The 287,229-nt window shown below is 37.3% G+C and overlaps 14 protein-coding genes across 23 annotated transcripts; 7 read left to right on the plus strand and 7 right to left on the minus strand.

Moving 5' to 3' along the window:
* The first annotated feature begins 277 nt into the window (after positions 1 to 277).
* On the plus strand, positions 278 to 14,159 carry LOC116711684 (oxysterol-binding protein-related protein 2-like). 3 transcript variants are annotated; one of them, XM_032551169.1, is made up of 14 exons: positions 278 to 391; positions 666 to 817; positions 917 to 1,028; positions 3,444 to 3,519; positions 3,687 to 3,821; positions 4,925 to 5,022; positions 5,115 to 5,297; positions 6,077 to 6,184; positions 6,253 to 6,342; positions 7,234 to 7,354; positions 8,959 to 9,081; positions 10,471 to 10,594; positions 10,676 to 10,766; positions 12,078 to 14,159. In XM_032551169.1, exons 2-14 carry the CDS (start codon positions 781 to 783, stop codon positions 12,178 to 12,180), a joined length of 1,401 nt encoding a protein of 466 aa, XP_032407060.1. In that variant the 5' UTR covers positions 278 to 391; positions 666 to 780; the 3' UTR covers positions 12,181 to 14,159. The 3 variants fall into 3 exon arrangements, with proteins under 3 accessions (XP_032407060.1, XP_032407135.1, XP_032407213.1); XM_032551244.1 differs by having other exon boundaries at positions 281 to 391; positions 618 to 817; XM_032551322.1 differs by having other exon boundaries at positions 295 to 391; positions 780 to 817.
* Positions 14,160 to 17,426: 3,267 nt separating this feature from the next.
* Positions 17,427 to 24,759, plus strand: LOC116711956 (proteasomal ubiquitin receptor ADRM1-like). Of its 3 annotated transcripts, none has more exons than XM_032551713.1 (10): positions 17,427 to 17,690; positions 18,886 to 19,110; positions 19,188 to 19,304; positions 20,032 to 20,155; positions 20,239 to 20,325; positions 21,187 to 21,286; positions 21,360 to 21,598; positions 22,611 to 22,768; positions 22,865 to 22,967; positions 24,435 to 24,759. In XM_032551713.1, exons 2-10 carry the CDS (start codon positions 18,901 to 18,903, stop codon positions 24,542 to 24,544), a joined length of 1,248 nt encoding a protein of 415 aa, XP_032407604.1. In that variant the 5' UTR covers positions 17,427 to 17,690; positions 18,886 to 18,900; the 3' UTR covers positions 24,545 to 24,759. The 3 variants fall into 3 exon arrangements, with proteins under 3 accessions (XP_032407604.1, XP_032407531.1, XP_032407693.1); XM_032551640.1 differs by having other exon boundaries at positions 17,430 to 17,690; positions 18,883 to 19,110; XM_032551802.1 differs by having other exon boundaries at positions 17,432 to 17,690; positions 18,927 to 19,110.
* Positions 24,760 to 25,605: 846 nt separating this feature from the next.
* Positions 25,606 to 38,445, minus strand: LOC116711844 (CDK5 and ABL1 enzyme substrate 2-like). Of its 2 annotated transcripts, XM_032551446.1 has the most exons (9): positions 37,854 to 38,445; positions 36,691 to 36,783; positions 33,010 to 33,087; positions 32,750 to 32,849; positions 31,560 to 31,728; positions 31,359 to 31,456; positions 29,523 to 29,629; positions 28,865 to 29,069; positions 25,606 to 26,619 (listed from the first exon to the last, which is right to left on the minus strand). In XM_032551446.1, exons 1-9 carry the CDS (start codon positions 38,402 to 38,404, stop codon positions 26,479 to 26,481), a joined length of 1,542 nt encoding a protein of 513 aa, XP_032407337.1. In that variant the 5' UTR covers positions 38,405 to 38,445; the 3' UTR covers positions 25,606 to 26,478. The 2 variants fall into 2 exon arrangements, with proteins under 2 accessions (XP_032407337.1, XP_032407419.1); XM_032551528.1 differs by lacking the exon at positions 33,010 to 33,087.
* Positions 38,446 to 41,964: 3,519 nt separating this feature from the next.
* Positions 41,965 to 53,607, minus strand: xkr7a (XK related 7a). The gene is made up of 3 exons (XM_032551934.1): positions 51,586 to 53,607; positions 47,296 to 47,495; positions 41,965 to 46,302 (listed from the first exon to the last, which is right to left on the minus strand). Exons 1-3 carry the CDS (start codon positions 52,116 to 52,118, stop codon positions 45,341 to 45,343), a joined length of 1,695 nt encoding a protein of 564 aa, XP_032407825.1. The 5' UTR covers positions 52,119 to 53,607; the 3' UTR covers positions 41,965 to 45,340.
* A 119-nt stretch (positions 53,608 to 53,726) lies between these two features.
* Positions 53,727 to 69,441, minus strand: LOC116712138 (ras-related protein Rap-1A-like). The gene is made up of 9 exons (XM_032552053.1): positions 69,325 to 69,441; positions 67,051 to 67,187; positions 63,592 to 63,679; positions 62,956 to 63,024; positions 62,805 to 62,861; positions 62,581 to 62,721; positions 58,804 to 58,947; positions 57,060 to 57,179; positions 53,727 to 54,451 (listed from the first exon to the last, which is right to left on the minus strand). Exons 3-8 carry the CDS (start codon positions 63,646 to 63,648, stop codon positions 57,090 to 57,092), a joined length of 558 nt encoding a protein of 185 aa, XP_032407944.1. The 5' UTR covers positions 63,649 to 63,679; positions 67,051 to 67,187; positions 69,325 to 69,441; the 3' UTR covers positions 53,727 to 54,451; positions 57,060 to 57,089.
* Positions 69,442 to 72,523: 3,082 nt separating this feature from the next.
* Positions 72,524 to 105,819, minus strand: kdm5bb (lysine demethylase 5Bb). 2 transcript variants are annotated; one of them, XM_032552138.1, is made up of 28 exons: positions 104,764 to 105,818; positions 101,316 to 101,393; positions 100,944 to 101,066; positions 100,682 to 100,852; positions 99,140 to 99,196; positions 95,533 to 95,670; positions 95,327 to 95,420; positions 93,139 to 93,257; positions 92,034 to 92,192; positions 90,496 to 90,615; positions 90,245 to 90,403; positions 89,938 to 90,119; positions 88,385 to 88,547; positions 88,186 to 88,305; positions 87,513 to 87,707; positions 87,218 to 87,399; positions 85,815 to 85,939; positions 84,491 to 84,641; positions 84,289 to 84,403; positions 83,192 to 83,547; positions 82,754 to 82,892; positions 81,753 to 81,932; positions 80,554 to 80,715; positions 78,504 to 78,989; positions 78,335 to 78,419; positions 76,638 to 76,846; positions 74,746 to 75,015; positions 72,524 to 73,482 (listed from the first exon to the last, which is right to left on the minus strand). In XM_032552138.1, exons 1-28 carry the CDS (start codon positions 104,914 to 104,916, stop codon positions 73,345 to 73,347), a joined length of 4,629 nt encoding a protein of 1,542 aa, XP_032408029.1. In that variant the 5' UTR covers positions 104,917 to 105,818; the 3' UTR covers positions 72,524 to 73,344. The 2 variants fall into 2 exon arrangements, with proteins under 2 accessions (XP_032408029.1, XP_032408092.1); XM_032552201.1 differs by lacking the exon at positions 99,140 to 99,196 and having other exon boundaries at positions 104,764 to 105,819.
* A 1,814-nt stretch (positions 105,820 to 107,633) lies between these two features.
* Positions 107,634 to 116,433, minus strand: tuba5 (tubulin alpha 5). The gene is made up of 5 exons (XM_032552464.1): positions 116,319 to 116,433; positions 114,427 to 114,652; positions 113,363 to 113,511; positions 111,614 to 112,294; positions 107,634 to 110,468 (listed from the first exon to the last, which is right to left on the minus strand). Exons 1-5 carry the CDS (start codon positions 116,319 to 116,321, stop codon positions 110,181 to 110,183), a joined length of 1,347 nt encoding a protein of 448 aa, XP_032408355.1. The 5' UTR covers positions 116,322 to 116,433; the 3' UTR covers positions 107,634 to 110,180.
* A 1,350-nt stretch (positions 116,434 to 117,783) lies between these two features.
* klhl12 (kelch-like family member 12) lies at positions 117,784 to 131,133 on the minus strand. 3 transcript variants are annotated; one of them, XM_032552297.1, is made up of 13 exons: positions 130,617 to 131,133; positions 129,331 to 129,357; positions 129,025 to 129,251; positions 127,183 to 127,336; positions 126,132 to 126,349; positions 124,474 to 124,623; positions 124,242 to 124,356; positions 124,052 to 124,158; positions 122,200 to 122,395; positions 121,933 to 122,091; positions 120,945 to 121,043; positions 120,691 to 120,877; positions 117,784 to 118,597 (listed from the first exon to the last, which is right to left on the minus strand). In XM_032552297.1, the coding sequence occupies exons 2-13, from the start codon at positions 129,350 to 129,352 to the stop codon at positions 118,471 to 118,473; spliced, it is 1,761 nt and encodes a 586-aa protein (XP_032408188.1). In that variant the 5' UTR covers positions 129,353 to 129,357; positions 130,617 to 131,133; the 3' UTR covers positions 117,784 to 118,470. The 3 variants fall into 3 exon arrangements, with proteins under 3 accessions (XP_032408188.1, XP_032408263.1, XP_032408159.1); XM_032552372.1 differs by lacking the exon at positions 129,331 to 129,357 and having other exon boundaries at positions 130,834 to 131,133; XM_032552268.1 differs by lacking the exon at positions 129,331 to 129,357.
* Positions 131,134 to 132,891: 1,758 nt separating this feature from the next.
* On the plus strand, positions 132,892 to 149,157 carry ptpn1 (protein tyrosine phosphatase non-receptor type 1). The gene is made up of 10 exons (XM_032552566.1): positions 132,892 to 132,977; positions 133,099 to 133,377; positions 134,495 to 134,585; positions 135,606 to 135,706; positions 139,182 to 139,280; positions 139,378 to 139,515; positions 140,446 to 140,655; positions 141,634 to 141,795; positions 141,884 to 142,044; positions 146,188 to 149,157. The coding sequence occupies exons 2-10, from the start codon at positions 133,321 to 133,323 to the stop codon at positions 146,462 to 146,464; spliced, it is 1,296 nt and encodes a 431-aa protein (XP_032408457.1). The 5' UTR covers positions 132,892 to 132,977; positions 133,099 to 133,320; the 3' UTR covers positions 146,465 to 149,157.
* Positions 149,158 to 171,246: 22,089 nt separating this feature from the next.
* Positions 171,247 to 172,698, minus strand: cebpb (CCAAT enhancer binding protein beta). Its single transcript, XM_032552663.1, has one exon. The coding sequence runs from the start codon at positions 172,644 to 172,646 to the stop codon at positions 171,657 to 171,659; it is 990 nt and encodes a 329-aa protein (XP_032408554.1). The 5' UTR covers positions 172,647 to 172,698; the 3' UTR covers positions 171,247 to 171,656.
* A 7,809-nt stretch (positions 172,699 to 180,507) lies between these two features.
* Positions 180,508 to 193,014, plus strand: peds1 (plasmanylethanolamine desaturase 1). The gene is made up of 6 exons (XM_032552886.1): positions 180,508 to 180,715; positions 183,073 to 183,192; positions 183,271 to 183,362; positions 184,112 to 184,256; positions 184,363 to 184,575; positions 189,213 to 193,014. Exons 1-6 carry the CDS (start codon positions 180,580 to 180,582, stop codon positions 189,326 to 189,328), a joined length of 822 nt encoding a protein of 273 aa, XP_032408777.1. The 5' UTR covers positions 180,508 to 180,579; the 3' UTR covers positions 189,329 to 193,014.
* Positions 193,015 to 194,387: 1,373 nt separating this feature from the next.
* Positions 194,388 to 200,147, plus strand: LOC116713036 (ubiquitin-conjugating enzyme E2 variant 1). Of its 2 annotated transcripts, none has more exons than XM_032552984.1 (4): positions 194,388 to 194,470; positions 196,082 to 196,263; positions 197,196 to 197,321; positions 199,230 to 200,147. In XM_032552984.1, the coding sequence occupies exons 1-4, from the start codon at positions 194,449 to 194,451 to the stop codon at positions 199,374 to 199,376; spliced, it is 477 nt and encodes a 158-aa protein (XP_032408875.1). In that variant the 5' UTR covers positions 194,388 to 194,448; the 3' UTR covers positions 199,377 to 200,147. The 2 variants fall into 2 exon arrangements, with proteins under 2 accessions (XP_032408875.1, XP_032408959.1); XM_032553068.1 differs by having other exon boundaries at positions 196,082 to 196,230.
* A 3,864-nt stretch (positions 200,148 to 204,011) lies between these two features.
* slc52a3-1 (solute carrier family 52 member 3-1) lies at positions 204,012 to 211,014 on the plus strand. The gene is made up of 4 exons (XM_032552773.1): positions 204,012 to 204,310; positions 205,017 to 206,051; positions 210,314 to 210,437; positions 210,586 to 211,014. The coding sequence occupies exons 2-4, from the start codon at positions 205,051 to 205,053 to the stop codon at positions 210,796 to 210,798; spliced, it is 1,338 nt and encodes a 445-aa protein (XP_032408664.1). The 5' UTR covers positions 204,012 to 204,310; positions 205,017 to 205,050; the 3' UTR covers positions 210,799 to 211,014.
* Positions 211,015 to 259,639: 48,625 nt separating this feature from the next.
* scrt2 (scratch family zinc finger 2) lies at positions 259,640 to 268,910 on the plus strand. Its single transcript, XM_032553503.1, has 2 exons — positions 259,640 to 260,352; positions 264,604 to 268,910. The coding sequence occupies exons 1-2, from the start codon at positions 260,193 to 260,195 to the stop codon at positions 265,401 to 265,403; spliced, it is 960 nt and encodes a 319-aa protein (XP_032409394.1). The 5' UTR covers positions 259,640 to 260,192; the 3' UTR covers positions 265,404 to 268,910.
* The last annotated feature ends 18,319 nt before the right edge of the window (positions 268,911 to 287,229 follow it).

Raw genomic sequence — 287,229 nt, forward strand, 5'->3', positions numbered from 1 at the left:
TTACTTGAGTAATTTCTTGCTTCTTTTAACTTTTACATGAATAAAAATGTATAAAATGTATGTAAAAGTATTTCTACTCTGATTTTAGTTATTTTTACTTCAAATCTATTCAGAGATGTCGACAAAATTAAATATTATTCTTTATGTCTGAAGATTAAAATTCAGCCTGGCGGAGGAATACATTTCCATTTTCATGTCTTATTATTATTGAATGTGAGTTTAAAATAGCAGCTCTTTGCCTTCTATTTCTAGGCATCTCCTAGCTGTGATCTGATTGGCTGAAGGCCCTGCCAATCACCGTGTCCTTGCCACCCACTTCCGGCAGGCTCCAGAGGCGCTACACTTTTCAGTTATTTATGTAAGCCGAGGCCAAACTGACACAAATTATCAGGTATGTGTACCGTGTCAGTGTGTAATTGTTCGTGTCAGAGTGTAGACACGTGTTTGCGTGTAAACGTGTCGGTGCCACGAGCTAATCTCGGGTCCAGATCACTGTTAACTGTCTCCAGATGCGATGCTAGTAGCTAGTTAGCCGTTAGCTGAGACTTTGTGAGGAGCGTTGCTGCTGACGGCGAACCAAAAACGTGTTGTTGTCTTTGTCACAACCTCTGTTGCAGCGATGTTCGGTTCCACCAAGTGGTTTTAAAGAACTGTCCGGATTACAGGTCGTGTTTGTGGCCGTCTGTGATGCTCGCAGGGAGGCGGGGCAGCAGAAACGTTGGACCGTCGGTGGAAACATGACTGCTGAGTAACATTTTGTTACCTTTTTTTCTGCTCAGTATGAACAGCGAGGAGGAATTTTTCGACGCTGAGACAGGTGAGACTGGCTAACAGGGGCGTAGCATCGCTATGGTTTCTCCTAATGATTCAGTGAATAAAATGGGTTTTCTGTTTCTTGAAACTTCCCCCGTCCCAGGACTGGAGTCTGATGATTCCTGTGAGGTCAGTTTCAAAGATGCCCTGGTGTTTGACAGCAAACAGGTGACCGATGGCAGCAGCATGCAGGAGAACGGGTTGTGGGAGCGCAGGTGAGAGAATATCAATTCAACTCACTTTATTTATATTGCTCCAACTCATGACCCATCATCTGAATCCAATTTACAGTAAGAAAGAAAAAGTAGTTTCAATCAAATCATTGATCAAATTGGTGTTATCAAAATGTTTCTATCTAAAGAACTCCAGCAGTTTGCATTGAATTATTATTGAATCTCAATGAATGAACTCCTTATATTAATTTGGCCATTTTTTCGTTCGATTTATATGAGTTCATCGTGCAACATAAAGCTGCTTTTTATCTACAATAATTTTATACACAGATTTGAATTTGTTTTTGCTTTTTTTCTATTCTAGATACTTAAATCAAACAATCAAGTCTATTTATATAGCACATTTCAACAGTTCAAAGTGCTTTACATCATGAAAACACAAAGCAGAGTCAACAATTGTAAAAACAAATAACAGATGTTACATTTTGTAATCACCACCACACATCAAATATGTTGGTCAATATTCCATTTATTTTGGTCTAAAATAGATCCTAAACGGGGTGTTTTAGCCTTATTTAAAGGAACTCAGTACAATATACTTTAGGACTAATATTTTAATGCTGAACAAATCCAATCACTTGTCAAAAACAAGCTTCATTTATTGAAAAGTTAATTTATTTCAGCATCTTTCATGTAATTACACAGAGACTAATGTTTTAAAACCTTTCTTTTTGGTAATTATGATTTATTTTCCACTTACAGATAATGAAAACACAACATTTAAGATCTGAATATTTAATAAGACCAATTTAAAAAAATGAATATAGAAGTGTGGGCTAAGTTAAAGGTATGTTTAATATCTGCTTGAAGGTTGTTATTTTTGGTTCAATATTGGCTTGGATGGGTGAATGTTTGTCTCACTCTTGTACTCAGTCTTCTGATCTGATTTTATTTACATCATATTTGATATAAAAGTTTAAAAACTTGATCGATTTACATTTTACAGCGGCTGCTCTGATTATTTGGAGTAATTTAGCTTGTGACGTAGAAACGTTTTTATCTAGTGAGTAAGAGTCGTGTCTAAAGTAAACCTTATATGTGGGTTTTTGGCAGAAAAAAGTAGTAAATTGTTTTACTTTATACAGAGTTAAAGGCTGAAATATGAAAGAAGGATCAAGCTGAATGTTTCCAAAGTGAAAACTAATTAAAAACTAAATACCCCGGGCGTGCCGTGGTGGCGTAGGGCGTAGCGCGATCCGTATTTGGAGGCCTTGAGTCCTCGACGCGGCCGTTGCGGGTTCGACTCCCGGACCCGACGACATTTGCCGCATGTCTTCCCCCCTCTCCTTCCCTGTTTCCTGTCAGCCTACTGTCGTATAAGGGACACTAGAGCCCACAAAAAGACCCGTGGAGGGGTAAAAAAAAACAAACAAAAAAAAACAACTAAATACCCTGTTATAGTAAACATAAACAAAGAAGATATTTGAACAGTCAGTGTGGAGTCCACCGAGTTGGCTTTCCTGGAAACAGTGTAAAAATAAACAGGCGACGGTGCTTGCAGAGAGCGCTGTGTTGCAGTATTCAGTCGGGTTTTGTTTACAACACAATGAGGTTACAGAGTGAGATTTCCTTCAGACCCAAAATACAAAATATGGCCGTGACTATTATAAACAGCCTGGCGTGCAACAGGAAGAATCCTTAGAGAGCCACAATCATTCAGAGATAAAGAAGGCTTTTAATCTGTCTTTATCAGCTCATTTATTCACATTTTAGCTTGTTTGTGATAATTAATACAAACATTCAGAAAATGTCTGAATGTTTGTATTAACAGAAGGTAATTGTTGGTAATATCTTATATAACAAATGTAATCTGTAAGCTGTTTGAATGTAGGAATGTCTTCAAACAAGTTTTGATTTGAGAAAATTTTAGTGTATTTTAAGTTGAACTGGATAAAAGAAATTATGTTTTTATACAATTGGAGCTACCATTACTTAAAATGGAGTGTGATATATAATATTTAATCACGAGAATAAAGTCATAATATTATCAGAATAAATGCATAAAAATAGGAGAAAAAAGCTGTGATAGTTGTCGAGATCTGATGTGACCAAAACGACAAGTTTGTTTTCACAATAGCCTTAAAGTCCTGCTTCTGATAATAATTAGATTTTGATGTGTTAAAATATTAAATATTTCCTTATTTATAAAACTGATACAAAAGTATAAAGTTATTTATTAAATCACAAGATGCTCAATATTCCTCATTTTAATTTTAGTTAGTTTTTTTGTTGGAGTTCTCATAAAATTACTACTTTATTCTCCTAATATTTATTCTGGTAATGTTGCAGCTTTTTTGTCCTACAACTTTATTCTCATAATTTAAAAGTAATAATTCTCAGCTTGACTCTAATGATTCTTAAGTTTTTTTAATATCCTTTTGTCAAAATGTGCGCCAGGAAAGCCCTGCCTGCAGAAACAATCTCCAGGAACAATTTCAGTGTGTGGAGCATATTGAAGAAATGCATTGGAATGGTGAGTCCTTCGCCTTGCGAAAACTCATCCAAATGGTAGCAGAGTTGTGTGAATGTTAAAGTTTTCTCACAACTTTATTTTGTAATTGTTAAAAAGTGACATTTCCAGTTATTTCTGACAATGTTTTGCCATAATTTTGAATGAATTAGATTTGTCTCCTATCGCAGGAGCTTTCCAAAATCGCGATGCCGGTTGTGTTTAACGAGCCGCTGAGTTTTCTCCAGAGAATCTCGGAGTACATGGAGCACACTCACCTCATCCACAAAGCCTGCAGCCTGTCGGACGCCGTCGACCGCATGCAGGTAGGGATCATTTATCTTTTATTTCCTCTGGAAATAATCGCAGTTTAATCACAAATTAAACTGACCTAGATGAGCTGTTTGGCTCCAAAACCTGGAAAACTTTTCTTTAATGATCCGTGAGAAAATCTGATTTATTTTTTTTTCTTATGGAACGAATCACTGCTTATTTTCTTCTAAGGTATGTTGACATATTAAATACAAATTTTTGGTTTTGGTGCAAAGATGAATGAATATTTAATGTGTATTTATTGAGATGAAGGGTGAAAAATGTAGCATTTTTGGTCAGAAAAGCATTACTCTCTTTTTCTAATTATTATTATTATGTATATTTAATCCCTGAACATTAAATGCTCTTAGCACCGTTTAAGTCCGTGGCCAGATAGATAAAAAATGTATTCATAAGTTGCGATAATTACAGATTTAAGACAAACAAACAAATGTCACATTGTATTAATGCTTATGGAACAAATCTGTAGAAAAATTTGTCAAAAAAGAAAACTAGGAGTAGGTCAAGTTTTACCTTTATTGAAATAATGAAACATAATATTCTATCAAAGCGTAATAACATATATGAACTAAAACTGCAGTATCATTACATAGATATTATATCTTTTATTGTTGTTTTTGTATGTATTTCTTGAGTGTTTTGTGCTTAAGATCAATATTTGTTCTCCTTTTTATCCAAAATATTTTGTTAATATCAACATGTAACATATTCACATTAAACTGTAAATGAATAATTTAAACAAATAAATAAAAACATAAGTAATTATAAGCTGATATAATTAAAAACAAGGTGTGTTTCTTCATTAGCGCAGACAGAGCATCTGCATAGCATGTGAATGCATCTAATTAATTAAAATCACCAGGTTATTGTAACAACATTGACCCAGAAGCTGAAAATCTGTGACATATTTGAAATCTCTGATTTACAACACAGCTCCTTTTAACCTGTTTATTAGCTAGCGTTAGCTAGCGTATCACATTTTAAAGAGGCAGAGACTTTGTTTTCTTACACCATCTTTATCTTTATTATGCAAGTCAGATGTGAAGTAGCGTGATTGGTGAAAATCGTTCTGATCCGGTCCTCATGTGGGTGGCAGGTTGTTGCTGCCTTTGCTGTTTCCGCTGTAGCATCTCAATGGGAGAGAACTGGAAAGCCATTTAACCCTCTGTTGGGGGAAACGTATGAACTGATAAGGTAAAACCCTAGATATATTTATTGTAATATCTACCAGCTTTTCTAATATTCTGCGCCTGTTTTCTAATTGATTTGTATGTTTATTATTTTAGGGAGGATGAAGGATACAGATTGATCTCTGAGCAGGTGAGCCATCATCCCCCCATCAGTGCCTTCCACGCTCAGTCTCTGAAGCAGGAGTTTGAGTTTCATGGCTCCATCTACCCAAAGCTGAAGTTCTGGGGTAAAAGTGTTGAAGCTGAGCCTAAAGGCACAATGACGCTGGAGTTATTAAAGTAAGCATTTACTCATTTTTTAAATAAAGTTTTGCCTTTGTTGTGCATATTGTTGCTTTTATTTACTTTATAACGCTGCAACTGATTATTATTTTAGCAATTCTATTTGTTAGTCAGAGCAAAATTGGCACATTCTACAGGTTTTTCATCTAACCACTCATTTTTAACCACAGTATTTTTTATAGAATATTAAAAATACATTAAAAATATGCAAATAAACAATTAATTCATTTTTTAAATAAGAAAAGAAACATTTTATTATTTATGTTTTTTTTTTTTTATCTTAAACCTTTGTTTCCAATTATGTTTCACCCAAAACTCCTCAAGTGGCATTGAGGAGTTCAAATTCACTAAAGAAATGCTATATTATTGCATTTTAGGTCATAAAATGTTTCTTTTCTTATTAAAAAAAAACCTGATTTGTTTATTTGCGCATTTTAATGCAAATAAAATATGCATTATTGCAAAAATATTTTGAACAAATAAGCAAATAAGCTTAATTACGTCTCTAAATATGCTGTTTTTTTCTGCAAATGGCTTTCTTTTTGAGTCTGTGTACTCCAGTTTACTATTAATCGATTACTAAATTAGTTGATGATCATTTCAATAATCGTTTCAGATCGAGTTACTTTTAACTAATTCCTCCTGGTTTCAGGAGGAATTAGCTAAATATGATGCTAGTTGTTCAGGAAGCAGCTTCATATTTAATCCAAATGTGAAAGTTTGGCTCTTTCTTGGATTATCAAGACTGTGCTTATGATGCTGCATTTTTACCGTAGACATAAAGAGGCGTACACCTGGACGAATCCAATGTGCTGCATCCATAACATCATTTTGGGGAAACTCTGGATCGAACAATACGGAACAGTGGAAATAGTCAACCACAGGTACAGTTACTGATGCTAGAAAAGCTTCTTATGAGTATTTATCCCTCATGCTGCCTTGATTTCCTCAGCACTGGAGATAAATGCATCTTGAACTTTAAACCATGTGGGATGTTTGGAAAAGATCTTCACAAAGTCGAAGGATTTATCCAAGACAGAAGGTGAGAACAGGAGCAGGTGAGGTACCAGGACTGGGCGATTAATCCATTTTATCTATTCATTTCATTTTTGGGTTTTCAAAGGTTTAAATGCACTTGTTGGGTTTCCATAGTTACGAGTGTTGTCAGCTTGCCCAAGGCAGCCATCTTGTTTAAGCTTCTGTTTATTTGGTCTTTGAATTCAGGTCAACTCGACGACAAAGTATTAGGGCCAGGCTACAAATATTTTTTTATTATAAGAATAAAGTCATAATATTACAAGAATAAAGTCATGATATCAGGAGCTCCTTCAAAAAAAAAATAAAAATTAGAATGACAAATAAGAAGTTACACTTTGCAATACACTTTACTGAAATATGTAAATTTTTAACTCATCAGCATCAAATTATTCATATCAGGACTTTGAGTTTATTTTGACAAAAAACACACACAGATCGATCCTTATCACTAGTCTTTTTTTCTAATTAAAATGTGTTTTTTCTCAACATTTTAAGATGTTCTTCTGGTAAAATTGGATGTTTATTCTGCTAAAATTCTGTCTTCATTCTCATAATTAACACAAATTCTCGAACTCCTTCGTACAACCCACAGAAGCCGCTTGTGAAAGTATTTTTTATCAGCAATTTCTTTATTATAAAATAAATTAATTTTCTAAAAAAGAAAATTCTTTTTTAGAAAATTAAAGAAATTAAATAAGATTTATTTTTAAAATCTTATTTAAAAAAAATATTTTTAAACTATCTTTTTTCTTAAATAAAAAAAGAAAATCTATTTTTTTTTAAATAAAAAAGATATTTTACAGCCGAATCGCCCAGCCCTCCTGAATCCAGTCTGTGAGGCATAAAGTGTGATTGTTTGTTTTCTGAACCGGTCGTTTCGCTGCGGTTGGACCAGTAAGAAGAAGAGACGAGTCATCTACGGGAAGTGGACAGAGTGCATGTACAGCATCGACCCCAAGCTTTATGAAACACAGAAGAAGGCAGAGAAGAAGACGGGGAGCGACCCAAAGAAGCAGGTAAGAAACCTTTGAGCCAATTTGCTTTTTCTCACATGTGATCGTCTGCAGAGCAGAAAAGCCTCCCTTCACTCCGGCTGGAGACCCTGCTGCTCGCTAATCATTTGGGACTAAATTACTGCCTTTGCTAGATTAAAAAAGTTTTTTTCCTGTTAATATTCACAACACTTGAACTTTTTCTCTTGTATTTCTGGTCCTTTATGTTATAGACCAACACAAATTAGCGCATAAACGTCACAACTAAAGCTTTTTCGTTTTTCATGACTATTGATTTATTCTAAAAATATTTATTACATAGAAGTAATTTTATTTTTTGCTTTCGAGGTGTTTGGTTTCAACAAAATAAACTGTAAAGGTTTTTACCATAAAATATGGATTATCATTTTAAAGTTCCTCCTCTGGAATTGTCAAAGGTAATCAAAACTTTAACTATTCTTATTCATCTATTGATCTATTAAAAAACCGTAAATATGATCAGAGTGAACTGGAAATAAACAGAGATAAGTCTCACTTCTCAGTCAGCATCCAAAATCTTTGTTACACCTATGGATTAAAAATGTAATGCTAGCGACTTTAACCTTTTCTACTTTTAAATAAAACTTTTTAATTTCATATTTGTGCATCCCTACAGTTACTTTTCTGTACTGAACCGAACTTGAAAATTTGACGTTATGCTGCTAACACTTAGCTTTTGTCAACAACTCCTGGGCAGAAGTTGTTCTGCCCAGGAGAACAACTTCTCCTGGGCAGTTGGAGAAGTGCCCAGGAGAAGAACGCGGCGCTGGATGCGCCGCATTCCGGCGCACCCGGCCGGAACGCGGTGCGCTAAATAATAAAACATAAGTTAATGAAGCTTCAAGGCAGGTAATTTTCCTCGAGGAATTTTAATAATCAAGCCTCTTGAATAGTTGGAGAGTTTGTTTCAGCCCGTCGTGTTTTTGAGTTATAAAATGTTTAAAGTTGACAGGAAATTTGAAAATATCACTCGATAAATATGTTATTGAAAGACTGGAAAATTAATACCTGAACACCAACTATAAAGTCTTAGAAAATGCAAACATTTAAAAAAGATTTAAATAAATAAACAATGCTAAGCCTGGTGGGGACACAAGTAAAGCCTGATGGCCCTCCAGGCTTATAATACACTGGGGGAAACCTTGGACATGTGCAAAACGTTTCCAACAATCTGATGTTGCGTGGTCTCCATCCGGCGTGAAGGGAGCGTTTCTGTAAACTCATTCGATTGTCAGTAACCTGTTTGACATGTCGCTGAATTTGTTTTCTCAAACGGTATTTCTTCCTTTCACAATAACACGCAGTGGCGTTAGCGTAAGGTAAGGTAACAGAGTGTTTGATATCTCTAGTGTGCTGCTGCTGTTGTCTAGTTATGTTTACAGTGTACTTGTTTGATTAGATCATTGCCAGCTCCTAAACCATGTTGTCTTGCAATGACATGTCGTTGTTGCTTGAAACATGTTGAGTTTGTGGTAACCGTAGTTCCCATGATTCACCTGTTTGCACTGAACCGTCCGCTCGGTTGGTTTGGCCTCGACGGTTTGAACGTAACGTGTTTTTAAAAAAAAAAAATCTTTCTGTGTGTGTAGGAACGTAGCTGTGAAGTGGAGGAGGAGGACGACGAATTGCCAGAAATTCAGGATACGGTGACGGTGATACCAGGAAGTGCCTTACTGTGGAGGGTAACGCCGCGGCCCAGTCACTCAGCACAGGTCGGCGCTAAGCTCTGCTTTCATGACACGAATCAGAAACGTTTTGACGTTGATTTTGAGGATTTAAAGTGTTCACCTTTTAATTGATTAATTATCAATCTGTCAGCACTGAACTTCAGCACCTGCCAGCAGGGCAGGTTCATCCTTTCTGCACTTTTGAGTAAAAATTACTGACGATTCATTGTCTATTTTTCATCTCAAACAAAAAATAGATGGAAAAATAGAGCTCTGAAGGCTCTGAACATTCAGAGCCACATAAAGACAATTACAAAGTCGACCTTCTATCACCTGATTGGACTTTATCAATACCTTTAATAACAGAGGCTTATTTTGCTGATGCTATCAATATTATTGTATCACAAACCACAATATCTTTTTTTATACATATTTTCAGTGGATGTGAAACGTTTTGTTTTGTCATTTACTGCTGAATCTGAGATAAGTATTTACACCCCAACCTAAAACCGATTACTGAAGTCTGAGAAAATGTTAGAAAAGTGAGCTGGGTTGGAGTCTGGTTTGAGTCTTACCTAGAGAACTGATTCGATTTTGTATCAATAGGTAACATTTCACCAAAAATGATAAAAATCACATGTGGAGTACCACAAGGCTCATTCCTGGATTCCCTCTAATTTAATATATACATGCTTCCATTAGCTCAAGTTATAACAAGTAGTGAGATTTGCTACCATAGCCACGCAGATGATGCACAATGAACCCATATAAACTTTGAGTAGATGCTCGAAAACGTGTGCTCCACACATTTGTGGGACCCAGATTTTCATTTGGGACCCCACAAACCATCATTCCTAAGCTAAATATCCTTAGCATCATTTGTAGTTAGCTTACATCATACCAGCTTTATTATGGTTATTTTAACCTTACAGGAATAACAAATTTAAAAACAAATTTGGATTTTGAAATGCAGGTTGGCTTTTAAAATATTATTTTAACTATTTGAACGTAACATCAGCTGATAAAAACTAAATTTACAGTAAACAAGTGGGATATCCTGGTTAATCAACAGAGGTTCACCATTATTTGTGTAACAACTATAAAACAATATAGAAAAATTTTTTTCATGTGTAATAGCATTTAGTTTGCATTATTCAATGTTATTTTAAACTTGTATATATTTTATAATGCTTGTTTGGTGCTCTTGGGGGCCCCCTGGTGATGTGGAGGCCCTGAGCAGCCGCCTATCTCTCAATGCCTTGGGCTGGCTTGGCTATTAAACCTGACTTGACTGTAAAGTTATTACTGTGTCCTTCTGGAGCACATTTTTAGTTTTTTTTATTGACTGTAGTGAGTTTATTTGGTTTGTTGGGGGAATCGTTGACCCAGTGAGTGTAAAAGTTTCAGGCGTCTTGTGTTTTTTCTTTTTGGCAGATGTATAACTTCACCAGCTTTGCTGTGACGCTAAACGAGCTGGAGCCCAGGATGGAGAGGCTGCTGGCGCCAACGGACTGCCGGCTCAGGCCCGACATTAGAGCCATGGAACATGGAGACATAGGTAAGTAAACAAAACAAAAACATTTTGATGTTTTATTAATTAAATTCGTTTTATTACTCTTGATTCTTCTGCTTTCTTCAGATTTAGCTAGTGCAGAGAAGGAGCGATTAGAGGAAAAACAGAGGGCTGCACGCAGAGAACGATCAGAGGATGACGAGGAGTGGTCGACCAGGTCAGAGCTAATAGCTGCCAGCAGTGGCGCCGGATAAATTTTTGAGGTGGGGGGTTCATGGGGTGTTTCGTCACCTCTGTTGCGCACTTTGAATGTCAGGCGCGCGCACTTGTTCAATTTATATGATGACACCTGTCAATCAATTTAGTGGTTTTGTTGCAACAGTAAACATCCCTTACCTAGAGGACAATGTTTTTGGGTCTACCATGCGCTGCGGTCTGGCTAGATTTGATGATTGTTTGCTGTTAAATGCACTGCGGTCATAGAGATTTGGTGGGAAATAATCAGAAAAAAATGTTAAGTTGTCGGTGGGGAACATGCACAAGGCAGCTTCACACAGAGCATTTAGATGGCAGAATGGACTTTATTCCATTTTCAAAACTGGAGAAATGTAAAAGACGGATAAATGCCTGCAGCCGACCTAAGAACAGCTGAATACAAGAGATGGATGGTATTAAAACGCCGAGTTTGTATGAAGGTTTTGTTATCGTTACACCATTGCTGTGAACGCACCAGTAGCGGGTGAAACAGTTGTCCAACCGGGTGACCCGTCAGCTCTTCAGTTCGCCAAACCCCACACACACACAAAGCTTATAAACCGGCGACCCACCAGAACCGCACATGGTAAAAAGCTCTGGCAGGATCCAAACAACCTATCTTAGAACTACGGGGGGATTCAAACTCCACTCATTCATTTTTAGCTTACAGAAAAAGCGCCAAATTTACAAAAGTAAACTTTCCAATAACATTTAAAAGGCTTTGGCGTGCGCACCTCCACGGACTCACACAGACTCGCTACGTAAAGTTGCCCCCTAATATAGGAAGTCAAGAAACTTCCTATATTAGTAAAGTGAGTCTGTGTGGAAGGCCTCAAGTTATAATATGGGGAAAATGTCTTATTATCTGTGAAATAATTTCACACTGGAACTAGAACGCTTTCATCAATACTGATGTAAAACAAACTCCTATATCTTGCTGAAAAGTTACTTGTAAGTTAGCTTTTCAAATTTCAAGTGTAACAAGAGATTTGCACAAAAGTACTTGGTGATAATTTGTGTTTGTGTGCCCATACAATTAAATTTGAATTTGTTAAGAAATCTTTAAAGTAATTGCGGCACAAACAAAAGCTTTTGCTGCACAAGCATTTGACATCCATTTTGTTAGAGCTTCACTCAGTTCTTATGTTTTGTTAAAACGTTCGCTGACGTCTGTAGTGGCATTATTATTTAGAAAGGTCAAAGGTACATTTTTTCGTATCTCCAGGACCTTTTGATTTCTCTCTAAAGGCAGGTTTTGTCTGTTTCCCTTTAGGTGGTTCCGAATGGGAACAAACCCTTTCACCGGAGCTGAGGACTGGCAGTACACAGGCGGATACTTTGACAGGAAGTACACGGACTGTCCCAACATTTACTGACACAAAAAAAGAGAGAAACTCTCTGTGCTTCTGGAAAATGTTCACTTTATTTCTCGGCATCTCAAATCTCTGCGACTTGAAAACTGGGCAGGTTATTCAGACCGGCACTGTGTCTCTGTTAGAGCAAACCGTTAAGCGACTGTGAACATGCTCTGCAGGAGAATTTTAGAGAAATGTTGACGTCAGACATCTTCATCGTTATTTACGCTAACCGTTCGCCATTTAAGGGTTTTAAACAAGCCACCAGTGTGAGCTCTGCAAGCACAAACGAGCTGCAGAAGCGTTTTAGTTCAGGTCATACAAACACTTCATGTTGCATTTAAATATCAGGGATTATTTAAACACATCTGCTACTTTTATATAACCAACTCTGACATTAGATGTCTATTTTATTCAGCACTACGCATCTTTAAAATGTCACAAGTGTTTCTGTGAATAGAGATTTTTTTAAAGGCTGCTTTTAATCATGTTTACGTTTATCGTAAGCAGATTTTGTCGGTACAAATATATAGTTGTGTGTAGAGAACAAAAAATAAAATGGTGCCTGCATGTTCACCAAGATGCTAATAGAAAAGTTAGAGCCATAAATAATGATTTCCTGCACTGAGTATAGAAACATTTATGGACAAAATCTGATTTTGACACTGTGGCTGCCTCTCACCTCTATGCTCTGAAAAACACAACAGAAAAAAATAAAGTATCAGAAATCCAGTTAAGAAAACTAAATGATTATTAAGCTTCTTCTTTTTCTAAACTTTTAAACGTGGAGCTGTGGAGCCCCCTAGAGGACATATGAAAAATAATATTTTGCGTTCTCTCGCGACAAATTAGTAAACACACCTTGGTATATTTTTTTATACAAAAACATTCTTAGATCTTTGGTGCAAAAAAAAATTTAAATTGAAGTATTACTGTGTGTTTATGTTTGTTTGTAAACCAATCAGACTACCAATCGAAAGACACAATCAAAACATTCAGATTACTTTATTACCCATGAAAATAACTCAAAAATAGTTTAGATGTATTTTTCTTTCCTCCTTAGAGAAAGTTTCTGTTTATTTCTTAGAAGGGATGGAAAACCTATGTTTGACCTGTTTTGCTTTTGCATTTTGGACATAGCATTTCTATTGTTAAAGAAAAAGAAAGAAAACTTCAGATATCTCACAAAGAGATATTAACACACATGGATAAACCTTACAAAAATCTTACATTACAGCAGAAAATATTTCAGTATTCAGTTGTGAATGGACCAGTACATTATTTCAAGGGAAAAGAAAAAAATCTCCCATGTCCCTTAGGGGGCTCCGTACGGAGCAGAATGTTGGCATGGATGTGTTTTTGTGTTTTTTGTGGAGAATTTAAGCTAATTTGCACCTTTAAAATGATGCCAAACTGTCTCTTAGTTGAAACACAACAGAATCAAAAGAAAAGGGAAATGTTGCTCTGAAAGCGTCTGTGTGCTCTGGTTTGAAAAGGAGAGGCGCAGCACTGCATGACAGAGAAAGCTTTAAGTTTCCATGTAGAAGTCTGAGCTTCGTTTTCAGTCTGGCCTCGTGACCCCGGGACGCTGCAGACGCCGTGAACCTATGCAAACCGATCCATCCTCTCCGCCCTCCTGAAATGTGAACCCTCAAACTCTAATTTCCTCTTCAGATACACTGAGTGCTGAAAGTAAAACACTAAAGTAGATGCTGCAGCAGATGTTTGTTGCTGTTGAGCATAAAAACTGCGCATTTGAGCGCTCACAGTCCTATGCACTTATATGTACAGTAAGATTTCTCCCTTTACTCTGATTTTTCAAGCACTTTCGAAGCCTGCAGGTTCAATCTGACGGATATTTTCATCCTTTTACCCCCGTGTCTCTTTACTTTGTCGATGATGTTTACATTGTTCGTTCTTTTCTTCCTCCCTTCATACTGTTACACAAAACCATATGCATACAAGCATATTTAAATAATAAATTATGGACTACAAAATGAGCTGCTTCGTTGTGGTTTTTAAGTGTTCTTGGTGTTTCAATCAGAGAATTAGTAAGATTTCAATTATTTAAAAATAGGTGTTTCAGTTAGAAAATAGATTGTTTTCTCTTGTTTGCTTTTCTTTTAAGTTTATTTTTTGTATATAGCTGTTTATTTTTTATTTCTCCACAATGCTGAATAGATTTTTTATTTTACAGAAATGGAATTGGATGCAGCCTAAACTGGGGAGAATTACAGACAGTTATTTTTTAGTTTTTTGACAGTTTTGGCTTATTTGCAGTTGGAGTGTTTCAGCAAAATGGCTTTTTTTTTTTTTTTACATCTGACATACTCCAGTTAACAATTAATAAATTTGTTTATTTCTAAAATGTTTTGATTTATTGTATCAGCCCTAGAATACATTTATTTTTATTTTGAAAGTATTCACTTAAGGTTAAATTCTTTAGCTTGTGTTATGTTTGAGATTATGTACTTATTATTTTCCATATACTTAAGGTATAAAGGAAAAAAATACATATTGACATAAAAACTTCTCTTTTTTTAAATCTTATTTTAAATAAGGAATAATTAAAAAATGACAAGTTTTGGTGTATTTTTTCACAGCTTTTGAAAGTCTAAATAATGTTTTATCTGTCTTTTTCTTAGCTTTAATTTAATTATTTTATTTATTTATTGTATTTCATTTTTAAAAATCATATAAAACATTTTTGATTGTTTTTAGCCTTTTTGGATCACTTTTGATTATCAAATTTATTACATTTTATAAAGCAATCATTTCCATATAATCCGATTTTTAAAAATCTAAATATCGATAATAGCATTTTAATATTACATTTTAATAATCAAAGTTTAATATGCTCCGTCTGCTGGGAACGTCTGGCGGAATCCCCTGTGAGACGGAGCTTTAACTCCCATCTCCGGCAAAGCTTCGAACACGTCCCGGGGGAGGTGGGGGACATGGAGTCTGAGTGGACCGTGTTCCGTGCCTCCATTGTCGAGGCGGCCGATCGGAGCTGTGGCCGCAAGGTTGTCGGTGCCTGTCGCGGCGGCAACCCTCGAACCCGCTGGTGGACACCTTCGGTGAGGGATGCCGTCAGGCTGAAGAAGGAGTCCTATCGGGCCTTTTTGGCCTGTGGAACTCCGGAAGCAGCTGATGGGTACCGGCGGGCGAAGCGGCATGCGGCTCGGGCGGTTGCTGAGGCAAAAACTCGGGCGTGGGAGGAGTTTGGAGAGGCCATGGAGAAAGACTTCTGTACGGCTTCGAGGCGATTCTGGTCCACCATCCGGCGTCTCAGGGGGGGGAAGCGGTGCAGCACCAACACTGTTTATAGTGGGGATGGTGTGCTGCTGACCTCTACTCGGGACGTTGTGGGCCGGTGGGCAGAGTACTTCGAAGACCTCCTCAATCCCACCAACATGCCTTCCACTGAGGAAGCGGAGCCTGGGGACTCTGGGTTGGGCTCTCCAATCTCTGGGGGCGAGGTCGCCGAGGTGGTTAAAAAGCTCCTCGGTGGCAGGGCCCCGGGGGTGGATGAGATCCGCCCGGAGTTCCTTAAGGCTCTGGATGTTGTAGGGTTGTGTTGGTTGACGCGACTCTGCAATGTCGCATGGACATCGGGGGCAGTTCCCCTGGATTGGCAGACTGGGGTGGTGGTCCCCCTGTTCAAAAAGGGGGACCGGAGGGTGTGCTCCAATTATAGAGGGGTCACACTCTTAAGCCTCCCTGGCAAGGTCTATTCAGGGGTCCTGGAGAGGAGGGTCCGTCGGATAGTCGAACCTCGGATTCAGGAAGAGCAGTGTGGTTTTCGTCCTGGTCGTGGAACACTGGACCAGCTCTACACCCTCGGCAGGGTCCTGGAGGGTGCATGGGAGTTCGCCCAACCAGTCTACATGTGTTTTGTGGACTTGGAGAAGGCGTTCGACCGTGTCCCTCGGGGAGCCCTGTGGGGGGTTCTCCGGGAGTATGGGGTACCGGGCCCTTTGATACGGGCTGTCAGGTCCCTGTATGACCGGTGTCAGAGTCTGGTCCGCATTGCCGGCAGTAAGTCGGGCTCGTTTCCGGTGAGGGTTGGACTCCGCCAGGGCTGCCCTTTGTCACCGATTCTGTTCATCACTTTCATGGACAGAATTTCTAGGCGCAGCCAAGGTGTTGAGGGGATCCGATTTGGTGGCCTTAGGATCTCATCTCTGCTTTTCGCAGACGATGTGGTCCTTTTGGCTTCATCAGATCGTGATCTGCAGCTCTCGCTGGAGCGGTTCGCAGCCGAGTGTGAAGCGGCCGGGATGGGGATCAGTGCCTCCAAATCCGAGGCCATGGTCTTGAGCCGGAAAAGGGTAGAGTGCCTTCTCCGGGTCAGGGGGGGTGTCCTGCCCCAAGTGGAGGAGTTTAAGTATCTCGGGATCTTGTTCACGAATGGGGGAAGAAGGGAGCGGGAGATCGACAGGCGGATTGGCGCAGCGTCTGCTGTCAAGCGGGCGCTGTACCGGTCCGTCGTGGTGAAGAGAGAGCTGAGCCAAAAAGCGAAGCTCTCGATTTACCGGTCGATCTACGTTCCCACCCTCATCTATGGTCATGAGCTTTGGGTCATGACCGAAAGAACGAGATCGCGGATACAAGCGGCCGAAATGGGTTTTCTCCGTAGGGTGGCTGGGCTCTCCCTTAGAGACAGGGTGAGAAGCTCAGTCATCCGGGAGGGACTCAGAGTAGAGCCGCTGCTCCTTCACATCGAGAGGAGCCAGTTGAGGTGGCTCGGGCATCTGGTCAGGATGCCTCCTGGACGCCTCCCTGGTGAGGTGTTCCGGGCACGTCCCACCGGGAGGAGGCCCCGGGGAAGACCCAGGACACGCTGGAGGGACTATGTCTCTCGGCTGGCCTGGGAACGCCTCGGGATTCCCCCGGAAGAGCTAGAAGAAGTGGCTGGGGAGAGGGAAGTCTGGGCCTCCCTTCTGAAGCTGCTACCCCCGCGACCCGACCTCGGATAAGCGGAAGAAGATGGATGGATGGATGGAAAGTTTAATATGATTTGTAAAATGTTGTTTATTCACTAATTTGTCTAAAGTATTTTTTCAGTATATTTCACAATTAAGGAAAATAAGAAATTAATTAATTTAGAAAACAATCTGCATCTTAGTGCATTTTTAGCCTGGTTTAACCTCGGAGTAATATGTGTATCGGTTATATTTATTTTCATACAGCTGCTGATGTAAAACACGCATAAAACTAATTGGGTAGTAAAAATATAATGATAACATAAATTTATTTTATTAACCTTCTTTCATCTCTTAGTTTGATGTGTTTGGTGTTAGTCTAATTTAATTGTATTACACTGCCAGCGCTATAATAAATGTTATTAATTTGATGTGTCAACCTAACTCTGTTATCTCTACCGAACATGCGCAGCAGATTTAAACGCCCTCATATTGACGCTCGGTTGAGCCAATCAGAACGAACCTCCTCCGCTGGTCAGCCAATCACAATAGGCGTCGCAGACTTAGTTGGTTTTGCAGCTGAAGGATAATTCCGACAGAAATGTGAGTATAAATTGTGTTTTTGTCCGGGTTTCTGGTCTGAATTACGGCTCTGGCTGCATGGTAAGTCGGTGGGGATGAAATGTGAAGCCGCAGCTGAGCGGTGACGGCTCGCAGCTGGAAACAGACCTCTGTGTGCAGGATGCAGAGTCATGTCTGCCGCAGGACTCCGCTCCAGTTCATCTGTTTTTATGGGAGAACTGGGACAAGTCTGCTTCCAGCTGGATTCACACTCGTATATCAGTTTCCACAGAATAGTCCGACCAAGATAAAGCTGTGAAACAAAAACACATGAGACTTTAAGCATCAGAAGTATTTTTATATTTTTTAATATCAAACCTGTTTTCATTCTTAATCTTACAGTTTGAATTTCACTCAGAGGACTTGATCTTAGTATTTTGCATGCAAAATTCATTTTACCGCGTTGGTAAGCTTATATAATTGAAAGATAATAGGATATTTCCTCAGGTTAAATATCCATCCACGGACTGGAGAAATTTAAACTTGCACCAGTTATTTTATATTTTTGTTTCATATAGCGGTATATTAGGGTCAGTTTACATAGAAAAAAGAGGAGTACGTTTTTGCCAAAATGTTGTGATTTTTTTTTTCTTGTTGATGGCAAAACAATGAGATTTTGTGATTTTTAAAAAAAAAAAATTACCTAGAAAAAACAAGGAAATTTCAGTTTGAAACGTTGAAAAAAGTGGTTAAAAACTCTGAAATTTTGAGATTAATGTCAGAAAGTTTTTGGTTTTTTTTAGAAAAAAAGAACAAGAAAATGTCCTAGTTTGAAAAGCTGAAAATGTTCGACTTTTTGAAATGTTCTGGGCTTTTTTGGGGAGGAGGGAATCTACCACTTTTGAAACTCGGAAATGTAAAAAATTTTCCCCTCAAATTTCTGAGATTAATCTCAACATTCCTGAGTTTTTTCCTAGCAAATTTTTGACTTTTCAAAGTCAAAAGTTTTTGTCTTTTCTAGAAAATCTTTGTGATTTATAGGTGGAAATTGACTCATTTTCTTCTAGCCACAATGGCTAAAACACCATTGTAGTTTTATAAACAGCAATCCTGCAAAAAAACTCTCACAAAATCAATCTCAACACGTCCATGTTGATGCTGAGTTCATGCAAACCTCCGAGCAGAGCTGTGAAGTCGTACCACCTTCCAGATGTTTGTCTCTCACTTCCTGCAGCAGACCGTCCTCCTCATCATGGCATCTGGCGCTCTGTTCCCCAGCCTGGTGTCTGGCTCCCGCGGCTCCTCCAGCAAATACCTGGTGGAGTTTCGGGCCGGTAAGATGACGATGAAGGGCAGCACGGTGACCCCCGACAAGCGTAAAGGTCAGGTCTACATCCAGCAGACGGATGACTCCCTCATCCACTTCTGCTGGAAGGATCGCACCACCGGGAATGTGGATGATGTAGGTGACAGAGTGGATTTTTAACCAAACTGACCTGCACCTGGCTTTTCTAATATCACCTTGATTTCTCCGTTTAGGACCTGATTATCTTCCCTGATGATTGTGAGTTTAAACGGGTCAACCAGTGCACCACCGGACGGGTTTACGTGCTGAAGTTTAAAGCCGGCTCTAAAAGACTCTTCTTCTGGATGCAGGTTTGAAGCCAAAACACATTAAACTCTATTGACTTTATCACTAATTTCCTCTTGGAACATTTTTGGCAACAATCTTCCTCCACAGACTGTCTGGAGGTTGTTTCATGCTGTTTGGCACTTCCACTAAAAGTTGAGCTAATTTTTTAAAAAGCGAAAACAATTCATTGCAATAATCGTGATTTACTGATTATTGGAATTATCGGCAACTACTTTAGTAATCAATTAATTGATAACTTGAGTATACAGACATATTCAGAGCAGTATTTGAGCCAAAACTGTAAATATATTTTAGTCAAATCTCCTCTAGTGGCATAGTTTTATCTTCACCCGGCTCAGATTTACTAAATGTGTTGTTGCTTTTTCAGCAATAAAAATTTTATTTTCTTATTTAAAAAATACATTGAATTATTTGTTTATTTGATTCTTTTATGTATTTATAGTATAAAAAAAAGCTTAATTAAATGAAAGATCTGCAGATTGTTTTTTTTTTCTATCCGATTAATCAATTAATCAATAGGATAATAGATACAAGGGTGGATTAATCAGATCATTCACCCTTTTCAGATATTTTTTGTTTAAAAAATTGAAGATGGTCATTCTTCCACTTACCAGTGATCCACTTTGCATAGATTTGTCACATGAAATTCAAAAACTGTGTAAACTTTTATGACAGCAATGAAAGTTACTTAAAATTTGTAGTGTGCCAGTTATTGTTTTCTGTTTTCAGGAACCGAAAAACGATAAGGATGATGAGTACTGCCGCAAAGTGAACGAGTACCTGAACAACCCGCCCATCCCAGGCGCTCTGGGCAGCAGCGGCAGTGGAGGACACGACCTGTCTGCACTGGGAGGTAAGATACGCCAATATTTAAACTTTATGATGATAAACCCTCAGCTCTGCATGATTGTTAAGCCTTCTTCTCTTTCTCTAAAGGTGAGGGTGGTCTGCAGAGCCTTCTGGGCAACATGAGTCACAACCAGCTCATGCAGCTCATTGGACCAACTGGACTGGGGGGGATCGGTACGTGAAGGCAGCAGTGTGGAGATAATTTGTTGTAATTAGGGATGTAAACAATAAATTTATAATTAATTGTCATTTAATTGTTTGTCAGATTAAATTACTAATAAAGTCCGGTTAGACGGTATTTTTAGTGTTGTAGTTTGGCCGCCATCCAGCAGAGGGCACCGCTGGTCATCCGTAAGTGGAGCCGTGGAAGCACATTAAAGATGGTGGCGCCGCCATGTTGTAACGGAAAAGAGAAACGGTCCGTACAGAATCCAGTGTGAGGAAAAAAATACACATTATGCGGTTCTGTTTCAAAATATAAACACTCGACAAATTCATTAAGTCATCGTCTTTAAAAGCGCTCATTTAGCTGAGCTGCCTGTCGGAACCCCGTCGACTTTATCAATGAAAATAACCCATTTGCTACGAAGACCACGTGATGAGAGAAAAGGTGTAACGTAGAAAGATGGAAACATCTTTCCATGGTGGGGAGAAAAACATGATTTTCGTGAGTTAATTCACTTCATGGAGCGAAGTTTTAACTTTCTTTAAAGAGCAACAACAGACGGTGCTTCTGAATGGACATCTTTACTTTTTTTATTTTTCTACTCTAGTATGAGAAAAGTACAATTTCCTTGGGTTTTTTTCCAGTTTGATTTTTAATACATCTAACACAAAATAATGTTAAATTTCTTTAATTTTTTAAATTTAGCATATGAAAAATGTAGCACTTTGTGTTGTGGAAAGATGGCCGGTCCTCTTGATACAAGAGAAAGCTCAGGTTTTTAAGAAAATGGCCGCTCATTTGATCAAGTTTCGATGAATTAATTGGTAACTTTCAGCCGTAGTGGTAATGTGTGTTTCTCCTGATGTCAGGCGGTCTGGGGGCTCTGGCCGGGCCGGGCTTGGCCAACCTCCTGGGCAGCAGCAGCAGCAGCAGCAGCAGCGTTCCTGCAGTCAGCAACTCCACCACCAGGTGCCTCAGTGTGTTTTCATTATAGAAGCAGCTTCAAATGGAGGCTGACTCTAATCTGATTCCTGTTTTCCAGTCCGTCCACCGCCGTCACGCCGACCTCCACCTCCACCCCCAGCCGGCTGGGCTCCACCCAGGTGCCCACCACTCCCATCACCCCCCTGGCCACTTCTTCACCCTCCCCCACAGCCTCCACCCTCTCCATCCCTGCTGCCACTGCTGCTGCAGCCGCAGCCAATCCCACGCAGCCCATCCAGCTCAGAGACCTGCAGAGCATCCTGGCCACCATGAATGTCCCGGCCAGCAGCCAGGCAGGTGAGGAGGGGAACATCCATCCATCCATTCATCCATCCAATTATCTTATCATCCATCCATCCATCCAATTATCTTATCATCCATCCATCCATCCAATTATCTTATCATCCATCCAATTATCTGATCATCCATCCATCCAGTTATTTGATCATCCATCCATCCAATTATTTGATCATCCATCCAATTATCTTATCATCCATCTATCCAATTATCTGATCTTCCATCTATCCAATTATCTGATCATCCATCCATCCATCCATCCAATCATCTGATCATCCATCTATCCAATTATCTAATCATCCATCTATCCAATTATCTAATCATCCATCTATCCAATTATCTAATCATCCATCTATCCAATTATCTGATCATCCATCTATCCAATTATCTGATCATCCATCCATCCAATTATCTGATCATCCATCCATCCAGTTATCTGATCATCCATCCATCCATCCATCCAGTTATCTGATCATCCATCCATCCAGTTATCTAATCATCCATCCAGTTATCTGATCATCCATCCAGTTATCTGATCATCCATCCAGTTATCTGATCATCCATCCAGTTATCTGATCATCCATCCATCCAGTTATCTAATCATCCATCCAGTTATCTGATCATCCATCCAGTTATCTGATCATCCATCCATCCTACATTTACTGTTTTACAGGTTTTTTTCATTTAAAAATTGACCTTATAGTAAAAATCTTGTGTAACTTTGTATTGAACCTTTTGATTTATACTTTAGTAATTGACCAAGTTGAAGTGGGAACAATAACATTTTCAACCATCCAATCAGAAAAATGCCTCATTAAGAGTTTCTAAAACATCAAACTTTGTAAAAACCCAAACAGCTGCTGCGTTTCACTGCAACGCTCAGCGGCCAAAGTCTGACGTTTTGTCGCGAATTTGTAAATGCCAGAAAGGGAAAAAGCATTTCAAAAGGTTTCGCTGCCAGTGTCTTGCACAAAAAGATAAAGAACAGTTTTGGTGTGTTTGTTTCTTGCAGTGGACCTGGCCAGTGTGTTGACCCCTGAGGTCATGGCTCCCATCCTGGCCAACCCGGAGGTGCAGCAGAGACTGACGCCCTACCTGCCGTCCGGCGAGTCGCTGCCGCAGAGCTCAGAGGAGCTGCACAACACGCTCAGCTCGCCTCAGTTCCAGCAGGTACAAACATCGTCCTCCGATCAGGAATTAAAACCGTGAGCTCGGCTCGTTTTTGTTCACCTCTAACATTTGTGTTTGGTTTTTGTGTCTGTTCAGGCTATGAGCATGTTCAGCAGCGCTCTGGCGTCCGGCCAGTTGGGGCCTCTGATGAACCAGTTTGGTCTCCCAGCTGAGGCTGTAGATGCTGCCAATAAGGGAGGTCAGTCTCTAAACCAGAGATGCCCAAACTTTTCAATATTCTCCAAAATCATCAGCTTAAAAGCGGGTCGGAAAAATGTCATTTTTTAAAACTAAAATCACCAGAAATATTGTCATTTTTTTGTTACCTACTCAACAATAAACTAAACATTTTAATTTTGTTAATCTTATTATTTCAAGCAAGTTTTTAAAAACAAAACTTTGAATAAAGTTCAAACACTTTATTTGAACCTCTGTGCAAAAGACAAGTAACCAAGAACAAGATAAATAACTTGCCTCAACTTTTCTGTCTGAAAAGTAGTAGGAAGAACTGAACACTAAAAACTAATCATCATAAAACACTTTCTGTATTTAGCCAAGTTTTAATACAGCAATTAAAAGCAGATTTAGGTGAAATTTAGAGTCGATGAGTAGATGTGGTCCTTGTTGCCATGACGATGGAAGGAAACCAGAAACAATAGTCACTTTGTGATCATTTTTGTTAATTTAAAACTTGTAGTTTTGTCCTGATTTATTCTTGAGTTGTGGTCGGTGGGCGTTTGAAGACCTGCTCAAAATGTAATAGAGTGAATCATGGTTCCAAATGTTTTTATGTTTCCAATTAGATTTAAAAAAGATTAAACTGTAATTCTTACTCTAGAACAAAACAATTAACATCTATACTTTTTTTTGCAAATTAGGATTTTACATTAAAACATTAACTTAACATTTCCCTAACCTGAATAATCTGTGGTATCACTACAATATTTATAGTACTTACTGCGTTTTTTTTTTTTTTGGTTTTCATTTATTTTTATGCTACACTAGCACCACCTGCTGGTAGCATCAACAATGACGGTGCACTTTGCTCCTCTTTGCTCATTTATTGAGAAACTTAACATTAGACTCAGATATAGAGTCATGTTAAAAAATTAGATTATATTTTCAGATCAGGATTGTTTATCAAATTAAAAGTTCTTTTAAAAATAATAATTTTAATACACCTTTCATTGGTTCATTTGAAATAATTGAATAAGGTAATTTATAAGGTTATAAAATACTTTATTATCCCAAAGGAATTGTTGCTGATGGTGATCCTGCTGGCAGGAAGAAGCTCCACTAGCAGTCAGTGTTTTGCAACAAATCAAAAGAGGCCTCTGACTGAAGACAGTTTTATGACATGATGTGCTAACAGCTCATTTTCTGGGCAGCAGAGACGATATTCCACAGAAACAAGTTGCTGTTGGCAAGCGCTGCTAATCCATCTCATTTGCTTTTGCCGCCCCTCTTTAAATTTCTGTCTGGCCTGAACGGTTAGAAAGATGCTAGAGTCTGGGAAATGACTCTTACTCATTATGGTTGATAGAAGAGATTGTTTGAACTCATTTGTTTTTCCTGAATTGTTCCTTTATTCCTTGTTCAGTGTTTTAATCTCGTATTCAAAGATGTTTTATTTAAATTAATACTATTTGCTCACGTTTTCTTGTAGATGTGGAGGCTTTTGCCAAAGCAATGGAGACGGAGACGGAGACGAAGTCAGACCAGGAGAGCGACTCCAAAGACAAGAAGGACGACGACGAAGACATGAGTTTGGACTAAATGCTCTTTAAAGAAGGCTAACACTATTATTTATACCTATTTATTTACCTGTTGCTGCTTAGTTTCTGTTACTTAAAGACCTGATGTGGTAACTGTTGCTCCAGTCTCAGCTGATCTCATCTGTAGACATGACTCCATGTCTGTCTCACCATGTTAACTTGTCCTTATCCCAGGAGGCAGTAAAGTCTAAATTAAAACTTTGTTTGATGCTTTAATGACTCAGATTGTTTTGCAACCGATTGGGTAAAGCTTGTCTTAAATTGGATTAAAAATCCATGAATCATCTGTTTACCTGAGATTAGGTGGTGGAGGCACCTCCAGGAGGGAAAACCAGACATTTGATATATAACGTTTTAAAAATTGGGCCTCTGCTTTTTTAAAGGGGAAGTATGTTATGTTCAGGCACATGGTGACATTTTATAGCACAATCAAGTAACGTTATTACCTTCAGTTGTTATAAAAATGCTACATATGTCAAATATGACAAAAGAAATTTGACTTTGTAATTTAACTCCATGAAATTGGGCCTCTGCCTCTTTAAAAACTCCTGTTTCTGAAGGAAGTCATTATGACATGGCTCCTTTATGAACTCTTTAATAAAGGAGCCATGCGTTTTTTACCAGCGTTTCAGAAGTAGCTCCTATAATGAGCTCAGCTGATGCGCAGCTCCACCAGGTGTTTGCTAATTGCTTCTGGCTAGTTTGAAGGAGTTTGGGGAAAATTTGGAAGCTGCAGCTCAGAATGAAGAGCTGAATGGTTACCATGGAGATTTTGGGGTGGAAAAAGATTGGACAAACACCGTTTTCCAATTAAGCTTTTTTTTTGGTTTAGACCAGAGTAACTTTCTGTTCATAATCAGTCCTGAAATAATGAAATAAACATTTATTATGCTAGATTTAAACACGTCCTGCAGATTTGGATGTTTATTTCCAACTCTCTTTACTACATCTGACTGAATCACGTCTAAATTAGGTCATCATTATCTGGAGACGCAGTGTTTGAAAAAATTGCGTCTGTGGGAAAAAATAAAAAACTGGGAAAAAATAAAAAGACTAAAATCATCATGTTTGGACAGTTTTACTGATACTGTGGTTTTTCAGGCACTTTTTCACCATATTCACACAAATGCTAAAATCTTAGGAGATACAACGTTAAAATCCACCCATGTGCACTGAAAAAAACTACAATCAGCTGTTTTCCATTAACCTCCAATGGAAAAACTTCTTTGGGTTGGATTTTAGGAGCTACTGAAACGAATTTAAATTCCTGAGAACTGAAAGACAAACGAAACAAATCCCTGCAGAATTACATCAAACAGTAAATACTATACATACGTTTTTTTAAATGTGACACCACTGTGGTATTACAGCACGTGAGGACGACCAACACCAGTCAGAGCTGCCACAATAACATCCTGTTTTCAGTTCAAACATGAATCGCTGTGAGACAAGATGATTAAATTAAATTAAAGGTCACTTCTCAGCCTTCTGAGTTCTGTTCTCACAGCTAAAAATGCTTCACAGTGTCAGAAACTCAATTAAAAAATCTATCGTTTGAAGTTTAAATACAACAGCCTGTAGAATAAAAATCCACAAAGCTACATCTCTCTCTTTTTGCCTCTAAAAACACACAAATCACAGCCACTACTACCTGTAAATACAAGTTAAGAACATTATGGTGTTTTAAAAAAAGATGCATCACGAGAAACTAAAAGTAAAAGCACATTTAATGTGCCGAATGAACATCTCTAACATAGAGCGCATGACTGGATCTTCACGTACAAAAAGACATTCGAGATGCTCACGACCTACAGTGTTTGACAAAGAATGTAAACGATTCCCCCTCCTTGCATTTAAAATAAATAGAAACAGAATCATTTATTTCAAACAGCACAGCTTATAAAAGGTGACGGGTCTGGTGCTGCGGCGGCCCGTCTAACCCTGCTGCACCAGTCGGCGGTAGTGCGGCATGACCTTGCTCTCTGGGAGGTACAGTCCCATCTCCAAAGCCACCAGAACCGGGAACTCCAGAGGAATCAGCTCCCGCCGGTTGATCCGGAAACGCTCCTCCAGCTTCTGCTCGTCCAGCAGGAGACAAAACGCAGAGGAAAAGTTTCAGGTACCGACTACACGACCCTGGTGAACTAATCCAGTCAAACCAGGACGGAGAAATATTCACAAAATGTTGTTACAAGCACACACTTCAATGTGATTTATTGAAAGGGTTATTAATTTAGTAAAGAGAGGAGAAATAGAGAAAAACAAAACAGACTGAAAATGAAAGCAAAGAAGACAAAGACAGAAAAATATCTTTCTGAGAGAAAGAAAGAAACAAAAAGAATAGTTGGAAAGAGAAAAAGAAAGTAAAAGGTAAAAGGAGAGAAAAATGGAAAAGAAAGAAAGCGAGGTTGAAAGGTAATCTTCAGAATGTTTAAGTTAAAATAAATACAAAAGCCTTTTTTAAAATACAGACTTTAAAATTTCAAAACCTTAAACAATCTCAACATTTTCAATATTTATATTTCTACAAAGTTTAAAAACTGCATCTCTTTTCCTTCCCTCATAAAATCCTAATTGAACGTATTAAAGTTTGTTTCTGCGATGGGACGGGGGGTGTACATACTTTTTAAAAATCACTGCATTTGATGTTGAATTTCACGACTTTGTGGGACGGCCGATCAAACGCAAGAAATCGTTTCATTCAACAAAAAGCATGTCAAGACTTTGAACCCCGTCGCCATGGTTACTACTCCGTCTCTTAGTTTGAGTCGCAGCTTTCATTCTCCTGCAGCAGCCGTTGCCATGGAAACTACAGGTACAGCAGCCTAAACCAATCAGCAGTGAAGATCCTGGAAGAGTTTTAAAGCTCAGTTTGAGAAAAGCGCGTCAGAAGTGGAGATCATTAGATGACCTGCTGTGTCTGGAGCAAATAAACTGATATAAAAACGTTAAGTTAGAGTTAAAGCAATGATTTTAATTACTCAGTTTGTTATTTTTATGGGGTAAAACATAAGTTCAGTGTTTGCTTTTAAATAACTAAATAGACTCAGTTACTGGTGTGTAAAGAAACATTTAAAGCCTCTATTTTACATTTTATTTACATTCAGAAATCAGATTTTTGTTAATTCTCAGTTAGAGACAAACATATCTGTTAAAGTAAGTAAATGCAATAAAGACAATAAATAGTTTCCACTGTTTTTCTGTTTTATAAGCAGATCATCAGTGCTGCAGTTTTTAATTGGGGCTGAAGCGATTAATCAGATTAATCGTGATGAACTGATTAAACGATAACTAAATAAGCGAACGATTATTTCAACAATCAATAATTGGAGTATAAAGACTGTAAAACATGCCATTTGCTGAAAGAACATAGTGAGAGCTGTAATTAAGCCAAAAATGTGCAAAAGATATAAAAAACATTCCTTTATCTTTAAATATGCTCCACCTAAAATGGTGCATTTTCAGCTTCACCTGGTACTAATTCTGTAAAAACAAAACATAAATCTTCTATTAATCACTAGAGCAACAGATTAGCAATTCACTATATTGATGTTAAGTCAAGCAGAAAGACCTGAGCTTTTCAAATGTTGACGTTAGAAGTGTTTCTTTGAGCTGCAGACGAATCCTTTGCTGCAAATGATCAAGCGTTCACTAAAAGAACTGTATGATACTGTATCTTAGACAACAAGATGTTTATTTTCTTATTTAAAAATGAGCCAACTAGTTTATTTGCATCCTTTAATATATCTATAATACTGTATGAAACACTTAAGTGGTAAAAGAAAAATCTGTAGAATGTGTCCGTTTTTATGCAATTAATCGTCCATAATTGATACAAAAATCAATTACCAAACTAATCATTAGTCGCAGACCTATTTTTAATTTTTACGCAAGTCTTTCTGTGAGCAATCCACCTTAAAAAAAAACAAACAAAACAAAACAGCAGCTTCTCTTTAGAGACATGATAATGACTGAACAAATACTTCTGCCTGTAGCTGCAACAAAACATTTTGAGAAAGTTTTGAGTATTTTTGTTAAAAAGAACCAGATTGTCTTAATTACAAGGCTGTTGATGAAGCCTAGTAAATTGATGTAAATTTGATGCGTATAAACCTTTAAACATCTTTACATTCTCTGGTTCACCATATAAATAAGATCATCCAGCTCTTAAATTACATTTTGTTCAGATAAACTACACAAGATAATAAGGAGAAGCTGTTTAGAAAATACCCGAGGCGAATGAAGCGCTCATGGTCTAGTTATTAACGGTTCTGCAGTCTTTAAATCAGATCCTGTTAGCGCCGTTAGCCTGTTTACTCACATCAATGAGCTGCTTGACTTCTGGTTTCCGCAGATCGCTGCTGATCTTCGCAGCCAGCAGAACGCACGCGGCCGCCACAAGCTTCCTGTTCTGCTTGTTGAGGCGACCTTGCAGTACCAGTTTCTCAAAGTAAACAAAGGCCATCGCTATGGTGACCGGCTGCAGGCCGCACTCTTCGCTCACGGCCCTCATCTCCCTCTTCAGGCTGGCAGAGAAGAAGAAGAAGTCACAGTTACTCCATTGTTTGCAAACAAAGAGTAAGTTGTATCGGCTGGAACGGCAAAAACACAAAAGTATTTCTGGTCTAGTGTCTTGTGCAAATATCGAATTTTAAATAAGACAAAAACTGACTTTTCAGCAACATACAAGAGCTTTTTTTAGGTGAGTAATTCCTTAGTATTGATGAAAAAGTACTAGTTCCACTGGCAGATTATTTCTATTATGAAATGGGGTAAATGTTTTATTATAAGTGAAATAATCTGCTACTGGAGTTTTTCATCAATATTAAGGAATTTTGTTAGTTTTGTTTAATTTCAAATGCATTAACATATTTACTCTAGAAACTAGACCATATCTACATGGTAAGATTTTGTGCTTTTGCAGTGTGATCATGTTGAGAGAGGACGATTCTAAAACCACAGAAGAAGAAGAGAAGCACCTTCTTATCTTGCTCAGTGTCAGCTTGATGTGAGGAAACTTCTCCTTGAAGGTTTCATTCATGTCCTTCTTCAGATCGGACGGTTTCACGTATTCAATAATGGTCGTCTGCAGAGACGGGAAATAAACCAGCAGCTCAATACAAACCTGCGGTTTTCACACACACACACACACACACGTTTGCATGGCTATCTTTGTGGGAACTTTCCATTGACTTCCACTCATTTCTACAGCCTAACCCTAACCAAAACTCAAATCACACCTTAGTCCTAAATCTAACCCCTGACCCAAAAACAGCGTTTTCCCTTGTGGGGACCAGGCTTCGCTCCCCACAACGTACTATGTGTCAGGAAAATGGTCCCCACAAGGTATTACAAACAAACGCACACACACTAAGGGCTAAAGGTTACTGCCACGTGACACAACAAGGATATAGTATCACATGAGCGCGGCATAAAGGAGGTATTCTCTCTCCAGAGGTTGTAAAGACTCGGCGGACTGACTGAACGATTTACAAGTCAAATAAAACCTGTATCCTGATTTCTGCAACCAACCTCAGAGAGTCCAGATGGTCAAGAGAAACCAGGATACGACCATCTGTGTGAGTTATATTCTGTTCATATTGTGTTTTACATGTTTCGCTCTTACAGATTAACTGTTATTGCTTTGTTTGTCACACATTTTAAAGGGACGGGATAAATCCAAAATTAACATTTTGCACATTTTTATACCTCAATTGGGTCTCAGCTGCTTTTAAAAACAAACCAAGTGCTTAAAAAAACAAATCACCCAGCTGTTTTTTTGGTAATAAGTTAATATTTTTCAGTGTCTGGAAAATGAATCATATCAAAAACCTCCTGATTAAGTCACATTCAATGGGCACTCTCTAGTTGCTTAGCAACCTAAGCCAAGCCCAGCCTGTTACCTAGCAACTTAAGTAGAATTCTAGAATGTTGGGTCACCTGGCTTTACCGCTCTAAGCGCTGTACAATGGCTACTGGGAAAGACAAGAGTTTTTTTTGTTGGCTGCCATTTAGAAACCACTTGCTGCATTCTAGTTGGTTGTGCAGGAGGCTCTACTAATGCTTTTCAAAGATGTACGGTTGTATAATTACGCATCTGTTTGCAGCCATTTTCACATGTGAGTGTAAACATCGCGTTGGGGGGTGGCCAGCGGCTGCTTATTTGGATTTAAAGTGACAGGAGGCCTAAAACATCCCATCCTGAAAGGAGCTCAAAACAGGCAGAACTGAGTAAACTAAAATCTGATTATCTAGGAATAATTTTGTGTGAAAAATGTAATAAACATGCTTTGTAAAGCCCATAGACCTATCCTAATCTGACCAAACGTGCCAGAGCTCTGCTTCGGTTGCTAGGTGATGGGCTGGGCTCAGCTAGGATTGCTAGGTAACGGGGCAGCGTCAGGAGGTTTTTGAAATGGCTAATATTCCAAAAACAGTAACTTATTACCAAAAATGGATGCAGCAGAAACCCAAATAACATTACAAAAACATTTAAAATGTGAATTTTGTATTATAGATCCCTTTAAAAACAAACAAAAGTCCATAATTTAACAATTCAACTCGGCCTCTTGTGAGGATTTGTCTTAACTTTTCTTCAAACTGCAGGGGAATTAGATTTATTTTAACTCTATAATCTAATTTGATGAAATTTGTTAGGATTTAATCAAAACTTCATAAAATAATTCAAATGTAATTTGATTTCTGCAGCGTTTTCTTTTACATCTAATAAAAAATAAACACAATTTAACACTTTTTTTGTTTTTATTTCCACAGAGATAATCAGGAACAAAAAAAGAAGCTGCAGCTCTGCTCACCACATATGATGCAAATATCAGAACCCTTTTATGTCTCCCACACGGCCACCGGGGGTCACTGAGCAGGTTGGGGTCATAATCCCCGACCTCCTCTATGTCTGCAACACAGAATCCAGAGAACCATCAGAGCTGGGGGTAAGTGTGTGTGGGTGTGTGTGTGTGGGGGTGTGTGTGTGTGTGTGCATAAGCTTGGAGTCATACATGGGTCTTGCGGTGTGCCGCTGTTTGGACGAGCAGGAGTGAAGCCTTTTTGCCCGTTGCCACGGAAACGACTCTGAGGGGTCTGAGATGTGCAGCTCTCCAACACGCTGCAGCTCTTCTGCCTCACCAAGGCGTTGGTCGGGAACAGAAGCTGAGCGTACGACACCGTCTGAAAACGAGAAATTGTACCGTTTATCTTTTTTTTTTTGGTTATTGTAATTACTAAGCTAAAACTTTTATAAGGATTTTAAAAAACAAAAAATGGATGCTAAATGCTGAATTTTTTATGGATTTTCTCCAATTCACACTATACAGCTCAGATGTTTACATACAGCTGGGGGCTGCAGCTAATGATTATTTTAGTAATCAATTATTCTGACTATTAATCAGGAGATCTGACAAAAAAACCCACAATCTGCAGATTTTGCACTTAATTACTAAAGCTTATTTTACAGAATACATGTGTGTTGGTTGGTTGGTTGGTTGGTTGGTTGGTTGGTTGGTTGGTTGGTTGGTTGGTTGGTTGGTTGGACGGACGAATAAATGGTGGATTGGTTGGTTGGTTGGATGGATGGATGAATAAATGGTTGTATGAACGGATGGATGGATGGACAGATCGATGATGTGCAGATGTACGGCTGATTAGATGGTTGTGTGATGGATGGTTGGTTGTACGGTTGGTTAGTTGTACGGTTGGATGGTTGGTTGTACGGTTGGATGGTTGTACGGTTGGGATGGTTGGTTGTACGGTTGGTTAGTTGTACGGTTGGATGGTTAGTTGTACGGTTGGATGTTTGTATGAATGGTTGGTTGGTTGTACGGTTGGATGGTTGGTTGTACGGTTAGATGTTTGTATGAATGGTTGGTTGGTTGTACGGTTGGTTGGTTGGTTGTACGATTGGATGGCTGGTTGTACGGTTGGATGTTTGTATGAATGGTTGGTTGGTTGTACGGTTGGATGGTTGGTTGGTTGGTTGTACGGTTGGATGGTTGGTTGTATAGTTAGATGTTTGTATGAATGGTTGGTTGGTTGTACGGTTGGTTGGTTGGTTGTACGATTGGATGGCTGGTTGTACGGTTAGATGTTTGTATGAATGGTTGGTTGGTTGGTTGGTTGGTTGTACGGTTGGTTGGTTGGTTGTACGGTTGGATGGTTGGTTGTACGGTTAGATGTACGGTTGGATGCTTACCTTTCCGGAGGCGCCCAGCTCCACTCCTTCCAGCGACGGCAGCAGATCCGCAGCCACCACAGAGGACAGCCTCTGTCTCTGAGCGTCCAGCTTCGGGTCACTGTTCAAACACACAAACATTTCTACGTAATTCCCGGCGCCAACCCGGCTCTCCTCCGAGAATGACGTGGGTCAGACGGGTGGATGATGAAAACGTAAAAGTGAGGGTGGGTGGTGTTGCTCCCTGCTGGGAGAAGAGGAGGTAGCTGCGTTCTTAGTACCTGAGGTGAGCTCTCTCTCCATAGGGCAGCACTGAGAAAGCAGCATAAAGCGATCGCTTGGTACAAATCAGCATGATCCTGCAGGACACAGCGTGAACAGGCAGACAGAACAGATGGAGTGTCAGTCTACAGACAGCAGCGACAAGAACCGCCAGGATACACACCACAGACATCAGCTGCAGTGGCCAGGGATGGGCAATCACCTTGAGAGGCCATGGGAATTTAAATTTATACGCAAAACATGAGAACTACACATTACTGAGATCAATACTAATCAAATTTTATGTTTTTCTCCATTAGAGCAGAAACCAATAGCAATATCGAAGCCTTTATATTACGCTATGGGCTGCAGTCACAACAATTAATCGGATTAATCTATTATTGAAATAATCAATAATTGATCTAGTAATCAATTAATCGTTAATTTGATTGTACAGACTCAAAAAAATGACAATTTGCGTAAAGAACAACATATTCAGAGCAGTAATTAAACCTAAATAATACAAAAAAAAAATACAAATTCAGCATTTAAGATAAAAAAACCCATCTGTAAATATGTTTTTTCTGCTTGCTTACCTACTTAAAATTTAGCTATTGTGCCAATTCCTGCATAACTAAACTGTCATGAATTTCAGTAATGTTGACTAATCTCTATTAAAGCACCTTCTGCTATGAAATAATTCAAAATATAATCACCAGATTAGTCCTAAACAGAATTTATGTTTACTCTGAGTTTTTCACATTTTTTTTCTGCTGATGCGTCTTTTGCTACAAGCTAAATCAAGCTAAAGGAATGACATATTACTGCATGTTAGGCAATAAAATGTTTATTTTCTTATTTAAAATGTGAGTTGAATTATGTGTTTATTGCAGCTTTTACTATATTTCTAAAATTGTATCAAAAGTCTGCAGATTATGGCAATTTTTAAAAATCCGATTAATCGATTAATTGTCAGAATAATTGATAACTTAAATACTTGCAGCCGTAGTCACAACCCAATCAAATAACCACCAAAATAGACTTTAAATTAGCATTTATCATCAGTATTATCACAATAAATAAATGTTTTGCTGGACTTTTAGTCCATATCGCCCATCCCTAGCAATGACACAGAAATAAGTCACAGAGCCACATCTAGAGATGGTTTCTAGTGAAGCTACACGGCTGTGAAAAACCACTGAAAGCAACGACACCCGGCTCACTTTCACCATCACAGTCAAGTCACAGAGATAATAACGAGGTCTGGATCTTCAGAAAGTGCCAAACACCAACCAGCCTCGGGTTAGATATTCAGAAAGTCTTCGGCAGGTCAAATGAAGTCAAGTCGCTCTCGTAAAGTGCTGTTTTATTCATTTTTTTACATTTATGCACCTTAATAATTTACTTTTTCACAGAAACGTGGAGCATGAATTATATATTTTTTCCACCATGTATGGAGGACTTTCTGAGGGAAAGTGTCTCTGTGCTGAATTCTTGTGTGTTCAAATTTCTACTGGAAACCAAATTTATGAATTTCACCATAAAATTTATTGGTAATTATTACAATTAAAACACTAAAAAACAACAACATTTTAAGCTGCACAAAGGCAAAGTCAACCTCTCAATGCAAAGAGTTTAATTTAACTATGAAAGCAGCTGCATTTTAACAGAGAAGCACTCTGCTAATGTTATTGTTGTTTTTATTTGTAACATAAAGGCAAAGCGTTTTATTTTGGTTAGGTTTATTTGAATCAGGGAAGCAAAACTCTTACTGCAAGATGTTTGTCTTACCAGACGAAACTGAAAGAGAAAGAAGGTTCAGAAACTTTCTGTTTCACATGCATGAATTTCAAACTTTTGTTTGCCATCAGTCAAATTTAGAACAGACAGCAGCTAATCATAATAAAATATGTACTTTTTTATACACTGCAGTGTAAATATTGTTTTGTAGTATTTATTCACTGTTGATTAGAAAAAGGATATTTTACTTTTTTTATTTTACTGTATAACGGAGCTGAATGGAGATTTAAAAATTAATATATGTACAGAAGAATTATGATTTTCGTGCAGGTTGGAACAAGCCGAGATAGAATATAAATGATATTTATATTTATAATCCGATTCTAGAAATTTGCAGCTCATGATGGGATAGACTTTGTACATTTTTATTTGTCATATTTTTGGTTTAGGCGTTGCATGTATGGACAATTAGTCCCTCTTGTTCTGGATGCCATGAAGCAGGAAGGATTTTTCTCTTACTGTTTTACTTAAGGACGTTTGTTGTGATGTGTCACCATGGCAACAAGGTATTGTTTTTACAAGTGGGAGAAACCGATTAGCATCTCAAAAGCTCAAATAAAACATAAACTATGACCGCAAATTTATCTCTAGATGTATCCCGTTTATCCCAAACGATCTCTTTAATTGATTCCATCTCCTACTCCAACATCTGAGGCAACAAAATCAAATTAGGTGGATTAGCAGTGAAATATCATCTCTGCTGTCCAGAAATTGAGCTGTTCGCATGTCATGAGACTGCTATGCAGCAACAAGCAGTCTTCAGTCAGAGGCCTCTTTAGGGTCGCTGCAAGACTGGCTGCTACTGGAGAACCTTCCTGCCCACAGCATCACCATCAACGACTCTTTAAAGATGCTTGCATGACATTTAACTTCCCTTTTGGAATAAATAAAGTGTCTTTTAACTGAATATTTAGCTGCTGTCTTTGAGGTGATGTGCACACCTGATAAAGTGAAACATTAAAACAAATTAAAACCAATCAGAATTGTTTTTGTTAGTCTGTAAAAAATTGTCTAGAAGTGTTTTTTTTTTTTTAGTTGTATCTTGTATAACTCTCTGAGACTGAATTGTTTTGGTAAAGAGACACAGGCTGGAGGCAAATCAGCTGAAACACAACACATAAACAAACACACTCTGACTCTATAGAGCTTCTGTACGGAGTAAAATGTGGAGAAACTAGTTCCTCCCAGTGTTTATGACACCACCACAACTAGTAAATGCACAACACACCGGCTTTAGCTCCTCATAAGACAACAATGACATGCTGCTGTAAAAACCTGCCAATAAACACCCACAGCTTCAGAGCTGACAAGCACCTGCTGGAGTTTGAGGTCTAAACAATCTAAACGGGTTCGCTTCCCGTCGGGACAAAAACAGAAACTCAAACCTGTGGGACAGTTTAGGATCACTTAGTTTGCACTCACCAGCAGAATAAACACAAACAAACGAAAGCATGTGGAGATGAATATGAAGGAGATGATGACAAGTATGAAAAGTAGAGGTAAATATCTAATCATGTGTAAAGCCAAAATATTCATGGCATCCACTTTTCTGAAGTTGTGTGAGAAACCAGCCTAGTCGGACACCAACAGTGTGTTATCTAAGCCACTTCTTGCTTCAGGATAACCTTACCGCTGGTGCAATACGGTGTTAGATTTCCTCACTGCACCTCTTTTGGCTTTTGCTGAGCTTCCAAGGGTGATTAAATTCGCAGTGGCAATCCCCTAACAGCAGCTGTGTATCCCGGTTATTTCTCTGTAGCCTCTGTACCAGAATTAATCAGCTTACAACAACTCTATGCAGGAGCATTATGCTGCTGCTACCGAAGTACCTTCATCAATATTACAACAGATTTTGTTTTTCTGTGTTCTGCTCATTAAATGTGATTTTAAAGCAGACATACCTGCTTCCTCTTGTGTCATACTGCCTCATGCTCTTGATGAAGTGGACTTTCTTTGGCACCTTGGGTCCAGGAGAACCAGAAATGTTCCTCTGCCTGCACAAAAAATAGAAAGAGACGGCTTTACTGGGCGATTTCACAGGCAAACCCAGAACATTCATGTGATGCAGCTCCAGGGCCGGCCAAAGATTAATTGAAACCCAGATTAGAATTTTCTTTGGGGCCCATAGTGCTGGGCGATATTGCTTGAAAATAAAATGTGATTATTTTTTATACCAAATTCGATTTACAATTTTAACAATTTTTTTTCTCACTTTTTTTTTCTTTAAAAAAATTACAAATAATTAGGACTGTCACAACAACAAATTTTGCTGGGTGATAAATTGTCCCAGAAGTTGTTGTGATAAACGATAATATTGTAGTTTTGAGACCGATTATAGGTAATATAACGGTAATGACAGAATAATGCAAGAACACATTCTCAAAGATGAATAAAATTTAAATTCTGATGAACATTTAACACTTAAACTGGAAAACATTTTAAATATTCAGAATAAACAATAAATAAAATTAATTATGAAGACTAAACAAAATTAATATTGTTGTTTTGATTACTTTTTCAAGTATTGATAATGGGATAACAGTGCAACTTTTCCCTCTCAAAGACTAATAAATGTTCAGGACATTCCACACTGGATCTGGTAGATATTTTAAATATCCAAAAACAATAAATAAACAGAAAGTAAAAAAACCTAACACAACTGAAACCATAAATAAAATGAATTATGAAGTCTCTGTAAACAAAACTGCCCTTCAAAAACATTAATCATTAGGATGTAAGCTCATTTTAATTTGTAATCTGATTAATTTATTAATCGTTTATAGGCTTACTTATACATCGGGCCGGCCTTCAATAGGTTCTGTTATTATTAAAAGTAGCTTTATTATACAACAGCTTTTGGGAGGTAAGTAAAAGGGGAATAAACACAGTTTTCTAACTTAACATTCAAAACAGTTAATGTTATAGATAATTTAAATGGAAGACAATCTGGAGCATATGAGTGAATTCCTCTGGTAGAGCGAATCAAAACCATTTAATACGGAAGTCAGTGGCCCGTTTCGAGGCCCACAGTGCTCCGTGGTGACACACTGACAACATGCCTCACCTCTGCCTGGAATCCAGAGAGTTTCCGGCCGGGGTCGGGCTGAGGACGGCGGGCGTTGATTTGGCCCGGGAGCAGGGCTGGTGTCCGCTTGTCAAAGGAGACAGCGGGATACCCGGAAGCTGCGTCTCTCCCGCGCCGCAGGTCTCTAAAAATACCTCGTTGGGTCCCACAGAATTGGTGGTAGTCGGTCCAGGAGACGTTACCAACGAAGGCCGGACAAAACCGAGTCCCCCGGGTAAACTGGAGGACGAGCCGCTCCCTGGTTCCGCTGCGGGGTCTGTCACCTGGTTGACAGGACCTCCGCTATCAGTCCGGAGGGGCTTAACCGCCGCGCCGCCCTCTCCGTCCCCGAGTCCGGTCTCCTCGCCGGCTTTTTGGTCGGCATTTCCAGCGGTAGGTTGACCCTGGGGTCTTCCATCGAGAGAAATATTGCTGAGGAAGAAAATAGCAGCCCGTCTCCTGAGGGAGTCCTTTGTCTTCCTCCGGTGTTCTCGACGAGCTCTCGTCTGTTTACCGTTACTAGACTGCAGACCGCACAGAGCGGTCGCCATTCTACTCTGAAAATGCAGCTGTTGAGCACAAAGGCAACGAGTACCGGTAAATGCAGTTTAGCCACTCCCACTTAGACGTGATTGGTTGTTAAACTAATTATGCAGCTTAAGCCTTGAAAATAAGCGTAGGTGATTGGGCATTTCAGAAAATCCCCTCGCTGCCGGCAGTTGATTGGGTGTAGCACCGGAAGGGAGGAGTCAGGCAAAAATTGATATTTTAAAGGTAATATCTGAAATACGTGGACCATTTTAAATAGTAGTCCCCATAAAGTGTTTATTATGGTCCACCAACTGAAATACATCTTTTAGTTTTGAGAACTTCAAGTAATGAATGATGATTCCTTATTGTTTTTTGATAATGTAGTGACATACAGTAGATCAAATATGTCATTTCATAATTTGCACCTTAAAACTGTACTATTGGACCCTTACTTGTCTCTCACAAAGTCCAGATGCCGATAAAAATAGGCCTAAATAATCATTTTAAAAAGTTAGAAACACAAAGAAAGTTGAAAACTAGGTAAAATAAAATTACTTTAATTTGTCAATTAGCTGGCTTTTATTCTAACCACTTAAAAGGCAGAATGTTGTTTGAATTATTGGAAGTTTCAGGCCAAGTTATAGTTATAGACATATTTTTAGAAATGAATCCATCTGTATGACACAAATTGAGTGAAGTAGAGTGGTAACTATTAATTTGTAACTTATACACATCATCCTGGGATCTTTTAAGTTATTTAAATGCTCTGTCACATTAAACTGTTTGCTTTAAAAACAACTCTTCTGAAAATGTGCATGTCTGTGTAAAAAATATATCTTGTAATGATGAGGTAGCAAAGTTATGACTATGAAATACAGTTTTGTAATTATGACGAGCTAAAAAGTCTTGCTTAAATGTGCAACCCTCAAGATAAGCCCGAACAGCTGATAAACGCCTCCTTGTATCATAAACCATCGATATCTGACTACCAACTCTTTAATCATCTTGTTAGGAAAATTTCTTATGTTTTAAAGTGTACAGCTTTAGTTGTTTTGTTTTCTTGCACTAATTTAACGATCAGGTGACCTGAAGCCCGTTCAGTCATGTTCAAACACGATTTCATATCAACGCTTACCATAAAACCAAATGCACCTCCTAGCTATTTGTCGAATAAGTCGGTTGCATTTCAACCTGTGACTGTCAGATAAAAACTGCAAAATCAACTGTTTGGTATTTAAAACTAATAACAGTATTTAGTGCGACAGTTTGGCCTGGGGTTTCGTCTAGGACTCACAGTTGTTGGGTTGTAAGAATGAAACTGAAAATAATGTCTTGAAAACTTTAATTACCATTTTGTCAACATGCCAAAAAGTATAATAAGTCAGTTATGTTGTGTATTTCTGTGACTGGATCACTTCAAAAACACAAAAGCTCATTTTTGGTTTGTTTCTAGTGAGATACTTGAAATAGACTAACTTTTCATCAAGATATAAGAACTTGTTCTCCCTTATAACATGGGGAGATTTATTGTTATCAGTAAAATAATCTGCCAATTTTCAACTTTTTCATCAATATAAAGGAATTATTTACATAATACAAGCTCCTATATGTTGCTGAAAAGTTACTTGTAACTAAGTTAGTTTTTCACTAGAAACTGGAACAAAAATACTTGGTAAGATTTTGTGTTTTTGCAGTTGTTTTGCCTTGTAGCAAATGCGGATAGTTCTTTAAAATCAGGTGTTCAACAAGGGAACACAAGAAAATATATAAGACACTGGCCCTTTGAGAGCGACAAAAACTATTTCACTTTCTGGCATAATAAAACATGACATAAAAATGTAACTACACTGTAATTAATGGCACCTTTCTGTCGTGATTAATTAAACATATGCAATAAAATAAACCACCTTCAATTGTTGCACATCCTCCGGCTCTTCTGACAGCTTGAGTTTTATGAGAACTATGAATTTTATGAGGAAAATCTATTATTTTCGTATAGCTCAACAATTTGTTCTCTACAATTTCACCCATGAATTTCCAGTTGGACTAGGATCCAGACTCTTTTCCCTGCGTATTAATGAGCTGATCTGCATTTGTTTCGCTCTGAGGACAGATGCCTTTTAACCCTGGAAAACAGCTTCATAATCACCAAACCCAAAGTGTCCCCCTGTGCATTACTGCAGAACTAAAGATGAGCATCTGCTCCGCTCGTTTAAATTACACGCAGCCGCATATTATCAGTGACGGCTGCAATGTGCCTGTTTCCTTCCAGCAACATCTTCTTGGTCACTATTAGAGATTTATTTTTGGATCTTACTTTTCATTTAGTCCATATTAACTCTTAATGCACTAGAACCTTGTTTTCTGCTGTGTAGGCATAAATTATATCCTAATTTCACAGAGTGGAATGTGATTTAAAGGAGCAGTATTATGTTAACTTCAGTTTCTATAAAAATTCTATTTATTAAATATGACTTAAAAGAAATTTGACTGTAATTTAAAGCCTTGAAATTGAGCATCTGTCTCTTTAAGAAACTCCTGCTCTCAGGAAGTCATCACATTGCTCTTCTATTAACCCTTTCACAACATTTCTAACAGTGTTGAACTGAGAAGCAGCCCCTATACTGAGCCCAGCTGATACACAGTTCCATCAGGTGTTTGCTAATTGCTGCTGGCTAGTCTGAAGGAGCTGCGTGGGAGAATGGTAAATGAAAGCATTTCTTAAGCATTCATGAAAGAATCAAGGTATGCTTTTGAGGAGTGAATAACCTTATAATACTTTGGTGTCCAAGCTTAGCCAAAACTAGCAAATTTAAATTACTGGTGGGCCACAAAATTCATTAACTTAAAAATTTGTAAAACAGTTTTTTTAATGAAATATGTACATAATTAAAAATCCAAACTTTGGACTGTTGCCTTAAATTTGTAAACACAGAATTTCCAATTTTTTGGGTCATCAATTGTTTTCAATCTATTTTTAAAAAGATTCTTGAATTGTGGTCTGGGGCCAAACTAAATTATTTCCAGGGCCACAAATGGCCCGTGAGCCACACTTTGGACACGCCTGTTACAACATGATGTAAAGCCCAAAAAAGTAAATTTTACATAATACTGCCCCTTTAACAATCAGGAGGTTTTTGAAACGACTCATTTTCCAGACACCAAAAAAGTTAACTTATTCTCAAAAAAATTTTGTTTTCTTTAAATGCTTGTCTGTTTTTAGAAGCAGTTGAAACATAAATGGAAGCACAAAAATGCATAAATTGTGAATTTTGAATAATAGATCCTCTCAGTGAGGGGAATTTTCATCCATTCAGCCAATTATAAAAGCTTATTAATGTCTGCAAACATTCTTCAATCTCCACATTCTTCACATTATTATTAAACTTGTGCAGGTATTTGTTTACGAAAAACAAAAACATCCTTTTATTGTGTACTTGAAGGTACTTTTACTTATAATTACCCCATTTAATTCTTTTAAGGTAAGTTGATTAAATAATTTAATTAAGTTTAAACCAACTGAACATCCTACCAGAGTTGTGATACGTTTATGGTTTAAATCAGCCAGGAAAAGTGAAACTCAGGTAAACACATTGCTCTTTATTTTAGTAACAATACCACAATGAAATTATCATCACCTTCTTGTTGATCAATTTTTGTTTTTATTTTATTTATCAGAACAGCAACAGTCTGGCACGACCAGCTTAAGGCTTTTTGATTCCAGCTCTGTCTCTGAGGTACAGCCTTGCCCAAGTCCTGCCACAACAAGCACTTTTTATGGTTCACTTTATGGTTCTCACATGATGGACTCAAACCTTTAGCACCATAACTACAGCCTGAGCGGCTTCCAGGAAACCGCAGCAGGGAATGCAAATAAAAATAAAAATAATTTTAAAAACAGTCTCTGTGGGAGGTGGATTTTGTTCAGAGTCATTTGGGAAAACAAACTGAGATCATAAAAGAGAACCGAAGCATCTCAGTGACACAGTTTCAGATTAATTACCCATAATCCCCCTGTTCAGTCCCACCATCTTCACTCGTCTGTGAAGCTCACAAACAAATACACACCCCGAAAACACAAAATTCAGGAATGTCCATTTTTTATCTGCACTAAAGGAAAACAACCCAGGTAAGAGTTTGGGTCAGAACCTGTAGGGTGTAATTTAAGAAACAAATGTTTTCTTTAGCTTTGGGTTTAAAAAGCTCATACTGAGATCAGATGGTGAACTGGAAAAGATCCAGTTCAGTTCAGTTCAATCTGAGGAAACTAAAACACACAAAGAGATCTAGAGGATCTGAAACACATTATGAACCATCCAACCATCCACCTGTTCATCCATCCAACCATCCACCTGTTCATCCGTCCATCCAACATCCATCTGTTCCTTCATCCAATCATTCATCTGTCTAATAATCCACCCATCCATCTATCTAATTATTCATCCATCTATCCAACCATCCATCCATTCAACCATCCATCCATCCATCCAACCATCCATCCATTCGGGTAATCATCCATCCAACCATCAATCCATCCACCCGTCTATTATTCATCCAACCATTCATCCATTCGGGTAATCATCCATCCAACCATCAATCCATCCACCCGTCTATTATTCATCCAACCACTCATCTGTTCATCCATCTAACAAGCCATTCATCTGTCCATTAATCCACCCATTAATTTATCAATTAATCTGTCTAATCATCCATCCATACATCTATTTATCCATCCAAACATCAATATCTCCTCCATCCATCCATTCAACTATCAAGAACATCCATTTGTCCATCTGTCTCATCATCCATCCATCCATTAATCAATCCATCCATCCGACTACCAATATATCATCCATCCATCCATCCCTCCGTCCATCTCTGGTTGTCACAGGCTCCATTTTTTTCCTGACTGTTTAGTATTCATATTTTTAAAATGGGATTATAATTACTGAGGATTCTGGAAATTTGTTTTTTAATATTAAAAAATGTCAAGAAATCTGCTGCAAAGTATTCAAAGTAAGACTAAATCTTGTGTCTTTACCATCACTACTACCATAGCTTTGATGTTTGGATTTCAGGATTGGGAACTGTTAGTTTTTTTCTACATTTTTTTTAAGATAGTTCCTTTAAGAAAGTATCAGTACAGTAACAATAACAAACACCAGTGTCCTTAAAACTTCCTCTTCATTATACAATAATTTACATGTTAAATAATATCTGTCATGTAGCTTTTGCTGCTTAAGATGGGCTTTTATTTGGACATGTAAAGTCCATCACATTTATGCCCTGTAAAAATGATAAAAATCACAAGATATTTGTTTTTCAGTGCATTTTCATTCTTAAAAGAGAAATGAACGATATAACAGCCCGCTTGTAAACAAATTTTCTTTCAATTTTAACTTTAAAAAAAGAACCACAGGAATGTTGAAAATCCTACTAACAGCATGAAAATGCGTAAAAAGCCTTGAAATAAATATTCACACTGTCCAGTTTTTACATTCAGCCCAAATTGTTGCTTTTACACTCCACTCTTCTCTTGCAACGTGACTAAAAGCTACTGAAAAATGACAATAACCAAGAAAACTACCTGTGCTGTGGATCTTGTGGGTTGTTTGCAGGATTAAATTTTGATCAGCCTCACGTACTCACTCAGCGGTGTTGTAGCTGCCATAAATAATCCTGCGTGTTTCAAGGCTTGTCTCTGCAGAGGTTGGTGCTTCCCTCACGGCGGAGGAACTAACATTTCTCTGCCTGCCTGTGCTTTTTCCTCACCTCTTTGTGCCACATCATGACCTGAGAACTGATACAGAAACCAAAGTATGCACCTTCAGGGCTGGGCGATATGGCTTTAAAAATGAAATCTCCGATTTTTTCATATCAAATCCGACTTCCGATTAGTTTTTTCTCGCTTTTTTTCTAAAAAAAGAAATTACAAGTGATAGAAAATATGTTTTAATCATCCCTTAAGATTACCACGGAGTACTAGGGTATGAGAATTTATGTTTAATTACGAGAATATAGTCAAAGTTAGCTACATAAAAATACAATTTTTACAGAAAAAACATCTTAAAATAAGTCGTTTTAATGAGAAAAAACAACTAGGCTAAACAAAATTTATTGAGGTGAAACTTAAAAAGCTTGTCTAGTGTTTATATTTCAAAACAAAACAGCATAAAGTTAGTTTTGCGTCACATCGGACTGTGTTCGGGTCGTTTCTCTTTCGTGCTATGCTATGCCGCCATCTTTGTTTCTGGGTCAAGGATGATCTAAGGATGGCCAGCAGCGCCTCTGCTGGATGGAGGTCAAACTACAACGCTAAAAGAAGGTTTAACTTTATTAATCATCTGAAACAATTAATCGACAATTAATTATAAGTCATGTAACTGTTTGCATCTCTATTTCAAAGCCCTGCTGCTGATAATAATTTGATTCTGATGTGTTTATAAGGTTAAGTATTTCTATTAAGTATTATCTGTTAAAACCTATTCCAAAGTATAACTTCGCAAGATACTCAGCATTCCTCATTTTAATTTTTCTGTTGTTTTGTTGTGTTTGAAAAACATGAATTTATTCTCGTAATTAAAAAATAAATTTGTGGGCTGGTCTTAATTCTATATAGAAGACCTGATTCCAAAATCCAAATAAAACAAGAAACAAAATGCTTGGGCACGCTGACGTCACCCAAGGAGTGCATATTTAATTCCAAAACTTATCAATTTTGAAATTAAATATTCAAAAATTTATTTATCGCCCAGCCGTATACACAACATAATTTCTTTTAAACCCTTCTTTTTTCTAGCAGAACATAAAGACGCATTCCTCCACCTCTCTCTTCTTCAGCACAGAGAGCAATCGGAGGTCACGGAGCTGAAACAGACTGTGCACTGACAGCAGTTCCTCCTGCCATCTTCACTTTAAGGCGGGATGTCCAGCTGAGTCACAGCAACTCCGGCACATCACACGGTGGTTTCGTACTCCATCACTTCTTTGGCTGTGCTCAGGCAGCGGTATTGAATCCTCGGCGTCACTGGGGCTGCGCTCTCCAGCACCAGGATGGTTTTACGCAGCCGTCGGTCGATGTAATGAGCGTCCCATGCCGGGTATAACTTTCTCGGTAGGTCTATTCGGATGACGGGGCCCTCTGTCCTGGGTTTGAGGTGAGGCACAGGGGGCTTGGCGCCCCGCGGAGGGCGCACCTTAAACACGTCTCCGTCCACCCCAGGCTCCCTGTCCAAGCCTTTAGTTCTCTGGAGGGTCCTCGGCGGGCTGCCGATTAGATCCGGCGGGAGGCTGGAGGTCGGCGACGCCAGCACCTCCACGGGAAACTCCTTCTCCGCTATGTAGCCCCACCCGGACATGGAGCCGTCAGGGTGCAGCAGGCAGTAATACACAAACATGAAAAAGGTGCCAAGCGCGTAGCTGCTGGCCACAATGCACACCATGACGACGGCGTAGAAGTCCGGGCCGCCGTGACGCTCGGCCGCGCCGCGGTACATGAACCAGGCGGCGGTGAGCGCCACGTTCTCCACGAACACCGTCAGGCTGTAGATGAGCAACCTGCAGCGCGTGCGGCCCTCTCTGACGCTGAACCAGCAGAAAATATACACGATGCCCACCATCATGTTATAGATAATCTCCTCCCACTTGGACATGCAGAAGTCCGTCTCGCCTTGGATGATCCAGAAGGTCATGATGCACCAGTGCGCCATGATGAAAATGCCAAAGTAAAGCTGGAACACAGAGGCGAAGAGGGCGAAGGCCAGCGCCCGGGCACCGATGGTGAACAGGTGCCACAGGATCTGGACCATCACAGCCTTGTAGGTCATGGGGAGCTTGTCGTCTCTCGAGTCTCTCAGGACTTTCTGGTAGGACGAGATCATCCAGGCGAGGGACAGTAGCGAGGCGGAGGCAGAAATCCCTGCAGAGACGAGACAAAGAACAGGGTAGTATTAAGGACAACTAGATAGAAATAAAGAGGAGTAATTTACTGCCAAGAAAAAATCTGGAATTTTTTCCATTAATCTCAGAAATGTTCTAAAAAAAACTTTTGGAAATTTCTGAGATCCAAAAGTGTAAAAATGTTTTACTTTTGGGAAAAAACATTCTTGGAAAGTTTTTTTCTTGAAAATTTTAATCAAAAATGTCAGATTTTTTAAAAACAAATTCTGATTCTGACTACTCTGATAAAATTTTCTAGAAAAATAATTACACATTTCTGAGTTTGAAAAGTCAAACTCAGAAAAAATTCTCACAAAACTTTGTCCAGAAATTTTCTGAGATTATTCAGAAACAGAAATTGCTTGAAAAAAATCAGAAATTTTAAGATTAATCTTAATAATTTTCTACTAAAAACGTGGAAATTTCTGAGTTGAAAAATTGAAAATTTGTTAGAGAAATCTTAGAAATTTTTGGATGAATTTCTGAAATTTGCTAGAAAAACAAGGAAATTTCTTAGTTTGAAAAGACTAAAATCTGCAAGAGAAAACTCAGAAATTTTGAGAATAATCTCAGACAATAACAATAAAAAACAAGGAATTTCTGAACTCCAAAAGTGGAAAATTTACTAGAAAAAAACTCTGAAAACTTTGAGCTTAATCTCAGAGATTTTTTAATGTGTTGTGATTGAAGCAGCAATTATGCTAAATGAATGTAATATTTATGGAATAGTGGATGAAAGACATTCTAAGGTTGATGTTTCTTTACATATGTAGTTGTATTGTCTTTGGGTTTGCCAAGGGGGTCAGAGGTTAAAGCTCGTTTGGGGAGAAGGTTTGAGAACTCCTGGTCTAATTAACACATAAAATCCCAGTGAAACCATGAAGTCTGGGGTCTGTTATCGTCTTCGTCTTCACATCTGTCAAACTGTGAATGGTAATGGTGTTTGTGGTGTTCAGTCAATGGGCCCACTCACCCTGAAGAGGTAGAACCTGACTGGTGTGGATCATGATGCTGAGCTGCAGCACCAGCTGAGGAGCGCTCTTCAGGAAGGACTCGAGCAGACGCAGCATGCTGATGTCCGCGCTCTCAAACATCATCCGCCAGTAGTAGTGGCGCCGCTCAGGGTCGCCATGCCAACGGCTCTGCACCCCCAAGTACAAGGCGTGGACGTACCTGAGCGTCAGAGGAAGATTCACATACCATCATGGTGAGAGTTACAGGTTAAAAAGGTTTACAAGTCAAACATTTTTTAACTTAATCTTCAAATTTTTTAGTTTTTTCAAGGAAATTCGCATTAATCTCAGAAATCACAGAAATTTTCTAGAAAAACACTTGAAACTTTCTGGTCTGCAAAAGTCAAAATTTTGCGACAAAACAGAAACATATTCAGATAAATCTCAGAAATTTTCTAGAAAAAAACTTGGAAATTTCTGAGCTCCAAAATAAAAAAAATACTCAGAAATGTTCAGATTAATCTCAGAAATTTTCAAGGAAAACAAACAAATTTCTGAGTTTGAAAATCAAAAATTTTCTAGATAAAACTCAGAATGTTTTTAGATTAATCTGAGAAATGTTCTAAAAAAAAAAAAAAAATTTTTGTTTAAAAAGCTGAAAATTTGCTGCAAAAAAAACTAAAAATTTTGAGATTAATCTATGAAATTTATGAGGAAAACAAACAAATTTCTCTAGCAAGTTTTCTTGCTAGAGAAAACTTATTTTGTGGTTGAAAAGTCAAATTTGTTAGAGAAAACACACATTTTTAGATCAATCTCAGAAATTAGAAAAATGGCCCCGGGGTCTCACTTTGAACACCCCTTTGAAATCTCAGCCTCTCTAAAGTTATGTTTTCTGTGCTGAGATCAGAAAGAGGAATATTGAGCTTGTGTTTAATCTCTTCCCTTTTAAAAAAAAAAGGAACAAGGCTGCAGAAAGAGGAAAAACTGTCACAAAAACAGAACAAAACAAATCCAAATTAATGCTGTTTATATGCAAAATTACTGAATTCAAATGACAGACTTCACCTTAACTGGACATGTTTGGAAAAACGCTGATAAATTTCAGCGCACTGAAGCAGTAAATGTCTGTAATTGCCTTGGGAAACAGAGTCAGAAGAGACTCATGTCAAGGAGACTAGCGAACCACCAGAGACGGTGTGCAGTGACACATTTTGTCGTATTAAAGCCACAACCTTCAGTGGGTTTGATTTGCTTTTCATGTGACCGAAGAACAACACAAAGGAGTAGAAGCAGTGAGGAAAAAAGGATACATGTTTAACATTTTTACAAATAAAAGCAGATTATTTTATAAGTGCATTTCTTTTCAGTTGGAATTAGCTTCTGCTCGTCTGCTAATGCTATTGAAGCAGAGCTAATCTTTAGCTTAGCTTTAATAATTTTGCTGACTTTCAAGACATCTTGCTCACTTAGTTTCCTCTAAATAATTTTTCCTATATAAATTCTAAACCTCTAATTTCCCTGGTTGTTTTGTAAACTTGTTTTTTTTTGTTTGTTTGTTTTTTTGCCTTATTGCAACTTGTACGTGATCTTTTCATGACAGTCTGAACAACCCAGATCGGATTTTTTCCAGTGTGACCCAGGCTACTTGTGGGCTGAACGTGTCTGAACGGCCAGTTCAAATTCATCCGACCTGAACGTCATTGATACTCGACAAACGTCATTATTCTGCGCCCTGATACGCGCAAGCGGGAAGAAAAATAAACTTGGCGGGTGACAATGAGGATTAAGTTGTTAATTTGCTGGCTCCGGATGGAAAACAACTTTAAAATCACAAGCTATGCTCCACCGTTAGCATCCATGTTTACTTCCGCAAACACTGAGCACTTCTTCTTCTTCTTCTCTTTTATGGCGGCTAGCAAAACACTCTCTGTGACTCTACTGCGCATGAGGGACTCTTCTAGGTCGTTTGCAGAAGTCGAATATCTTTGGAAATGTGAACGACCGCACCAATAAATAAATAAATAAAACATCAGAATTGTGTTAACGTAGCCTTAGATAAACACGTCTAAGACTTTTTAAGGCCTGTAAGACATAAAATTGCTGTAACCCCTTTTTGTCTCAGTTTCTTCAAGACAAAGCGATCCTTGAAATGTACACACAACGAGAGAACGGTGCATATGTGGAGTAATGAGGGTCAAAGACTCACAGATGGTTTCACTGCACTCTATCCATGACACAACCCTCCCATATCACATCTCATGTGAGCTGACATTCAGTTCAGGTTGCAGGCCTCAATTGATCCCGGTTCACCTGACTAAATGTGTATCAGTGACAGATCATTCGCGAGTTAACAGCTCGAGGTAAAACACGCAGCGCTAATCCTCTTTAACGTTCAGACACACTGCTGTGAGTGCGGCACCCATGATCAGGACACACACACACACACACACACACACACACACACACACACAACAGCTTTAATGGCATTACCGGTAATTCTGTGCTGCCACAACGTTTTAATGTGCTCCTGGACACACTCACTCAGTCTCAGTCTCAGTCTCCGGGCGGATGTATGGGATCAATACTGCTGTCTCAAGAGGAAGGAAGCGAGAGGGTACAGAAAGACACACATTGTGTTGTTCTACAGGTAAATCAAGCCATATGAGTCCAAGTTCTCCCTCTCTAACATGACCAAATGCCAAGTATTTATATATATTTGTCTCATAATGGGAGTGTTGCCTCACACCCACCATACAACTGAATGTTTCTTTGAACTGGCAGTAGTTCAAGCCTGTCAAAACCTATCAGAGGACTTTAAGCCTGAGCCCCGACTCACCATCACTGACCGAGTTGTTGACCCACAGACCTACTACTGTCCATCTGGGGAGTTTATGGCTGCGTGTGTCATAAATAGGTTCAGATCTAAATATTTTAGAGCAAAGTATACGTGCCTCTTATAAGTCAAAAAAGGTTGCAAAAATGATATTATTAAAGTGAAAACGATTAATCGATTTAATCATGATCAATAGATTCATTTAGTAATTGATTAATCATTAAAGCTAGTGTACAGACTCAAAAAACAGCATTTTCTGAAAGAACAACACACTCAGCGCAATAATTACGTCAAAACTTAACAGAAAATATAAGCATTTTTAAAGTTGATAATTTACCAAAATAAAGTGAAGCTGGACTGAAAACCCTTTTTTCTGTAAAAACGTTGCAGAACTCCTAAAGTGGCATAGTTTTAGCTTCACCTGGTTCAAATTATGTTAGTAAATGTCCTATTTAACACCTTGTGCTTAATTAATTATTAATTGAATAATAATTTAAAAAAAAAAACAGGTTAGTCCTACACTGCTCTGATGTTAGTCAAGCAGAAATAGTTGATCTTTTCACACGTTGATGTTAAAAATATTTACCTGCAGATGAATCCTTTGCAACAAATGATCAAGCGTACAGTAAAGAAATGCTATGTTATTAAATTGTAGGCAATACAATTGCTTAACAACAAATGATTTGTCTATTTGAATTCCTTATATATGTTTAATATTATAAGAAAAGAAACTTGACTAATTAAATAAAAAATTCTACAGTATATGGCCCATTTTTGGGTCTGATTACTTGATTAATTTTCAGAACAATCAATAGAATACTTGTGAATGTGTTTATGGCTTTCCAAGAGGTGGCGACCCAAGGCAAAATGGAGTGGGTGGAGTTTAATCCCCATGGAAACCAGGGAAAAATGTCAAACAACACAAAACACAATCATCCTCTTTTGGCACCAAAATGATCAGGTTTAAATAAAAAAGTGGGGAAAGATATTGGACTTTGCAGACAAGCAGAAAGACCTGAGCTTTTCACATGTTGATGTTAGAAGTATTTAGATGAATTCTTGGCTTCAAATGATTAACCGTACATTTAAGGAATGCCATGTTGTTGCATTTTAGGCTATAATTTTTTTTTTATTATTATTATTATTTAAAAACCCAAATTGAATTGTGTATTTGCATTTTTTAGTAATTAAATGAAAAATGTGCTGAATATATCCATATTTTATGTCTGATTACTCGATTAATCGTCGGGATAATCAATGGAATAGTCCATGTGAATGTGTTTCTAATTTTCCAAGGAGGCCAGGGGCTGAGGAGGAGAGGGTGGAGTTTAATCCCCATGTAAACCAGGGAGAAATGTCAAAAGACACAAACCACATTGGCACCACAATGATCAGGTGGGAAGAGATGTTGGACTTAAACACAAAAACCAGAGACAAGGTGTTCCGATCCGAACCTCTCGGATCTCCGACTCACCTCCAGACCTGCGCCAGCTGCAAAATGTGAATGAGGGCTTGAAAGACCCACATGAAGGCTCTGCAGCAGCCCCGGACTCGGCCCCCGCCGGTCGGCCCCGGCAGCACCGCGGCGGCCCGGCCAGCGCCCCACTCGCCGCTGTCCTTGGTGCTGAAGTCGCCTCCCTCGGCGCCCGCCGCCGCCGCCACCACGGCCGCCGCCGCCGTGCCGCTCTCCACGGACTCCGTGAAATCATAGGCGAACCACCGAAAGCTCAACACCTGCACGACCACGGACGGGACGATCACAAAGACCAGAGTCAAGGCGAAGCACCAGTACTCCCTCCGCAGGTAGTAGTCGGCAGCCAGCCACAGGTCTGAGGCCCCGTCCGAGAAAAACACCAGCAGGACGCAGAGGGTCCAGCAGAAGTCCTGCAGGCTGTACCGGTGCTCGCTCACTCGGCGCTCCGGCGGTGCCGGTTCGGACCGGGCGGGACACTCGGGTGGGATTTCGTTTCGCGGAGAGGCAGGAGCACCATCAGATTTCGCGGCCATGTTTGTTGAGGGGAAGGGATGGGAAAATGATGGAAGCGAGGGGGAGGGGGCGAGCAGCCAGTAGGGCCGCGTGTGAGGGGAGGAGGAGCGGGTAAGGAGGGCGGGGAGCCACCGCCGCTGATCAATCACCGGGTTTAATGCAGATTAATTCAATTTAAAGGCACAAAAAGCTGCTGGTCTGGTGTAACGGTATCAGACTGGATTTCACTGCATCAGTGAAGGTTCTGTTGTTCAACATGGGGTCTGAGTCCATCTACTACACGGAAATTCAGCGAAATCTGTACACTATAAAAACGATTCTTGGAGGATATTAAATTTTAGATACTAAATTGTTACTGATATGGCTTTTGGACTTTTAGTTATTTTTTTTAACTTTTTATCACTTCTTCGTTTCTATTTTAGGATGTTTTTACACTCGATAGACCGGTAGGCTGTTTGACTTGGGACCAAAATTGCAAAATTTTCAGCTGGTGCATTCACTTTCACACTGCACCATATCAAACATCCAAACTAATTGATCAACTGTTCCCCTCCTTGCCTGGGGTGGCGCTGCACCAACAACTACTGAAGGAAAGGCCATAACCTCAGGAGAAGACCAGCATAACTTCTTTCCTCATAAAATGTAAACAGTAGCGTCAAATTTTAGCGGTTGAATGATTTCTCTTTGGTAAAGACCACAACCCGTTTCTCCCTGTAATAGTAGACTCTCATGTTCACTTTGGTTGCATTTACCCAGAATCCCTTGGGTTGCAGTCCACTTCCTGCTTTTGGAGCGGTCTCTGGTTCGTTTTGCTTTTACTTCTGCATTTAAACAGCACCAGATTTTACGTCAACCATACCGAGACCCGGGTTTTTAGGAGAGTTTGATTTTTTTGGTCCACATCACAGTTGTATTACTCATCCACATTCCCCCAAATGAACCAGACTTTATAGAGAAGCAAACTAGAGTTGGATTAAAGCGGATTAAACAGCTGATGTGAATGTAGAAGGTGACACTGAGTGCAACTTTCCGATTAACAAAAATGTAAAACAAATAGTTCCAACAAATTTTAGATGTAGGATTCTGCCTTTGTTTTCTTTGGCAAAAGAAAGCAAGCCATTTCTCCTGATCATATTTACCCAGAATCCCCTGTGCTATTGTTTGGATTTGCTCTAGTTTTCCAGGTGGTAAAATAATTTTTTTGTTTCTCCTGCACGTCATATTTTCAAGGTTTGATAGATTTTTTTTGTCTGTGAGCTTACAGGACTGTATTTCGACTTTTTTCCACTCCTACCATTTGCAGCTTTACCTTAATGCAACATTATTTTATAAAGTCCCAAATTAATTTGACTCATTAATATGGTGACATGCTTTAAACATCTGATCACATCCGCTCTAGAGCCTTCAAGCTCATCCCCCAGTCAGTTTTCGATTCTGCTTTTTACTTCACATCCTGCCTGCTGTTGAGGCCAAAAGTCTGGGTTCCTCTTTGCTGCCGCTTCCTCTCTCAGCTCAATCCTAATCTGCTGAATCCGAGTCATTTCTGCCAGCAGGAAACGCTCCTCTTACACTTTCAGTCTGGCAAACTTCTCCTTAAACAGGAAGGACAACAACAAAAACAAGAGTAATGAAAATGTACTAAAATTTAATCATTCATAAAAGCTGGAAAATCATCTGACAGGGTAAGAAGAAGCAGTATTAGAGGTGGTTTAGTACAATACGTTTTCAACCTCGACACAAATCAGAGTGCACCCTTACCCCCATCTGTCTATAAAATACTAATTTCCTTAACTTTATTATGCAAAAATGGAAGTAGAATATATTATGGGAAATAAGGAAGGCTTGCAGCTTTCAATATAAAACAAAGTCACTTAGGAGAGATGTTATTAATACACATCCTTGTAAGTAGGAGCGAGTAACTTATGGACAATGATGCATCTTCATTGACAAAGTTAGTGCAGAATTGTACAAGAAGATCAACATTTTTACATGGATTCCTTTACAAATATATTGTCACAATATGCCAAAGACTGTTGTTACTCATAATAAAATTCTCATTAGTTCCCTTAAAAGGATTCAAATCCAGTTTCCTCTTTTACTTTGTTATTTCCAGAAGAAAAGACACCTCGGAGAAAAAAAACCAAAAAGAAGAAAAATATATTTTGTCGTCAGGCTTGACAATACAAGAAGAGGTTGATTTTCTCTGCCAGTAAAAAGCAAAACATTTTTTCTTTAAAGTATGTGCCTTCTGCTGTTTTGCAAATGGTGTGGTTTTCTCAGCCAGCCTTTTTCAAAAATGCTCTGGAGAGGACTTGGAATGCTGGCACCATCCACCGGGAAACAGTTCATCATTCTGCAGGTAAAAACAGAAACACAACGTCATGATAAAATAAAATTAAATATGAAATATTCACGTTGAAAACTCTCATTCATGCCGTTAGTCCGATTAGCTCAGCGGAGGGTTAAAAGAACAGTTTTTAAATACTCAATAAATGTTCAATAATAATTTCTTAAGATCAGATAATCAATTCTTCTCAAAATGTACAATTAATTTGTTTTTTTATTTAGATCATGGGTGTTCAAAGTGTGGGAAGATAAAAACAACAAATCATGCAAATGGAAATTTTTGAGTTTGTTTTAATTTATCATGGAATTAATTGATTTGTTGCCACATTCACATCAATTAAGAAAAAGAAAACAACCTTCCAAAAACAAAAAAACAGACATTTGTGCCTGTCCTACAACTCAATTGTACAAAACCTTTGATTTAAAATTCGACTTTAGTTTATTATGGAGTAGAAAAAGAGTTTATTTAAAAATACCCTTTGTGGCCCCCCCACACACTTTTATATTAATTTTGGCTCCCAAAAAGCTCCATAAAGATTTATTCATAACAAAAAGAAGCGCTAGTTGTTTGGTGTATTTTATAGCTAACGCACCAGACCTTGTTAATCACATCTTTATTCAGGTAAAGTTATAGTTACTTTGCTATAACGGATTCAGAAATAACATTTCATGTTTAAGAAATTTGCTCCAATTAAATAATTAATTTATGATCAAATGAAACTGGGTTTTGTTTATGGAAAATGAGAATTTATATTTGTTAAACCAACACCAAATGTGACATCTATATTTGATTAATTTGTTAGTTACATCGGATAAAAAATGGTTTTAAAAAATTATTCAAATGATTTTAACGCCGTGGTCTGAATTATGAGTTTGATTCAGAATGTCAACATTAATTGCAACTAATGATTATTTTAGTTATTGATTATCCTGACAATTAATTGGATTAACAATTGGAGAATTTTGTAGATTTTTGATTTAAACACTTTTTAATGCAATATTAGAAAAATTTTGAGATGCCAAAAAACAAATAATTTATTTAATAAACTACATAAAATGCATTAACATAGAATTCTTTAATTTTACGCTTGAGGTGACTTTTAGTTTTCTGTATGACAATGTTGAAGGATTCAGGAATTAAAACCTTTTTAAGTTTATACATATAGAGACGTATTTAATGTAGTCAGGAAAACCTGTACAAAAAAACCAAATACATTTTATTATCGAGTTTGAACTTGCAGTAGTAAAGGCTTGCATCTAAGGTAGCGTTTCCCAACGGGGGCAATACCGCCCCCCAGGGGGCGTTCAGAGGACGGTGGGGGGCGCTGGGATTCCTTTGGGGGCGTTTGCTCGAAGGTAAACTTTACACCTTGTATGCACAACAATACCAGTTTAGACTTTGAGCAACGTTTTTTTTTAACCCCTCCAAGGGGTCTTTTGTGGGCTCTAGTGTCCCTTATATGAATGTAGGCTGACAGGAAAGGGGGAAGAAGAGGGGGGAAGACAGGCGGCAAATATTGCAGGGTCCGGGAATCGAACCCGCGACGGCCACGTCGAGGACTCAAGGCCTCCAAACGTGGGTCGCGCTAACCGCTACGCCACCACAGCACGCCCAAAATGAGCAACTTGCTAAAACTGTATTGTGTAACTTTAAAACATGCCTGGCTGCAACTGTATCGATGGCAGCTCTCCTTCTCTTCAGCGTTTGTTAGCTTCTCCTGCTACTGGTAGCTTCACAGCATCAGTTCAGCATTACACCAGCGGATGTGATTCACTTGTCTGGTGTCTGACTTTCAAATATTTTATGTTTTATGGAGGGTTTTTGTACCTATGTTTTGGCAGTGCTGTCATGTCAAAGCAACTTATATCAAAAAGTGTTTTATTGATCTTCTGAACGCTTCCATGGAAGGACAACGGAATATCGCTCTTATAAACATGTAATGACTAAAATCACAATACACTCGTTTATCCCTCAGAAAAATGAACCAATTTAAATAAAGAAATCCCTCCATGGGTGATACCATAGAGAGCGTTTGTTTTATATAGTTAACATCAGTGTTGAAAGTGATCCGGTATGAAACGGTAGTTGTACCACAGCAATTTTGAATTTTAATCATCAGAATACCGGGATTTTTTCCGTTGTTTTAAAAGGTTTACGTCAGTAAAGTCTGCTTTGTCCTGGATAATGGACAGGGGGGCACTGGCCCAAAAAGTTGAGAAACACTGATCTAATGCCTCATTTGTTAAATAATTCACATGAGAAAAATAAAAGTTAGTCTAATCCAACATAAAAAAATGTAAAAAAAATTAGCAGCTACAGTTGCAATATGCTTTACAGTGCAGGTTAAATAATCAAAATGTTGCCTTTAAAACGAGATCAAGCTCTAAAGGATCGGAGAATCGCAGCTAATTTTTATGCATTTTACAGAAGTTTTCTGGTTCCTAAAACATTCTGTTTTTCAAAGTATAAAAATATTTCTGCTCACAGGAAAAAAGCTTCACTCATACTCCGTCAGTTTGCGGCGTGTTTTAAATGTTCGGTAACAACCCAGAGCTCAGAAAGCCCGGCAGCCATGTGAACGTCTGGAATAAATTCAGTCCAAGCTCCCACTCACCTGGCCTGGAGCAACCGTGGGAGAGCGTTTTTAGAGCAGCGTGCAACCCGACTTCTTTTTTGTCTTCTTCTTTTCCATCGGCGTTTTCCTGTTGATCTGTCGCACCAGATCATAGAAAATCTGCAACACAGAAACGGGAATTCGCTTAGATTTTTACATACAAACAGAATTTTGGGCAACCTGGAATAAATCACTGTCAAATGTTGTTATATACATTTCCTACAGTAAAATTAAAGAACTTTTCACACATTTTAACGGTAAGTTTTTAAATTTTCCAGCACTTTGGAGTTAAAAACGATACAAATTATCTAAAAAATAAAGAGTTTCAATACAATAACATGATATAATTTGTTACTGTTTTAATGTTTTGTGAGAGTATTTTACATTCCTCAGAGGGGACAAGGTGAAATAAAATATAACACTGCAAAAACACTTAAATCTGCAAAACCTTACCAAGTAATTTTGGTTTAGTTTCTAGTGCAAATATTTTAGTTCACTTGAAATAAAACAAACTTATAAGGAACAATTTAGCAAGATATAGAGGCTTTTTAAAAAGTAAATAATTCCTAAATATTGATAAAGTATTTGTTCCATTGGCAGATAAATTAACTTACAACATCGGAAAAATATCTTGTTATGAGTTAAATAATCTGCCAGTGAAACAAGCACTTTTTAAAATCAACATTAAGGAATTATTTACTTAAAACAAATGACTATATCTTGCTGATAAGTTAGTTTTGTTTTATTTCAAATGTGCCAAGATATTTGCACTAGAAACTAGAACTCTAAATACTTACTAAGATTTAGTGTTAAAACAGTGAAAATGTCCAGTTTTAGAAATGTTTGTCACACCTCACTGTTTTTAGAACAAAACACAAATTTACCAAACAAATCCCCTAATTTCAATAACGTTGTTTGACGTATAACATATAAGTCAATATGAATTTCAATTACAAAGATCAAAAAGTATTTGAACTATTAGGAATAATAAATATTCATTACATTGAATCAATCCAAACGGAAAAACTAGAACAGAAGTCAGTTTTTGTGCAAAGCAGAATCCTTTAATTTAACATTTGATTCAACAAGAAAATATGGAAACACTTCAGCTCCACATGCAAACTGCAATGAAATGCAGTTCAGATATAATTTTATTAATTTATAGTTATTAACTTTGTCCTGTGATAGTATTCTACATTCAACTGTATTGAAAAAGTAAATTAAAATATATATTTAGGAATAATAAATATGGCTTACATTGAAATAATCCAAACAAATGATGTTAAAATAAATTATAAACACTTAGACACAATATACAAAGAAAAATCACATAAAAAACAAATCTTTAAAAAATGTTCTGGTTAAGTTTCCTGGCATTTAGCAAAAACAAATACTTTTGCTAATTCTAACCAACCTAAAACAAGAAAAGCTTAGCCTGAATTAACTTCAGACAGTCCGAATTTTTTTTATTAGGTTTATGAAAATATCTGGTGTCAACTGTAAATAACATCATATCCAAATTTAGGCTTTAATAAAACACTAGACGTGCATTTTATCAGTCTGAATATTAAACTCTCTCAAGAAATCAAGCACTTCCAAACCTTGAAATTTAGGCATTTAAGGACTTTAAGCACTTGGACGAATCCTGCATTTAGCGCAAACATTAGTTCACTGAAAACTGAAAAGCATTTTTAAATTAACATTTCTATACAAAATGCATCTTCTACGTTGATTTCGGACTTACCTCGTTAACATTGATCTTTGATTTAGCTGAAGTCTCTAAAAAGGCACAGTTGTTCCACTGGCGGGCCAGGCTCTGGCCCTGCTCCTTCCCGACCACGCGCTCGTCCTCCAGGTCACATTTATTCCCCACCAGGATCATCGGAACCTGATCGATCAGAATAAATACATAAAGACTAAAGTCATGTAGCAACAGAAAAGGTTTCTGGTCGGCTCATGAAAATAAATCTGCCCAATAATCATATTCAAGATGCTTCCAACAGCAGTGAAGAAAGTTTCTAATACTGGTGAAATGTGTTAATTTTACCTGAAGAGATTGTTATCATAATATAATGAAATAAATGTAAATACCCTTACAAATAAATTAAATTAATCCCAGTAAAATTGAATTATGGCTAATTTCAAGTGCTAGATTTTATACATTAATTATATGATTGGTGAATCCTGTTTTATTCAGCACTCTCAGTTTCCTATCTTTTTTCATGTAAAAAAAAAACAGAACAGTCATAATATTAACCCTGAAAGTGGAGAAGGTGGTGACTGCTAAGTGTCCACACGATTCTGTACTTATTCTGATATTGATATTATTATTGATATTTCTTGATACAGTGAAAAAAATAAACAATCTCGACTTCAAGGACAATTTTGTTTTTTTTAAAACTCTTTATGGCATGAGTTTCAAATCTCCGCCTGGAAATTTTTATTGTTCGAAGTTCTTTAAATGTCCTGTAATTAAATATATTGGCCCATTTCTCAATAACAAAAATATCTAGCAAGTTATTTTTGCAATTTACCGTCTATTGAAAGAGTGTCTCATTAGATTATACCAAAGGAAAACCTGCTTCCTGCTACAGCGGGAGTGAAATTACCATAATAACCCGACATTGTCTGGAAAGCGCTACGTCTCCCCTTTCAGAAACCGTTGGGATTTTTCAGATAGCACAAAGTGTCGCAGAATTACGGTACTGCAAATTCGGCTGTGTCGTCACCGACATGTTCGGTCTAGGAGGATTAAACATAATTTAATTGGATTTTATTATAATAAATCCAAATTTTTAAGATAAATGATAAACGATACAATAAATTCCCACACCTAATTGAACCAAGGTATTTTGGATTTCCAGTGTATTTTCTTTAGAAAATCTTGGATACCCTTTATAAAAATAAAAAAACAACAGACGGATTTTCTGTAAATAATTTGGAGTTATGTGCAACAAAAAAATACACAAATAGATGAATCTTTGTGAGTTGACCGCTTCAGTTTTTCCCTTAGAACTCATATTCATTCTTACTCCCAGTTTAAATGTGGTTCCAGTGTTGTTAAAGAAAAACTATTGCCTCTTGATTGGGATTGCATAATTATTTCAACGCTTACCAAAATTAGGAAGCAAACCGAATCTTTTGGGCCTGGTTCTGATTGGCTAATAAATAACAACCATCACGTCTTCGTTTACCGGGAGTGAAGTTCGCTAATCGGTCAACCGTACATCCACAGTTTGATGCGTTTTAATAAACGAGCTCAATTTCTACGTATAATAACAACAACCAGTGAGACAGGCTCCTCGGCCTGCACAGACGGAGATCAACACACCTACGGGTGACTCATGCAGGTTATCACTGTCAACATTTGCTTTCCTAAGAAGCGCTTCGCATTATGTCACGACTGCTGGCAGCTGTCGGTTCTCCTTTAATTTCTATGGGTCATATTTGTTAAAGAAAAGAAAAATATGTAACAAAAGGGAAAGCTTTATAAACATACCTCCAGCTCAAAGGTGAGATTGGATTATTGGTACTTATTTGACTCATTTCCACCATATATGGAAATAAATCAACATGAGGTTTGCATCCTCCAATAAAAATAAGAGATAAAATGTCAACATAATTATAAAATAATACACTTTTAATTTTAAACTGACTTTAAAATGGCAAGACTCTGCAAGGACAGTGATTACTAATAAGTTAATGACAGCGACTGTTTCATTCCTACAAGAATAAAAGTAGTTTTTAAAGCTGAAGAACAGAAAATTAAAGGATATGAGAAAAAAAAACAGATCTGCAATACATAGAATGTGCCCATCATTATCAACACATTATAATCTTGTATGACCTAAAAGCTCTTTAGTGTTTTCCTTTAATTTAAACCAGGTCAGACGTGTAAAAGATTCATTGTTATTATAGGTACAAATGCTATAAGAGAAAATTAGAAGGTTTATAATTACATTTTAAACAAATAGTTTAGTAAAAAACTGATTTTTGTTTTTTTTAGAAAGTTGCACTCATGACTGAACAAACATTTCTGATTCCTGTTTGGCTTTGCAATATTTGACATCCACAACCTGTTAAACTGTGGCTAAAATTAAAACAAATATTCATTTTTGTCACACAGGAAGTGGTACTTTATACCTTAAAAATCAGCCATTTCTACAGATTAATTGATGAACAAGTCAACAGTTTAATAAAAAAGTAACAATTTAAAGTTGTGGATTATATTAATGACACTGAATTGAGAAGATCAGATGCTTATCATCCTGTTCTGACTAAAAACAGCTTAGATTCAGCTCAGTGTACATCCTTCCTGAATCAAAAGGTGAAGAAACAAAGACTGAAAGAGGCAGATAGCATCTAGTAGCACTTCTGACATTTCCTCCCAAAGCTGTTGCTGCTGCCCCCCTCAGCCGTCAGTCTAAGGTGGGGGATGAACTTAAAGCCTGCTGGGTTCACACTGATGTGCAAAAAGATGTAAGCAGAGTCATTTCTACGATGACATAGCTCCTACTTTTACAGGAGTCTTAAAGGAGACCCCTTATGCTTCCTTGAACAGGTTAGGATACGTTTCTGGGTGACACAAAACATGTTCATAAATTTATTTTTTTTTTACCATTCTTACATAATCAGATTTAATCTGCTCAATTCTGCTTATTTTGAGCTGTTTTAGGGCCTCCTGTCACTTTACATCCAAATTAGCTGCTGCTGGCCACTCCCCCCAACTCAACGTTTAAGTTCACGCTTAAAGGTTAGCATTTAACGTTTATCATTTATTATGAAATTTTTCCTAAGAATTTTGATGTATTGTCTTAAAAAATTGCATTAATGTTATTGGAAAAAAACCCCTAAACTGACATTTTTGGAAATGTTATTTATCATTTTCTCCACTGTTTGTTCTGTAAATTTGATAATATGATTAAATGTGCAGCTATTTAGTGATATAAATCAGAAAAAAGAAGCCAATTCAGAAAAGAATAGGATAAAATCAAAATAAAATTCTAAATCCATTTCTCCCACCCTCTACTCGCACGTGAAATGATGCACAATTACACAACTGTACAGCTTTAAAAAGCATTAGTAGAGCCTCCTGCACAACCAACAAGAATGCAGCAAGTGGTTTCTGGAGGTTAGGTCAACAATAAAACATTTGTCTTTTCCAGCAGCCATTGTACAGCACATACAGTAGTAAAACCAGCTGACCAAATGTCCGGGAGCTCCTTGGGTTGCTAGGTAACAAGGGTTTGACTTAGCTAGGGTTGCTAGGTAACAGCATAACTTTTAACAATTGGGAGGTTTTTTAAACAGCTAATTTTCCAGCCACTAAAAAACTTTAACTTATTGTAAAAAAAAAAGGGCTGAGTGTTTTTTTAAGCGTTTGGTGTATTTCTAGAAGCAGTGGAAACCCAAATGGAAGTATAAAAAAGTACAAAATGTGAATTTCGCCTTTATTTCTTCTCAGAAAGAGTTCAGATTTCCGATTGTTTGGCTGTCCGTTTTAAAAACGTGTTGCACTTACATCCTCGGTGTCCTTTACTCGCAGGATTTGTTCCCGCAGGTCTTGTAGGTCGTTAAATGTTGACTGTGCTGTAATGGAGTACACCAAAGCAAAGCCTTGCCCGTTCTTCATGTACAGGTCTCTCATCGCTGTGAACTGTTCCTGCAGAGCAACAGCAAAGGAGAAACAGCATCAGCAACCTGTAGGGCCTCTTTAAGCCAAACGCAGCGGCAGACGAGACTCACTGTTCCAGCAGTGTCCAGGATTTCCAGCATGCATTGCTGCCCATCCACCTCAACTTGCTGTTATGTCAGAAAAGAAGAATTTAGAGGTAATCAGACGAATTTAATAATGTTCAGGAGGCATCAAGAAGTTTTTTTTTTATATAACCCTTACCTTTCTGTAAGAGTCTTCTATAGTAGGGTCATACTTCTCCACAAAAATGCCTTGCACAAATTGGACTGTCTGGAATCAACCAAGAAAAAGACTAAATTAAAAGCGGTAGCCAAATTGTGCTAAATAATAGTTTAACAAAATACAGTAACCTTTATTAAAATTTCACATCGGTTTTGTCTCAACCTTGTCTATTTTTATGACTTTAAATGAAAAAGCCAATTAAATCAAATCACAGCTGGATACACTGCAAAAACACAATCCTATGAAGTATTTTTGTTTTAGTTTCTAGTGCTAATATCTTACGACACTAGAAATAAAACCAAACTCACTTACAACTAACTTTTCAGAAAGATATGGGATCTTGTTTTAAGTTAATAATTCCTTACTATTGCTAAAAAAATAAATAGTTCCACTTATAACAAGACATTTTCTAGTGAAAATCTAGCACTTTTCCATCAATAATAAGGAATTATTTACTTAAACAAGCTCCAGAATCTTGCTGAAAAGTTACTTGTAAATTAATTTTGCTTTATTTTAAGTGTATTAAGATATTTGCACTATAAACTAAACCAAAAATACTTGAAAGATTTTGTGTTTTTGCAGTGCATTTGTAATGATCTTCCAAGGAATACTTACTAGCGCAGATTTCCCCACACCTCCTGATCCAAGCACGACTAGCTTGTACTCGCGCATGGTGGGCGACTTCACTGGACAGCACAAGAGTCTGAAAAGACAGAGACAGAAATCAGTCAGAGAAATTTAGAGATGGAGACATTCTCCACCTTTCCACAGACATAGACAGGGGGAAAAGACTGTACTGAAATATGACAAAAATAGTTTGAGAATATCGAAGAATTGATCACAGATCAGCTATGACTCAAAATATATACAAGTATTTTAAATAGTTTGGAAAAACAAAGTGTCTGATGCACTTTGAGGACAGTGAACTAATCATAAAATCATGATATTTCCTTGATATTGTCTTGTTGAATTATTCTTGCTTATTTTTGCAAAATCAAAAAGTCAGAACTGAAAATAAATGTGAAAACTTAAAATGTGTTTTTGTATTACAAATATTTAAAGTTGATAAGAAATATGACATGGTAATTTTATGTTATTGTAAGACGTTATTGAGAATACTTAAACGCCAACATCTGAGTTTTAGAAAAGGTAAACACACCAAAAAAAGCAACTCAAATGAATATTTTTTGCATTTCAGTTAAATCCTAAATGAGTAATGTTGAAATTTTAAAATAAAATGTATTAAGATGGACAATGATGATTAAGAATACTTGAGTAAATATTCTTAAGATGCAAAATTTGAGTATTTATTGTATAAAGTTTTCTTTTGTTTCTCTAAATCCTACTGTTTTGTTTAGTGATGTTTGACTTTTCATGCAGCATTTTGATCTTCTGGTTGTGGTAAGTTAGCCAAGCAAATACAGAATTTGAAAGAAATACTCTGATTGGATGGGGGGGGAAAAACTCTCTGTGATTGGCTGATTGGTGTGGTTCATTTACATAAACTTTACCAAACTGCAAATCCAGATGCAAAGTATGAGATGTAAACATAAACAGCACATGTTGTTCTTTGTTCACAAATATATATGTACTCACATCTACATTTTCTCACTGCAAACCTCTAACATAAATAAACAAGGTTTAGCCTGGCGGGGAGCAAAAAAAGTCTGGCAGCCCACCATGCTTACAATGCACTGCAACCAAACTAATTTGATCACATTTTAATTTAATATAAGTCAGTTTCTTAATTATCTGCTCATAGGTAACTTCTTGTTTAATTGTAAGTGGTTACATAGATCTAAAACGCTGCTGAGGTATGTACATAAATAAATCTTCAATAGACCGGTTACAATAAGCAATAAATCAATTAATCACATGAGTAATTAAAATGAAGTCAATTTCCATTTGAATAACTTATTGTTTCTCTCTTTCTACAAAACTAGGTGACAAAAGTCTTCAGTCTGGTTCTAGGAATTTTGTTTACAGCAACTTCATAATTTATTTTATTTGTTGTTTGTCTATTTAAAATGTCTTCCAGTTCCAGTGTTAAAAGTTTATTAGCATTTAAAGTCTTGGAAATACTTGACAATAGTCTCAAGACAACATTATTGTTTATTGCAGACAAACACCTTCTGAGATGAGCAGAATGTCTTACCAGACCTAACTGATGTCTTATGGATCAAGCAGCTTTCTGAAACAGGACTAAAGAGTATAATCTTCACACCACGAGATTTAAAATTATGTAAACTGATGACAATGTTGATTTTTCTGCATACAGTTTTCATTTTAGAACTATATTCTGACTCATTTTCTTTCACTTCCTCCTTCAGTTTCTTATACCAGCAGCTCAGATCTAATTAAGTTTGCCATTTTACCTTCACTTGCAAGCAGACGCAAGCTTTGTTAAAGTAATGGTTGGGTGTGAGTATCAAACAATGTGTCTGGTTGCTGTGAAACGTAAAGTTTAGATGATTAAACGTAACTTGATGCTCATGATAACAGCCTTTTCAGAGGCGGTTTTTACTGGATGAAAATAAATAAGTGACACCGCTGTAAATCAGCGCGAAATATTTAAGTATTATAAATTTTTTGCAGCACCTGCAATCTCACACCGAAGTTCAAGCCCTTGTTAAGTGTTCCAGTTTCACAAATAGCTTCATCTCATTGCAATACAGAAGAAAAAGGTCGCAGTGAGTAACCCATCATCAGCCTGACACACATTAGAAACACTGAATGGCCTAGAAAAAAGATTTGGCACAAAAAGAAGCTGCCACCGGCATTTTACAATAAAGACACAAGTGTTTTATGCAAATTAAAAATGTAAATCTTTGTAATAGTTTAGTGCTTGTTGAGATTTAACCATACAGCTGTGACTAAGCAATAATACTGAAAAAAATTAAGATGTAATTTAAAATGATCAGTTTCTCTGATTTTACTCTTTATAGCTATATGTTTGAGTAAAATGAACTTTGTTCTTTTTTTCTATGAACTACTGACAACATGTCTCTGAAATTCCAAGCAAAAATTTAGTATTTATTTGCAGAAAATGAGAAATGGTCAAACAAAATAGATGCGGTGCTTTCAGACTTGCAAAGAAAACAGGTTGATATTCATTTAGAAACAACAATACTAATGTTTTAACTCAGGAAGAGTTCGGGAATCAATACTTGGTGGAAAAACCAGGAGGATTTCAATGGGGTTCAATGCAGTGGGCTCTTCATTGTTTCCATATCTGTAGATATGAATAAACCATACAATACAATACAATTGTAGACATATTTCCTGGTTAAGCTCCAACAAGATGCTGACACATATCAAGTGATAAAAAAAGAGAATGACACATGATATGGTCCACCTACATAAGCTGAACACATGAAGTCAAATAAAACATCTTGGGACATAATTCTGAATTTAAAACAAACAAATGTATATTTCTAACATCAAATGTCAAAGTGGGGGAGAGATTTACAGTAAAATCCTGTTTTAAAACTTCTGAATGTAATAATTATGCTAGGTCAGTAGGATCTTTGTCAAATGCTGCGACAAACAATACAAAACCCACTCTGTCGCAATCGGCCAGCATTAGCAATTCTAACTACGACGTCTGAAGCACCACAGTGAGAGACAGGCACACAGCAGTCTTCACAAAGAGCCATTGTGACGACTCTCATCTACTCAAGTACGCCACACAGACAGAAAACAGAGATCAGAGAGTGTACGCGTGACGGACGCTCACAAAAACCGAGGATAGGGTGCACAGAAAGGTAACAAAAGCGCATGGCTGATGAGCCTTGTGCTCTTAAAGTAAAAGTCACAAATTTGCTTCTAAGTTTTTACATCAGATAAGTACCAGAAATGTTCCCCTGACTATAAATGAGACACGACGAGGTAGGCGTATCAGAGCCTGGCGATTTTTTTTTTACCACGCCCGCTCTTAGTTTTCATAATAAGGAGTCTCTATGTTCTTGCCAATAGTAAATGAATAATTTAATTCCAAATTTTGATGAGATAATGTAAAACTGATAAAACGCTTTCACAACCACCAGGAAATTCATTCAAAGCTGCTTCATTTACCTTGTACACAGTTGTAATGATAGAAAGTCCCTCTACATCTGGGGAAGAAGGCCCTATGGATCCTCAGGTTCACTGATGCCAACGAGATGTAGAGAGGAACCAGAGAGCGAAGCCGAACAAATCTGTCCAAATGGCTCCTAAACGTAAACAATAAGAAAGTAGTCAGCACAAAAAAATACACAAACAAATAATAATCGAATTACAAACGGGGTAAACCTGAGTGAGCATTACTAAAATGTTGGGATTATTTTATTCTGAGGCTGAGAACATTTACAGTTAAATGCTAAAATTAAGATAAAACATTTCCAGTTTGAGAAGGAACCTGAATTTAACACTGAATAATTAAACTTGTCCTCACATCTCTAATCCATTCATGTTTGGCATGTAGGTTGATACATAGGCTGATATTAAAAATTCTTGTCATCTTTATGTAAATCAAACAGGGTTTTGTTAGACCATTAAGCAACAGCGAATAAAAAAAGCTGCTTTTTAAGGAGATAGCTCAGCTGGTAGTGTGATAAATCAAGGGATTGGAGCAAAAACAGTGGTAGGCGTGACCGTAAATAAATATCTAAAATAAGCAGAGCTGGGTGATATGGCTTAAAAATAACATTTTTGATATTTTTTCCTACCAAATCTGATTTTAATCAATACATTTTTTAATCCATTTTTAAAAAGAAATTATAAATGACAGAAATACTTTCAAAAACTTGCCCTCCCCCCCCAAATCATCCCTTCAGGGAGTTGACCTGAATTCAAAGTACAACTAATACAAGCTGTAAAACATGCCTGTAAATCAAAATGACAGGTCACTGGGTGGACTGGCATCACTCTGAACTACAGAAGCCCGAAGAGTGCATTTGTGAAAGATGTTTTTAAAAAGATTAATCTTCATAAACAGCTATTTCAAGCTCATGCTTACCAGTATCAAATGTAAAGATACAAATATATATTTTTCTGTTAGCATGTCATTGCAAAATGTACAGGAAACTTTAAGTGTAATAGTTACTCAATGATTAAAAAAACAATGGAATTGCGTTAAGCTTTATAATTTGAACAAACAGATGACTAGTTTATATCTTAACATGATTTGTTGCACATTTTATCTTAATTTAGACAAAGTTAAAATTATGTTGTAACTTTATATTACAAAAGTTCTCAAATTACTAAAGCTGTCTGGTACGTTCAGTATGAAAAAAGGCTGATCTGAACCATTAATAACAAAAGGTATTAATTTTCCTCCCACAGTGGCAAGCCAGGGGACAACATCTTCAGCTTACAGACAGTATCATGTGTCAGCGACAGAGGAGGGAGGGGGATTTCAACTCGACTCAAACGATCAAATACACTTCTATCTGAATTTAAAACAATTTCTATAAACCTCCTCATTTAGGAGCTCAGTTGAAAACGCCAAAAGTTAGAGCAGCTGTAAAGTTAACAATAAAAATGAACTCGCATCTTGTACCGTAGTTGGTTTCGAAAGGAAGGGAAGGGTGTGGCTATTAGTTTCAAAAACCCCAACACTGAGACTTTAACACCGTTTAAAAATCCACAGCTGTTGCAAACAAAAACAAGCACACCAAACCGTGATTTATCGCAAAGTCTGAGACGGGGTAAACAGAAACTAGAAGTAGCTGACCAGGAAAAAGTTTGACAACTTATGTACTAGCATTTAGTTAGCACACTCAGGTAAATGCTAACTAACGGCGTTTATTGGTAGCCTTGTAAATATATTTGAAAATGTTGTTAGCAGCATTCAAGGTGGTAACTAATTTTAACCAAACCTCAAAGCACAAAGGCCACAGTTTTATGTTTCCTGGTGTCTGGCTCGCAGTTTGGGCTCTCTGTACTTTTTAGCCAAAATGGGGTGCTAACTAGCTAGCCAGTTAGCATTAGTCACTCCTCTGAAACTATTAGCTTTTCCCAAAAGTTTAAGCTCCAAGTCATTATTGTGTTTAACATCGGTATGCGGATAAACCACTAAAAGCTTGAAGACCACTTGGGTATAATTAAATACGCTTACTTGAAGCGAAAACATAGTTTGCGTCGAGAACTCGTCAGTTACTCACTAGCTATCTTGTTAGCCACAGCTAAGCTATATTACCCACAGCACTGCTTCTCTACAACTGAGGGTATAAGTCATAAACAAATAAGGACTAGGAAACGAACACAAGCTCACACGATAACTACTAATCTAACAAAGACACACTTTAGATAATTAGCTTTGAAATTATTATTTTTTTCCAGATGTATCAGCTTTTTGAAGAGACTCACCGTGCTCCGCTATGTGAGTGCGTTAAATCAGACTGATTTTGCGGAGAGCTCCGACTGTGGCTGCTATTGGAGCAGAAGCAGCCAATCAGAGCGATCCAAGTTACGATAGAAATGAATATTCCTGACTTGAAACTGTCCGAATAAAAGCGTGGAGACCTAACAAACAGGCATTTCACTCAGGAATTTAAAAGCAGCAGAAAAATAATGTGTTTCAGCGTCGTTATTCTGACCCATATGGAGGTCAGCGTCTCATTTCTACCGTGAAGTGTTTGACAGCAAACGCTGTATTTTGTAATATAATGTGTATTTTACACATTATATTGTGTAAAATATATTATCAAATTTCTAACCTTTAGGGTTTTTTTGTTTGGTTTTTCTTTTGAATTATTCTGTAAAAATTTGGGACAGAATTTTGGACAAAGTTTATAGATGGCTACAAAATACTTAAACAACGTTTTAACATAATAAACAGTAACAACAGAAAAGCAGCACAAATTTGTTAGCCTTTTGTCTTAAATAAAATGCAAATCAAATCAATTTTTTTTTGTGAGAGTTCAGAACCCAAAAATGAAATAAATTTACAAGAGACAGTCTGAAACTGAAATCTATCAATATTTTTGGATTGATCCATCCACTAGTCTCACTTTGTACAATCAATTCAGCAGAGGGTAGAGTACCCAAAAATCTTACTCGGGTAAGAGTAGCACTACTAACACATATTTTTACTCAAGTAAAAGTAAAAAGTAGTTCTCTAAGAAGTTACTCTAGTATACATCATAACATAATTTTTCATGTCATCACACAGACAAAAAAACATAACGTTATGCGCAAATTTTGGTATTTCAAAGACTAAAATAAAAAATTACTGCATATAAATAACATAATTGGAAAAATAACCAATTCTCAATACTTTTGTAAATAATTTCATTAAATATAAAACTTGATAAATGAAAACTTCTCAGTGTGATGAGCTAGAAAACCTCTACAGGATCTGATACTTTTTTATTGTTTTCCTTCCAAATTCCTGTGCTTCTCTTGCTTTGCACTGCTTGGCTCTCCTTTTTAGAAACTACATTTCATGGTTTTTGATACTGACCTCTGACCTCTCCTCTGTAATGCTTGTTTGTGTCACATCATGAGTAGAAATTTCCTTTCCAACTGGCCTTCTCTGTCCTCTGTTCTCTGACTGAATGGATCAGATGAGTTAGCCTTGAAGTATTTCTTTCTTGTTCCACTGGCTAAATATGGGAGTTGGGTTTATCACTGAGGCCGCTCATATTCTTATGACTGCAGGATATTATTAGCTCCTCTGCAGAGGAAGTGTTGCCATGCTTTCAAAACAAAGTGTTCCTGCCCTTATTTAATCAAGTCAGCAAACAAGGATCTTGCAATAACTCCGGTCATTAACCAGATATAATGAAGATACCAAGAGCAAAACCGAAAGAACAGAACTGGTTTTGAAATTAGCTTAACCCAATTGACCATGTGAACTGTTTAATACTTTATGAGCACAAAAATAATTATAACTAAATGCAACAGACAAAACTAAATGGTTTATGGAAATATTGGTAACTTTTTTATGCAAGTATATTTTCTTTTAAATAATTTCCTTGTATTAGTTTATATCTTTGTTCAATTCCGTATCTGCTGAGATTCGTTTGCTCGTATTGTTTACATTTATTATTACTTTAATTAAAATGGAAGCTGTTATGAACTCACAGTTCAGATTAATTTCACTTCCTGCTATGGCGTTAGTGAAATTACCGTAATAACTCAATGTTGACTGGAAAGCGCAACGTCTCCCCTTTCAGAGACCGTTGGAATTTTTCAGATAGCGCAAAGTGATGTGGAATTACGGTACTGGGAATTTCCCTGTGTCCTCGAAACATTCAGTCTTGAATGGTTAATTTAGCAAATAAATAAAACTAAATCAAAAACGTCTTATTTTAATTTTTGTGATTTCATTTCTATTTGACCAATACAAGAATTTCAGCTTGAGCCTGTAAGGGAGCCTTAGTTATTCCAGCTGACTGCTACATAAACAGGTGTTGCAACACCTGTTAGTAGGGTGTAAGTATTTATTCAAGAGTTTAGATCAGGGATTTCCAAAGTGTGGCCCAGGGGCCATTAGTGGGCCTCTGGATGATTTTAATTGGCCCCTCCATCCACAATTCAATAATGAAGCAAATTCAAGAGGTTTAATTCTATATTTTTTACAGACAAATAAAATCTTTTTAAACTTTTAATTAGGTACAAGACAAAATCATGTTTGTTTTATTAATGTTCCTGTTTTCATTTATTACACTACATGCTAAAACCAGCAATCATTGTTGGAAAAAGTACAAAAATAAAAACTAAAAAAGGAGAAGAAAAACAAGGACAATAAACAAAGACACAGTATTAGGGCCACGCTAAAACAATAGATTAAAAATAAAATTATGAGAATGATGTTATAATATTACAAGAATAAAGTCAAAATTATATGAGAATAAAGTCAAAATATTATGAAAATAAAGGAAAAATAATACAATAAAGTCACAAGAGAATAAAATCATAACATTATGACTATATTCTTGTAATACAACTTTATTCTTGTATTATATTGACTTTATATTTGTAGTATTGACTTTATTCTCATATTATTTTGACTTTATTCTCATATTATTTTGACTTTATTCTCATACTATTTTTTTAGTGACTTTTTCTACTGTATTGTTATAATCTCATGATTTTATTCTTGTAATTTTATGTTTTTATTTTTTTCTTAATACGGCCCCAATACTCCATCATAATAAGCTCCCCCAAAAAGTTTTGTGAAATATTTATCTGTCATTTAATACAACAACTGACTGAGACTATGATTATATTTTGGATCAACAATAATTCAAAACTCCTTTTCTACAAAATTCAGACTACTTTATTAAGATGTTTATTACCGAGGAGATAAAAACGGCAAATGATTTAAGAAATATATCTTTTCACTTTTTATTTTAAAAAAAAAGTAACCTTCCTCTCAACTGGTTTAGCTAAATGTTTGTTACTGTGTGGATCAGGAGAAAAAAACTGAATAAATGTGATAAATTCAAACTTGTTCACTCAAATCTTTTTTTAAAATAATTGCAGCAATCTGTAGTGAATTAATCCATAAATGGAGAATATTTATGATGTTTTTTTGCACCAAGTGAAATGAGAAAACATCTCCATAGAACAAAAGGGCTTTATTCCACAATATAAATTGTAACATCTTCACCTTTCCTCTCTATCGTATGCGCGGTTACCATCCTGCGGATCTGCATGTCAGCTGCGTGTTTCGTTTATTTTTGTTTTTCTTTCGGCGTGCTCTGGTACGTCTCCGCAGCCGTAACCTGTCCACGTAACGTTCTTTACATCACATCAACATCATCGCTAAAAACACAACTTGGCAGAGATCAAGCCATCAAAGTAAAAAAAAAAACAAAACAAATATTGCTCAGATAAATAAAACCTATTCTACAAAAACAAAAACGGGAATAATTATATTAAGATGCATGGACTAAACAACGAGGTTTAAAGAAAAACAAAGAGCAATCATAGTTATTTTTACCGGGGTTAATAACTTCTTTTCATTCCCCATAACTCTGTGAAACATGCAAAGAGGCTCCAAAGAAGATAAATTTTAATCCTTAGCGCTTTTTACTTGGGGTATCGTGGTGTAAGACTCCGTTGTGCCGATGAAATGCAGACCCATGCAGCACGCTTAATGTCCTTTGTTTCTTTTTTCCATTTAGACAACCACAAACAATTTATAAGAAAGAAAGAAATATATATATATAATATATGTAAAAATACAAAAAAACCCTAGACATTATAGTTCTGGACGACAAGTCAAAGAGGAGATAGCACCATTGTTACAAAAGGGTCAGACAGGTGGGACTGTGTCGGGGAGGGACGGGGACAGGATCAGTGACGCTTCAGGAACGGACCAAGGACCTGCAGACTTCCCAAAAACTTAAAAAAAAAATAATTAAAAATTCATTTTCTTCACTTTCTCGTCTGTCGATCGTTCAGCGAACACGCGACGCAAACGTAGTCCTCCTTCTCGGCCGTCTCCGCCGTGACGCCGACGCAGACTTGGTGGAACCACTGGTTGCATCTGCCGTCACACTGGACCCAGTCCACCTGCAGCGGCACAAGGACCAGAAACCACAGGGGGAAAAAAATCAGTTTTAGCATGAAAAACTGTTTGATCTGTGAGGTTAAACGTCCCAGGTTTTGTTGTTTGCAACTCAATCAGTTTGTGGTTTTGTCCCGAGAACATTTTCAGGGCCTTGATGTGACTTTATGAAGGAAGGAAACACACAAGTTGATTTATAAATAAAAGAATAAAAATCTTTCATATATGTTTTATATTTTGTTTATTCTGATCAAATAAAGATTGTGCAGCTTCTGCCTTTCATTAAAACAAACAATAATGATGGTTCAATGGTTGTATAATCAGGGTTTGAACACTTTTCCCACAATATAATTCAATAACTTATCGAGCTTATTCAAAGTAAGTTTTCAAACTTTTTCAGGAACAAAGTTTGGAAATAAAAACAATACAAATGAACTAAAGAAGACAGCTTCTTATATATCAGCATTGTTATATATCACATCATTCATTACTGTTGTTAATAATGTCTGGTGATAGTATTCTACATTAAACAGTGGGGACAAGGTCAATTAAAATAGAGTTAGGAATAATAACTATTCATTACATTGAAACAATCCAAACAAAATGTGTTGAAGTAAATTATCTTCCTGTTCAAATTAAATGCTTAAAGACAAAATACAAAAAAAGTAAAAAAATAAATAAATCCTCAAATTTCAATAATGCTCTTTAACTTACAAAATATAAGCCAACCTTTATTTCAGTCACCCAGATCAATAATTCACTGATTATTCCCGATTAGGAATTATAAATATTCATTATATTGAAACAATTCAAACAGATTGTATAAAAATAAATTACCTTTGTGCTCAAATTAAACGAAGACATATAAAGAAGATTAGAAAAAGTTACAAAAAATATTCTAAGTTTTTTGGCATTTAGCAAATAAAATTAATTTTGATGATTGTATCTCAAAAGTTTAGACAGATTTAACTTCAGACAGTGATAAAAATATACAACTATTTTTTTATTAGGTGCATGAATATATCTGGTTTTAACTGTAAATAGCGTGATATCCAAGTTTAAGCTTTTAATCAAATGTTAGATTGCACTTTATCACAAAACTGTGCAGTCTGAATATCAAAAACTTTCAAGATACAGAAATCATGCTCTTTCCAAACCTTGAAAGCCCAATTTAAAATCAAGAATTTTCCAGGATTTTAAGCACCTATATACACGATTTTAACTGGCTTTACTTCCCGTCAGTGTAAGTGATCACTTTAGAGTCTCACCTCGTCTCCTTCGGGCAGCAGACAGCTCTCAGCGGGACACACGGCCATTTCTTCGTCAGAGTCGTCGGACTGGGAGAAGTCGGAGCGCGGTGAGGACGAGGTAGAAGCCGGCCGGTGCTGCAGCTTCTTTTTATTCACCTTCTGTCTTTTGTGGGAGTGTTTTTTATCTTTCCCCCTGCTCTCTGCGTCCGGTAAACCGTCCCTCTCCAGACGCCTCTTCGCCTTCCTTTCTGAGGCCGTCATGGCGTCCGTTGTGTCGTCGCTCCCGTCCTGAAAACAGAATCAGTCCCGATAAAACTCACCGAGAGTAAAACTCTGTTACACACCTGAAACTGTTAATGAGGAAAGAGGCAGATTCACTGCAAAATCACAAAATATTACCAAGTATTTTCAGTGTACTTTAAAATGCAAATGTCTTGGCACACTTGAAATAAGAAAAAACTAACTTACAATTCACTTTTCAGCAAGACATAAAAGCTTGTTTTAAGTCAATAATTCCTTAATGTTAATGAAAAAATATCACCACTGGCAGATTATTCCACTCATAAAATTTGAAAAAAGTCTTGTTATAAGTACAATAATTTGCCAGTAGAACTGGCATTTTTAAAAATCAATATTATGGAATTATTTACTGAAAATAAGCGGCTATATCTTGCTGAAAAGTAAGTTGAAAGTGAGTTTTGTCTTATTTCTAGGGTACTAAAATATTTGCATTAGAAACTAGACAAAAATCCGTGGTAAGATTTTGTATTTTTGATGTGTAATCTGAAAATGTACTTTTTTCCCCCAATAATTTAGCAAAAATTCAAAACATTACCAAAAACTTTTGATCTAATATCTTGTGCAAATATCTTAATACACCTGAAATTATACAAAACAAACTTACAAGTAACTTTTCAGCAAGTTAAAGGAGCTTGTTTTAAGTCTATCATTTCTTAATATTGATTTAAAAAAGCACTAGTTCCACTGGCAAATTATTCCACTTATAACATGAGAAAATGTATTGTTGAATAAAAAAAAAAAAAACCAACTACTTTTTTAATCAATATTGAAAAACTATTTACTTAAAACGAAGCTACATGTGAGTTAGTTTAGCTTTAAGTCAATAATTCTTGAATATTGCTGAAAAAGTACTAGTTCAACTGGCAGATTATTTCAGTTATAACTTGGAGATAAGAAATTATCTGGCAGTGGAACTAGAACTGGGTTGCTAGGTGACGGGTTGGGCCCAGCTGAGGTTGCTAGGTAACAGTGAAGTGCCTGGCCCTCGCTCATGAAATAAGTGAAATAATCTACCAGTGGAACTAGGACTTTTTCACCAATATTAAGAGATCATTTACTCAAATCAACTCCTATATCTTCCTGGAGAGTTTGATAAATTGATAAAAAGTACTAGCTCCAATGGGAGATGATTTAATTTACACAAGATATTTTTACCATGTCACAAGTGAAATAATCTGGCAGTAGACCTAGTACTTTTCCATCAATATTAAGAAATTACTGACTTTAAACAAGCTGCTATTTCTTGCTGAAAAGTTAAATACTTGTAGTGTAAACAATATGGTGGAAAATTACACAGAATTCATAATTTAAAAATCTAAACTACTTAGGTTTGCTATGATTTTATGTCAGTTGTGTCAGCACTAAGCAGTTTTAAAATATTATGGAAATACCAGATAATAGATGAATGATAGAAACAGAAGGCAAAAAGAAAATGACAGAAAGAAAGAAAAATTAACATAATAAATGCCATATTTTGTAATAAATCTTTCCCTGGGATAGGTCAGGAATTCATCAGTTTCGGTAACAAAACTAATAATCTATTTATTAAAATAACAAACAGTGCTGACAGTAGCTATATTTGGTTTATTTGCTGAGGTTGATTATTTTACCTCGTTCAGTGCCATATTTGTTCCCTGAGAGATGAACTGCATGTGTTTGCTGTGTTCTGACGGCTCCTCCTCGGCCGGCGAAGCGGCTCTGTTGGAGTGCTGGCTGTTGGCTCGGTCCAGTAGGATGTGGTACAGGCTTTGGACCTGCGGCAGCGACACCTGCAGCAGGAGCCCCTCCACCATCAGCTCCTCTAGCTCACAGTTCAGGCCTGGAGAAACCAAAAAACAGAGAGAAGTTCAACTAAATGTACAGGATTCCTCCTTTAAATCAGCAGTTTCAAACTGCAGTTCTTGAGCAAACAAACAAAATCTAGTAAAAGTATTTTTGGTCTGTTTTCTAGTAGAGATGCACCGATCAAATGTTGATATCTGTATCAGTCCTGACATTGTAATAAAATTCTAGATTAGGTATTAGTGACAATGCCAGATCAATAAGCGCAGATCTATTCAGTCTAATTCTTTGCTTTGTGCTTCCATGTTTTATTATTTATTTTACATTATAGTCAGAATTAACTGTACTTTTTGAACCATTGAAAGAAAGTTTGTTGCATTTTATATTTACATGTTTGACCAAAATGTAAATAGTCAACCTATTGTTTTATCAGTTTCAGCTTCTTCTTATATTGTCTGTTCTACTCATAATTGCACAAGTTGAATTAATGAAAGTTTAGTTGTTTTTACAAGTTTAACCAATTGTGTAGTGTGCTGTACTGGTGCAAAATTTTTAATAAATTTGCATTTCGGTACATTTATGACTGTGTTTATAAAAAGAAACGTTTTATGTCAATTAAGCTGACAATCTGTTTTGGATTGGTATCAGCCGATACTAAACCTCAGACATCAGTATCGGTATCAGAAGTAAAAAAAAATGTGGAACCAGTTTCTAGTCCAAATATCTTAGTACACCTAAAATAAGACAAAACTAACTTACATGTAACTTTTCAGCAAGATATAGGAGTTAGTATAGATGAAAAAGTACTAGTTCCCCAGGCAGATTATTTCACTCAAAACATCAGAAAAATCTACTGCTTTGAAATTTTTTTAATCAATGATCAATAATTATTGACTTAAAACAAGCTTCTATATCTTGTTGAAAAATTATTTGTAAATTAGTTTAGTCTTATTCAAGGTGCACTAACATATCTGCACTACAAAACTACACAAAAATGACTTGGTAAGATTTTGTGTTTTTGCAGTGTGTGTCCCTTGTCCTACACACTTGAATTAAATGATTGCACTGCAAAAAACAAAATCTTGCATTTTATTTTTGGTCTAGTTTCTAATGCAAATATTTTAATACACTTGAAATGAGACAAAACTAACTAAGAGGTAACTTTCCACAGAGATGTAGCAGCTTGTTTCAAATTAATAATTCCTTGATATTGATGAAACAGTACCAGGTCATGTAACAGATTATTTCACTTATTACATGGGAAAAATGTTTTATTATAAGAGAAAAAAATCTGCTACTTTTTAAAAATCAATTTTAAGGAATCATTAACTTAAAACAAGCTTATTTATCTTGCAGAAAAGTTACTTGTAAGTCAGTTTTGTCTTATTCAAGGTGTACTAACATATCTGCATTAGAAACTAGACAAAAATACTTTTTAAAATTTAGTGCTTTTGCAGTGCAGTCATTTAATTTAAGTGTGTAGAACAAGCTTCTGATTTGAAGTCTGAACTGAGCGAACACGGACCCTGCAGTGGGATGCATCTCTGCTCGGTGTAAAAGACGGTCTGAGTGTGGCTTGTCCTGTTCCACTCTGGAGTCAAACATGGAGCCTGAAAGAAGAAACATCAAACTGAGAATTAGCATCCGCGGCTAGCTGCTGGCTGGGAAAAGAAAACGACTAACCGAAGACAGACCTGAGTGTTGTTGTGGGTGTTGTCGCAGCCCGACACCCAGTGGGTTAGTGTTGGAGGTGTTTCCGGTCTCTCCTCTAACTCCGGCAGGTTACACGTCTGTAAAATCTGCTGCGTTCGGTGCTGCCAGTTAAGAGTTCTCTCTACCAGATAGTTCAGGGCATCGCCCTCCGGCAGACGCACGCCTACGCCGTGCAGGGACGCCAGCAGGGAGAGGACCTTGCTTAGCGGGGGCTTCTCGGACCGGTGGCAGTGCGGACAGAGCCACGGCTGAGTTTCGCGCGACTCGGCCGGGTCCCTGACACACACGCTGTGGAAGGCGTCCCGGCAGAGCTCGCACTGCAGCATGGCTCCCATGGGCGCCTTCTGGCAGAAACACACCTTCAGGTCCATGCAGTCCGCTGTGGGGAGGAGCTTCGACTCGTTCGCCGCCCTGAGATTGAAGAAGGTTTCCATCTCCCTCACGCGCAGCTCCTCCAGAGTCGCCATCTGGTTAATGAAATTAGTCAGTTTTATTTCTGCACAGGTTAAATGTGACTTATTAGGCTTCCTTAAACAAGTTAGGATAGATCTATGGCCTACACAAAACATATTCATTAACATTTTTGCCCAAAATCATTCTCAGATTAAGAAATTTCAGTCTGGTCAGTTTTGTCTATTTTGAGCCATTTTAGGGCCTCTGTCACTTTAAATCAGAATAAGCTGCTGCTGGCCACGCCCCCCAACTCAAAGTTTTTCACTTGCATGTGAAAATGGCTGCAAACAGATGCACAATTATACTACCGTACATCTTTGAAAAGCATTAGTAGAGCCTCTAGCACAATCAACAAGAATGCAGCAAGTGGTTTCTGGATGGTAAGTCGACTACAAAACACTTGTCTTTTCCAACAGCCATTGTACAGCGGTAAAACTAGCTGACCAAACGTCCTGGAGCTCCACTTGGGTGGTTAGGTAATAGGGCGGTTAATGGGAATGTGACATAACAATAGGAAAGTTTATGAATAATTTTCCAAACACCAAAAAACATTAACTTATTGCCAAAAACACAGCACGGGTTTTTTTTTTTGAAGTGGTAGAAACCAAAAAGGAAGGACAAAAATGCACAAAATGTGAATTTTGTATAATGGATTCCCTTTAAAAAATATTATCTGGATTCTGGTTGTTGGGAAATGGACCCAAAATCAGGCCACAAATATTTTATTTACATTCCACAAGGAGACAAGAACTAATTTTAATGAATTTAAACCTGTAATCAGCTTAGATAATATTCTGAATGTTTAACTAATATCTATATCTCTTTGCTATAACCCCTTATAGTCCATACATAGTCTTGTACATCTGTAAATAAATATTTATATCTCGTAGAGCACTTCTGGATAGATGCAAACTACATCTCGTTGCTTGTACTTGTGACAGTGCAATGACAATAAAGTTGAATTCTATTCTATTCTATTCTATTCTATTCTATTCTATTCTATTCTATTCTATTCTATTCTATTCTATTCTATTCTATTCTATTCTAATATTGAACATTCAGAAAACTCAAGGAGAACTAGAGATAGATTTGTTTTGTTTTGTTTTATTGTACTGATGCTTCTTTTACTAAAAGAAATCTGTTGCACACAGGCTTTAGTGTGATTAGCAATTAATGATGAAAAAATGGCACATTCTGCATTTTTTCATTTACGAATATTTAAGGGGAAGAAGAGACACCAGACCCAACAGTGCAGATGATCTGAAGGGAGTTGTCAAAGCAATCTGGGCCTCCATTAGACCTCAGCTGAACCACAGACTGACCTCTTCCACGCCACGCTGCATAAATGCAGTGATACAAAAGGAGCAAAACTGACTGCGTCTAGTGTAGCGTACATGGGCAAACCTTTCAGAAAAGTTATTGTTATATTCTACTTTTCTTGCATTTTTATTAGCTGTAAGCTATAATTATCAAAATGAATAGAAATAAACACTTCAAATATTTAACTCTGTGTGTAATGCTCTATATAAAATATTAATTTAACTTTTAAACAACTTCCATGTGATTTTCTGTACTCACTGCAGAGGTAGAGTCCTTGGTCTCTGAAAGAGCTTTCTCCACATCGCTGAGAGAGTTCAGTCGTGTGGGTTTCTTTTTGTTATTTTTCAGAGATTCTTTCCCCTTCTTGGCCTTCCTCTTCGGAGAACCGACAGCTCCAGCTTCAAATCTTGGACACAGGACCTGCATTAAAAGAACATAAATAGATAAACATTAAAACTGATGACTCAAATAATAAATACCTCTGTTGTTTTTAATTTACTCTGCAAAAACACAAAATCTTACCAAGTATTTTTGGTTTAGTTTCTAATATAAATATTGAAATAAGGCAAAAATAAGTAACTTTTCAGCAAGATATAGGAGCTTGTTTTAATATGAATAATTTCTTAATATCAATGAAAAAGTATTAGTTCTACTGGCAGATTATTTCAATTCTAACATGGGGAAACTATCTTGTTATAAATTAAATAACCTGCCAGTGGAATTAGAAGTTTTAGCCTTTAATATGGGAAAAAATGGGTAACACATTATTTGATAGGTTGTGCATAACACTGAGAGGAGACTGTCAAACATGAAGGAGACTTTGTTATGACTGTTGTCATAAAGTGTCATTTGGTAAATAATTACATTTTTAATGCAAAGGTGACACTTTTAATTGACTTTTACAGCAAGTTTGAATGGAACTTTGCATTAAAAGTGTCATTATTTACTGATTAATGCAAAGTTTACACTTTTAGTGAACTTTTAATGCAACTTTTAGTGCACCTTTGCATTAGAAGTGTCATTATTTATCAAATGACACTTCATGACAACAAATGCAAACATTTATGAGGACTCCTTCATGTTCATGACAGTCTCATATCAGTCTTATGCACACCTCATCAACTAAAGTGTTGCCAAAAACGGTCTTGTTCCACCGGCTGATTATGTCACTAATAAAAAAATCACTTTTTTGTCAATATGATGAATTATTTAGCTCCTAAATCTTGCTGAGAAGCAACTTGTAATTTAGTTTTGTCTTATTTCTAAACTAAACCAAAACTACTTGGTAATATTTTGTGTTTTTTGGGCTCTTCCAGAGGCTCAGATCACTTCGGGACGCAACAAATTTCAAACCTCATCCATTCGCTGTCTGACAGATTTTAAATATGGACATGTTTCAGTAAAATGTAGCAGATAAAGAAAACATTTGTGCGGATTTATAATCTGTACAATAATACCTCCAGCAATGTAAGAGTTGAGTCCTTTAGAAGGAAAGTTGCGGCTGCAGATTCTTTCCACTTCTGCCCGTCTGCCATCAGAGACTCCAGCCGGTCCAACGGCTCCAGTTGCACTTGGATGGCTTGTCCTCGTAGCAGCATGTCGGAGAGGCTGTCCGCCATCAAAACGCAGCCGCTGGCCTGAAGGAAGCACAACTTTTGAGTGGAAAACTCAGAGTTTGAACACTTCCCACAGTAAAATTCAGACAGTTCTCAAGCATTTTCAAGGTAAGTTTTCAAACTTTTCCAGCACCAACCTTTGGAGATAAAAACAAAACAAATGAACTAAAAATCAGCATTTCAATTCATTATTACATGACATAATTTATCAATGTTATTAAAAATGTCTTGAGATAGTATTCCACATTCTACAGCAGGGACAATGTAAACTAAAATATGACAAACATAACAATATCACAAAATTATACCCTATAAATCTGACTAATCCAAGAACAAAACACTAATTTAACAAAAAAAATCTCCAAATTTTAATAACAGTCCTTCACTTAAAACATATAAGCCAACATCTATTTCAATTACACAGATCAATAAGTCACTGATTGTCATTAGGAATAATAAATATTCATTATGCTCAAACAATCCAAGCAAATCATATTAACGTAAATTACTTTCCAGCTCAAACTAAACAAAGAAAAATATACAAAGAAAGGTACAAAAAAATTCTGTAAAAAATACTCTTGCCAAGTTTTCTCACATTTAGTAAATAGAAACAGTTTCGGTAATTCCAACTAACCTAAAACAAGAAAAGCTTAATCTGATTTAGCTTCACACAAGTTAATGTGTGAAAAAAAATGTGTGTCTTTTTATCCAGTGTGTAGAAATACTTCGATTCAACTGTAAGTAACATTTTCTAAGTTAGACTTTTAATCTAACATATGAAACACTTTCCAAACCTTGAAAACGCCTAAATGAAATTCAAGTATTTTCAAGGATTTCCTCACCTGACGCTCCTCGGCTTCTTGAAGCCACTCCCGTGCTTTCCTGATGGTGTCCTTCAGCAGCAGACAGTTTGGGAGGTGAGCTGGGATGACGGAGGCCTTTTCAGCAGCAGCGCTCAGAGTCTCTATGGAGTGAGGCGGCCTGGTGATGGAAATAAAACATCACGATTTCAGTCAGATCCATGTTATTTATTTAGAAGCAGACAATATGAATGAATGTGTTTCTGCTTCATTCATAGGATTCCTACAAAGAAAATTATAAGGTGCTGCAAACACAGTTTAAAGCCTGAGATTTTTGTTGTTAAACTTTTGAAAAGTTGTTTTGTTCCAGGAATTATGTATCTTTAAAAAGAAATTGTATTTTTTTCGACATTAGCAGAATATGGATAGAAATTAATGGAGAAGTGGCTGCAGCCATGTATCAGGTGGTGCTGCGCTCACCTGGCCTTCAGCAGGCTGCTCGCCTTGTCCTCCCAGTGCTCCGACAGGGTGAGCTGCTCCTGGAGGCGCGCCATGGCTTTCTCCACGGACGGATGCGGTGCTAAGCCGACTCCCTGGTCAATGAGTCTCCTCATGGCCTCCAAGGTGAGCGTGTTGGGCTGGGCGCTGGCCAGCTGCACGGCCTCCAGCCACCTGGCCTGCTCCAGCCGCTCCCGGAGCTGCGGCAGCTCCGGCAGGTCCACATCAAAATCAAAGCTGACGTCCAAGAGGCTCTGGATCTCTGCGACGCTGGGAGACTCCTCCACCAGGACTTTCTCGCTGTGCTGCTGGAAGTCTTCAATCCGATTCAAGAGTTCCTAAATGAAAAGAAGCATTAATTATTTTGCTTTTTGACATTTGCTTAATGATACATACACACCCACACACACACCCCCCCACACAGTAGTATACAATTGTAGTACCTTGTTTAATTATTTTTGTTTATTATTTTTCTAGGGGTCCCAGGCCCCCAACACCCCCCTCTTGCAGGTGTCACTGCTGCTGCTGGTCATAAAGTGCTTCATAAAAGTATTTATCCCCCATAAACTTCCTTCATATTTTGTCACAAGCTTCAATATATTTTATTAGGATCTTATGTAACAAACACAAAGTGGTCAGTAATTGTTAAATATAATTTTTTTAAGAATTTTTTTTTTTACTAATTAAAAAATGAAAAGTGTTATATGTATTTGCATTGACCCCTTCACTCTGATACCCCAGGACAAAACTCAACCTAAACCACACAGAAGACAGCAAACTTTACAATCTAAAGAGCCATTTTTACTAAAGGTGGGCAGATCGATCCAAAATATCAATAATATCAATTTGATATCAGTATAGAATTGATAATTTAGTTTCAGTTTCACTCTTGACATTTTTCTTGTTTTTGTGTTGTAGTTTATAAACTTTACCCTCCAAAAATGTTTTGATTTGTTCTGAAATTATTATTTTTTCACAATTGTTTTACAAAAAAAATGACATAAAATCCCTAAAAAAATTTTTTATTTGTGACGTTAATGTAAAAAAACTATACAAAATGTTCCTTTTCCTTGCCGTACCTTGAGCTGAGGTGCCTGCGGGAGGCTGCAGCACAAGTTGTACAGCTGCCTCACAAAGGAGCTGAGCTCTTCCACTGTTAGCTGGCTGCGAGATTTTCCACTTCCACACCGATACCTGGAACAACGGGGAGACTCAACTTGATAATGCTGACACAGTGGAACGAACACCTATAAACAAATTTAACTTTTATAACAATGTTACCTGGTCTGCTTCTTGCCGTTCAACAGCTGCTGAGCCACCGAGGCGCATTTCTCTGCGTCTTGTGTGACGAGCCGCAGCCGCCGCAGCAGGTCGTTGTCGGGGAACAGTCTGGTCTCTGACTCAGTGAGAAGAGAGCGAAAGACGGGCAGACCTGAGGAGAGAACGACGGGTCAGACGCCGTCTGATTAACGCCTTCACAACCCAACACTGAAATGTTTTCAGCAGAGGAATGAAACACAGCTAAGGGTTGGCAATGTGGACAAAAACTTTATCACAGTATTTTGTGGGACTATTTTGAGGATAAAAGTGGCAATAAGAACTATTTATTACTTCTTTTTTTAGGAAACTTTGTGGCTGTGACTGCATGACAAGAATTGTAGCCCAACAAACAAAAATACTGATACTTAAAAACATTCACATTTATAAATCGTTTCTTTAGGACATCAGTTACATAAAAAAAAGTGTGATTTGCATCACTAAACTGCACACAGTAGTTGCATTTAATCACATTTTTACATTTATTGATATTTATTAATACTCTCATTGAACTAACAGAGGACAAAACACAGCAAAATCACAAAATCTTACCATTTTTCTGTCTAGGTTTTAATGCAAATATCTTAATGCTCTTGAAGTAAGACACAACTAACTTACAAGTAATTTCTCATCAAGATATATGAGTTTGTTTTAAGTCAATAACTAATCAAAAACGATGAAAGAGTTCTAGTTAAAAGTGAAATAATCTGCCAGAGGAACAAGACATTTTAAATTATAGTATGGGAAAAATATCTTGTTCCACTGGCAGAGTATTCCACTTATAACTAATACCTTTTTATCAATATTAAGGAATTATTGACTTAAATCAAGCTCCTACTTCTTGCTGAAAAAATACTTGTAAGATAGTTTAGTCTTATTTCAAGTGTACTAAGATATTTGCAGTAGAAACTAGATTAAAATTGCCAAGATTGTTAGTTGTACTACTCCACTAAAAACAAAATTATACCAAGATTTTGAAGTGTAGTACAACTAACAATCATAATAATACAGACATTTTTGGGGGGACTTCAAACATCCTTAATTGGAATTTATTGTGACAATGAAAAATCAAAATTCCTGTCATGATAACAACTGTATCACGATAAAAGAAAACACGATAAAAGCCTAGTTTTTATCACAAATCCAGCTCCAAAAAAGAAACCTCTTAAAGCATGAATACATCATGGAAAAAAATGCAGCTAATTTAGATAATTAACACAAACATCAGATATCAAACCTAAACATCTAAGACTATTGCTTCACTTATTTAACGTTTTGTTTTACTCACCTTTTTTCTTCTCCAGTTTGGCCTCCAGAGTCTGAGTGACACGAGAGGCCCATTCATCATAGAGCTCGGCTCGCTGCTTCACGGCGTTCATCATGGGGAACAGGTCATCCATAGTGTATCTGTAGCTGAAGGAGCAAACACAACTCCACATTTAGCTCTGGAACTGCAGCAGATCCATGATGCAGCAACTTTTAGAGGAAAATATACTGCTCAAAAAAATAAAGGGAACACTTTAAGTGTTAAACACCTGTTTAAGTGTTCCCTTTATTTTTTTGAGCAGTGTATATAGCTACGGCATTGGTTTTTAAAGTGCGGCCGCCAGGGGGCGCTAGGGAGGCCTCAGGGAGTTGGATTTAAGATGAGAACAAAAAGGATAAATAAAAATTAAATGACTTTTTAAAAATAAAATATCTGATTTTCTATCATTATTGTAAAATATAATTTAAATAACTGGTTAGAATGTTGTTTGCCATGATTATCTTTCTGATTGGCTGCCAGTCAAATTTATAAAGCTGATTCTCAATCCTGAAATGGAAAAGTTTCTGGAAAGAAAAAAGACAGAAGGAACCGTCCAGCAGCCCTGCTGCAGAAAACATAGGAACTGTGGAGATTAAATCAAATTTGATGTGATTAATATAAAATATTTCATATTTTTAATAATCAAAAGAGGGGATTATGTTGGAAAAATTTAAAATATAAATACATACATTTCCACCTCAAAACTCATCAAAACTAAAATCAGAAGTCATGAAGCAGCACATATGCAGTGCAAAAACACAAAATCTTACTAAGTATTTTTCGTCTAGTTACAAATGCAAATACCTTAATACAATTGAAATAAAACAAAACTAACTTGTAAGTAAATTTTTAGCAAGACACAATAGCGCGTTTTAAGTAAGTAATTCCTTTAATATTTATGAAAAAAAGTTTAGTTCTACTGGCAGATAATTTCATTTAGAACAAGACATTCTTCCAGTGCTTTAAGTGAAATAATCAATAAAAGAAACTGGTACTTTTTCATCTACATTAAGGAATTGTTGACATAGAACAATATCTGGCTAAAAAATTACTTGTAAGTTAGTTTTGTCAAATTTCAAATAAACTAAGATATTTGAACTAAAAACTAGACCAAAAATACTTTGTAATATTTTGTCTTTTTGAAGTGCGCAAAATGAATTAAATAATTACTGAAAAGTGAATAAAAGGGAAAAAACATTCTAAAAATTGATGTTTAGCTATTTTGTAGTATTTTCTGTGGGTTTGCTGAGGGCCAGAAGCTAACGCAGCATTGAAACGTTTGGGAACGTATAAGCGACGGTTTCATTAGGAGGATAGATCGCCTGAAGAAGAGTGCTAACAGCGACGCTAACACTGAGAGAAGAAGCTTTTCCAGCAGTTCTTACTTGAGAGTGTAGTTGGAGACGGGGCAGGAGCAGAGGCTATTGATGTGGTAGAGACAGACCAGCACACCTGGGCTGCAGGAGCAGGTGATGGCGGAAAGGTAGCAGGTGGTCCTGCACTTGGCACACTGACGCTCATCATCTTGGAGGTGATCATATTTTGCCTCCTTGCAGTTCACCACCCCCTAATGGCGTTGAAAAAAAACAACAGAATATGATTTTTACATTTTTCATTTTAGGAAATATTAATTTTTGGCACAAAATCTGTAGGTTTTATAGAAAATGTGAACCACTGTACCATTTTCTTGACTTTGTCCCTCAGTTCCTGCTCCTCTTTGATCATGAGGGCCATGTCCCTGTGAACGGCCGAGGCCAGAACCACGTTGAGAGTCTCTGCTTTGGTGGCCATGTTGCACACCATCTCATCGTGGGAGAAGACGTTGTACCGATGCAGCAGACGATAGTGATCCACACACTGCCTGCCCAGGGGCATCTGGATGTACAACCACAAAAAAAACAGGTTCCAATTAGCCAATAAGAAGTAACATTTATTTTTGGAAAAAATTTACTTTTAAGACTATCTTTACTTCAATGCACTTTTTACTTTTACTTGAGTAAAATTTCTGGATTTTCTACCCACTGAGTGAAAAAATAACACGTTTTAACCAAAAATACACCAGACACAGACACACACCTGCAGTTTTTGTTAAAATTGTATACGTTTTTTTATTGAAAGAAATTAATTTGGAAACAAAAATCTTCTGCCTGATTTTGTTATTTTTTGTTACTTAAGAATTGTTGTCATTTTTATTCTTAAAGTACTAAAATTTTCACTTATCTTTATATATCAGAATGACTTTGACTGGGCCATTCCAGAAAATCCACCATGTTGTCTTTAAAGTTGAAGTTTTCCTTATGTTATTTCTATTTTTTTTTTTTTTAAATAAGTATTTCTGAGTAAAGCTACGTACCCAGTCCACGGTGCAGAAGTTGACCGCCTCAGCAAAGTTAAAGCCCTGATTAAAGCCGCTGTGATACGCTCTGGGAAACGTGATGACGAACTCACCGGCACACTGGTTGGTTCTGTAAATCTACAGCAGAGAGACGAGTTGTTGGTTTTTATTCAGGAGATGTGAAACAGACCGAGGTGATGACTAAAGCAGTGGGTACCGGGACGCCGTGCGCCATCAGAGTGTTGGGGTTCATGATGGTGACCAGTTGGTGCAGCAGGTCCGGCTGGGACTCAAACAGCTCTGGAGCCAGTTTCTTCATCACCTTCTCCAGCTGCTCGGCAGCAAAACCAGGAGCACCGTACCAGGTCTTCGGTTCGCCCCTAAACATGAACAACAGCATCACAAATAAAGCAGCAATAAGGAAACAACACTGCAAAAACACAAAATGTTAGATTGTCTGTCTAATTTCAAGTGTAAACGTGTCAGTACACTTGAAATGAAACAAAGCTAACTTAAAGGTAACTTTACAGTAAATTTTTTAATATATTGATAAAAAGTACTTGTTCCATTGGTAGATTATTTAACTTATAACATGACATTTTCCCATGTTATAAGTGAAATAATCTCCCAATGAACTTAGTACATATTGGTTTTATCAAAACAAAGGAATTATTTGTTTTAGTTCCACTGGTAGATTGTTTTTTACTTATTTCATGAACAAGGGCCAGACAGTGCATCGTTTCCTAGCAACCCCAGCCAAGTACACCCCGTCACCTAGCAACCCCGTTCTAGTTTCACTGGCAGATTATTTCACTTATAACATAACATTTTCCCATGTTATAACTGAAATAATCTGCCAATGGAACTTGTACTTTTTTTAGTTACTTGTTTGTTTGTCTTATTTCAAGTGTACTAACATATTTGCACTAGAAACTAGACAAAAATAATTCTTGATTTGGTGTTTTTTTTGCAGTGTGTGTCCCATGTTCTACACATTTGAATTAAATGATTACACTACAAAGACCCCAAATTTTAGTATTTTTGTCTAATTTCTTGTGCATCTATCTTAGTAAATACAAGTAAATAAAAAACTAACTTACAAGTAACTTTTCAGCACATTTTGAGTCAATAATTCCTTAATATTGATCAAAAATACCAGTTCTACTGACAGATTATTTAAATTATAACATGGGAAAAGGTCTCGTTATAAGTGAAATAAGACATTTTTCATCAAAATGAAGGAATTATTGACTTTAAAAAACCTCTTACTTCTTGCTCAAAAGTTACTTGTACTTTAGTTTTGTTTTATGTCAAGTATACTAAGATATATGCACCATAATCTAGACAAAAAAATATTTAGTGGCATTTTGTGTATTTGCAGTGTGTCAGGAATGTGCTTATCTTCTGTCCAATAAAGTTAGGATTGAAATTTTATTTCTTTTTATTGATACTTGTAAACAGTGCTAACAGGTCCCTCTTTAAAAAGAGATTGTAGATCTCAATATGTTTTTTATCTGGTTAATAAAGGGTTATTATTATGAATTGTTATTATTATGAATTATTATTATTATTATTATCATTATTATTACTATTATTATTATTATTATTACTTGGTATAATGTTAAGTTTGGGGTATTTTCAGATATTTGACTCCTGAAAAAAACAACTATTCAATAATTTGTCTTAACAACATTTGTGTTTTCAGCAAAATTCTGAGTTTCCTTTGTCAAACTGTATTTGTGTTTTTGCAGTGTATCCTTGTATTTGTACCAGTGCAGGTAGTTGATGGAGTAGCTCCAGTGATCCTCAATGTGCCAGCAGAACGAGGAGAAGCACATGCCAACATAAAGCCAGGGCAGCGTCATCCCGCAGATGTCAGCAGTCACATGAGTCAGAACCGATGGGTTCATCATCGCCAGATTGTTCAGATTCCAGCCACATTTGAGGTATTTCTGCAGAAGACGAAAAACACAACAAATGTGATATTGTAATAAGTCCACCTCTTTGTAATAAATTGGATTAAAGCAGAGAAATGAAATCAAAACTGCTCACAATTCCTCTGACATAAAGAGAATACCTCATCTGCTGGGGAAACCTTAAATTTTCCATTTGGGATGGGGAATCCGCTTCCAAACTCCTTGGAGGCGATATCAGCTCCATACTCCACGGTAACGTCCTCCTCGATGGCTCCAACCAGGCGCCAGAACTCTTTCTCCACCAGCTCCATGGGTACCATCTGTCACCAGCACCAGAGGGATGAAATCTGAATTTAAAAAGGCTTAAAGCAACACAGACGAGGATGTTTACATAGGAAAATACAAGACTTACATGAACCGGCATGTTGAAGTAGTCAGATTTGAATGCATCTGCCATTTGGCCGAACGCACGCAGAGAATAGTCCCTGTGTGCCTGTTCAAACCCGAACGCCTCGTGAGGTTTGCTGCATTCCTGCAGGTGCAATTAAATACCGGTTTTATGTTTACATCCTAAATATGTAACACAGCAATATAAAAACTTTAAGCTTTTAATGCCTCTCAGAATAAGATGGAAACTCCAAGCTGCAAAAACACAAAATGTCACCAAGTACTTTTGGTCTAGTTTCTATTGCATATGTTTTATTACACCTGAAATAAGACAAAAGCGCCATACATGTAACTTTTCAGGAAGATATAGGACTTTGTTTCAAGTCAATAATTTCTTAACATTGAAGAAAAAGTACTGGTTGTCTTGTTGTAAGTGAAATAATCATTTGATTCTTTCAATACTTTTTATCAATACTTGGGAATCATTAATTTAAAACAAGCTCCTATATATTGCTGGAAAGTTACTTGAAAGTTATTGTGTCTTATTTTAAGTGCAATAAGATATTTGCATGAGAAACTAGACCAAAAATACTTGGTACGTTTTTGTGTTTTTGCAGTGAAACTAAGTCTGAATCAATGTTTGTTCACTTTTTCCTCAGTAAAATTCAAGAACTTTTCAAACATTTTCAAGGTAAGTTTTGAGAATTTTCCAGCATTACACTTTTGGATTACACTGTTACTAATCATGTCTTGTGATAATATCTGACATGCTACAGCAGGGACAATGTAACAAAATTTAATGCCTCATAAATTAATTTTAGTCATTCTAACTGACCTAAAACAAAATAAGCTTAGTCTGATTTCACTTCAGACAGTGAGAGGAAAAAGTGGTTTTTTTTAATTAAATATATGAAAATGTTAGCTTTCAACTGTAACACTTTCAAAATTTAGGCTATTCAAACAATGGACTTTATAACAAAACTGTGCAATCAGTTGTTCAGGGCTGCAAATGTTACATGATCTTTTGAAAAAAAAATCTCTTATAGAAAATGTATTCTTAAGTTTAAAAAATTTTTAGGTTTAAAAACAAATAACAATAAAGTGTAATAAAGTGAATGGACACATTTTTTTATGGGAGGTTGGCATTTGTCAAAAATGCTATAAAAAAATCAAACCTAAAACCTAATGTTTGTACGCTGTGAGCGCTTGAAGTCAAAATCAAAATTCTTCTTTGGCTCAAAATAGTGAACTATAAACTACGACTGATTCTGAAAAATACACACAGTTTCCAAAAAGTTTCTAAATAAGTATTACTGGTTGTTTTGGAGTCATTCTTTCGAGGATATTTAGTGACATTATTCCATCAAAAATATCTGAAAAACAGCTAAAACCTGCATTTTTTAATCAAATATCTTTCTTTAAATACATCAGTTGGTTCTTTATTACTTTTGCCTCCTAACATATAAACATGTTGCTATATAATAAAGTAACTTTATCTTATATTTCCACTTTGTTTCAGTTCTATATAAACAGTGTATTGACATCATGTGCTGTTTGTGTCACCTGAGCCAGACACTTGGGGCACCTCCAGTCTCCTTTGGGGACGTCGTGCAGCGGGGGGATCAGACAGAAGGTGTGGTAGCTGTCGTCACAGCCGTCACACAGCAGCAGCCGTTCCTCGTCGCCGCCACTCCCACACACCAGACACACTACCAGATCCACCTGGGAGACAAAGGCAGATATATCAACTGAAAACAAAACAAAAAAACAAAAAAAAATGAAACGTCTGCTGAACTTTAAGCAGGCTTTTCAGAGATGAGACATTACAGAGTTTACTTTGGTCCATTCAGATCCACAGCAGCTTAAAGCCAGAAGGTTTGAAACGTCTCACTTTGTTTTTAAATGGAAATTATCTTCAACAACTGAGCAGATCAGCTGCACAATGAGACGTTTTTAAGAGATCTGCATGTAATTCATCATATGTTCAAAGTTCACATAAATAAACGAACGGACGGACGGATGGATGGATGCTTTAGAGTTTGGTTCCATAGTCAGTAGTAACTGATTCTGGAAAATACTTAAATTCTGAAAATTTCTGGACTTTTCCTGGCAGGATCAGAGAAGTAGAACCATAAAGGAAGCAGCAGTAGCTGTTTCTGAATGATAAATAAACTACAAAACATGTTTTTTCCCCATATGGGGGTAAAACCAGCTAACCAAACATGGTTGTCTTCTAATAATGAAGTGGGCGGAGCTCAGCACCCACTGACTGTGACGTCAGTACTGGGAGGTTTTTGAAACGGCTGGTTTTTCAGAAACCAAAAGGAAATTTTTTGACTGTTTCTAGAAGGAACAAAGACCCGAATAAAAGTACAAAAACGTCCAAAAAGGGCATTTTGCACAATAGTTCCCGTTTAATAATGGTACAATGATGATTGGCTCTTTATCCATCATTTTAATTGTGACATTTCCATTTCCAAACCAGAGCTGTTGAACCTCTGAGCTTTGGAAACTATGACAGACTGTGTATATCTATAGAGGAATAATAGTGAACGTTTCCTTCATGAGGCGGCTGATGAACGCTGGTATCTGACGTTCAACTGAAGCTTTCATCATCATCAATTATTCAGCTATTGAACTTCTCAAGGCTGAGGATGTTTCTACTTACTGGACTCGGAGGAATGAGAGGAATCATCTTCTTGTAGCGGGACTTGAATTTGTCTGCTTCGATTATTGGTTCCCTAAACTCGACTGGTTCCTGTTTCACTAGAATGGGAATCGGTTTTTCTGCAAGGCAGTAAGAAAACTCAACGTTACAAAGAGCAGCTTTCATATTTTAGATATAAATTCACTTTAGTTCCTTATTTGCAAACTGTAACTTAAAATCTGATAAAATGCTCTTTAGATATACTTTCTTAGTGTGTATGTCTATTTCATAGTAAATTATACTGATCCTGTTACATTTTGGGAAGTAGAAGCTCCCTGTCAGTCATTTCTGAATGTTCTTGTAAAATATTATCATATTTAGTCCTGGGTTCGTACACTTTTCCCACAATAAAATTCAAGCACTTTTCAAGGTAAGTTTTCAAACTATTCCAGCACCAAACCATGGAGATAAAAGCAATACAAATGAGCTAAATAAGAAAGTTTAAGTTCACTATTATATAACATTTATTATTGTTATTAATAATACCTGGTCATAACATTCTACATTCTGCAGCAGGGATAATATAAATTAAAATATAATTAGGAATAAAAAAATGTTTATTACACTGAAATAATATTTACAAAAAGTGTTAAGATAAAGGATCTGGCTGCTCAAATTAAATGCTTAAACACAATGTAGAAAAATGGTTACGAATTTTTTTTTTAAATGTTCTCTCTAAGTTTTCTGGAATTTAGCAAACAGAAATAATTTTGGATATTATAGCTGACCTAAAAAAAAGAGAAGTTTAATCAGATTTAACTTCAGAGGGTGAAAAAAAATGTGTCAGTCTTTTTATTCGGTGTATGAAAATATTTGTCTTGAACTGTGAGTGAGGTTTTCCAAATTTAGGCTTTTAATCAAATGTTTGATTGCATTATATTACAAAACTCCACAGTTTCAAGGACTTTATAGATAAATCAAGCACTTTCCAAACCTTGAAAACACCTAATTTAAATTCAAGCATTTTCAAGGATTTCAAGCACCTGCTAATAAATCAGAATATCGTTTCTGATGTGGCTCGATTGTCAGATTAAAGGTACGCTTTGAAAATAACAAACTTTAAGCAAGTATTAAACACTTTTCAATAAGTTTATGTATTTACTTTTTTATTTTTATGACATTCTAATCTTAAATGTTGAAGTTTCATTAGCTGGAAGCAGAAAATCATCATAAATAACAGAGATAAAGATTTATGTAATTTATCTACAGTACAGACCAAAAGTTTGGACACACCTTTTAATTCAATGAGTTTCCTTTATTTTCATGACTATTGACATTGTAGATTCACAATGAAGGCATCAAAACTATGAATAACACATGTGGAAATATGCACTAAACAAAAAAGTGTAAAACAACTGAAAATACCCCTTATATTCTAGTTTCTTCAAAGTAGCAACCTTTTGCTGTGATTACTGCTTTGCACACACTCTGCATTTTCTTGATGAGCTTCAACAGGTAGTCACCTGAAATGGTTTTCACTTCATAGGTGTGCCCTGTCAGGTTAATAAGTGGGATTTATTGCCTTATAAATAGTCATGAAAATAAAGAAAACCCATTGAATTAGAAGGTGTGTCCAAACTTTTGGTCTGTACTGTATATTATGTGTTTCTGGAGTTACTGGAAAAAGCTAAGTATGAAATAATCATATTTATTGAATATGACTGTAGGTAATTTTTGTATAAAATGTTGTGTTTTTTTTTTTTTTACATATTTGTTAAAACTGTCACCATGTCGTAACAGTTTAACATGAGACAAATAGTCTGTGAAAAGATCGACCTCCTCCCTGAGCTACTATTGCCGTCTGAAGAAATGCTCCGCTCCCGACCAAAAACAACCAATCAGAGCAAAGAGGAGGGTCTTAGCGCTGTAAATCAGACTCATGTAGTTGCTGCTAATTGTGCTAATGGTGGAGAAACAACTTACAGTTACAGGTAAACTGTTTATCTGACAGGCTATGCTAGCTCTAATTGGTTGTTTCTAGATTGCACTGGGAGCACTGGGAGCAGGCAGAGGCGCTCATCTGTCTCACAACATAGTGACAGTCTTAACAAACATGTAAAGTACATATTTTTTTATATAAATGTTACATATTGCAGCTTTAAGTCAGTTACATGCTTTACGTTTTGCTGTCTGAGATGAAGAGTCTGACCTGGTTCTTGCTTTACGACAATAGAGCCCATCCTCCTCCTCAGATTGGGCTTGCTATCCCCCATCTCACCTGGCTCAGTCTTCACACAGGTAGTCTGCACCAGCACAGAACAAGAAGTGAAACTAGAGGCAACCTCAAACAGTAAAAAACACTGTGAAGCTATTCTTGGAACCTGCGGCGAAAAGTGAAGCCGCAGCGACTCTCACCTCGATCTTCATGCGCTTGGCTCGGCGAGCGCTTGGGCAAACATCAGGCGGGGGGGCCGGCGCTCTCTGAATCGGCTCCTGCAGCTTGGGCTCTTCGCCGCTCATCTTCTCGACTGACTGGTCGGGTTTCTGGACACACTGAGGGAAACAGAGTCGGTTTAAAACCCAAACCTGCTGGCTATGAGCAGGGATTTGCATGATTGACAGGAAATACCTGCAAATACAGACATGAGGAAGTTATAAATATGGACAGAACGGGATACAAGTCAGAAGATACTGGGAGGATATTGCTAATATGAGTCTATGCACTGCAAAAACATAAAATCTTACCAAGAAGCTTTGGTCCAGTTTCTACTTCAAATATCTTAGTACACTTGAAATAAGACAAAACTAATTTACAAGTAACTTTTCAGCAAGAAATAAGAGCTTGTTTTAAGTGAAAAAAATTCCTTAATATTGATGGAAAAGTACTAGTTCCACTGGAAGATTACTTCATTTATAACATGGGAAATTGTCTTGTTATAACAGAAATAATCTGGCGTGCTGTGGTGGCGTAGGGGATAGCGCCACCCACGTTTGGAGGCCTTGAGTCCTCGATGTGGCCGTCGCGGGTTCAATTCCCGGACCCGGCGATATTTGCCGCATGTTTTCCCCCCTCCTTCCTCCTTTCCTGTCAGCCTACTTTCATATAAGGGACACTAGAGCCCACAAAAAGACCCCCTTTGGGGGAGGGGAAAAAAATAAAACAAAAAAATTATAAAAATAATCTGCCAGTGAAACTAGTACTTCTATCATCAATATTAAGAAATTATTAGCTTAAAACAAAATCATATATCTTGCTTAAAATCTACTCATAAAAATACTCATATTTTTAATTCAAGGGTTCTAAGATATTTTAACTAGAAACTAAACCAAAATTACTTAAGATTTTGTGTTTTTGCAGTAAATGGTATGATTTTACATTGTGATACTTAAAAAGTAATTTGGTGAAGGTACTTGTGATAGGATAAATCAATTTTATATTTTTAGTTTATGAAGCTTTAATTTTGGGAAAATCTACATATACTGGATTTTTTTTCCACCAATGGACTCCTGGGGTTTCCATAGTTCAGAGGACGGCCATCTTGTTTGACAGCTTCTGTTTATTTGACCCTTGAATTCATGTCAACTCTACCATAATATATTATATACACACTACAATTTTTCTTACAACTATGAGAATAAAATCACAAAATTATAAAAATAAAATCATACGGCAAAAAAGTCTAAATAATTCGGGAATAAAGAGTCAATAATACCAGAAAAAAGTTGTAATATTAGGGGAATTAAGTAATAATTTTATGAGAACTCCAACATGGAAAATAACAAAAAAAATTAAATAATGAGGAATGCTGGTCACCTTGTGAAGTTATATTTTGGTATCGGTTTTACAAATAAGGAAATATTTTAATACATCAGCATCAAATTATCATCAGTAGCAGGACTTTTAAACTGAGGTGATCACATCAGATCCTAATAACCAGATGGAAGCCTTTTCTCATTAAAACAACTTTTTCTATTAACTTCAAGACGTTCTTCTCAAAAAATATGTCTTTATTTCACTAATACTATGGTTATATTCTCTTTAATTAACATTTATTCTCGTAGCCTGGCTGTACAACTCACAGAAGGGATGATTGAAATAAAATTCACTTTTTGAAAATAATTTTTTTCATTTGTAATTTTGTTTTTGGTACAGAAAGTGATTTAAAAATTTTGAGGTTTTATTTGAAAGCCATGTCGCTTATTATATCAGGTACTAAATGTGGATGAAATGTATCACATGGTATTTGGCTGTGAAGCCAGAAGACAATAAGGTCCAAAGAAGGATGTGGTTAATGAGAGTTTGGCACCTCAAACAAGACAAATATGCCAAATCTAAAATAATTTCAGGCTTGTGCTGAGGCCTGGTTCACCTGGCGTTTAACTTTTCAGGTTTAATAAGTAACAATGGAGGACAAATAGTTCAAACAATGCTCAGCCAAACAAGATGAGATATTAACTTCTGGAAATTAAAAAAAAATAAAATAAAATAGCAGAAAAAACTAAAGATTCACACAGCTTAAGCTTTTTCACATTTCGTGACTTCACAACTTCAGAGTTCAATATATTTTAAGTAATAATTATATAAGTATTATGTTACAAACTGCAAAAACACAAAATCTAACCAAATATTTTTGGTCTAGTTTCTGGTGCAAATATCTTAGTAAACCTGAAATAAGAGGAACTAACTTATAAACGCAACTTTTCAGCAAAATATAGGAGTTTGTTTTAAGTAAATAATTTCTTAATATTAATGAAGAAGTACTTGTTTTATTGGCTAATTATTTCACTTACAACATGGGATAACGTCTTGTTATAAATGAAATAATCTGCCAATGGAACTAGTACTTTTTCATTAATATTAAGGAATTAGTGATTTAAAACAAGCTCCTATATCTTGCTGAAAAGTTACTTGTAAGTTAGCACATTTGAAATAAGACAAAACTAAGATATTTGTACAAGAAACTAGATAAAAATACTTGGTAAGATTTAGTATTTTTGCTCTGTATGAATGATCAGGGATTCCAGAAACTCTTGAAAGCACCAATCTGATGGTTGAATAAGCTAAATAACAGATAAAGATCAGCAAATATATTTTATTGTTGACCCCACATGTGTAATTTACTCAATAATTTAGCAGACAAAAGGCTTTTTTTTATTTAAAATGTTAATTTTGTCGATATACAGCTCTGGAAAAAATGAAGAGCCCACAGCACTGAACCCCATCGAAAACCTCCTGGTTTTTCCACCAAACATTGATTTCTGAACTCTTCCTGAGTTAAAACATTAGTATTGTTGTTTCTAAATGAATATGAACTTGTTTTCTTTGCATTATTAGAGGTCTGAAAGCACTGTGTCTTTTTTGTTATTTTCACCATAACATGTATTATGTTATGGTTTCATTGATATAAAACCATAACATAACATGTTGAACTACTGACATGTTGTCATTAGTTCATAGAATAAAAGATCAATGTTCATTTTACTCAAATATATGCCTATAAAGCGAAACTGATCAGTTAGGTAGTCTCTTAATTTTTTCCAGAGCTGTATTTCGATTAAAATGCAATTAACTAAAAATTTAAATCAAGTCCCATCGCTACATTAAATGCAGTTAAAACACACTGAAGTTTGAGACTGAAACATGAGAAGTTCAACAGGGGTGAATACTTTTGCTAGTCATTATATATTACGTGCACCAGCTCCTCTGCGGGTTCAGACAACAGGTGGAGAGATGAATGGATTTTATATTAACTGATATTTCAGAGTCTTTTTGTGCTTTCAAACAGTAAAACTCCTCCTCCTGTCTTTCTAAGAGTCAAGAACTCCACAAAGTTTTAACTTCTGACCTTGTTTCTGTCTGGCACAGAAACAAAACCACAGCGGCTGCTGGATGCACGTGGTAACACTGAGGTAGCTTGAGAACAAATACAGCCGAGTCAAGCTGGAAGTATGGCACAACGGCCACCCACACAGGACATGCATTTCAAGCTTTAGCAGCTTTGTAATCGTCACTCAAACGTACCTTTTCAAGGTCAGGATCAGCCTCCAAACGCATCAGTTTGGAAGCTGGTTCTTGTGCCTGAGGCAAAAGAGAGCTTTGGTAATAAAACATTTTAGAGTGACCTGTCCAAGCGGCCACACGGAACCAATTTAAGTCAAATATCACAGAAGCTCTCTTTGTTTTTTACGGTGCAAATGCAGTTAAAGTCACGACAAGACACTAAACTATAACAAGAGGCTCCAGCGGCAGAGTGTACTAGTTCCTGCACTCTGAACTAATTATATTTATACAGAGAAGAAAAAAAGCACATTGATTTCTGTCACATTAGATTTACGCCACACATTCTCTTTATATGTAGTATAACGTTGATACATAAAATGCTGGACAAATTACGGTAGGAAGCAGATTTTTAGATAGGATGATTAAAAAGACAGACATTAAATCAGATTAAACTGATTTTACAACAGGAGATTTAACACTGGAAGTGGAAAACATTTTAAATATTCAAAATAAATGAATGAAACAACAGAAACAACAAATAAAATTAACTATGAAGTCTCTGTAAACAAAACTGTCCTTCAAAAGAAATGGCTAGTTGAGACCAAAACACCAGACTGAAGACTTTCATCATCCAGTTTTTGGTAGAAAGAGAAAAGCAATAACTTACGTAAATGGAAGTGATTGACTTTGTCTTAATTTGTCATGTAATTAATTGATTTATTGCGACAAACTTAAGGGTTTGTAAACTTTTCCCAAAGTAAAATTCAAGCATTTCTAAAAAAAATTCCAGTTTTCTAACATTTCTAATGCAAGACTTTGGAGTAAAATAAAACAAATAAACTGTTTCAGTTGTTCTAGATCAGGGGTAAAGTAAACTAAAATACAACAAAATGTTATATCACATTAAATACTTTTGGTGATTTTAACTGACCTAAACACAAGAAAAGCTTAGTCTGATTTAACTTCAGACTTTCATATTACATGTATAAAAATATCTGGTTTCAACTGTAAGTAACGTTTTCCAAATTTAGGCTTTTCATTAAACGTAAGATTACACTTTAGGTCAAAACAGTGCAGTTCGAATATGAAGCACTTTTAAGGATTTATACAGAAATCAAGCAATTTAAAAACCTTGAAAAAATAAATTGAAATTCATGCATTTTCAAGCACCCTGCACATAAATCAGACCAGAGTTTAAAAACTGCATTTTCGGTTTAAAATAAAATTAAATATGACTTCTTAAATCTATCTGAGAGTCACAGTGAGAGTGCAGGGACATGGGAAGTTAGGTGAATGGTAGACCTCTGCAGTTGAAGCCTACTTGACTAAATATCCACACTTATAGTAACAAACCAAAAACTTAGAAATGCAGAATTCAAAATTATCTTAAAGAAACGATATCATATATTTTTCTACAAAGCAAATCACACAGAAATCTTTTGCACAGCGGTTTGGATTCTGCTCGTTTCGTTTGTTGTTTTTTTTTACACTTTTTTCACAAACAGCATCATTTCAGATGATGACTGCAGATTGCTGTCATGCCGATACATGCGTGCAACTCACCAGCAGGTTAGCTCCACTCTGAAACAGATTGTAAGGATAGAGGATTCTTTCGTAATGCCCTCGCAGGTGTGAGCCGACGGCTTTGCCGGGAGAGAAGCCCATTTGAACTGCGATCTTGGTCCACCGCCTGTCCTGGCAGACGATGTCAAATCCCCCCTCATCTGCAACAAGCTGAAACGGCACAGAGTCATGTCAGTGGTGTCTGTTTCTGAACTCTATGAGATATATTTGTTTGTGAATAACGAGAGGTGGAATAAACCACCTTGTTTAGCTTATATAAGTCCAAGATCTTCCTCTCCACATGAGGGATCTTCAGGGTACATCCCTGCAAATCCCAAAATTTGGCAATCTGGTCCAAAAAATTGAGCTTGACCCTCGTCTGTGCCTATAGACAAACAAAAACAAACAAAAAAAATCTATATTTATTTCCTCCAAAATCACAGTATGATGACCTAAAGTATCTTTTTTTAATAAAAAAAGCATTATCCTCTTACCAAAAAATGTTACCTTATGCTAAAAAAACATTTTTAAAGTACCTAAAATCTAAAAATAAACAAATTAATAAAAAACAAAAAGATGCAGAGACCGATAATAGTAAAATCACATCTGACATAATCTGAAAAACAAAACTCACCTCCAGCTCATTGAGCCGCTGGATGCGAGGGACAAAGTGAAGCTTGTCAACATCGCAGGCAAATGGTGGCTGCCAGTCCTGAAGAGCAACAATGACACATAAAGGAACATGGAGGTCATGATAGCTGGCAGCCTGCAGACGGGATTCACCTTTTCATCTTTACACCCAGCCCAAGGCGTAAACAAACAAAACTATTGCTTAAATATTTTTATGCTATTAAGAAAGAAGCAACTTTTGAATTTGCTCTGAATTGCAAACTTAAAGGAATGTTACGCTAAACTCTAACTCTAGGCTTTCTTTGAATTTAAATAATCATATAAACAAAAACATTGATAGTTTATTGGTTATTTCAGCTGATAGAGAACATAAACAGTACTAATCGCCTAACACAGTTTATTTCTGCCAATTTGTCCAGACCATTAAACAAACATAACCTGAATAAATACAAAATGCAGTTTTTAAAATAGAATTTTATTAATTAAAATGACTAAAGCTATATGAATCAAGCAAGCCTGATTAGAATTACATGTGTACATTTAGAAAATTACTTAATAGAACCTGTCTAGGAACATGAAGTAGGCTAAAAGGCGTCAAGAAGCATGCCCCAATCTAAACAGATTTAAGAGCAGATGATTGTCTGGGGAAGGTCAAAAGGTCGTTTCTAAGGTTTTGGAGCTCCAGTGATTCTCAGTGAGAGTCATTATCGACAAATAAAGGAAACATGAAACCCTTCCAGAGGTAGCCAGCCTATAAAAACTGCTCCAAGAGCAATCATCGACTCAACCAGGAAGTCGCAAAAGAATGCCAAACTACATCTAAAAAAACAGTGCAGGCCTCACCTGCCTTAGTAAAGGTCAGAGTTCATGATTTAACAATAAGATAGAGAGAGACTGCTGAAGTCTAGGGAATAATTTTAGTGGACTGATAAGACAAAAGTGAAACTTTCTCGAAGGTTTGCATCCCATTAAATCTGGAATAAAACTAACAATATTTCAGAAAAACCTTCAGACAGTCATGTATGGTGGTAGTAGTGTAATGCTCTGGGACTATTAAGTGTAATGACTTACTATAGGTAAACCTTACTCACCTTAAGCAAAGGTACTTGGAAAAAATGTACTTTTAGGAGTCGTTTTACAGCTACGTACTTTTTACTTTTACTTTAGTAATATTATTATGAAGAATTAATACAGTTACTTGAGTAAAATCTCAGGATACGCTACCCAGTGACAGTAACTTCACTGAATGAAGAATATACATATTCTAACTAAAAATGCACCAGATGCAGGCCTACTGTTTATGTTAAAGTGAGACCTCCTGTTTGTACACAAGCTTTGTTATCCAAATATTATCTGGAGGTCAAGTGAAAACTGGAAGTATTTTTACCTCGTTTGAACATAAATATGCATTACATACTGTAAATATTAGTTCGTAAATTTTATACTGAAATATATCTATTTGTAATAGTGTTTATTCAGCTTGAATGTGTTTATTTGTATCTATATTTTTTTTCGTTTTAGGCTTTAAAATATCAGAATTTACACATAACTAGATTTTTTCTGTCTGATTACATAATTAAAGTATTAAATCAAATGCTATGATCAGTTATTAATAATAATAATAATAATAATAATAATAGAACATTTTATTTGTACACTCAACACTCAAGGTCACTTCAAGTACACATTACATTTGAAATGCTAATTTTATTTTACTAAATACTTTCTTACTCTTAGCTGAATATTTTCTTGAATGCTACTTTCTACTTTTACTTGAGTAAAAATATGCGGAAGTAGTGGTTTTTTATTTGAGTTTTTGGGCACTTTGCTTGCATCTACTTGTAGAAAAGTGAGACTTCCAGCTGCTTCCGTTCACATTCACTTTATTTTACACAATATCATGTGTAAAATAACATTACAGACTGTTCTGGACAAAAACGAAATGTTACTCTTACGTGAGTACAAGTTTTGGGTCTTCAACTCACCTCTTACTTGATTTATGCAGCAGAACAATGATTGAAAGCACACGGCCAAGTCTAGCACTGAATGGCTAAACAAAAAAGTAGCTAAAGTTATGTAGCAGCTGAGTCAAATCGCAGAATTATATCTGCTGTGCCATGATTTTAAACAAGTTGTTCATGCTTTAAAACTTTCCGGTGTGGCTAAATTAAGACGATTCACAAAAAAAGAATGGGGCAATGTTCTTCTGCATAGTTGTCACCAGATTATTTGGATTAGTGACTGATTACTTTTTTCACAAAGGCTCAGAATGGTTCATCTAGCTTAAATGAAACCTTAACTTGAAAACCCACATGTTTTATTTACTCAGTTGATCTTCAACTGGTGTTAAAATCTGCGTAAGTGGGACAAAAACAATAAAAACGCAAGAAGTCTGTATGGGAGGATATACTTTTTCACAACCCTGTAGATCATTTTGTAATGTAAACACTTCTTATTTTAAAAAAACAAATATATATATACAGTGTCAAAAACACCCAAAGTAACAAAATGAGCCCCAAGTTCTTTGCTTTAAGTCTGTAGCCAACATCCCCCACTGACAGACAAAATGGCCAGATGGAAGACTCAACTCAATAGTCCAGCTTACCACAAAGCCAACATGGAGGACAACACCCTTCAACACAGGCTCATACATGAACCCTGGCTGATTATGTGGTTGCTCATATCATTATAGCCTGCATCAATAAAATGTTTAGCAATATTGCGCTTTTAGCAATACTTCAAAGGTCATAACTTGATTTAGTAGGATGGACTTTTTTCCTCCACTTTTTAAAAATCCATACTTAACAAGAACATCTTACATAAGAGTTAAAAATATGTATATATTAACGTGTGAATTAAAAATTAAACACACTCTGCGTCGGGCTTTTGTTAGAAAGTGACCATGAAAGTGATGGGACTCACTCTGTGGATGCTCTTCAACTAAATAAATTAATAATTATGAAAGTCAGCTTCATGGTTTTAGGGCCATTAAAAGGACAAACACGGTAAAAGATGAAGCCAAATGTCATTCACTTTATTTTTATCATCCGAATTTTCTTGTTATGCTTTCAGGAGCCGAATAGCTTCCGCATAGCTGCTGGTGTCAAAGCTGATAGCCTCATTATGACAGGTATAGCTAAGGTTAGCCTGCCAGCAGAGAGGATCAATGACCGGACCACCACCGAGGCTTTATTGACCTCCGACTATAATCCGGATTTAACACCCCGCAACAAACACACGACTGCTAGTACACCTCAACTAGAGCAGTATATCTGGGTTAGGACAGGGTAAATGAGAAGAAGCTAACGGCTGCAGCACAAAGAATGAGGACCGCGGTGTGTATCCGCCATGTTGAACAGTCCCTTTAAATCCTAGCGCTCGGTCCATCTAAAGCCGAACTAACTCAGCATCCGCGCCCTCAGAAACCGAATAAAACAACTCGGCGCACTCACTGGCGGCGGCCGGACTTTGCAGATCCCCGTCCTCTCTGCGATGGGCCGGATCTTGTTGATGAAAGCATAAGGATCTCGAAATTCTTCCCAGCTGGGCTCGAAGACCGGGCACTCCGGGGGAGGCTTGAACTCGTCCGGCCGAGGCAGGCTCATGGTCGTTCGGGACCCAGCGGAGTTGTGACTCAGGGGATCGGCGTGCTGCGGTCAGGCTGAAGGTGTTTTGTTTTTTTTTATTAATTTTTTTATTATTTTTTTTGTTCCGGTTATTCACCAGTCACAGTCGGCCTGCAGCGCGTCGACATCAACACGAGAGGAGGCAGATTACACTCTCACACACATCCAACCGAAACACATACACACACATCCACGCACAGTGAAGAGAATGTTCCAAGGCAGTGAGCACGTCCGCCTAAAAAACTAGACACCGCACTGTTCTACGTGATGCTCGGCAGATACATCACTCTCTGCAGTCTTGCACTGTAATAACTGCTGTATACGGGCATTTAATTGTTTTGCAATGAACTGCCTTAAAAGATTTTTGACTTTATTCGTGGTAAATAGTAATAATGGAAAAGAAAACATCCAGTTGTTTAGTAGAAGTGCGATGAAATTAAGGTCTTTTAGTAGGTTCATAATGCATTAGGCAACACCCAAACGTGAAAGAACGAGTCAGTTACAAAGTCCTAAAAAGTTACAAATAAAATATTATTAAAAACAACGTTTGATTAAATAAGGTAATCAAATCAGTTTCGAAATAACTAGCTAATAACAATGAAATTAAAGTTGTTTTAGTTTGGAACCCACCCACCCATAGGAAAAAAATACCAAAAGTTTTCAGTTTGAACACTTCTCTTGTTTCATTATTAGCGTTCTTCACTAATATAAAGTGCCTTGCTTGTCCATTTCGCATTTAAAAAGAGGAAAATCTTAAAAGTGTGGTGTACATCTTTTGGGCTACAGTCCTGGACCCAAGTTAGATTGTTTGGCGTTTCTGTAAACATAGATTATTAAGTGCAGGAGGTCATGACTTTATGTAATATTATTTCAAATGTGCATATTTTCATCAACTGTAAGCAGAAGATCATCATAATTAAGAAAAATAAAGGTATGAAAGCATCTTTATGTTTAATTAACCTATGATGTGTTTCACTTATTGAATTGAGTTACTGAAATAAATGATCTTTTCAGTAATATTTTAATTTATTAGAAATTTTACCTGAGGCTCTGTCTATCTTCACATCAACTCTGATATGGAAACTGGTTTCCTATCCCTGTTATAAAACATTCCCACAGCATGATGCTACCACCACCATGTTTAACTGTGGCATTCAGCTTTTCTCTCATCTGGTTAGATCACTTTCTTCCACATGTTTGTTGAGTCTTATGCACAGATTGTAGGAAACTGATTACTTTGTTAAAAAAAACTTGAAAAAAATGTTTTGTCTAATTGCAAACATAGATGATGATAATATATATATTAAACTAAGACCAATTCCTTCTTTTATTCAGTAGTAGGCCCTATATGTGTACATATGAGTCAGTAATAATACAAATGTTTTTCTATTCTGAATTAATAAGTGGCTTTATTACTGAGTAATATAAAATATGTTTAATTGGAATTATGCATCGTGGCTTTACTCTACTTTCACTTTTAAAATATGTACATCCTTCAAGATGTGTTCATATGACCTTAGCACTTCAGATGAATATTTTTACACATATTTTTTACTTGGATACAGTTTGGATGGTAGATTGTTTCTTGTGGATTCTTGATTTTCGTCATTACACGATCAGCCAACCAGGCGACGCCTTTTCATGAGTGTAAAATCTATGTAATACACCAGCAGATGTAACGACTCCCAACTTTTCCTCCACTTCGTCAATAACCTGAAACTGGCAGCTGGTGACAACGCACAGTAATGGCGTGTCGATTCATAAAGAGAGGTAATTAAAACACACGGATTGGGATACAAGTAATTTGAATAATAAAAAAGATGTTATATGTTTACTTTCTCGCGGATGGATCTTGAGCAGGTGACACCTCAGAGGCTGGCCGGGACTCGTTGTTTAAATAGCCAGAGTGGGAAGTTTGATTGGTTGTTCCTCACAAACGGTTGGAAACATCTGCCGCCGAACAGCAGAACGACCACAGACACGTTTTTCAGTTGCAAAGCAGTTGGTTGGCTTAAACACATCATAACGTAAACAAAATATTTCATAAATGTACACAAGACTTCCTGTAATTTGACAGGACTTGGTTTTGTGTGTGTTATTTGATTTAAAATAAAAAAAAGTTCATAATGATGAGTTTAAAAGAACCACCAAACTGATTGAGTCTTTCTTGTGACTTGTCGAACACGTCAAAGAAGTCAGTTCAGTGGATTCAGTCAGCCAGTCTCTTCCTGTTCTTTCAGACTGACTCCATTATGTTCAGGTCAGAGCTCACCATCTGCTGCTGTTCATTGTTCTACCTTTGACAAAAACATTTACTACTTCTTCCTTTGATTGCTCTCTTAAGGAGCCGCCTCCATCTCTCTCCATCTCCAGAAAACACCTCTGTCACATCTGTCCTCTTTCACCACAAAAACCTTCTGTTTTTTCTGCACATGCATTCCTGACTTGAAACTTTAATTTAGCCTTCAAACATTATGTCTTTTTGTTGGTCATCTCCAAACCATATAAGCAGCTGATCTCACCATTTTAACTAATGAACTAGCCTTCTGTCAACCATCTCCATACATATTGTGATGACCTTCCAATTGGCTTCACTGTAAACTCCTTCTGTGGGGTAAAACTTGCACTTTATTGACATTTGGCTATCTAGTGTTGACGGCATTCATTGGCATCGCTGACCAACATGAGTAATGCACTTTAAAAGGGAGTAGCATCATTTAATACTGTCAAAACATAGAAAATCCAACTTAGAGTATATTTACAGCAGGGGAAAATCTCATGTTAAGAAATACATGTTTTTTTGTTGTTGTTGTTCTTTTTTTTTAACAAAATCACAGGTGGTATAGTACTTGTCACCTTTAATGATGCCTTTAAAATAGGGCCATCTAAAGTTTGACGGTTTAAAGGCCAAAGTCATTTTGGACGAAAAAGATCACATTTCCCTAAATGCAACAGAGTGGATCTTTCTGGAAGGTGGCTTTCTTATCACGTCTGGCACAAAACTACAACAGACTTTCAGATAAATAACATCATACCAATAGGCATATGTGATAGCAGTGATGGTTTGGGGTTGCATTACTGCTTTATAATGATTTGCTGTGATTGGATGAACCATGAACTGAGCAAATACTACATCCATGGGAAAGTATGAAGGGGAAATCTTCTGCTGACTAAAAAGAACACAAAGGTCCATCTGAAACTCTCCAATAAAATGTCTTGCTAATTCCCAAAGGCTTTTTTGGGGGAAAATGCTAAGATGACTAAGAAAACCAAGGAGGGACTTTTTGGAAAGTGTGTATTCAATTACATTTGGTATAAAACTAAGACAACATGTTAGAAAAAGACAATTGTACAGACTGTAAGACAAGTAGTGTAATGGTCTGAGGGTCAGGTGTAATGGCAGAACCATAAAAGATAAAATAGTAAATCCCCCCAGGAAAATGCCTGGGACTATAACCTCAAACATACTTTGGTTATGCAGCAACACAATGATCTAAAGCCAACAAGAACCAAAATATAAGTCCAAAATTCGAGGGTCAAGATGTGGAATCATCTGAAACAGATTGCTCACACCCAAAAACTCTCCAATCCAGATGAAATGCAACAAATTTGCCAAAAAGGGAGGATCAAATCCCGCCACAGAAATGTAAAAAAAGACTCATCGCCACTTACTGAAAACACCTGAAAGCAGGGTGGCATAACCAATAACTGGATTAGGGAGAAATTACTGCCCTTTTTTCATTGTGGTTTGTTTGAATTTAATTTTAGGAACTATGTTATGTATGACATTTTATAATTTATTATCTTTAAAGTGTAAACTAGTAAATCACATCACATCTACAAATGTTGTGGTGTTATGTTTTTGTTTATACTCATCACTTGTCCCCATGAAAATAAACAGTAAAGACAGAAGAAAAGAAACAAGGGAAGCATTTAACACCCACACCTAGGAAAACAAATATGAGCAGTATAACTTTCTTTTAACAAAAGTTTCCTCTTCTGTTAACAGAGGAAACTGTGACATAAAACTGATCATAACAAGAAACATTCTCTTTTTAACTAATGTTTTTTGGTCTTGATTTAACAAGTTTTAAATGTAGTCAAAACCAAAATATGCTCTTGTTTAAATGAGAATGGTCATGTCTAGAATGGTGTTTTTAAAATGGAAGCCACCAGAGGGCGCTAGGGTGCCTCAGAAAGCTAGAGGGAAACAGAAAAATTTTATATCTTTTAATCACAAATTCTTAATAATATTTTTATCTTAAAATATAATCTATTTTTAAATAATTAAAAATCATAAGTTAAAATCATTTATTTAAATGTTTACCGTTCTCATCTTTCTGATTGGCTGCCATTTAAAGTTTCAAGCTGCTTTGCTCTTTAAGCTAGCAAGCGCGAAATGGAAAGGTCCATGCAAAAACCGTCAGAACTCATGGCCAACTAAAATTAGAAGGTATGAGGCAGCATTTATGTTAAATGAATGTAATAGTTATTGAATAGGGAATATATATGAGAAAAGTTCATATTTCTTTAAATATTTTGTAGCACTGTCTGTGGGTTTGCAAAAGGGGTGACCCCCACCAGAAGCTAATTGTGTTTATGAGGCTGTATTGGAAAATTTTGGAAACTCTTGATCCAGAAGAAAGAGTAAGAAGTTATAAGGGGGATGTATTTTAAAATCTTATCACGAGAGAAACTGCCTTTGCATTAATTTCTTAGCCGTGGCAGATAAGCGCTTCCATAAGAGTTTTTTTCCCTAATCAATAAATAAATTCATCATTAAAAATAACTTTTTGTATACATTTAAGTTGAATTAGTCTAAAATTAGTCTTGTTTGACAATTTAAATGTGATATAAAAGCAAAAAGAAGAAATTAAAAAACAGAGGTGGTACATACTTTCCCCCTCAAAAAACAGATTTAATACCAAAGTAATGTGTAACAGTTTTGTAGGTTTTAAACTATGAAGTATCTTGTGTGGTTTTAGTTAAAATTTTCTAGAATTTCTGAATGAGACTTACAATAGTGGGATTAGAAGTAAATGATGAAGCTAGCACCTTACTTAAGCAGCATCTAATTGTGTTCCTGCAAAACAAATTTAATTTCAGTTCATTTCAAAGTACATTTAAAATCCGGTTTCATTTTGTGCCTTCTCAAACAACAGGCTTGGAAAAGTAATACTTTACAAGGCTCTAATATTTTCTATTTAGCTCCAGCTTGGAAAATATTTAGAAATATCTGGATATTAAACTTCTTCATCTTCAGAGTCGGAGTTCATCCGACCCAGCTCTTCGTAATCTTTTTCCAAACAGGCCAGGTCCTCTCTGGCTTCGGCAAACTCCCCCTCCTCCATGCCTTCGCCCACGTACCAGTGAACGAACGCACGCTTGGCGTACATGAGGTCGAACTTGTGGTCGAGGCGGGACCAGGCCTCAGCGATGGCGGTGGTGTTGCTCAGCATGCACACCGCCCTCTGGACACTGGCCAGGTCTCCGCCGGGCACCGCAGTCGGAGGCTGGTAATTAATGCCCACCTGTGGATGGGAAGACAACATTTACAAGAGATCTGGAGTCACATTTCGGATATTTATAGTGGTGAAAGGTTCTTCCATGTTTCTTGATAAAGAACCATAATTGTCTAGACTCAAGGTCTAAGAGTTTCCAGTCCTTCAAAAATAAAAACATGAAAATTAATGAGTTTCCAGGCTTTGAAAGAAGGACACAAGGAAATAGGACATAAAGGACAGGAAGCAAGAAAAAGAAGGAAAAGGGAGGACTCAATGCAAGGAATGGAGGTAGGATAAAATCAAGAAAAGAAAGGATAGAATAATACAAGGAAGGACACATGGATGGTAGGACACATTGAAGGAAGGACAAGGTAGGAACGGAGGTGGGACAAGAATGGAAGGACAGGGAGGAAGAATGACAAGGCAGCAATGGTAGTAGGACACAACTAAGGAACAGAGGTAGGACACAAAGAAGGTAGAGTGAAGAAAAGTAAGAATGACAAGGCAGTAATAGAGGAAGGACACAAGAAAGGAAGCAACAATGCAAGGAACAAATAGAAGTAGAACAGGAAGGAATTAAGGTTGGACACAAGGAAGGAATAAAGGTAGGAGACAACAAAGGAATGAAGGAAAGATGTCTACCTTCATTCCTTTCTTGCAACAAGGAAGGTATTGTTCCTTGCAAGGAAGGAATGCAGGTAAGTCAAGGATGCAAGGACACAAGGAAGGAAGGAAAGAATGAATGAAGGAATGCAGAAAGGAAGGATATAGCAAAGAGAAGGAAGAATGATACAAAGCAGCAACAGAACTCCTTGTGCCCTACACAGATGGCACATCCTACACAGGGTACAAGGAATGAAAGAACAACACAAGGAAGAAATGGATGGTGGACACAATGGTAGAAGGACGTAATAAAGAAAGGGAGGGTAGAATAAGAAGCCAGGCAGGGAAGAAAGGAAAAAGGTACAAAAAGGAGGGAAGGAATGAAATAAGGAAATCAGATGGGATGAAGGAAGCATAAAGCAAAAAATGAAGAGAAGAAATGAAGGATACAAGGAAGAAAGGACATAAAAAGGAAGGACAGACAGAGATGAGACATGGAACAAAGTTGGGAAAGAAACAAATTTCCATACTTTTTGTTTTATTTCTAAGCTTAGTCCTGTGGAGCTAACCTTAAAGCCAGTGGGGCACCAGTCAACAAACTGGATGGAGCGTCTGGTCTTTATACTAGCTATGGCGGCGTTCACATCCTTCGGGACAACGTCCCCTCTGTACAGCATGCAGCACGCCATGTACTTGCCGCGACGAGGATCACACTTCACCATCTGATTGGTTGGTTCGAAGCAGGAGCTGGTTATCTCCGCCACGGTCAGCTGCTCATGGTAGGCCTTCTCAGCCGAGATGATGGGCGAGTAGGTAACCAGCGGGAAGTGGACGCGTGGAAACGGGACCAAGTTGGTCTGGAACTCCGTCAGGTCAACGTTGAGAGCCCCGTCAAAGCGAAGCGAGGCGGTGATTGAGGAAACGATCTGACCGATCAGCCTGTTGAGATTGATGTAACCGGGAGTCTCGATGTCCATATTGCGGCGGCAGATGTCGTAGATTGCCTCATTGTCCACCATGAAGGCACAGTCAGAGTGCTCCAAGGTGGTGTGGGTGGTCAGGATGGCGTTGTAGGGCTCCACCACCGCAGTGGAGACCTGGGGCGCTGGGTAGACGGCAAACTCCAGCTTGGATTTCTTGCCGTAGTCCAGTGAGAGACGCTCCATTAGGAGGGAGGTGAAGCCGGAGCCAGTGCCCCCTCCAAAGCTGTGAAAGACGAGGAAACCCTGCAGGCCTGTGCACTGATCCGTCTGAGAAGATAAAGGCAGTAGTTGGTAAAAAGTATGGCCAATCATTCAGGAGTATCAGTAGGTAAAATAAAAGACTTGAACTTTTTCACATTTTATCTTGTTGCAAACCTCAACGTGACCTATATGCTTCCTTGAACAGGTTTGGATAGGTTTATGGGCTATAAAATACTTGTTCATTACATTGTTTGCTCTAAATTATTGTTAGGCTGCATTCACACTGCAGTCTGAAGTGACCCAATTCCGATTTTTTGTCAAATTGGGTTTTTTTGCCGTGGCCGTTCACTCTTCCAAATATATGCAACCTGTATGTGATCTCCAGTGTGAACGGGCAAACGACCTGAAAGTGTCCCGCATGCACAGTAGAGGGCGCAATAGCATCTGCATTCTCAGTGTTTTGCCAATCGCCATAAAAAGAAGAAGTGCTCAGTGTTTGCAGAAGTAAACATGGATGCTAAGGGTGGAGGATAGCTTACACATTTGAAGTTGTTGACCAACCGGAGCAGCATATTAACAACTTAATCCTCATTACAGTCTGTCATGGTTGTTTTTCTTCCTGCAGAATAGTGATGTTTGTCGAGTATCAATGACGTTCAGGTCAGATGAATGTGACCTGAACGTTAGGTCACATTTGAAATGGATACGAATGGGATACCCAAGTGGCCTGGGTCGCATTTGAAAAGAATCCAACCTGTGTTGTTCAAACTGTCATGAAAAGATCAAATACAGGTCGCATTACTTTTAAGCAGTTATAAGACAAAGTGGCTGAACCTTATACTGCTGCTGTGCAAGTTAACTCAGCAAGTTGTTGCTAGGTAACCAAAGAATGAATGAGTTGCTAGGCAACCTAAGAGTGAGTGAGTTAGGTGATGCCACTAAGCTTCCTTAGCTGGCTAAAGCCTTTCCTCTGCCTACATCTTCCAGAATGCTGCGCAGTTCTACAAAAGGAGTTCAGTCAATATTCTATATATTGAATATTCTATCAAATGTATTATCTATTGATACTGATCACGTGTCTATTACAAAGTATTGATGTATTGTCCAGCGCTACTCCCACATTTAATTACTGACCATTTTCCGGACGCGCTCCATGACTCCATCGATGATTTCCTTCCCGACGGTGTAATGTCCTCGAGCGTAGTTGTTGGCCGCGTCCTCCTTTCCAGAGATCAGCTGCTCAGGATGGAAGAGCTCTCTGTACTTCCCAACCCTCACTTCGTCTGGAGAGAAAAATTAAATACAGAAAAGGCAGAATCTAACTGGATGTCTGTTTTAGTTTTCATTTCAGCTGGCTGCTTTAACCATGGGTAAAATGTCTGCAAAAAAACCTCAGAAAATTTATACAAAAAAATATCCTGTCACAAAATCCAGTCCTCAAGGTTTTGTGTCTCGCAAGTTGTTTATTCAGATTTTATAGCAGAAATGTCTAAGCTCTCAAAATTTGTCTTTTTTCTTGACATATATAGGATTGATGTTTTCACTTCAAAAACAATGTCTTAGCGAGTATTTTTGGTTTCTAATGCAAATATCTCAGTACACTTGCAATTAGATAGAACTAACTTATCTGTTACTTTTCAGCAAGATATAGGAGCTTGTTTTAAGTAAATAATGCCATAATATTGGTGAAAATGTACTAGTTTCATTGGGAGATTATTAAAATGTTATAAGTGAAATAATCTGCCTATAGAACTACTGTAGTACTTTTTCCATCAGTATTAAGGAATAATTTATTCCAATATCTTGCTGAAAAGTTATTTATAAAAGTTATTTTTGTGGGTCCCCAACAGCATCTCGCTTTGGGCCCCCACAAAGCTAGAAACGGCCCTGGAGAAGACATCAAATGTGGGCTTTTTGAGCTACTTTCCCTCAGACTGACTTTCAGCCAGCAAAATCAATTAATCAGAGAAATTTTAGAGGTTTATTTTACCAAGAACATTAAATAAACATAGTAATCTCTGAAAATGAGTTGTAGCAAAGAACTAAAACTTCAGGTGAGAAGACAGAAAAGAGGAAGGGAAAAAATTTCCTGTCCACGATGTATTGTCTTCATGACAGAAACTTGCAAATCAGACCTTTGGCAGGAAGTGAAAATTAAAATTAGTTTAATACTTTTAGGACTGTAAGGATCTGCTCACCGATCACTGTGGGCTCCAGGTCGACGAAGAGCGCTCTGGGAACGTGACGACCAAAACTCCCAGTGTTGAAGAAAGTGTTGAACGGATCTTCACGGCAATTCGGAGCTACAGGACCGTTCAGGAAAACACCATCAGGACCGACACCATGCTCCAGGCAGAACAGCTCCCAGCATGCATTTCCAGTCTGAACGCCTGCCTGGCCCACATGGATGGAGATGCACTCTCTCTGTGGAGGAAAATGTAAAGAAGACGAACGTTTCCAGCAGCAAAAAACACAGAAAAAACAAATCAGTCACTTCCAACACAAACATTTAAGAATAAGGATATTAATGGGCAACTAATAACTGCTTCATAAGCACCAAAAGATGAGTAATATATAAAAATAAATAAAACCATGTGTAGTCCTGAGGAAACAAATATACTAAATATTAAATCAAGGTAAAGAAAGGTACAATAATAACTAAAATGTTACAATTGTCAAAAGTATTTAATGTGAATTATTTTATTTAAATACTTATATAATGTAATGTAGATAGGATTATTATACATTTTATTTATTTATAAAATAAATTGAAAAAGGAAAATTGTTTTAAATGATCATTTTCTTATTTATTTGCATTGTGTGGTTGGATTTAATTAAAATAAGCACGCAAAGAAAATTTAAGCGGGCATTACAGAATATTTCTAAACAAAAATGTCAAATGTACCAAAAATTGTACATAAGTAAGAGTATCGCTACTTTAAAAATATTTTTGCTCAAGTAAAAGTAAAAAGTAGCGACCCATGAAATTACTCAATTAAGACTAAAAAGGTATTTCATAAAAAGGTCACTTGACTGTTTCATCATAGCACCTGATTATATACTGCATTTAAAAATGTTAGACGAAAACAAAGTCTAAAATCATGTGCAAATTCTGATGCTTTAACAACAGAAATGAAAAAAAATATTATAAACTGTGACAACACTGTAAATTTAGGGAGAAGGAAACATTTCAACCTACTAAACAAATATTTACAGTAGGTAGTGTGTGTGTGTGTGTGTGTGTGTAGGTTATATGTTGTTCTAACTTATAACCTTGTCATGTGTTAGAACAAGGTTACGTACTTTTTGTGACAATATATAGTACTTACTGGATTTTCTTGACCTTCAAATACATAATAGAAAGTAACAAGAAAAACAAAGCTTGTGTATAAACAAGAGGTCCCACTCTACCATAAACTCTAGGTGTGTTTTCTTGTCTGATGAATTTTGGTTAAAATATGTTTGTTGATGAAGTTACTCACAGTGAGTAGAGTATTCAGAAACTTTATTCAAGTAAAAGTAAAAAGTATTGCGTTCTAAAACTCCTCCTAACTGAAATTGTTTTCAAAAAAGTTACTCAAGTAAATGCAACTGAGTACAACTAGTTACCACCTCTGATTGGAACTATATAAATAAACTGAGTTGAATTAATTTTAGATGGGACTTTTCGCTAATTTATGTACAAACATTTTTAAGTTATAAAAACAAATGGCATTCAGTAATTTGGATTACAGTATAAAAAAAAAAAAGTCAAGCACAGACCAGCTTTATTACAGCAGTCTGATGTTTTTCTAAGCGTTTCCAGCAGTTGTGTTTCAACATGCTGAGAATTTATTGTCATCTCTGGAGGGAGAACATCCCATTAGATGATTTTTCACTGTTGAATGACATTTGTAAGATAAACAACCAGACTGAGAAGGATTAAAATGTAAAACAGTTTTCTCCTCAAACTTGCACATTCACAAGTAAAGTGTAGTTTTGGTGTCATTATATTTTCAGATTGGATAAAATATGACATATTGCAACCAGGTAATTCAGTGAAAATAAACAGAAGAATGATGCATTTAAAAAACATATTTTTTTTTCTTACCATGTTGATTGATCCAGGTGATGAAAGGAAACTATTTTGCAGACAGTGAAATTCCCCTGTAACGTCCCGGGACGCGTCTCATCCTACTCGGCGCAGCGTTGTGTGTCGCTTTTTATTTTAGGCTTCAGGAGGAGGGAGCAGACGGATGGAGGGAGGGAACGACATCATTCCACTTCTCACACACAAAGCGCCGTTTTGGTCACGTTTAAGGCTTGCTGTCACTTGCAGACGTCAGGAAAAATACGCAGAACTTCGCTTTTGTTCGTGGAAGTGTCTGAAATCTTCATTCATTATCAAACTTTGCATCAGAAAAGCTTGATGGACGAGAATCAGAAAAAAACAAATATCCGAATTTAATGTAATAGTTTGGAGTTTCCGTTAATCTAAACAGTTACAAAAAAATATGGAGTAGTAACTTTTGTTGTACTTATATTAAAATAACAGCGTTATGGGAAAAGAAAAAGAGTCGTAGCTCTCAAGTTGTTGAATACTTAACCAGAAAATCATTTTTACAGTTTATTGAAGACTTATCGGAGCTCAAACATTAAATGTGGAGTACCACAAGGCTCAGTGTTGGGGCCTAAACTTTTTAATTAGGTTCCAACATTAATTGGGACTTAATTAGTGTTGGGACATTTAATGTTTTAAACTCCACATTTAAACCTAAATCTTTTAATTTATATATTGATGAGATAGATTAAGTATCAACTACATATTTTTATTTGCTGCAACTTATTCATTTTGCCTCTTTTGGGGCAAAACCTTAGAGAACTTCAATGCTGAGAAAACTCGCCAAGTCCTTTGAAAAGAAATTCATTGTTGATCTTGACTAGACAAAAGGTGAAGAAATAAGCAAATATTAGGTCTATTTGTAAGGTTAATGTATGAGGTAAGTGAAACTAGAACAACTTAAGAAATAATTCCTCAAAGACTGGTGTATCTAACAATTATCAATACAGACGACAATGTTTCTTGATATTATGCAATATGGTTGCAAAAACGGATTGAACCTTAAGAAGGGGCAGTTATTTTTGAATTGGAATAAAACAAAATGTATGATTTTTGGTATTTATACATACATTAATTTACCTTTTTTACCCCCCAAAAAAGGTAAATAAGATGGTAGCAGATGAAGTTTCAGAGAAATCTGTCAGAGGGCAAACTGACAGATAGTTCACAGCAATATGCTGGGTCTTGCAGGTTAAAAATAAAAAATTCATGTGGATTTTACCAAATTAAAATGCTTGAGAACATTTTCTGACAGTGTCTCCTCAGAAACCCAACAAAAACACTTATTATCATTTAAAACAAGAAATATGAAGGGAATTTGTGCTATGACTGTATGACAGTTAAAACACTGAGTAACTGACTTTGTGAAATGCACTGACTGTTATAAAGCTGTTTTGAAATGTTATCCTATCTGACTCATTGTGTGAATCAACAATGCAACATTTTGTCTCCCAAATCTATAATTTGTGAGAACTTTTATTTTGTTTTCCAGACAACAGTGACATTCAGGCTTTGTATCCTACACGTCTGTCTAAATCTTAAAAAAATTACATGCATCTGATATGTAAGACCTTGATCTCTCAATGTTGCCGAATTGGAGAAAAAAAAAAAAACGAATTAAAATAGCACAGTTCAGTCGTTTTCTAAACCAATATTCATCTCAAAATATAACTTGAATGAAAGAAATAAACCTTGTGTCAAAGCGATTTCCATCTAAAAGTCCCATTTTCATTATTGCGCACTGATGAGCATGCATATGCTGAATCAGTTCACTCCATAATAAGACAATGTAATATCAGTCAGATGGGAGGCAACGTGTTTGATGCAGGTGAAAGTTATAAGGCAAATAGCAGCAGGAGTCTTAATCAGCTCCACAGTTTTTCTTTTGATGGGTAAAAATATATTGCACTTCTGAAAAAATAATCTCACATGTGACAACAGACACCACTGCAGACTCATGCAAGTGGAGATGGGCTCCTTGAAAGTGACGCAAAGTCTCAATCTCTGTAGCGCAGTCCCAACCCTCTGCTTGCATATTCTGGAAACTTAGCATCCTTTCCTTCGTGGTTCTGTTAGTAGTGACATTTTAGAAAACGTCTAGCTGCCTGTCCTCCTGTGTTCGTCCTTCTTCTGGACCAGGGGATTACTTCTCTCGCAGAACGCAGACTCCCGCGTCGCACCGCTGGGTTGCCATGGAGGTGACGACCTCCCAGGAGTCGATAACCGGGTCGTAACATTCGATGCTGCTGAGGAGGGAGTTCCCGTCGTATCTAGGGGAAAATCAGAGGGACTAAGTCTCCAGTATGCACTCATACTTTGTTTCTGAAAATGTCAGGCAGTAACAGCTTGTTAGTAGTAAATGAACACCCTGAAAAATTTGACTATTTACAATTTATTTAGAATTTAACAGTGAGGCAATTATTTTCTTTATTAGTCTGGATATTGTCTGGATATTTTTAACTCAATAAATTAAATTGCCATTTGAAAACTTATTTTGTAGTTATATCTTTGTTACGTAATTTTAATATTTCTGTTTAAATGTGACTTATTATGCTCCCTTGAACAGGTTAGGCTAAACAAACAAACACGGGCTAAACAAAACATGTTCATTACATTTTTTGCGCAAAATAATTCTTCGATAATGAGATTTCATTGTCTCAGAATGAGGTGTTTTTAAGCCGCCGGTTGCTAGGTGATGGGCTGGGCTCAGCATGGGTTGCTAGGTAACGGAATTGTGACTTAAGAATCAGAAGTTTTTTGAAAGGGCTCACTTTCCAAGCACCAAAACACATTAAATTATTGACAAACAAAAATGGCTGGGTGTTTTTAGAAACAGTAGAGACACAAATAGAAGTACAAAACTGTGTAAAATGTAGGTTGTAAGATGTTTTTTTTTGTTGTTGTTGAAACCAGAATAAAAATACACATATAATTTTCTTCTTGCTGTCTGAAGTTGAAACTTCAAACTTCTCGTTTTAAGCCAGTTACAATGACCAAAATTATTTCCATTTCCTAATGATAAAATAATAAAAGAATACAGATTTATTCATCGTCTTCAAAATCAGAAGTTTACATACATTTCCTCAGTATTTGTCAGCATCGCTTTGATTCATTAAAGACACTGTATCATAATTGAGAAAAAAGTAGAAGGACAGACCTAAAATACATGAAAAAGTACAGAATAAATTACAGTTTAGGCCTTCTCTGTTCAATAAAGCAACATGCTCTGAAAATCTCAACTGTAGTATGAACCTCTAATAAAACACAGAAAGACTAAATAGTGAAGAAAACCCATTTATTCTTAAACCATTGTGACGTTCCGCTCGGAGGCTTGTTTCTTTAAGTACTGTAGACAAAAGGGGTGTAAAGACTTTGTTTGAGCTTCAGGGGTTGTGAAAGCTTATATGGTGCAAAAAATACAACATGTACCACCCAGCGTGACTCTGCTCTGTGATTTGACTAAAGTCAAACTAATGTCAGTATAATGTGGAGATATTAGTTGATGCTTCCAGTGTTGGCGCCTCACAGTTGAGAGCAAAATTAATGTTGGGAGTCTTTTACATCCAAGCAGGAACAAGGTCAGTTTGAGCGCAGATTAGCTGATGAAAAAAACCACTACTACAAGTCATTTACTACAAGACTTGTAGTAGTGACTTGTAGTAAGGTAACCAAATGCCTCGTCATCTAATTAGTGATTAGATGACCCCTCGCACTAATAATATTAAAAAACACATTAGATTTACTAAAACAAAAAACATTACTAATAAGCAATGATGGGAACCGCTAACTAAAACGTTAACGCTAAAGCACTAATAATAAACATGAGTTCCGCTAAAGCGCTACACCAGCACATTATTTAGTGGAAGCTAATGCTAAAGCGCTAACTTCAATTCAAATTGTCTTCCCTTGAAGGCAACAAACCTCATGCTCCAGCGTATTTTTTTTTACATACATGTTCTACAATGCCTAATATAGTGCACATATATTTTTTGTTTCTGTACAATTCTAATTTGAAATACAGTTATTGGAAAAAAAGAGACAAAATAATAGGAAACAGAACTGTTACACTAGCAGTCGTCACCTGCTTCAAAATAAGAGCATAAATATAAACAGCTAACTACTTGAAGAATTCAGATATTGAACTTTATTCAACTGATAGTAAAATAGCGTTTTTAGAATTTAAACATAAAAATTAACTTATGGGAAGCTAAGTGCCCTAGACGTTTTAAAAGTTAGCAACAGCCCCAACTAGAAAATTAGCTAGCGGAAATGTAGCCACCACTGCTAATAAGGTGAAATTAAAAAGGACAACTAATCCCTCCCAAGTTGAGAAGTATACAGAGGGAAGGACGTTTAATCTCACCCGGCGATGGCGTAGAGTCGTCCTCTGAGGACAGTAGCTCCTACATAACACCGTGGCGTCGTCATGCTAGCCACAGTGGTCCAGTAGTCTGTCCTGATGTTGTAAACCTCCACCGAGTCGAGGTGTGAAACGCCATCAAACCCTCCCACGACATAAATGTGGTCGTTAAGTAGCGCCACACCAGCCCCTGAAGACAATTTGAATGTGTCAGATGAGGAGTAAAATTCATGTTTTAATCTGTTTTCATAACTCACCTGACCGCTTCGTGGCCATGGGTGTCACACTGGTCCAATGACCCGTGTGTGGGTCGTATCTTTCCACTGAGTTTAGGATATTTAGTCCATCATAACCACCTGGAAAGAGAAAAGCTGCTTAGATTAATGTGATCTATAACTGGTTTTATTTATAACAACTTTATATGTTTCTAAAGCTGTATTGTCTTTACTCTTTTTCATTTTTATCATATATTAAAATGGATCTGGATTTTTTTCACTCCAGTTCCACAGCTTTGCAGCTGTGCATGGGTTGTTTTTAGAAGCAGTAAAGACCCAAATGGAGGAGCAAAAATGTGCAAAATGTGAATTTTGCACAATAGGTTCCGCTTTAAAAACTAAATAAAAAGAGAAAACACATTTTTCTCCATCTAAATATAGTTCAGGTTCTGAGGAATTACCTGCATTTCAAAGGCAAACAATATAAACTCCTGTGGTGTAAGAAAACATTTTATGAAATGGTAATGGTAAAAGGTAAATGTACTGAACCTATATAGCGCTTTTCCAATCATTTTGACCACTCAAGCATGTAGAGGATGTTTTATATGTGAATGGAAATGGTTATGGGGATGTACTGCCGATCTGACATTTATACTTTAATGTATTTTTTGTTTTTATGTATTTATTTATGGTTACTGTCCTTTTGGATGAGCTTTAATTGTTGTATTGCAGTTTTGCCCCTGCTTCCAAGACAAATTTCTCCTATGGAAGACTAATAAAATTATCTTATCTTATCAAAGCGCTTTACACTAGAGTCACATTCACCCATTCGCACACACAAACACTCACACCGACACGCAGATCGGTAGGCAATTTGGGGCCAAGTGCCTTGCCCAAGGGCACACTGACATGTGGCAGGAGGAAGCTGGAATTTAACCTACAACCTTCAGATCACAAGACGACTACTCTTGTGATGACTACTCTACCCACATAGCTACAGTTGCCCCAAGTCTAGGGATGAACACCATACCTAGACAGTAGATCAGCCCACTGGCCACTACCAGGCCAGCGCCTTCTCTAGCAGTCTGCATATCTCCCAGCATGCTCCACTGGTCGATATTGGGGTCATATCGCTCCATGCTGGTGTGCCGACGGCTGCCATCGAAGCCACCGGCAACGTAGATCATATCTGTTGAAAGCCAAATAATATAACTGCTGAGTAAATAAATTATTGATTTTTTTATTCCTGAAGCAGATTATTTAAAGAATTATCTTGAAACCACCTGAAAATATTTACCTCCCAGGGTCGTGGCCCCAGCGAGGCCGCGGCGTACATTCATGGTGGCGACGGTGTACCAAACGCCGTCTTCGTCCGCGGTGTAGTCCAGGCACTCCACCGAGCTGAGCCTCGACCGACCGTCGTAGCCTCCGATCACGTAAACTCGGTCGTGTAGCGACACAGTGGCAACGTAGCGCCTTTTACGGGCGATATTCTGGTTTGGATACACAAGTCAGCATTAGGGATACAAGTTATCGATTAATAAGTTGATCTTAAGTTGATTGGGTTAATCAATTGATAAGTGGACATTTTCTTAAAAATTTTAGTTTTCTCTTATATCAAGAAGGCTGACCAAGTTTGCATAACATGAAGGGCAAAATTTTTCATAGAATGCTGAATTTAAAAATATATATATAAAATTTAAGACTATTTTGACTCAACTGTATTAAATACTAACTGAATAAATGTAAAATTATGTTTTTTCCACATTATTAAATGTAGATGTATTTATTGCATAGCAAAACTGAAACTTCTTAGGTTGCTGAATAGAAAAATAAAAGATGAAAAGAATAAAATATGTCAAACACTTAACACCTCATTAACAGAAAAATGCTCAAGCAGAAGTACAGCCTGTGGCGGATCCGATGTTAAAACTGCTTAGTGAAGTTCATTAACTGACGACAGTCTTCAAAATCTACCGTGTTGAATAGAATCATCAGTTTTTCTGCGATATTTTCTGTTTTCACATCCTGGCCTTCATAACACATTAGTAGCTTTTTTTAAATTTTTTTTTATACACCCCTCCAAGGGGTCTTTTTTGTGGGCTCTAGAGTCCCTTTTTACTAAGTAGGCTGACAGGAAAGGGGGAAGGAGAGGAGGGGAAGACATGCGGTAAACGTCGCCGGGTCCGGGAGTCGAACCCACGACAGCCGAGGACTTGAGGCCTCCAAATGTGGGTCGCGCTAACCCCTACGCCACATTAGACGCAGTTCCGTTTTGCTCCTGCGCTGAATACGCGCTATTAATGTTAAACTTGAGGAGTTTTTTTAAAAAAGTGTTTATTTTTCAAAACAGAACCGCATCAAGTGCTTTTTCCGTCTCACACCGGACTCTGTTTGGGCCATTTCTCTTTACCGTTATGATTTGGCTTCGCCATCTTGTATCCTGTATCGACTGCTCCGCTTAAAATCACCAGCGGCGCCCTCTGCTGGATGGCGGCCAAACTACAACCCTAAAAGAAGATCTAAGCGGACGCTATCAGTTAATCGATCGGAACTAATTTTAATATAATAATTACATTAAATTCAAAAGTACTTTAATGATCCCAAAAGTAAATTAACAGTTGTTATAATTAATTAATTCAGATTCTTCAAAGAGTTATTTTAGATGGTGAAGGCTGTTGGCAGGAAAGAGCTCTTGTAGCAGTCTGTATTACAGCAAATCTGAAGAAGCCTCTGACTGAAGATATTCCAGACAGTCTCATGAAGAGGATGGTCATGGCTGTCAATAACCTTCTTGATTTTATGAAGAATTCTACTTTGCATCTTCATCTCCAGAGGTTCCACAGTCGTCCCCAGAACAGAATCAGAACAGAACCAGCCTTCTTTATTAGGCTGTTGAGCCTTTTTAGGTCCCTGGCTCTGATGTTGCTACCCCTACAGATGACGCTCTCAACAACAGACTTAGAGAAAATCTGCAGCATCTTGTTGCAAACCCGGAAGGATTTTAGTTTTCTCAAGAAGTACAGCCTGCTCTGTCCCTTGTTATCGACGGCTTCAATAAACAAACCATTAATCATAAGTCGATTAATTGTTTACACCCCTCCGAGAATTAAAACATCAGGCTGCTTCTTCAAAATTTTAACACTCACAGGCAGAAAGCTCCATTCCTGGGTTTTGGGATCATATTTCTCGACTACATCTATTGGCGACTGCTGGCTGCCGAAGCCACCTATAACCAGCAGGACTTCTTTGGCACCTAAGAATGAACAGTGTGATTAAAATGCTTGAAAATCAGAGACGTGCACTTAAACAAATTGCAGTTGAAAGCAGGATTCCTACCTAATCTGGCTTGTGTGCGAGGACCCTGCATCTCACTCCTCAGCTCCGGTCTTAAGTGGAATTTTTTGGCCTCATCAACGAGGTCTCGACAAGGCAGACTACATCGAATGAGAGGCTAAAACATGTGAAAACCTGTTTAATTATGGTGTGATAAATGCTTCAGCAGGAGATCTTTCATCTGACGCTGGGCGCCTGATTACACAACAATCTGTTTGTAGGTCGCCTGGCTCACCTCAGCGTCAATGACATCTGTAATGTAGCGGGGGGTAAGGAGCGGCATGCGGACAAACTCCAGCATGTCTGGGAGGTAGGGCTCTCGCTCTTTCCTGTTGTGCTTCACCCAGTTCAACACGGCCTCAAACACAGGCTCCTCTGAATCCACCTGGACACAAACAACAGCAGAACATCTTAAAGGAAGAAGTTTAGAGAAGCTGTTCCACCGCAAGGAGCTGAATGTTGAGTAACTTTGCATAAAAACGAAATGCAGTCATTTACACATAACTTAACAACGCAAAAAGCTAAAGTTTGTTAAAGGTGACCTATTATGCTTTCTTAAACAGGTTAGGATGGTTCTATGAACTATTACATTTTTGCACAAAATCATTCCTAGATAATTAGAGTTTAATCTGCTGTTTTATGGCCTGTTGTCACTTTAAATGTAAATAAGCTGCTGCTGGCCACACCACCACAAAACAACATTTACACTCGCATGTGAAAATGGCTGCAAACAGATGCGTAATTATACAACCGTACATCTTTGAAAAGCGTTAGAAGAGCCTCCTGCACAACCAACAGGAATGCAGCGAGTGGTTTCTGGATGGTAAGTCAACAACAAAACACTTGTCTTTTCCAGCAGCCGTTGTACAGCATATATTGCGGTAAAACCAGCTGACCAAACGTGCTGCAACTATGTGTGAGTTGCTCAGTAACGGCGCACTACTCCGTGTGACTTAACACTAGTGGGGTTTTTGAGACGGCTTATTGCCTGAAAAACAGCTGGGTGTTTTATTTTTATGTGTTTGGACTGTTTTTAGAAGCAGTTGAGACCCAAATGGAAGTATAAAAATGTGCAAAATTTATAATTTGTCAACATAAAGTTGAAACAGAGAGAGACAATCAGCTTGTGTCTTTACCTCTAGAATTTTTTTCATATTTTGTCGCATTGCAACCACAAACTATTTATTCATTTCACATTCACACATCGCTCATGGTAACTAACTGTTAAGTTAAGGTCTGATTTTTTCTCTTTCTCTAAAATCTTCATATGAAGCAGATTTTCTCTCTCACACAGATTGTCTGTAGATCTTCCGGACTGCCGTAATTTCAATCATTTTCTTGCACCAAGCGAAGCACGATCTGCTCATGTAACAGTGCAATCAGCCAAAGGTGAAACAAGCCCTAAAATCCTCAAAGATGACAGAGTCCGCTTTGACTGAGTGCAAATTATCCGTGACTACGTTTTCACATGTGTAGTCTAGTTTTCTCTTAAAACCAACAAAAATCCCAGGAAAGATAATTCAACACAATTGATGATCTATAAATCATCCTGTGGTAATAACTGTGTTTTCACAAAACAAGGCATGTGGTTGGGAAACAGGAATTTCCTGAGCACAAAGGCAAACTTTAATCAGGTTCAGTCCTCTGCAATTTCATTGTCAGGCCAATCCACAAATCCAAAGATGGCGGGTGGATGGTAGGAGGGGAGGTGGGTAGTGGTGAGATTAAAGCGAGTTGATACTTGCTGTTCACTTTTCCTGCACAAGTTCTTGACAGATAGTAAGAAAGCTGCAAAAATCAGGCTAAATTTGCACTACGTCAACAATATTAGTGCAGGTTTTTAACACTTAAATGCCCAGCAGAACAGAAACCTTCCTATTGAAGCTGTCCTACCTGGATTTCATCGCACTTTATGAGCTTCTCCACTTCTGTCTGGCTCAGGAGCATGAACTCCTCGTGCTGAACCACCTCGGAGAAATGCTTCTGGGAAAAGAGCTCTGCGGCCTGCATCAGGTCGAGGCAGTTGTGAGTTTCGGCGAAGTCCCGAATCCCCAGGCAGTTTGACGGATCGAGCTGAGACTCTAGGAAGTCGCAGCACGCCCTTTTCACTCCTGAGCAAAACAGAAATATGTTTGCAAATAAACAAGAGTCATTACAGATCTCTGCTAGGGCTGAAACGATTAATCGGATTAATCGTGATTAATCGATTAGTGAAATAATTGTCAACAAATTTGGTAATTGATTAATCGTTAAATGGACTATAAAGATTTTTTTTTTAAAGCCATTTGGTGAAAAGGAAAACAGTAAACAAGCCAAAACTGTATAAGAATAAATACATTTTGCAATTAAGATAAAAACACCTTTATCTATAAAAATGTTTTAGCCAAAACTCCTCAAGTCGCATCGTTTTAGCTTTACTAAAGTATTATTGCGTTGTTTTCAAATTTAAAAAAGGAATTGGATTGTTTATTTGAGTGTTTTGATGTATTTCTAATAATTTATTTTAAAAAAGTCTTAAGTGGTTAAGTTAAAAATCTGTAGAATAATCGGATAGATTAATCTACTGATTAATGCTGGAATATATCAATTAATCTATTGACAAATTAGTCGATAAAAAATCTGATTAATTGTATCGATATATTAATCGACAGATAAACCTATCGATTAATGAGCAAATGACTTAAATCTCGAGTATGGAAGTGCAGAGATAATTTTATTTTTTTTAAATGATGCCAAGTTTAATCACTATCACAGAGAAATCTAATTATAGTTTCAATGCCACAGAAGTCCTACCACTTAATTACAGCTGAAGAAACTCTCTAAACCTTTTCAATCGCCATGGGAAATAGGAACTGAGGATAACCTGTGCAGATACTTAAAAGGCAATCTGTATCAAATAAACTTTGAAATTAAAGTGGAACAATCATCCATGAACAAAAGGTACCTTTAAGCTGAAGCAGACATGCTGCAGGGAGCAGCTCTTGCACATTTTCCACGGTGACGAGCACCGTCTCTGTGTACACAAAGTCCAACAGGATCTCCATAGTTGATGCCGTGAGTCCCTGGATGTCGACAAAAGATTTCCCCTTTTCTGCAAGCTGCAGGTTTACAATGAGATATAACATTAGGAGGTTAGTTTAACTTATTACCAAAAGATCCACACACACCTTAATGCTCAGTAATATAAGTCCAACCCCATTAACATTTGGCTAAATGCAACTTGGATGTTGGCTACATGCATTTTATTGGCTTAAATAAGCTTCTGCCACATTTGACCACACTTCTCACCCAGAATTGGTAGAATTTACATTTGTATTTTGAGCATAATCTTCAAATGTTCAGTTTCGTCGAGTTCATGATTTTCCAAAAGCTTTATGCTAGCTTGTGTAGAAACCTATTCTACAGAAACTGATATTTCTTATCATGATTTAAGTGTGTTAGGATTAAAATGATTACTCAAAAGTGAATAAAATGTGTACAGTTTGATAATTTACAGTTTAAAAACTCTCATGCATAAGGATTTTAAATATTAGAGATTATACAAAGGTCCTCTAGCAAATTTGCATATTTATTTATTAGATAGTTAACAAGGTTTTGGAGTGTAGTTATATGGGAGTTGGAATAGAAGCACAGTTTAATGACCTCACTCGTAGTCTTTTAGTCTTTATTGTTTTTGTGGATAATTTATCGTTTTTATTTTTGAAGTAAACAGTCAAACCTTAAGAAGATCCAGGCTGTTTTTTCTTTTTGTGATCAAGTAGATTGCAAGAGGAGAGCATCAAACTTGCTTGGATTATTTTTTTCTACTGCGACTTTTAATGTTTGTTTGGGATCGTTATCCTTTTTGAATATCCTTTTAAATTTGTTTGAAAAAATTAAGAGAGAAGCATAAGAAACAAGCCAGGAACTACCAAGCCTGACGCCTGCTGCAGCAACATTGACATTGTCATCAATGAAGGAAGTATTGAATTTTTGAACAAGAAAACGGGTCCAGTTACAAATGTGAGACATTTGAGTTTGACTGAAATGCAAAGCCACCAACATGAAGATGAAAAAATACCTCCTGAGAGATTTTAGGGTCAAACTATACAAAAATGTATAAATTTCACTTCACTGATAAAAAGTATGCTTGGAGGCGTCAAGATGAAGTGTTGAAAAATACGAACTCAGTTCCAACTTTAAAACATGGGGATGGCAGCATCATGCTATGGGGCTGTGTCACTGACAGTTGTACTGATGTATTGCAGAAAGTAAGTGGAATAATGAAGGAAGTCTATCAACAAAACCGTTATTGTAAAGAAACTTTCTAAACCCACCTTAGCTAAAAAACAAGTAAAAGTTTTTCATTTGTTTCTGAAAGGAAATCAAACTTCACTTACATAAAAAATCAAGTCGGAACTTATTTATACTGTTCTCAATAATCATTAAAAAAAATCTTTATTGGCTTCATAGCAACCAAACCCTTATCCAGTTATGCGATTTAGTGACACAAATCTAATTTTTTGGGGGGTAAAAAAAAAAATGGACCTGGGTCGCTGTTTTGTGAACGGAGCCTTACTGCTGACCTGTATGCTTTTCTTTCTTTGTTTTGGTTAAAATCAAATATGCAATACGAAATCTATCAAACACGGACATCTTTACAAAGCATATTGTGAATAACGATGTGTGAATAACAATGCTCTCTCACACTCCATTTTGTTTAAATTTATCATAACTTTTTTCTCCAGTTTTGCCTAGTTGGTGCGCAGCCGTCATGTTTCTTTGTAACACAGAAAAACATTTTCACCTCGCTGGTGAACATGGCACAGAAATAGTCGCTGCAGGCGGCCAAGACGATCCGGTGAGCCGGGAAATCGGTGCTGTCCACCCTCAGAGTGATGTCACAGAGCGTGTTGCTCTTGCGTAGAGAGTTCATTGCATTGAGGATGGATTTGGCGTGGGAATTCGTCATGATGTCTTTGGGAGCCATGCTGCCACCGGAATCCGTCAAGGATCTCAAACTACCACAGGAATCTGAAAGAAAACCAAAGGAAAAGGATCAGAAAAGATGAATTAAAACTGAACCCAACGCTGCAAAACTAGTTTAACATACCCGGGTTTTCCTTTAGAGACATTTAACCTGTGATATACAGAAACATTCATCTTTTAGTGAATGCAATAAATATAATTTTTGTCTGTTAGACCTGCATGATATTAAAAAATCTTCAATATCAGTTGCCAAACATGCCTATTTTATTCTTCCCTTTCTTTGTTATCTGTGCTTCTAGCATTTGAGTTTGGTGTAAGAACTCTTTCCACTTTGCTAAATATTACATTAGCATGAAAAATGCTTAAATTAGATTAATATAAAAATTTCCTAATTTTTTCTAGAAAATTTTCAACTTTTCAAACTCAGAAATTTTCTTTTTTTCTAGAAGATTTCTGAAGTTAATGTCAAAGTTTTCTTTCTTTTTTTTTGTTTAGAATTTTTTTTTACTTTTAGAGCTCAAAAATGATCTTTCTTTGTTTAAATATTTTTTTAGAAAATTTCTGAGTTTTTTAAGAGGAAAATTTATTCTTCATTTTCGTCTACAACTATTCCAAATTCAGGAAACATGGAGTCATTGAGTTACAGTCGGTTCTCTGAAAAGACCAAAATTGAATGATTCAATTAGTTAGACTAATATTTTAGGACTTTTTTTTTTGTATAACCCAAACTGCAAAAATTAAAGTAAAAACATTCATTTACATAACCAAAACTACTCCTTGGTATTAAACTAATAATATTTAAGTTATAAAATCTAGATACACATGCAATAAAGTGAATTCATCAGCTTACATTGCACAATAGGTGTATTATAAATAAAAAATAAATAACACAAAAGCAGTAAGAGAATAACAAAGATTTGCTATATCAGGAATGGAGTCAAGGCCGGTTCTTCCAAGACAAAGACCAAGAAAAAAATCAGCTTGAGGTCAGTCTTGAGCCCTCCATCCCTGCTTTGAATACATTAGCCAACAATTATTGCACTCAAAACAGTTATTTTTGATATATTAATGTTGCACATACTGTACTTGCACTGCGATGATGACAATGTATTCGCAATATATTGTGCAGCCCTATATCTGATATTACATTTGCAGAGGAAAATCCAACCAATTTGAAAACATAGAAATGATGTTTATACAAGTTACAAGAATTGTTAGTTGTTACAACTGTACTTATTATATACAAAATAAGACTGTTTAGCATCCAAAATACTTTTAAAAAACTACAAAATCGAACTTATCTATAAAAATGTAGAGAGGATTACTTCCTACTCATAATTCCTCTAGTGAAAAACTATAAAGATTTTTTTCACTCCTTTTTGCATGCGGGTTTGTTGAGATACAACTTACCGTTTAAAGATCTGAACACTTTTTCCACCACTGGGAGGCAATAACTATAGCTACACATGAGCTAACAGTCTGCAGCAGTCAACGACAGCTGACGGCTAACGCCAACGCCAGACAACAAACTCAGGAAAGCACAGCGATATGAAGAGGGCTGCACGGCCCAGGAAGACAACACAAGAAGCGACACACACAAACAACTTGGCAAGAATTTGCATAATACCTGTCGTGGCAGTAAGGCAGATTCAAAGCGCCTAAGCTAAGTTGCTTTGCTAGCTAACGTTAGTAGCACCAAAGTCCCCCCCAGCTCTTGAATGCTGTCAAAATTAGTCTAATCTGTCATGGCCCCTGTCAACTCACACCACGTTCGGCCTCGTCGGGGGACGTAAACGTCTACAATTTCAGATTAAACTCATATTATTTCGGACACGATCTTTATATACAAACTAAGCTGCAGCAGGTCACAGTTCGACCACCAGAAGAAACAGCAGCAGCAGCAACGACTCCTCAGATGGGACGTAAACAGACATAGAGATCGAAGAATAGACGTCGCATGAGCGTCAGGGACGGACGTAAACGTGGCCGCCATATTGTGGTAGGCACTTTTGGTGAGACAAAGTTGTGCACGTTTGAAAGATCTATTGTGTAGGGCCATTGTAGAAAAATATAGGAGGAATACATTTTCTACAAAAGTTTATAAAAAAAAAAAAAAAAAAAACATGGAAATTTCTGAGTTTCCAAAGTCCAAAGGTAAAAAAACAAAAAACTTTTGAAACTCTGAAGTTTTGAGATTTATCTCAGAAATGTTCTGTAAACATCCCCCCCCCACAAAAAAAAAAAACAAAAAACCCAAAGGAGCTATTTCTGAGTTTGAAAAGTAGAATATTTGCTAGAAAAAGATAAAAAAAATTTTTTGAAAGTTTTGAGAAAAAATATGGAAATGTTTGAGTTTCCAAAGTTGAAACTGAGAACATTTCCAAAAGTCAAACATTTTTGACTATGGAAACTCATAAATTTTGAGATTAATGTCAGAAATTTTCTAGAAAAAACATGAACATTTCTGACATTTTTTCAGAAAATGTTCAATTTTCCAAACTTAGAAAGTTCCTTGTCTTTTTCTAAAAAATTTCAGTCATTAATTAATGAGTTTTTGGAGGAAATTTACTCTTCCTATTATTTTTGTTTTATATAGATTGGCTCTAATTCAATAATATATATACACACTTAAGACTTACAACAATTAAGGTTGGTCTTTTTTATAAAACATAAATATTTTTGGATTGTCTTTTGGGGAAGTAGGAGTACCTGGGAAAAAGTTGCCTTTGAAAATCAGACAGGCAGATTTACTTCCTCTTTTATAATCTTTTCTTAAATCTTTTTTTTCCTTTGGCTTTTGAGTCAGCTTGACATGTTGGTTTAATTTGTTAATTGTTGTTTTTTTATTTCTCTTATAATTATTTTAGTGTATAGCACTTTGACCATTGGTGTTGTTTTAAAGTGCTTTATAAATAAAATTGTATTCTATTGTATTGTATTGTATTGATGTTTTTAAAATTCGATTTAATGTTAGTGAGTGAAAAAATTGTGGTGTGTTGTCTATTTTTCTGGTTTCATTTGTTGCAACAAAATTATAGAACTAAATATATTTTAAGTACTATCAGTAATACTACCAATATATTATTATAAATATTGGTAGTATTACAATATCATCAATAGTACTATTGGTAGTATTACTACCAATATATAATACTACCACTGTTGCTAATAATGTTACCGATATTGGTAGTATTGTAATACTTAATGTCCAGGAGCCATATATTAAACATAATATATGTTTAAATTATAACAGTATTATAATACATCCAATTGGTTGTATAATAATATTAATATTGGTAGTATTATAATACCAGCAATACTGGCAATTAATATTATTATAATACTACAAATAGTAATATTATTATAAACTATCAATATTGCCAATATATAATAATTGTAGTACATTACCAATATTACTATTGTAATATTATAATACTACCAATACTGGTGTAAATTAAACATATGTTACGTTTAATAAATGTGGCATATGTAGTGATATATGTTATTAAACATATGAATGTTTATATATATATATATATATTTTTTATATATAAAAATAAACACATAAAGTTTATTCTCCAAATCGGGTTTCAAACATACTGCCTTCAAAGCGAACTTTCCACTCCCAATATGGCGGACACGACGACGTAACCTTTCCACTCAACGTAAACCTGCGTGCGCGCTCCCTCACAAATCGAACGCATTTCTTTCCAGAAGCAAGATGCCTCCGCGCGCCCTCACACGTCAGTCTGTGCCATTGTTGTAAGAATGGTAAACGGATCCTCCTACTAATGGAGTTGTACTCCGAATATGACGAGAACTTGTAAATCAACTTCGGATATCACAGAACAGCTTGCTAATTCCTCTAAAACCCCACTCTGCTCTCTTCTAGCCAGCCAAGGACGGCAGCTGCGCTGCGTAGGAGGAGCTAGCGGCGTGTTTCCGCTAAAGAACAGGCCGAGGCAGCGATCTATGCAGCCCTACTGCTAGCTACCAGCAGCCGGACAGTTGGGAGCTAACGCAGGAAATTGCTTAACTACAGTTTACTACGGCTTTGTTACCGGGAAACCGCGGTTTTACCTTTCGGGTTCGGGAACAAGAACGGGCGGCAGCGATGGAAGCCGAGTTTTGGGAAATCGACGAAAATGGGACTTGGAACTCCGTATATGAGGTTTGAACTGTGCTGATCGTGGTGGGGAAACATTAAGCCGAGGGCGAAGATTTCATGTTTTAGGGACAATCTTATTATTATTATGTTTTGTTATTGCTGTATGTATGTATTTTGAAGTACGTCCCATCACAGAGCTTTAATTTGTAGTGTTTAATCTCATTTAATAATCTTATTCTATCAACAGAAACCTTCTCTAAAGCTAATGACTTGTTTTTTCTCGCCATATGCACGTTTTACATGTGAATAACCGTGGATGCTATATTAATTTGGGGTTTTTAGTTATTTATTCTAACAGTTTTGTAAGATAATCATATATCTTACAATTTAAGTAGCTTAAAAACAAACAAAAACCGTATTATTTTTCCGGATAGCTATGCATAGTTTACACCTTTTTGACCTGGTTGAGGTCAGTTGTAGAGGTTCTGTTGTATCATTGGTGTCACATCTGAATGACTTGTGTTCAGTTGTTTCAATCTGTAAGAGTTCAGAAACGACTATTCATTTGTTTAAGCACAATGTATTGCCTTGTTACTGAAAATGTGCTATATAAATAAAATTACCTCACCTTATCTTACCTTTAATATTTTAGATAGCCCATAGCCTTCAGTATTGATTAATTCAGCTTATGATGTATTGAGAAGCTACAAGCTGCAATCAATCATGATAATTAACAGGCCTTGAACTAGGCCAATCTGTGATATTGTGGAAATTTCTGCTTTGTAAAAGATTTATATAACTAGAGGTTTATATTTTGGGGTATATTGGGACTTTATAAACTGGCTGTGTCAGAACTTTAAATGGTTAAAATCATCTCACCCTGTTAAAAGAATGGTTAAAATAAATATCAGAAGGACTAAATTTTATATATTCATACCCATGATGAGTGTTTAGTAAACTTATGAGCTACACGTTTCTATGTTTTACATAAACTTCTTCAACATGAAAAAACTTGACAAGTACAAAATTTAGGAAGGAAGAACCTCCTCCCCCCTGCACAGGACTTTCTTTGCACACCTGCATAAATTTAGATTTTTCAAACATTGCAGTCACACTAAGATGTATAAAAATAATATAATGCTGTTTGTAAAACCATCTTTTTTGGTTTGTTTTGCTACAGGACATTCGCCAACAATCTTGTGAATTACCATGCAAGGTTGCCAAATTTCCCGAAAACAAGACTCGGAACCGTTACCGGGACGTCAGCCCCTGTGAGTTGCTCTACACCTTTCTTCACCTGGTCAGATTTAGAAAAAAAAACACTTAAATATCCATGCTAACCGAGACGCGTCGTGTTTTCATTTGACCAATAACATCGTTGCAGCTGCTTGTTCCCGTTTCTCCTCTGGCAGAGTAATAATTATTTAAAGGTAGAGTCCTGATCCTATTTTAAAAATCATTTTACACAAAATTTACCCAAGTTTATGTTTTCTAATGCGTTAAATTAACAAGGAGTTGGTAATTATTCTGACATTGTATTAGAATAATTTATATTATTAAAGGCTAGTAGATTTTCTTGTCTTGTTATGAGAGTCGGTAAGTAATATATTTCATTAAATTAGTGTTTACTCCTTTCTACTCTTTTTCAAACAGAAAAGTGGTGCTAAGCTAATAATTTTTTTCTTGGTTATGTATTCATGTTTTCTCTTGTTATACTGATTGCTTGTTTTTTGTTTGTTTTGTTTTTAAAAACTTGGTTGAAATTAAATAAACTTCACAAATCATTTAATAGGAAACAGGAAAATCCACTTCTTATACTTTATTGCTTCATTATCTTTTCTCCATTAAACTACTGTTATGTTTCCTCCTAATCATACAGGGTATATATTATTGTTCAACATTATTATCTAATAAACTAAGCAGCTAACAGAGTTTAAAATTTGAACTTTGGTGGTTTCCTCTTTTCTTCACACTGAGTGAGCCGTGCAAAATTGAGCAGTCGGCGTTGCAAATAGTTACGGTTTTTCATATTCGCATTTAACGAGATGTGAAAATGAGGAACCCGAAACTAAGTAGTTCTGTTTACGTTTTTATCTCAAAACGTTCCCTAAGCTGGTACCTCTCAGGGTGAGATTCTCACGGCGTCTGTTTTTAGTCCGTCCAGCGACGCCCTTTTCTCACAGCCAGGGGAGAACGCTGTGTGGGAGGGTTGTTATCGATTTAAAATTGGAAAAACAAAAACCAGATGAAGTTTCTTGTTGCTTTTGTTTGTTTCTCTCTCCGTTCTGCAGTTGACCACAGCAGAATCTGCCTGCAGCTGGGTCCAAACGACTACATTAACGCCAGCCTAATAACTGCAGAAGAAGCGCAGAGGAAATACATTCTTACTCAGGTGAGCATCCAGGGAGATTCACTGCGTAGCCTTTACTCAGAATATCTCTTTGTATTATAATAAAACTTATCTGTAATGTTGCACAGCCTGACAGTAATTTAAAAGCTACCAGCAAACCTTTCAGTAAAATGTAAGAATACATTGGATTATGTGACATATTGGCTGCAACTAATGATTATTTGGACAATGAATTGATTTAATTGGATAAAAACATTTACACTGTGCAGATCTTTCATTTTACCACTTGAGTGTTTTTATGCAAGATTAGAAAAGCATTATAAAGAAACAAAACAAACAATTAAACTTTATTTCACACTTTATTGCCTGAATCGCTTTTTAAAACAAATTTTTATTCTTTGGCATTTAATTGAGGCCTGATACTGTAATTCTCCTGTTGTGATGTTTTATTTTTTTACTTTATTTACTTATTATCACTCTCATTATTTTATCATATATATATATATATTGGTATTATTTCTTTCTCTTTCCATCAACTTATTCTATTATAATTTTTGTACAGCACTTTGGTGCAGTTTTAAACCTTTTTAAAAGTGCTATATAAATAAATTTGACATTGAAATGCAATAGCAGCATCTCTTTAATGCACACCTGATCATTTAGTAGATTAGTTGGTTAATTTTTGCATTTACTGATTAATAATTGGGTAGAAAATGGTGCTTAATAGGAGATTTGTGTTTTTTAACAGAATTTGAACCAGGTGAAGTTTAAATTTGACCACTTTAGGAGTTCTGGTAAATCATATTTACAAACTTTTGTTTTTAATCTTACATGCAAAATACAGAGATTTTTGTACAGTTTTGGCTTAATTGCTGCTCTGAGTGTGTTGTTCTTACAGCAAAAGGCATTTTTTTGAGTCTGTACTCCAGTTAGTGATTAATCGATCACTAAATTAGTTGACAGATTAATCACAATTAACCGTTTAATCCCAAATAGTAGTATGGTTTTACACATAATTTCCTTGGTGTGCATGGTGTTCATGTTCATATAGGATCTATATACAGAACACCTGAATTCTGTATATAGATCTGTTTGCCATGTAAAGCTCTTTCAGATGATATTAGTTGTGCTTCTATATAAAAATAAATTGAACTTCATTTAAAATACACACTGTAACTTTTCCAGTATTATGTTCAAAGAATGTTGAGAATATTCTAATCTATTCTTTACTTTGTGGAAGTAAAAATACAACAAATACAAATAATTATGGAAGAGGAAGGAAACATGGTGGTAAAAATGATTTATAAATAAAAATCTAAAAAGTGTGGCTTGCATTTCTGTTCAGGTACCCTGACCACATTGTGCTTCGGTTAGAGCTGGAAAACTTTCCTACCATGATGCTGCCACCACCATGTTTCTCAGAGAGGACGCTTAATTTTACATCATTATCCAGACCGCAGAGAAAAAAAACATATCCATCTACTTTTGCAAAGCTTTATTTGTCTTTATTTTGAATCTTAAAAATAATTTTTTTCTTTTCTAAATGTATAAGATGCTTTTTGTTTTTTAAAAAAAAAAGTTGTGACATTTGTGGCTCTGAACAAGCTTTTTTTTAATTTCACAAAATGCCTTCTTAGGTCATAAAGGTTACAGATCCTGAGCTAGGCTAACATTAGCATGCTGCCTGTTTTGATTTGGCTTGTTGATGATTTGGTTCGTAACCTGTTTCAGTTCAGTTCCAGTTAGTTGTGTGTGGAAGAAATTTGTTTTCCCGCGTCATAGAGTCGTCGGTTTGCTGTTAAGGTTGTAAAATTTAACGACTGTCTGAACTGCAGCACCGAACTCGGAGCTGTGCGGATATCTGAACACAGTGTCACATGACACAGATGGACAGGAAGCTGCAGACATTTCTTTTTGCTCTGGAAGTCATAAAAAAGTGAAAGATCCGACTTCACGACTAACCGAGGAGTAAAACCAGAGTCACCAACAACACTTATTAGGAGTCGAGGTTAATCTGAGACTCAGATTATTTAGATATTAGGTTAATCTAGACCTGATTTGTATCCTGGATTAGATCAGAGCCATCTTCAAATTTAGCTGAACAGGTTGTGGGCATTTCCTTTCTCATGGGGCGCTTGTAACTTTTAAACCCTGAAACATGTATAAAAATATTTAACTTTTTTGGTCTTGCAGGTTTTATGTTGGTTCTTGCTGCCACATTCGTAGTTTTTGCTTTCTTTTCTATCAGATTGTGTTTGAACCAGCCTCATTTACAATGAATGGAAGCTGACTTGGACAATTTAAAGTAATTTATAAAATTTTACAGGAAATCATGTAACAACTTTCTTGGTTAATACAGTGAACTCCTGCGAACCCGCGAATATTTAATATCTGTGAATACTCGAGTCCCCTCTAAAAATGCGTATTTCAATAGTTTAAACACCAAATATGTATTAATACCCGCACTGGAAACTGTGTTAGCACTAGCACAGAAGCTAACACCTACTTTCTTCCTCATCGCCACTGTTGGAGGTTCAGCCAATCAGCGCCAAGGAACATAAATGGAGCTCATGGATTGGCTGCTTTGCAAACGCCAGCCAATAGTGTGTCAAGATGCATGCTAGGTATTTTAGCTTCACAAGCTGCATTTTCTTTCAAATATTTAGATATACTTTATGGAAAAATCAACAAATAGGCGGATTTTCTACTAATAGTTTGGAGTTGAGTTCTACAGGCGTCTCTCCACTTTATTTTTATTTTTTTTGCTGCTCTCGCTGCCTGTGCCCAGCTCATTGCAGAACTTTGTTGTAATTGGCACAACTGGTCTTCTTTTTCTCAAATGAATTTAAGAATATTATTGTGATAATGAAAATGTTTTTGGCAGAAAAGCTATTTATTGCTTTTTTTGGTAACTGTATGGCATAGCATTCCTAGCGCCACAAACACAAATACTGTTCTCAAAAAGCATTTCCATTTAAAAACGTTCTTCAGGACGCCACTTGAAGAAGTGTGATTTATATCACTAAACTGCACACACTAACTGCATTAAATCATATTTTTGAATTTACTGATATTTGATAGTTTTGTGAAACAAACAGTGGAGAAAATGGTAAAAATAAAATTTTCAATAATACTTGTTCACTTGATATATTTAAGTGAAATTTATTGAGACAATAATACATCGAAATTCTTATCATGATAAGAAGTTTTTCATGATAAACAATAAATGCCCGCCCCAAACCGAGGACTTAGTTTAGTTACTGATTCGGATCGGTAGATTTGTTAGCAGTGTTTTCGTTCATTTTCCTTTTTGTGTTAAACAGAAACTAAAAGTTTGATTAAAATTTCACACAAAAGAAACAATGGCTGCTTTCATAACAAAACAAATGCATAAAATTAGGCAAATAAAGGCTTCTCGTAAAAACACTAAATCCAAAAGGGTTTATGATCAGACAAGACCTTCATATTTGCCATTTTACGTCGTGAAATGGTTGTTTTTTCTGTCGTTTGTTCTTAGGGACCCCTTCCAAGTACATGTGGTCATTTCTGGGAGATGGTTTGGGAGCAGAGGACCCGCGGAGTCGTGATGCTGAACCGGGTCATAGAGAAAGGCTCTGTAAGCACCAGCAGGCTTTCAAATCAACTCTCCGTCTCTCTGCATTTCCTTTTCTTCAGGTTTCTTGTGTATAACCTGCATTCTCCTTTGGGTTCAGATCAAATGTGCCCAATATTGGCCTCAAAGAGAGGAGAAAGATGTCATCTTTGAAGACACCAACTTCAAGGTCACTCTCGTCTCAGAGGACATCAAATCGTACTACACAGTCCGACAGCTGGAGCTGGAAAATCTGTCTGTGAGTTGTTCCTCACGATTATCAGAATGAGTCTAGAAGCTCCATGCCAGCTGCTAATGATGCTAATCTACATCGTGATGATGGCTTTTGTTGTTGCTGAGGGTGTCTGTGCATAATCAGGAAGTCTTAAACTCCTGTTTCTAAAATAAAAGATTGAAAATTAATTTAGAAAAAATAAATTTTGTGTATTCTGTGTAGTTTTCTGTGTAGTTTGAGTCGCCACAGACGTTACGACGGGGTCTTAGAAAATAAAAAATTATATAAAATTATGAGAATAATGTTATAGAAGATTAATACTAGAACAAAATTACAGTTTTTTATATTTTGACTTTATTCTCACAATATTTTGACTTAATTTTCATTATTTTATTAGATTTTTTTTCTCACTATGTCTCTAATACTTCGTCGTCGTTGAGGCTGCTGCTAAATAGCTGCTAACTGTTGCTAACCCATACGATGCTACGTGGATTTTGTTCAAAATAAAGCTCAGCTCTTTGGGGGTTAAGCAGGAAGCTGCTGCTAGGAGCCTCAGATAGACTGCAGAAATGTCACATTTTTGATCCGCTGGCCCGGCTGAAGCTTCCCAGAAAATGGGGGGCGCTGCCACTAACACCCATCCTTAAATTTAATTCATAATAGTCTTAAAAAGTGTTAAATTTGAGTTGGTTAAGCCTGCAGAAACCCCGTTGTTCGTTCCTATAAAGTCGTATGTGAGCTGATCACTGAAGAACTGAAACATCATATGAAACAAATTGTCATCTTTTCGCTTCTCTTATCCATGTTTTCTCAGTTTCATTTGCTGAAACTGCAGCTTTTCTTTGCCATTTTCAGTTCTGAGAAATAATTTGCATAGCAAAAAAAAAGAAAAAAAGTCCTTCATTCATTCACTGGATTTCTTCTGAACGTTTTCACTCTGATCTGCCCCTGCAGACTCAGGAGACACGTGAAATTTTACATTTTCACTACACGACCTGGCCTGACTTTGGGGTCCCAGAGTCTCCAGCCTCCTTCCTCAACTTCCTCTTCAAGGTGCGCGAGTCGGGCTGTCTGAATGCGGAGCACGGGCCGGTGGTGGTCCACTGCAGCGCTGGGATCGGACGCTCCGGGACCTTCTGTCTCGTGGACACCTGCCTCCTTTTGGTTTGTATAGACTCATCAGCAGAGTCGTAATTTAATGCTTTCAATAGAACAAGGCAAAGTTTTAGTCTAGAAACTGCTTTTACCTGTTGTTTTTACAGAAATATAAATGTTGTTTTGCTGCTTTTAAAAAAATTTTTTTTTACAAATGTAATTTAGGCATATTTCTGTTATTTTTACAGATGTAAAAATTGCATTTTGCTATTATTTTTTACTAATTTAAGATGGCTGTTTTGCTGTTATTCTTACAAATGTAAAACATTTTGCTGTTAATTTTACAGATGTAAGAACTGCATATTTCTGTTATTTTTTACAGATGTAAGAACAATGTTTTTGCTGTTATTTTTACAGACGTAAAATGGTATTTAGCTATTATTTCAGTTAGTCTGAAAACTGTTTAGCTGTTATCTTGTACAGATGTAAAAGCAGTGTTTAAATGTTATTTTTACAGATCTTAAAAGGCGTTTTTGTTATTTTTACAGATGTAAAAGCAGTGTTTAAATGTTATTTTTACAGATGTAAAAGCAGTGTTTAAATGTTATTTTTACAGATCTTAAAAGGCGTTTTTGTTATTTTTACAGATGTAAAAGCAGTGTTTAAATGTTATTTTTACAGATGTAAAAGCAGTGTTTAAATGTTATTTTTACAGATGTAAAAGCAGTGTTTAAATGTTATTTTTACAGATGTAAAAGCAGTGTTTAAATGTTATTTTTACAGATCTAAAAAGGTGTTTTTGTTACATTTACAGATGTAAAAGTGACGTTTAAATGTTATTTTTACAGACGTAAAATGGTATTTAGCTATTATTTCAGTTAGTCTGAAAACTGTTTAGCTGTTATCTTGTACAGATGTAAAAGCAGTGTTTAAATGTTATTTTTACAGATCTTAAAAGGCGTTTTTGTTATTTTTACAGATATAAAAGTGACGTTTAAATGTTATTTTTACAGACGTAAAAGCAGTGTATTTCTGTTATTTTTACAGATGTCTCTCCGTAAAGACCCGTCTTCGGTGCGGATCCGTGAAGTGCTGCTGGAGATGCGTCGTTATCGAATGGGTTTGATACAAACGCCAGACCAGCTTCGCTTCTCCTACCTCGCTGTGATTGAAGGTGCCAAGTACATCAAAGGAGACACTTCTCTCCAGGCAGGTTCTTCTTCCCTTCTGAGTTTTTTAAAGATGTTTTCTTAAATTAATAAAAACAACATAAATATGTCTGTTTTTTTTTTCTAAGGAGTCATGGAAAGAGCTGTCAAATGAGGAAGATGATCCTCCAGAGTTCACCCCGCCGCCTCCTCTTCCTCCTCCCAGAGACCCTTACAACGGCCGAGTGCAGCCATGTTTTTTCCCAGATGACGTAGACTTCCTCCACCGTGTGGAAACTTCCCAACTGAGGTAAACATCCGAAATACGGGCCTAAAAATCTACACATGCATCTCAATAACTTAGGAAATCTTCAGAGTTATTTTTAAATTTAATTAGAAAAAAAGAAACTTGTAATTCAACGATAATTGACTTTAAGCCAAAATCGTCTACATGTAAGTTATGAATCTAATATAGTTTTGGGTGAAATACTGAAATTAATCACCTTTTTAATGATATTGTGGTTTATTTTTAGATGTGGCTGTGGTTAAAATTAGTACGCCATCCTCCTTTGGTACTTTTTTTAAATCAAACTTTTTCCTTCCACTGAACTTTCTATGGAAATTCTTGGCTGCAGCAAGTTTATTTGGAATATATCTTTTCTAGCTTGTGTAGTTGTCTGTGGGACAACTTTCATGTTTTGTTCAGGCCCTTACATGGTCGTAGCACTTTTTCCTTCCACTTAACTTTCTATAAAAATGCTTGGATACAGCAGTTTTTTACAGCAGCAAGTTTTTATTTGGAAATGGCCTTGTTGGCTTGTGGCGGGTCTCTGTGCCCATAATATTATCACTAGATAATATAACATTCCTGTAATAAAATTTTAGCAAAATTTGTCCAAATGAACAAAAACACTGTGTGTAGAGAACCTATATATTTTGGGGTTAAATTACCAAAATTAATCAACTTTTTAATAATTTTGTAGCTTATTCTTTAGACGTAACTCTGCTTAAAATTGCTACGCCATCTTCCTTTGGTACTTCTTCCTTCCACTGAACTTTCCATGGAAATGCTTGGACACTGCGGTTTGTGAACAACAGGCTTCTTTGGAAATGACCTTTTGTGGCTCGTGCCGGGAGGTAAATAGCTGCTGGATAACTTTCATGTCTGCACTTCCTCATCATTGTGTTTATCATTGAAATGGAAATGAACAGAAATATGTCACTCTGTGTGTGTAAGGAACCATCAGTTTCACTTTTTACATTGTGAAATTGAGTTTCTGATATAATAATCAATAATATTCTTATTTATTGAGACGCAGAGTTTTTCTTTTTGCATTAAATCGCCATTATCTGGTGAAGTTTGAGTAAATTATTATTAAGGGTTTGTTCTTGTCTGTAGAAATTAGTTAGACAATACCCAAACAGACTTATTTTATTTCTTACTTTATTTTATTTCTTAACTGGCGCTCAATCCAGATTTATTCCAACTAAGGCATCCAGAGTCATCTTCTTTCCTTTCCTCAGGACCGTTTTTCTTTAATGCCATCATGGGTGCATGCATCTATCACACTAGTTTTTCTTTATTTCTGTTTTTTCCCGGTCTACCTGTTTCTCAAGTCAGACTGATTTGCAGGAACCGAGGCGGCCAAATGCAGAATAGATAAGATTTAAAAAGATGGCAGCTCTGAGTAATCTGAGAATCTCATTCTGCTGCTTGGTTCAGATCTACTTTAATTCTGGAAATTAGTGCAGGGGTTCACAAACTTTTTATTCACTGTTCAATAGGCCTGCCATGGTAACAAATTTTAAATTGTCTCATAAGTTATTGCGATAAATTATAATATTGTTGTTTTGAGGCCATTTTAAAGACATAACACAATGCAAAAACACATTCTCAAAGGTAAATAAACTTTAAATTTTAATGAATATTTAAAACCGGAACTGGAAGATATTTTAAATATCCAAAACAAATGAGCAAAACAACAAATAAAATGAATTATGAAGCCTCTGTAAACAAAATTGTCGTTTTTGGTAGAAACAAGAAAAACAATAAATCATACAAATGGAAATTATTGAGCTTGTTTTAATTTATCGTGCGATTAATTGATTGATTGTTTATTATTCAATAATTATTACATACTTCAGTCTTTTTCTGTAAATTTTACAGTAGCTACGCTAGCTTAAAGAGCAACCAATCAGAAACAAGAACCTGGAAGTAACATTTCAACAAATTATTTTTGCATATATTTTATATTAATTGGAACAATAAACTAGATTTTGATTACAAAAATTTCAATTCAGTCAATTTTTTATTTACGCCCCTTTAAGACCTTCTGGTGGCCATTCAGGGGGCCACGACCCTCACTTTGAAAACTACTGAATCAGAATATTTTTGGAAATGTTAATTAAATTTGGTTCGCCATTGGCTGGCTTTGTGGGCCAATCAGCAAACATAGACAAGACTCATGAAGTCATTTCTGACACAAAGAGTAGCAGCACTAAGGACAATAGATGGTTAGAGAGCCGGCTGCACCTGAGTTGGTTTATCTTTGTTGTTTTGATAAGAATACTATGAGGAAACTAGTGGCGAAGATTTTAAATGTGATTCTGACATCGACGAATCACGACACTTCCTGTGACGAATAGTCGTCTTTGTGGGTTTTTGACAAAAATGTTTTCTTAAAGTCCACTTGATGCTTTTTGCCACCAGATGTTTTCCTTCCACTTAACTTTCCTTCAATACACTTTGTTTTAAGCCAGCTTTGTTTGTTTGCAGTGATACTTAGTGACTTTCTGCTGACATTTTAAATTAGTCTTTTGTGTCTAAGAAGCTAAAATTTTAAGCTGTAAGTCATAGTAACCACACTTAACTAAAATAAAAATTAAAACGGAATTAAATTAACTTTCTGTTGAAACAATCACATTTCTGTATAAAAAGTTTGTATATATACTTTTTCTTCAAATAAAGAGCAATATGTAAAAAGTAAGACATATGAAAAAAGTTTATACTTCATTTTCAAACAGTTATCAAAATTTTATATTATGATATTCTGACTATGTTTGAAATAAACAAAGCTAATAACATGTAAAGTGTTATTGTTCCCCATCAGAGCCACTTTGTAACTTACATAAAAAATAATGAAATTAGGTTTAACATATCAGGTCATGATAATAAAAACGGTTTGATCTTTATCAGGTTTTAATTACAACATGTTACTTCCTTTCTATGTAAGGAAGTAACATGTAGTTATTTGTATATTTAGTGAGGACTTTCTCTAATGCTAACGCATGTTTTCCTAATATCATACGAAAGTTGATTTAAATTTAACCACAAGTGTTCAGAAACACACAAAAGATTTTACATCGTCATTATTCATCAGACAGAAATGAAACCAAAATGGAGAAGCTGCGTGGAAAACAAATCAAACACTCTTTGCTCCTCCTGTAAAGTTTAAGAGGAAACGATGCTGCATCATTTATCTGTCTTCAGCGACCACTTCTATATCTACATATCTATGTACTGTATATGATTTATATAATGCACATTTATTGTGATCTCAATATTTTGCATATCATGAAGAAGTGCCTGGACCCCAATAAATGTTGGATAATTATTTAGACTCAAGCTCAACGTTATGTTTAATGCAGCATTTATATGTTTTTAGTAGAGAAGCAGACGCTGCACAAAGCAAGTTTTTTTAGTAAATCATTGACTCCGCACTAAGCCTCTATGTAAGGAAGTAACATGTTGTAATTATTTGTAGATTTAGTCAGGACTTTCTCTAATACTATCTCATGTTTTCCTAATATCATACGAAATCTTAGAACGCTGTTTCCAAACTATTTAAAGTGCCGGTGTTTTTTAGGCAAATCGTTTCATTTTATAGCAGAATCAGGTAACTGCATCACCTTCAGCTGTTATTAAAAAAATGCTGCAAGTCATCAAACTTAACTTTGAAATTGGGACTCTGTCTCTTTAAGAAGCTCCTGCTCTTTCTGGCACTTCGCCTTCATCACAACGTTTCTCCATGAAGCCGTTTACAAACTTTCTCGTGAGATTTCTCGTGAGATTTACCACAAGTGGGAAAGTGACTGTGGAAGGAGGGGAATGTCATAATGCTGCCCCCTCATCTAAAACATACATGGAGTTTTGCTTTGATTCTTTAATGTATGTTAAACACCTGTAACACCTGCTGGCATTATGAGTCTGCTCAGCTAAGAACGGCTGTAAATGGCATCATGGAGGAGCATTGTTGTGATGGCGTGCTGAAAGCAAAGTTTCAGAAAGAGCAGGAGTTTTTAAAGAGACAGAAGGTTAAATTAAATTACCAAGTCAAATATCTTTTAAGTGATATTAGATTTTTATAACAACTGAAGTGGACAGTTACCATCATAATCGCCTAAAAGGGAAATTAAACCTTTGTTCTGCTGTCCCTCTGGTTTGGTCTTCCAGGTCTACAGCAGTCACAGAGCTGCGGAACAGAAACCCAGCCGCCCCGGAGCCGCCTCCGGACAGACGGGACGGGCCTGTGGGAATCAAAGACCTGACCTCCGACCCTCCGAGGAAAACCCAGCAGGGGGCGGCGGCGGAGGACGAGACGGATGAAACAGAGCAGGAGAAGGGAACCTGTCCTGTGCCGGGGGCTTGGTCCCCTCTGACGGCCCACGTGTGCCTGGGCACGGCGCTGGCCCTCAGCGCTTACGTTTTCTATCGCGTCTATTTCCACTGATGTCTGTCCTTCCTCCTTCCTGTCGTCTTTTTTTCTTTTGTTCCATGATGTGGACTCGGCTGGCCGGTCAGCCTGCGTTGACGCGGTTCGCCTGTGATCATGTTGTAAACGGTCGGCTGCCTCCCTTTACCCAAAACCTTCTTTGTGTGTACACCATCTCCAACGCTCAGGGCCTCGCTTTTTCAGGTGCCACATCCTAAATAAACGTATGTACGTGTGTGTGTGTGTGAGGGGGGGGGCTGTGAGTGTGTGCGTGCGCCGACCCAAACGCAGACGCAACATAAAACAGACGTCAGTCTGCTAAAGCGAAGGGGTTTGCATTGAGCACCTCTGCCTAATTTACACGCTTCTTCTTTCTTATTTACCAAAATGACACCTTTGAATGTTTTTCCATTTTTATCCTAAACACGTTTAGTAACAGATCATGATTTTGATCAAGCTGGACTGAAAACAAGTCACTAAGGGAGAAGCTTTGTTCACACAGAGTTTATGAATGAAAGTGTGGATTTTGAATGATCTCTGCACACTAGTTATACTTTTTGTATTCCTTTGTACGACGGGATATTAGGGCCACTCTTAGAAAATAATTTAAAAATGGCTAAGACTAAAGTCATAAAATTACGAGAATAAAGTCGTAACATTATGACTTTATTCTTTTAATATTACAACTTTATTTTTGCAATATCATGACGTTATTCTCAAAATATTACGACTTTATTATTGTAACATGACTTTACTCTTGTAATTTTATTTTTTTCTTAGTATGGCCCTAATATTTGTACATTTGTGAATCTATTCGGTTAAAAATATAGATAGTTCCCACATGACGTCACACTTCCTACAGCCTGGTGCTCTGCCACCATCTTGATAGTACAGAGGCAGCTTTAACACTTTATTAATTATGTGTAGGTGATGTAAACGATGTTTGGATATTATTACATTTAAGGGTGTAAATTCAAATGCGATAAAACAGTAAAGAAGTTTTCATTACATCCTGTTAAGGTGAGCAAACTTTGCTACTCATGTTGTGTTCCAGTTACTTGGGAAAAGGTTAAGAAGTTAAGAAGTCTGTACTTTAACATGGCGTCGCCCATAAACATTGTTTGCAAAAACTCTTGCAAACATAAATGTAAGCTTTACTTCCCAAAAGTAAAACTGAAGGTTTTTCCAAATGGGAAGTCGAACCAGTGGCTGGTTGGCTGGTTAATGTCCAGAGGAAAAACAATCCATATCATACGACACGTATTTGATCTGATCACGCAAAAAGACTAATTTAAGCATCGGTAATTCTGTTTACCGGTCGCCTACCAAGATGGCGCATTCCGGGGTAACTTGCGTCCGGTCTTGTGGGAACTATCTATTAATGCAGCATTTACAGTACGTACTAGATGCATTTTCTTTGGGTGACGTGTCTCCAGTTTCCAGGCAGAATCGTGTTATTTTTTTATTTTATTTTATTTTTATCCTGAGATGGATCACAACACATGGCTCTACATACTATCCGTAGTTTCACAGTTAATGTAAAAACCTCACCTGAAGGTACCTGACATGCCTTGTAAAGCAAGCGAAAGGTCAGAGTAGCTCACACCCAACTTGCCAGCAATAAAAAAAAGGACGTGTGGTGTCCTTTTACGTAAATGAAAATATCATTAAGACGTTTGTTCATCTCAGTAATTCAGTTCAAAAAGCCAAACTCATATGTGATGTAAGATGAGCCTGTGGCTCTGCCAAGGTTTTAAAGAAAATACATCAGGATTTAGTTCTTCTTGACTTCATAGATTCTGTGTTGAGGCTTTGGTCGTGTGAATTTATCATTGGGCTCTAAAGTCTTCAAAGATTTCTGCTCTGACTTTAGACTTGCTTGTGCACATTTTTCTACCACTCTTTTTCCTTCCACCTAACTTTCCAACCTAACCATGTGCCAATGACTTTGCAAGATAGGAGTCGTCTCAGTGATTGTGCAGTTTTGGGGGTGTTACAAGGGATGCACAGAAGCAAAAATTTCGGACGATATCTACATCGGATACTAATCTTGCTGATATACAGTATTTACTGATATTATAAATATTTCTGTACCGTTTTGACAGAAATGAATGCCAACAAGATGAAAGCAAATATTGGTTGTTGATACCGGCCTGGTTTTATTTATCGGACAGACAGATATGTTAAAATTGGCCAATACTGATGTTTGTGTCGATATATCGTGCATCACTAGTTTTTACCAGTTCGTCATGAAAGTTAATCAAATGAAATACTTTATATTTATCACTTTGTGAACTGAATTACTGAGCTAAATTAACTTTTCTGTGATATTTTAGTTTGTAGAGAGGTATGTGTAGGTCTCTGAGGTTGAGCGTGGGACCAGGGATTTTAAAACTAACCAAAAAAAAAGAATCAAACACCAGCACAGGGATGAAAATGATGCACTGCTGTGATTTTTCATCGTGTCATGGTGTGAGCCTGAGCTGGCCGTGTTCTTCTGTATGATTGTTAGTTGTTTTTTTTTTAAAGCATGTTGCGTTTGTGAATCGACGGATTTGTCCAAATAAGAGATTAGTTGAGCTGCTACCATTCGTTTACCTTTGGGACGAGACAGAGTTCAGTACTTTGTCCGACAGCTGTACCTTTCCTTAGAATGTATGAACATCCTGGCTGCAGGACACACCCTTATTAAATTTATATATAAGCATATATATATATTTCAGATCAGGTTTTAAGTGTGCCGAGTTCTTTTTCTGCTTTAACGGATTAAAACCTCAGCACCTGTGCAGTAATTGCACCACGTTTTCCCATTTTCTATACGTATGCTGAGCTTAGAAACGTATTTTTTTATTTACATTTGTTGTTTTCATTTTTAATAAAGAAAACAAAGGAAAAAAATGTCCTGTTTTTCTTCAGATTTATATGAGGAAACATCGTCAACTCTCCCATTCATTGGGTTTCTCTACACTGCAAAAGCATCAAGGTGTTTTTGTCTAGTTTCTAGTTTCTTCACACATTTGAAATAAAACTAAACTAACTGACAAGATATTGGAGCTTGTTTTAAGTCAATAATTCCTTAATATCAATTAAAAATATTGCTGCAAAAAGTATTTTAAAACAAACTTTGCTTCCTTTTTTTAAAGTTATCTGCTCCAAGTACAATTTTGTATCATTGTAGATATAAAACATAAAAGGTTTTGCACCTTTCCGTTTTCATAAGACAAGAGTTTTGAAGTTTTTGGGGTTGATTATTTTATTATTTGAGTTGAATGTTTTATGTTTGAGTAAAAGTAGGTCGATGTATGCGGTATACTTACATCGACCAGAGCTAAGACAAATGCAAAATAGCTGTTCAGAAATGGAAACCTATTTTTTGTACCACATGTTTTTAAGAATTACATTTATAATTTAGTTTTTAAAAGCACTCAGAAATAAATTAGTTATGTCAAAAAGGTATCTGTTTTTCTCGGAACAGCTTCTGCTTTTACATGCGCTTTTTTCCCGCCGGACACATCTGACCAATAAGCAGCCAGAACGTTCTCACGTGGTTTGTAGTGACAGGTTCTGATTGGCTTGTAGTTTTCTCTTTGTGGTTTCCCGGGTATGGCAACCCTTACCATAAAATCGGTTTCGTTTTGCCATCTGTAATTACATTCCAGCTGTTGAAAAAATTTGTTTTGACAAGGTGCAACTACATTTTGACAACTCCAACTGGTAATATAAGATACCTGCATTAAATTTAAACTCTGAATTGTTCTTACAAGTCGATTACAATTTTGACAGATTACAAATGCCTTTCAGCATATCTCAATGGCAAATTTGAGAAATCAGATCCTTCAATTAAGTGTTTTTCTAAGTCAGAATATAATTAGAGATGTCTAGACTAAGTAATATCTCCGGAAGAGGGTTAGTGCCACACAAAAAATATAATTCTGACTTTGAACTTCTGAGATCAAAAGTCAGAATTCTGAGAAAAACGTAAGATTTTTTTTCCCTCAATGGCCCTGATACATATTCCGTAAAATATGTGATCTCATAACTAATTTCAGATATCTGGAACGGCAGCGTTGTGAAACCGATTTTATGTTAAAACGGCCTGCCATACTGGCTCTAACCTACCGACTCCATCAGGGGGCGATATTGTTTTAAATTCTTCCTGAAGTTCAAGATGTAATGCTTTGAATTCGCCACACGGTGGCTCTATTGAGATGTACAAACGACCTCTTGCTGTCAAATAATATTCTGTTCTGGTTTGGATTCTTTCCTGTTTTCGTCTTTTGTACCTATGCTTGCAAAACAACCTTGTGCTTTGCAGTAAGAAAATGTTTTTTTTTTTTTTAGCATGAGCTGAAGTGTTGGCCTGTTTGTCACACTTTCCATTCATTTCTAGTATTCATTCCGTTTTCTTTTTTATCTATTATTTAAATTAAAATGTCCTGGCCTCTAAAACCTGGACTTTATATTCCAATATTTATTCTGGCCGCTCTTGAAACAGGTGAAATAGATAAACACTTTCGTTTTTTTCGTTTTTTGGTCCCCAATGTGGGTTTTATACAAACAGATGTAAGGCTGAACGTAACGCGGAGCTGGGGGCCGGGTGGGTGAACTTTGGAAGGAAAAACAGAAGATGAACTTGTCCAGAGACAGGTTGCTGCGTCTGCTTGAGGAAACTCCACCGCATTGGGGTGTAGCACAGATGATTTAGCAACCGTCTTGGCGAGCACTTCCTGTTTGGGAAAGAAGGATGCGCTGGTACGTGCTGTTCAAGAATGCAACTTAGTGAGTAATAGCACTCCCAACAGTGTTGGTCTGACGTCAAGCACACCAGCAAGTTAGAACTAGCTGTAGGAAAACTACAATCAAGGTGTAGCCAAGCGCCGGAAGTCCTTTCAAAGCCACGCTTGTTTCTAGTGAAACTGAAGTCTGATGTGACAGGACTGCCATGACTCATGTAAGTTGTGGTTAGGGGTATTGTTCTGTTGTAAACATAAACATCTCGAGTGACATATTGGACGCCAGGCCGTACAAAATGATTTTCTTCTTTTTCCTAACTAATTTGTGACAGCTTTGTGGAAAGAGTCTCCGCTCTCAGATTAACAGCGGACAATGCTGAGTCTACAATCTGAAGCAGTCCAAAAAGTACATCTGCCCTTCCCTGCTGACTCTTCCAGCATGCGTCCTCAGTTTAGTTATTAACCTGGAACTTCCCAGGCCAGCTGAGGGTGGGAGTGGAGGGAGGGCCCATGGCTCGTAGCCTGCAGACGATTTTCTGCTAGGGGCCTGCGAGGATCAGGAAATTCCTGAAATTGAGGAGAGTCAGGTCTTTCCAAGTGACTGTGCAAAGTCTGAGTCAACACACGCTGCCTTACAGCAGAGCGCTTATTGAAACAGCGGTTCAGGAATACCGTGTCTCTTCATGCCTTTTCCCCCTTTCCATACGTCATGTGTCAAAAAGCAAGTGCTTGTTTTCAGTTATTGACACATGATGACAAATGCTGACTGGGCTTTCTCAGGTAAAATGCAAATGATGATTGTTTTACCTTCGATCCAACCTACTTCCTTGAACAAGTTTGGATAGGTCTAAGGGCCTTATTGTTCTTAGATAATGAAATTTTAGTCTGCTTGGTTCTGCCTATTTTGAGCTGTTTTAGGGCCTCTGTCACTTTAGATCCAAATAAGCTACTGCAGGTCACGCCCCTCAACTCAACGTTTACACTCGAATGTGAAAACATCTGCAAACTTATGTGCAATTCTACAACTGTACATCTTTGAAAAACATTAAGAGAGCCTCCTGCACAGACAATTAGAATGCATCAACTGGTTTCTGGATGGTAAGTCAACAAAACTCTTTTCCAGCAGCCATTGTACAGCATGCACAGCGGTAAAAGCAGCTGACCAAACGGGCTGGAGTTCTGGTTGAGTTGCTAGTTAACCCAATTTATTTAAGATATTTCAATGAAACATGTCTTAAGAAGACTTGGATATAAGGAGGGCAGCTATAGGAGGAAGCTGGAGTTAATAATACCTCTCTGTACACCTTAAGATCACTGATTGAGATTCCCTATTATGCTGGAAGACGACTAACCCATGTCTGATCATTTTCGTTCCAAAATCCTTTTTGGCCTCCATTAACAAACTCCTTAAAAGTTTGTTATATTCGGTCTTATTTATAGAGAAAACAAAGTATCTGAAAAGTGTGGCATGCATTTGAGTCAATAACTTTTATAATGAATTATAGTTTGAGTCTTTTGTGTCTCTACCACCTTTGCAGAACTAATATTTTTTTCTTTGTTACATTGCTTAAGTTACATCAGATTGGACAGAGAACATCTGACATACGTTTTTAATTCTTGCCACAAATTCTCAACTGGATTTATATCTGGACTTTGATTAGGCCATTCTATCATTAACATGCTTGGAGCCACGCCACGTAGCTCTGACTAAATGTTTAGAGTTGTTGTCTGGTTTTCCTCCAGGGTTCCTGTGTTTCGTTCCATCTATCTTGAAATCAACTCTGAGCTTTCGCCACCACCATGTTTCACGCTGGGGTCGGAGTGTTTTTAATGTAGGTCAAAAAGATTTTAGGGTTTAAAATCAACTAAAATTAAGGCTTTAATTGTCAAAAGAACAAACTTTGGTGCACATAAAAATTTCGGTCTCAGTTTGATTGACGATCACTCTGGCGTAGTTTGGATGAAGAAGTGAACGCCAAGCAGACCGCTCCAAAAGCAGGAAGTGCACTACAGCGCAGGGCCTTCTGGGTAAAAACAAGCAAAATAAACGCGTAAAAAATGGCTTGTGGTCTTTTGCAAAGACAAATGAGAAATCCTACAAGCGCTAAAATCTGACCCTACTCCATTTTTGTTGTTTACGTTTTGTGAAGAAGAAAGTTGCTCTCGATATCTTCTTCAGAGGTTTTTGTGTTATTTCCTTCAGTGGTTATTGGTGCAGCGCCCCAACAGGCGAGGAGGGGAACAGATTTTTTTTAAAGGGTTTAGTTTGTTTGACAGTGCAGTGTGAAAGCGAAGCAGCTGAAAATGTAACAATGTTGCAGTTTTGATCTCCAGCTGAACAAAGTCTGGGAAAATATCCAGGTCACATGATGAGGGCGACTTCTTCCACGCGTTTGTGGAAAACTGCAACCATGATCTTTTATGTCTTTCTTTCATTAAAGGTTTTCTTTTAGCCACTTCTTTAGCAGGTTTGTGGAGTACACAACTAGTAATTTCCCAGTTGGCACATTTTCCTACTAGCTTCTTCAGAGCTACCATTGCTGCTTCTCTGATTTATAGTCTATTTGTCTTAATTTAGCTTAATGACTATGTTTTGATAGACATTCAGTTGAGCCATACTGTTTCCATTCTCAGACGAGTTACCACAATTACCACAGGCTTCTTGGCTGATTCTCAGATTAATGCTTTCCTTATTCAGCCTGTGAGCTTAAGTAGGAAGTCATGTCTTGGCAGGTTTGCTATTGAGCCATTGTTTTCTAACCTAACCCTTTTAAAACTCTTCCACACCTGTATTCCTGACCTGTCTGTCGTGTTCCTTGGTCTTTATCATGCTGTTTGCTCACTAATAAACTCCGTACTCCTTCACAATACAACTGGATTTATACTTAAGGTGTTTTCACACCTGATAGTCCGGCAGATTCGGTTCAACTGGGGACAAGAGTTGCAACATTTGTTACATTTTCAGCTGCTGTGGTTTGTTTTCACGTTGCACTGTCAAACAAACCAAACTAATCAAAAAACCTGTTTACTCCTTCACCTGTGGTGGCACTGCACCAAGAACTACAGAAGAAATTGGCAAAAAAAAACCTCTGAAGAAGACAAGAATGCAACTTCCTTTTTCACAAAATGTAAACAAAAATGGAGTGGCCTCAAACTTTCGAGGTTTTAGGATCTCTTTTTTGTTTTTGGCAAAAGACCACAAGCCAATTCTCAACCTTACGCTAGATTTGCAAGTTTGTCTTGGTTGTATTTACCCAGAATGCTCGCTGCTTCAGTCCACTTCCTGTTTTTGGAGTGGTCCACTTTGCGTTGATGTGGATTCAAACTGTACTAGAGTTCACTTCAGGAAAAGACCAAAGTTTTTAGTCCACTGCCAAAACAAGTACTTTTGGTTTAGTTTCTAAAGCAAATATCTTAATAGACTTGAAACAGCAATAACAAAACTAAATCATCATAAATGATGTATGTGAGAATGTGGCTGTTCTTATTTATTATTATTTTTTTTTTACCAGTTATTTGTTAATTCTTACATTGTGTGTGAATTGTGAGACAGTTATGTTTTGTTTTTAAGCATATGCACTGACTGATGGCACCTTTTAAATTTCATTGTCCTTGTGACAATGACAATAAAGATTTATCTTATCTTATCTTATCTTAAATAGGACAAAACTAACATACAAGTAACTTCTCAGCAAGAAATTGTTTTAAGTCAATAATTCATTATTATTGATGAAAAAGGACTAGTTCCAATAGGAGATTATTTCACTTATAACATGAGAAAAATGTCAGGTTATAAGCTAAATAATCAGAAAGTGGAACTAGTACTTTCTCATCAATAATAAGGAATTATTGACTTAAAACAATTTCCTGCTGAGAAGTTACTTGAAATAGGATGAAACTAAGATATTTGCACTAAATCTAGACCAAAAATACTTGGTAAGATTTTGTGCTGTTGCAGTGTTGGTCCGCATCGGAGTTTGGTTGCACATTCACACCTCCACAAATAAACTAGACTTTGATTAAAGCAGACTAAACAGGACTGTTGTAAAATAAAATGTGCCTTACTTTAAAGTACAAATCTGTACATCTCTTATCTATACTCAATTGACTTCATATTAGTTTTTGCTGATATTTCCCTCCAGCTCTGGCAGGAAGTTTGGTGAATTATCCCAACTACTAACTACACACCAGTCTGATGACGGTTTATGCTAGCTCAGCATAAGGGCATCATGATTAACGCTACAACATGATGAGCTTTTAGTCACGGGAAACATTTTTCTGCAAAACAAGCAGGCCGGGCCGTTTCTGAGCTGTGATGGAAAAGCACTGAGCCGTTCTCATTGGGCTGCAGTTTCAGATACCGATGTCTTTGGTTTACGTCTGTTGAGACATTCACTCGTGAGCAGTTCCTGTTCCTGTTCCTGCCCCCCTCTGGTTGCTGCTTTGAGGACCAACCGTCACACACGCACACACGCATACACACAGACTGCCATAGCATATGCTATCGCCTGTGACAAACTAAGTTCATGCATGTAGGTCAAAGCATAAATACTGACAGACTTGAGCTGGTGGTTCCCCGTTTCGAGCGCACGGCACACCGATGACGTTTGTCGACATGCATGTAAACAAAGTTTGGTTGACCTCCATGGCTAACCGCAGATGTCATCACTGTGTTCTTTTGGTTTGGTGTTGATGTTTTTGACTCCAAACAGCGGTAGAAAGTAAGGCAGGTAATGGATGCATTTTTTGTGACGACTTTGAGTTTGATTTCCTGACGCACTACAAGCACGCCAGCTCCGAGTCTGAACCAGCTCACACCTTGGAGGACAAGATTCAGCGAACGTGAGGATGGCCACATAGTTTAAAGAGTGTGGGTGGCGACATTTTTTCATTGTTGCCACCCGCAACAACACACCCCGCTTCCTGTTGAGTAATCTGTACATGCCTAATACTGAACATATCTTACGAGTATTTTATCTTTTTGTTCTGTGATTTCATAAGTAAATGACTAAAACACAGCTTCCTACCGCAGTAGCTCAGCTGCAAATGTTTGACGTTTTTGTAAATATTTTCCCTCAGGTTATGATCATGTAATCACAAGATGAAATCGGTCAACAGTTGTTCCTATAGAAGGTATTGGATTACAAAATCCATCTTTAATCTGCTTGTTTATCAACACCTTCCTTTGTCTTTAAGAAGAAAAGCTATAATTTATTATACAATATCCAGGCATTATCCATTTTCCTCTCCAGGTTTTACAGATGGAGGAAGTGTTTCTTGAAAGTAATTAGAATAGCAAAGGACAAAACTCTCACTTCCATAATATTCAAATATTGAGGACCTGGTTGTCAAAATAAAACGGGATGTTGGCCTGATCGGCGCAGAGAGTCAGATGTCTGGTAATCTAGGAAAGTTTTGTAGGCAGAGCTTTGAGGAACAGAGCAGTGGGTTGAACTTTCAGTATTGATAGCCAAGCGGCACCTTGAAGACGTTCTGTTTCTCATGAAGCAGGTGATAAAATTAAAGGAAAATATGACCTGTTTGATGTACGAGCATTTAAAAGAGTAATATTACCATTTACTTGCTGAGATTTACAATTAAATATGAAATTTATGCATTTTTTCAATGGAATTTCCTCATAGTGGGACGATAAAGGAATTTCTATTTTATTTTATGTTGTACGAACGAACAACTCAGATCATCCAACCGTTGCGCATTTGATGTTCCTGAGATTTTTAACAGCTGTATGTAAATAGATATTTACATACACCGAATAAAAAGACTTAACATTTTTTTCCTCACTTTCTGAAACGTTTGCATGTGACGTCACGCTGTCCAGAACTCCGCCCACTCCGCCATGACGGACGGACGTCAAACCAACCAATGCGCTCCTTTAAAGTTAGCCTAAAAACGGACATCTGTATACTTAGTATGGCTTCTATTTAGTTGATTTCACATTAAAAATGGTCACAGGATGCTAAGCGGTCGGCGGCACAAACGGACAACGACGCAAACCAAACTTGTCCTTTTATTTTATAACTTTCAATGAGAAAAGATGTGGCAACGATGGATAGCTGTCAATCATAGTGACTGTCAGCTCTCGGTGTAATCGCGGATTTGCAGAGAACACTTTTTACAAAGTAAGAAGACTAACGTTCATATAATTTATAAAGTAAGTATGATTAGAAAGATATCAAATATCGCATTATGGATAATGATTACTAACCTTAGTAACCATGGAGACAGTGCCGCACAGTCATGTAGCCTAGCATATATGGAAAAAACTGGTTAGCATCTCGTCTTTCGTACGTTTTTAAGTCCGATACGGTTTAAGGGGAAACGCCGTTTATGACATAGTGATGTAAATCATGTGGTGTGAATTCAGGAAAAGTCGGTAATTTGATCAACACACCAGGAGGGAGGAGGTACGGGTCCGTTTCTAAGCTAGCTGTTTCCTACGTTTGTAAATACCGCCGTCTACGAGCCCCAACCAGGTGTGTTGCGTTCACAGACAAATTAGCTCGACTCGAACAAGTAAAATCCATAAATTAACTGGTCAAAAACAACTTTGGAAAACTATTTCAGTTGCTCTGTTCAATACTTCCGTCTCTCACTTCCAACGTCCGTCATGGCGCCTGGAATGATTAAGTGAGTAGATGCAAAGAGTTAATGTATTTGGGGTAAATCTATAAGACAAAGTAAAAATACATGGACAATATGTTGTATAGGATGGCTGCTGATATTAATGATGTGTAAATAATTGTAGTTTCAGTGATGAAAATGTCTGAGCGTCATTTCACGTGTGAGTATTTTAAGGGTTTATCTGGTGTGGGGATTTCAATGATTATATGTTGATGTGTATCAGAGGGACAGGAAATTATAAGAGCTTTTATTTTCTACCTGCTCCTTTTCAATCAAATTGTATAAACTTGCATGTCAACTGCCATGACTATTTCTCTTTCCCCCCCGTTTTTTATTGTTCGAAATAAATTTCAATAAAAATAAATTGGGTTCAACTTTTCTTGTTTTAGATTAGTTAGAACTACTGAAATTATTATAAACTTTCTTAGAATTCAGAAGTTTACATACATTTAGTTAGCCTAGTTGTTTCCATCCTATGCGATTCTCATCTCCCTTCGCTGCTCAGTCTGGGATTTCTCCCATTCACTTGGATTCCTGTGGTAGAATTTCAGCCAGGCCAATCAGCGAACAGAAGGAAAAGTTGAGTGATGATGCTGATTTTCTGTAATTTTTATAATTGCAGTTTGCCTGTAGTTTTAGCAACGACAACTGAGGAAGTAAGAAAAGCTGTTCAAACCATGTCAGCAATGCTCCCAAATGTTGTACTAACATCAACAGTTGTTAGCAGCTTACAATTATTTTTAGTAAGCGAGAATTCAATCTGACAACTAATTGAGTAATTGGAAAAAAACATGTGTGTGAAGCTCTGCAGAAACTGCTTAGGCTTATTCTGTGAGTATTACAAATGCATAAAAAGCACATTTAACTAAAACCATTAATTCCTTTTTTAAATAGACATTTTATTGCTTAAAATGCAACAGCAGCATATCAAACTGGGTTACAAGTTCCACTGGCAGATTTTTTCACTTAAAACGTGGAAATAAAGTTTTAAAAAATCCAGTTAAACTTGTATTTTTTTGTCAATATTCAAGAATTGTTGACTTGAAACAAACTAGTGTCTTGCTATTACTTGTACTTTAGTTTTGTCTTATTTCAGATATTGTAAGATATTTGCACAAGAAATTCTATGAAAAATGAGATATGAGTAAGATTTTGTGAATTTGCAGTGGAGTTCTGTTAGTGTGCAAAATGTTTCTTTAACACTATTTTGAATTACGCAAACAGATATAATCTTTAGGTCAGCGAGAAAAAAACCACCAGTTATGTGTGTTTATGCAGTGCGTGTAAATATCAAGTTTCTTCTGTTTCTGCTTTTTTTGTCGCAGCTAAATATTTCAGATCACTAAACAACCTTAAAGTCAGACAAAGATACAAAACGCAGTTTTCATAACCTCATTCTAGTTATGAAGGGTTTCAAACAAAGAGCGGCATGTTTAAGGTCACATGACTGGGTGTTTAAGAGCAGAATATTGTGTTTAAATGCTTTTTAAGCTGCAGCATGGTGTCAGCAGGTCAAACAGTTAAAAGTTCTTTCTCCTCTGCAGAGCATTTCCTGAACCATGTGGTGATGCAGAGCTGGTGAAAACACGCTCCATTGCATCGAGCATTTTCTGTCTCCCAAAGAGGTGAAGACATTCCTACATTGTTTTGACAACTGAGCTGTTTTTGGTGCTCCGGGTACAGCTGATGGGGAATAGTTAAAGGGTTTCAACGTTATCATTATGCTAGGACACAAGTGTCAAACTCAAGGCCTGAGGGCCAAATTTGGCCCGCCGTAGCTTTTTATGTGGCCCTCTAGACTCCAAATTACGTCAATAAGTTTTTCCAGTTTTTCACAAACCTGCAAAATTCACACAAAATCAAAAGTTTTTTTCTGATTTTACTGCAGATTTTCTCAAAATTGGTCAAAAACATTGAGTTTAAGTGACTGCTGCCTCAGCCTTACTTCATGTCAAGTTGTAGTCCATAACTGATACAGCGGGTAACAAAAAGTGACATTTAACATTAGTGCAAATATTATAACAATTCCTTACTAATATTTCTAAATTGGCACCACAAAAGCTGTAATTTTGATTGTAAAAAAACACTAAATCGAGGAGGACCTGCTAATTATTGATATTTTAACAGTTTAATTGGTTTTATCAAGATATTCTGGCACAACTGGCCCTTTAAGAACATTCATATTTTTAATATGGCCCATAAAAATGAGTTTGACAGCCTTGTGCTAGGAGGTAAAAAACAAAACATTGTGTTGCAGTGGCCAAATTACAATGGAAGATTAGAGCCAAGCTAAGAAAGAAAAAGTTAATATTACAAGAATCAAGGCATAAAATTATGCCTTGATTCTTGTATTATTTCCACTTTATTCTCATACAAATTTATTCCCTAAATATTGTGACTTTATTCTCCAACAACTTTATTCTTATATTATGACTCTATTCTTGTAATCCTATTACTTTATTACCAAAATATGACTTATTTCTCATTATTATTTTGACTTTATTCTCTAAATATTATGATTTTATTCTCGTAATATTACAACTTTATTCTCTAAATATTATGATTTTATTCTCGTACAACATTATTCTTGAAATGTAACAACTTTTTCTTGTAATACTGACTTTACTTTTGTATGTCTTTATTTTTGTAATTTATTTTAATTTCTTATTTTGTCTTAGTATTGCCATAATGCTCTGTTGTTGAAAATAAAAGGAAGTAATAAAAATTGCAATCCAGGTTAAAGCTAATAATGCTGTTATTATTAATTAAAGGCAACTATGAAGAAATGGGGTTTTTAGCCTTGATTTAAAGGAACTCTGTGTTTCAACATTTCTGCAGTTTTCTGGACGTTTTCTCCAGATTAGAGGAGGATAAAAACCGAATGCTGTTTCTGGTCAACAGCTTCTCGGTTAACTTTGTGCTCATTTCAAGGCGGGTTGTAGTTCAGGCACTAGCTCACTGGGCGTTCCTCCTCCTCTCTTTGTGTGGACCTTCGTCATTATCACCAGTGACAGACGGCAACTTTATCGGCAATCTACATTCGGACTTTGCAGGGCAGTAACGAGTGAGCAGCAGGAACAACAGAGTTCTTAACACACAGCCCTGAGGGACACCTGTACTCAGCATGATTGCATATGATTTTAATCATGCTTTAGGTTAATCAGCATGTAAATTTGTCAAAAGTCACTCCATCCATTTTTCAGACTGATTTTATACATGATGGATGGATGATTGTGAAATTGTAGTCTTCTTGAATTGGTTTCCTCAAAAGAAAAGACGTGCAGCTGCCAGTATCAATGTCTTACATGTATGAAAAGGAAATCACACCAAACAGATTGGACTTCCATGGACAAGCAGCATTCAGCTTCTATGCACCACAAATCTGGAACAAACTCCTAGAAAACTGCAAAACAGCCAAAACACTGACTGTCTTTAAAACTGGACTTAAAACCCACCTGTTTGAACATTAACCAACATTTTAATTGGAACAATAATGGCTCCTGACAATTGTTCCAGTGTTCTTCAACTTTATTTCTTTTGTAAATGTGTTTTTATGATGTGAAGCACTTTGAACGGCCTTGTTGCTGAAATGCGCTATACAAATACACTTGATTGATCCCAAATCTTGAAAATACCAGAGTAAGAAGTGACCAATGGCGTCCAACGATGGCCATCAGCTCCTGAAGACACTTCAGTACGAAAAGTGTCTTCAGGAAAAGCATCAAAGCAACACCGAAATCCTGCAGGAAGTACAAGGATGGACAGCAAAGGATTTCCTCTAATTAATATATATTTTTTAATTATTTAGGACATATAAAATATTATTTGTTTGGAGAATGAACAGTGAGAGCCACCATGAATCCGGTGTTGCACAAACAGTTCAAATGTGGGGCGGCTTCTTTCTCACAGTTTTACCACTGCTGCAAAAAACCCTCCAATAACGGCACAATTTGGTGACTAACGTTTGATTTTCCCTTATGACAGAGCCCAGTGTTAGAAGGTAAAAGGGATAACAAAGAGCCTCAAAGACCAGAACACTGAAAGTTTTAACCCGTCCAAGAAACTTTCCAGGTTTTACCCGCATCAAGAACTTGTGGTTAGGTCTTAAAAAGCAAGAAGAAGAATAAAAGACAGGAAGTTGTGATCAACTATATGAACTAATAAGACGAAAAGGAGTCACCATCAGGCAGAATTTATCTAGAAGTTAACACAACCAGAGAGACTCTTCTGTCTCTCAAATTTAATGTATATGGCAACTAAAGAACCTTAGAACTCATTAAATATTTAGATTATTTTTCGGTTTACAAAAGAAACCTACACAGAAATGAGAAAACAAGAGAAGACCTAAAGTAATGCTCTTACACTACGTTCAACACAGTCAGTATATCTTCTACCTCTGCTTGCTCTTATTTGCATCATTTTCGGTTTTGTTTCTAGTGCAAATATCTTAACACACTTGAAATAAGATGAAACTAACAAACAGTAACCTCTCAGCAACAGCTTTTTTAAAAGTAAATAATCTCTTAATATTGATGAAAAAGTACTAGTTCCATTGCTAGATAATTTCACTTATAAAAAATAGTTTTGCCTTGTTATAAGTTAAATAATCTGTCAATGGATCTGGTACTTTTTCTTCAATATTAAGGATCTACTTATTTAAAACAGGCCGTTAGATCTGGTGAAAGGTAACTTGTAAGTTAGCTTTGTGTACTAAGATATTTGCACTAGAAATGAGACCAAAAATACTTGGTTAGATTTTGTGTTTTTGCATTGTAAACAAGACGTGTTTGATCAGAAAACCATGAATAAAACTTTTCTGCTGATAATGAAGTTGACATTTTTTTAAGCTACATAACACTTTTTATTGTTTTGGCACGAAAAGGAGCTAAGAAACGCCACCGCACTGACTCAAATTGAGATTAATAGGAACATTTTGTGAAGTTTTATCAGGTGTAAACCACATATTCATTTGAAAGTTTTACTGCTCTGCTTCACTCTTTCGCTCGAGGACAAATATTCCTCCCATAATTAAGGCAGCGGTCGTTGTGCAAAAAGATGGCGTGGCGTTTCACAACATCTGGCCAGTGATACTTGCTGCGTAGTGACCACAAGTTGCTTCCGCACGTCAGCGTGTTTTTTCACAGTCATCTACGGCGAAATAGCAGAAGTGAACCAAGATGTTGAAATTCTGGTTCACTTTAAGGCAGATCATGTTCTAGTCGTCTTACGGTATTTCAGCCGGCCCGGCTTCCCGTCAGAGCCAATGGTCCGGACATCCGGCGGGCTTTTCCTTTAATGGAGGAGCTGGGCGGAAATCTGAGGCAAAGTGGCACAAAATGGCCTCTGGTTTTAGGACGAGTTTGGCAAGTTTCAGTCACTGCATTGCAAAAAACACCAAATGTTGCCAAGTATGTCGGGTCTAGTTTCCAGTGCAATATTTTTTTTTTAGTAAATTAGAAATAAAAGTTGAAAGTGACTTTTGAGCAACATATAGGAGCTTGTTTTAAGTCAATAATTCCTTAATATTGATTTTAAAAAACATATTTAAAAATGTGTATTTTTTCCATTGCTATAAGTGAACAAAGTATTTTTTTCCATCAATATTAAGCAGTTATTGACTTAAAACAAGCTTGCATATGTTGCTGAAAAGTTACTTTTAAATTAGTTTTATCCTATTATTTGAGCTCAAAACTGGACCAAAAAGAGATTTTGTGTTTTTTCAGTGTTTCTGGGGAAGCTTTAAAAAACAGTTAATCTTTCTAATTATTTCCTAAAATTTACATCCATAGTGGCATCTGTACAACTTTACTGTTGCACAGTTTTTATTGTCTGCAATTGCAAATAGTTTGTCTATTAATTCACATTTTGTACATTTCTTATTTAACCAACTCAGCTGCACATTTATTTGGACCGGAGTGAATTTTTTTTAAATATAACTAAACGATATTTGTGATGAATTTTTCCAGTTATAATACAATATTTTTATTCTGAATTCTGTTTTATTTTTACATATATTTTGTATTTTACCTTTGTGTGAGTCTATTTCCTGTGATTCTCTGTCACTCTGCTGCTGCTGCACAGAAACGTCCAAATTCAGAGACAATCATTCAATTCAGTTTATTTATATAGCACCAATTTTGCGACATATGTCTTCAGTAAAGGATATTCCTAATTTATTCTAAATAATAATTAAAAACCTGCATTACAACATATGTGAAATTTGAAAAAAAGTTAAAATACACGGAGAATAGAATAAAAATATCTTATTGTTAGACAACATGGAAATTATGGTGTATTGAGGTGTGTAGAATTAAAAATGAATTTAAAAAGTATTTTAAAAAAATATAAAAACAGACAAAAAATTAGAATAATATCTTGTACATTAAGAACGTAAAAATATATAAACAGATGACATAAAAATAGTGTAGTCTGGCCGGAGGAAATGTCCAACTGAGTAGGAATATCTAAAAAGTGTGCATGTGTTTTTCTGCATTTTTTATTTCATCCATTTGTTTCTAATAAAAAAGTATAACAATATTCTGCTCTTTACCCTTTCATTTTTAAGATACATGCATGTGCAACTATCAGACATAAAAACATTTTTCTTGTTTGATTTATTAAAAAAAAGAGAATGCGAAGTAACTGGTATTTTAGGATCTCAGTTTTTAATCTTGAATATCGAGGAACTACCTGAAAGTTGCTTAGGTTTAAATGTATGCAGATGATGCAGCTGAAAAAACTCCACAGCAGAAAAAGTATTTTTTATGATCAGGCTCTAAGTTTGTAACAGTATTCCCTCTTTCCAAAAGGCAGAAGAAGTGAAATATTAGGAAGCTGTTTTGGTTCAATTCGAGGCTGAACCTGTGGAAAACCTCCAGCCTCCGGAGGGAAATGAGTTGGAAGCCGGGGTTAGCGTCGAGACGGTTTCAACACCGCCTAAATGGTGAAGATCATCCCCTGGATAACAGGATGGATTATTTACAGCTCTGAGTACGCACGTCGCATTTACACCCACGGGCACCAGGTTGTTTGTTTTTTTATTTTGGGCCGTTTCCGTAGAAACAGCTGGTGGCTGACATCTTTCCATGTCAACGACAAAAACACTGGGGTCCGCTGCGTGACATCCTGGTTGCTGTGGCACCGATTTGGGTCACGAACCCAAAGAACTGATAGAGAAAGCGGAGACTTCGGCTGCTGGTTACCATGGATACGGAAAGCAGGCCGGCAGAGAGACGTTACACAGACTTGTCATCCTGTTGTTATCGTTAGAAACACAATGAAGCTTATAGTTTCTGGTACAGCTGGGGGATAAATTGATTTTATTGATTTATCAAATTTTTGGTTTTTGAAGACTTAATTTTTGGAAAATCTGGATTTTTTCCCCACTTCTTCGGAGTGATGTCAGTAAGTCCAGAGCAGCCATCTTGTTTGACAAGCGTTTTTTACACCTTCTATTTATTTACACTTTGAATTCAGGACGCTGTTTTGGTTAAATTCGAGGCTGATCACAGTTAATCAGTGTTAACTATGATTAAACATAACACAGTTAATATAATGTTACAAGAATATAGTCACTGTGTTTTGACCCAGCATGAGAAAAGTATTTTTTGTCAAGGTGTGTATTATGTCTTTTATGTGATTGTTTAATTTTGATGTTTTTATATGATGTCTGTTCAGCACTTTGGTCAGTTTTGCTATTTTAAAATTAATTATAAATAAAGTTGGTTTGGTTGGTCATAGTAACATGAGTATAAAGTTGTAATTTTAGGAGAAAGAAGTAATTTGATGAAAACTCAAACATGAAAAAAAAACATCATCCAAGCTCTTTTCCTGACTAAAACAATCTTTTCTCCTCATAATTTTAAGATTTAAGTTTTTATTCTGCTAATATCATGGCTATATTCTTGTAACTAAACAATAATTCTCGTAGCCTGGCCCTAATACTCACAGATTGAAATAAAGGCAAATCTTTGAAAATATTTTGTCATCTATTATTTATCTTTTAGTAAATAAAAAAAATATATTAATTGCAATTGTAAAAGTTGTAATTTTATTGGTTTATCTTTCCTATAGGCATAACTGGGGACTGAGTTTACTAATTAGCCAAAAGGCCTACAGGACAACCGTTACTTTACTCAATTTGTAGCAATTTTTATATTCAGTTCCTGTAAGGGAAATAATCTGCAGGTACAACTAGAACTTTTTCATCAAAATTAAGGGATTATTGACTTAAAAGAAGCTCCTATGTTGTGCTGAAAGATTATCTGTAAGATAGTTTTGTCTTATTTGAAATGTACTAAGATATTGCACTAGACCAACTATACTTGGTAAGATTTTGTGTTTTTGCAGAGTAAATACAAAAGTGTCTGTTTAGCTTGAGATAAGGAAGCATCTCAGCGATAATCTTCTTCCAACTGAAGCCCACAGGTTTTGAAACAACGTGCCGCCATGCGAAAAATAAAATAACATCGCAAAAAAAATCCGTCTAAGATGTTAGATGTGCTTAAACCGACTGACTGCCACCCAGCAAATCTGAAACTGACTCAAAATATTTGGAGTTTTATAATTGTAATAGTGCTGAATTACAATAAATAATAATAATAATAATAATTTAAATGGGACAATGTAAAGCTCAAACATAAATGTCACCATCAGATGTGCAGTACCAGATTATAGCATAAGCTAAATCATATCTGCAGTCTGCAGGGGTTATAAAAATAGATATGAATCGAAAATATGACACTACAGGTTACTTTATAATCACACACACACACACACACAGTTAATGATTGCATATCTAAGTTGATTTTAACTGATTTTTCAAGTTAGATTTTCAAAAATGTAGGAATTAAGATACAGACTGACTTGAGAAAAGAGAAATATTTGGCTTTTGTGACGCGTCAGATTTCAAATATATTTATAAAGATTTGTTTTTAAGGCCACACAAGTCAGAAAGAAAGATTTAAACTTTTTCCTGGCATTAAACGTTAAAATTTGCTGTTTCTAACAAGTTGCATGCGTCAGTTTCAACAACCCTAACTTTTTAAAGGATGCAAAATACATATTGGTTTTAACATCTGCATAGGCAGATATTTACCAATATATTAACCAGTAAGTAAAATTGAGTCGATATTAATTAATAATATGTAATATGGTATTTGTTGTTTTATACGTTATGAAAGATTCTGACTGTATTGATGGTTTTGACAATGGCACTCATCCACATGATGTTTATTATTTGGTTTCCTCATTTGTTAACTGTATGGAGTCTTTTATTACTTTGTGTTTTTATGATGTAAGGTACTTTGTACTGCCTTTCTAGTTAAATGTGCTACACAAATAAACGTGATTGACTGATTGATTGAATTGTCTAAAACTCAATATTTGAGACTAAAAACAGGAATCTAAGATGATGAAGTCAGCAAAGCAGACGCTATGATGATGCATTTTTTGGTGATTTTATTCAAAGAGTTTTGAAGAAGACAACTGGCTCTAGACTAATAATTACAAGATTATGAAACAGTTCAGAAAGAGGAGTTTGGCTTAAACGTTTTCCCTCGACGTGAAGCAATAAATCACGAGATGCAGAAACATTGCAGGCGGCTCAATTGGAGGCCTGTATTACTAAACAGAGCAGGGTGTTATTCTGTTTTACCGTATGTCAACAAATCCAATGTGGCAACCGACCAATTGGTGTAACAAGTTATATCTGTGCAGCAACGCTCCAAACAGTCGTGTGTGCAACGCTTCCTAAAAAATAGAGCATGGGTTACTTCATAAAAGTTTTTTTTAACACTCCAGACCCAGATATTTTAATTTCTCTGTGATTTTTTTATGTCAATTTTTAGTTAAAACACTCAGTATATAGGTTCATACAATGTTTTCTCATTGTTTGTATGCTACAAAGAGAGAGAAAACTATTTGTACAAAGAATTTGCACTCAAAAATATCAAATGAAAAGAAGAGGTGAGCAAAAACCAAAACAAAACGAGAATTCAGGAAAAAACTCTTCTTGCTTGTAGCAACTTAGATTAGCTTCTCGGTTTTACATACACAAGGGCCGTTATAAAAGTAAAAGACATTTTAATTTAGGGTTACCTTCAATAAATTCAACATTCAATTTGCATATTGTTTGTTTTACTTCAGCTGAAACAAATTTGTAAAAATAAAGTTGAAGAAAGTAAAAGTGCATGAAAGTCCATCTGTCTGAGTACATTAAAAAGCACAAAAACGACCAAATGACAAACTTAGTTCTTGATGGACAAAAACGTAACATAATTTCTATCAATTATCTAAAATTTTCTTTTCAGATAAAAATATCTTTGGCAGGAGAAAAGTGTGTCTATTGTTTTTGGTTTCATATGTATGCAAATTTTGATGTTATTAAATGCATATGTCAGGAGTGATGTAGTTAGATGGTGAAGGATAAGTAGGTGTTGATGATTTGCCAAAACAAGATCCTGGTGTCATCTATAAGACAATTCTGTGCAGAAACGTTTATGCTCATGAATCCGTTTGATTTTGCTCCATTTCCTTCAGCTTCACAAAAATATTATGCAGAAACAACGTGTTCTACCTGTGTATTCACATTTTAAATTAAAATAAATACAGCTGATGAGGACAAACAGTCTGATATATCGTTTGTACAATATGGATAAAATGATCTCTAAGAAATAGCCTTCAATGTAGAAGCACTTCTGTAGTTTCTTTCTAGAAACTACAGAAGTTTATATTATATATATATATTATACATACATAATCTTGAAGCTATCTCGTTAAACCAAAGCATGAGTCATTTGTTTCTTGTATTATTTTTGCTTGATGTTTTTAGTCTGTTTTATAACAGTCAAAAGATACTTTAACACCTGATAGTCCGGAAGAATCGGTTCGATTGGGGACCAAAATTGCAACATTTGTTATATTTTCAGATGCTGCAGTTCACTTTCCCTGTGTTGTCGATCCAAACCTTCTGAAAAACCTGTTCCCCTCCTCGCCTGTGGTGGCGCTGCACCACAAAAACGACACAAAAACCTCAGAAGAAAATATGAGCGCAACTTCCTTCTTCAGAAAATGTAAACAAAAATGGAGCAAATGTCTTTGGTGAAAAACAACAAGTCATTTCTCCCACTAGCGTTAAACTAGCGTGTTTGTTTTGGTTGTATTTACCCAGAATGCCGTGCACTACAGTCCACTTTATGCTTTTGGAGGGACCTCTGGTCGGCTTGGTGTTCACATATGCATTCGAACCGCACCAGAGTTCAATGAAACCAAGCTGAGGGCCAGACTTGTAAGTGGTGGGCCAGAGTTCACATTTTTTATTTGTAAAAAATGTGTTCGCTCCTCTTTCTGAACTGTTTCATAATCTTGTAACTCGCAGAGTTTGCAATTTTGGTTAGTAGTTGGACCAGAGTTTGCATCTTTGGTTAGCAGCTGGACCAGAGTTTGCACTTCTGCCTTGCGCCGGAGTTTGATTACGCATTCTAGGAAAACAACCAGAGTTTGATTAAAGCGGACCAATCAGTGTGAATGGACTCTTTTTCTCGTTTGATCAGCTATCTAAAACCATCTGAGGGTTCATCTTTGTGTAGATACAAGGGATTAATGGTGGATGTTTCCTTAGTTAATGATAACAATAAATCTAGTTGTGGTTTTATATCATCTGCCTGAACAATGTGTTCCTAAATCAGCACAGCAATGTACGCCAAAGGGTTTTGAGGAACAACTTATTACATGATGTTGTGACTCATAGGAGGAAAACTCTCCTCCATTTCACAACTGGCACAGAGACGACCAGACAATGGGTTGACAGGTGTGTGTGTGTGTATGTTTTTGTACTGGTTTAACAGAGGAGCTTTTAGCAGCAGACCAGTTTGAAGGGGATGTGATGCAACAAGGAGTTTTTTTTTTTTCTTTTCTTTTTTTACGGACAGGCACTGCCCATTGACGGTAAAACGAGGAAAGAGGGACGGACTGAACTGAGAAGAAGAGAGGTCATCTTGTGTGGGAATTTCCCCCTTCGGCCTGTGAGCCTGAGGAGGTTTGGGGGGGAATGGGATGGCTTGTGGCTGCGCTGGGGGGGGGGTCATCGAAGAAAGAATGTGCAGAATGTTTCCAAGAACCTCCAGACTGCGCCGAGGAGAACTTGGAGAGGCAGAAATCTGACTCTAAAGAGGGGTTTTAATGATACATGTCATTCGTCTTGTTTCGTTTCGTAGCGGGCCTGGAGCCAAACCACAGCTTCTTGCAGCTATTGTTGAGCAGGATAACAATGTGCTTTTTAAATGTGGGTGGGTGTAGCATTCTTCTAGTGGTGATGAGTTGGAAAAGGGAGGACGTTGCACAACTCATAAAAGCTAACCAGATCATCATTGACTGTGTTGAAACATCCAAAGTGTAATCTCCCACTGCACAAACAGCAAAGCATTGCTTTTCTGACACGACTTTTCACTGCAACTGTAGTAAATTTTCACTCCCCACAGTGGCTTGTTGAAATCACGTCACACTCCTCGTCTTTATCTGCCCTGCCTGGGGTTTTGCTTGCTTTTAGATACGATTCAGAGTAAAACTCAGGCTGAGGAGCTTGGTAAATTCCACCATGAAGCTACTTTGTCAGCTTATCTGCTGCCTCCTCTCCGGCTTTAAAACTCTTAGCGTCTCGCCTGTCGGCTGTTCAGGTGTGACCTCAGCAGGTAGTGCGGTCGGGTTAGTTGCTGATTAATTTCCACACGACCTTGAACCCCTCTCTAGACCAGTGGACCCAGCAGACTATTGACAGAGCCGTGTGCTAAAGATAAAACGACCATTTCTGTGCTGCGTGCAGTGACCGAGTCTTTTTTTTTTTGTTTGCTTTTTGCTGCTCTCAGCAGTATCATTTCTGTATAAATTGGCTGGATTTATTTTGGGATCAGTGCACTTTATGTCAAATCATTAAGTCAAACAGAAACTTGGCAGTTAGAGTCTTTTTTTTATTTTGCAAATGGATTGTTCTAACTGTATTATTCACATAAAACACATGTGCACAATGCAGGATGAAATGTATTTATTTATTATTAATGTGTGAATTTTTTATTTTTATAAAAACACACTTTCTCGGTGTGAAAGATTGCTGCAAAAGCGGTTCTCTACGTTGCAATCTGAATTAAACTCTTATTCTGTGCAACGTGCCACTAAATCAACATTTATTGTCCATTTATATCCAGTTGGAAATGAACTGGACCTGGCATTTAATTTTTTGTGTGAATCGTCTCTATGTAAATAAACTCAATTTTAAAATTGCACATTTTCCTTGTGGTTGAGCTGCTTGTGTCACTGCAATATGTTGTAACCTGGAACGTGCTGTTACACAGTGCATGATGAAAATTAGGCAAGCATATAAAGCGTTGTGCAAAGAAAAAAATATATAATAAAGAAAAATGAGTGAAAATCTTTAAACAAAGTATAAATCTGTTTAATTCAATAAAATATCAAGTACAATTAAAGCATTTCACCTTTTAATATTAAATAATTATACTTATTTCATTCATTGCCAATACTATTACAAAGAGTTGCATCATTTCACTGCAGCACAACTCTTCCCCTGACAGCCATTGCTGCAGACACAGTGTACACAAAATGTAGAAATTCACCAGGAATGGATGTAAAACCTGCACAGAAATACTGCATACACCAAAAAAAAAAAAATTACATCTGAGAATAAAGCTAAGGTGACATGTTTAGGAAGAGTCGTGGATGGCCACCCCATGCGCCCACTCTGTTCAGTCTCATTCAAAGCGTCCTTGTAAACCAGTGGGTGTAGTAGTACCCTGTATTTCTGTAAAGTCCACCAGGTGAGCGGCTCAGCACTGTCCGGTGGCGGACAGCAGGTTGCGCAGGGTGGCCAGCTCTCTGGACAGCTGCTCCACTCGCTTCTGTAGACGGTCGTTCTCCACCGCCAGCTCCAGCACTTTCTGCTGCGTCTCCAAGTTGCGCATCTTGGCTTTGTCCCTGCTCTTCCTCACGGCGAGGTTGTTCCTCTCCCGCCTCTGCCGGTACTCCTCGCTGTCCTTGTCCAGGCGCTTCTTCGACTTCCCGCTGGACGACTTGCCGCCGTGCGACGGCGACCTGCCGTTACCTGACGGCGCAGGTGTGCCGGGCGGGCTGGAGCAGTTCGACGACGCGGTGGAAATGTTCCCCAGACTCCCACTCGTGGACTGGTAGTGCAGGTAGGACCTCATGTCGAAGCCAGACGAGCCGTTTTCCATTTTCGCGTCTTCCTGGCTGTCTTCTCGGTCCGCGGGAGCAGCGGCGGCGGCTCGGTAGCGGCTCAACTCCGGGCTCAACACGCTGTCCACCCGGGTCTCCTGCAGCTCCGCGTAGTTCAGTCCGTACGACTCCCGCAGGTTCTCGCACTGACTCGCCTCCAGCTCGTTCAGCAGAGAGTAGTTCTTGTAGTTTTGCAGAGCCGTGACTCTTTTGATCTTGCTCTCCCCGAGGAAGTCTGAGAAAGCGTCGCCCGGCTGTGGCTGCGGCGGCTGCGGCGGGCAGTGCAGGGCTGAGTCCAGGTACGCGCTGAAGTCGATGGCTCTCTCCCGCTCCTCCACGCCCAGCTCCGTCATCGAGTCGCCGAGCCTCCAGTACGCGCCGCCGCCTATGGGAGCGATAATGCCGTCTCTGCCGTGGATCGCGAAGCCGCCCTCCTCGTACAAGCCGGCCACTTCCATGGATGTCAACACCCGCCGGACTGCAGGAGCGCGCAGGGCTGAGGTGAGGCGCCCTGACCAGAGTTGTGAAATGTCTCGGGAATGCGCCGCTTTTAAATCCCACTCTGCCCCTGCCTGTGGTAACATGCAAGTAGTAAGTTTTTTTGCGGAGCCTCTCACATTGACAGGTCTTCCTGTCTCAGGGGTTTTTTGTATTTAGAGCAGCCGGGGTGGGCGTGGCCTCGGGGCAGGTGACGCAAAGCCCCGAACCAACCGAACAACCTGTACCACTTCATCAGGTTATTTCCCGTACATAGTAAATTAGCCTCACTTGCACCGGAACACTAAAAACACACGTTTTGTGCATCGAAATGATTTAGACTATGACCAAAGTGGTAATTCAGAAAGTGAAACTCCTATTTTACACACATTGTGGTATATTTCTGTTAATTCTTAAGTTTATCAGGAAAAAATAATGTTATAAGACGGCAGCCCTAACTGCCTTGTCATCAGAGGTTGGTAGATTATCCAAAAAATGTACTCAAGTAAGAGTAGCACTACTTTAACATATTTTTTACTCAAGTAAAACTAAAAAGTAGCCAGAAAATACTCAAGAGTAAAAAAGTATTTGATGAAAGGGCAGCTAGAGTACTAAGTAACTGTTCAAAACAAGCATTTAATATTTCAAAAAAGAATAAGCAGACAGACCAAAATATAAGGTAATGTGTAAATTTGGGTATATTAAAAGATCAAAATGAAAATAATTCACATAAATAACAAAATCAGAAACAACTAAAGTTTTTTCAAGTCAATTTCTATAAATATAATGAAGCTTTAACAAAAAACTACTGCTGTATGTCTGGTGAACAAACTTTTATTCATTCACTGAAGTTAACCACGAGGGGAAGAAATCTAACTCAACAGTAGCGATGCTTCATAGTAAAATTACTCAAATAAAAAGTAAAAAGTACATTGTAGTAAAAATACTCTTAAAAATGAATGTTTTCACAAAAGTTACTCGAGTAAATGCAACTATTAAGTACCAAACTGTTTATAGAAGGCCATTGCTTGTTGTTCTCAAAGTACTGTATCGCTTATATGTGCGCAGATATATGTGTATATGTTATATTCTTTACACAGTTTTAACATATATTTAAAAAACAACATTCAAAAGATGTGGCGGTTTTTGTTTTGCAGTGTAGGAAACCCTGTGCTGCTATTGATCCACTGTGTTTACTCAAAGTCACAGATTTTTAATACAGAAATGTAAGACGACTGAAACATACTGTATGTCCATGTACTGCAAAAAGTATGTGCATAATACCGGGTTAAGGCAAATTTTATATGAATTAATGCGATAACGATAAAGCAGGCGGTCACCTTCTCTGCTTCAGCAGATGATCTGGTGTTTAGAGTTTCTTCACGGCTACCTCTGTTGCATGCAGTTTTTTCTTCCACTAAACCTTATGTTTTGGATGCAGCACTCTGAACAGTCAGTTTCTGGTTTACACTGCAAAAACACAAAATCTTATCAAGTATTTTTGTTCTTGTTTCTAGTGCCACTATCGTGGCACACTTGAAATAAAACAAAACTGACTTACAGGTAACTTTTCAGCGTTTTTTAAGTAAACAACTCCTTAACATGGATAAAAAGTATTAGTTCCATTAGCCTATTATTCCACTTGTAACATGGGAAAAATGTCTTGTTGTATGTCAAATAATCTGCCAGCACAACTAATATTTTTCATCAAAATTAAGGAATTATTGACTTAAAATAAGCTCCTATGTCGTGCTGAAAGGTTATGTGTAAGTCAGTTTTAACTTATTTTAAGAGTGCTGAGATATTTGCACTAGAAACTGAACCAGAAATACTTGGTAAGACTTTGTTTTTGCAGTGTAAGCCACCTCGCATATGATGTAAATAGCTGCTAAACTGTCAATTCATCGCCCTTCCCCTTGATGGTGCAGGTTCTACACAACAATTTTACACCAAAAAAAATATGTTTGTTGGTTGTTTGTAATGTTTAAGTAATTTTTTTTAGAACGTCATTGTTTAACCCCTAAAAAAAGTATGTGAGTCCATGATTTTAAGCCTAAATATGTGAAAAAAGGGATTAAAAAAAGAAGCATGACCTGTATTTTTCTGTCTTAATGCATCCATGCAGTAATAGAACAATGCATCGTATTGCCATACTTTCTTCGACTTTTTAATTTGCTCATTTAGTATTAAAATGTAATTTGTGGAAGTAAAAATTTAAGCTCTGAGTCCAAAACCAAAGCTAGGTTTCCTGCATGCTCTGTGGTTTCCAGCCTCATTTGGGTCAAGCGTCAAAGTCACGGCATCAAAAAAAAAAAAAAAAAAAAAACTGGAGAAACATGTTAAAATATTTAACTGATTTATTCTAAAATGAAACTGAAATGCACAACTGAAATCATAAGAGCAATACCAACTACCTCATTTTCTCTGGCAAAAAGCGTCTCATTCTCAACAACGCGTCCACTCACGCCCCCTGCAGGCCACTCAAGATCCAAACAACAACCAAAAAAACGTCGACAGTGATGGAAAAAAAAAAAACCCTTTCTAGTGACAAGGTGTTTACCATTTCTGTTCAAAAGTAATGAGGTCGGGACGGTGACACCATCTACACACGGCTCGCTCCCCACAACTTCCACTCGCTGTTTTTGATCTGCAGCGAGTGGAAGAATGTGATCTTGATTGGGGGTTGGGGGTCATGCACAAGATGATAAATCTCTAAATCTGTATAAAGGTCAGAGTGGGTGTGATGGGAGATTCAGACGGTCTGGTTTAGGTCTATAACACAATTCAGAGCAAAGGTCTCTGTGGCTGTGAATTTGTTGTGTGTATTTATATTTAGCTTCCCTAAATCAATACGTTGTTGAGCTTTTACTCCAGTTTCAGCTGCTAGTCAGTTACAGCACATCTCACAGACACTGATGTTTTAATTTTATGTGAAGTTCTGCTCCCATTTAAAGTCTTTTTCAACCTCAAATTAATTATGATAACCGTTTCCACCGATACCATAATGGAATTATGACATAATTTTACTCATAATTGAAATGCAAGCACACATATTATATCATCAATAAATTATATACAGCATATAATTGAAATATTGATTTGTTAGTGACATTATGAGTGATGTCAGTGGTATTAACATGAAAAACATATATGTTTACATATATCACAATATAAATCAATTAATCACATGATAAATTAAAATGAGCTCATTATTTTACATTTGAGTGATTTATTGTTTTTCTGTTTCTACCAAAAACTGGATGAATAAAATCTTCAGTCTGGTGATTTGGTCTCAACTAGCCGTTTTTTTTTTAAGGACAATTTTGTTTCCAGAAACTTCATAGTTCATTTTATTTGTCTGTTTCTTTTGGATAATTAAAATGTCTGTCAGTTCCAGTGGTAAGTGATCATTAGAGTTTAAAGTTTATTGATTGTTGATTATGTGTTCTTTCCATTACTATTACATTAGTCAAAAATGGTCTCAAAACAACAATATTATCATTTATCGTCACAAAAATTAATAAATATTAAACTACACTGGCAATCACATAATAAAAAGTATAATATAAATATATACAATAAAAGATTAAATGCGTTCTTGTTTACAGTATTATCATATAAAACATGAGCTGGATGATCAAGACATTGTCTTATCCTGACTCCATGTTCCTGTATATATTTATGTATAAGTGAATATTGTCTTTGTTTCTTTTTATTTATTAAAGTGGTATAATATGCATTTTTTTCCTTTCACATAGTCCAAAATACAACAATAAGTACTAATAACTACTCTTCTGCCACCATTAAGTTTCCCAGTTGAGACGTTTGTAGGGCTGCAACTTACAATTATTTTAGTAATCGGTTTTACTATTGATTATTATGATGATTATTATGATGAAAAATATGCCACTTTTGTCATTTTTTATTTAACCACTTAATTTTTTCTTGCATATTAAACACATTAAATGCAAAGAAACAAATTCCTTTTATTATTTGAGCTAAGTAGACAGACAGACATGCTGCCCCCTTGTGGTCTGATGTAAAACTGTCTTTTCCTAAACTACAGGTTACGTTTTTGTTCAGAACTGTAGAAATCAGTTTTTATGAACAAAAATGGACTTTAAGTTACACAAACCAATGCCACTTTCCCTTGATGCCTTTATTTAGAAAATAAATATGTTTTTATCTTGTTTATTTCCGAATCTGTTGTCATAATAAGACAAAAAATGTCAACTCCCCGTTTATGAAACCCAACCTGGTTTTACAAACCCACAGAATTATTCTGCTTAGAGTGTTTTTTTCTGTAATCAGGTCCAAATCTTTTGTTCCCTGTTTTCCATGTTTTTAACATAATTAACTTTAAAAAAACTCATAAGATTTTCCAATATCAAGAAAAAGAATCCAGTGTCGCAGAGTTTGTGTCTGTTTTAAAGGTTTCTACTTCTATAATTTTCATTAAAGTGTCTCCAGTTCACAGAGATTTGACAAACTACCTCATAAATGCGTAATTAATCCCGTTATCTCATCTGGTGAAGATGCAGAGCTCCACCCTAACCTCCCACTATAAACCTGTTGTTAATGTAATTAAACACTTTCTAAATTGTTTGGTTTAATCTAATGTCAGGGATAATTACATCCTTAATGATGGTACATTTAGATGTTTGCTGGATCTGCATGTGTGAACAGATCCAGATGTTAGCATGCAAAGTGCAACAGAGCTTTACATGCATGCAACCTTTAAAAATGTTTCACAAAACTCTGCTTCTTAATAAAAATAATAATAAGTTTATTTGTTTTTTCTGTAATTTTTAAACTTTTCCATTCACAAGTCAAAAGAAGACAATAAATACAGAATATTGGGGGGAAAAGACAAGATGAAAGTAGTACAGAAATAGATAAACAATATTGAAATTGTAAGAACACGGGTTAACTTTTCACTCAACTTGGAATTTTTCCACATTTATTGAGCTAGAAGCACAAACTTTAATGTATTTTATTGAGATTTTATGTGATAGACAAAGTGAAATATAACTGTGAAATTGAATGAAAAAAGTTACATTTTCATAGTTCATACAAATTGAAAAATGCACTGAGCATTCTGTGTTTGCCCTCTTTAATCTGATGCCCCTACATAAAATTATAAAGAAGCCATCTAATTAGTGAAAGTTTACAATAATGCACACCTTTGTGTTGCATAATTATAATAGTCTCTGACTCCCAAGAAAATACACGGACGTTTGTGACTGAAATGTGGAAAAGATTCAAATGTGTGAATACTTCTGTACTCCAATGTGTCGAATAAAATCATAAAATCTGTGTGCTGCTCTTTTTTCTTACTCCAAGTCTTATTTAACATCAAAAAATTTTAATTTACGTTTGTTACTAACATTCAGTCATTATTTCTGATAACACAAAAGTTTCTGTCAGATTTAACGAAGCAGTAGGATCTAATTGCTGAAAAGGTAAACTCTTCATTTTAACTAATGTTTCTGCCTAACAGATGGACATTTTAATCACTACTGTTCTCATGATGGATCAGTTTCATTTTGAGGCTTTTCTGCTTTTAATTAAATTCATGTACAGGAAGTATTGCAGCATTTACAGTAAACTGGTAAAACGAGAAGAACAGAAATAGCATCTCAGTGACTCAGTCGTATCCTCAGAAACGTTTATGTAAACATTGTTATTTACTAGTCATGACCCACAAACATGGCTGCAAGAGGAAAAAGAAGAGTTTACTAAACAGATTGTTTTGGCCCTTGAAGAAGTTTTTAACTTTTTCTTTTTAAAGGTTCAAAAACCTTTGGGTTCTCATAAAACAGTTGCATCATTTTAAAGTGTGATTAATTAAATTTTACAGTATTAAACTTTTGTGAAATCAGACTTTTCAGTCTGCAGATGCGTATTTGATTTGTGGAAATTACTCACCATTCGTGACGTTATTATGTTCATCTGATATTCTCTTCATCCTTCTTCCTGAACCTCTTTTCTTTTTTCTCCAGTTCTTAGAAAAAACAACAGAAAGATAATTACTGTAATTTGAAAAAAAGATACTCAAATGAAATGAAAAGTAGGGCTGCACAATATTAGTAGAACATGTAGCTGAAATAATATTGCACCACATTAAGATGCAGATAGATTTTGATTTTCTCTTCAATTTTTTTCTATTTACTCACTAGTCTTGGTGAACTTTAGCAATACACATAAAATTAAAATACACATAAAGGACGGCAGTGAAAGTCTGTCAAACAAAACAAATCTATTATTGACATGCAGAATTTGCAGGATTAGCGCCGAAAACACAGCAGACTACCAAATATTGAGATGCAAACCCTGAATCTTCTTGCTACAGAGCAAGCAACGGTGCCGCTGTGCATTACAGGATGATGATGTGATCTTATATGTTGTGCGGCTCTGTTTTTTGCAGTGTTGTAATAAAAATAAAAATAATTTTTTTTTAAATCACTGGGGCAGCTGCAGAGTCCTGACCAAAAAGAGAAAAATGTGTCATATCCCAGAGGTCCTTAAATCACTCCTGTTTGTAAAAGGATATATTTTAAAATCTTGTTTGTCTATAAAGGATAAATGATCTTGGGTGTGAATGGTTCTCAGAGAATTCAGATCCTTCAGGTAATCAGAAATCTGGTCATTAAATGTTTCCAAATTCAGGCCTCAAGGTCCGAAGTTCTGCAACATTTAGATATGTTTCTGCTTCAAGACACCTGAGTCAAATGATCAGATCATTATCAGGAGTCTGGAGAACTTTACTGTGTACCGAGAGGGAGAATAATTTAGTTATTTGATTCATGTTGAACTAAGGACACATCTAAAAGTTACAGAACACCGGCCGCTTTGACAAGAGCTGAAGAAACCCCGTTAAAATGCACCTCAGCAAGAGCCACTTCCTGAAAACCCGCCATGTGTTTGTTCCTTTAAAAATCAGAAACATAATTTTTTACTACACCTCCACTCTAAAAAATAAAATATTTATTTTATTGGGTTATTTAATCAGTAGTTGTCAAACATTTGCAGTTTTTATATTTCATTTTTTCCAATTTAATTGTTTGTGTAAATCGTGCTTTTCAAATAAACACAATAAATTCTACAATAGCATTTATACACTGCAAAAAACATGAAATCTTACCAAGTATTTTTTGCATATTTTCAGGTGCAAATATCTTAATACACTTAAATTAAGACAAAACTAACTTACAAGTAACTTCAGAAAGATATAGGAGTTTGTTTTAAGTAAATAATTTCTGAATATTGTTAACAGTACTACTTCCACTGGCATATTATTTCACTTATAACAAGATATTTCCCCATATTATAAGTGAAATAATCTGCCAGTGGAAGCAGTACTTTTTAAAATCAATATTAAAGAATGATTGACTTTTAAAACCCTCCAATATGTTGCTGAAAAGTTACCTGTAAATTAGTTTTGTCTTATTTGCGGAGGCAGTATATAAATGGCGCATAAATACTGCATTTATTTCACCAACCTGAGCTGTAAAGACGAAAAATTGTGACTCTTGCTTCTTTGAGAAAATAAAACTTAACTTCTTCTTCTTAAGTTTTAAACGGCAGCTTGCATCCAACAATATACTTAACTCCATCTAAATGTGTGTTATTTTGCTTTTACAACTCGAACTAATTCGATGAAAAACACCTGGCATTTTTTAAAATGCTGATGGAGCGACAAAATACGAGGGGTAACGAATGTCGCTACAACACCAGTTCCGTCCGTTTGAAACGTGCCATACGCTCACAGCGCCATCTTCTGGTGAGTTTCACATCTACATCTGAGGAAACAGCACGGGTGGGGCCAGGAAATGAAATACTCGCAATATGCCTCCCTATTGGTTGCGCTAAAATTACGGAAACATTTTCTCGCGCTGCCATTGGCTCTTGCGCTCATCGATTTGTGTCTGATTGGTTGAAAACATTGCCATTTCCGTCGGATGAGACGTTCACGATTCCTTTGGTTCCCGGTGCTGTGAGTGGAAGGACCGAAAGGGGCCGGGCCCACAGAGGAAAGAAATGGCGAGTATGGTCACCGAGGACGGGTGTGGAGTGGCAGCGGAGACCGCACAGCCGCAGGGTCCCGGTCGGGGCGCGGTCAGATGGGGCTCACAGCACGCCGGTGCCCGAGAACTGGCTAGTCTGTACTCGCCAGGTGAGTCGATCAGCGCCGTTTGTGGGTCTGGTGCTGCCAGCTTGAGAGCTGAAGAAGAGGGTGTGATATATAACGACTGGCTGCCTAGTTAGTCACCAGCAAACAAACTCCGGTGAAAACCTAACAAATTGCTGTGCGAGCGACAACAGAAATGCCTTTGATGACCGGGACCAGTCGGCGGCTGCTCCTGCCTCTGTGTTTTGTCCAAGCCACAATGCTTTTGTTACACAATAGGGATCATGTGAGACCGGTTACATTTGTGTGGAGTTTGTGTGCAGCGTTGACATTTTCATCACTGAGGTTATGGGAATTTTTCTCCAACAGGGTTGACGTGCAGACCGTGACCTAAAAGCTCATTAAGCTCTTAAACTATGTCAGGATTCCTCGTATTACAGTACAGGTTGGACTTGATTCACAAAGTAAATCCTCCACACCCTTTATACAAATGTAATGGTTCGTGCTCTGTTCAGACGTGCCGGCATATGACTAATTTGGTTGTGTGCGGTAAACAGACCTTTTCCTTCCTGAGTCCTTTTTAAGATAATTTTATTTATATTGTAAATAGGTTAGGGTTTTCTCGTCCCTTGATCTTCTTGATTTGTCTTGTCACGACCAGAAATACGAGTGTATTTTATCTGGTTATTATATCATAGATCTACAAAATCATCTATATTCAGCCTTCCTTACTCTTAAGCCTCTAAATGAAATCCATCTCAGCCAGTTACCTTCAAAAGTGAAGCTTAATGCAGAGGTAGATTAGGAAACGGTTTGTTGACAGAGCATACATTAGCTGTAAACTATATAAATGTTGTTTTTTTTTGGGAGAGTGGCAAGAGACAAAAAAACCATGGTGGGAATTTTAGAGAGGGGGGATGACACTGGGTCTGTCTAGATCCTTGTAGAAACTCTTTCTAAAGGGGCAGCATTATGTATTTTACAGGTATCTATGTTGCCATCATTTATAAATAGTCTGTATATCAAAACTAACTTAAAAGAAATCACAATTTAATGGCTTGAAATTGGGCCTTTGTCTCTTTAAGAAGCTCCTGCTCTTTCCGACACAACCTTTAGCTACTCCATTAAGCCGTTTACAAACTTTCTTAGGAGTGTTGGGCTGAGAAATAGTTTGTTTGAGCTCAGCAGACTCTCAGCTCCTCCAGGTGTTTGCTAATTGCTGCTGCTAGTCTGGAGGAGCTGAGTGGGGAAGGCTTGCTCTGTGAGGCGGTAGCTCAGCTTGGAAACTCCAGTTTTGTGTAAAACGGCTTGGTGAAAACAAGCGTTTTGCACAGTTGACTGGTTGCCACGGGTGATTAAAAAGATCACTCAAACATGCATGAAAAATCAAAGCAAAACTCCAGGTATGTTTTTGATAAAGGAATAACATTATAAAATGAGGAAAAGCTAAAAATGTATATATATTTTTTTTACATGTCGGCCCTTTAAGAGCCTCGAGACTAAACATACAACCAGATCCATAGTGGACTGGTTTAGATCAGTGTTGCCGTCTTTCATGGTTTCGATGCGTTTCGTCTCCAGAACACCAAATGATTGGATTTCTGTTCATCAGCCTTTCATTTCAGGTGTGCAGTAAGACTGGAGACACAATCAAATTACATTTATTTAAGTGTATGCAGACATGTCGCAAAAAGCAATAAATCGCACGATAAATTAAATCAGGCTCAATAATTTAAATTTGCATTATTGATTATTTTCTCTTTCCACCAAAAACTAGATGACAAAAATCTTAAGTCTGGTTCTTTGGTCTCAACTAGACCATTTATTTGTTTATTTTATTTTATTTATTTTTCTTGAAGGACAAATTTGTTTACAGAGACTTTATAATTTATTTTATGTTTTCAGTTTTATTTATTTTGGACATTTAAATTGCTCTCAAAACAACAAAATTATTGTTTATTGCAATAACTTCTAGGACAATTTATTGTCCAACAAAATGTCATTGTGGCAGGTCTACGTGCAAAACAGACCTGAAGTGTGTTGAAACGGCCTAGTTGAAGTCCAGACCCAAATATGATTGAGAATTTGTGGCAGGTCTTGAAAACTGCTCAATATTCAATCCAAATGATCTTAAGTTGTTTGGCAAATGTGAATGGATTAAAAAAAAAAAAGAAACAAGTTATCACATAAATTCCAGTGAAATAAAATAAAATTTGTTGTTGCCACTTTAAGCAGGAATCTGATAAGTTTAACCTTTGAAAGTTTTATTTTTGGACGACACGTTATCACAAGTAGGTCAGTGAATCAGAGAAGAGCTGGAAACTCGTTTGGACTGTTAATCTAATCAGGAACATTTCGCTCTTTCTTCATTTTGTCAATTTTGTTTCTGTATTTCCTGGCAGGCAAAAGATGTCAAGAATGGATCAGCGTCATCCTCTGCTTCTCTCTCATGGCCTTCAACTTAATTCACCTTCTTGCCAATTTCCATCTGGGACACATGTGGTACATACAGCTGGGCATCGGTAAGCTCTGAATCCAGAATTACACAAGGTGTGGATGTTTTTATTAGTTTCTTTTTCTGATCATAACTTCTTCCTCAGTGGCAGGAATACTCACCGCTGACTTCGCGTCGGGACTCGTACACTGGGGGGCCGACACATGGGGATCAGTGGATCTGCCCATCTTTGGAAAGGTAAGATCTCAGGGTTTCCACCAGAGCTAATACAATTAATCGATTGTTAAAATAATTGCCAACTAATTTAGTAATGGATTAATCATTAACTGGTGTACACAGACTCCAAAAAAGGACGCTTTTCCTTAAAGAACAGCATTCTTAGATGAGTAAATGTGCAAAAATGTTTGCATTTAAAAAAAAAAGAAAGAAACAAACTACTTTTGTCTGTAAATATGTGGCTTCGCTCTGTTAAAAACCAACTTTTAATTAACTTTTCAGCAAGATATACAAGTTTGTCAATAACGCCTTAATATTTATTATAAATAGTTCTAGTTCTATTGTCAGATTATTTCACTTATAACAGGGAAAAATGTTTTTGTAGGACAATTCAAAATCACAAAATCTTTTTAAGTATTTTTGGTGCAAGTTCTGGAACAAATGTCTTGAAATAAGACAAAACTTGCAAGGAACTTTTCAGCAAGATATGAGATTTTTTTATGTCAATAAATCCATAATACTGGTTTTTAAACGTTAGTAGTTATAACAAGATGTTTTCTCCATGTTGTAAGTGAAATAATCTGCCAGAGTACTTTAAAAAAACCCAACAATATTAAGAAATTATTTACTTAAACAAGCTCTGGAAAGTTACCTATAAATTAGTTTTCTCATTTCAAGTGTACTAAGATTTTTTCACTAGAAACTGCTTGGTAAGATTTTGTGTTTTCTGTTGGTTTTCACTAACTACCCGGATATTTTCCCTCCTGAAGGCGTTTATTCGCCCGTTCAGAGAGCACCACATCGACCCCACGGCCATCACCCGTCACGACTTCATCGAGACAAACGGTGACAACTGCATGCTGACCATCGTCCCTCTTGCAAACATGGCCTTCAACTTTCTCATGCTGTCCCCCGGTGAGCGTTTCTACCAACAAAAATGACATTTTGTCTGAAAATATTAGCGCAGACAGAACCCAACGGACGGTAAACACGAATCGTCTCGGTTTTTCTGTGACTGCAGCGGACATTTACCACATCTACCCGTGGTACTGCTACTTGTACGCGCTGGCCATCTTTGTGACGCTCACCAACCAGATCCACAAGTGGTCGCACACGTACTTTGGCCTTCCTCGCTGGGTGGTGTTCCTGCAGGACTGCCACGTCATCCTTCCTCGCAAGCACCACCGCATCCATCACGTCTCCCCTCATGAGACATATTTCTGCATCACCACAGGTTCGTCTCTGCCGGCCGAGTCCCAGAACGAATCAGTTAACCACATAATAAATTGAAATTAAACTCATCATTTCAATTCTGATTTAATATTTATTAAAGGGTAGAAGACTTCATAATCCATGTCATTTATGTTTTCAGTCATGTGTAGTTTTTATTGACATTTTATTTATTGTTTTTGGTTGTTTTATTTTGGTTATTTAAAATATCTTCCAGTTTCAGTGTTTAGTTTTCTTGACAAACTTAAAGCAAATTTAATCTAGCATAATTATGCCATTTATTATTATATTACTTGAAAATAGTCTCAAGAACACAACATTATCATTTGTAGCGATCATCTGGGACAACTTATTGTCCCAGAAACTTATCCTGACAGGCCGATTTAAAACATTTTTTATTACTACAACTGTGGCTGTTTTAATGGGGGGAAAAATACACAATTTGGTCAAAGTGTGTATCTAGGATAAAAATTTCCCCTTATTTCCTCAAGTTTTAAATATATTTTTTTTAAACTAAATGCCTGATTCTGTATCATTGGCCTCCATTCTGAATGTTTTTTATTAATTCACCTTTGAAATCTTATTTCCTTGTTTCATTCCCTGGTGTTCAAATCCCTTCAAAATCTTATCTTTTATTGTTTTCTATTTGTTACAGACACATTTAAATGTAGTGAAACCTACCATCTGCCACATGCAGGATGGGGAAAATTAATATTTTGATGACTTTTCAATGTCTTTGACAAATGGAGATCAGAGTTAGTTCAGTATTGCTGGTGTCAAAGTGGATACAAGAGGAGTTAAAAGTCCTGAATATTTCTTGGTTTGGTGAGAACTGAACTTTGTTATGCAATTAATTTCATAAAGTTAAAAGAAAGATTACATATATGGTAGTTTTTATAAAAATGTTGAGACTCAAATTTCTTAGTGTTGTGACACAATTAAAAATTTTAATTGAGTTAATTTCAGGGTCTGTAATCAATCACAATGACATTTTAATTGTAAACCATATATTGACAAAATAAGCAATCTCAAATCCAAAAGGCCTTTTTGCTTTCCAATCAGATTGTTTTTAAAATTAACCCTCAGTGGGCCAAAAGAACTCCTTTGTCGTCCATTACTTTTTGCTGCTTGTGCGTAAGATTTGCAGGCGTACCAGAAACACGATACAAAGGTTCCAGCTTTTAAAAAAAATTTTGCTAGGAAAAAAAAGAGAATGCGATCAATTGCATTAAACATTTAAAGCAGTTAGGAGGCAAAGTGGCAAAATCTAAAACTGCTGCTGTGTAAGTTACTGAACAGATCGTTGCTAGGTAACCACAAGTTACTTGACACATTGTTGCTAGGTAACCAATGTGAATACCAAGAATACCAAGTTACTTGATACCACCAGTCTTGCTTACCCTGAAATTAGTGAATAATCTATCAGGTGTATTTTCTATTGATATTATCATATGTCTTTCTCAATATATGTATTCCAGATTTATTGTGAAACCTATTTATTGAGGTATATTTGCTGTTTGAACTATTAAAAATAGGAAGTTATAAGCGTTTTTTGTAGGGCTATTCATGGATGCAGAAACTGGCTCTTGGGACGTGGAATGTCACCTCTCTGGTGGGGAAGGAGCCGGAGCTAGTGCGTGAGGTCGAGAGGTTCCGGCTAGAAATAGTCGGTCTCACCTCGACGCACGGCTCTGGTTCTGGAACCAGTCTCCTTGAGAGGGGCTGGACATACTTCCACTCTGGAGTTGCCCAGGGTGAGAGGCGTCGGGCAGGAGTGGGCATACTTGTTGCTCCCCATCTCGGCGCCTGTACGTTGGGGTTTACCCCGGTGAACGAGAGGGTAGCATCCCTCCGCCTACGGGTGGGGGGACGGGTTCTGACTGTCGTTTGTGCTTACGGGCCGAACGACAGTTCAGATTACCCACCCTTTTTGGAGTCCTTAGAGGGGGTACTGGAGAGTGCTCCTCCTGGGGACTCCCTTGTTCTGCTGGGGGACTTCAACGCTCACGTGGGCAATGACAGTGAGACCTGGAGGGGCGTGGTTGGGAGGAACGGCCCGCCCGACCTGAACTCGAGCGGTGTTCTGTTGCTGGACTTCTGTGCTCGCCATGGATTGTCCATAACGAACACCATGTTCAAGCATAAGGGTGTCCATATGTGCACTTGGCACCAGGACACCCTAGGCCGCAGTTCGATGATCGACTTTGTCATCGTTTCATCGGATCTGCGGCCGTATGTCTTGGACACTCGGGTGAAGAGAGGTGCGGAGCTGTCCACTGACCACTACCTGGTGGTGAGTTGGCTCCGGTGGTGGGGGCGAAAGCCGGTCAGACCTGGCAGGCCCAAACGTGTTGTGAGGGTCTGCTGGGAACGTCTGGCGGAATCCCCTGTGAGACGGAGCTTTAACTCCCATCTCCGGCAAAACTTCGAACACGTCCCGGGGGAGGTGGGGGACATGGAGTCTGAGTGGACCGTGTTCCGTGCCTCCATTGTCGAGGCGGCCGATCGGAGCTGTGGCCGCAAGGTTGTCGGTGCCTGTCGCGGCGGCAACCCTCGAACCCGCTGGTGGACACCTTCGGTGAGGGATGCCGTCAGGCTGAAGAAGGAGTCCTATCGGGCCTTTTTGGCCTGTGGGACTCCGGAAGCAGCTGATGGGTACCGGCGGGCGAAGCGGCATGCGGCTCGGGCGGTTGCTGAGGCAAAAACCCGGGCGTGGGAGGAGTTTGGAGAGGCCATGGAGAAAGACTTCCGTACGGCTTCGAGGCGATTCTGGTCCACCATCCGGCGTCTCAGGGGGGGGAAGCGGTGCAGCACCAACACTGTTTATAGTGGGGATGGTGTGCTGCTGACCTCTACTCGGGACGTTGTGGGCCGGTGGGCAGAGTACTTCGAAGACCTCCTCAATCCCACCAACATGCCTTCCACTGAGGAAGCGGAGCCTGGGGACTCTGGGTTGGGCTCTCCAATCTCTGGGGACGAGGTCGCCGAGGTGGTTAAAAAGCTCCTCGGTGGCAGGGCCCCGGGGGTGGATGAGATCCGCCCGGAGTTCCTTAAGGCTCTGGATGTTGTAGGGTTGTGTTGGTTGACGCGACTCTGCAATGTCGCATGGACATCGGGGGCAGTTCCCCTGGATTGGCAGACTGGGGTGGTGGTCCCCCTGTTCAAAAAGGGGGACCGGAGGGTGTGCTCCAATTATAGAGGGGTCGCACTCTTAAGCCTCCCTGGCAAGGTCTATTCAGGGGTCCTGGAGAGGAGGGTCCGTCGGATAGTCGAACCTCGGATTCAGGAAGAGCAGTGTGGTTTTCGTCCTGGTCGTGGAACGCTGGACCAGCTCTACACCCTCGGCAGGGTCCTGGAGGGTGCATGGGAGTTCGCCCAACCAGTCTACATGTGTTTTGTGGACCTGGAGAAGGCGTTCGACCGTGTCCCTCGGGGAGCCCTGTGGGGGGTTCTCCGGGAGTATGGGGTACCGGGCCCTTTGATACGGGCTGTCAGGTCCCTGTATGACCGGTGTCAGAGTCTGGTCCGCATTGCCGGCAGTAAGTCGGGCTCGTTTCCGGTGAGAGTTGGACTCCGCCAGGGCTGCCCTTTGTCACCGATTCTGTTCATCACTTTCATGGACAGAATTTCTAGGCGCAGCCAAGGTGTTGAGGGGATCCGATTTGGTGGCCTTAGGATCTCATCTCTGCTTTTTGCAGACGATGTGGTCCTTTTGGCTTCATCAGATCGTGATCTGCAGCTCTCGCTGGAGCGGTTCGCAGCCGAGTGTGACGCGGCCGGGATGAGGATCAGTGCCTCCAAATCCGAGGCCATGGTCTTGAGCCGGAAAAGGGTAGAGTGCCTTCTCCGGGTCAGGGGGGGTGTCCTGCCCCAAGTGGAGGAGTTTAAGTATCTCGGGATCTTGTTCACGAATGGGGGAAGAAGGGAGCGGGAGATCGACAGGCGGATTGGCGCAGCGTCTGCTGTCAAGCGGGCGCTGTACCGGTCCGTCGTGGTGAAGAGAGAGCTGAGCCAAAAAGCGAAGCTCTCGATTTACCGGTCGATCTACGTTCCCACCCTCATCTATGGTCATGAGCTTTGGGTCATGACCGAAAGAACGAGATCGCGGATACAAGCGGCCGAAATGGGTTTTCTCCGTAGGGTGGCTGGGCTCTCCCTTAGAGATAGGGTGAGAAGCTCAGTCATCCGGGAGGGACTCAGAGTAGAGCCGCTGCTCCTTCACATCGAGAGGAGCCAGTTGAGGTGGCTCGGGCATCTGGTCAGGATGCCTCCTAGACGCCTCCCTGGTGAGGTGTTCCGGGCACGTCCCACCGGGAGGAGGCCCCGGGGAAGACCCAGGACACGCTGGAGGGACTATGTCTCTCGGCTGGCCTGGGAACGCCTCGGGATTCCCCCGGAGGAGCTAGAAGAAGTGGCTGGGGAGAGGGAAGTCTGGGCCTCCCTTCTGAAGCTGCTACCCCCGCGACCCGACCTCGGATAAGCGGAAGAAGATGGATGGATGGATGGATGGATATTCATGGATGTAGTGAACATAATATTTGCATGATAATCATTGGGTTTTATTCCGAGGCAGTCTGATGGAGCACTAAAATCTTTTTTTTTCCCAGTGAAGTTGACTTTCTCTCTGTCTCCTCTGTCCAGGTTGGTTAAACTATCCTCTGGAGAGGCTCGGTTTCTGGAGAACCTTGGAGGATCTCATCCAGGGCGTGACGGGAGAGAAACCCAGAGCAGACGACTTAAAATGGGCTAAGAAATGAAATAACTCTGAAGGCTAACTGCATCCTACCTCAGCAACCCCTGGCTCTGCCCAGGCTTCACGTTGTGTTTTCTTGCCTCACTTAAAAACTGCAGTTCACAGGATGAACGGCTAACCGTTTCTGATGCCATAGCTTTAAGTCTTGCACATTTTTTTTTTTTCCTCTTTTCACCAAGCGAGGGCTCTGTTTCTGGGATTTTATTTTATAGCTTTTCTACACGGATACATTATCTAAACTGCAATATGTTATAAGCTTTTTATTTCTAACACAGGTCATCATTTTTTTAATGGTTTTTGCAAATAATGTATCACTTTCCAAAGGAGGTGAGACTATTACTCTGATCTGAACCAGCGCTTTGGAGAATGATCACACACTCGATCAGGAGAGCTTGAATTCACATTTTTACTCGTCACCGCTTTATTTTCTGTTGAATGCAGAAGCTCTAAAGAATCGAATTTGATATGAACGTCCTAGAATCAGTCAGTTACATAGGATCCCTCTGGAGGCGATACCATTGTTGATAGCTTGTGATCAAATTTCAAGTAGCTATTACATTTGCTCTCTACTTGCACATTTGGGTTTGCACACTTTTTGATAGTTTTATAGGACAAGTGGAAACAAAGTGAGGCACAAATATGGTTTTTGTTTATTTTTTTGTCAAGAATTATGAAATTCCTATCTAAATTCATTCTAAAACACAGCCATATTTATTAGTAGTTTAATAAATGGATGAATCTGTTACAGCGGGAGAACCAGTGAGCTACTAAATAATCAAAATAAGTCTGAAACTGACAGCTGCTCTCTCACTTCCTTATTGATAGCTTTGCCTGTTAAAGTTACTTTATACACCCAGTTTTAATAGCTGCACTTACATTATTGATGTCTTTACTGGATTACTTCAAATCTAAGGACTGTGGGATTTCTTTTGCTTTATTTTTTTCCACTTTCAAGCTGAACCAGAGCAAAATGTCTCTGGCCGACAACGGGGACATCAGAAATATTACACACAGACTTCAGTCTGTAGAAGTAACGATTCGTGCTCTGGAGAGGAATACCAAGAACAACCCTGGTTCAGCTCAACGAATAACTCAAAACAATGACCAGCTCAGTGTTACACAAAGACTTCAGTCAGTAGAAATGAAGATTCAGCGGCTGGACTGGAAATGAAGCAACTCTTCTTCAAAACAAACGGAGAGTTTCGCACAAACCTCACCCAGAAACTCTTTGGGAGCTAAACTGAAAACATAAATTCTCACACTTCAAATCAGATGAGAATAATAATCAGCGTGATCAGCTTTGAGCTGAAATATTCCCCCATCATCAACACTTTAACACCGACTGCACCAAAGAAAAATAAACATCACCTTCAAACACCAACAAGAGCTGTGAGGCAAGACAAACGCATTCAGCCCCCAAAATGAACACCAAGAAATCTCAATATGTGCCAAAATTGCATATTGTCAGAGATGATCAATGAATGCATTTGGTCATTTTTCCAATAGTAAAAGAATGAAAATACTTGTTCCCCAGAGACAGTGTCTGATATAATATAGAAAATACTCTCTCTGATCTGGACAAACAAAAGTCTTTACCATTCTTCTGAACGCTATTGGGAAACTAAAACTGGAGTCGTTTCTCAGTGGTCCCATCCCATCAGCTCGATGGGGGGATTTGAAATACTCCAGATTGCTCATGATAAACAAATGGCTGCTAAACGCTCGTTCTGACCTTCATTGACAACCACAGGATATTCTGAGACCGTTGTCATCTCTTCGGACGAGGCAGATGATGTCTTAATGAATATGGGAAAAAGCTACTCACTGCAAACCTCTTTCATTTTATCAACAACGTGATCACCGCTTCAGAAGAACGGGCTCAAGGACGTTTGATAAGGATGCAACCCGCTGCATATCAGGAACAACTGGAGACGGAACAACTCCTTCATTAACGACCCAACACACGTGTTAAGCAATGTCTTCTCCTGGACCTGAGATTATTAAATTCATGGATAAAAGAACGACCAAGTTCTCAAAAATACAACTTTTCTTAATGCTCACAAAGCAGACTTTACTTCATCAAAAGTAAATCTCTGATTTTCCAGAGACAAGCCCGTTACAATAACAACTTTTACTGGACGATAAATTGTCCCAGAAGTTATTGCGATAAAAGATAATATTGTTGTTTTGAGACTATTTTGAAGTAATATAATGGTAATGCAAGAATACATCCTCAAAGATCAATAAACTTTAATTTCTATTGAACATTTAACACTGGACCTGGAGGACATTTTGAATATCCAAAATAAGAAAAATAAAATAAATTACAAAGTCTCTCCGTAAACAAAATTGTCCTTCAAAGAAAGAGGCTAGTTGAGACAAAAACACCAGACTAGAGTCTTTTATCAGAGACAAGAGCTTGTTTTAATTTATCATGCGATTAATTGATTTATTGCTTATTGCGACAGGCCTACCCAGAGCAGCTGTCATCATTTTCTGAGATCGGGTTCGCTTTACACCCGTCCTCCTCCAGAATGCATCTGGCTTCCCGGCAGTACAAAACAGGACAGTACTGTCCGGATCACCAGAAGAAAACTTGAAAAAACTAACAAAAAAAAAAACCCAACAGAAATACTAAAATCAAACCTCATGAACTTTCTGCCACCAAGTCACTTAAACAGGCTCTGCTAAATATAAGATAATTAAAAGGACTATTAGTTACTGACTACATCACTGAGCATAATGTTGATTTCAAGCGTACTAAGATAGTTGCACCAGAAACTAGACCAAAAATATAAGATTTTGTGGTTTTGCAATGCAGTTTTAATTAAGGATGTCTTGTGCTTCTTGTAAATCCGTAAGATATAGGGTAATGACTATTGGTTATTGATAGAAAAGGCTTAAAGAGACTCATTCATTGGTAATAAAGACTCGCATGACAGAGAACTTTGAACTGAGGATTTGTGGTGAGCTGAACGGGAACCCAAACCACTTTCTCTCTTGGCTTTAGGTGCTTTTGTTATCGATTTATTGCGCATAAATGTTCTGTCCAAGTGCTCTCAGGATTGTAGTTAGAGCCATTTAAATACTTTAGTGGGATTTTCTTGTGTGGGTAAAAACAACCACTCCATTACAAGAGTTAAGGATATCATTTGAAATATTAAAACAAATTTGAGTTGAGACAGATTTTGTTGGGTAAAGCAGGCAGTTGACTGACGCATTCCTGGTTGTTTTGTGGCCATGAATCAATACAAATATCTTCTGTCTGTTTGTTATGAAGGTATAATTAGTTTTCTTTTCCATTTCGGAGGACTGAACGATCAGAAATGGATCAGAGGTGTATTTACACACCATATAAAGATGATATAACCTTGATTTCTGGACGTTAATGAGCTAGTCATAATGATTCCTAGGTTTTTCAGATTAATTGCCTTATGCTTTCCTTAAGGATTTACAGTAAATGTTGCCACCACTGTTGGAGAAAACGGTCTGAGTGACTTTATTTTGCCTGTCATATGACTCATTTCTCTCTGAGTTGGAACCCACATGGATGTCGGTGTTGGTCGGATGCCCTTGGCGATGAAGCTTCGATATCAGAATAATGCCTTGATGCCTTTTTGTTGTCTTCCTTATGGGAGGCTTATAATGTACATATTAACCTGTATTTATAAATAAACTAACAAACACCAACTTTTTTGTGTGTGTTCTTGGCCTTGAAGACGTTGGATACTTTAACTATACATCTGAAAAGTATTAGAATATCAATAAAAGTTTAATTCACCGTCTAATTCAGTGGCATCCCAATTTTATGCAAAATTGGGCAGTCACAAATTTATTTGAAAATAAATTTCACAAAGTTGAAAAGCTGTCCTGTTTTTCCAAATTAAAATGCAAATTATTGTAATTTTTTTTTCTACTCAGCAATAAAATAAGCATGCAATATTTTTTATTGAAGCAAAGTGCCATTGGAGAGTTTCCTAACTTTTTAGCAATTTTTTCAGTTTTTTAAAGCTTTTAAGCTACTCTCAGCAATAAAAACAAGAACTTTCGTTTAAAAAAAATCATTTTATAAGCCCAGTTTAATAAATGCATAAGCTCTGTTTTTTATTTTATTTTTTTTAAAGTCTACTTACTATGAAATTAACCTGCTCCAATTTTCTGAGAAACTGAAATTTTAGACTTCATTTGGTGCAACACATAATGTAAATCAGGGGTGTGAAACTCAGTTTAATTTTAGATCACATCATGAAGTATGAATGTCCTCAAAGAGCCAGTTGTGGCAGAAATTATTAGCTAAAACTACTGTTAGAATATTGTAGCTTTCTCTGCATTCAATGAGGATCTCTAGAAATTTTATATTTAGCATCCAAGTAATTTGTACAAACAAAAACTCACTTAATTTGATTAAAATTACACAACTATTAGTTTGAAGTTCTATTTCTGTGGCTCTTTGCAGTCCAGGGGGCCACAGAAACATCTTCATAACCAATGATTTTTGAATCGATACTAACTATGTAGCCAGATTTGGATCGCAGGCATTAATTTTGATGCATTTGATCTAAATTAACTGAAAAAGGCTTAAAATATATAACTGTATAATGAATATACGTGTTTTACTTTTTAAATTAAAGTAAAAATTCAACCATGAAGAGGTTGAAACTCTATTTAAGAGTATGTTGAATTTTTAAAACGGGGACCTGTAAACAACGTTAGCTGTAACACTGTCTCTGCACATCCTAGAAGTCGAATAATAGACCTATTAATAATTAAAAAGCAGCTGGTGTAACACTGGAGAGCAGCAGCTGTTGTTCCTCGCTGTTATTTTTTACGTTTACTATTAACCAATCTGTCACAGCTCTTATTCACCTCATATTGATTATATGAATATATAATCAATTAACTTGATGTATTTCAAAATAAAGCATGGACTTTATCTCCATCATTTTATTTCCTTGAAAAGATCAAGGAAGATAATTTTTATTATGGCCTCTGGGTTTTTATTTAATTTCCTCCACAGCAGCAAACAGCAGTAAGCCTTTTTTTAGGAGGAAGCAAAGAAAAACCAATAGCTACAACGTGCGCGCACCACTGGGCACGTGCGCGTTCCCGCTGCGTAGCGACAAGATGGCGGTCGCCACCGGATCAGGTAAATGATGAAAAAACATCTTTAATCACCCAAAGATTGCCTTTTCTAATTCGCTAATGTATACATCTTCATAACCAATGATTTTTGAATCGATGCTAACTATGTAGCATAAGGTGGAGGTGTGTTTTAGAAAAGATAAACGCGAAATAAAAGCCCCAAAGAATGAATAGGAAGCGATGGCAGCAGCTAAGCTAACCTAAATTTAAAGTTTAAATAACCGATCTTGCAGGATTGGCGAAATAATTTCTGTACTGTCAGTTAGTGACTTTGTTGTTCATATAATTTAGCTTAGCAATGTGAGCCTCTAAAGCCAAATGTCGCCTACTGGGACCGCGTCCCCTCCGCGTACTTATTTGCAACATTGCGATATTAACCGACGCTGAAAACGGATGTCACCGGCCGGGGTTTGTCCCCTTGCTGATTGTTGGTGTTGGCGCATCCGCATCCAGGCGTGTTTACGGTCAGCAGCGACGGGACCTGCTGCGGTGGCCCGGGCTGTGCCGATGCCGGTGGGCTGGAAGCGTGGCTGTGTTTGTTCGGAGGGCGCAGCTCTGCCTCCGTCTCACTGCAGAGGCCAAGTGATGCAGCAGCACGGCGGCGGGACCACAGTAAATCAAAACAGCGGTGGTTGTAGGCCACATTCACCAGGAAGGCACAGGACAAAAGAATGGAACAAAAACAGGGCGACATTTCACCATTTTAGATGATCAAAGAGCCACCTGGAGACTCCAAATGTAGCAGATGAAGCTTAAAGTGTTGTACATTAATTCTTATTTATTGATAAGGGAAAACCACATCTAATCCACAGAAGTGCTTTGATACCTATTTAATCGTCGAATCACTAGATTGGCATCAAAGCACTTTTAATAAAATCCTCCAAAACTCCTCCAGGGTCAGATTCAGCTTCACTTGGTAAAAAAAAAAAATCTCCTATAATCACTTTTTGCTATTCAATTATTAATCAGTTAGTTATAAAACAGTCAACAGATCACTGTACTGTACTGAACGTGGAATTATGAATATATAATCAATTAACCTGATGCTTTTCAAAATAAAGCATGAACTTTATCTCCGTCATTTTATTTCCTTGAAAAGATCAAGGATGATAATTATTATTATGGCCTCTGGGTTTTTATTTAATTTCATCCAAAGCAGCAAACAGCAGTATATATTTTTAGGAGGAAGCAAAAAATGAATACAAGCAAGTTCTGCTTACTTTTCAGGCAAGCAGAACTTTTCTGCTTGTCTGAAAAGTTCGACTCTTTCAGGCAAGCAGAAAGAGCTGAACCATACACATGTTGATGAGCTACAAAGGATCCACTAAAGGAATGTTATGTTACTGCATTTCAGGCAATAAAATGTTTATTTTCCTATTTAAAAAGGAATAGTATTACATCTTTTAGTGTATTCGTAATACTGTATAAAAGGTTTAAATGAAAAATATAAAGAATGTGCCAGTTTTTAAAATCTGATCAATCAATTAATTGTCAGAATACTTGATTGAATACCCAATTGCATTAACTTCAAGTTTTATTGCAGTAACTCAGCGTCTTGTCAACAAACAGTTTAAACGAGACGTATTTACACCTTTTTTTCTTTTTTCACAAACAGGCGTTAAAGTTCCCCGCAACTTCCGACTTTTGGAGGAGCTGGAAGAGGGTCAGAAGGGTGTGGGAGACGGAACGGTGAGCTGGGGCCTGGAGGACGACGAGGACATGACCCTGACACGGTGGAGAGGCGTGATCCTCGGCCCTCCGAGGGTTAGTGGCGCCGTTTCAACACCTAACGGCCTCATAAGCCATTAAGCAGCAGAGGTTAAAGGTTAATGCAGTGCTGTATGACAGGAAAGGTGGGAGGTTTGAGCTGAACATGGAGCTTCAGAGAGCAGATCAGGGAGGAGAATTAAGACCATCTTTCCTCTAAAGGCTGGCAGAGTTTTTATCCTTAGGTCTCTGAGTTTAAACCACATCAGATGTAATCACAGGCCAAGCAAATATCATTTCTAATAAGTAAAATCACCAAAAATGTTATTTTTTAAACTAAGCCTGAACTATTTTAATTAAATTATCAGATTTTAATGTAGGAAAAGGATTGTAGATCCAAAACTTCAAATGGTTTTTTCACTTTTTCTTTCTTGTTAAATGAAAAGCATCCTGTTTGTTTTATTTTGTTCTCAATTTATTAAAACTGATAAAATATTTAATCTATTATCAGCAATAAAAACAGGATCTAGTTCAGTCTTCATTTAACTACCATTGTAAATAGGAAAAAAATGAGTAAATTTCCACCCAAAAAATCAGAAATGTTGAGATTAATCTCAGAAAGTTTCTGAAAAAATGTATTAAATTAGGTGCACAAAAAACAGACATAAATATGGAGTTTCATATTTGAAAAAAGGAATGTAAGATTTTATTTGCTTTATAATGTATTTCTAATATTGTGTAAAAATGAAAAGTCTGCAAAAAATAGTTTTTCTTTAATCCGATTAACCATCAGAATAATCGATCACTGCAGTAATCCGTCGCAGAGCTACTGGACAGATTCTTCAGAAGAAGTTTTGTTTATTGTTACTTTACTGTGTTTACATGCTGTTCACTGTTTTTATTGTACCATAAATATGCTTAGTAAACGTTTGTATTTACACATTAAATATGGGTAGAAGTTGCATCTTTTCCAGTTTCCGGACTCGGCCTGCTAACCTCTCTGTCTGTCTGTCCGTCCGCAGACGAGTTATGAAAACAGGATGTACAACCTGAAGGTTGAATGTGGGCCAGGCTACCCAGACTCTCCGCCGTTTGTCAGATTTGTGACCAAGATAAACTTGAATGGCGTGCACACATCCAACGGCGTGGTATGTAAATCCCCAAAGCTACTAACTATGATTATGAATGTTATCTTCTGTGATTATCTTTGATTATTTGTTTAGTATTTGCTTCAGGAGTGGCTGTTTAAAACCAGAAGGGACTTTTTCCCATGTCTGTTGTGCAGTGATGAGATTCCTGTTTCAGTTTTATGCTTGTAGGAAAAGAACTGGAAGATGGTTTGCCTAAATAAATGTTTATAATTTAAAATTGAATGGCTCTGTTATGATTTATAAGCTGATTTTGGTTCATTTTAAAATTAATTTTTTACATTTTGTCATGTTATAACGACAAACTGTAATGTATTATGAGACAGACCAGCATAAAGCAGCATGTAATTGTGGATTTTAAGAGTAATTATACATTATTTTACTCTTTTTTTTGGTACAAAGACAATCTGAAAAGTGTGGTGTACATCTGTATTCAATTCCCTGACTATATTTTGAAAAACCGCATTTCTGTGACAAGCTTTTCACGAAGAAATGTGAATTTTGTCTCATTCTTTGTAAAATAACTCCAGTTTACTCATGTTGGGTGGAAAGTGGTCTGAGCTTTGACTAAGCAATTCTTACAAACCAATAAGGTTTGATTCTGTTGAAACTCTGGCTGCAGAGTCTAAAAACACTTTTTAAGTAAAATGGTTGCATTGGATTTTATTTAGTGGTGTTGTAGGAAAGGGGGTTTAATACAAATGCTGTTTGCCAAACCTTTTAGTAAAAAAAAAGAAGCACTAATCTGAGTTGGTCCATTGCATAAAACGTCAACATAACTGCATTATGTAATAAGTGTTATAAAATCCTTTAACACATTTTGAATTATTTGTAAACATGTCAGTTAACGAGGATTCTGGTTATGAGTCTGAAATGGCGACTAAATGACTGAAAGTTTGGACTTTATTGACCAAAGTTTCAATTTAAATGAGTGTAGAATCTGCAACATGATCGTTATTAGAAGAATAATGATCAGAATTTGTTCATTTATCGCATAATGTGCCACATTATCACATAATTTCTAAAAAAGAGCAACCTCTGCATTTTGTAATTATCAGCGCAAAATATAATAATGTCATTACACTGCAAAAACAGAAAACCTTACCAAGTATTTTGGTTTAGTTTTTAGTGCAAATATTTTAGTACACTTAAAATAATAAGAAACTAACTTTATAAGTAGCTTTTCAGCAACATAAATTAGCTTCTTTTAAATCATTCATTCATTAATGTTAATGAAAAAGTATTTCACTTATTCTGTGGAAAAAAATCTTGCTACAGGTGAATTAATCTGCCAGTGAAATTATACCTTTTTACAATCAATATTATGGATTTATTGACTTAAAAAAAGACAAAAATAAGTTTTGTCTTATTTCAAATGTACTAAGATATTTGCACTAGAAACTAGGCCAAAAGTAAGATTTTGTTTTTAAAGTGTACTAAAAAAACACAGATTTCTCCCAAGTATTTTTGTCTAATTTCTTGTACAAATATCTTAGTACATTTAAATTAAGAAAACTTAGTCTATAATCCCTTAATTTTGGTTAAAAAAGTTCTAGTTCCACTGGCAGATTATTTCACTTATAGTGTGGGGAAAATATCTTGTCATAAGTGGAACTAGTACATTTTTATCAATTTTAAGGAATTAATTTAAAACAAGCTCACATGGTTTGCTGAAAAGTTACATATAAGTTGGTTTTGTCTTATTTCAAGTGTACTAAGATATTTGCACAAGACCAAGAATACTTTGAGATTTTGTGTTTTTGCAGTGTACACATTCGCCAGAAAGAATTAAAAATGGGTTCTGGAGTTTTACTTATTGACGTTTTATTGCATTTCGAACCCTGATATCATTGCGTGTCGCGGTATTGGATCTGTAGCTTCACCTCGTTGACGTCTGGCTCTCCGCAGGTCGACATGCACGCCGTGACCCCGCTGGCCAAGTGGCAGAACTCCTACAGCATTCGCATGGTGCTGCTGGAACTGCGGCGCCTCATGATGTGCAAGGAGAACATGAAGCTTCCTCAGCCGCCAGAGGGCCAGATGTACTCCAACTGAGCTTCTGCTGCTTCTTCCGTCATGTTCTTCTCCTTCTTCCTCCCTCTGATTTTCTCTCTGTTTAGTTTTAATCCCTTAATCCGAACGCCATGCCATGAGACACTCCACCTTCCACCTACAAACATGCACATAAGCGGCAGGAGACGTAAAAGCGCCAGAGCAGAGACATTAAGAGCTACTCAGAAAGCACTTAGATTCTCTTCATTAGTCATTTCAGGCCCTGGTCTTTCATTAGAAATCATCCAAATACTGTACATTGTACTAATTATTATTTTTTCCAGTTATAAATGTTAAAAATGCTGATTGTATAACAACAAACTTATTGAGTGTTTCTCTTTGTGTGCTGCCTTTTGTATCATAGAAAACATAGGAAACTTTAACATGCATCACCATACTTGGCTAAACGTGGCTTGGAGAAGATGTACAGAAGAATCCCATTTTTTCTCTCTTTCTTTTTCTATTTTTACTGCATTCCATGTGGCAATAAGAATGTCTTTATGTGTTCAGATAAATCTAGATGTGTTGCTGTGGGCTTTGCAAAAATGTTTTTGTACAGGTGCTTTTGTAAATGCATAATGTTTAGAGTTGTAAACATTGTGTATTTATCTAAAATTATATCCTAGGAGGCATTGTATGCAATTAGACCTGCATTTATATCATGCTTGAAAAGAAAAGTGAAATCAGCTACCTCTTTTGGCCCAACTCGATGTGATGTACTGCATTATTGTGTTTCTCTCTCCATTTTCTTTCATAAATCTCTATTCATGCGTCTCTGGTGAAGATTGTTGTGTATTCTGCCACCACATGACACGTTTAATAGATTATTATATCGATAACCTGGAAATAGGTTAATTTTTAAAGATGAATGGAAAAAGTCCAATTATTTTTGATGATGCTTTTCCTACCTTTTCATCAGTCTTTGCTGAAAATAAGCAAAAAAATATTCTAAATTAAAGAAAACTAATTTTAAAAAGCACATTAGATAACATATAGATGCATCTAAATTCATTAAAATTAAATGTATGACAGGCTGTTTTAACATAAAATTGAAACTGATTTGACTACACATGTTAAGATACATATATTTTCACTTGAGATACCTTTAATTACATTCTAACTTATATAAATGTCAGATTTATCATTAAGTTGTATGGAGGCTTCAATTCAAGATTTCTGCAATGAATTACTATCTCACTGGTTGTGCAGGAGGCTCTACTAATACTTTTATAGACTTGGGAATAGTACATTAAAGGCCAACTGACATTTTAAAAATATATATTAAGGTTTTTTTAGGATCTTAATTTTAGATGAATTCAATACTCTTTAAGGATGCGCTCACATCCAGTACTGATTCTGATTTATAAATTATAAAAAACGCACTTGATATAATCTGAAATGAAGCTGTATAATCTACATCTAGAGCTTTCTATGGCATTTACTAAGATGGAGGCTCAAAGTTTCTACTGTATCAGCTTATAATATTTTACCCATCGTGTCTTATTTATAAATGTTGACAAAATGCTAAAGGTGCAATGCTGCAGTTTGCAAATATTAGTGGTGATGGTATATCAGACAAATTACACGGCAGAGATTATGGAAAAGATTACTGATTTTAGCTTTTTTTCTCTCCAGATAATATTTAGGAAGCATTGCTGCTAACTTAGACTGAACTTTATCATAAATATAAAGTGAAAAATGTTTCACAATGTTTCTATAATCTTTTCACAGAGAAGCAATAAAATGGCTAAATGGACAGAGTTAGAATTTTACGTATATAAAAATTAGAGGAAGTTTTGACTGAAAAACAATAAAACGGACAACATTTAAGCTGAATTCAGCAGAGCAGAGAACATGTGGAGGAAGTGTGACACATGACCGTTTCCTGAGCACGTAATGCTGACTGTTACTTTGTGTGATCACATTTTTAACCCAAAAAGCTTCATTTTCTTGTTAGAAAGTGGAAACTGTCAGATGTCTGTCCAGCTAAAATAAAGTCACAACAGCAGCTTTGACGAACATAAACAGTTTTAAAGCCACATTTTTAAAACTAGTTACTATCTAAATGTAATATATTCACATATTTACATCAGTAATTTAGTTCAGAAGGGGAAACTCAAAGAGATTAATTGAAAAGTGAACAGGTCGAAATGAGAATTTATTCTACATACAAAAAATCAAGAGTTTGTTACTTATTAGTAAAATAATTTATAAAAGTTAAGCGAGACTTTCTTACTGTTGTTTTTTTATTGGTGTTTTAGTTTCTCTTCAGTGATAAAAGACATGTATGTGGCTACATCATGAGTTCGTACCTAAATATCTCCAGAAATACCTCAAACTATCACTAGATCCTCTTTTGTTATTTTTAAACTTTTACTTCACCAGATAAAAATTCACAAGAATCACTTAACAAAGAAAGGAAGCAGCACACGTTACAATAAAGAGAAATAATAAAAATAAATATTAAAAATATATAAAATATTAACAATTTGACAGTAAAGTGTAAAAAAACCAAACAGTGGCAAGATAAGATTTGGAAAACTGCTGACATCTGTAATAGTTTATTTTTGTAGACTGCTTTAGATCGAAGCATCTGGAAAATATAAAAATAAACTTTGTTTTCAGATGCTGCTACACTACATGACTCTTTATTCAGAGCAAAGCAGCCTCTCGCTTCACTCTGGATCGACTCCAGCTCCTTTCTCAGGGGACTTGATCTCAAGACGTTATTGATTTCTCACAATCAATGGGATTTTTCTGACCTTCGAGCTTAAAACTGAGCTTAGTTTTTCTTCTTATTGATCTTAAATCACAGATCAATAAAACATCTTGGTTGAGGCATTCACATCAGACTTTAAATTAATTATATTTTAACAAGTACTAATGACTTAATGACGTACATGACATTTATTAATGTTTTTAAATACAGTCTCATGCTATTGGTTGGATGTAACATGTTTAATTTAAATGTCGATAGGAAATGTTTCATACAGTCTTACATTTTCAGTTTTCTAACAACCCAGTAAGAATGTTTTTAAGTGCGTTTAAACATTCACCTGGAGCTAAAATGTTTTTACATAACCTGTAGTTTTACGGTCCTTACAACCTGCTAAAGTTTGACAGGCATTATGGCTCGAGATGCAGCTTCTTCTAAACCAGTTTATGGTTTCCTTTGAGGTCTGAACTGCTGATCCTGATTTAATGGGTAAGAACTAGAACAAGTGCAAACAAATCTGTCTAAACTTTAAACGATTACAAGCGACAAACACTGACCGGGAAAGAAAAATGTGCTGCAAGTTAAACTGTAACATGAATAATACGGTTTAGTGAGGCATTTACTGACTGAATAAAATTGACAGATTTAGTTGTGATGCATTTAGTGAACCTACAAAAAAAAAAAAAAAAAATCTGACTTTCTGTCCAAAAACTAGTTTATCCATTTTTTATTCTGTCTTTGGGAGAAAAACTCAAGAGATTAAAATGCCATCTAGAGTTACAAGACCAGCCGCAGTGATGTTTTTATGACGTCAGGGTTGTTTAATTATTGACCTGCAATGACCTTTGTCAACATCGGGAAACTGACGCTCCCAATGACGTGCAAACAACATGCTGTAGTTTCACGTTACGGCCAGTAGGGGGTGGTGAAGGTTAAAGGCTTACTGTGTGACAGGAAAGTGGGAAATATTCAATAATCTGCAGTTTAATAGAAGCTAAAAACTATTATAGAAGCAAATACACCTAAATTCAGTGTGTAAGTGACCATAAAAAGTAAAAATAAATGTTTTTTTGCATAATAATTAACTTTTAATGTCTCTGTGTTGCAACAGAGATAGCGTTTAGGTTTTTTTGTTTGTTTTATTATCTGTGCTGTTTATTTACTTTCTTTTCTTTTGTAATTTACATTTAATAAGTCTGTTTTAATTATCTGAAGAAACTTAGTCAAGTGATTTTTTTTGTTGCTTGAAATAAGAAATTTTTCCTTCTAGACTTGAAGTTTACTTTGTACCTATTGATATTCTAGTTTCTAGAATATATTTATAATCAGTAATATTTTATTAATATCAAGCTTTAATATCCTACTGAGACAATTAAGTACAAAAACACTTTAGAAAAATATTCAAAAAAATTATCTTGTCAGAAACAAGCATAAATCTATTTAATATAAGATATTTAATCTTAGATTTCTGTTTTTGCATTGGGGATTTAGTTGCTGACTTGCTTTATTTATTAGTTTATAAATTGTGGATTACTTCTTTTTATTCCTTAGAGAAACTCCTATTAAGTTATAATAGTACTTTTGCTGCAATGTTTCTCTTTTGCTTCTTTTTGTTTTGTTTGTATTTCTTCTAATTCAAGGAAAGCGCTTTGAAATGCCTTGTTACTGAAAATGTGCAATGTAAATAAATGTACCTTACTTCCTAATGTAAACATTTCAGTGAATATAATGTAAAAAAACAAAAAGTCACATTTAAGTACAAATACTGCAATTTGTTTTGCAAATATTTCAAAATTATCTCCTCAAAATCAGTGATTTTGATTGCAAAAAAATCACAAAACTCTGAAGGAATAAATGTTCAATATTATTTAATTTTAAAAAGTACTTATTGAAAGCAAACATAGCTTCCTAATGAATATTCTAATAGCTTGTTGGTGGGTTTTATTGGTACGTTTTGGCACACTGGCCCTTTAAGAACATTCAGGATCTTGACCTATCCAAAAATGGTTCTGATTTTGACCCAGAGTGGTTGGACTTCCTTATCAGCAGTGAATAAAGTGCAGGTTTAGGCCCGGCCCATGGTGCAGCGGACTCTGACCCACTCAGCAGCCGCGCTGTAAGTCCAGCATGTCTGTGCAGAGACAGCCCGTCGCCAACCTCTTTGTCTCCTCATACAATGACAGACGGTCCAGTGCGGCGCTTTGAGGAACTGCAGAAACTTGTAAGTACATTGAAACACCCAGCAATCGTCTGAGTCATTGATTTCCTGAACTGACAGAAAATCAGAGCACAGAAAGTTTTGCTCTGAAGTTTTTGTTGTAGTTTTGAACATTTTAGACCAAAGGGATGTACTCTACTTAAATCAATAAATTAACCTGTGTATGACACAATTTCCTCCAAAACTTCAAAATAAGAGCCCTGAGGCATCTATTCTATACTTTTGACTTAAAAAACTAATTGTAAAGCTAATTAAAATAAGCTGCCAGTGTCCTGTCTGAACGCTGCAGACTATAATTAGACTGGATAATATTAATAAAGGGTAGATGTCAGAATTCTGAGATTAAAGATAATTTGGAGAAGAAAGTCAGAATTCTGAGATTAAAATCTGAATACTGAGATTGAAGTCAGAATATTGAGATTAAAGACATAATTTGGAGGTTAAAGATATAATTTGGAGGGAAAACAAACTGAATTCTGAGATTAAAGACAGAATTTGGAGAAAAAAAGTCAGAATTCTGAGATCAATTAAAAATTCTGAAATTAAAGGCAGAATTCTGAAAAAAAATCTGAATTTTGAGATTAAAGTAAGAATATTTTTTTCTTCAGTGGCACTAATCCTCTTCCTGTCAGTTCAGTGCGTTGTATTAAAGTAACCAAATGAAGCTTTCAGCTCTATCATCTTGATGTTTCTGCGATTCTTCCTGTAGGTATGATCGATCGTTAGACGGATCCGGCTGAAGCATGGCGCTGCGGGTGCACCTCCTGGCCTGCGCCTTTGGCCTGGGCTCCTGGGTGGCGGTGAACGGCCTGTGGGTGGAGCTTCCCCTCATCGTCAACGCTCTGCCTGAAGGCTGGGAGCTCCCCTCGTACCTCACGGTCATCATCCAGCTGGCCAACCTGGGCCCCCTGCTGGTCACCCTCATGCACAAACTGCGCCCCGGTCTTCTCAACGAGCGCGCCGTCATTTACTCCATCCTCTTCATCGGCATCGCCTCCTGCATCCTGCTCGTCTTCTTCTGGGACAAAACTACGGTTGTGGCCGGGGCGTCGCGCAGCACCGCCTTCTTCATCATCACCTTCTTCCTCTCTCTGGTGGACTGCACATCTTCAGTGACCTTCCTACCTTTTATGATGCAGCTTCCAGCTAAATACATCACCACTTACTTCATTGGAGAAGGGTTGAGTGGTTTCATCCCCGGTGTCATTGCTTTGGCGCAAGGCGTCGGCATGGCCAAGTGCGTCAACAGCTCTCACACGTCAGGAAACCACTCAGACGAGGAAGTGTGGTCATTGCAAACACAGTATCTTCCTCCAAACTTCTCCACAGAGGTGTTCTTCTCCTTCCTGGCGGCCATGATGTGCATTAGCTTGGCTGCGTCCATTGGGCTGAACAGGCTGCCTCGGACATACGAGCTGTCTACAGAAAACCTTGTGCCGGACACGGTGGGCCCAATCAGCTCCGGGCTGGACAACCCAGCAGCAGAAACTGATGGCAAGAAAAATGAGCAGGAAGGAAAAGAGAAGAGCAAACCTCTGCTGGCTGAACCACAATACTCCATTTCCGAGCTGGTCTTCATGTACCTCCTTGTGGTTTGGGTCAACGCTCTGACTAATGGACTGCTGCCATCGGTCCAGACGTATTCCTGCATGTCGTATGGGAATCTTGCCTATCATCTGTCTGCAGCTTTGGCCTCAGTGGCCAACCCAGTGGCCTGCACTATTGCAATGTTCTTCCAGAGCAGGTAAAAAAAATACTCTTCACAGAATTTAAGTCATGAAACTCATGAAACATGAAGCACCGCAAAGCGTTGACGCTACACTAAGTGTGTCCAAGCTTTTTGTCACGTACGAGCCGGCCAAAAAAATATCATTTTAAAAATCCAAAATCACCAAAAATACAGGTTTTTTTTTATCTACTCAGCCACAAATTATGCATAAATTATTTTAATTAAACACATAAAGTAATCAGATTTTTTTCTGTAGAATCAGGATCATAGATTTTTGGGTTTGATTGAAGAAAACTCAAAAGTAAAAAAGGATCATTTGAAAGTCTTCATTTGAAAACACTTATTGTATTTATCCAAGTTTTAATACAGCGATGAAAAGCAGTAATCTAGAGCAGTCGTCCCCAACCACTGGGCCGCGGACCGGTACCGGGCCGCGCAAGAAATAACGAACTACTTCCGGATCTTTTATTTTGAAAATCCCAAACCGGAATTTACCGGTTACGTCTTGCGCGTCAAAATTGAGCCAATTGAATGAGTAACAAAACAACATAGGAGTACTGCATGCGCACCACTCCCCCAAATTTCCCCCGTACTCCACTTTAAACACCCTTGCTCTACAGGTAGAGTAATTAGAAATGGGGAATAACAAGAGGACCCTTGCTGCTTGTATTAAATTTCATAAGAAAAACAGAAGTCAGGTGCTACAAATCAACTTCAGTTGATTAATAAACAAAACAAACCAGCAATGAAAAAACTGAAGCTGCCAATCAGAAATGATTCGAACATGGATAAAAAAAATTGTGCAACAGCAGAAAACATTTAAGACATTGCAAGCATGGCTATCACAGCAAAATCTGGGATGTTCAGAAGAAAATAAGAAAAAGACTGAAAGCACAAGATGGCTTATTATTTGGAAAAGTTACCAAAAGACGTTTCTCCATAAAGGAATTTGCCAACTTGCAACTGGTGGAACTTTAAGATTTCTGGTTCACTGACATTTGGACAAATTAGACCAATGTAGAAAAGTTTGGCCATATTACACAAATTGAGGTGATGATTTGGGCTTTTTATAATCCATATCCAAGTTGATCTGGTCACAGGCTGTGTGCTTTCAGAGCCACCAAAGTGAAGAGGCTCATGACTTTCAGCATTCACTTGAGCAATACGCTGACGAATCGTTTTGAGGGGATTTCCACTGTATCTGGATGATCCAAGTATCATGCCTGTCTTGCAAGCTACCTGAATACATTTAGTACTTCAAATCCTGCTGAAGTTGAACCAATTTCCTCGTGGTATGATCTACATCAGAGTCATCTGATCAGATAATCTAATCAGGCACAAATAGACTGTGCTCCTGCTGTTCTGTGTCATTATGTCACAGTAGTTCTGAAATCCAGATTTAGCCTTAGAGCTCATGGTAGTCACAGACCACAGACGAAAGGAGTCATTTTGGTGGGTTGACTTCAACCCCTCATCCTGTGTCAATGTCCCAAAGAACATCAGCAAAGAAGAAAAAGGAAAGCAAAAGAAAAATGAATAATGGTGCGCATTTTCGTCAACCAGATGGAAATGCTAACTCTACTGTAAAAGCAAAACAGTACAACGGCATATTAGGGCCATTATAGATAGAATAAAAAAGTTAATTTCTGCCAAAAAAAACTCAGAAATGTTGAGAATAATTTCTGAAATTTTCTAAATAGATGAATAAATAAAACATCTACATTTTTTTGAAGTTTTTCTAGAAATTTTCTGAGGTTAATCAAAAAAATTCTGAGCTTTTTCTTGCAACTTCTGGAGCTTTGAAATTTCCCTGTTCTTTCTAGAAAATTTCTAAGATTACTCACAAATTTTCAGATGATTTTGGCAGAAATTTAGCCATTTTTCTTTCAATCTACAATGGCTCTAATATGTCATTCTATAATCCTACTACCAGACAAATTTGAAAAATTCCATCAAAGTGGGTGGGGCCAATAGACACTGAGGGGCGTGGCCAAGTTTGGATGAGCAGAGCGATAATTTGTTAGTTGTGATTGGTTCTTTTTCATCCAAGGAATACTCCGGTTTTAATGGAATAGTGAACGTAACATGCTTTGAAAGACGTCGAATTTCACGTCTTTTTGATCTTCTTGGTGTTCCATAGATGAGGAGCAGGAACATCAAAAGTGAATTAGCAACCGACTGTGAGATATAAATGCAAAACACCACAAATTATTGTTTGTTTGCATGAATATATGTGCTCACATCAGTTTCACTTCACGATCAGATTGGTGGCATGAAGACAGCGATACAGAGATGCAGTTTTTGAGCAAAACTGCCTGAAAAGTCACGGTGTTAAAACATCCACATCCCCCATGTGTGTGACGCTTATGGTTCAACTCAAGTAGGGCACCACTAAGCAAGGATTAAACAAGCCTACACAAAAGTCATTTTTACAGAAACACACCATTAAGGTCCAATTTCTACACTTTATCTACAAAAGAGGTTTATTTTTCTGGTCTAGTTACGTTTTAACATAATTTTGCATAAAAATGTCTGCAAACTGAACAAGGAGGACTGAATTTTCCACTTACTGCAGCTAATGGTGGTGCCACAAGCCAGTGAATCAGGGAGTGTGTTTAATTTTTTCCCATGACTGTGTTGACAGCGCAGTGCATCATCAGGACATTAGTCATAAATTCCCCAGGCTCTGTGGGTTGTGGGGTTGCGTCTCTGTGGAGTGGGTTTGCATCAGACAGCTGTCTCTACATCACATCACATCGCTATCTGGGGAGGTTATTTGGTTTCTTTCTCAGGTTTATAAAAAAAACTCTACAAAATTCTTTCTTTATCACAAGTCATTTAGTTTGAAAAGTCACCAGAAAAAAGATCAATTTGTCACCAGGTTTGATTATAGCAACAAAAAATTGTTTTAGTGTATTGACTAAAAATATTCATACCCCTGGCAGATTTAAATTCTTTTCATTTAACTTCTTTTCTGATCGGAAAGGCAATAATAGAACATCATAAAAGGATTAATTAAAATAAAAAATATTTTTTGTTCAGATTTCAATAAAAATGGTTGTTGACTCTTTTCTGGCATTACACCAATCAAGCCATTATCATAAGCTTTCTGCATGTCTCTTCTGGTATACTGACTATTTATCTTTAGTGATGAGCTACACTTTGCCATCACCCTAATGTTTAGCTCAAAAAACTTTCCCCCACCCCAGAATCAATCCGGGATTTTGGCAAGACGTCTCCAAAGGCTGTGTATAATAATAATAATAATAATAATACTTAAAACAATTACTTTAACACAAACTTCATGCAGAAAGACTCCATGCAGGGATTCAAACCCAGGACTTTCTTTCTGTAAAGCAACAATGCAACGAACTGCGCCAACAATATACTCAAAGTATCGTAACTTCAGATTAGGGCTACAGCTAACAATTATTTTTGTTATCAAGTAATCTATAAATTATTCCTACAATTTATCAGTTAATCAGATGAGAAGATTTGCATATTTTGTAATTTTTCAGTTAAGCCCTTTTCATACAATATTAGAAACATATTAAAAGATGCAAACAAGCAATCAAATTCCTTTTACAAATAAGAAAATAAACATTTACACAACATAATATAGCACTGCTTTAGTGCTTGGTCATTTGCAGCAAAGGATGTATGTACAATTTAAAAAAAAAACTTTTAACATAAAAATGTGAAAAGTTGAGTCATTTCTGCTTGGATTAACATCAGAAATAACCTGATAACTCCTTTTTTAAAATTAATTTATTAATAATTAGATGACCAAAGTTTTTTTTTGTTGCTCAATTTGAAGCGGTTGAAGCAAAAACTTGAGGAGTTTTAGGGAAAACATATTTACAAAGTTTCTTTTATTTTAATTGTAAAATGCATAGATTTTTTTTGTACAGTTTAAGTTTAAATACTGCTCTGACTTGTTCTTTCAACAAATGGCCTCTTTTGAGTCTGAATACTTTCAAATTCAAATATACTTTATTGATCCCAAAGGGAAATTAAGTGTTATTATAATCCATTAATTCAGAACTTTTAAAGAGTTACTGTAAATGGTGACGGCTGTTGGCAGGAAATATCTCTGGTAACAGTCTGTATCGCAGTAAATCTGAAGAAGCCTCTGACTCTGTTTTAGTTAATTAATCAATTACTAAATTAGTTGACAATTATTTCTATAAAATCAAGGTGAAACTTCAAAAGATAACCTGCTTTAGTCTTTCATTTATATCAGGAGACTGTAGCTAACTGACTCTGTTTGTATTCAGGTCTCTGATGTTTCTTTGCGTCCTGACCGTGTTGGGTTCAGGCTTCGGCGGCTATAATATGGCCATGGCAGCTCTGAGTCCCTGTCCTCTGCTGCGTGGGTCTGCCCTGGGAGAGGCGATCATTGTGAGTGAAATCACTGAGTCATTATTTGTCCGTGTTTTTATCAGAAAGGTGATAAAGTTCAGCGCCTTCAAGGTTTAACTGTCACTATGTCCCCGTTTAACCACTGAGATAAGCAGGTGAGTCCTCACTCCTGTTTTATCCCCACCAGGTGCTCTCCTGGCTCTTGTTCACTGGGACGCTGTCTTACGTTAAGGTGATGGTGGGAGTCATCCTGAGAGATCGCAGCCACAGCGCCCTCGTGTGGTGCGGAGCTGCAGCACAGGTGGGCTCGCTGGTGGGCTCCGTCACCATGTTCCCGCTGGTTAACGTTTACCGGCTCTTCAAGTCGGGAGACTTCTGCAACACTGAGTGTCCGTTATGACAGTCAGCCTGAAAGTCTCAAGACTCTCAAGTACAGAAACAGATCTGGATGTTTGTGTATTTAATTACTTTATAGCAGCGAAATACCAAAATGTATGACAGAGTGCTAGGGCCAGGCTAAGAAAAAATTAAATAAAAGGTAACACTTTATTTGATGGCGTGTGCATAAGACTGACATGATACTGTCATAAACATAACACCTGTTATGAATATGAAGGAGTACTCATTCATTTTGTAAATAATGGCACTTTTAATGCAAAGCTGCATTAAAAGTGCCATTATTTACCTAATTACACTTCATGACAACAGTCAAATATTCATGAAGTCTCATTCATGTTCATAAAAGTTGTTATATCTTGTTTATGACAGTCTCATGTCAGTTTTGTGCCCACCAATTCAAATAAAGTGTTACAGAATAAAAATATTAAATTACAAAAAAATGGCATGAAATTACAAAAATGTTAGAATGAAGTTGTGTGAGAATAAAGTCAAAATAATAAGCAAATAATGTCTTAATGTTAGGAGAATAAAGTCATAATATTAGCAAAATAAAGTTGTAGTAGTAATATGAGAATAAAGTCACAGAATCAGATGAATAAAGTCATAATATTACATAAATAAAGTCAAAATAATACGTAGATAATGTTGTAATGTCATAATATTTCGAGAATAAAGTCGTAAAATTACCAAAAATAAGGTTGCATTATAAATATCAGTGTCAGGTTATTAGAATAATCATATTTTGATGTCTTATTCAGTATATCCCTTTTTGTAAAACCAATTATCAAAGTATAATTTCACTACACACCACAGTGGTAATAATAACAGCTTTTATGTGTCAGATTTATGACTTTATTCTAATAATAATGTCACTTTTTTTCTTGTATTATTTTTACTTAATTCTCATAATTTTATTTTATTATCTGTTCTTAAACTTGGCTCTATTACTCTGTCTCTAAAGGCTCCATGACTTGCAACAATTTTATATTATTTTATTATTATTACTTTTAAAAACACAGCCTTCAGTGGTGATAATCTAAAACCTAAGAACCGTCTGGCTTCAGTTCACAGGACTAAAATCATGATTGTTGCAGATAATTTTCACTCTGCTACATTTGTATAAATGTTTACTATTATGCAGAGAAAATCTATAATCTTCAAGGTGAATATCTACTGAATGTAAGAATCCTGCATTGTACTTTTCTGACCAGCAGGTGTCACAAACACACTTTTAAAACACAAATGCACTCATCAGTGAAACGCATCAACTCCTGTTTAACTTCCACCTGTAACCTCAACATTTTAATGCACTTTGCAACTTAATAACTTAAATTATTCTTCTTTACATCTAAATCAGCATTTCAGGTGAAATTGTATTCTTTTGGATTTTTGCTCCTAATTTTGCTTTTAATCTCAATCTCAATCGTTTTGTAGCCAGATTATAAAAGCTTCTTCAAGGTTGAATAATTTAGAACCTTTTATGGCCTTTTAATCCTGATTAAAAGTTATGATCAGCAATAAAGATCAAAAATATGTTCAATTTTATTTAATATCTCATATAAAATGCAGCTTTGTTAATTTAAAATGTTTTTCAGCTCTGGGAATGATCTTACAGAAGAATAATTTCAGTACCGTAATACAGTGTAAAAAAGCTAAATGAAAACAATGGGTGAATAACATACACATTTTGGATATATTTAAATATAATTTAGGAACAATTACAGATCATCTGACCATATTTAAGATTTGTAAGGCATGGCATTCAGATTTTTAAATGAAATAAAGGTTTTGTTTAGACTGTGGAGAAACCCAGTTAATCATAAACACTAAATATTCAATTAAATTCAATCTTCAAACAAACATGTGTCCACTGTACAGTGATGCTAACTGCATTAAAATAAAATATATGACTTTATAATCTAAAACATCTGTGTAGTAATTTTGTGGTCGTTATAAAATAAAAAATAAAGCTTGTTTTACAGCAACGCCTCTTTCACAGACCTCTGCTTTTAACATTAAATAATCAGGCTGAAAATATACAATTTTATATCGGATTGAAAACTGGCCACCAAATTATATTCAATGCATCTCTAGATCTAGTTAACTGTGGTTGTTTAATCTAATCCAGGGTTTAGTCACGTGAGACAAAATCAAAAAGTCAAAAGTACTAGTGGGTTAAAAACTAACTTTCAGTCAGTTTTTCTTTCATTTGCTCAACAATAAACTAAGCATGCAATATTTTAACAAAACTAAGTAGCTCAGTTTTTCTTGTAGGAAAGCAAAACTTGAAAATCACTTCCGCATGTTTGCCTCATTAAAAGACAGACATCCAGTCTGCAAATAATTTGGGCCTAAATTGGAACCAAATTTACAGAAACTGATCTATTCTCAGCACAAAAGGATTACAGTCACTCTTTCTCTGAAAACAACTTCTGTATTTGGTCAAATTTAATGAACTAATTCAATAAATTAGAGCCTGCTTTAGAGTAAAAGTCACTGAATAAATATAGTGAAATTTAGATTTACGATGAAATTAAAGAAAATGGAAAAACACAAATATTTTGTGTTGTATCTAACTTTTTTGTCTCTTATTATTAGAAATAAAATATCACCATCTCCATCAATCACTTTTGTTGTGTAAGGAGAAATTTATCTCATTCTTAAAAGGCCATAAGTGGCCCCCGCGCCACACTTTGGACATCCCTGATCTAATCTATGAAGAAGAAGAAATAGGCTCCAACATATGACTGCAGCATGTTGCTGACAAACTGTTGCAGCAATATATATATATATATATATATATATATATATATAAAAATCAACGCTTGTGATAAATCCGCTATTATATATTTCATAAATGATTTTGCATATTGCAAGTTGGACTAAAATTGTTTTCCTCCAACTTTACTACTTAAAACCAAGACCTTATTTTAACATTAAACGACATGCAGGAGAGATAACAAACAGTCCCAGAAGAGTAAAATACCCAATAATCAGGAATTGGACGACCCATTCCATGAAATATCTGAATGCCGCCACCGCCAGCGTTTCGAGGAGAACCACGAGGACCAGAGGGTGGTTTCCCCTCAGCAGCTGTTCTCCATCCTGACCCTTCAGATTGAGAGCGAGAGGTTCCCCGGCCGAGGTCTGTGGGGCGGGGGGAGGAGTCTAATTACTGACGCTCAGCGGGGGCCGATGGCTGTTGCTCCTGCCGGCGGTCACTTGGGAGCTTTTCTGACCCCAACACAGAGTAAAAACAAAAAGATAAGGAAGGCCACAATTAGCCCTACGCAGCCTGCGGGGCTCGGGATCAGTGGAGGAGAAGCACAGATGGGACTTTCTCACTTGGATTTGCTGAATCCACATTGCGGCGTGTATAAACCAAGCAGAAATCACTGCACACGACTGCAGATGCGATTTCGCAGGATGGGGTTGTGCAAAATCTTAAAGGCAACCCAGTTTGTCTACATGGGCAACACAAAACATGCTCATTACCCACCCAACTCAACGTTTACACTCACACATGAAAATGGCTGCAAACAGATGCGCAAATATACAACTGTTGAAAAGCAGAAGTAGAGCCTCCTGCACGGCCGGCAAGAATGCAGCAAGTGGTTTCTGGATGATAAATCAACAACAAAACACTTGTCTTTTCCAGCAGCGCATACAGTGGCAAAACCAGTTGACCAAACATGCTGGAACTCCATTTGGGTTGCTAGGTAACAGGGCTGGGCTCAGCTGGGGTTACCAGGTAATGGCGCAATGCCTATCAAATGTTACTTAACAATTGGGATGTTTTTGAAACTGCTCATTTTCCAGACATCAAAAATCATTCACTTATTTCCTGGATGTTTTTTTAAGAACTCGGGCAGTTAGTAGAAGAAAATGGACAAATGAAAATTTGCGTGCATTTTGCATAATATTTTTTCTGTATTTGAGAATTCTTCTTATTGTTACAGCTACACAGTACTAGAAAATCTAGAGATGACGACAATATTAGTTTGCCCTAATTCAACTCAAACCGATTTGTAGTTTTGGTCTAAAAATGAGAGCACAGAATGATCAGCTTCAGTGTTTATCAGACCTGCTCCTCTTCAGTGAACATGACCTTGGATGCTTGCATGCAATCAAAAGGGTTTTCTTTACGCTTGATTAGCTAAAGTCCTTGATTGGCTCTGGGCTTTTGTGTGTGGGGAAATAACAAAGCAGCAAAAGAAAAGTGTATCATTTCCCTTGGAGTGTCAGATGGTCCCATCGCTGCTCCAGCTGGTCAGGAGGGGCCGTGGCCACCTGGACGCTGCGTCGCGGTCCTGTGAGATCCTGCAGTCTCCTCTGTCATGTGAAAACTCCACTTACTACGCCACTGAGAAGTCCATCTGCTCAGGTCGACACCTCCCAAAGAGTCCCCCCGGCCCTCGACACAAACACAGCTCCCCCTCAGCCCTCCTCTCGCCGTCCTTCCCTCCCGCCAGCCACAGAGCCTCTCAGCTAAATGAGCAGCATGTCGAATGGAAGCAGGATTTACCCTTCCTTCCACTGGGTAAGGGAACAAATTTGCAGCCGCGTGATGCAATGGATGGAGGAACCCACCTGCACTCCTGCAGCATGGCTGCTGAATCGACAGATGTGTCACCGGTGCGTGACTTTGCACGACTGCAGGGTTCTGCTTTGAAGCACAGCTGCAAAGAGAGGGCGGATATTTGTTGTAACTCTCAAACAGAGCTGCACAGTGTTTCCAATCATAATCAGTGTAGCAATTTCAAAGTCTGCCATACTGTAACTGCAAAAGATCGACTGTAGGGCTGCAACTAACGATTATTTATTTTATTAACCGATTTTTCTGATGATTAATCAAAGATCTGCAAATTCTGCTAAATTTTTTGTTTAACCACTTACATCTTTTTTTAAATATATAATTTAAAAAATATATTAAATGATGCAAATAAACAAATATTTTTTTAAAAAATAGGAAAATAAATATTTTATTTCCTAAAATGCAATAACAAAGCATTCCTTTACCAAGTCACTTGAGGATTTCTGGATAAAACATTTTTACAAACCATGGTTATAAATTCAAAATGTATATATATTTCTATAAATATAGTGTAGTTATAGGAGGAGAAATGGCTCTTGATTTTTTTTTTTTACAAATGACAGAAGAGAAATCCTACAACTGGTAAAATCTGATGCTGTTCCATTTTTGTTAAGAAGGATGTTGTGTTCATGTCTTCTTCAGAGGTTTTTGAGTCGTTTCCTTCAGTGAGTCATAGTGGAGCGCCACCACAGGTAAGGACAGGAACAGGTTTTTGAATTAGTTTGGATCTTTTGACACTGCAGTGTGAAAGTAAACTGCACCAACTGAAAATGTAACAAATGTTGCAATTTTGGTCCCCGAATGAACCGAGTCTTCCGGACTATAAGTTATGAAAACATAGAAGAAGATATGAGTGCAAATTCCTTCTTCACAAAATGTAAACAAAAATGGAGTAGCGCTAGATCTTTAGTTAAAAAAGATCTAACAAGTTTGTTTTAGTCGTATTTACCCAGAATACCTTGCTCTATAGTCCACTTCTTGCAAGCAGACCAAAGTGGTCTTTGGTCTGCTTGGTGTTCACATACGCACATATGAACTGAAAAGAGACAGGTTTTTAAGTGAACCAGAGTTTGTATTTTTTTAAATTAACTTTGCATTAGAGTTTGATTACACATTCAGACATCTCCAAGCAAAAACAGTTGCTGTGAAAGCACCCTTAGTAACCAAAATGCTAAAGCTTAAGGAGAATAATGGGTACAATGTGATGATAAAGAAAGTAGGAAAAGTGAGGAAAAAAATATCATCATTGCAAAATTCACCAATATTGTCACAGTTTCATGTTTCCTTGTAATGGATGTCTTGCGGGTCCCATCTGAAGCGCTAAGGAAGTAAGGAAATGTGTTTGGTTGTGCCACAGGGCGGCATATTCTGGCTGCTGATGGGCAGGTGAACAGCTTGTGGGTAAACCAATTGCTGATGCATGGAGACAGGCTCGGCTCAGACAGCATCTCAACGCCTCTCTCCCATCAATTTCCACACACACTCGCTTTAATAAACGTCGTCCATTTATTTGAAATTAGATGTGACAGCCCCATGTCATTTCACTATGGCGTCTCGGAGCAGACAGTGATGCGCACGGGCCCTCGCCTCGTTTTCTATCAGCAGGTATTGATGTTGCTTTAATGAAGTGCCTAGCACTCCACCCTAGGAAGAGACAAGTCTGTCAGCATATGTAAATGCTTCCTGCCTGTCATTGTTGTGGTGGGTTCAGCATGGGTCAGCGTAGATTCCCCCTCTGGGAACCCTTTGTTCTGGGGCCTGACTGTGCCACATGAGGGGACCAATTACAGAGCTGCGCAGCAGGACGGGGGTGCAAACTTGTTACCCCGCTGCAGTGAGCTAATTATTACCTCAACACTGTGGGTAGTACAAAGCTAGTCCATCAGGGTGGGGAGTAAAATCAAGGTTGCTGCATGAACATTTTCGAGGTGACTTATTATGCTTCTTTGAATGGGTTGGGAGTAGTTTATGGTCTATACAAAACATGTTCACCACAGTTTTTGCTCAAAATCATTCTTAGATATTGAGATTTTACCCTGCTCAGTTCTGGTTATTTTGAGCTCCTTTCAAAATGAGCTGTTTTAAGGCATCTTGTCACTTTAAATACAAATAAAATGCTGCTGGCCACGCGCCCAACTCAACATTTACACTCTCATGTGAATATGGCTGCAATTCCACAGAGCTTGTCTGGTGACATGGAAGAATAATATAAATAAGTAACTTGATATCTTGTTGGTACGACTTAATTATTACAAGTCGTGGCCTACAATGTACATGTTTGAAAAGCAGAAGTAGAGCCTCCTGCACAAGCAACAAGAATGAAGGAAGTTGTTTCTGAATGGTAAATCAACAACAAAACACTTGTCTTTGCCAGCAGCAATTGTAAAGCACACATAGCGGTAAAACCAGCTGACTACTACTGATTCAGTCCGCTTGGGTTGCTAAGAGACAGGTGGAGTTGCTGGGTAATGGCACAATGTGACATAACAATCAGGAGGTTTTTGAAACAGATCATTTTCTAGATACCAAAAACGGTAACTTATTGCCAAAAAATTGATGGGTGTTTTTTGTTTAAGCAAATGTGCTGTTTTTAGACGCAGTAGAGACCCAAATGGAAATCCAAAAATGTGCAAAATGTGAATTCTGAGTAATAGGTCCCTTTTAAATAAGCGGTTTACAGAGTTAACACATTTCTGTGAATATATTTCAATTATCAAAGTTCAGGAAAAATATCATACTTATTTTTCAACCATAAATAGCAACAGAGCTTCTTAAGTCCCAGCAGAGCTCTCTGTGTTTTGCCAGAGCAAGCACAATCCACATGCAGCAGGCTGCCAACCACATCACCTTGATTTGGTGTCAGGAAGTGATTTATGAAAACGCTTCCTGCTCTCTCCGTCTCGACAGAGACCTCAGTGGACCCTGGGTGTTGACACAAAGCCCAGATGGCCGAGCAAACATATTCGCAGCTCAGTGGGCTTTGGTTTCCAGCTGCCGGGGAGACTCTGGCTCTCTGCTGATGATCGAGGGGCTCAAAAGATTTGCAAGAATTCTACAAGAGATAAAATTTCAGCTGGCGCTCCGATCGATGCTTTGTTCAGGACTGCAACACGTCTTCCATGTCAAAATCCCACACTGTTCCACAGACAGACTCCTATCGCTTGGCTGGCAAATAAATACATTTTTGGGAGAAAGTTCTGATCATCCATCTAGACTGGATGGATGGACGGTTCATAGATGGACTGATGGAGGGATGGAAAAACAAAAGCATGGATGATTGGGTGGACAAACGGATGGATGTACGGATGGATTCATTGGTGGATGGATGGATGGTTCAGAGATGGGTGGATGAATGAGCAGACAGAAGCATGGATAATAGACGGATGGACGGACGGATGGATGAACAGACGGATGACTGGATGACTGGATGAAAGGATGAATGGGAATCTGATGACTGTTAAAACCTGACAAGGATTAAAACCCAGACTCCTTGTCGACTTCTGTGTTTCTCTGAATATGCATTTTAATAATTTGATAAAAAGTAAAAGCGATTTGTTGTTGGATAAACGATAGCCGCCACGCCTGGAGAGCATCAGAGTGTTTTTGTGGCAAATATCTTTGAACCAAACATATAAAAACAAACACTGTGATGTGTGTAGATGGCCGTCTTATCTCGCTATTAGCTCCCTCCCCTTTTATCAAGCCATTCATCTCCTTCCCCCCACCCAGCGGCCAGAGCCGCCCAGCTGCTAGGGGCTACCAGTCCCCCTTGGTGTGTGGGGCCAGTCAAGTGGAAAATGGCTGCCACTGAGAGAGCCCACTTTAGAGAGCCATCATCCTTTGAAGGGGCATGATGGCCTTTGACAGCCGCAGTGTTAACACAGAACCCACACGAACACAGCGCTGCTATTACTGCGTTTACTAAAGCAAAAGTAGAGGAGAGCGGATCAAGAGGAGACACTAATGGTCGATGTTTGAATCCAGAGATAGAGGGGAGATGGTCCGGGCCCCAGCGGTGGGGAAACATGACATCGGCTCACTCACAGACAGGTGGAGATTGTGTTTCAGCGCGTCAGCCGAGCCTTTACCGAGCAGGTCGTTCACTGTGTTTGTGTGTATATGTGTAGCGATGTCTGCCCCATGTGTTCTCCGTTAGCAGCAACGTGATTACTATCGAACCATCATCCAGTTCCAGACCGACACCGCTGCTACAAACACTCCAGCAGAAACAGGTTTCATGATTTGTTTGACAAAAATAGAGTGAAAATCTCACTTCCTGAAAACTGAGTTAGCATCAGAGATCCAATTCATGCGGCTTTACGCATCAATCAAACGGGAGTCAACAATAAATCAACCAATATCTGACTAAACTGAATTTCATTCATTATTCATTCATACGTCTGGCCATCTGCAGCTTTCCCAGGGTTACCTTTAGCCCCAGACTGGGCAACCCCTCGACCTTTAATTGAAACAACTAATTGAAGTTGTTGAAACATTCCCTATAAATGGGATGCCACTTTAAAGAAGCCAATAGTTAATTAGTTGTTATTGACTCCTTTTATGTAAACTGATGAGTTTTTGCAAAAACGTCTAGCTTGTCTGTAGCTATAATCTCCATTATGAAGAGATAATTGGCATCTTTTTAAGTTGTTTTCTGCTGGCATCCTGCTCTTTATCTAATCTGTTTAAAAACAAACTCTTTATATCCAAGAAAACAACTAAAGTCAAGGTAAAAAGATTATGTTTGAGGCAAGTTTTAATCTAAAATGATTTGATACAACGGCTCAACCAATCAGAGAACAGCAGTCAACTATGATTAAATTACTTTAACTATAATAGGCATATTACCGCAGCACAGAGTTTATTACATTAGTGCAATTTTGCTATATTGACTGTGGGGAAACTCACAATGTAAACATTGCTTTTCATGCAAAACAAAACTGAGAACTGTTCTGTTTTTATTTGGTTAACAACCCAACAAGTTTTATAAGTACAACCACAAACGTAAATGTATTTCATTAGTATCTGATATGATAAGCCAACAAAAAAGTAGTGCATAATTTTCAAGTTAATACATTTTAGTATTTTGCTTTACAAATAAATGGTTAGTGTGCCATGCAGCTGTAGTAGCCAGTTAAACTTTTTTTGGGAAAGAAAATACTTTTAGTAGTTTTTTACACCTCAATTTTAAGTTTTATTTAATTATAAAGGATTACTACTGTTACTTCAGTAAAATGTCTGGATACTCTACCCACAGTAGCTTTACTGAAATAAATGACAAGTTTGTTTTACCCAACCTTGTATGAGATGCAGACTCACACCTACAGCTTATGTTAAAGACTTATGGCTTGTAAACATGCTTTGTTTTTCTGTTATTTCCTATCTGCTGAGGCATTTGTGCCATTTGGAGATAAAAAAAAATACTGTATATTATTACCATAATATACAGGAGTACTTTACCCTATTCTACCTTGAAGCTATCAATTTTCCTCCCACTTTAATAACTATCTACTACTTTGTGTTGGTTTATCACATAAAATCCCAGTAAAGTACACTAAACATTTTGGTTTTTGGTTGAATAATTATGCAAGGCACTGCAACATGCTATGTGCTAAGTTATGTAAATTAAACATAAAAGAGGAAGGAAGACTTGGGATAAATCAAACTTTTGGTTTTGAAGATTTAATTTTTGGAAAATCTGAATGTTTTTCCATCAATGCAATCTTTGTGTTTCCTGGACAGTGATGTCATCACGCTCTGGGTCGCCATCTTGTTTGACAAACACGTTTTGAAGTTTCTATTTATTTGCGCTTTGAATTCAGATAAACTCTATGAGGAAGTATTAGGGCCAGTCTATGATTTTATTTTTTAATTATGAGAATAAAGTAGTAATTTTATGAGAACTCCAACATGAAAACTGAGGAATGTTGAGCATTTTTTAAAGTTGTACTTTGGAATAAGTTTTACAAATAATACTTAATAGAAATACTTCATTTTTTAACAACAGAATCAAATAATTATCATCAGCAGGACTTTGAGCAATCATGCAAACAACTTTCAGTGTTTGTTTCTGTTTTAGAAGAAAGAACCACAAACTGAACTTATGTCGGATCCTGATAACAAGCTTATGTTGGTAAGCTTTTTACCAACAAAATAACTTTTTCTTATAATTTTAACATGTTTTTTTTGTAAAATTGTGCCTTCTTTCTGCTGATATTATGACTTTATTCTTGTAATTAAACAAAAATTCTCATAGCCTAATACTCAGTCGTACAACTCACAGAAGGGATGATTGAAATAAAAGCCACTTTTTAAAAATATATTCTGTCATTCTTAACTTCTTTAAGAAAAGAAGGCAAGAAAAAAAATTATTGTTTGAAATCGGAACTGATATGAAAAAATGTAAAATTTTATTTCTAAGCCATGTCGCCCAGGCCTAACAGCACATATTGGGAAAGTCTGATTTATAGAAGCCACATACTGTACTTTAGCTGTAGTACCCAATGTCACCGTTTGGATGTGAAACATCACAGAACACAAAGAGATATTTTTCATCATGAAGGTGTTTGGAATCACCATCAGTAATTCAAATGTTAAGGTGACAATAAAAACAGATGCTACGCTGAAGGCCCCGTGAACACGATTCTATTAGACCGTTACATTTTTAAAGCAAACGGCAGTGAAATGTAACGTCTCAAGAACCTTAGCATTGAGAATCAACCAAAAGCTCCTGCAAAAAGGGCAATGTTATTTATTGGCTGCGGTGTGCTCGGATCAGCCTTTGACCTCATGCAACGTGTGCAGCCCACAATTTATGGACGCGAAAGATAAAAGCAGAAGCCATTTCATCTGGCTCTACTCTCGCTGGCCCGTCTCCAACACCGGCTGACTGCTGATGTATGGCTGCAGCTCGGCCGGGCCGCTCACGCAGCTCCGGCACATGTTGCTGCAGGACACACGTGGAGCTTCGAGTGAGCAACAGTGATTTTAACTGCAACAAATGGTCGAGGTATGTCATTATCCAGATTTTTGGAGAGGGGATCATTACCTGCCACAGATGCCACTGTTGTTTTGCGTCCCCATTTGTCCTGAGGCTAGCAAACCACCATACTTGAAAAGAGCAGAAGGTGCCTTTGTGTAGACGCGCACCTGATCTTAGAAATCAACCGGCAGCTCTGCCCTAATGCAAGTCTCCCTGGCTCTGCCTCAAGGCCGTCCATCTGTTGCTGTGACGAAGCGCGGCTGCAGGTGAATGTGTGTGGCTGCAAGTCGGCATCCGTCTGGGTGTGCCCTGAGTGGAGCACTGCAGATAACATGTCGATTTTATTCCTGTTGACACCTTTTGGTCATGAAGTTCATATTTAAAGCAAAGAGAAGCAACAAATGATGAGGAATTAGCTAGAAAAATCAAAAAAGCAGCACGACGAGCTGGAGAAAACACTCATATCTGTTCAGTCTATGGCTGAAACGTTTAATCGGATAAATCCAGATGAATCGATTATTGAAACAATCATCAACTAATTCAGTAATTGATCGTTACTGGGTAGGGTTAGGGTTAGGGTTAACCCTATTAATTACTTACTTGAAAAGTAATGAACAGATTAACCCTACACATTATGCTGACTGATGTTAAGTCAAGAAGGAAGTGTTGCGCTTTTCACAAGTTGATGTTAGAAGTATTTTTTAGCTGCAGATGCATCATTTGCTACAAATGATCATGCTATGTTATTACATTTTAGGTAATAAAATGTTTATTTTCTTATTTGAAAAAGGAATTAAATTATTTGTTTATTTTGAATCTTTGAATATATTTCTAATATTGCATAAAAAGCCTTAAATGCACAATTTTTTTTGTCTCAATAATCATCAGAATAATCAATAACTATAATAATTATTGGTTGCAGCCAACCTGTATGGAGACGGTATTCAAAGCAAAAGGAAGCAACAAATTGAGAAGTATGTTGGATTTAGAATTAGTCAGAAAATTAAAGCGCTCAGATCTGTGCAGTCTAACCTAAATGACATACTGTACGTCTCATTAATATTCAGTAAAACCGCATGTAAATAAACACAAAGTGTCACTGTATGGAAAAATACATGGAAATAAATAGCTTGACATTTTCTTTTAACCGTTTATTTTTCTGTGTTGTATTTGTTGCTGTCTTTTGGCCAGGACTCCCTTGAACAAGGTTTTATTTTATTTGATTTCCATTTAGTTTCAGTGAAGTATTTTTGAATTTGAATCTGAATGAGATTTTTTTATCTTGGTAAAATAAAGGTTAAATAAAACTTAAATAAAAAAACTAATCTGCTCGTCCATGAAGTGATTTAAGTAAAGTTTGTATTGATGTAGGTGGAGAAAACCCAACACTAACATATGTAACACTTTGTTTTCTTCTGTAAATTTCAGTGTGAATGTTAAAACTTTTAATGGATCTGATGGTTTAACTGGAAAAGAACTTTAAAGTTTAATTTCCTGCCGGCGTCATGTCTGTATTTTTACCAGTGGATTCTCAAGTGAGCGCCGTAATTCATCCAAGTCTGGTTCTGAAATGTCTGTCTGTTTGTCACTGTGGTTGTATGTAGAGCTTTTTTAAGAAGTGCATGTATGACGATGTACTGGAAGGAGCTTTTAGTTGTCAAGACCTGAAAAGTGTATTAAATAAATGATTCACCATTTGCTGTTTTTTCATAATGATTCAGGTTGTTTACAGAAAAAACTACGCTACTTTCCCAGGAGTCAAAGGCATATATTTTAGATTGTGTAAAGATCATTTCTGAAGATTTTTGCTCATTATTAAGTTAAAATAATGAGACTGCATCACTGTGTTGGAACTGAGGATTTAAAATTATTCTTGTTCTTTCCTTTTATTTTTTATCTGTCCATTTGTTGTTGAAACAATACATAAAATGATACTATAAATCACATGCTTTTAATTTTTATGCTCATCGTAAAATTTTCTGACCTGTTATATTTGACACATTTAAGAGAATTTGCTGGGATGTACAATAAATTTTACCAAAAATAAACTTGCAAACAAATAAAGTATAAGCCAAGGCTATTAAAGTTTAATAGCATCACCAAAGTGAAACAAAAGTCATGTTCAAAGTATACTTTACTTCCAGCCATATTTTTTATTTCAGGTCTTTATGTGAAAGGCGGAAACTTTTCCTGTAACCGGCTGACTTTTATGGGTCATAATGTAACCGGGCTTTGCATTACAGTAAGGAATATCTGTCTGCAAAAAGCCCCAGGAACGTGATTTTTGATACCACTGACCTTGTGATTATTGAACCTTGCTGATTGATGTGCGATACATAACCCGCTGCAGGGGCGTTACGTATTGAATCTGTTATATTTGATGTACATAATAGATAAGAAACTGCTAAATAATTCATTGATAACCCAAAGCAGGCATGTGTTGCACAGCTGCTTTGCTCTGAGTTGTTTAAATTTGTGGCGTGTTAAACCACTTTGACATTTAGAGCTTGTATTTCCGCATAATTGGTATCAAAGGACTTGTTATTAGTTTGGCTGCGTGGCGTTTTAAAGCATTAATGATACAGATTGCTCCTTTATGTATAAACGGCTCCTCTTTAAGCAGATGAACATCAGAAACAGGTGTCTCCTCTCTTTGTAAGCTCCCACTTTAACATGATTTACTTCTTTGTGGGGATTCTGTGCTGAAGAGAATGTCATATGCTAAGTTAACCTCTGCATGGCTCGCTGGCTTGCCGCCATTTTTGAAAGGACACCAACACAGACGCACTCTCTCAGATGATGACAACTGGCAAAGTCCCCAACCTTTAAAACAGCTCGAGCTGCGGCTGCGGGATGAATCCGACGGTGTGAGTGCACTCAATAAATCTGCAAGGGTCTGATTCAGACTCCCACACATCGCCATTCAGTGTCCTTGAAACCAGCTAGCGCCTATATCTGTTCAAAAAGACAAGATCCATCTGCTCTGCCACAAGTCAATGAGTCACTGAGAGCACTTTTATTTGCGTGGATGGCGGCTGAGATCCATTTCATAAATATATTGGGTAACATGCTCACAGATTATTTCAAACCGGTGTTGTGGGTTTGTCTTTTAGTTGAACAGCGGACTGCGAGGACAGCCAACAATCCCATTGAGAAATTAGCAGGGTCCCCTGTGCTTTCCTCTGCTTTAATAAATAATTCAGTTGTCAGGGTGAACACGGGGCGAGAAGACCTTGTCACTGGTGACTGACTCAGCAGTCTGCAGCCTGAGGGTGACACTAAACCTGAGAAATGCATCCTCTGCCATTCATAACAGGTTGTGACGCTACATCATCGATGGACACAACGTCATCTTCCAAGTTCAGTTCAGGAAGCCTTACCTTGTCTGAATCAACTTCAGCGCGTCGTTAGAGGTTTTTGTGTGATGCACCAAAGTAGAGTAGTTCATATATTGACAAGGAAGGGAAATCATACAAAGTATTTAACATCCTTTACAAATAAAAGATCTTAAACGTGAGCTGTGTATTTTCATTGAGCCCTAACAAGTCACTTAAAGTCTCGACCAGCTTTGCACACTTATGATGCGTTCAAACCAAACGTGTTTCGCGCGTCAAAACGCGTCCGACGCTTCACGTTTAACGTGTGACCCCTTTGAAGTCAGATGCTTGGCGTTTTGCTCTAGACGTGCGTCAGATGCGTTAAAATCGCTGTAGGCAGGGATTGAGAGGAGACTCCTTGGCATATGTGTCCCTCAAAGCTTCTCCTATGCACAGCCTCCTGCATTTTTTGTCTAAGTAAATACAACATTTATTTAATGTGACTCAATGTTTTTTCTGGACGGATTTGGATAGCTCAAATGTGGGGAAATATTTTCAAATAGTAAAAGTTACAACTTACTCGACATTCCAACTTCCTCGCTGATCCTCTTCAAGGAAGAGGTTCCTGTCTCGTTAGTCATAACTTGATTGGTCGTAGATTATAGGACGATAGCAAACAACGACAATTAGTTTATCCCCCATAGTTTTTTTTTTTCTGAGATCACGTCGGAAAATGTACCACTACGTACTGGGTCAAACTCTGCATCGAGCGGCGAAAGTTCATGAAACGCGCCACAAAGCACCGCCACATAGACCTTGAATGTAAACCAGACGCGCCTGGTGCTCAAAACACGTTTGGTGTGAACACACTATTATCGGTTTAAAATCTTAGCCCATATTTCAAACTAAACATTTCTTGTTTGTTTGCCTTATTTCTTGCCATATTAATTAATTTATTGTCTTTGTGTTTTGAATTTCTTTTGTTGTTTTGTTTTTGATTAGTATTTCGATCTATTTACGGTTTATAATAGGTCCAAGTTTCCTTTCCACTTTCATTCTCTTAGCTCAGTTTATCTTTTACCTCACCCTCAGTCAGGACTCTGCAATAAATTAATAACAATAAATATTGCAATACGAAATACTTAGAATGTTCAATAATTTCACTCAACTCTGATCTAGAACAGCACAGCATTCTGGGGGATGTCGGCAGAGCAAAAAAATTTCAATTGTAGCTAAACCAGGTTGGTGGAATCGACTAACTCTCTCACTAAATGGTTACCTAGCAACAACCTGCTGAGTAGCATGGGCAGTTATGTCCAAATTCTGCTATACAAATACAGATTCAGGGACTTGCATACTTTTCCAAATCATCAAACAACAACTATAAAACTAATACTTACAGTCAGTAATACTGTCTGTTAGAACAGGGTGAAGTACTTCTAATGCCAAGTAGCTTATCAGGTAAAAAATAACATCATAAAAAACAAACTGTAGGTATGTGTCTGTATCTCATGATTGTATCTCTTTGATTTTTCTTCTTTCAATGAATTTACTCACGGTAGGATATTCAGAAATTTCACTCAATTAACTCTAAAAGTAATTTTGTTTCGAAATAGTTACACAAGTAAATGTAACTGAGTAGATGTAACTATTTACTACCAATTTCTGCATATAAACCAACTGAACTGAACGGAGTGCAGTGTAAACCCTCTCAGTTCTGCATCAGGCTCAGTAAAACCACCTGCTCGCCTCGGGAATGTTTTGTTTTCCTTGGTCTTGTTTTGTAACCCAGTCATAACCTGCTGCCATAACGCCTGTCTGCTTGTAACCTCTCTGTAAAACAGCCATCTTGTTGCTCATCTCTCAGGCTGGTCTCATCCGATGTCCAAATGCAGAACAGTTTACTGGCCCAGTTTCTGCTCAGAGAGCCTTGGTTTATTAATGTACACTCTGGATCCAAATCATAAAGCTTTACAACCTGCAGACTGAAATATTTATCCTCCTAAACCATGTGAACATTGTGAAAGGTGCACAGACTATCCTCTTGTGCAGATTTGCATTACAATCTGTGTGAGATAGCTAATATTTCTCAACCTTAAACAGACCCTGCTGATATCTAGATTGGCTGACTGAGATAAGTGAGGCAGGACTTCTTTTATACCACCCCGTTTATAGGGACAATTCAGGGATTTCTTCAGGCCGGTTTCTGCTCAGAGGTTGTGTGTGACCTTTAAATGTCTTACCAGCAGCAGATAGCTGTTTGAGCATCCTCATATTGATGAAACAGATTAGTTTTCCAGCTAACAGATAGAGCAGGGCTGAGATAAAAACCACACTTCTGCTATCTTGAAACAACTCTAATCTCTGAAGTGTCGTGGTTCAAGTAAACACTATTTTACAAACGTTTACACAAGAAGTCTGCGTCAATTAATAAACCAGTGTTCACTTGAACTGCTATTATAATTTTCTGTTTTATGTTGCACCACTTAAAAAAAAAACACTTTTAGTATACACTAAATGTTTTATTTTTTGTTGGACTGACACCTAAAGTCTCTAAAACAGCCTGTCAATAGGAGCGAAGGTCAATATTGTGTCATGAAACACATATTATATAAATTTATGGCACAAGTCATTTTTTAAGCTTTTGTTTGTTTTTATTTTGATAAATTCTGCTTGCATCTAATTAAAAAACAAAATTGTGTTCACCATAAAATTAACACATTACATAACACCAACAAAACACGTCAGCCTACTATGAAGTACATTCCTGTGTAGTTTATGGACTCTGGGCTTGGTTTGCAGCATTGACTTACTGCATCAGTGCAGCGTTAAGGTGTGAAGGTGTTAAGATGTTAAAGTGTGACTTAACGCTGAAACCACAACCGACAGCACTGAGATGGTTTTAGGTAAAAGAATGCAGAGCTAAACAAATTCACACAAAAATGTCAAAAATCACACAGGAACATGAGAATAGAAGCCAAAATAACATATTTAAGAAAGTTTAGCAGTAAAAAAACTAAACAAAACACTGATGTGGTGGTTAGTAACACTTTAGGGAAGCTCAAGTTGCTTTGAAGCTGCAGGATGCAACTTTATATATATATATATATATATATATATATATATATATATATATATATATATATATATATATATATATACAGTACAGACCAAAAGTTTGGACACACCTTTTAATTCAATGAGTTTCCTTTATTTTCATGACTATTGACATTGTAGATTCACACTGAAGGCATCAAAACTATGAATAACACATGTGGAAATATGCACTAAACAAAAAAGTGTAAAACAACTGAAAATACCCCTTATATTCTAGTTTCTTCAAAGTAGCAACCTTTTGCTGTGATTACTGCTTTGCACACACTCTGCATTTTCTTGATGAGCTTCAAGAGGTAGTCACCTGAAATGGTTTTCACTTCATGGGTGTGCCCTGTCAGGTTAATAAGTGGGATTTATTGCCTTATAAATAGTCATGAAAATAAAGAAAACCCATTGAATTAGAAAGGTGTGTCCAAACTTTTGGTCTGTACTGTATATATATATATATATATATATATATATATATATATATATATATATATATATGTATATATATATATATATATTTTTTTTTTACATATTTATTAAAACTGTCATTAAAACTTGATTCTTTTCAGATTATCTTACTCCCAGTGCTAACTAGAAACAACCAATCAGAGCCAGGAGGAGGGTCTTAGCGCTGTCAATCACCTTCTTCCCCTCTTGTTCTTTGCTACGTAGCGTTTTCTCCCTGATCTATAGACTGTTTGAATAGAAAACTGGCTTCTGAATGGAAAATTGTTTGTGAATCGAATCGTAATCCTAAAAATCCAAATTGAATCAAATCGCTAAACACTGAAAGAGTGGCATCTCTACTTTATCGTGTAGCTCAGTATGTTTCTGGGTTTTATTCTCCCAACTTATAGATGGATTATCCATATATCTGCCTCCAGCATTCAGTAAAGAGGGAAAATATTTGAGCAAATTCACAAAGAAGGTTTCAACAACCCCAACTGGCTGTACGGAGGTCGTTCTACGGTCCACAGACCTCTAAGCAGACATCTGTTTCACTCAGGAAACAACCTCTGATCTGAGGATGAAGGCTAGCTGTCACATTACTGAAGAAATGGATCATTTCAACACGTGGTGACACTGGGTTTTTCTATTATTGATCAGTTGCATAAGTGAGAGGTTAGGGATGATTCGTCTCTTCAGAGTCAGCTTCTGTCACAGAGAAAAATGTTCCACCCAACAGCTCTGACCGAGGACTGCAAGCAAGTTTCTAACCTGAACAGTTTCATCAAACCTACAGAAAAAGTATTTTAAAAAATCATTGCTTTTTTAATTTGAAGTTTACAGACAACTGCAACACGTCCAGGAATGTGACTGTTGCCCTGATGTGTGTCCAGCTGTTATTTAAGACGACATGATGTAATTACTACTGCATCCCATTATTGATTATCCACTAATTAAAACCTGTTGTTAAGCCTTTGCTGGATTTGCTGAGTACAGTGAAAATCAACAGGACTGACACTGCTGGTGTGGCTTTGATTCAAACTATTGGTCCAAATCTCATTTAATTATCAGACTCTCATTCCCCCCCATTTCTAAAACTGCCTTGGTCTCTATTTAGACTAAATCTGATTTCAGTATAAGCCTTTGTTTAGTTAGAAATCCATCACTGCATGTGTTTACCCCCTTGATCTTCCATCTGTCCATCCATCTATTATGCATACCTGCTTATCACATGTAGAGGCTACACCGTGAACAAAGCCACAGGCAGGTTATCGCAGCAAAATAAATAGAAGACAGATGTAATTTGATGATAAGCTCAGTCAGAGAAAGACCACTGGATGCACAGGTTCATCTGTATAAATAGATTTCAAGGGCTTATTTCAGTTCAATTTGATAATTATAGGTTACAGCAAATCAAATGTGAAAAAATGACTCTTTGATATAAAAAATCTATAAAATAGATTTTCTTTGAACCATTTTAACAATGGTTCAATGGTTATACTGTACTCCAGGGTTTATGCAGGTTTCACCAACTCAAATTTAAAACTGTTTAAGACAAGCATGAATAAAATTTAAGACCTGTATCACAACATAAATGGACTAAAGAAACTTGCAGATTTGTACTTCTCATACTGCAAATGGTTCTCAACACTCTCTCCGCCATAGTGGCAAACTTTTTCTGTACAGAATAGACGTAGCATCATACAAGTTGACAACAGAAGACAAAACATCATCCACTCAATAAATTTACTGATCCATGATAGACGCAAAAAAGCTACCTAGCAGTACCCTACCTACCTACCAAGGGTACCGACAGCCAGCTAGCTTTTCGAGGTATCCTTGCTAGCTAGCCTCAACCGCTTTGAGTCACTGAAAGCATTGAAGATTAAACTAATGCCTGGCAGACAAATCACACATGAAAATCTAACCTATACATTAAATATTTCTGCCACAATATTTAAGACTTGTGATTAACATTTTTGTTTCAAAATTAAGACATTTTAAGGCCTTCATTTTAGATAAATGAATAAGACTTTTTTAGGATGCGCAGACACTGTGTAAACATATTGCCTCTTGCATATATGATTTTTGTTAAGACTGCAACCCTCCACAATCTTATCCACCCACAGTAACAGCAATGGCCAATATTGTATTCTAATGATTATAAGAAAGTCCAGTTTTATTTAATAGCCGCCTTGAGCTCATTTGAATTGTTGGCTCTGATGGCTGTCATCTTCCTCTTGACCGGTTTAAGGCCAGCCCAGTTAGCTGGTCAATCTGGCAGTTTGTGCAGGAGCCAAGACTTGCAGAAAACGGAAATCAGCACCTCCACTAAGCTTGTTAGCAGCGTTGAGGCATGAAGTGCTCTAAATATTACTTTTACACAAATGCACTGACTTTGGACCAACATCAGTTGGTAGCATGGCTGCTAAATCAATGCTGACTGGACTTCAAGCAGCTTGGATTCTGTCCCTCTCTCTCAATGTCTGAAACCTGGATTTCCAAATGAAATGCAAAGATTTCTTTCATCTAAAAAAAGAAGATTTTGATTCTTCTCCTCTCCATCACACTTTTTCCTTCCACTTAGCTTTCCAGTGATATGCTTAGAATCAGCAAAAGCCTTTAGTTGTTACCCTATTTGTGTTTGGTATCAATGACTGTTGGACATCTGTCAAATCAGCAGCGTTCCCCTCGGCTGTGTACCAGTAGGAGACCATAACACATTTCTATATGAAAAAACATTTCTTTAATCATTTGTAATATTTCAACTTAAACGTATTGAAATATAATGGTGCAAAATAATCTGTGTAATAACTAAAATAAAATAAAAGCATAAAGCTTTTGATAATATTCTAATTTATAACCATACTGTGCCTAAATAAAATCGGAGTAAAATGAAATCCGTACTGGATGTTTTAAGCACGTTTTTCCTGACCGTACTGAAACTTTCTTCAAAATTAAAGGCTGCAATTAAAGGAACCAGCAGCAAAACATATTCTTCCACTTCATTGAAAGTCCCTTTAAAGGAATAAAATAAGATATCTCAGTTGTGCTTCTTTTTTTTTGTTCACAAAGAGGAAATAGAGTGCTGTTTTAATTCACGTCCAGATGCACATGGCTGCTTCAACAGCTTTCTAATTCTTTGACTTTTGATAGGGGACTTGACAATGACTGTGAGCGCAAACTGTCGTCGGCAAAAACAGACACATTACTGTCAATCTCAGGAGACAGGCATCGTGCCAATCATCACTGATGTACAGAGGAAGATTAAGCGACAGCAGCCTCCTTCAAGACATGAAAAAAGGCTTTTATTGAGAATTCAAACAGGTGTCATACTGGTTTCTGAGAGGCAATACAAATGACAGACTACTGAGCCGTAAATAGCACAGCAGATGATGGGAGATTGGCCATATGTCCACTGTGTGTGTATGGGTGCGCGCGTGTGTGTGAGCGCCAGCAACACTGGCTTGGTTTGAGATTCTTTTGGGAACGTCCCAGTAAAAGCTCCTTTGGGATGGAGAAAAAAAAAATTCAGCTACAACCTCCATTCAGCTCAGTTTTGGTCAGCTGAAATGCATAAACTGTGTGGTTTTCTCCTCTGAGGAGTGCATGTATTACAATCAGGGCTGAAACGATTAATTGCGATTAATCGATTATTGAAATAATCTCCAACTGATTTAAGAATTGATTAACCAGAGGCCTTTGGTACAAATGATCAAGTGTTGAGTAAAGGAATGCCATTGCATTTTAAGCAATAAAATGTTTATTTGGATATTTTAATGTACTTCTAATATTATTTAAAATGGCTTAAGTGAAAAATCTGTAGAATATGGTAGTTTTTATTTGATTAATCAATTAATTGTCCGAATAATCGATTACTAAAATAACCGTTAAGTCAAGACGAGTTTATTTGTATAGCACATTTTCAGCAACAAAGTAGTTCAAAATGCTTTGCATTATAAAATCATGCAGTCATCAATTACGAAATGCGCAATAAACATTACGTTTTGTCAAAATCATCACCAAAATACACATCAACTGCTCTAAACAGGTGGGTTTTTAGTTTTAGTTGCAGCCCTAATTAGAATGACAAGTTTGCTGGGTGCTATTTGTCGCAGCAAAGCAGTTAATCAAAAACATTGTCAGAAATAAAACGTCAAGCTAAGTGAGAAAGCCTCAATTGTCAAAAAATATGACATCAGCTTCAAATTCATACTTCTGCACCTCATTACCCTACCTGGTGTCCCCTCTGCAATCAAGACGGTTCCGGAGAGATCTACGTGCATGGGTGCAAGCCAAGGATAGGGCGCTCTCCGAGGAGCACGCAGCTCCATCTGGGCCAGAGTAATTGGCCTGCTATTCATATTCAGCAGTGTAATAGCCTCTAGCCATTCACGCAGTCACACATGAACTAGTTACACCGAGAACAATCAGAAGACGGCTGGACCTGAGCGTTAGTTTTCCACGAGAGGTTACAGAGACAACACACAGAGAGAGAATCTAACCAGGTTAGATTTGATGCATAAGAAGATAAATCCCTCTCTGATTGAATCTGTCAAACATTATCCACCGGATCCCAGTCTGCAGCATTTAGCGGGGAGATTTATGGCAGAAACACTGCCAGGCTGCACATGTTCTGTTATTACGCAGGTGAAAAACTGTGCGTGGATGTCAGCCACTCTGTGAATCTTGCATCATGATGAACTGCCATTATTAGAGTCTGCTGCATGTGGAATAAAAAAAACTGCCCTCCTTTCCTTGAGAGAGGCCTGCAGCAGTACTGCACTCTCAAATGCATGCAGTGAATCATCAATTACTGTGCCAGAACTCAAGAAGTGTTTTCCTGGAGAATAAATAAGTATGTTACAGGACGCTCACTGTACATGCACACATATTTCCTTGGCAGAACATAAGGAGCATAACCTGGATCCATTCCCCGCTTACAGTCATTATTCACCAGCAGCAGTGCAGCGAACTGTAAAGCTCCCTTCTTTAGAGGTAAGTTGCTGCTGGTGTTGTATTCCTGCGTAAAAAAACACCTATAATTACCTGTGTAATGGAAGAAACCACCCTTCATCATCTGATCATTCCTCAACAAGATAAATATGGTGGTCAAGGCATTTAGAGACAAATGCCTTCCTCTCTGTGACAAGGGGGTTTGAGTGCTGTATTTATCATGGTTTGAAGTGGTGTCTGAGTCTAACCAAAGTACTGATTATTCAAAGTGAAGAGGAGCTGCCAGGCCATTACCTCCCAGAAAATAACAATGCGAACACCCGCCTGCCCAGCCTTCCCCAATGTAGTCTGTCAGAGCTTGTCAGCTGCAGCACCATTCATTCAATCTCAACAACCACCGAGCTCCAGGATCCATTCCTTCTCCCTCACATTTACCTCCCGGTGCCTTGCAGGACACCCCCCAACCAACACCACCACCCTTCAGCCCCACCCCAAACTCACTTCCTCCCGCTCCACTCCAACCCCTCCACCCTACTTGGTCCTGATGAGCCATTGTGAGATTCAAGCAGATGGATGAGGAACAAAGGGGTGAGAGGGGGCCCCCTTTGGCTGTCCCCCTTGTATCACTGCCAGCCAGGCTCTGGGTAATCTTCTCAAGCTTTCACGGCGGAGCAATGAATAACCTCAGCTTCCACTCTGAGACCCAGGCTCCGCCGCGGCCGCCCCCCCTGCTTATCTCACCCTCTGCAGACTCGCCAGGGCCGGCTGCTCCCCGGATAGCATCTCTCACCCTCGCTTTCTCCGCACTGTCTCTGCCCTCCGCACCCAATCAGGTTTTTTTTGTTTCTTAGGGCGTGTTACAAGGCCCAGAGATTAATTGGGGCTGTGGCTGGATGACATCTGGTCGGAGCTTCATAAAAGTCTGGGTGCTTGAGCTCTGCCGGGTTTATAATGGAGTGTATATAAGTTCATTTTCTCTCAGACAGAGCGTTAATCAGAGCTTCTTCAATGGCCGTGTTGGTGCTATTTTAGGGTGGTGGTAGTAGTAAATTAAATTACTGAAAGCGTAGGCCTAAACCGTGCTTTCTAGAAAGAACTGTTTCATTTTTCACTCAAAGGCGAGAGATGTTGGGAGGTTTTAATTTTTATTCCATCAACAGTTTGGAGATTGACATTGAACCGGTCCGACTCATGATTTTCATTACTCTGCGGTAAAAAGAGTTCCATATTATTACAGATTTTCCATTTGTATGTATTGTGTCCCAACATATAAACAGCAGAACTGGTGTTAAAAATCTGTTTTCTGGAGTTTTTAATTACAAATAGTGTTTTATTTATGTTCAGGTAAGCCTGGTCACATAATTGTGTCATAATGAGATATTTTACTGGACAAATGGTTCCAGATGTTACCACGATAAGCAATAATATTGTTGTTTTGAGACCATTTTCAAGTAATATAACAGTAATGGCAATAGCAATGCAAGTTCACCCTTCCAAAAGTCAATAAACTTTCATTTTTAACAGGCGAACTAGACAACATTTTAAATATCCACAATAAATAAACAAAATGACTGAAACAACAAATAAAATGAATTACAAAGTTTCTGCAAAAACAAAATTGTCCTTCAAATAAAGGGCTAGTTGAGACCAAAGCACCAGACTGAAGCGTTTTGTCATCCAGACAGAAAGACATGAAAAAAAAAACAATTATGCAAATGGAAATTATTAAGCTAGTTTTAATTTATTATGTGATTATCTAATTTACTGCGACAGGCCAAAATTTGTAATCTTAAATTGCCGTTCATTGTCCATTGCTATAGGTCCAGATTAAATGTTTACCTTTCTCTAAATGAACTGTATTTGTGACACTATCTTCTGATACACCAATTGACCAATGATCCAAAAACTTTCTTGATCATTTAATCAAATAAAAAATTTTGTATATGTGGCAAAACTTAAACTGGCACTCCGTTTGGTTCATAAACACACCAGCTATGGCTCACTTTTCTTTGATAAATGAAAGGAAATAATCTCTTTTCAGTAGAATTTCAATTGCAGAACTTGCAGCAATTTGCTCTTTATATTTTTTTTTATTAACTTTACAAATCTGTTTGTGTGTTACGCTTGAGAATCAATATCTGCAGAGTAGCCTGGAAACAGGTCTTTTGCACCAATCAGCACAAATCAGCAAGTTGGTGCAACTTTATTAGATTACAATTAGCTACAAAGGATAAACTGCATAATGAAAGTACTCACATACTCATATGCAAGATTATAAACAAATAAAGGAAGCCAGACGTATTAGCTGGATTAAGTTGGCTGTTTATTAAGCAAACCCAACAAAACTTAAGCCCAGAACTCAATGCTGGAACTTTTCTTTCACTTTTCTCATCATTAGAGCCGCAGCGTCGGGTTATATGATCATTTTTGAGCACAGCGGTTTGTTTGTTTTTGCTATTAAACATGTTTTTGTGTTATACTGCCATCTCATTTATTTTAATTAGGGCAAGCAACATCACCAGAACACCATGTTGCAAAGCTGCAGCATGCACTCAGCACAAATGAATAAAAGATAATACACAAAATTATTCTGATCTTTATATAGAAAATAAAGCGAACAGCCTAGGTTTTTAAAATGCAAAGACTTGCAGTCTTTGACTAACACAGTGTAATTATATAACAATAATAATCGCCTCCTTGTATAAGGGTATCACAGGTCTATTGACTCCCACTTCCGAGTGAATCATTAGAAAAGAGCAAAGAAGCTCCTCAATCACTAATAATTGCTTTGTGCTTGCGCCTCCACAGCAATAACAATCCACCTGTTCTGCTTTGCAGGAACAGCTTAGCCACTCCATGGCTTCCTTGCACGGCCCTGTTAAAATATTGAGCATGTACTTAAGTGCTATTTGGCCAAGTGTCATTTAGGCTGACGGGCTCTCCATCCACAAAAGATGTCTTTAAGTGACTGGATCAGAGCTGGTAGGGAACCACAGAGGAATACACAGGTGTTGAATTATTCACTCGCAATGAAAAATTTACACTTTTGTCCCACAAACTCTTATCTACAACTATAAAATTGGGCTGCAGTTAGAGTCACGGCAGGAAGCTGTTTTTAGACGGCTTCAGAGGCAATAAGATGACGTAAGATCAATGCCTGACGTTGTTAATTCTGATTAATAAAACTCACCCAACGCAGGGAACAGGTCTTAAATTTATGTTTCGCTGAACTTACAGACAGGATAATTTATGCATCAGTGGCATTTCTAAATATTACAGCCTTTATGTAACAGGGCTACAGCTCTGATTTCATAATGGAAGATGTCGGAAAAGAAAAAAACAGACATCGCTTTACAAATTTGCTTCCTTTAATGTGTAAAACAGATAATTTTAATGTTAGAATAAATTCAGCTTTCAGTGCACGGAGGGCCCATTTTGCTCCACAAACATGACGTGACCCTGGCTGATTAAATTACCGCTTTATTGACTTTCGGGAAGCACTTGCCTAAATCTACAAGATTAGCCTACGATTAATGTTGGACACTTAATCCTTTAGCCAAATTGAACTGTTGGAAACGATTGTAGCGGAAGAAAGCAAAGCTTTCACTTTCTCCTCCAGCAGCACCTGCCACCTGCTGTCCTGTTTCAGAGCCACACGGCGGAAAGAAACAAACTGTCATCCAAATAACCGCCGCATGCAGGCTTGTAACGTTTGTCCCTTCAAAAGTGTCACACTGTGCAGGGGTAGCCGTTTCTTACAGGTGAATTCAACAGGATGGAAGATGTAGAGTAGGCAGTATTTGCGATAACTCTGCTCCTTTCCATTCAAAACAAGGTTTGGAAAATTTAAAGGTAGAATAAGGAAGCGATTGCCATATATTGCTGGAACCAGAGAATCCAATAACGCAGGTCAACAGCCAAAACATTGTCTGGGGTTTTTCAACAGTTTTAGGGTAATTTTGATGTGCTGAATCCAAAAGTCTTATTGGTTTTGCTTAATCAGGTCAACTTTCTGAACCAAAGATGCTGGGATGCAGTCATGATGGCTGATTACTGTTGGACTCTGAAGAGAGAGATATATCCCAGCTGCAGAGCATATGCGGCGGCCGAAGTTCAAGCCCTGAATTTTGCACTATGAAGACGTAATGTTGAACTTATATGCACTTACTCTTGTCGGTGTTTATTACTCAATTTACAGAAATCCAAATTTGTATCATTTAACTAATACACTCTGTTAGAAAACAGTTTTTTTTCCTCCTAAAGCCTTTTTTTGGGTGAGGAATATCAACAGAAATTAACTGATAATGTCACAAAAATATCATCAATTTAGTCAGAAGATTGGATTTCTCTAAATCAAATCAGATTAAAACCCTGACCTGATTGAGGAAAAATGGATGTCATTTTTGGATTCAGCAGTGCAAAAATAGTCCTAATTCAGTTGAAACAACAACTTCCAAAAATATTTTTTGTAACCCAGTGTAATCTATTAATAAATGAATGATTTTCATTTTCAGGACAACAGGAAGCAGCACAGGATCGTCAAGACTCAGAAAGTTTCACGTCACACAGAAACAAACAGTTTCAAAGTCTTCACCACTTAACAGCTGATTACCAAAAAATAAAAAAATAACAAAACCTTTAATAGTTAGACTTACTCAAACCAAGAATAACACATTTATAAGGTGTAAAGAGTTTTATGGCCTCATTCAGACAAACAGAAAGAAAGAAACACTTCATCAGCTGCACATAGAGAACTAAGTACCTTACTTTAGGTTCGGATTATGTTGTTTGAGATTAAGTTGTTAGATTGTTGATTCTCATTATAGAAAGTGTTCAAGGTCACTCTAACGCAGGTAGATGTTGCTGCCACTTCTGGCTCAAGTTGTTGGATGAACTGGATGAATTGAATCACGACAGAAAAAGGAAAAACAGCTGAGCTATCCCTCTCCATTGTGTTTGGAGAATATGGATTCCTCAGTAGAGTCTTACATGAACTTTAAACAAACTTGACACAAAACGGATAGAACATAAAATTCAGACAAACAGATCATGGCTGCTAGCAAAACAAAGAAAACTTTTTCCAATAATGTTTTGGGTAACTGATAACATTTTTATTCACACAGCCCCACAAAATGTTTTTTTTCTCTTTAACATATTAGATCTATTTTCTTGCAGCACACCAGTGTGACTAAAGTGATGGTAAACTGGACTCGAAGCGCCTCCAACCCGGAGTAATGCTGAGCTCAATATTATGGTTGAATGCCTCCTGTATGAAACAAATGGCCCACCAGTGTAGCTGCAGCTCCTTCAGCTAGCAGACCTCCTAGCTTACAGTATATCAATAATGCCTTCTCTTTCAAAATGTATTGAAACATTATTTACTGGAATTTGATAAAATATGGTTGGTTAGTATGCTACAGAGCAGCTTAGTGTTGTGGTGAAAACAGAGTTAGCATTACACAGCTAATCACTAAGACTGGAGACGCTCATATACTGCTATCTGGAATAGACTTATATAAATGTGGTATATTTTGTTTTGGAGAACTTTGCAGAGCTGTGAAATCAGCTGTGAGTCAGTGAAAAGCCATACAACTCACAGATTCGTCCTTTAATGGGACGTTCTGGTTGGTGAGTTTTGCCCCACAGGAACCTGAAGCAACATTGCACAACACTAACTCAGCCGCCGTCCATGGCTTTCAACGAAGCAGATCTGAGTGAATCCAAGTGTAATCACCCAGGGTAAAAGCTTTGTAAAAAATAAATGCCATTATGAAATTCTTGTGTTAGTAACTTTCTACCCATTTGGATGTTTACAGATGGACAAAGTAACAGGTAACTGGTTTAATGCACCGTAGAACACTTTTACTTAAAAATATGAATTTGTAAATATATACAGTTTATCCCAGGAATAGGTTTGAAGTGGTGGTTTTTGTTTTGTCCAACATGTTTCTTTGCACTGGAAGTAATATTAGCATTTTTTTTAAATGGCTCAACCAGAATCCAGGTATCTGAGAGAGAGATTCTGAAACAAGCTGAAGATAAAGGTGATGTTCAAGAGGATTTCCAATCTCAAAGACCTATTAAGTTCATCGCTGAAGATAAATAATCAAAACACCAGTGGAAATGTTAAAAAAAAAAGCTGGTTAGCAATTATAAGAAGGCTTTGATTGCTGTATTGCAAATAAATATTTTTTATTGATTGTTGAAAAGGATTGAAAATATTTTTGGACCTCATTTTTAAAATATAATGTAAATCAAAATAGACAAATTATGATCTATTGAGAGATGCCTCTTTCATTTCCAATCAGAAACAAACTTATTACTTCTAGGTAATTTTGTCATATTTATTTTGATAATGTTGAAAGTGACGATGACAAGAGTTTTTAGTAGGTTTTTTTTTTTACAGTATTTTGGGCAATTTTATGGCTTTGACTGTATGTTATTGTTGTCAAATTGCATCTTCATGTAGCTACAATTTCTATTAAAGAACCAACCTAAAGTGGAATAACAACCTAAAACAGCCAAACCACAACAAAATACTTTAGATAAAATGATGTCAGACTGATCTAGCCTTAAATCCAAATGTAGATTTTTGGTAAATCTTGAAAATAGATTTAGAGAAAAACCTTCCAGCAAAAATGACTAAAGTGGAGCAATTTTTTAAATGAAATGTGGGTAAAAATGTCAATTTCTAGACCGGGTTTCTGCAGGTTTTACCAACTCAAATTTAAGACTTTTTAAGACCCCAATGAATGAAATTTAAGTCCTCTTTCATGACAGAAATGTAAAAGATATAAATTAATTGTACGAGTTGGCAACAGAAGTAAGCCAACGGTAAAGGAGAGTATTGAATAGCCTACTGGTGTAAAAAACTAGCTAGCTTTACAGTGTATTAGCAGCTAGTGGTAGGTGCAACCGCCTTGAGTCACAGAACGCAATAAAGATGTCTGTGCATCACTCAAATTGTCAAACAGCAAAGTTCTTCAAAAAAAATACATATAAGAAATAAAATTATCCTGCCAAATCAGAATTTAAGACCTGTGGATTATCATATTTAAGGCCAACCTATTCCCCCCTCCTAAAGGATTTAAGACATTTTAATGCCTTCATTTTAGATACATGAATTTAAGACTTTTTAAGGATGCACGGACACCCTGCAGAGCTGGTTATAATGGGTTTAAATCCCTGGATTGAGGCTGGAACGTGATTCTTTATCAGATTCTGCAGTTTAAAACATCATTACTGATTTACAATATCTAGATATGTAGCATCATAAAGGATACAGGAGCGACTCTGCTCACTTGTCAAAGGTTTTCATCTCGTATGATAATGAAATAAAATTACACCTTTACAATCACCACAAGGTGATTGTAAATGGCAAAAATAACAAGTCGGTTATTTTTTTAAAAATGTGATACATTTTGATCTCCAGTTCTGCTTAGGTGCAAGAGGAATATTTATACGCAGCACAACTTTACAGAAGTGAAGCTGTTCGACTTTGCTCTCTTGTGTGATGAAAGAATGTGAATGCTCGGCGGTAATCATGCCGGACTGACAAATCTGCTAAAAATGCTAATCTTCTGCAAAGTATGTCATGAAACAGTTCAGCGCCAGCTTTTCACAAACATGCTATTTTTGTTACAGTCAGTTTTTACCTGTCAGACGAGTGTACATTCAAGTGTCAGATAAAGAGAGCCACCATCAGAGCTTTATGGCTATTTATGAAAGACAATGAGGAACAGAGAATGGGAGCCTTATTTAGACAAAAGGGGTTTGCTGGGACATCAGACATCATCGTGTGACACTTCAGTCGCAGGCTCAGCAGTTGTTTATACATAATTCCTTTGTAGTTTCAGGATTGTACTCTGCGGCTGATCATATTCTCCTCTGTCTGTGCTTTAGAAGCTGACCTGTTGTTCAGAGATGTGCATATTTACTTTATTCATAAGCTCCGCACAGCTCACATGCTACAGGCACATGTTCATTACTAAGTAGCCTGTGGCGACTGTCATGTGTAGACAATGGTTGAGGACAAAAACAGTGCATCTCTTCCACACTTGTAGCCCAACTATGGAGATTGCACACAGGAGCAGCAGCAGCAGCAGTCCTTTTAATCATATTCACATAATCTTGTGAGAGTCGTTTGTGAAATCACAGATAAGCCTCCTTATGTTGCTCAGATATTCCTGCAAATGAGCATGTCTGAGAAATGTAACACCTTGCACAGACTCTTGCATTTTAATTTCTGTGGCATCTGTGACCGGTCCGTCATGTCCCTAACCCCCTCGGGGGACCCCCAACCTATCTGCTGCAGACCCCCCCACGCACCCCAAAACCCAAGAGGATGTAAGGAGGGGGGTAGGGACACATTTGATTGATGATGGTGTGAATTAAACAGAAAGAGATGGAGAGAATCCTTTTATCAGGCCAGAAACACGAGTGGATTAAAATGTAGTTGTACAACCCCTCTGTATAATGCAGCAGCCTGGCCGCATATCACGAGGCGACAGAAGCCAAGATGAGAGACGCTTGTTATTATTGCCACCACCCTGACGTGAAACTTTGCTGAAGCAGGAAAACAGGACAGAAACGTGTGAAACAGGGCTGGAGATTGAGCTGATACAAATGGCAAAGGATTTATCTAAAACTCCTTTGACAATGAATAAATCATTCCTGTCATTGTTCAGCTCAAAGTGGAGAACACATTTTCTGCTTTTTATTATGTATGTTGGAGGGAAAACGAACCGGACATGAACAGAGAAACCAAATGGTGACCGGAATCAGAAGGTTTTTTACTTGAACTGACCTGAGTGGAGAAACGATGGTGGGAAAAAATAAACAATCTTATAAAAAATATGTTTTCTACATTTTTAAGAATTCAAAAAATGTCAGCGTTACATCCTCTAGCTTTAAAATTTAGTGCTTAAAGGTAGAACATATTTGTAAGCATGGAAAACTATTTAGGATACTTCAACTAGAAATCTTGTCACACTCTTAATTTAATTGACACTTATTTAAAAGATATTTATTACTGTTCTGTTTAATCGTCTTCCCTGTTGGTTTATGCAGTTCCTTAAATAGTAATAATGTTGTTGAAATAACTTACTTAATATTTAAGTTGCTCACATGATCTCTGTCTTTCCTGAGCTGACATCTAAGCCATTTGCATTAATATAGTTTGTTGCCTCCCTCTCTCTCTCAAATAACTGATTCTGCAATAAATTTGTTTTAAGAAACTTCATTCCTTCTGAGATCTGATTCTGTCAAAACAAATATATAAGTAATAAAAGACGTGATAAAGTAATTTATGTGGCAAATATTACATCCAAACTTTCCAAACTTAGACCTTGAATCTTGATACTGACCAATAGGAGAGAAGCTGACTCTGACTGCCTGCCCACCAGCCTCTCTTCCCTCTTTATCACTTTACCTCCAGTTCTTTAAAATGGCTTCAAAGAGATACGTAAATTATACAACTGTACATCTTTGAAAACCATTAGTAGCACCTCCTCCTCTGGATGTTAAGTTAACAACCAAACACTTGTCTCTTCCAGCAGCCATTGTAAAACCAGCTGACCAAACGGGCTAGAGCTCTCCTTTGGTTGCTAGGTGGTAGACTGGATTTCACTGGGGTTGCTAGGTGACTTTACATACCAAAGGTTCTTTGAAAGGGCTCACTTTCCAGACAACAGAAAACTTTATCACCAAAAACCGACTGGGTGTGTTTTTGTTTTTTTCCAAGCATTAGAGGTGTTTTTAGAAGGAGTTGAGACCCAAATGGATTTACAAAGGTATGCAAAATTAGAATTTTGCATAAAAAGTCCCCTTTAAGTTACGGATATACTCTGAAAAAGTTAGCGTGACACATACATCTATGGACTGCTTGGTAACATTAAGACCACTGATGGTAATTGTTGGAGGAAACGAGGGTTGATCACTGGTAGCTGCACCTCTGGCGTTGTCGTTTTTTGGTGGTGCCCAGTCTCCCCAACCCCTCCTGTCCTCTGCCAGCTGATAAGTTTTTGTTTTAATTTTGCCTCCATGTTTTGATGACATACTAGATTAAATCCAACCACTGTTAGCTTGCTAGCAAAGGATTACGTTTTTACCTTAATAAATTAGACTTAATTAGATATGACACAAAACAAAAATTAAGTACAGACAGGGAACAGCTGATTAACTGTGATCAAAGTAATAATTTAGCAGAGTTTGATACTCTGCTGCAGGCAGCTGATATAAAAGGCTCCATTTGTGCGGTCTCCAGTAAAAACCAGGAAAAGCAATGTAACTGAAGCAGTCAATGACAAGAGGTCTGGTCCTGATTATTGAACCTTACATCTTTTCTATGGCCATATATCTTCCTCTGCCAGGCCTCCCAGGGGCTTCTGGCCATCCAACACCACAGGCCAGCTCATGAGAAGGAGGAAGGGACAATAGTACCTGCAGGTCCCTATCCAGATTTGAAAGATGCCACCGGGGGCCTCATTGACAAATTGTCCTTGTCTAGCCGCATGAGGGAGTGGGGATTGCGGTAATTGCATATTTTCCTCTAATTGCATTTGTCACATGTGGGGTCTGCGGCTATGGAGCAGGGTCTAAGACCCTTCTCAGTGATGTGTTAAAGCAAACAGCTGAACTCTCACCTGCACCACGAGAAGGCGATGTGCACGAAGAGGCCTGCAAAGAGGGCAATAAATTATGTAGTGGCACAAAACATCAGCAGAGCAGCGGTGGAGACGGGCACAGACGGAGACATGCTGCAGGTCCATTAAAGACTCAGACGTGGCCGTGGAGGACTTTACTCTACGATGCTGATTAAGGACAGTCAAGGGCTTCAGCCTGAATGATCACACGACATTTTTACTGCAGTTACAGACAAAAAACAAAAACGCCCTAGTTTTACTGCAAGTTAAATGTGTCTGATAAGGTACTTTTTAAAATAGAATGCAACATACAATTTTGGATACAAAAATTTTCCAATTCAACTGGTGAATAAGTTCAGTTAATCCCAGAGAATACCAGTAAAGGAAAAACATTTCAAGAAAGAAACGCTGAAGAGCTTTGATGTGACTTGTGCAGTTAATCTGAAATATCTGACCTATTGTTGACATTTCAAAATATTTTTGCCATATTTTACTAGTAGTGGAACTAGTTAATACAGGGACTGTAAATAATTGATCGCAATTAATGGCATTTTTATCAAAAACTATATGTTGACAAAATAAACTAAATTTTTAATTAAAAAACCCTTTTTGCTGCTAAATTATTGGGTAAATAGACAAATGAGCTCAACAACGAAGATGTTTAATGATTTTAATCTGCAGCCTTCAGATTACTGCAAAAATGCTATTATTTACATTCAGCTCTCAAGTGTTGCAGGAACTCACAATACAAACTCACAATACAAACGGCTTTGGACTGTTGCATGTAAAAAAGACAAATGCGATTGTTTTTGTTAAAAATGTTTAATATGTTAAAATCTATGTAATTAACATGTTAAAGTCCCAGGCCTACATTTTACGAATTACTGCAAATAGCCCAGTTAGCACTACTAACCGAAAGGGCAGCAATAGTTCCCAAACTTTTTGGTTTTCGCCTGACAAAAATTCAGTGCACGAGATTCTGGCATGGACTACAGGTTGAAAATACGAGCATATGGACCAAGTCAGTTAAACAAGCAAACATTTTCTGTCTTAAGTTGTTTTAATCTCTGCCAGCATTTGTGGCATAAGTACACTAATACCAATTTGGAGGGAATTTACCTCCATTTAAAGGGGAAGTATTATGTATTTTCCAGACACATGATGCCATTTTGTAGCACAATTAAGTAACTATGTTAACTTCAGCTGTTATACAAATGCTGTATATATCAAATATGACTTAAAAGAAATTTGACTTTGTAATTTAGCACCTTGAAATTGGGCTTTTATCTCTTTAAAAACTCTTGCTCTTCCTGAAGCTCTGACTTCAGAAAGTTATTACAACCTTGCTCCTCTATTAACTGTCCCAGAATATTTTTACCAGCACTGAGAAGTAGCTTGTACAATAAGCTCAGCTGATGTGCAGTTTCACCAGGTATTTGCTAATTGATACTGGCTAGTCTGAAGGAGCCGAGTCTCCTTGTGCTGCTCCTTTCTCACAAGCAGAAAGGAGCAGCATTTTCTCCTGCTCTGTGAGAAGAAAGTTCAGAAGCTTGGAAACTGCACCTCGAAGGCAGGTCTATGTCCACCCAGGCGTTTTGCACAGCTAAATGGTTGCCATGGGAGATTCAAACATGTATGAAAGAATCAAAGCAACACTCCATGTATGTTTGTGAGAAGGGAATAACATCATAAAATGATGTAAAGCTAAAAAAAAGTGTTAGTTTTATTTGAAATTGCCCTTTAAAACAATTAATTTCAGGCTCTAATACTGTGAGAATCTCATACTGACCCATACCAACACTTGTCCAGAACTAATAGTGGTGGACATGTAAAGCAGATGATCTGCTGCATGCTGTTGTCCCTTCTTTTATTGGACACGATAGATATAACTGGAGCAATGGAGGCAAAGAGCGTTACAATTTGAGCGCTGACCTGGTTTTCACTGTAGTCATCATAAAACACAGAGCCAGCATCCTGGGGACATGTAATAACATCAGGCCTTTGGTGTAATTCACTATCTCAGTGTGTGGCAATATAGCAAAACCCATTACATTTGCCTTGTAATTTGATGTCGCCCCAGTGAGGGATTCAGGTGACTGCGACCCCCGTTAATGGAGTTCCAGTGATAAGAACGGGTCTGTTTATTAGCCACATGCGGTCAAGCGTGGCTGGAACAGCTGAGCGCAGGCAGGTGTCAGGCCCTGCAAGGATTCAGGCACCGCTGGCAGGCCGTGGCGCTCATTTCACGCACGTTATCGCCACACTAGCTCCGTCGAAAAAAGAGGTCGCAGGGTGCACAACAATATAACTGCTGAGTGATGAGGTTTGCTAACAGGCACGCCGCTATGCAAGACTCCCGGCGGTTTGGTTTGTTTGTGGAAATCAGTGAGTCATCAGCAGTTTTGTCTCGCGTCAACATGGACGAGGAGCCCTTTTTTGCTTTCTATTTTGTTCCTGAAAGCACCTAATTTCCAAAGAGTCACTCAAAAGTATGAATTTATACTGCTGTGCAAAATCAAATCGCTACAAATGAAAAATGAACATTTCAATAGGACCCAGAGACAAAAGGATCACACTGAAAGGTTGTCTAGTTTGGAATGTACGCTTGCAGACATTTATAGAGCCTTGAGGAGAAAACGAACTTCAAATTAAAATGTCTATTTGATGCATTATCGTAATAGGGACCGATTGGGAGGAGTGGAGTCCACCGTGCTCTCATCCTTCAGCCTGAGGGGACAGACTTGGTGAGTTGTCATCACCAACTTAGTCCATCAAGATGAGCCTCATGGGAGGTGGATTTACAGAGATTGTCTGCTGTTTTGACAGGTGTCTGTACTGGTTAATTTATCAAGCAATTACAACATAAATCGGGCCATATTTTCAAACCTGCTTGAAATTATTAAACTTTTGAATTGGACTTAAAATTTAAAGAAAAAGCAGCCAGCCAATGCGAGGAGTGTGTAAGTAAATTGGTTTGGTTAATGTGTTTGCTAAGGATCTTCAACAACTCTTAATCTATAATAAAAAATCTTAACTCTATAATCTCGTTCCTATCTGGTCCAATTTAGCTGGTCAACAAATTTTATGATTTAACCAAAATAAAATTTCTATTATTTCTTAGAATGCCTTTTTAAAAAAAAAAAAAAAATTAACAAGCTTGCTTCTAAAAAATATTAGCATGTTTTTCTGGCAAGCCAAACTGTTATATCATTTTGCCTATAAAAAAACATAGATTTTTGTTGGTTATGCAGGGGGCCCCACTTCTGCTTTTCAAAGACGTACGATTGTATAATTTCTGCATCTGTTTACAGCCATTTTTGGTGTGCGAATGTAAATGTTGAGTTGGGAGGCGTTGCCAGGAATAGCTCATTTATGGTGCGTTCACACCAAACACGTTTTGAGCGTCAAGCGCGTCAGGTTTATACTCAAGGTTTGTGGAGCCACGTCGAGGGCCGCTGCGGCGCATTTTGAGCATTTAGTGGGGCACAATTTGAACCTCGTTTGGAGCGTTTGAAGCACTGAGATCGTCCACGTAAACCAGATGCGCCTGACACTGAAAACACATTTGTTGTGAATGCACCAAAAGTGCACACCCGCGTGTAACAGGTTTGGTGTAAACGCACCATTAGATTTAAAGTGACATGAGACCCTAAAACAGCTCAGATTAAAAGAAGTTCAAGTTAAATTAAAATCGCATCATCTAAAAATAACTTTATGCAAAAAATGCTATGAGCATGTTATGTATAGCCCATATACCAACAGTAATCTGTTCAAGGAAGCTTAACAGGAAAACTTTAAAGTAGCTGATACTTGTTACAACAATTAATTCAATCATCATTAGATAAGCTTTTACACCTTTATGGTGTAAAAGAAAACTTTAAATAAGCCTAAATAAGCTTTTACACATTTATGGTGTAAAAGCTTATTTAAAGCCTACAAAACATTTTGAATGGCTTATTTATTATTAACAATTATCTGTACTTTAAAAAGAATAATTTAAAAAAAAGAATAATTTTGAAAGTACAGGCAGCACTGTTATAAAACTGATTACCAAACTCCAACATGTTTTAATCAACTAGCTGGTCCATTCTGGATTAAAATATATATATATATATTGCTTCTCCATCTCTATCTGCACTATTGCCGTTATGGAGGAGCCAGACAGCAGACGGACAGGCAGCCTTTATGCAGCCTACATAATGTGTGACCCAGGAGCCCAGGCTTCCTGTAAGTGTGCCAACGTGGACGTGCTTCCAGCAATAGCCATGTTTCTGCCAGCTGCATCATCTGTGCCTGCACAAAAGCATGCCCTTTGAAAGACGCTCAACACACACAAAAGCAATGATGCGTGGCGAACATGCCTCAGCGTGCAAACGGGAATGCTCACATTACTCTTTACACAACTTAACACGTATCCACCAAAGCTGGAAAACAGCACAGAAACGTGTAGCAGAGAAATAAATTACTTCTCTCCTGATGAGTTTTTAAATTTTCGACTAAATGCCTGCTTTAAAAATCTTTAATATGACATCTAAAGATTGAGGCAGAAGTAACAGAGCTGATTTGTCCTCTAGCAGAAAGACTCACAGTGACTCATAGCAAGTGCACACATCACTGTAGAGGCGCTCAATTATGATTCAAATCTCCATAAAGGGGCAGAAAAGCCATTTGTCATGTGACCATCTGCAGAGCATCTTCTCAGATTCTGCCTGAATGTAGTTAGCCCCTCTGAAAGTGCAAAGAGCGGAACGCGTGGATTTATTAGTGTCAAGCTCCAACTGTAATCACCACCAAACCAGCACTGCGTCAATAGGAGAAAAAAACAACTTAATTTTCTCTGAATTTTGCATTTTACTCTGGGAGTTTAGGTAAAGAAAACTATCCCTCTGGCTATCTGTCTTTTTTTCACCTCCTCAGTTTTAAAAACAACGTGAAAGTGTAGAGAGAAACACTGGTTTTAGTCCCAGCACTGCAATTATCGCCTGCTTTTCGTCTCCCAGGGACATTCACGGACAAGGGCCTCATAACAGGTGACAGAATGCCTGCCAGCCGCCCCCGGTTCCCCACCCCCACCCCAGAATGGTTACTATTATAAACCAAAAACGTATGCTCTCAATATATATGCAAATGATGCTTGGTCCCAAGGTGAAGTTCGTAGAGCAGCAACAACGCTTGCCTCTGTTTTGCTCATTTGCAAAAATGTTGAGAGTAACAAAGACCACAGGAAATTGAAAAATTGTTACTAAGTATTAGAAAAAGCAATCATTTTCCCTGGGCTGCCTAATCCTGTGGAAATTGATCTCACCTCTTTCCCTGACACACACTAGTGGGGAAAAACACATAGCAGTAAAATGCCTGCCTGAGTATTGCCTTGTGAGAAATTTGTTTGGTTGTAGATTTCTTTCATTTCATGTCTTTTTTTTATTTTTATGCTGCACGGTCAGAAACTGGAACGTCATTGCTTGTCCCTTCAACTGCAAACAGAAAATCTTCAAAAAAGAAAATTAGTGACTGGTTTGTAATTGTTTTCCAGACCTGCTGAATACAACGCACACATCTCTCTACATGGCTGGTCTAACACATGCAAATCTGACCATTTTGTTGTCCAATTTTAAACTGGCTGATATGATCTCACTAATGCATTTGCTCTTCCTTTGTGTGAAAGTACAAATTGGAAACGACAGTCTATTACCCAGCGCTCTGACCTTCATGATAGAACATAATGCGAAAAGACCTACAGTGGCTTTATTTGACGGAGGCAGGGCGAGGACACGGCGGTGATTAATTAACACAATTAATTCAGACTCAGATTATCTGTACAATTATTCCTCGATAAATCAGACCAAGATTTTTATAGTTATACTTTCATTACGAGTTAATCTGTTTCAAAAGGAACCGACCTGAGCAAAAATACTGAGAAATAGTTGCAACATTAGAATGAACTAATAACAGTCTCAAAGCCCAAAACTGTACTGAGCTCCAAGCAGAATTTCATTTGGGGCCCCCAATTCAAATTAAGTTTATTATTGACCAGCTGCTAATAATTTTTACATTCCCCATGAATGATATTTCTTTTTTTGTATTGTGAATTTAACTAAATTTATCTTATAGTGAAGCAGAAAGAAAGCAGTAAACTGAACTATAGTATCTTGTTAAAGTATTTACACCCTTAGAAATTTCACATTTTGTGACGTTACAACCACAAACCTCAAGTTGAAGGAAAATTATAATTTGCAATTTTTTTATTTAAAAAATATACATAAAAATGTGTTGACCCCTTTGTTTTGAGCCTCCCTTGGTCTCCACCAGCTTTGCACATTTTTCCCCATTTTATTTTACAAAGTAGATAAAGTTCAGTCAGATTGGATGGAGAGCATCTGCGAACATTACTTTTTGAGTTTTCCTAAATATATTTGACATTTTAATAATTGTTCAGAATGATATGTTGTGTTAGTTTTCCCAAACCCAGCTTTATACTTGTAGCCCAATAATTAAAATTTGAATCTCATCTGTTCAGAACGAATTCTTCCATGTTTGCTGCGTGTGCTGTGCTTCAGGTTTGTGACAAAAAGGGGAAAAGCTGAAAGCGCATGGAAACTTTTGCAAGGTGCAGTAACTGCAGACGGCAAGTTTATAATCCAGACCAGTAAATGCAATGAGAAGACTGCAAAAAATGCTAATTCTGGCCCTCCTAAAAAACCTAGGTCTCTAGCTAAGTTAGTCTGGCGCGGTTCAAATACATATGTGAACGCCTAGCAAACCAGAGACTGCTCTGATAACAGGAAGCGAACTATAATTCTGGGTAAATAGAACCTAAACAAACGTGAGAGTCTAGTGCAAAAGGGAGAAATGGCTTGTAGTCTTTTACCAAAGACAAAAGAAAAATCCTACAACCACTAAATTCTGACGCCATTCCATTTTGTGAAGGTGGAATTTACGTTGATGTCTTCTTCTGAGTTTTTTTATGTCATTTCCTTCAGTAGTTTTGGATGCAGCGCCACCACAGGCAAGGAGGGGAACAGGTTTTTCAAAGGGTTTGGTTCGTTTGACACGTTGCAGTGTGAAAGAGAACCGCAGCAGCTTAAAATGTGAAAAATGTTGCAATCGAACCCCAATCAAAACAAATCTACTGGAATATCAGGTGTGAAAACACCCTTAGAGTCACACACCAGACAAACACTTGGCCTGATCTGTCACAGATTTGCCTCAATAAGCCTCTACCTTATATTCTACTAGTTTCAAATTTTATATTTAGATTCCCAAGCAGACCTTTCAACATTTAACAGTAACAGCAATGTTTAACATCCTGGTAGAAAGAGGTTTAGGCACACAAATACAACTGCAGAAGGTAACTTTCAAGTTAACAGGAGTCTTCAGGCACACCTCCAATAAGGAGACCCTGCGTCATTCAGATGAAGGAACACACTGACACTCAGTGAACCCTGTAATCCACGACTTTCTATATTCCTAGAAAAACCACCAATGTAAACACTGAAACCCACAGCAACTACACCTACTGGATGTTAGAGGCAGAAACCTCCAATTTTCTAAAATGTCTTTTCCCTTTGCAAGAAAATATTAGGTCTGTGACACATTTCTGCTTCTTTTTGAGGCACACAAGAAGAAAAAGCATCAACATTTTCTGTTTGTAGCTCCATTCTGAGCATGTCTGTGGGCAGCTGGTAGAGATTTCATATGGTTTATTGCTCTCACTTTCACTAGGATTATTTATTGAACTGCCAGCGTGGCCCCTGCTCTCCACAGCCACCCAGTGCCTTGGTGTCCCTCAGTATGATAGAGGAATTTATGTCATATGAGCAGCATACTGAACTCAGGTTTAAGTGTTATTAAGAAGCATCGCTCATGCATAGAATACTATTTACAGTAATGCATTCACACGTGGTGCAGCTTCCTATGACGGCTCCTAAGAGAAGCATAATGATATGTGTGCAGGGTGTGAGGCTGTGAGAGAGTGCAGAGGGGGGGCAAGGCTTCAAGTGTACCACAGGCTAAAAGAAGAAGAAACATGCACCATACAAGACAGTGAAGGAGAAAAGATTATCATCTGGAGATGAAAGGCAGGGATAGAGATTCATTCACTGCCACACAGCTGTCTTATTTGCAAGGTGTTGAGAAACCATTTTTTTTTCCCTCCAAGAGGATGAAAAGATTCTTCTGAAGCCAAAAGGGTCTGCTATCATTTTTGGGCAGCTTGAGCTGTAGAGATGTTATTAGCATAAATTATCTCCCCCACCAAAGAGACAGGAACATGCTCGCTCCTTTCTGCTTTTCACACTTAATTGCCCTATTTACTGAACAGTTGCCTGTGGACAACAAATGCACACACGCTCCGAGATTCATACAGGACAACAGGCAGACACAAGCCAAATAGGGCATGAGTGATACACTGAACTGTCTGACAAACAGCATTAGATCCAGGATGACTTGGAAGGAAGTTAATGTCCTTTCATACTTCATATTAGGCTATAAATCAACAGAACAACGTTTTATAACTGAATTCATGACGTTCTTCACTGAGGCATGTCTCATGCAGTGCTGTGAAAAACGATTTGCCTCCCCTACACAGTTCTTCTGTTTTTGCTTTTTTTGTCGCACTTAAATGTTTCAGAGGCTTTGGGACTCCAGCGGATCACAGCGAGAGCCGTTATACACAAATGGAGAAAACATGGAACAGCGATGAACCTTGACAGGAGGGGACAGCTTACCAAAATCCAGGAGGTCACAAAACAACCCAGGAGAACATCTAAAGAACTTCACTCCACAGTCAGATGTCAATAGGTTATGGCATCTTAAAGTTTTACAAAACAAACGTAAACTTACAGGTTTTAGCATTAAAAAAGACTTGAAACCGAGAGCATGGGGACAGTTCTTGGCAAAAAGCCATCCGACACAGAACAATGAAAAATTAGAATTTTAACTACAAAGGCAGAGGTGGAAAGTGATGAAGGAACAAAATAAACTAATCAGGGGGAAATGTGTAGAGGCTGAGGCAAGCAGGGAGACTATCGGGTTAAGCACTGGTGGGCTGAGTGAAGCTGATGAGACTGATGGAGCAGAATAATAAACACAGAAAAACCTAAAACAAGACTCAAAACTCCAGAAAGGAAAAAATGATAAAATAAAAACTCAAACTTGAAATACCTTCAAAAATACAAGAAACTAAACAACAAGAATAAAGGTGCAAACATAAAAGAATGAACTAATATGGGAACCCTACACAAACACAATGATACACACAGAGAAAATCTGGTAAGACCCAAAAATAATGATGGTGGCCTAATCAAAGTCCAAATTTACATCTGATTGAAATCTGTCTTCCCATGCACACAGAAAATAGTAGTTTCAATTCTGCAAGGAAGAGTGGGATAAAAGTTCTCAGCAGGAATATAAATGACTTATTACCAATTTTCAGTCATTGCCCTCAAAGGTGGCACAACCAAGTTATCAGGTTTAGGGAATAATTAATTTTTTTACATGGGGACAAATTGGTTCTGGTGTCATTTTTTTCTGCCATAATAGATTAAAAAATAATTATTTTATATTTCATCTTTTTTTAAAATATGCTTGAAGGTCTGAAATTTCTACTGTGACAAAATGAGCCGAATTTATTTGCATATTAATAGTTCTCTACACAAGCATAAAGCTCTGGAAAAAATTGAGACCACTTAAAATGATCCGTTTCTCTGATTCAACCTTTTACAGGTATATGGTTGAGTAAAATGAGCATTGTTCTTCTACTCTATGAACTACTGACAACATGTCTCCAAAATTCAAGCAAAACTTTAGTATTTATTTGCAAGAAATGAGAAATGGTCAAAATAATGAAAAAAATGCAGGGCTTTCAGGTCTCAAATAATGCAAAGAAAACAAGTTGATATTCATTTAGAAACAACAATATTAATGTTTTAATTCAGGAAGAGTTCAGAAATCAATATTTGCTAAAATAACCAGGAGGTTTTCAATGGGTCCAGTGCTGTGGGCTCTTCATTTTTTCCAAAGGTGTATATGTTTATTTTATATATTTATATGTAAAGTTATCATGAAAATCTACAATCTAGCATTGGTTTGCAGGATTTTGTTTTTGTTTTTTGCTTGATTTTAGTGAGATCTGACCAATAAATTATTGGAAATATATGTAATTAATTATTACGCTGGCTTTTCACCAATTTATAATCTGTTCAGTCTTACAGGATTACTATCAACCTGTCCAGGGACTGAAGGTGGAAATTAGCAGTTTTAGATTTTAAAAGTTTCTCTCCTTTTAAAAGGTTAATGAAATGTTGCACAATGTTGTGTCTGTGTAAAATGAAAATAAGGAAATGTTATTTTAGGTGTAATTTTCTGCTTTAAAAAACTGGTCTCTAAATTTAAACTTTGTAATGATTAGCATGCCTTGCCATTTTAAATGGCTTTGTATGCCTCTAAAAAAGCCTCAGTCAAGTGACCCTGTAAGCAAGAGTGAGGTGAATTATAGATGAATACACTTAATGGACTTTTAGTTTCTCTTCCCTTAGCCCAGAAAGCCCTGGTTGTCTTTATATAAGCGATGCTAAGCATGCAGCGCTAAAGTGTCAGGGTTTATGCAGATGAATACATGTTTTTATTTATTCTATACGTAAGACTTGTCATTTAATTTGCTGAAAGTTTAAATATTGAACAGGCTTCAGGTGTCTATAAATAGAAATGGCAAACTGACTTGTAGATGAGGAAAAGGTAAGCAGTGTCTCTTGTGTGAAACAGCAAATCAACCATCCTGATCTCATTCATTTGGCCAGCCAGGTCACATTTCCATAACCCTGGAGGGTGATGCAGGATATTAATGAGGCTGATATTCACAGCTTCCCCTCTTCTGACCACACTACAGATTTTTACATCCTGTTCCAGCACAGCAGAGTAAAAATCCTTACTCTGGCCTGAAAGAGGGCAGCGACTGTGGAAACGCCCAGTCACCACATCTCAATGTGAGGATATTGGAACTTATCTAACTTATCGATGAGTTGCTGATATGATTATTTAGGAGTAAATGATCATATGCAATGAAATAATTGCTTCAAAACAGGTTTATGAAGGCATGGACTGGTGGCTGTTTCACCCTATTTCACCTGTTGACAGCAGCGACAAACACCAGTCTCCTCCAAAGAAATAATAGGATAAACAAGGTGCAGAAACTAATTATAAAATGTTCAGCATAACTGTTTAAGTGTGCTGATTTGTGCTTTTACATTACATTACAACGTCTAATTCCTTAACTGAATTTAAACACATCAACTCCATGCAAGGAAAATACATTGAATGTTGCACGGTGTAACATGAAACTATTTCAAGCTGTAAATATCTTACAAAGAACAGTTCAACATCTTATCCAGAATGTGAAGGAGGGACTGCAAACGTACCCAGACATAAACCATGCATCAATCAATGTTTTTTATGCATATTTTACATCGCATCAGAGGTTGATGAAAATGGCAAAATTCAAAACAACTTTCTCAAATTAGCAAAAAAATCCATTTGAGGTGGTTTGTAGCTCTTTTGACAAAAATAATTAATGTGTCAATGGGAAGATCATAACACATTTGCCAAAAAAGTTCTAACTTTGCAAACATTTACTTCACATGACTGATAAATTGCATTTCTTTCTCTAGGTCTCCAGATAGCATGTAACAAACATCACCCAAACTAGTTTCCTATTACAGAAAAATTACAACATGCCTGACACAACAACACATTCTGTAAAACCGTTCTCCAGTTTCATGGTCCATGCTAGTTTCAAACCTTTACTTCCTGTTTGTTGCAGCCATGTGTAGCGTCAACTTCTGGCGAAATGACACTTTGCATAGTCTGGTTGATTCACTCCAAACTAGTGGGTGGAAATGCCTAATTCACATTTTCTTTTGTTTTGCATCATTTTAAAAGTATGATTGAAATTTGTATTGTTGTTAGATAGAAACATAGATATAGCTGTCCCCTTAATTTTGTCTCTCTTCATTAGTTTCTCTTGATTGAAGCAAACTGGAAACATGGCAGGACGCCACTTTAAGAGTATTTTCACACCTGATAGTCCTGTAGACTGGGTTGCAACATTTGTTACATTTTCAGCTGGTGAGGTTCACTTCCACACCCAATGTGTCAAACAAACTTTTTGAAAAACCTGTTTCCCTCCTTGCCTGTGGTGGCGCTGCACCAAGAACTACTGAAGGAACGACACAAAAACCTCTGAACAAGACATTCCTTCTTCACAAAATGTGAACAAAAATAGAGTTTGATTAAAGTGGACTAAACAGGCTGCAGTGAATGGACACAAAACATATCAAACTATGATTTCTGTGTACTGTCACACCCCTACTAGCATTACCAAAGTAGTGGAAATGAATGGAAATATCATGTACTGCAAGTCTGAAAATATTGAAAAAATTACAATGTGTAACGCATTTCCTTACAAGATGATTCAAATAAAAACAAAACTAAACTGCACTTCAGCTAATTGTTTTCAACCCTTTCCTTCACCCATCTTGTTCTTGCCCCTGCACTACATGCCAGGCTTGGTGACATCAACTTGTTCCGTAATGTACAATCACATAACTGCGATAAATGCTCACTGCGGTGATTTAACATCGCTGGCCCCCACTCGGCTCCAGCTGCGTCCGAGCTGCAGGGTCACTGTAGGTGGTGTGGATGATTTAGAGCGACCCAGGTGGAAGGGCAGGCCCTTGTGTCAGAGGAAATCTATGAGGCCTTCAACCAGATTCAAGCACTTTACCAAAACGTAAATAAATTAAATCAATAAATCTCTTAAAGCTGGAGTATATAATACTCTTTTTATTGTAAACCTGAGTGTTTTTTTTTAATTCCTGCATTTCTATCAGGTACATCCTAGTAAAAGTAAATTTATTTCAGTAATGTAATTCAAAAAGTGCATTTTGGGTTCTCAGTAGGAACAATAAATGACAACCAATGAGCTACAGCACAATCATAGTGCATCGTATCAATCGCAACTGGGAAATGGTCAATGTTGTACTGCAGACCATGCATAGTTGAAGCACTAAAATCATCAGTCTGCTGAATTTGTGGCACAATCAATAAAAATGCCGTCCAGAGGCACATTGACATGTGGCAGGAGGAAGCTGGAATCGAACCTACAACCTTCCAATCACAAGACAACTACTCTACCCACACAGCCACAGTCGCCCCAATCTAACTAGCTAACTAGCTGCTAACAAGGGTATGTTAGCAGGTCATAAGCGCTAGCCTCAACCACATTGAATTGCATTGAAGATGTCTAATGACTGAAAGAAAACTGAAACTGAAAGAAAAGTCCAGCAAGAAAAATAAACTGCATAGAATACGTGAGAATAAATTGTCCTGCCAAGACAAAATTTAAGACTTGAGATTAACATATTTAAGGCCAACTTATGGTTTTTCCTGAATTTAATCCATTTTTAAGACCTTAATTTTAAATACATAAATGTAAGACTTTTTAAGGCTCTCCGAACACCATGGATATTAAAATCTCGTTCCACTCGTGTTGGGTTTTTTAGGTATAGCTACAGCCGTAATACTAATAATCTTGCTGCACGTCACCTATTTGAAAATTTTTGGCCAACTCCAAAGTTTTTACCATAATTCTGAGTTTAATAAAACAATAGAAAAAAATATGTAACAGATGCAAACTGACTTTACTTGCTAAGTTTTTTCACCAATTCTTGTTTAATAGTTAGTGGTTATATATAATTCCAGCAGGGTTTGAGGTAACCAAATCTTTTGCATCTTTGACAGGGTCAGCGTCTAACGTAGCTGAACCACTGGTGCAGGATTATTTGGCATCAGGTAACATTCAGAGAGTCTTGCCAACTTCTGATCACTTTGAAAACTGTCACTGCAAAGAAAAAAATTAAACATATTCAGCTTGATGATGACTTAATGTGGATTTTCTGTCCAGCTTGTTGAATATTGACTCAACAGAATGAAAATGAAATGCAATTAAATGTTAATATTAATGTTATTATGATCGTCAGGCAAAATGACGGACAGTGAAAAAGTCTAGCATGACTTTTGTATACCAATTTAAGGTATGTTTAGCCAAAGGAGTAGAAAGAAGTGAGGAGACACAAGTGTTTCCTGTTGATTCAGGTTAATCAAACAGGTGCATCATTTCTATTTTATTAAAAATAACGCTTTACCTGTTCTGCCTACACACTGAAAGACACAAATAAACTCTATACCAGCAAATTCATTTACACAAATACATGCCAAGAGATACTGTATGTGGCCAATTTAGAAAGCACAGATCTAATTCTGGATTTCACCCTAATCAAAAAAGATGTAATTAATTAATCAGATAATTCACTGCCACGCATGGCAGGACACACATCTGTGCAGCAGTAATGGGGAGGGAGACGGCAGCGCTGAGCTGAGCAGCTCTCAGACTCCTCAACGGTGCAGGAATCCAGTTCAACTTTAAAAGAAAAAGGAGCTGGACTCTTAAACAGAAACTCAGTGCCTGCTGTTGGTTTGTGAGTTCAGTGCGGTGCGACCACGGGAAGGAAAGATTTGAGGCTATTTGAGGAAACAGAGATGACTTGAGGGAGGCAGAGCCGGTGCAAGACAAACATAAACTGTGCCACTTCATCTGAAGACAATGGGGGACAGGACACCGAGTGTGCTCTCATCCACATCTCCATTGTCTGCCCATCTCTTTTACTCCTCCTCTGAGCATGGAGCATAAGCGGGGTGAAAGGAGGAGGGGAAGAGAGGAGGGTGAGCAGCAGGGGGTTGGGGGGTCTGGCTGTGTTCTTTCTCCTCTGTCTGTGTGCGAATGCACAGACGGTTCAGTAGTAATTTGATGTGTGTCCCTGGGGACATTTGATGGATTAAAGCTAAGCAGCTCCATTTCGCAGCACCACCTGATCTTCCTCTGCCTGTGCCCCATATAAAGGCTGGCGTGATTGCTGATCTCAGCTAGTCTGACAGTCTCTCTCTCTCTCTCTGTTGCACTCTCTCCCTCCTCTCTCTCTGTCTGTCTCCATCTCTTCTCTTCCTCACTGGTCTCTTAAGCCTGCTGCATCACAGGAGCTATCCAGTGCTGAACAGGATTGCTTTTATTTTTTATTTTTTTATTTTTTCTGGGGGACGCTGGGGGAACCAAACCCAGCACTGCCATCAGCCTCGTACTCCGCCGGTTTCCATCTTTTTTTTCCTTTCTAGTCTTATGTTTCTGACCACATCAACCACAAGGATTTACCGTCAAGCCAGCTCCGCTTGTTTGCGTCCTCAGAGGGTCTTTTATTTTTTCTCATGCGTTTCTCTCAGCCCCGTGTTTTCATCCACTGAAACATGCCCCGCTCTTTTTTGGTGAAGAAAATCAAGCTTGATGATTTTTCTTCGTCCAATGTGGCCAACTCGAACCATCATCACCACCTGGACGACTCGTTCACTTTTGCCCGCTCCATCACAGACTCGGTGACCAGTCTCGGGGTTCGCCTCAGCGAGAATGGTGAGTTGCAACATGCCTCTAGTTAAAGACGTCCTGTAAACAAGCTCTGCCGCTAATTTCACCATGCCTGGTTTTTCATTTGCTGGACGAGATTTTTTATTTGAGTCAGCTAAAACGACCGAAACTGTGTAAATTAATGTGACACGTTACATGCATCCAGCTGATTTTCCGCACCAACATCCAAAATAATCCGCTTCCGAGGCACCCCACCCCCATCGCCGTGCTCCCAGACTTTTGTTTTTTGACTCCGGCGAAGGACAGACACAATTCAGGTCACAGCCACGGATTAGTTTATGTAAATAGGGAAGCAAACATGTGTCTAATCAGGAGAGCTGGGATACGTATTTGTAGAACTGCTAGAGCCCTGTGGTGGACAAACACATGCAAGGCTGGCAATTTCTGCTCATCATGTGGAGTAAAAAATTCATGAATATAAGAGATGAGTATCAGATGATACATTTGTCCTTAGCTGTTATTGTCCTTGAGTCCCATCATGGTCCGATCCTCCCTTGCCCCCCTCTCCCCATCCAAATGGAGCATACACACAGTCTCCCCACCCCCATCGCTCTGCTACATCTTTCTCTTCCTTCCGGGCATTTGAAAACTAGCAGGGGTTAGAGTTTCAGCCGAGCAGGCCTATTGCCGCCACAAGAGACATCAACACACTGTACAGTGGAGCTGGGAGGGAGGCAGGGAGCTGAAGGAGCACCGAAATGAGGAAGAATAAGGATAGAAAAATGCTAGGGGCAGCAATGAGGCAAATCACATGACAGGAGGTCGTACAGTAAACACGGAGACGAGGCGCATAACTGCGCTGTGGTCAACGCTCGGACTGGCCGGGCTTCCGGTCAGAGGCGAGGGGCGACCTTCACTTTTGCAGCCTGCTTTGGGATCGTCGCTTCCATTTTGTGGCCACGTTTTGGTGGGCCACATGAGAGCCTTTGTTGTGATTCCCCAAGTCGTTTAAGCAGAAGGAGAGGAGTCACAGAGCACAGCTAGACCCTGTTGATGATGCCCACCTGTTATTCAGCCATTTCACTGACAAGGTGAAATTTTAAGCAACCAGATTACAATTATTCTTATTGTTTTGAAAAAAGAAAAGACCCAGCAAATATTCAAAATAAGCAATAAACCAACATCTAAAACTCAAGATATATAAAGGAAGATATGTAGTGATAAAATAGCTATTTATCCTCACAAAGATGTGTTTTTGCAAGTGCTGAATTAAAATTATTCTTCCTGCACTTAACAATCCATTTGTACAGTTTTAGTCACTCTATTGTTCTTCTCTCTATTGTTCAACGGCATGAAAAGTAAGCACTTTTATTAACAGAAGAAAAGAACAATAAGTCACCATAATAATCTGGACAAAAAGCTTTTCATCTGAAAGAAAGAATTATCATTTTCCGCTGAGTCCAAAATAAAGGAAATAAAATAAAAGATTTCTCAGCGCAGCTGAAAAGCCTAACGTCAGCACTTCTGCTGCTCCGGGAGATTTTCTTTCCCCCCATTGTGGAGACATTTGACTTGAGTGTCTGTCGAACAACAAAGAGGGGTGGCTGAGAGGGTCCATTAATTACATGCTTGCTTTGCATTACAGAAATGAGTCTATGAGCTGTAAAGGCTGATACAGCGCGAGTCCTAAATGGTGAGCTTCGTGTCTGACCTTGAGTAATTGAAACACGGTAAACACCTCTGCGTACAGTGATAGCGCACGCAGCTTTTTGTTGGCGAGAATAATAAAAAAATATATACCTCGCTATAATGCAGAGCAAACACTCTCTGTGCCTGCTGCTAATGTGGCTGTAAAACAGGTGGATTTAGCTGCTCATCACTTCTGCAACAGCAGCATTTATGCATTTAGCAGCAGCTGTAGGAACGAAGCTGACAAACAGATCCATTTGTTTGGTTTTTAGAAAGAAAGTGACTCCGTCTCACAGACAAACGCCATCTGTGCGGTTTAAACCCGTGAAGCCATGCAGTGCAGCATAATGCCGCGTGCACAGGCCTGTAGTTTCCTTGTCCCCGGGTGTCACGGTCACGTCTTTGACAAAGGGGCTGTGCGAACCGAAACCCTTGGGAATGGAGAAGCAGTAGTAAGAGAGCACTTAAGCTGATTTCTTAATGGCTTGTTTCTTGAAAGCACTTCAGCAAGCTCGCTGCTGCAGACAGGTGACCCTCTTTGGAAACATGGTGCGTGATGCCATGTCTCACATTATCAGTCCTCCAGCAAACTCCATTCAATAAACTATTATTGTGTCTCTAAGACACTTGATCTGTTCCACGCTATTATTTCTATCTTCTCCAGCATTGGACTCTACCAACAGCTGCACTATTTTACAGATGATAGGTTATTGATCAGTTCAAAACTTTGAATTTCATTAAAAAGCAGTCAATACCTAATTTCCACTGCTTGCTGCACGCAGCGCTTAGGAATGCCTTTTTTCTGCAGTTATGCACTATTTGTCTCAGGAAAAGAAATTCGCCACATTTTGAGTTTGCACTTGAAAAATATCAACCCAGAAGTTGGAATGCATTTAGTTTTTTATTGAGCTGCACACCGTTTCAGCATCTATCAACCTCTGTTTGGGTTCATTTAGCTGCCAGCAAGCCTTTTAGCTGCTCTGTCTCCGAGCTGCAGAGGTAAAAACGAAGGACCAGAATTATGCTGACCAAAATGCATCCTATAGTGGACATGTTGAAGGAAACACAAAAACAGCTCACAGTGTGCTGTGGCTACCTGCACCGTCTTAAACCCTGCTTATCGCAGAACTAAAACGTCAACATGATATAAGCAGGTTAGTTTAAACTATGTCCTGCATACTATAATGTGATGCAATCATGTGCCCACTGTCGCCACATGCTTGATTCAGAGGAAGAACTGCTATATCACCGACTTGCAGGAATAGCAGTTCTATTTCTTGGCATCATAAATGGGTAATATCATATTATAATAATGAATTGGACCTACTAGAAATTATTTTTGTGATAAAATGGTTGCAGATAAAAATGTTTCAATGAAAATGTAAACTATGATAAATTCTGAAAATCAGTTTATATCCTACATGATAAACTTCCCTCAGTCATTATGAGAATCTAACAATATAATTCAGAAAAATATCAATTTGCCACAGCTCATAGCTTTCCAACTTTAGTTTTAAAACAGCTTTATTGAGAAAGGATGAGTGTCAAGGACAAGCTGGATGGCAGTGAGAAGCAACAAGTGGGGCAGGGGCAGCGCTGAGTTACTCTATGCTTCATTCTTGAATCTCACATTTAAAGACATTTAAAGCAAAGAATGATAAGACAAAATCAGAGGAGGACCAATAAATCAGCCCAATTTTTTTTAATTTCCAGAAACTGATCTTTTCTACCTCTGCATAGATCTAAAAATCAGCCACCGTCCCAGTCAGAGAGGGGCTGACAGACTGGCCCACCAGGCCATGTCTGCATGTGTGAAGTTAACAATATTCACCCCACTGTTTCCAACTTAGTGACTTTCTTGCTATATTTAGTGACATTTCAGGCAAAAAAAATCTGCATCAGCCAAACTCAGAATTGGCAGCTCTGGTTTTTTTAAAGATTGGTGATCGGTCGGATAGGTGCATTTATCATTTAATGTGAAAAATTTCTTACATTGAGAATACAGATTTATCGTTTTCTTGATAAATTTCAATTAATAACAAACAAAACAAAACAGTATTATCAATACGTTTCTCCACTACTTGTTCTATGAAAGCATCAATAAATATCAGTAAATTTGAAAATATAATTAAATGCCGTTAGAGTATGCGGTTTAGTAAGTGGCGTCCTGAAGAAGCCTGCTTCAAATGGAAATGTTTTTTAAGAGCAGTATTTGTGTTTGTGGTGCTGAGCCATGCAGGTACAGCCATACAGTTACTTAAAAATTTGTTTTTTTAATCATACTTTTTATCGTTATCACAATAATAACATAAAATATTGGGATAAAATTCACCCATCCCTTTCCCTTGACAAAATATTTTAGTGGTTTACAGACAATAACTCCCATGGTGCAGCTGAATGATGGTAACCAGCCTAAATGTGTCATTTTTCTCACTCTTTCTGAGAATAACTGGAGTTTTAGTAAGAGATTCGGCGCTGCCACTCATCCTTTCACTACATTGAGAAAGGGCTGCCATCCAAGATTGAAATAATGTAATCACAGATGTGTCACCGTGTCCTCATCCATCACAACTTCTAGCCAACTGCGTTTGTTTGTCTCTTACACAGGATACATCCAGGATTACATCACACCATCTGTATACCAGGGGGAGAAGAAGATGGAGCATAAGCTGGCGTCGCCGGTGTCGGACCCCCTGTACACCCAGGTGAGCAGCGGAGAGGATTACTGCGACCCGGACTTGAAGCACCCCGACAGCCCGCAGTCCGGCATGACGGCGAGCGGCTTCTACACTGGTGAATCGGAGGCTCTGGCCGAGGGTTACACCATGGATGCCTTCTTCATCTCTGACGGGCGCTCCCGGCGAAAGGGAGAGGGCGAGGCTCGCGGGTCCAGCTCAAGAAGCAGCAGTGCGAACGGAGGGGTCCAGGAGCGGGGTGCCGGGGTGCCTCGCCACACCTGCAACGAGTGCGGGAAGACCTACGCCACCTCCTCCAATCTCAGCAGACACAAGCAGACGCACCGCAGCCTGGACAGCAAGATGGCCCGCAAGTGTCCCACCTGCAGCAAAGTGTACGTGTCCATGCCGGCATTGGCAATGCACATCCTCACCCACGACCTCAAGCACAAGTGCGACGTGTGCAGCAAGGCCTTCAGCCGGCCCTGGCTGCTGCAGGGCCACATGCGCTCTCACACGGGGGAGAAGCCCTTTGCCTGCGCCCACTGTGGCAAAGCCTTTGCTGACCGTTCAAACCTCCGCGCCCACATGCAAACACACTCTGCCTTCAAGCACTACAGATGCAAGCGCTGCAATAAGACCTTCGCTCTCAAGTCCTACCTGAACAAGCACTATGAGTCAGCTTGCTTCAAGGGCTCTGCGGACGAAGACGACTCTGGATCAGAGAACTAACACAAGAGAGAAGCAAAATTTCTGAACCCCTGTCGAAGGTTCACAACCAATAACCCTGGTCACTCTGCCCTCCATGCCTTTTTTCTTCCCTTTTTTTAGAAAGCAATATTTTCACTGAGATTACGTGAAGAAACTCTGATAACTGATTATGGCAAAGACAATTTCAAAAGATGCTGGATTTTTTTTCCCTGCACAGTAGCTAATCGTCCACAGAAACATACAATCAATCAACCTTTTCCCCCAAATAGAGACTGTAGATGGTAGTTGTACACAACTCAGCAACGTGTCCTCACACCAATGTGGGAACATGTAAACACACACACACACACACACCCCTACATGAATGCACACGCACACTTACAACACAATTATATATGAGGCCTGGCATGTGAATTTTTATCAATGACTATAATAATATTGATATCAATAGTAATAATATTTAGATTCCTGATATTTTATAGGAAATAGTAACAAAAACAAAAAAAAAACATAAAAAAGGACTAACAGTGTTCTTTTGTTTTTTAGAGACAAAATGACCTCTTGTATTTTTATGCTGCTTTTTATTTGCTAAGAATTGAATTCTTTTGCAACTGCCAACATAAACTTTTTACAAAAATGTGAACTATGACAGTATTTGCAAAAAAAGGGAGATCATTTTAAAAAGGTTAAAAAAAAGACCAACCCTCCTTTTTGTCCACACCAACGTTTCAATTCAACGGATGTTATTTTTCTATTTAATTTTTCTAAATTTATTTTTTTGTGCTTTTTATCTCTTGTTGATCAAAAGCTTCTTTGTAACTGTGGGTACATAAAACAGAGCTCATCTTAAATAAGCTATAAGACGACCATACGTCATTCAGATCAATTCTGCAGGAACAGCGATTTTAAAATGTTGGCCTGTTGAGCAGGTATTATTACTTCCACCATCCGATCCGATTCATACTCTCACCCTGATGCACAGACTTGGACAAAAAAACCAAACAAAAAAAAAACACACACACTCACAGAGAGCCAGACCAAATGATCTAATAAGTGCCATGAGCGGTTCACTCATCTATAGCAATTAAAACTCTTGTTGTTCTTCCTCCACCATGATGGCTAGCGTCAACGCCGCTGCCTCCATGGTGCCTCGTCCAGTCTTAATGAGTAATCTCGACCCCATATTTGAGGTGCTCCCCCCCCTCCACCAGTATTACCTCAGAGTGAACGTACGGACTCGCACACCCTCAGTTACAAAGTGACAAATTTTTGTGTTTGTCTGTTTTTATATGTCGCTCAAAGCTACGCCCATGGTTTAGTAGATGCATACCATCTATTTATCATGTAAATACTTTATTTATCCTCCTGTTTATCTATTTATTTATTTATTCATCCTATTTTTTGCTTATTTATTGAATACTTATTTATTATGTATTTATTTATTGTTTGTAATTTAAAAAAAACGAACATCCATTGACCTTGTAAGATGCTGCTGATCTTCAAAGAAAATGTTTATATGCATGAAAACTGTAGAGAGTCCATGGGACTTAGTTTTAAAGAGGAACAATGTACAGTACCAGTGCTAGAGGACTTCCAATGAATGAATGCAAAATTAGTTTTATGTTTTGTGGCAATAACATGACTGAAAAAGCAATTGACATGGAAAAACAATCACAGCTGTTCTGTTTTTGTTCAACTTAGGGCAATAAAAAGAAAACAATGACAAAAAATTATTGATTTTGTTTCCCAAAAGTCCTCCACCTCCTCACAGACGGAGATTTTTGGCCTCTTTTTTTTTGTCTTTCAATCTCAGGCAATAAGTTCTCAGAAGTGGTCTACACTGAAAATCAGAAAACAAAAAGGTCTCGGGTGTGCTAAAGTCGCAGACGCGCAACAGCAATAATGACGCCAAGATTAGCAGGTCATGAATCCATAACTGACACCGGGTCGCTATTTGTTCACCTAATAATTTTTATTCTACTTTAAAAACACAACAAGACAGTAATAATAATAATAAAGTATCTAAATACACCAAAGTGTGCAATGGTTTGAAGGAAGCTTATGTATTCTCTTTAAAACGATCTTGGCATTAACTTCCAGGGAAAAGAAAGTTTTTCAAATTGCTGTAATAAAATGACATGCAGCATTGCACTTCTAAACCGCAGCTCTATGGTTTTTTTGTTTCCTCTCCCCCATCCCTCCCCTACGCAGCAGCCGTCCTCACCCTGTCCCAACTGCCTCTGAACAGACGCGGCAAGCATTAGATGTGCTGAAGTGGGATTGGCGGAGGGTGGCGGAGTGTGGGAGGATAACAGGTGTTTGTAGACAGACTGCAGATAGGGAGCGTAATTGAGTCGGTGAGCGACCTCCAAGGGGAAGGTCAAGCACCAGCAGGCAAATGCACTGTCAGCTATTTGCATATTCCAAATGGATGGCACTATCGCAGTAATGCTGAGCTCGCTCTGGAAAAAAAAAAAAGCAACGCTGAGGAGGAGAAAGGAGAGCAAAGAGGAGCTTCTGTTCTATTTGTTCATCCTCTTCTCTCTGTTTCACCATCATCCTGTGTAGTGCTACAGCTGAATCACTGCATGAGAGCATCCAAACCACCTGTCTAATGATCAACGTGTAGGACACACAATCTGGAACATCGCTGTAATATTACACAAATGCAAAAAAAAAAAAATTGCTTCCAAAAGATTTTTTTTATGTTTTTCTATATTAACCTGCAAGAGGACAATAAAGTATCTCCAGAACATGGGGGATGTGTATTAAAATGACAAATACATGCACTGAGCATATTAAAATAGTAAATGCAGGCTTGCATCTGCACCTGGCAGTATTAAAAAACTATTTCCAGAAAAAAGGGGCACAACAAGCAAAAATATTGCATTTAGATGTAGGGAAACATTGTTCCTCTTTGATTTTGTAAATATATTTGTAAATATATCACAGCAATAATATCACAATGCATGTAGACATTTAAATGCTCTTTTTCTATCCATGTCTTTTTTTTTCTATTTAAAAAGAAAAGACAAATGCAGGTACCAATTGCAGTCTGGTTGGCCATGTGAATCAGGGAGCGTCTTGATTAAGAAACTATCTGTTATAAGTTAGAAAAACAACTTTCAACTCTGTGTTTTCTCAAAGATCTGATCATGTTGGGTATGATTTTTTTTTATTTCCTTTCTTTTTTTCTTTCTATTTATGTGCCCGGCTTGGCTGCGCAATGAAAAAGTGCCAAAAAGTATGATTTCCATGACAAAAGCCTTCAACATATGGTTGGCTGCTTGAAACCATCCATATGGTCCTCAAAGAAAAAAAAACTGATTAAGATTTTCCACCTTCTTACTCATTCTCTCTCTCTCTCTCTCACACTCTCCTTATCTCTCTCTCTTTCTCTCCGTTCCAGTATGAAGAAACTTAAGCCATGATTGCTGAGGGGTGTTTTCATTTATCTTGTTCTGCTACAATTAATAATGATGACAACAATAGCAATGATAACATTAATAAAAACAATAGCACAAGGAACCAGCAAGTCCACTTGTATTTCTTTTCAAATGCCCTAATTTATTTTTAATAAATTAGACTTTCTGTATTTTTGTACATTTCAAAACGAGAAAAAACTCCCATATCGTGCCTTGCAAAAGCATTTTGCTACCTTGCACCCAGAAAGTTTTAACTTTTTACTGCGACTTTATGTAATAGACAAACATAACATGGAGAGTAATTGCGAAGTGGACGCAAAATTAGGCATTGTTTTCTCTTTTAATATAGAAATTTGAGAAGGGTGGTGTTTGGAAGGAATATAGTCTCATTAGAATCAGACTATTTTTTTTTAGACATTATTGAATGCAATTCTAGATATACATTTATTTCCACTTTAAATTTGACTGCAAAAATTCCCCTTCAAACATTTTGGCTTGGCAATCAGCATGAGATTGAGTCGAGTGGCTTTTAGCCAATCAAATGATGGTCCTTTGATCACGTGACACCAGTGTGTTGGGCTGGACCAAAGGAGCATTTCTTAACAATTAGCTTTGCTAAACAGCTAACTGTTTAAAGAAACATAATTTAATTGGCTAAAAGCCCCTTAACTTAATCTAGGACTGGTTGCTTTTGCTTTGGTCACCAGAAGGTCACCACATTTACAGGTGAATTTTTCAGGCAAATTTAAAGTAAAAAAAAAAAAAACATATACAAAATTGAACAGAATAAGAATTTAGTGTGATAAATTCAATGTTTCAAAAGGTCTGATTCTAATTAGACTATATTTCTTTTATGCTGGTGTACATAGCTATTCAGCCCCCTTTACATTGATACCCCTAAATAAAATCCAGTGAAACCAAATGTCTAATAAAGAAAATCCATCTGTGTGTAATTTAATCTCAGTATAAATACGGCTGTTTTTTTCTTTTCTCAGAGGTTTCTTAGAAAACATTAATAAACAACCAGCAGACATAAGATGGTTATACACTCAAAAAAGAGACTCCACTTGAAAAAAACTTTAAAAAGTTTAGTTAATTTGTTACATATAACCCAATTAAGTTTGTCAAACTTAATTGATTTACATTTGTTTAACATGAAAACTTAATAAAGTCAATAAACTCAATTTGATTGCTTGCAACGAATTAACTAATTTTTTTAAGCTAGTGAATTTGAAAGAGCTCACTCTAAGCACACCAACATGGTGGTGGCAGAATCATGCTGTGAGGTCAGGGTTGATTGGAAGATATATAGAGCGAAATAATAGTTCTGAAATATAATCTTTAAGATTTAAGACTCTGGTGGAGTTTAATCTTCACATGAACAGGGTAATAACGGAATGAATTTTTAAATCAAACCATCTTCTTGCGTGTGTTAGAATGGACCAGTCAAAGTCTAGACCTAAAGTCATTTGAGAGTCTGTGGCAAGACTTAAATATGGATGTACAGAGAGGTTTGCTCTCCAATTAAGCCTTTCGCAATAAGCAGTTAATCAATTCATTGCATCATAAATTAAAATGAGCTCGATAATTTCCGTTCTGACGATTAACATTTTTTGAAGGGCAATTTTGTTCGCAGAGACATAATAATTCATTTTATTTGGTGCGTGTGGTTGTTATTCCCATTTTTAAATTGTTTTTGGTTGTTTGTTTCATTTTTGACATTTAAATATCTTCCAGTTCCAGTTTTTTGTTTATTGGTGTTTGAGAGGGAGAACTTGCCTTATTATGTCAATATCAAATTATTACTTGAAAATGGTGTCAAAACAACAATATTATTGTGTATCGCAATTATTTTGGGGACAATTTGTTGTACAGCAAAATGTGTTATTGTGACAGGCCTACATACAATATGACTGAGCAAAGGATATTTTGAAGAGAAAAATTTCAACCTCAAGATGTGAAAAGCTGGTAGAGACATACAGCTCTGGAAAAACATTAGTAGACCACTGCACTGAACCTCATTGGAAACCTCCTGGTTATTCCACCAGAAGTTGATTTCTGAACTCTTCCTGATTTAAAACATCAGTATTGTTGTTTCTAAATAAAAGATACAGTCTTAAAGCACTGAATCTTTTTTGTTATTTTGACCATTTCTCATTTTCTGCAAATAAATACAAAAATCTTTGCTTGGAAATTCAGAAACATGTAGTCAGTAGTTCATAGAATAAAAGAACAATGTTAATTTTACTCAAACGTAAACCTATAAGAAGTAAAATCAGAGAAACCGATCATTTTTAGTGGCCTCTTTTTCCAGAGCCGTAACAAAAATGGATCTACAAAGCGTATGTCCACAACACACTCCAATTTTTAATAAATTAGAAAGAAACAATAATTTTCCTACTTCATCTAGTTTGTACTGGTTTGTCACAGATATTTCCAGTAGATAAATTGAACTAACTTTGTGGTTTTGAATACTTTCGTGGGTGTGAATACTTTTGCAAGGCACTGTAATCTGCAGATGTTCATACTCAGAAGATAGTGAGTCTGATATCTGATTGAAGTAGCTTTTAGTCAACATTAACAGAGTGAGTAATTATACTTAGACAATAACATGCCATCAGCTGCCACCTCTTCTGCCAATATTTGAGGGATTGGATGAGCTTTACTGTCAATTTCCAAAATTTTAATTTCCCCACTCTGAGGGGGAAAAAATGCCAATATCTTTAGTTCTCAAAGCGGGTGAAAAGGAGAACCATCAGAGTGGCTGACAACACCAATATCGCTTTGAGTAAGAGTTCTTGAGATGCCGGCGTTCTCAAAAGCAGAGGCATCTGTTCCGCCACTATTAAGCCCTTCCTGACCATTAAATTTTAATGGAACATTGATTTTATGCTGGAACTACCCTTCCTGAGCGACTCAAAAGCCGGAGAAAAATATGGAACAAAATAAAAATGAATCACGACAGTGGACAGGGATTATTATTCTGGGGGCTTTTCTTGATTGGTTTCCAGGGAATATACAACACTTGAATTCAATCGCTTGTGTCCTTCAGTGTCCTCCAGCAGCAGAGCAGCGGCATAATGAGACAGCAGAGTGGAGCGGGAACAATGTGCTGCACAGCATTCTCCTCCATGATTGTGCTTACTGTTGCTCGCTGCGTTGCTCACATTTAAACAATAAATTGTTGCTTCTGTTTTTACATGCTGAGTAAAAGATGAGCAACAAAGTGCTGGTCTGACTGCACAGAGTGCTGCAGCTCCTTTGCACATCAGCATTCATACGCAGTATTCAGTCAAACTTTACTCCAACAGATGTTGCCCCCTATCAGATTTTATGATGAAAGTAAATAACTGATTTCATTACATGGCAATGAACTGTAAAATAGGGACCCATGGAATCCAATTACATCACCCATGAGAGTGCTGTGTGTAACAACAATCAGCAGAGAGAGGCCGGTAGGGAGGCTGTGGCCCTGCATACATATCTCTGCAACAGTCTGGAGAGCGACGCAGCAGCCGGCGCCTCCCACCGCCTCCAACACTCAGGGCACATCAGGTAAATTATTAAAAACAGCCCTGGAAAATTGAGGATGCTACACTCAAACTTCAGAGATATTGACTTGAGAACATCATCACCGTCTGAGTGACTGTCAGAGAGAAAATATAAGTGCTTTCTGTCGGATGGAGGGGGTGTAGGGTAACCACAAGGTTACTGCACAAATCCTGAGCATTAATGCGACTGTTTAACCCTCCTCAGTGCAGCAGAGATTACTGAGGTAATTAAAGGAGCGCAATGTAGTTGCACCATAATAATTAATTTAGCAATTACTTACACAGCAAGTTCTGATTATAAACTATTTTTTCTTAAAGCAGATACTGAGCATTTCACAGCGTACTTGTTCAGGATGAGGGATTGCTGTAAAGTTAACGACTCAATTCAATCGACTGGGCTTGCTCAGAAAAAAAAAGTTTAACCACTGCCACAATTAAATAAATTTGATTATTTGCACTACATCACTCAAACTGGATAAATATAAATCTATACATGATTGGAATGTATTGGAATTGTGGAATTTTATATTTGTAAATGTAATTCAGACCAATCTGTCTCCAAATTCTCCAAGATGAGATTTGTGGTGAATTGTTGCTATATAAATAAACTGAATTGGCTTGAAGTTAAGTTTAAAAAATGTAATCTTTGGTGCCTTTTATTCATATATTGTGATATTAAAATAGGCATTATATTTATATATTTTTCACAAATTTGCAATAAACATTTTTCATATTTTTATGGCATTTCCTTTTTCCAAAAAATGGTCATTAAACAATTACATTAATCATTGCTGCTTCATCTGAAGCTACAAAAATACAGCACAGATGAACTATCTTTCTTTCTATTGTTAAAAAAATCTGTAATTATTCATTTTCTCAAGCTACAAGAAAACTCTACATACTTTTACGTAGAATCAAATAATGTACTTGATCTAACACACCCTAATAATATTTTTTAAAAATTAATTACATACATGATAGTTTGATTCTATTTATATTACAGGTCAGTCAAAGTCAGTTTATAATGGCAACAGGTGAAAAAGTTATTTAAGGAAGTGCAGTGCATTGTGTTGAGTCACTCACTGTATATCTAAAAAGTATTATAAAAATAATATGTTTGTAAACAATACTATTATAATGGAAATTGAATTTCTGTCACTTTTGGGATATTTTAGAAAGTTTATTATTTTTCATTCAGAACTAATTTTAGGTGGATTTTGAACAGAAAAGCTCAAACATTCAGCAGAAAAATAATTTAAACTAGAAAATTTCGGAAGAAATTTAGCCGGGGCCTGCCAAGGCGCGCCCGTCGGGCATGGGCCCGGCGTCGTCACGCTACAAATCGGCGTCGACGCTAAAGAACGCCGCAACGTAATCAGTGGCACGCGGAGAATCGCAAGAACGTTAAGTAAGGCGGACGTGCACCATTCAGTATTATAAAGTAAGTATATCAGCTAAAATCAGCAGAAACGCTAATGTTAGCGTCATTGCTTTCATCAGTATGTGGGAAATCACTAGGATATTTTCTGTAATTGATTTACTCCATTCAGTATACTAAACATTGCTAAAAAGTAAAATAAATAGCTAATAGCTTATTGAAGCTAAAATGCTAACGCTAATGAACCTTGCATTGAACTGTTTAGTAACAGTTCAATGCTCATAAACTGCAGGAAGGCAGTTCATTAGCATTTACCTAATGATTGTCACAAATATAAATTTTCAATAACGCACACACACAACATATCACAGTTTAAAAATATATATTGACCTTATGTTAAAGATTTCTACAAACTTTTTACAGGTAAAGTTTACAATGAACCAAAATTACAACATTTAAAGAATACCATAAATTTAAGAATCTAATGTCTCTGCAATAAAAAGAAATTGCTATCTTTTTTATTTTTAAACAACACCTCATATTGTTAAATAACTGATTTTATGTATTCAAGTTTTAAATATTACATTTGAGTTTGCATGGATGTAAAATTACTGCTCAGTTTAAAAATTACAGTATTTTTAAACTGAGCAGTTTAAAAATATGCTCAGTATTTTTAAACTGCTCAGCTAAACTTCGCTCTTTAGCTTGTTAGCTTGTCGATGTTTCAGTTTTATTCGCTGGGAAAATTATTCTTTGTCTGCTTTGAAGATAAGCAGACAAATAATAAAAAACAAGTTTTGATATTAACTCTCAACTTCATTCACAAAACTTTTTCGTTATTTATTACACAACGAACATGCATTTCACATAAGAACAAAACAATGAGGTGACGTTGCCTGTCCTTGAACACAACGCTGATCCCTCTTCACCCTGTCACCAACTCACACACATCCTCATTGTGTTGTGTTCTGTAAATAAACAAAACACAAGCAAAATCAATAAACTATATGCATATTCCAGTATACTGAGTTTTGGTTTTACATTCATTCTATTTAAATGTAGTTTGTTCGTGCTTACCAATGTTTTCTGGCCGGATGTCAGGCACCGTTTTCCCCTGGTCAGTTCGTCGATGTCTGGTTTGAGTTCTATTCTGTGGCAATCCGCAAAACGGCGTGTAGGTTTTCGTCAGTAATGCGCGATCTGTGCTTGGTCTTGTTTAAAGTCATTATTGAAAACATCTGTTCGCACAGATAGGTGCTTCCAAACGTGGACAAAACACGAGCTGCATGGAGTCGAAGCTGTGGCATCAAATCAGGGGGCAGGAGACGGTAAAAGTCCTCGATTGAAACATCACGGGACTTCGCTCTTTAGCTTGTTAGCTTGTCGATGTTTCAGTTTTATTCGCTGGGAAAATTAATAATCAGCTTGAGGTGACTCTGCTGCACTCTAGTGGCGAGAAGCCGTAATGTTGGTTGGTAAGAATCGGAAGGCATTATGGGATATGTAGTTTGTAGTCAATTCGTGCTCAAAACCTATTTTAAGTCAATCAATGGGGCTGTAAAACGGTGGTAGGGGGGAGAGGGCCACATAAAATGACGTAGCGGGCCACATGTGGCCCGCGGGCCTTGAGTTTGACACATGTGCAATAGAGGATCTATCTGCTGCTCATGCAAAACAGTCTATTTTAATCCCATGTGTAATAGTCATTGGGTTAAATCAGTTATATAATGCTGAAAACGCAAGTAGTTGATGTAAAAATATTCAAGGCTTTTATTTTGAAATTTTCAGTATGCTTCATTTCAAAGGGCCAAACTAATACCATGTGTAACAGTGCTTTGGATGAAAAAGTCAAATAAAGCCAAAAAGAGCAATTACATGATGTAAAAATATTCAAGGCTTTTATTTTGAAATTATTATTATGCTCCATTTTAAAGTTCCGAACTAATCCCATGTGTAACAGTGCGTTGGATGAAAAAGTCATACAAAGCCAAAAACAGCAATTACATGATGTAAAAAATATTCAAGGCTTTTATTTTGAAATTATTATTATGCTCCATTTTAAAGTTCCAAACTAATCCCATGTGTAACAGTGCTTTGGATGAAAAAGTCACATACGGCCAAAAAAAGCAATTACATGATGTAAAAATATTCAAGGCTTTTATTTTGAAATTTTCAGTATGCTTCATTTCAGAGGGCCAAACTAATCCCATGTGTAACAGTGCTTTGGATGGAAAAGTCAAATAAAGCCAAAAAGAGCAATTACGTCATGTAAAAATATTCAGGGCTTTTATTTTGAAATTTTCAATATGCTTAATTTTAAAGTTCCAAACTAATCCCATGTGTAACAGTTACTGAGTTAAATCAGTTATATACAGCCCATAGCAGCAATTAGTTCTAAAGGCCAGTTCAGTCCTGATCTGTTTCAACTGAGGATAGATAGAACTACAGCGATGCGTATTTGTAGTCCAAACCAGCAGCCAATAGCCTCTTGAGATCCGTTGCTATGGCAAATAATGGTCTCAGCAGGGTGTGAGCTCTGAGCTCTGAGCTGTCAAACACACAATTGTGTGTTTGAGCAAACACGTTTTACTGACAAAAAGCATTGGAAACAAATCCTTCCTGTTCGGGAACCGTAATACATATTCGAAAAGCGTTTGGAGCGTATGACAGGTCAATGTGTCTTCTGCGATAGTCCCGAGATTCATATCTGTACCTCACTCAGAACATTTACAGCGATGAGAGAAAGAAATGTTGTGCCCAGATCTGAACCGAGATCGGCTCTCACTCTAATTTGAGCAAAAATGAGAAACTTTGGGTCGCTTAGAGGCAAATTGTGGACAAACCGTAACTGGTATCGACGAGCCGTCTTCACTTTCGAAGAGATCACAGACGTATCTACAAAATGAAATTTGAATGGCATTTCTAGGTGAATTTGTGACGACACAGAAAATCCTCAAAAATAGGGTATTTCTAGGATTTTTCCCATTGACTTATAATGGGGTTTTTTTCGTAGTTTTTTGCGAATTATGTCGCCACGTTAAGCCCAAATCTCACCAAAAATAATAGCTCCAATGGCGTGAATTTTCTGCACGTTTTGATACCTCATTTGTAGGTGTGCACCCAGCGGTATGAGCCGCATTAACGGTTACGGAAGAAAAATAAAGAATACTAGAAAATTTCGGAAGAAATTTAGCCGGGGCCTGCCAAGGCGCGCCCGTCGGGCATGGGCCCGGCGTCGTCACGCCACAAATCGGCGTCGACGCTAAAGAACGCCGCGACGTGATCAGTGGCACGCGGAGAACCGCAAGAACGTTAAGCGAGGCGGACGTGCACCGTTCGGTACGATTTAAAATGTTGTCAAGGCTTTTATTTTGGAAGTTTTGTTAAACTTCATTTCAAAGGGCCAAACTAATCCCAAGCGTTTTTTATTTTGGAAGTTTCAGTATGCTTCATTTCAAAGGGCCAAACTAATCCCATGCGTAAGTAGCTGATGTAAAAATATTCAAGGCTTTTATTTTGAAATTTTCAGTATGCTTCTAGATAGAACTACAACGATGCGTATTTGTAGTCCAAACCAGCAGCCAATAGCCTCTTGAGTTCCGTTGCTATGGTAAATAATGGTCTCAGCAGGTGTGAGCTCTGAGCTCTGAGCTCTCAAACACACAAGTGTGTTTGAGCAAACACGTTTTACTGAAAAAAAGCATTGGAAACAAATCCTTCTTGTTCGGGAACCGTAATACATATTTGAAAAGCGTTTGGAGCGTATGACAGGCCTATGTGTCTTCTGCGATAGTCCCGAGATTCATATCTGTACCTCACTCAGAGCATTTACAGTGATGAGAGAAAGAAATGTTGTGCCCAGATCTGAACCGAGATCGGCTCTCACTCTAATTTGAGCAAAAATGAGAAACTTTGGGTCGCTTAGAGGCAAATTGTGGACAAACCGTAACTGGTATCGACGAGCCGTCTTCACTTTCGAAGAGATCACAGACGTATCTACAAAATGAAATTTGAATGGCATTTCTAGGTGAATTTGTGACGACACAGCAAATCCTCAAAAATAGGGTATTTCTAGGATTTTTCCCATTGACTTATAATGGGGTTTTTTTCGTAGTTTTTTGCGAATTATGTCGCCACGTTAAGCCCAAATCCCACCAAAAATAATAGCTCCAATGGCGTGAATTTTCTGCACGTTTTGATACCTCATTTGTAGGTGTGCACCCAGCGGTATGAGCCGCATTAACGGTTACGGAAGAAAAATAAAGAATACTAGAAAATTTCGGAAGAAATTTAGCCGGGGCCTGCCAAGGCGCGCCCGTCGGGCATGGGCCCGGCGTCGTCACGCCACAAATCGGCGTCGACGCTAAAGAACGCCGCAACGTAATCAGTGGCACGCGGAGAACCGCAAGAACGTTAAGCGAGGCGGACGTGCACCATTCAGTATTATAAAGTAAGTATATCAGCTAAAATCAGCAGAAACGCTAATGTTAGCAAAATCAATAAACTATATGCATATTCCAGTATACTGAGTTTTGGTTTTACATTCATTCTATTTAAATGTAGTTTGTTTGTGCTTACCAATGTTTTCTGGCCGGATGTCAGGCACCGTTTTCCCCTGGTCAGTTCGTCGATGTCTGGTTTTAGTTCTATTCTGTGGCAATCCGCAAAACGGCGTGTAGGTTTTCGTCAGTAATGCGCGATCTGTGCTTGGTCTTGTTTAAAGTCATTATTGAAAACATCTGTTCGCACAGATAGGTGCTTCCAAACGTGGACAAAACACGAGCTGCATGGAGTCGAAGCTGTGGCATCAAATCAGGGGGCAGTAGACGGTAAAAGTCCTCGATTGAAACATCACGGGACTTCGCTCTTTAGCTTGTTAGCTTGTCGATGTTTCAGTTTTATTCGCTGGGAAAATTAATAATCAGCTTGAGGTGACTCTGCTGCACTCTAGTGGCGAGAAGCCGTAATGTTGGTTGGTAAGAATCGGAAGGCATTATGGGATATGTAGTTTGTAGTCAATTCGTCCTCAAAACCTATTTTAAGTCAATCAATGGGGCTGTAAAACGGTGGTAGGGGGGAGAGGGCCACATAAAATGACGTAGCGGGCAACATGTGGCCCGCGGGCCTTGAGTTTGACACATGTGCAATAGAGGATCTATCTGCTGCTCATGCAAAACAGTCTATTTTAATCCCATGTGTAATAGTCATTGGGTTAAATCAGTTATATAATGCTGAAAACGCAAGTAGTTGATGTAAAAATATTCAAGGCTTTTATTTTGAAATTTTTGTTAAGCTTCATTTCAAAGGGCCAAACTAATACCATGTGTAACAGTGCTTTGGATGAAAAAGTCAAATAAAGCCAAAAACAGCAATTACCTGATGTAATAATATTCAAGGCTTTTATTTTGAAATTTTCATCAAGCTTAATTTTAAATTGCCACACTAATCCCATGTGTAACAATTGCTGGGTTAAATCAGTTATATAAAGCCAAAAAGAGCAATTACGTCATGTAAAAATATTCAAGGCTTTTATTTTGAAATTTTCAGTATGCTTCATTTCAAAGGGCCAAACTAATACCATGTGTAACAGTGCTTTGGATGAAAAAGTCAAATAAAGCCAAAAAGAGCAATTACATGATGTAAAAATATTCAAGGCTTTTATTTTGAAATTTTCAGTATGCTTCATTTCAGAGGGCCAAACTAATCCCATGTGTAACAGTGCTTTGGATGAAAAAGTCATACAAAGCCAAAAACAGCAATTACATGATTTAAAAATATTCAAGGCTTTTATTTTGAAATTTTCATTACGCTTCATTTTAAAGTTCTGAACTAATACCATGTGTAACAGTGCTTTGGATGAAAAAGTCACATAAAGCCAAAAACAGCAATTGCCTGATGTAAAAATATTCAAGGCTTTTATTTTGAAATTATTATTATGCTCCATTTTAAAGTTCCGAACTAATCCCATGTGTAACAGTGCTGTGGATGAAAAAGTCATATACGGCCAAAAAGAGCAATTACGTCATGTAAAATATTCAAGGCTTTTATTTTGAAATTTTCAGTATGCTTAATTTTAAAGTTCCAAACTAATCCCATGTGTAACATTGCTTTGGATGAAAAAGTCATATACGGCCAAAAAGAGCAATTACGTCATGTAAAATATTCAAGGCTTTTATTTTGAAATTTTCAGTATGCTTAATTTTAAAGTTCCAAACTAATCCCATGTGTAACAGTTACTGAGTTAAATCAGTTATATACAGCCCATAGCAGCAGGTAGTTCTAAAGGCCAGTTCTCAGTCCTGATCTGTTTCAACTGAGGATAGATAGAACTACAGCGATGCGTATTTGTAGTACAAATCAGCAGCCAATAGCCTCTTGAGATCCGTTGCTATGGTAAATAATGGTCTCAGCAGGGTGTGAGCTCTGAGCTCTGAGCTGTCAAACACACAATTGTGTGTTTGAGCAAACACGTTTTACTGAAAAGAAGCATTGGAAACAAATCCTTCCTGTTCAGGAACCGTAATACATATTCAAAAAGCGTTTGTAGCGTATGACAGTTCAATGTGTCTTCTGCGATAGTCCCGAGATTCATATCTGTACCTCACTCAGAGCATTTACAGCGATGAGAGAAAGAAATGTTGTGCCCAGATCTGAACCGAGATGGGCTGTCACTCTAATTTGAAGAAAAATGAGAAACTTTGGGTCGCTTAGAGGCAAATTGTGGACAAACCGTAACTGGTATCGACGAGCCGTCTTCACTTTCGAAGAGATCACAGACGTATCTACAAAATGAAATTTGAATGGCATTTCTAGGTGAATTTGTGACGACACAGAAAATCCTCAAAAATAGGGTATTTCTAGGATTTTTCCCATTGACTTATAATGGGGTTTTTTTCGTAGTGTTTTGCGAATTATGTCGCCACGTTAAGCCCAAATCCCACCACAAGTAATAGCTCCAATGGCGTGAATTTTCTGCACGTTTTGATACCTCATTTGTAGGTGTGCACCAAGCGGTATGAGCCGCATTAACGGTTACGGAAGAATAAAGAATATTAAAGAGACGCTTCTCTCCGACAATAGTAATAGGTTCCTGCCATTGCTTTGCATGGCAGGCCACAATAAGCAGCATTTTTTAGAATACATGAATCATTCTATGAGTTACTTTATAAAAAGTGATAAACGTTTTATTCCTTCAGGAGGTTTGAACTGCTTATTTGTTGTTTTTTGCTTATTGAAGATTTTTGAAGATCAACTAATAAAAAACTGAAGACGATTGTACCACAACATTAATGTGACCGAATTAAATAAAAAAAATAAATGCAGCAGCAGTTAGAAGTGGGTTTCTCACAGCTGAAAAGCAACCAACATTTTCTTTTTTATGGTAATTAGATTAACTCGTTTTTAACTCACCCTCAGTTTGACCCTTCCCTTGCACCTGGCGCCCTCTGTTGGCTGATTTCCAAAAATTACAAATAAACAAATGGTTTACCAGCATAACATAATTGTGGATTCAGCTGAGGGAAGAGTTTTGGGAGGTTTTCACACACCGTTTTAAATGTTAGCATCCTTTACATGCTAGCACTGGTCAAAAATGCAACAAAACGTATTGAACAAGAAAAAGTTACAAAAACAAATCAACACAAATTATTTGATGGTTGCTTTGGAATTTGTGGTTACGTCTCAATATCAGCAATAACAATGAATGAATTATTAATGATGCTTAAATAATAAGGTATAGAGGTACGGCTGAAACTCACGATTATTTTAGTAAGGAATAGTCTATCAATTATTCTGACAATTAATCAATTAATAGGATATAAAATTGGCACATTCTGCAGATTTTTCATTTAATCACTTATGTATTTTTAAAGCATATTAGAAAAACAGTTCAATTACTTTTTAAAATAAAAACTGTTTCTTGCTTAAACATAGCATTTAATGAACGCTTGATTTTTTTTTGGTACTAAAGATGCATCTGCAGCTAAAAAATACACATCAAGATGTGAAAAGTTCAGCCATTTCTAATCAACTAACATCAATAACAGGCTGATCTGTTGACTGTTTTTTGGATTAACCAATTAATAATTAGATAGCAAAACGTGCTTAATATGATTTTTTTTTCTTTTTGCTGAATTTGAACTGAATTTGAGGAGTTCTGGATTGAACAGGTTTACCAAAAAAATGCCTATTTTAATCTTAAATACAAAATATATATATTTTTGGTACAATTTTTGTTTAATTATTGAGCTGAATATGTTCTTTTTAACAAAATGGCCATTTTTATAGTGTGTCTACTCCAGCAAATAATTTATTAATTCCTAAATAATTTTATCCCTATGTAGAAAGGTACAAAAGTGCTTCGTAGAATTAAAACAATTGTACCACAATCTGCACATTTCTTATTTTATTGAGAAAAAAAACCCAAATTTCCATCCAGATATAAACTGTAAACCAGTTAGCATTAATACTGACCGCCCAACAAGCCGTTCGAAGAATTATCCGGCACAGCCAGTCAGGACCAACCAACTGTAACTTCCCCTTTAAGAGCGAACAGTTTGTCTTTTCACATTCTGCATCACAGGAGAGATGCTCATTAAAAGCTCCTCCATTCCTCACTGTTTCATCAAGTGAGACTGCCAAGCTCTTTAACTCAGTGTTCTTGATGTTTGTGCTGTTTGTGTAAAAACCCATCTGTTTCCTCGCCTCTCTGTTGGCAGAGGGTCCACCTCATCCGTATGCTTCTCTTTTTGAAGTCATGTCAAAATCTCATTTTTATGCATCTACGATATCCAACTTGTCATCAGCACTCAGGCAAAAGTCAAAGAGGGCACTCCTTAAATAGCTCCTTTCTTTCCTTTATGTACAATGCATGCAGGAACGAGGACAGGAAAAGATTCACGGCCAGAAGATTTTAGGATTTGCAGAGCTGCTGTGATTAGTTGTTTAACAGACCGAAAGGAGATTGAAACACATGAATGTTTTCTGCTTCAATAACAATAGTTTACAGACATTTTAAGAAATGAGAAGCAAATATTTGTCATTGTTCATTTAATTTCTTTGTTACAGAATAGACAATTCCAGTCAGAAGTTTACATTCAGGCATGTATATTGTATTCATTTGAGTTTTTACCGATTCATTTTATTCGTTCTAAAATTTATCAACCCAATATGTTTAAATCTATAGGTTACATAGTACAAATCTAGTTTTTCGGCAGAACATTGATGAAAGGAAGGAAGTGAGGCAAGTTTAACATCAACAAGCACAGAGAGAGAGTTGTGGTTTCCAAACTGACGCCTTCAAGCTAAGCTGAAATTTGCAGCAGCTCAAGGTTTTCAAACCTGACAACACTGTAACAACAGTCAAGCATGGTAGTAGTAGCATCATGCTGAGGGACTGCTTCACTCCCAATGGTCCTGGTACTTTGCTAACGATGGACGAAATGATGAAAAAAGAAAACTACCGCTTAATTCTTCAACTTCACTCTTAAATTTACTGATAAAACTTGGACACGGTTGTTGGAGAATTGGTCCAAACACACATCAGAACTAATTTTGTATGTCTAAAGCTTTTGGAATGGCTCCAACCTCAACTGTACAGTGGATCCTCGGCTATTAGATACACTTCTTGTGGAGCATATCTAAAATATTTAAAAGAAAATCGTGAAGCTGAAAAACCTAAGCACAATCCTACTTGACTGGGAGCACCATTCATTTTCATAGGAAGGAAGACTATAGATATATAGATTTTCACTGTGCCCATTAATGCATGTTAAGGTATATTTGGTGTTTGAATTATTAAAATAAGCAAGCGTTTTTAGAGGGGCCTCTAAAAACCCCTCTAAACCCTTATTTGTTGGTTTTAGATTTTGTATACAGTTGTTGTCCCTAACCTCTCTGAGAGTACACTATATTGAAATTTTGAGGCATGCAAGAAACTAACCAATTTACGTGAGTTAAACCATTTCTGGTAAGAAACTGGGTCAACATGAGGCTTAAATTACATCAGAAGCTTATATTTAGATAAATATCTATGCAGATGTATGTAGATATTTTGGTCTATGTGTAGAATTTTGATCATGACTGGTTTAGAGAAAATCCACAATGAATTCAAGACTGTGCCACCAGTTCTTGTTTTTAAAAATCATTGAAGTTGCATCATTACACCCTGAAAAAGAAACTATTAAGAGTGAAAACCTGTGACTAGATCTGTGGTTAACCAAATATCTATGAGTTATAATGCTTTTTTCTTTATTGGTTGTTACAAGTTGCAATGAAATCAATCAAAAAAGAATGAGGTGATTAGTAGCTAAAGGAAATCACTGGCTGATGGCACCCTAATGATTTGTATAATGTATATTTAACGCTTCTTCTGAGGCTTTCTGTGCTTATATTTAAACATTAAGTGCTGAAATAATGTCCTTGTGCTTCTGGTGGTACTGTAAGGTTAATGAACTGAGCTAAGTGTAAATGAAAAGAAAGACAGCAGCTCAGTCCACACCTAAATAACCTCACTCTCAAGCACCACTTGTTCTCCCTTTGGATTTGAATACAGGGAGCAAATTTATTTCAAGGCACCGAAAGATCATTAAACAGAAATCTCATTCTGAAACGCTTTACTGCGAGGAGGAAGCAGAAAAATAATTTTGCAGATTCAGCCAGCAAAGCCTTTAACATCACTGCACGAATCAGTCATAGAGAAACATCCACTGTTGCTAAATCGTGTTGTGATTTCACAGGCCTCGTCTGTCACAAAGCTATACTTTGAAGGCTGGAAATCAGCATTAGAATAATTATCACTTTAAAAAGCATGTCAGCGTGTAGAAAAAGAAAGAACGACGAAGGAAGAAAGGCAGGAATAAATATAGCCTGCTTCTCCGACTAAAAGCTGGCAGGTAATTTTCTCCAGCTGCTCTATGTGTGACAATCCCACAGGGAGCGAAATCTAATATTAACAGCAAATTATTATGTGGGAACTGTTCTTCCATGACCCGCTGTTGTACCTGTGTGACTAACTCAATCTGAGTAATTGAGATATGTTAGTAAGTAGAATGCGGCCCTGCTGTGACAGCAGAGGGTTGTGTGGAGTGTAGCAGGACTCCAAAAACACCAAAACACCGGAGCTAATTTGCATGTCTATACGCCTTAACTGACAGGGTTCCCTCTCATCATGAGATGCTGGTTTATCTTTGGTGTTTAATATGGAATCTGAATGACAGCAAAGCATAAATTTGACTATGTTGTACAGAGAAAAAGGTGGAAAAAGTGCAAATTTCAGAGTATAAATATTGCATAGATACATGATTTTCTTCCCTTTTTTGTTTTTTTACAAATAAAAATTCAAAAACTTATGTTTCTCTAACCTCGTTTAGTCAAAATAATTTTGTAATCTTGCTCCAGTCTGAAGTTATTTGCAGCGTCTAACAGGATTGCATTTCAGCTCGTGTTTTTCTTTAGCATCCACGGTTCTGCTAAAGAAAAGCCTCCTCACAGCGTGATGCTGCCACCACCATTTCTCACCATGGAAATGGTGTTTTCAGAATAATGCACAGTGTTCGCCTTCCCTCAAACAGCATTTTGCTTTGAAATGAAAGCTACATTTTGGTCTCATCTGACCAGCGCATCTTTGATTTGTGTCCATCAAAATTTCAGCAAAACATGCTATGGCTTTATTTTAACAGTTTCATTCTATTTCCTATATTTTGGGTGTAGTCGTTAAGCATTTTGGTCAACTGTTGTTGTTTTTAAATGTGCTATATAAATGAGTTTGACAGTGAATTTTAAACTTCGTGCTGATATTGAACTTGACCATAAGGCCAAAACATTTAGCACATTTACCAGTACTGCATCACAGAAGACATTTCCTCTGCATTATTAAAGTTTATACAACACTGAAATCATGGTAAATTATTACAAACTCTATATAAACCTCCTTTATGCTGTAACTGATCCCTGTGTGACCAATTAATCAGCATGAAAAGCGCTGTCACTCTAGTTCAAAGAATTTCTAATAATTCAGAATAACTACCTGCCTCTCCTGTCCAAAAAAATCATTTTTAATTGTCTCATTAAAAGTTGTTGTGGCTTTGTGTTGGGAAAACAATAGTACTACCGTTTCTGCTTGAATGCAGCACATCTTTAATGATTTCCACCTACCTGTGCAAAGCTACGAGTCCTGATGTCCTTTTTGTAACCACAGCAACCCAGCTGGTTTGTTAAAATTCCTGCAAAAATAAAAAACCACAGAAAAGTTTGATCGCTTTGAAGGAGCAGGCCTACATCACACAACAAAACAAAACAAGGACCTCATTAAAAGTACTGTCATCAAAGGTTATGTTTTACTTTGTAACCGGCTGACTAACTGCTGGAGTGAATTTTAATGACAAGCATTTCATCTGAACAGGTGTTTTGCATTGGTTTAGTTCTACATAAACACGCTTATAATAAAATTTTTATGTAATAAGACAATCTTATTAATTGGACAGTAAAAAAAAAAATAATGTTTTAACAGTTTGTTAATTTTATCAGCACTATCATCACTCCTTTATCTATCCAACTCTGTAAGAGAAGGTTGGAGAGTTGACAGATCCAGGAGACAATCTCATAAATGCACAACCGCAAAGAGTTATTTGAATACATTATGCATTAGTGAGACTAAAACAAAAATATGACCTTTATTATTTAATCTACGTTTGGTTTGATACTTAATGTCTTCTTACCTGGAAAGTCAATGGTCTGTGGCTCCAGAGCCTCGTGCAGCTCTTTGGGCCATACACAGCTGTTACACAGTGGTACATAACAACTGTAACAAAAAATACATAACAATTATTTTGATAAATTTAATCAGACTAATTTTATCAGTTCTTCTGTTTTCCAAAAAACAGTTGGTTCAAGTCATGGCTGCAAATTATCTGTTATTTATTTACTAAGTTAATTTCAGTACTTCTTTGTGATTCATTATTATAGAAAAAACTCAAACAGCTTCATTCTCTACACATATTTTTATAAGTTTGATTGAAAAAAATTTGTCCTAAAATTAGACATGAAAATTGTTGCTTAGTTTCACCAAAGAAAAAAAAGAAAGATATGTTTCAAAGGTAAATCTTCTATGAGTTTTGTAATTCGAGACAAATTTAACTCTGGAAATGGGAGTACAAAAATCACTCTTTGGATGTAAAAGTTCTTGACCCCTGATAGGTATTTTCACTCCCATGTACCGTCAACACTGTTTGCTACAAACATTTAAAGTAGCAAATAATGTAAAAATAAATGGCCAACTAGCAATTAATTTTTTAATGAAAAAAAGACAGCATTATCCAAAATCTCTTGATTAAAATTATATTTAAAATATATTTGTTCACTTTTTTTATTTAATTATTTTTTACATTTTATTTATTGTTTTATTTACATGATAAATGCCTTAAGTCAGACAGGAATAAATTGTCAAACCCGGGTAAATTTACATTTAACTTATTTCTTTATCGATTCACACTGAC

This window comes from Xiphophorus hellerii, chromosome 1, assembly GCF_003331165.1.
Source record: "Xiphophorus hellerii strain 12219 chromosome 1, Xiphophorus_hellerii-4.1, whole genome shotgun sequence".
Lineage (NCBI taxonomy): Eukaryota > Metazoa > Chordata > Actinopteri > Cyprinodontiformes > Poeciliidae > Xiphophorus > Xiphophorus hellerii.

Coding starts and splice junctions, on each gene's coding strand:
- LOC116711684 (XM_032551169.1), top strand. CDS start 781: ATGAACAGCGAGGAGGAATTTTTCGACGCTGAGACAG. Junction 5,023..5,114: donor GAAACGTATGAACTGATAAG/GTAAAACCCTAG, acceptor TTATTATTTTAG/GGAGGATGAAGGATACAGAT. Junction 7,355..8,958: donor GGAGCGACCCAAAGAAGCAG/GTAAGAAACCTT, acceptor CTGTGTGTGTAG/GAACGTAGCTGTGAAGTGGA.
- LOC116711956 (XM_032551713.1), top strand. CDS start 18,901: ATGGCATCTGGCGCTCTGTTCCCCAGCCTGGTGTCTGGCTCCCGCGGC. Junction 19,111..19,187: donor CCACCGGGAATGTGGATGAT/GTAGGTGACAGA, acceptor TTCTCCGTTTAG/GACCTGATTATCTTCCCTGA. Junction 22,769..22,864: donor GCTCGCCTCAGTTCCAGCAG/GTACAAACATCG, acceptor GTGTCTGTTCAG/GCTATGAGCATGTTCAGCAG.
- LOC116711844 (XM_032551446.1), bottom strand. CDS start 38,404: ATGGCGACCGCTCTGTGCGGTCTGCAGTCTAGTAACGGTAAACAGACG. Junction 31,729..32,749: donor AGCTGGGCGCCTCCGGAAAG/GTAAGCATCCAA, acceptor TCTCGTTTTCAG/ACGGTGTCGTACGCTCAGCT. Junction 31,457..31,559: donor CGGCACACCGCAAGACCCAT/GTATGACTCCAA, acceptor TCTGTGTTGCAG/ACATAGAGGAGGTCGGGGAT.
- xkr7a (XM_032551934.1), bottom strand. CDS start 52,118: ATGGCCGCGAAATCTGATGGTGCTCCTGCCTCTCCGCGAAACGAAATC. Junction 47,496..51,585: donor CAGCTGGCGCAGGTCTGGAG/GTGAGTCGGAGA, acceptor TCTGACGCTCAG/GTACGTCCACGCCTTGTACT. Junction 46,303..47,295: donor TCAGGTTCTACCTCTTCAGG/GTGAGTGGGCCC, acceptor TCGTCTCTGCAG/GGATTTCTGCCTCCGCCTCG.
- LOC116712138 (XM_032552053.1), bottom strand. CDS start 63,648: ATGCGCGAGTACAAGCTAGTCGTGCTTGGATCAGGAGGTGTGGGGAAA. Junction 62,862..62,955: donor TAGAAGACTCTTACAGAAAG/GTAAGGGTTATA, acceptor CTGACATAACAG/CAAGTTGAGGTGGATGGGCA. Junction 62,722..62,804: donor TCCTGGACACTGCTGGAACA/GTGAGTCTCGTC, acceptor GTTGCTCTGCAG/GAACAGTTCACAGCGATGAG.
- kdm5bb (XM_032552138.1), bottom strand. CDS start 104,916: ATGAGCCTGCCTCGGCCGGACGAGTTCAAGCCTCCCCCGGAGTGCCCG. Junction 101,067..101,315: donor AGCGGCTCAATGAGCTGGAG/GTGAGTTTTGTT, acceptor GTTTGTCTATAG/GCACAGACGAGGGTCAAGCT. Junction 90,404..90,495: donor ACTTCAACATGCCGGTTCAT/GTAAGTCTTGTA, acceptor TGCTGGTGACAG/ATGGTACCCATGGAGCTGGT.
- tuba5 (XM_032552464.1), bottom strand. Junction 113,512..114,426: donor CCTGGAGCCCACAGTGATCG/GTGAGCAGATCC, acceptor TTTTCTCTCCAG/ACGAAGTGAGGGTTGGGAAG. Junction 110,469..111,613: donor GGTGCCCCACTGGCTTTAAG/GTTAGCTCCACA, acceptor TCCCATCCACAG/GTGGGCATTAATTACCAGCC.
- klhl12 (XM_032552268.1), bottom strand. CDS start 130,674: ATGTGTAGCTATAGTTATTGCCTCCCAGTGGTGGAAAAAGTGTTCAGA. Junction 129,252..130,616: donor AGTGTTCAGATCTTTAAACG/GTAAGTTGTATC, acceptor GTTTTCTTTCAG/ATTCCTGTGGTAGTTTGAGA. Junction 126,350..127,182: donor ATGTCTGCTTCAGCTTAAAG/GTACCTTTTGTT, acceptor TGTTTTGCTCAG/GAGTGAAAAGGGCGTGCTGC.
- ptpn1 (XM_032552566.1), top strand. CDS start 133,321: ATGGAAGCCGAGTTTTGGGAAATCGACGAAAATGGGACTTGGAACTCC. Junction 140,656..141,633: donor TGGACACCTGCCTCCTTTTG/GTTTGTATAGAC, acceptor TTATTTTTACAG/ATGTCTCTCCGTAAAGACCC. Junction 142,045..146,187: donor GTGGAAACTTCCCAACTGAG/GTAAACATCCGA, acceptor TTGGTCTTCCAG/GTCTACAGCAGTCACAGAGC.
- cebpb (XM_032552663.1), bottom strand. CDS start 172,646: ATGTTACCACAGGCAGGGGCAGAGTGGGATTTAAAAGCGGCGCATTCC.
- peds1 (XM_032552886.1), top strand. CDS start 180,580: ATGGCGAGTATGGTCACCGAGGACGGGTGTGGAGTGGCAGCGGAGACC. Junction 184,257..184,362: donor CTTTCTCATGCTGTCCCCCG/GTGAGCGTTTCT, acceptor CTGTGACTGCAG/CGGACATTTACCACATCTAC. Junction 184,576..189,212: donor ATATTTCTGCATCACCACAG/GTTCGTCTCTGC, acceptor TCCTCTGTCCAG/GTTGGTTAAACTATCCTCTG.
- LOC116713036 (XM_032552984.1), top strand. CDS start 194,449: ATGGCGGTCGCCACCGGATCAG. Junction 194,471..196,081: donor GGCGGTCGCCACCGGATCAG/GTAAATGATGAA, acceptor TTTCACAAACAG/GCGTTAAAGTTCCCCGCAAC. Junction 197,322..199,229: donor TGCACACATCCAACGGCGTG/GTATGTAAATCC, acceptor GGCTCTCCGCAG/GTCGACATGCACGCCGTGAC.
- slc52a3-1 (XM_032552773.1), top strand. CDS start 205,051: ATGGCGCTGCGGGTGCACCTCCTGGCCTGCGCCTTTGGCCTGGGCTCC. Junction 206,052..210,313: donor GCAATGTTCTTCCAGAGCAG/GTAAAAAAAATA, acceptor GTTTGTATTCAG/GTCTCTGATGTTTCTTTGCG. Junction 210,438..210,585: donor CCCTGGGAGAGGCGATCATT/GTGAGTGAAATC, acceptor TATCCCCACCAG/GTGCTCTCCTGGCTCTTGTT.
- scrt2 (XM_032553503.1), top strand. CDS start 260,193: ATGCCCCGCTCTTTTTTGGTGAAGAAAATCAAGCTTGATGATTTTTCT. Junction 260,353..264,603: donor GGTTCGCCTCAGCGAGAATG/GTGAGTTGCAAC, acceptor TCTCTTACACAG/GATACATCCAGGATTACATC.